We start from the raw sequence: 288358 nt of genomic DNA on the forward strand, positions 1-288358 counted from the left end.
TGACCATCAAGAGAAGTACAGACAAAAAAGCTTAGGCAATACTTCTCTTTTATATGTTTTTTTGTAAATATATGTTTAGATTTTTTGTATATTTAATATTAAATATTTTTATATTTAAAGCAGAAATCCTGGCAAACAGTGAAATGCCCAGTAACATTGTGTATATATGGCTAATTTTATCTGCTATAGGATTTGTGTTTTTGCCTAGCCATTCTTGATTTACAAAGCCCTGTGAGATAGGAGAGCCAGGTTGGTGACATCAGTTTTCTCTACTACAGATATGCACTACATCAGGGGTCCACAACCCCCAGACCGCGGCCCTGTGCTGTTCCATGGGCTGTTAATGACTGGGTCACACAGCAAGAGGTGAGCGGCGACCACGGTTCGCACAGGGCTATCCTTGCCACTCACCTCCTGCTGTGTGGCCATGCCCGTGTGTTCTCTTCTGGCTCCTCCCCAAACTGCCTACCAAGTCACTCTATCAGCAGGGCAAGAGACTGGAGGAGCTGCAGATCGCAATAGAGAGCTCCTGCCACCTGTCCTGTTGATAGGATGACATTGTCGGTGGGTGGGGGAGACGGGAGAGGACACACAGACTGACTACAGCCTCTGCCCTGCTAAAGGTAGGAGTCCTGTACAGGGGAGGCAGAGATCAGCGATGTGTGATGTTAGAGAGGAAAGGGGGCAGACTGCAGGGGCACTGTGATAGTGGAGGCTATGATTGCTAGGGGCAATATATTTATTATGTAAAGGTCTAGCTGTTTGTAATGTTTATTTGTAAAATGTGCTTTTAAATGGAAATTGAAAAAGTTATAAAATTTGAGTTTATATTTCACAAACTTTCTGAAAATGTTAAAATAAAAAAATCCTTTGTCTTTTACCACCTAAGGACAGGAAGGTATTAATGACCAGGTCATTTTTTTGCGATACGGCACCACGTTTTTTAACTGACAATTGCACGGTAGTGCGACACTGTACCCAAATAAAATTGATGTCCTTTTTTTTTTCCACAAATAGAGCTTTCTTTTGGTGGTATTTGATCACCTCTGCGATTTTTATTTTTTGCGCTATAAACAAAAAAAGAGCGACAATTCTGAAAAACAATATTTTTTACTTTCTGCTATAAAACATTCCAAAAAAAAAAAAAAATCTAATGTTTTCATCATTTTAGGCCAATTTGTATTCTGCTACATATTTTTGGTAAAAAAAAATCCCAATAAGGGTATATTGACTGGTTTGCGCAAAAGGTGTCATGTCTACAAACTATGGGAAAGATTTATGTAATTTTTGTTTATTTATTTATTTATTTTTACTAGCAATTTTCGGCGATCAGCAATTTTTAGTGGGACTGTGACATTGCGGCGGACAGATCGGACACCTAACTGACATTTTTGACACTTTTGGGGGGGACCAGTGACATTACTACAGTAATAAGTGCTAAAAATATGCGCTGTTACTGTACTAATGACACTGGCAGGGAAGGGGTTAACACCAGGGGCAAAGGATTAAATGTGTGCCTAGGGGGGGTGATTTCTAACTGTGTGGGGGATGGGCTCACTGGATTAACACAGAGACCTGTGTTCCTAAATAGGAGGAACACAGGATCCCTGTGTTCATCACTGACAGAACAGTGGCCTGCCGTGTTTACATCGGCAGACCACTGTCCTGTCTCCACGGGGAGTGATCAGGGGTGTCCGACGGACATCGAGACCGCCAGACCCGCTGATTGGCTCCCCCTTTTAGCCTTTTGTGCCCACACTAACTGCTACATGAAGCGACGTACATGTACATTGTTTCACGTAACAGAGCCGACCTGCGCAATAAAACTATGTCGGCTGGTCGGCAAGTGGTTAAAGAGACCATGTCACCACAGGGTCACCTCTACTCATAGCACCACCTGTAAAAGAAGAAGTAATATACTCACCTTTCTGGCGGCTCATGTATTACAAAACCTCTGTATCTCTCATCCCAAGAAGCTGCAAGTATTCAGCCATTGGATTAGTCAAGTACTTGCTCCCCCTTGCTCGTAAGATTAGTCAAGTACTTGCTCCCCCCTGCTCGTAACTGTGGTTCCTCCCTCTGGATCATAAGTCCTATAAGCTGGGGGAGGTAACCACAGCAGTTGAAGGGGGAACAAGTATTTGACTCATCCAGTGCCTTTTCAGTACATGGGTCTTAAGTATTCTACCTGGAATACCTGCAGGAAAAAGAGGATGGTGGGTAAGTATATTATTTTTTTCTTTTACTGGTGACCTATTCAGTAAATGTGACCCTGTCATGACAAGGTAATTATAAAGTGGTTTACAGCCAATTTAAATCGAATCCCCTTTCCCTTTAGAAACCGGGGCAGGAATTATTCTAATACCCCTAATCCACTGGCCTGTGCCTACCTTTCCCTAAACCCCAGTCCATGCCGTGACCTCCAACAAGTATGGAAACACTAGTATTTTTTTCTTTATTATTTATTGTACAGCATGTTTTAAGTTTATGTACATTTGTATATTGGGGGTTGGAAGCAAGATGCTGAGACTTGAAGTTGTGCTAGAACTTAGGCCAAGAAAAATTACTACCTCTGATTTGTCTAGGAAAAACATTTTGTCATCACCCACAACCCCTGTGCATACAACAGATTGGAGCAGTGCTTGATAAAGTCTAAAAAAATCACATTGTTTCTGCTTATGTCTGCACTACCAGGTTTTACCAGCAGGTGCTCCAAAAGCAATACTTGTTGGATCAGGAAAAACGTGTGAAAATGTGATATCATTGGGTTGTGAACTTAACTGACAAACATGGGATTTCAGGGACAGATGGGAGAAATGAAGTTTATATGGGTTTAGATGTGGATTCTGTTGCAAGAATCAGAAGTGGGGTTTATTACAATGTGATTGTGAATGTTGATCAGCTCTGAATTAAATCTATGGTGTTCAAATCTTTTTACATACTACGGAGTTATTCTTTATGGCAATTCATTGTTTATCAAAAATTATGTGTAACATGCAAACATTTCGTTTTACTGCTTTAAGTGAACCTAGCCATAAATCTTTACTACTGCTGTATATTTTATGGCGGAATGATTATTTCAGATGTGCTGGTTAGATACAATGGCGAAAAGAGTGCCTGTTAATGAAAGCCCCCATCATCAGACGGCTAAGATCACAGGAACAGTGTGCAGAGCCAATCCAAGTTGCTCTGTACATTATTGATGACCGATCACAGCGATCACAAATGTAAACACTGCACCCCCTTCGAAAAAGTCAGTAAGTGACGAAGCGTCAGGGACATGGCCATACTACGTGCCTGGTGATTGATCGGGTGAGCGGCGGTGTCTCACCGGAGAGTCCTGGACCCGAACGCTGGTACATCACGTGTCCGGAGCAAGTGAGAACCCTGATACCCACTCTTGATTATGATGTGCTTTGCATATTTATATCCCATGTACATGCATATTAGTGGATTTTAAATGAAATAAACTAGTTCATACGTTATTGCACTAGTTGGCTCTCCTCTTTCTTTTATGGTTTATGTGGAGCGGCATCTTGAGAATCACCAAGGATCCATTATTCCCTATATCCTATGCAATGGTGCATATTCCAAAGAGTTATCAGCCCTATCCATTAGAGTGGAGGGCAAAAAGTGAGGTGAGTGTTCTAGCTGAGGGGAGTGGAGCACAAAGGTGGCGGACACTTTGTTGGTGTGTTTCTGTTCAGCTTACACTGGAATCTCACTGGATCATCAAATATCACTATTCTCCTACTATTGGACTTTTAGTTATACATTGATTTATCCATGTGTGTTTCACTGGAATTTTTCCACTGATTTTTTTCACTTGATTTATTGTCCACTAATTAATTTTTGGATTGGATTTTCAGAGCCGATTCACATTTGTGCGGCTGCGGCGTTCGCATGTAATGTCGGAGCGCACTGCTCCTTCATTACATGCGATCGGCTGTGCGGTGCGAGTTTAGCCATACACTTTGTATGGCTAAATTCGCACCGCACCCGCAGCAAACAAGTACAGGACCCTTTTTGGCAGCCGCATCAGGATCGGATCGCACAGCGGTTCACACTTGTGCGATCCGATCCTGTGCGAACTGCAAGATCGCACTGCGATATGCGATCAAACTGGGGGTGTCGTTAAGATTACATTGACACCCCCAGCGTATCGCATATGGCAGTGTGAACTGCCGGGGGTGCGTTTGCGATGCGGGAACAGGCTGCGGATTCGCAGCCTTCCCGCATCACATAAGTGTGAACCGGGGCTCAGTGATTATTTGAACACATGTATATATATCTATTTATTGATTTAATTGTTTGTTTATTTTGTTCACATATATTGTGTGCACTTTTCTGAGTTGAGCGCTGCTAGGTGGGATTATTTTTATTTTTCACATTTTTGGTAAACACTGTACCATTTACATTTGACAACCAGCCCCTTTCTCTCCAAGTTGAGGAAGGGGAGAAAAGAAGGCTGACTGAATCATCAGATCAAAATAATGAAAGGGTATTACATACCAGTACGTAAGTGGTTAAATTATATACAAAGCCAAAAGTTTGGCTTTGGTAAATCAAAGAAGTAAAGTGGTCATTGGAACAGAAATCTTCAGATAGGGAAAGCTGTTTTGGGGACAGGTCTCTAAGACGGGATTTTCCCTTAATTTGAGAGATTTTCTCTCACTTACAGTTGTGTCTTCAGGGCAGGAAATTATGATAAATCTCTCCAATTGGACACAGAAAAAAACCTTACAAGAGTTTAAACCTCTAAATTGAAAAATCAGATTACAGCAGGGGGGTTAATATGTGTAAAGATATTATTTAGTATATGAATTATTTTCTTTTATTTTAAATGTCTTTATTTATAATTTTCTCCACATATATACAGATGCATCTCATAAAAATTAGAATATTTTCAAAAAGTAAATTTATTTCAATAATTCAATTCAAAAAGTGAAACTCATATATTTTATTTAGATGCATTACACACAGAGAAATATATTTCAAGTGTTTCTTTCTTTTTATTCTGATGATTATGGCTGACAGCTAGTGAAAACCCAAATTTCAGTATCTTAGAAAATTAGAATGTTACATAAGACCAATAAAAAAAACTATTTTATTACAGAAGTGTTGGCTTACTGAAAAGTATGTCCATGTACAGTATAGTATGCACTCGATATTTGGTCGGGGCTCCTTTTGCATGAATTACTGCATCAATGTGGTGTGGCATGGAGGCGATCAGCCTGTGGCACTGGGGAGGTGTTATGGAAGCCCAGGTTGCTTTGATAGCGGCCTTCAGCTCGTCTGCATTGTTGGGTCTGGTATCTCTCATCTTCCTCTATACAATATCCCACAGATTCTCTATGGATTTAAGGTCAGGCGAGTTTGCTGGCCCATTAAGCACAGTGATTTCATGTTCATTAAACCAGGTATTGGTACTTTTGGCAGGGTGGGCAGGTGGCAAGTCCTGCTGGAAAAGGAAATCAGCGTCTCCATAAAGCTGGTCAGCAGAGGGAAGCATGAAGTGCTCTAGAATTTCCTGGTAGAGGGCTGTGCTGACTTTGGACTTGATAAAACACAGTGGACCAACACCAACAGATGGCATGGCTCCCCAAATCATCACTGACTATGGAAACTTCACACTGGACCTCATGCAACTTAGATTTTGTTCCTCTCCACTCTTCCACCAGACACTGGGACCCTGAATTTACAGGAATTGCAGGATTTTCACAGTCTGTGATGTATTTACACAGTTTCCAAGAAGATATAAAACTTTTTCAGGCTTCGAGAATAAGATTTAACGACTTTACCACCGGAGGATTTTGCTGTCTTCCGTCCAGGCCACTTTTTGCAATTCGGCGCTGTGCGACTTCAACTGACAATTGCGCGGTCGTGCGATGCCGTACCCAAACGAAATTTACGTCCTTTTTTTCCCACAAACAGAGCTTTCTTTTGGTGGTATTTGATCACCTGTGCGATTTTTACTTTTTGCGCTATAAACAAAAAAAGAGCATTTATTTTGAAAAAATAACAATATTTTTAACATTTTTTTATATGAAATTCCCCCCAAAAAAGATGTAAAAAACAATTTTTTAAAAAATTTTTGGCCAATTTGTTTTCTGCTACCTATGTTTGGTAAAAAAAATCGCAATAAGAGTATTTTGAATTTGACGTCCTTTTTTTCCCACAAACAGAGCTTTCTTTTGATGGTATTTGATCACCTGTGCGATTTTTTGATCACGCGCTATAAACAAAAAAAGAGCGTAAATTTTGCAAAAATAGCAATATTTTTCACATATTTTTATATGAAATTCCCAAAAAAAAAATGTAAAAATCAAAATTTTTTAACATTTTCGGCCAATTTGTTTTATGCTACATATGTTTGGTAAAAAAAAAAAACGCAAAAAGCGTATTTTTATTGGTTTGCGCAAAAGTTATTGCGTTTACTAACAAAGGGAAAGATTTCTGTCATTTTTGGTGTTTTTTTTTTAACGCGTAATGGCGGCGATCTGCGATTTTTTTGGGGGGACTGCGACATTGCGGCGGACAGATCGGACCCTTGACTGACATTTTTGACACTTTTGGGGGTACCAGTGACATTACTGCAGTAATCAGTGCTATATATATGCACTGTTACTGTAAAAATGACACTGGCAGGGAAGGGGTTAATTTTATTGGAGAGGGAGGGATTATTGTATGCCTGGTGCTTACTGACGTGTGGGGGGGGAGGTGACTGAGTGAGTCATGGACAGATCGGATGTCCAGCTATGCTGAACAGTCCAATCTGTCACTCCCTGTCACTATGGAGATCCGCCCGCTGTGTTTACACACAGCGGGCGGATCTCCAGACTCGATCCCCGACGATCGGGTAAGAGCAGCGGCGATCGCCGCTGCTCCTCCCCTGGCCCGACTCCCGCTGTGAATGAAAACAGCGGGAGCGAGCCTCCGGCGCCGCGCAAGCGCCGCCCAGAAGGGGGAGTGTCTGACGACGTAGTACTACGTCGTCAGACGATAACGAGCCACTCTGCCGCAGTAATATTACTGTGAGCAGTCGTAAAGTGGTTAAACTATCCCCATATGATGGCGCTATGGACACTAGGGTATATCGGTGCCTTGTCCTAATTGCATAGGGGAAAAAAGACTAGAGATATTCTCAAGGTGGACTTTATTGGCACAACCACATGACACAATGTCGTGAAAAACTATACATTTTTATTCAAAATATATTAAAAAAATTTTACATTCACGTTCATCAAAAACCTCTGTTACCATGTGGTTCTAATTCTGGAACAAATGTTTTCTGGTTATATGTAGCATTGTGTATGGTATGGTATGGTATGGTGGAGGTCAAGTACAACTACTTGCTTCATTCTCGTTGCATAACATTTTTTATACAACAATTCTTTTATGTGTCTTTAAAATGTCAAACATTTTTTAATATATTTTGGATAAAAATGTATAGTTTTTTACAACATTGTGTCATGTGGTCCACCTTGAGAATATCTGTAGTCTTTTTTCCCCTTTTTCAGGCTTCGGTCGTCAATGGTACAATTCAATATCATAATATTATGAGGCTGAGAAGCAATCCCTCCAGTTTGGAGCTTCATGTCCCACCAAATGCGTAGTTGTTTTTTCATGCTATGTCTAAGCTGCTTAAAGAAACTGTCCATGTCCTGTTTATTAATAATCATGTCCTGGTCAAAAATTTCTTCCAGGTTAACTGCCCTTGAGTTCATATATTTAAAAATCTCCATTGCTGCTGGTCTAGGTGTTGTTAAAAATTAACTCCACTGCAATGTCATAACCAGATCAGACCAGCGCTATGGGGAGCCTGGGTGTAGGAGTCAGGTGTAAACTGCCACCAACCTACCCCTAGAGACTTGGGGTATGGAAAATAGGTGCAATGAGAAGTTGGTATGTGGCGCTACCTGCTCAAGGGAAATATAAAATTGAAAATGATAAAGTGCACTGTGTGAATATATGTGTACCTGAATCATATGGTTTTTACCAATCCTAAAGGTACATCCCTAGTGCATATATTGTATACCATCCAATTAGTGACCATATGTAATAAACATAAACATTTAAAGTGCACCATGCTAAGTAAAAAACATTCTGAGTAATTGATAATACCCTGCTAAAAAGTGCTGGGTGCTTGGTGCAAGTGCAGCTGTGCAATTAATAAAAGATTTCTTTGTGCTCATGAACTTTGCTGTTTAATGCAATATTGTTATATTGATACACAAATTGAATAAAATAAATAAATGTAACCTTTTTAAAATGGAGAGCACTATGTGTTTGCTTTTTTGTTCCATATAATATATGTTGACTGTCATATGAGTAAACTTGGACTCGAAGGGTGCTTACATCCACAGTCGGAGAGGATTTGTGGCAGGTCTGCCCGGTTTGACACAGTGGGTGCAGGACTTATTTGATTTTTTATTTAATTGTATTTTTTCATCATTTTAGACACTTTCGGATGGAGTGGGAATCAAATAATTGTGTATGGACTAAATATTTAATACTGGTTCATTATGTATATATATTACGCTTCATGTAATTTTTGTCAATTTATCACAAGGAAGTGTTCCGCTTCACTTATTTTTGATCTTTTAAGAATGAGATACTCGCTGAATAGAGCACAATAATCTGGCAAACAGGAAGTGCTAAGACATGGCTTAATCAGGAAGTTAATGGGAGGAGCAAAAAGTTTTAAGCTTAAACAGAAGTCAAGGCATAAGGCAGCATTGTCCAATGGAACAGACAGGGTCCTGTAAAGCATCTCAGGTAGGTCAGTGAAAAGAGCCATTAATAGACACAGCAGAGGTCCCAGGTTCAAGTCCAGGCCCTGAAAAAATAGTGCTTTATAGGGGGCAGGAGGGTGTGTGGTTATGACCTGACTACTGCTTTCCCATTGCAAGTATAAGGCCTCTTGCACACGATACTTGTGTTTGAGCATCTCCAGCTTGAAAAAGCTCAGTACTGAGCTAAAATACAGCCCATTAAGTGTAATGTGCTTGTGCACACAATCGCGTAAACAAGTGCCGTGCATTCTTCAGTAAAACAAAATAGAAAAATCTGCATTTTTGGTCAGTAATTTAAGCCTCAATGCACGCAAATACACACAAATACGCACGATTACACGCAAATACATACTTTTTCGTCTAGAAAAAGTAGATGCTCAAACAGGAGTATTGTATGCAAGAGGCCATAATTATGTACGGACTAAATATTTAATACTGGTTCGCTATGTATATATATATATATTAAGTTTGATTTAATTTTTGTCAAGTTATCACAATGGAGTGTTGCGCTTCACTTATTTTTGATTATTTATCCTGTGGTTGAAGGTAGGGTGGAATTACCTTAAAGTGTTAAAGCTAGCAACACAGTTAATTTTATGTTTGCATTTAATTAGGCTGAGCTGATTGAGATATAATATTTTTTGATTGCACAGTATCTCGCTCTTGTCTTCCCTGCTGCCGTCCATAATTTGTCACCACTCGTTATTGACCCTTGGCTTGTTGCTTGACTACACTTCTGCCTGATCCCAATCTGCAACTGCTCGTTACTCACTTTGTTTGTTTACTGACTACGCTTCTGTTTGATCATTAACAGACTGGACCCTGGTTTGCTCACCTTCTGGTGGGGTGATCCTGAGGGCCGCGCCCTGGTACTAACACTGAGCAAAATCCATATCCATCATCAGGAGTCAGTGGCAGAAGTACCAGGGTCGCAGCAGTCGCACTTGGGACTGGGCCCTAGAGTTCCACCACTGTGGGGGAGGGGGGGTGCGCTGTTCTGCCACTGTGAGGGGGGCGACCGCCCGGCCATTCTGTCACTGGGAGAGGGCCACTTCCGCTCGCCCTTTCTGTTACTGGGAGAGGGCCGTCCCCTTCCCACCGGTTCTGTCACTGGGAGGGGGACCACTCCCGACCGACTGTTCTGTCATTGGCTCAGTGACTGTACTGACAATCCCTCCTACCTCGCACAGATAGGAGACAGTCGATTTGCTCCTTCTCCTCCAGCCCCTCTCCTGTGTGCACAGCGGGAAGTGTGAATGATCAAATTCAGCTGCTTAGCTTCACATTTCCCTTGTTGCACACAGGAGAGGGTCGGGGGGATAAGGGGCAGATAAACTGTCTCCTATCCATGCGAGGTAGAAGGGAGTGTCAGTACATGCTCTGAGTCTGAGCTGTATGAAAGAGACCCAAAGTACTGCTAATGGGCACTGATAGGCAGCATTGATGAGCACTAAACGGCACTAATAGGTGGCATTGATGAGCACTGATAAGAGACACTGATAGGTGGCATTGATAAGCACTGATAAGTGGCACTGATAGGCAATATTGATGAGCACTGATAGGTGGCACTGATAGGTAGCATTGATGAGCACTGATAGGCGGCATTGATGAGCACTGATAAGTGGCACTGATATACTGCACTGCTGGGCACTGATAGGCAATATTAAAGAGCACTGATAGGTGGCACTGATAGGCAGCATTGATAAGTGGTACTGATAGGCAGCATTGATGAGAACTGATAGGCGGCATTGATGAGCACTGATAGGCAACATTGATGAGCACTGATAGGTGACACTGATAGGCAGCACTGATGAACACTGATAGGCACCATTAATGAGCACTGATAGGCAGCACTGATGGGCATTGATGAGCACTGATAGGTGGCACTGATAGGCCCAGCGATGTCCACAAGTCCCTCTGCCATCCAGAACAGCCCCTCCTGAGTGGCTGCAACACAGCCATGGCGCCATTGGCTCCCGCGGCTGTCAATCAAATTCAGTTAGCCAATCAGCAGAGAGAGGGGGTGGGGCTGAACCACAGCTCCATGTCTAAATGGACACAAAGAGCTGCAGCATGGCTTGAGTGCCCCCATAGCAAGCTGCTTGCTGTGGGAGAACTTGACAGGAGAGAGGGGCTAGAAGCAGCAAAAAGGGACCTGAGAAGTGGAGGATCCAGGCTGCCCTGTGTAAAACCACTGCACAGGGCAGGAAAGTATAACATTTTTGTTATTTAAAAAAAATAAAAATCACAAGAATTTACAATCACTTTAATTATATCAAAAAAATACTTCTTAGAGCCCTTGATCAGCAACCATCCATTTAGAAAAAAAACTTAGTGTTTTGTGAAACAGCTCAGCCGGTTCTTAAAATAAAGTAGTCCAAGTTTAGTCCTCTCTTGCTGTGCAGTGTTTTGCCGGAATGAATTGTATTTTTGTAAAACTTTAAGTAGTTTTTCATCTTTTGGCGTTTCTTTTTTCTGGTGTCCAACAGTGACATGGCTACATGAACCCACTCTCAGCCGTCCCAAACCATCGATGAAGAATTCTGGAATTTAAAAAAAATATTGTTTTATTAAGTAAGACTAAAGTCTCCTAAACAAGCATCAAATTCCGTTGCTATGTGTTACACAAACGTCACAAAGTGTGTAGCGCCCTCCTAGGTAGGTGCTAGAGTGAATGTATATAGTTTTCAGTTTCTCTGCCTAACAGAGAGACAGTAGGCAAATGTATGTGCTGTCTGCTTAACAGAGGCTGTGATTGTTCAGCAGAGTCTGCTCAGTGTGCTCAGGTGCCTTCTCATTCTTGAGAAGTTTCACACTGGTCTAGTAGCTATGGAATGTACTGGACAGTGGGAGGAAACCTTGCAGATAAGAGTATAAATGTCCATACAGTCCTGGTCAAATAGAAGGGAATGTGCCCCAATGCATGCTGGGTAACTGTATTTATATTGGATTAGCACTGGGTCTTCCTCTACAGAGAGAGAGATCCATGTAGGAAGGAGGCCTGCTGTCCCTCCTCAGGCACAGGCTACCATGCGGCCTCAGGTAGGTGACCTGAGGGCCTGAAACCTTGAAGCTGAAAACCGTTGTTCTTCTGAGAGCTGACTGAGGGGGTCTGGTACTACTAAGGGAGGCTCCTGCTGGTGCTTCAGGAGCCTTGCGAGTACAGACCCCCCAAAGGGGATCCTTGGGACTTGTGCTGCTAAATCCGCCTCCTGGTGCTAGAAGTTAGTTGCTGGGTGTAAGCTTAAGGGGACACTGCCTAGAGGTAATGTTCACTGAGTTCCTTCTGCTACAAAGGAACTTGTTTATTCTGTACAGCTGCTGTAAAATTCCACAGATAATCTGCTACACAGTTATATTGAGAAAGTTGTCCTCACCTGTTAATAATTCATTTGGAGTATTCTGCTAAATCCCTTCTTCTATCCACATTCTCCAAATAAAACATCAAAACAAATTCCCTAGACTGGTCATTGGAGATAACGAGTGGAAGAGTTTGTGCACCTGGCTGTGGAAAATACCCTGTGTCTGGCTGTGAATTAGTTAGTGAGAGACCCGGGCAAACAAGAATTCAAGCGGCTCCTGCGGGGGTAGTGTTACAAGTAAATTAAAGCCCAATTCCAGGAAGATTTAAAAACCCTCCCTGGCAGATGAATTGACTAAGTCATATCCTCTTTTATTTGCATCTCAAATGCTTCCCCTCCAAGACACTGCAACGCACACGCCGATTGGCCACAGGGGGAGCCAATCAGCGGGTCCAGTAACCGCGATGTCCGCCGGGCACCCGGGATCACTCCCCGTGGAGACAGAACGGCGGACTGCTGATGTAAACACAGCAGACCACTGTTCTGTCAGTAATGAACACAGTGATCCTGTGTTCCTAAATCTCTGTGTTCATCCAGCAAGCCTATCTCCCACACAGTTAGAAAGCACCCCCTAGGGAGGGACATATTTAACCCTTTGATCGCCCCTGGTGTTAACCCCTTCCTTTCCAGGGGCATTAGTACAGTAACAGTGCATATTTTTAACACTGATTACTGTAGTATCACTGGCCCATCAAAAAGTGTCAAAAATATCAGTTAGGTGTTCATTCTTTCTGCTGCAATGTCGCAGTCCCACTAAAAATCGCTGATCACTGCCATTACTAGTAAAAAAATAAAAAATGATATAAATCGTTCCCCTAGATTGTAGATGTAATAACTTTTCCACAAACCAATCAATATACACTTATTGTAAACACAGCGGACCATGCTTCTCTCTGGAATGATCACAGAGCTCCTGTGATCCTTCTATATAGGAACACAGGTCTCTGTGATAATTTCACAAGCCACACCCCCCACAGTTAGAATCACTCCCCTAGGCTCACATTTAATCCCTTGATCACCCACAGTGTTAACCCTTTCCCTGCCAGTGTCATTATTACAGTAACAGTGCATATTTTTAGTCACTGGTCCCAAAAGTGTCAAAAATGTCAGTTAGGGGTCCGATCTGTCTGCTGCAATGTCGCAGTTCCCCTAAAAATCGCAGATCGCCGCCATTACTAGTAGAAAAAAAAACAATAAAAATTACATAAATCTTTCCAGTAGTTAGTAGATGCAATAACATTTGCGTAAACCAATCAAAATACGCTTATTGCCATCTGTTTTACCAAAAATATGTAGCAGAAAACTAATTGGCCTAAAATGTTAAAAAATTTGTATTTTTTATTTATTTAATTTTTTGAGAAGGTTATGTAGCAGAATGTGAAAAATATTGTTTTTTTTATTTTTTGTTTATAAAAATAAAAAAATAAATCGCAGAGGTGATCAAATACCACCAAAAGAATGCTCTATTTGTGGGAAAAAAGGACATCAATTGTATTTGGGTACAGTGTCTCACGATTGCAATTGTCTATTAAAATAACGCAGTGCTGAATCACAAAATATGGCCTGGTCATTAAGGGGGAAAATCTTTCGGTCCAGAAGTGGTTAAAGATTAAAGGAACAGGATCGCAGAGGTGATAGATTACCCTTAAAGGTGCTGAGAGGAAAGAATTTACACCAAAAAGTTAAATATCCAATGCGGTTACCTTACAGCAGTAAGGTGAGCCGCCTGTGAGCACTGAGGTATTGCCATATTAAGGATTCTTTTTTTTTTTTTTTGGAGTCATTAGTGTTTATCACACAGTGAAGGGACATGCTGTTATTGAGGTCATTTGAAGTATTTTTTGTTAGCACCCACATATTTATTATATGTGTCACTTTTCTATTTTTTTGTATTCACAGTATGGTAGTTTGGCTTTGAATATTTTTTGCGCCATACACAGTATGCAGGATTTTTCCAGATTTTATACCTATTATCCCTGTACTATTCAGTGTTTTCATATGGATTGATTAATTTAGCACTTTATGCACATTATCACTTTAACAGCGCAGCACCTTACATTTGTTTATTTAATTTTATTAGCCCAGGATTGCTTAATTGGTGTTTGACGCCTGTTAGCTATTTGTAATTTCACTTTAGTGATAGCGCGAGAGCCCCACGACTATATGAAAAAAATGCAAAACACTGTAATTACCCGTATGTGCTACTCGGTCCAGCTTTGGGTCAAATCCAACACCAAGAATTCTCTGTGTATGGGCCAGAAAAAAATTTACGACTCCTCCAGTCAGGACACAATCAGGAAAACCTTTGATTGGATGGTATCCACCTCCTCTCCAATGTACACAATCGCCTTCATCATCACCTTCCTCCCAGATGAGTTTGAAGCTGAAATGGTTACCTGCCACAGTACCACCTGCCTGCAACAAAAGAAAATGGTAAATTATATTGGATGATGATTCTGATACACAGTTCATGAAGTGAACTAAAGAGATTTTCTGACCATAATTGAAAACATTTCTAGACGTAACTTAATGAGGAAGAGAGAGACTTTACACTGCATTTAGAGAGCTACTGTCACATGACCTAAGCAGAGTTGAATGTTCAACCATCTCCTAGTTTGTTTAATAGAAGCCGAGGAGAGAATCTTTTTCTAGCAAAGCAATTTTTCCATAAACATCATCTGTGAAAATCAAACCACCAAGTGGATATTTGCCCCAAGGCCAGGCTTCTGAGCCCGCTACATAGTAAAAAAAAAAAAAAAAAATCCTCTATTATTTTTGTTATGTAGCACCATCAAAAAATGCATCACTGGGTTTCAAAGAATAAAAACCATGCAGTAAATGATATTATAATCAAATTGTCCCTAGGGCAACAATGAGATCTCTCTACCATAGTCACCACCTTTGTACCTGCCTACCTGGTAGATCTCCTTTCCATAATCCCCACTCTATTTCTGCCCACCTGGTAGATTTGGGTGGGCAGAGAGATTCTATAAGTCTGTACAGCCACAAAACAGTGTTGTGAAAGCTGGTGGCTGGTAATTGTAGTTCCACATAGGTAAAAGACCAAAAACACAGTTAATGCAAACATATAAAATGTTTATTGGTCCAACAACAAACTTAAAAAAGATCATAAGGGTCCTGTGTGAACAGACTAGACTCTGTAATTGTCAATGACATGTTGCAATAATCCCACATGGACGTGGCTTTGAAAAACTGAAATCACATACCATTAAACAAGCAGGTGCTGGAGGGGAGAGAGGAGATTGTGTTCCCAGGTAAAACTACTTTTCCCAGATGGAAAAAGATGCTGTATAAAGGATATGGTGAAAAGCCCAATTTGTACCACTATGATGGACTACTGGCACAGCCAGTGTGGAAAAGCCAGGGATGTATTTTGCAGGCAAGGATTCAAAAAGGTACAAAACACCAGGGATGGGTATGGCAGCCAAAGATGGCAGGAGGCTGTGCAGCCAGGCCGCGGGCTCGCTAATCGATCCCAGGACGATCCTAGGAGACTCAGGCAGAGGATGGGTAGCCGAAGCTTCCAGATGGCACACCTGATGCGATGTCATGGCTGCTGTGGTCACTGGAAGCAGTGCATGTTGGGACACCAGGGGATGGCAACAATGTTCTGTGGAGCAATCTCTCAGTAGGCTGTCATCATGACGAGTTTCGGGCATGCCCCATTTTCAGTCATGCATTAACTGTGTTTTTGGTCTTTTACCCATGTGGAACTACAATTACCAGCAATCAGCTTTCACAACACTGTTTTGTGGCTGTACAGACTTATAGAATCTCTCTGCCCACCCAAATCTACCAGGTGGGCAGAAATAGAGTGGGGATTATGGAAAGGCGATCTATAGAATCCCTTAGCGCTTTCATTGAGGATCTTTGTGGTTAAATTGTTATGCTTGGGCATCATAATGATCATTGCACAGTGCCTGAATTGTCTATTTTGCAATTTAAACAACTGCAACAACTGACCTTAGTCCTGTAGCACTGCCATCATAACCAACATAAGCAACAAAATAGAGGTTACCGAAAAAAACATGTTTTTAAAACAACGTCTAAACTAGCAAATGATAAAATAGCTATTATTATTATACTGTTTGTGCTGCGCTTTATAAAATGAAGGAATACATTACAGTTAAAAAACAATTTGGTATAGGAGGAATCGGAGGGCCCTGCTCGTTAGAGATTACAATCTAAAAGGGAGGGTCAGGCAATACAAAAAGGTAAAAACTGTTGGAGATGATCTGATGGAGAAAGTCAAAACACAGTGTAATAGTTAGAAGCAGGATAGGCTTCTTTAAAGAGGAAGTAAACCCTCCTCTACAACTTGTACCTATAGCTATGATAAGGCTTACCTATAGGTACTGTAAATATCTCCTAAACATGTACCGTTTAGGAGATATTTACCTTACATGCAGCCAGTGACATCACTGGAGCATGCGCTCTGAAGGAACGGCCGCTCGTGGCGTTCCTTCAGAGTCCCGTGCCGTGACTGTCGGCTCTCGCGCGCATGTGCTGGAGTGACGTCACCGCGGCTCCGGCCAATCAGATGGCTGGATGCCGCGATCCTGGAAGACGGGGACAGGACATGTCGCCCGTCATAGAGGTGAGTGAGCGGCACGGCGGGGGCTCGTTCTAAGGTAAATGCCTCTAATAAATGTAAATGGTCTATGCGATGCATACTAGCTCATTATGTCTTTCTCTTGCAGGGTGGAAAAAAAAAAAAAAACGAGTTTACAACCTCTTTAAAGGGAAGAGACAAATTGGGATAGGGCATTCCAAAGGATGGGAGAAGCTCGGGAGAAGTCCTGGAGGTGATCATGGGAGGAGGTATAAAGGTATGTAGAGATTAGGAGGTCTTGGGAGAAACAAATAGAATGATTTGGTGATGTAGATGGGGGCAGAGTTGTGGATAACTTTGTAAGTTGTTGTTAGTACTTTGAATTTTATTCGTTGGGTGAGCGGAAGCCAGTGGAGGAATTGGCATAGAGGGAAACTAGACACTGAACAGTTGGTAATGTGGATAAGTCTTGCAGCACATAGCCTATGTAAAGGTAATCCAATGAGGAGGGAGTTTCAGTAGTCGAGGCTAAAGATGACCATGGAGTGAATTAAAAGCATTGTGGTGTCAATGGTTAAAAAGGGGTGTATTCTGGAGATGTTGCAGAGGTTGAGGCGGCATGATTTAGACAGGAATTGGATGTGGGACTGAAGTGACAGTTCAGAGTCCAGGGTTACCCCCTAGAACCCTGGCATGTAAGGAAAGACTGATAGTTGTGCCATTGATCTTGGCAGAGTAGGAAGGGGCATATAGGGAAGAAATATTATGAGCTCAGTTTTTGATAGATTGCATTTGAGAAAGTGGTGTGACATCCAGTCAGATATGTCTGTTAGTAAATCAGTATACGTGAGGAAACTGATGGGGTGAGCTGAGGGGTAGAGAGATCGATTTGTGTGTCATCAGCAAAGAAATTGTATTAGAAGCCATAGGAGGCTTTTAGATGAGCCCGGGAGGAGGTGGAGATCAAGAATAGTGAAGGTTCAAGGACAGAACCTTGAGGGACCCCAACGGTAAGAGGAATAGGAGAGGAGGAAGTAGAGTTGTAAGTGACACTGAAGGTGTCAAAAGAGAAATGAAACATACTCAGTATTTAAGCATGCTTTTTTATATTGAGGATAGATGCAACAACCATATATTATACTGTGATTAATAGTTCTGCCAGTAGGCGTTAATGTTACTTTTTTTCTTATATGTAATGTTCTTCCTACTGGTACTACATTGTTCACGTGTTTGTGTTCCTGTTTTCCAATAAAACAAGAAGACTCAGCCATGTGTCCAGCTTCATCTTGACTAGTAAGAGTCATATCTGCAGCAGCTTTTCAACAAGTTATGGGTCTAGCTACAGCCAAAGTACTAAATACTGCTACAGATTCATATACAGTTTAGAATTATGGAAAAACTGTCTCTGAAAGGTCAGAAAGCATACATAATGGCTACTGATAGCGTTTCATCAAAATTTTCAATTGCTAACCTGCTAGCTGTAAAACAGAACCACCAGTCCTGAAAATTTGAAATGAAGGTGCTGCTTGTGTATACAAACCCAGACCAAACCCACTCACAGATGAGTGGACAGAGAAAGAACAATCTCTACGATGGGGAGCTTAAGGGAGAACCTCGGAGGGAAGAGAAAAGCAGTTTTTCTAACCAAAGGTGATAAGCCCCTGTTGCAAAGGGGTAGCTATCTGGTGGGTGCACTCCTCGTGGGGGTCACTGAAGGATTTGGGGTCACTGTATGCTTGGATTCTTCATTGTGCTGGGTTAGCACTGATGCACAAATGTACAAGGACCAGCAATTCCATGTGAATATTTTTTAAATGAAAAACGCATGCATCTTTGAAGGACAATATTACACAAACATATTAGCACTTTGTATATTATTAGCACTTGCACTTTTTGCTGACATTGCACCATGTTTATGCACAGTATTGGATTTTTTTGCACATCATTGTATGTGATTAATTTGACCTATTTTACATATTTATCTGAGTAGCTCTTTTTGAGTAGTATTTGCACATTTAGCACTTTATTTAAGTGGAGCAGGGCCATACCCAATTCTATAATTACTCCAGAGAAAGAACGAAACCTGTTCTCTTGTATTACCCTGCATGGGCTTTAAATAGGAATGTTTTTTAAAAAATGCTCTGATATGAGGAAGTAAAAGCCTCCACACTGAGGCACTGCACAGAAAAAGGCATTGTAAGTTAGTAAAGGAAAAGATCAGCAGCAGAGAGGTAAAGGAAAAATTTGTTACTAGTCCTTTGTCCTCTGTCTGCTTGTTTTTAGGCAGAGCTTTCACAAACTTCAGTTCCTCTTTAACCACTTAAGCCCCGGAGGATTTGGCTGCTAAACGACCAGGGGGTATTTTGCGATTCGGCACTGCGAGACTTTAACGGACAATTGCACGGTTGTGCGACACTGTACCTAAACTAATTTGACGTCCTTTTTTTCCCACAAACAGAGCTTTCTTTTGATGGTATTTGATCACCTGTGCGATTTTTTGATCACGCGCTATAAACAAAAAAAAGAGCGTAAATTTTGCAAAAATAGCAATATTTTTCACATATTTTTATATGAAATTCCCCAAAAAAAAAATGTAAAAATCAAAATTTTTTAACATTTTCGGCCAATTTGTTTTATGCTACATATGTTTGGTTAAAAAAAAAAAAAAATTGCAAAAAGCGTATTTTTATTGGTTTGCGCAAAAGTTATCGCGTTTACTAACAAAGGGAAAGATTTATGTAATTTTTGTTGTTTTTTTTTTTTAACGCGTAATGGCGGCGATCTGCGATTTTGTTTGCGGTACTGTGACATTGCGGCGGACAGATCGGACCCTTGACTGAAATTTTTGACACTTTTGGGGTTACCAGTGACATTTCTACAGTAATCAGTGCTATACATATGCACTGTTACTGTAAAAATACACTGGCAGTGAAGGGGTTAACTTTTTTTTGAAAGGGGGGGGCTATGTGTGTCCCTAGGGGCGTGCTTTCTACTGTGATTGGCTGTGGCTTCAGATGTATGAAGAGTGATCAACGGTTCTACATAGTAGAACCGTTTGATCATCCTTCATACACAGGGGAGAATGACAGGCAGCTTGTTTACACAAGCCGCCTCACTTTCTCCCTCTCCCCCGCCGATCGCAGAGTGACCGGCGGACATGGGGTCCGCCGTGACCACGCGGGAGCGCGCCTCCGGCGGCGCGCGCTCGCTCCCTAGACCCTCACAGGCTAGTGACGTAGCCCTACGTCACTTTGCCTGTGAGGGGCTGACCGCCGACGTAGATAGTCGTGCGGCGGTCGGCAAGTGGTTAAAGTGTCTGTATAACCAACCCTTTCTTCAGTTAATGGATAAAGTAAGGTTAAAACACCGGTCACATTAAATTTTGTGGCCTGTGTCCCGTTTGTGAGATTCTACTTCCTGGCAAGGCGGTAGCACAGGACGTTAGAGGAAATCTCAACAAAGAAAATGAAATTTCCAATCCAGTTGTCCCCAGAAAAACTGTTTCTAATGAAATATTTACCCTCTATTTCTATTCTGGGGACAGCTGTAGCAATTTCCCCATCAATTTCTATTTTGGTGACAATAGGCAACAAAGAAAGGTCAATCTTACCAGTTGGGGGAAAAAAATGTACATAAACATTAAAGACATGTTATGTGTATTTTGAAGGAACCCTATACCTAGTAGGGATAGATCAATATGTTTTTTTCAGGGCCGATACCGATACTGATATATTTCGGTCACAATGAAACGGTATTGGCCGATATTTTGTACATTTAAAATTGTGAAAAATAAAAGACCATTTTTGACACAAATCTGGTACTAAACATGTTAATTTTTGTTTAATGCTTAATGGCTGGCTTGCTGGCACCCGGTGGTGGGTGGGTGGCTGGCTGGCCCCCTGTGGTGGGTGGGTGGCTGGCTGGCCCCCTGTGGTGGGTGGATGGCTGGCACCCTGTGGTGGATGGCTGGCTGTCTGGCACCCTTTGGTGTATGGCTGGCACCCTGTGGTGGACGGCTGGCTGGCACCCTGTGGTGGACGGCTGGCTGGCACCCTGTAGTGGACGGCTGGCTTGCACAGGGACTGTGGGTGACTGGCTGGTACAGGGCCTGTGGGCGACTGGCTGGTATAGGGCCTGTGGGCGGCTGGCTGGTACAGTGCCTGTGGCTGACTGGAGGGCCTGTGGATTTCTGACTGTCTGGCACCCTGTCTGTGGGTGGCTGGCTGTCTGGCACCCTGTGGTGGGTGGGTGTCTGGCTGGCACCCTGTGGTGGGTGGCTAGCTGGCAAAGGGGCTGTGGGTGGCTGACTGGTACAGGGCTTGTGGGTGGCTGGCTGGTACAGTGCCTGTAACTGGCAGGTACAGATACGCTCCCGCGAGAATAGTCCCGGCCCCAGACGAGGCTGTCCAAGGCGAGGGAGATGGCCTAAGAAGACAGAATGACATCACAAAAATATCAGCAATATCGGCCAGTTCCAGGGCCGATATGGATATATCGGGGAAAGTGCATATCAGCCACCGATATATCGGCCTTGCCAATAATCGGCCTGTCCCTAATACCTAGGTGAACAAGTTATCCACTAAGAGAAAAGTAGTAGCAGATCTCACCATGTCCAAGTCGGTTCCTTCTAATACATCCACTAATTTTTCTATTTTTGTGTTCTCTGTAAACAGAAAGTCATCATCCACCCAGAGGAAATATTTGGTGGTTACTTGAGATACAGCAAGATTCCTGCCCGCAAACCATCCCTGGAAAAAAACAAGGCATGTTTATTGTTCAGAAATATTTGGTTCTCCAATCTTTAGCCAGTTAACAGTAAGCCTTTAGAAATCGAGATATAAAACTTCCTATAGGGAACCCAGCGTACCCAGGCATTGTGAACCATTGTCACTATTAGGAAGTAAATTTAGAGCAATATTGTACAGCTGAGGCTGGAGTGGTTGCATGTATACAGAAAGTGGAGGAGATCAGCAGCACTAATGTAACAAACAAGGGAGAAAAAAAACTGCTTTGGAATTCTTGACATTTCTCCAACTGTCTAAGCTATGCTCATGCAGATATCATTTAAAGTTGAACCCCCAGGCACATAGCTAAATACACTATATTACCAAAAGTATTGGAACACCTGCCTTTATACGCACATGAACTTTAATGGCATCCCAGTCTTAGTCTGTAGTGTTCAATATTTAGTTGGCCCACCCTGTGAAGCTAGGACAGCCTCAACTCTTCTGGGAAGGCATTAGGAGTGTGTCTATGGGAATGTTTAACCATTCTTCCAGAAGCCCATTTGTGAGGTCAGGCACGGATACGGATGAGAAGCCCTGGCTCGCAGTCTCTGCTCTAATTAATCCCGAAGGTGTTAGATCGGGTTGAGGTCACGACTCTGTGCCATCAGTGCCCTACACCTTGTGGACAGCCTTTCCAGGAGAGTTGAAGCTGTTATAGCTACAAAGGGTTGGCCAACTCAATATTGAACCCTAAGGACTAAGACTGGGATGCCATTAAAGTTCATATGCATGTAAAGGCAGGAGTCACAATACTTTTGGTAATATAGTGTACCGTATGTGAATAAAATTCATATAATAATGGAAACTGTTTTACCGGTCAAAGGATTTGTATTTATGTCCACCCATTTCTTAACTTTACAAAGATCTGCCACACAGCACAGCACTGTCTGACGTCTCTCCCCCAGGCCGGACAGTAAAGATAAGCAGCAGATTGATGAGTGCATCTCTGCGCTCTCCTCCCTTCAGCAGGCTTCTTGCATTACAGCACTACTGATTGGCTTCTTGTGCTGTATTTCCCCCCCTTCAGTCTGAGCTCTTCTCTATAAGAGGCTGATACCAGGAGAAATTCAGATACACAGCTTGCCTTTAAAAACTTACATTTAAAAGATACTTAAAGTGGTTTTAAAGGCTGAAGATTTTTTACCCTGATGCATTCTATGCATGAAGGTAAAAAAAACCTGTGTGCTGCTCCTCCCACAGCCCCCCTAATACTCACCTGAGCTCCTGCTCGATCCATCGATGTACACAAGCCTAGGCTGTCCCAGGGCTCCCTCTCCTTACTGGCCATTGGCTCCCACTGCTGTCAATCACAGCCAATGAAGAGAGAGCAAGGGGCTGATCTAAGGCTCTATGTGTCCTATGGATGCATAAAGCAGGGCTCGGGAGCGAGCACACACCGGTGCCCCCATAGTGAGCAGCTTGCTCTTGGGGACACTGGTCATCAAGTGGGAGGAGGTAGCGGCGCAGGCGAGGGACCCAAGAAGAGGAGGATCGGGGCTGCTCTGTGCAAAATCATTGCACAAAGCAGGTAAATATAACATGTTTGTTATTTTTTAAAAAGCTGAACCTTTATTACCACTATAAATGAATACAGAACTGTATTATTGGTGTGTATTTTATACAGCTGCAAGAAAAAGTATGTGAACCCTTTGGAATGATATGGATTTCTGCACAAATTGGTCATAAAATGTGATCTGAACATCATCTAAGTCACAACAATAGACAATCAGTCTGCTTAAACTAATAACACACAAAGAATGAAATGTTGCCATGTTTTTATTGAACACACCATATAAACATTCACAGTGCAGTTGGAAAAAGTATGCGAACCCTTGGATTTAATAACTGGTTGAACCTCCTTTGGCAGCAATAACTCCAACCAAACGTTCCCTGTAGTTGCAGATTAGACGTGCACAACGGTCAGGAGTAATTCTTGACCATTCCTCTTTACAGAACTGTTTGAGTTCAGCAACATTCTTGGGATGTCTCGTGTGAATCGCTTTCTTGAGGTCATGCCACAGCATCTCAATCGGGTTGAGGTCAGGACTCTGACTGGGCCACTTCAGAAGGCGTATTTTCTTCTGTTAAAGCCATTCTGTTGTTGATTTACTTCTACGCTTTGGGTCATTGTCCTGTTGCAACACCCATCTTCTGTTGAGCTTCAGCTGGTAGACAGATGGCCTTAAGTTCTCCTGCAAAATGTCTTGATAAACTTGGGAATTCCTTTTTCCTTCGATGATAGCAATCCGTCCAGGCCCTGACACAGCAAAGCAGCCCCAAACCATGATGCCCCCACCACCATATTTCACTATTGGGATGAGGTTTTGATGTTGGTGTGCTGTGCCTCTTTTTCGCCACATATAGTGTTGTGTGTTTCTTCCAAACAACTCAACTTTGGTTTCATCTGTCCACAGAATATTTTGCCAGTACTGCTGTGGAACATCCAGGTGCTCTTGTGCAAACTGTAAACGTGCAGCAATGTTTTGTTTGGACAGCAGTGGCTTCCTCTGTGGTATCCTCCCATGAAATCCATTCTTGTTTAGTGTTTTACGTGTTGCAGATTCGCTAACAGGGATGTTAGCATTTGCCAGTGACTTTTGTAAGTCTTTAGCTGACACTCTAGGATTCTTCTTCACCTCATTTAGCAGTCTGCGCTGTGCTCTTGCAGTCATCTTTACAGGACGGCCACTCCTAGGGAGAATAGCAGCAGTGCTGAACTTTCTCCAAGGCTTTTGGAGATACTTTTATAACCCTTTCCAGCTTTATACAGGTCAACAATTCTTAATCGTAGGTCTTCTGAGAGCTCTTTTGTGTGAGGCATCATTCACATAAGGCAGTGCTTCTTGTGAAAAGCAAACCCAGAACTGGTGTGTGTTTTTTATAGGGCAGGGCAGCTGTAACCAACACCTCCAATCTCATCTCCTTGATTGGACTCCAGTTGGCTGACATCTCACTCCAATTAACTCTTGGAGATGTCATTAGTCTAGGGGTTCACAGACTTTTTCCACCTGCACTGTGAATGTTTACATGGTGTGTTCAATAAAAACATGGCAACATTTCATTCTTTGTGTGTTATTAGTTTAAGCAGACTGTGATTGTCTATTGTTGTGACTTAGATGATGATCAGATCACATTTTATGACCAATTTGTGCAGAAATCCATATCATTCCAAAGGGTTCACATACTTTTTCTTGCAACTGTATCTGCCTGGAGTTCAGCATTAAAGAACTATTGTAACAGCCACAGATATTTCTAATTCCTCTTATATCCTGTCCATGTGACACCCATACAAACACAGGGAGCGGGGGGGAGGGGGGTTATGTCACAATGTGGGAGGGTCCTACTGCACCCAAGTGGGAATCAGGAGAGAGCCGCTAGTGCCCCCAAAGGCAGACTGAGGCTGCTATTTAATGCAAGGCTGACATTAAGGCAATGCTGCACCTTAAAAGCGTTGCTGCTTCGCTTCTCCATTGAAAACATAATTACCTTCTTGAAGTTCATAGCACAGTTCTTTTAACTCTGGATAACAGTTCCTCTATCAATTTCATAACTCGTCGATATGTTGTGCTGCATTTCTGAGTCTCTACCGCTGAGCCTGTACTGGACTTCACCAGCCCAGTAACCAGTCACCTCACTCCCAGTGACATTGATTCTTATAATACACTTGAATAATAGGAAGCTGAACTCTTGTATTTAATCTTGCCTATTCTTCTGCCGAGGCCTCACTCCATCTTCTGGCACTTCCAGGCTGGGTCACTAGGATGCCCCGTGCTGTGATGCCAGGTTCCTGAAGAAGGAGCCTGTGACGTGAGTCATTTTGGTTTTGGTTAGGGGGCTTGTGGAACCCAGATTGCTTCTGGGAGGTTGGGAGACTACTTGTCCAGCTTCCCCAGCCCCTCTTATGTGTAAGTCACCCTGTGTCTATTAGGGGCACAGGGTGACCAAGAACCCCAGTTGGGTCTGCTCTAATCAGACTCGCTGTACAACCACACTGGACTCAGCCTTTTGTGTTACCCCAGTTATCCTGGGTTTTATATGTGTGGTTTGTGTTGAAAGAGTGAAAGAGTGAGGGGTTCTTTCACTTGGGACAATAATATTTCTGAACAGTGTCCCTCAGGAAATATATAAAGATATATTGCAGATTGCTAGGATATTGCAGAAGCATTTCATATACCCATGCTAGTGGGGTGGGGGTTTGTTATTGTTGAATACCTGCATTCCATTGTTCCTGTCTGCCTTGAGCAAGCTTATTATGGGACGTGTACGTTTGTGTGGATTGGCTAAGGGGGAGGGGTTGTCAGAGCGTATATCTCCTTGTGCATTGTGTTTCAATAAACAGTTTGATTCTGGTTTGACTCCAAAACATGTACTGTCAAATTCTTGGGGTAACTATAGCCAGATTCAAGGATCCTGTGTTCCAGAGCTTAGGAAGCAGATTCTTGGCGGAGATACCCAGTCCGGGTGTCCGGATTCCGTCACAGAGCCTAAGTACACAACCTCTCTCACTACCAGGGCCTTCCATTACCTTTGCCAAGTCACACAATTTCCTAACCAGCTGATTGTTTGTTTGTGCACTCTACACTAGTACTGTAGTCATCAGCAATGGCAATATAGCCTCCCCCAAATAGCTTCACTGCACGTTAGACAATGGTGCTGCATTTTTTCTCCCTTCTTGTCCCAGTAATACAGGGAGTGGTTTAAATATAACAAATGAACAGTTCAAAAATGTATCTTTAATACATATTCCTGTGCACAATCTTCTAAGCGCCTTTGAGTTTGTCCACTGGTGCCCCTGATTGCCCCATGTTAGTTAGTCATTCCTTAAATAAGTGAGAAAGCCCTTTGGTCAAGTATGAATCTGAACCCCTAAAACCCCAACTAGGTTCCCACAGGGGGTGGAAAAGTGCAAGCAATAGTTAACATCCTCTGGCCATGTTATTAACCAGGGGGCCCCAGTCAAGTGATTCCCTCTATGTTTATGTGTTTACCCCAGCAGAGGGCAGTACTTCCCCAAAAAGAGTGGGAAAACCTGAGCAGCAGTGTTAATCCTTACCTTCCAGGGAGTACTGCCTCAGCAGGGCAAGCGCAATTCTTGCAACAGGATTGACACAGAAATGTAAGCATTGGCATCAAGTGAAAAACAATGATGAACCTTTTATTAAACCATGGACATTTGACATGCACCTGCTTACAACCAGGACAAGCTATATAACGCATAAAACTCTTTGTTACAACCCTGAGTCATAGAAAAAAGGGCAATACCTTGGCATATGGCATAATGTACTGTTCCACATTTGGATCTTCAATTTTCTCAGGTTTTTCATTGTCATCGGCCACGATGACCTTTATGTCGGGGTAATACAGACGTATACTTCTTAGCAACTCCCGTAGCTTATCATAGCGCAGAAAGGTTTTTGTAGTGATTGTCACCAAGGAGCTAATATTTCCATCTACAAATAAAATATACAAAATATGAGATAGCTGAAAAGCCATGTCAGCACATACTGCAAATTATCATTTTGGTTTATTTCTTCCTGGGGCAGAGCCAATTCAGACTTTTCTTAGATGTTAAATCCCTGTAGTGTTTTCATCAAACTGTGGTATGTCCACATCAAAATATATTGTACATGATGCGGTGGAAGAATTTTTAGGGATGAGTGGAAGAATGTCCAATTTTTGGCAACTCAAGTGCATCTAGATTCCAAACAAAGCCATAATACATTGTAGATTATTAATCCTTAAATTAAGTGTATTTTTTTTCCCTTTCATCTTCACCTGATAATCCTACACACAACACACTTCCTGTTCTTGGGTGGCTATGCACAATCCTCCAGCGTATCTATGGGGGAGCCATGGACTATATACATGTCTGCCTTTGTTAATCTTCACTAGGTGTAGGGTGGTGTAATTAGTAGTTTGCACAAGAAATCTGGACTCCTCCTTATCTCTCAGAAGAGTGATGTCACATCTTCCCTACTGGCAGTTCCCATATATAAACGGAGAGTGATGCTTAAGGTACTGTGGTGATGGACAATAGAAGAGGATGTAGTCTGGCTATGTTGTGTAGCCCCCTCTGGGGCTTCTTTTCCCTGTAGTGGGCATTCCTCCATATGACCTAAATCCTGCCCAAGTGGAAACAGCTAGGTGATCCCAAATGGCAAAAGATTTGAGTTCTGTGAATTGTGATTATTCTAATAGAAAATATGTCATGGATTGCTTCTATAATACTCGTTGGATGTTGTAACTGGTAAAGTGCTTTTAAGCTCTAAGCAGTTGTACAAAATTCAATATTCTTATAATATACAGGACTGTAGGTACATAGAACCCTGGTTGGGATGGGACCTGGTAGTGACTAGGTGGAGAGAGCTGCCTGCCTAGCAGTGGAAGATGACCTCAAGTGCTGGCATGCAACTGTGGACCTAGGCCTTAATGTCATATGGGCCTTAGATTAACATCAGGATCTCCTGGCACTAGTCTGTAACTACAAAATGTAAGAGTATCTCCCATCCAAAGTGAGAGGTCAATATGGTGCATTGGACCTGAGAGTTGGCAATAAGAGGTAACTGACCCACCATATGTACACAGTTGTGCAGACACATATAAATCCTGCATTGGATACTTGGCTGGGAACTGGTTTAACAATCAGGCCCCTGGGTTACCCATCCTAACATTTTTGGCATAATAAGCAGGACCAGACTCACACTGGATGGTACTACTGAGAGATGGAGATATCCTGAAGAATACTGGAAGCATCCGGAATTTTCTGGAACTCAGCAGAAGTAACTGTGCAAATTTTGAAGCGTCAGGCATGTGTTGCAAAACATGTGAGAGCTGGTGAAAGGACATGTGTTACTTCCCCATTTTCAGGACTTCTTTGGAACAGGACAGGGTTGCAACTGGAGAAAAATTTTTGATTTTATTTCCACTGGGCCCCAAAGTAGCTTTAGACACTGGACTGAGCTTTAGGCTGTGGAGGGGTTTTTCCCTATGAAATCAAGGAATGGATGATCCCCTGCTGCCCCTGTGCCCCATTGATTTCCAGCTTTGCCAGAACCTTTCTATTTTACTTGTTTCCAGAAAGTCCCAGACTTGTGGATCTCCAAGGAGAGTGGTGTGGCCTGGGAGGATATCCCTTCAAGGGTGTCTACAAAGTCAGCAACTCAGGAGCCAGGGAGGTCCCTGGGTCTGTATGGGATGAGGCCCAATTCCCCTGAATATGGGGTTGAAACTTGTCTGGCCTTCATTCAAGGACCATGCCACACTAGCAATCCTGTTGGCAACAACTCAACAGTGAAAGGGTCACTATGCAGAGTAGAAAAGATAGTTACCTGGTTATATGTGCGGTGCTGTACGGAATAGCGAACCACCACTATTACACTTAGGGAAAAGCTGTAGGATGCCATCCAACATAACAGCTCACTCATCCAGCCAGCCTAGGATTAGCACATGGAATAAGAGTAGTATTTCTTTGCAGTGCATAGAGATACTATCATGATGTGACATCAGCCTAGGGCCCAGACCCAGAGATGTTATACAGAAAATGAGAGTCAGAGAAAGTCCTTATTCTTTATCTTTATACTGTACTTGTTCCAGGTCAGCTCCTCACTGTATTGAAACCAAATCACCAGCATGACAGCTCGGTAATTAGCATTTTCCAGCCTAGTGGTTAACAGCAGCCTATATGTTTTTTTTTTTCAGCTTAGATGGCAAGAATTTCTTGCTTGGTATATTCTGGCCACCAGAGGGATATGTTTACTTACTTTTAAGCCTGGATTTTTCAACTTTTTCCCGTTGTGCCTATTTTTGGCCACTAGCGGGACCCACTTCAGTCTTTATTTAATATAATATGTTGGAAGGAAATTAACTTTCGAAAGGGATAACAATAACCAATAATCTGTTCCTCCCTATCAGATCTTGTACACAGAAATTTAAGCTATTGTATACAAATATACACACTAAATATATACTTAACTAGATAACAGTACAAACAGTGCAAATCAAGGCACTAACAGGTAAGTCAAAAGGTTTAAGCACCCTTACAGATATTCAAGCAATCCTGGGCTATAGAAAAAAGCTAACAGCCTGTAGCAGTAGGACTCAAAGATCCACTGATCAACGATGAGGAGGAAAGGATTCCAACCAGGTGTCAGGCACAAGAGGAGAATCTTGGATCCTCAGGAGACCTGGGAAGAGGACACTGTAGCGCAGGGGTCTCCAAACTTTCTAAACAAAGGGCCAGTTTATTGTCCTTCAGACTCTAGGAGGGCTGGACTGTGGCTAATGTGAGTGGAAATGTTCCTGGCATCAGTGGGCGTAAACATCTGCATTTTGTTTTCATGAGAGACATTGTGCCCCATCGGTAGCATCATAGGTAGGGAATAGTGCCTCAATATTGGTGTCAGTGGGAGAAATGGTGCCCCCCTGTTGGTGTCAGATGGCAAAGTAGTGTCTGACATTGGGAGGAATAGTGTCCCAGGGGCCAGATAAAGGCAAGCAAAGGGCCGAATTCAACCCCTGGGCCGCACTTTAGAGACCACTGCTGTAGCAGATGCCGCAACTGGCAGAGTAGCCTTCACATGATCAAAGAACTTTTATAGCTTTTGTGTTTGCAATAAAGATGAGAAACTTTCCATTTTAATAGGAGAGGTCTCCTTGAAGATGTACATCCCAGAGGACTTCAATCTTCATCGTCCCGGATATTCAGCAACTGCAAGATGTAGGTGGGAGGGGGAGATCCATGTAGCCCCGGTTTAGGTGGGATGCAATGTACCTGTTCCACAGTGAAGAGGAGGGAGAACTGGGCCACAGGCAAAAAAAGGGAGTGGCGATTCCTCCACGAACACCGTCAGGTTTGAGCCCTCAGCTAGACCTACAATGTTGAGGTTGTTTCTACGATTGTGGTTTCAACATCTTCCGCCTTTCCAGAACCTGGTCTGAAGGGAACAAATGGCTGTGGTATTTTTAGTGACCGAGTCTTCTGCCTGGCTCAGCCACTGTACAGCCACTGAAACATGGGAGAGGCTCTCGTCGATGCCCTGACGAAGCAGACCCACATTATGCAGCACCGCTTCAAGCTTGGTAGCCAGGGTAGTCTGGCAAGCAGCAATGGCAGTCATAATATCAGGCAGGCTAGGAGGTTGAGGATTGGCAGGATCTGTTGGATCAGTCTGGGACACTATGTTGGAGAAGGCTCTGGAGAATGCCTCCTCATGATCTGTATGGGCCAGAAATTTCACCTCCACCAGCTCCAGGAACTGGAGCTTCTTCCCCCCCTTTTCGTGTTGTGGAGGAGCGGTGAGGCATCCAAGAGACAAAGAGCTACAACCTGACTCCAATAGCTCACAGGAACAGGAGAAAATGTCACTGCACCATCTTGACCATGGCCCCACAGAATAAATATATACAGTGCAATCTGCAACCACCACTATTTACTCTCATGCAAAAATCAAACATGCCTATATAAATAATCCACGTGGGTCATTTGTAAATGTGATACACACTCACTTAAAATATTTTACTAAAAATAATTTATGAAGTGTCCCAATAACAATGATGCTTCACTTTAAATCAGTATTGAAACATAATTGTCAATTAATAACAAGATGGCTCCCCATGTGAACCATCCAGTGCTCTTCTAAATCAAAAACACTCAATGCAAGTGCAAAGATCTCCACCCTGTGACACACGTGTCTGCTGACCTTCATCAAATGACCTCCTGGATTATATGAAGTTTCACAAGCTTGTTCCCCATAAAGGTTTAAAACTGCAGTATGATCTCTCTCCTTTCCTGATTCCACACTCAGAAGCACAGGCTCCAATAGGTCAATCTTTATAGTATGCAGAGAAATAAGAAACCCAAATAGATCAACATAGTGCTCACTGTGTACTATATTTAAAATGAAAGGACATTAAAAACACTCACATACAAAATACTCTCAGTGCAAAGAGAAAACATCTACAGATAGACTTGCCAAAACAAGACACTTGAGGAACTCTATTAAATCGTGCACTGATTATTGGTTACTGTTATTACTGGAAGTAAAGTGTCATAGTGCTGACCTGTTGTCCTGCTAGCTGACACAATTGGGTTTAGTTATATATTTATATCTAAAGCGATAAAGCATATATATCTTTTCTAATTTACTGTTACAGTATATCGTATCTCCTGCTTGTGTAATTGGCGGACGTATTTTAGCAGGTAGACCCTCCCATATCTGAGGAAGTTCATGTGATGTTCTATCAAGAAGACAAATCTTGTAAAATATTCAGTACGGGATTTATGCTAAAATCCCTGTAATGTATGTGATTTAATATTAGTGGATTTGAAGTTTAGTAGAGTTGGATATCTCTGTTGGTGGTCTTTGTTCTCATTTATGTGCATGTGAGTGTTTAGGCCACTCTGAGCCCTGCCACATACCCCCCAAATGTCTTATAGGGTGCACTCAGAAAATTACTCATTTGAGAGGTCGACGACATGCAGTTCCCTGTTTAATTTACACTCACTAGCTACTTTATAAGGCACACCTGTTCAATTGCTTGATAACACAACATACTAATTAGCCAATCACATGGCAGCACCTCAATGAATTTAGGCATCTAGACATGGTGAAGACGACTTGTTGAAGTTCAAACCAAGCATTTAGGTGACTTTGAATGCGGCATGGTTGTTGGTGCCAGACGGGCTGGTCTGAATATTTTAAAAACTGCTGATCTACTGGGATTTTCCACACATGACCATCTCTAGAGTTTACAGAGATCCAAAAAAGAGAAAATATGCAGTGAGTGGCAGTTGTGTGGACAAAAATGCCTTGTTGATGTCAGAGGTCAAAGGAGAAAGGGCAGACCTGTACCAGATGATAGAAAGGCAACAGTAACTCAAATAACCACTTGTCACAACCAAGGTATGCAGAATACTATCTCTGAATGCACAACACATCGTACCTTGAAGCAGATGGGCTACAGCAGCAGAAGACCACATCGGGGGCCACTTCTGTTAGCTAAAAACAGGAAACTGAGGCTATAATTCGAATAGGCTTACCAAAATTGGAGAATATTGGACCACAGAAGATTGGAAAAATGTTACCTGGTCTGATGCGTCTCCATTTCAGCTGTGACATTCAGATGGTAGGATCAGAATTTGGCATAAGCAAAATAAAAGCATGGATCCATCCTTGTATCAACAGTTCAGGCTGGTGGTGGTGGTTTTATGGTGTGCGGGATATTTTCTTGACAAACTATGGACCTCTTAGTACCAATTGAGCATCACTTAAGTGCCACAGCCTACCTGATTATTGTTGTGGACCATGACCATCCCTTTATGACTACAGTGTACCCATCTTCTGATGGCAACTTCCAGCAGGATAATGAACCATGTCACAAAGCTCAAATCATCTCAAACATGACAATTAGTTCACTGAACTCCAATGGCCTCCACAGTCACCAGATCTCAATCCAAAAGGGCACCTTTGGGATGTGGTGGAACCAGAGATTCACATCATGGATGTGCAGCCGACAAATATGCAGCAAATGCGTGATGCTATCATGTCAATATGGACCAAAATCTGAGGAATGTTTCCAACACCTTGTTGAATCTATGCCAAGAAGAATGAAGGCAGTTCTGAAAGCAAAGGGGGGTCCAACCCAATACTAGCAAAGGACACCTAATAAACTGGGTGTATATAAACAAGAATGCAGTGCTTTAAATTAATATCTAGAAAGTTCCATAGCATCCAAATTGGAAACAGACTTGTCCATGAAAGTGTGTAATTTAAGAATTGTGAACAGACATCCGCCACCACCACAGTCAGAACACACTGCCGCTTACCGCATCAAATGGATCATTGCTTCCACAATGATCAGTAGCATATTCAGTGATTTCAAGAGGATCACACAGCCTCAAATACCGGTTAATTTTTTTATCCAAACCAGTGGGTCAAGATCCAGAATAAAGTGCATATGGATCCAAAAAAGATCAATAAAAAGAGCTCATGGTGTAGTAACTTGAGAATCAATTTATTAGGGAAATAAAAGTTACAATCACCACATAGTAAAACACACGCGCTTATAGTGTACAAACAGGCAGCATTGCAATCCAATAAGATGGCTGACCTTCTGGGCAGAACGACCTGCACACAGAGCCAGCTCCTCCCTACGTGTTTCGTCACGTAGACATCATTGGGGGGCGTGGCTCAGCATGCGTACAACGTCTATTCGTATAAGCAAACCCGGAACTGGGTTAAACGCCATATGGGGCACTGCGTTCCACATGGGAACAAGCACAAGCCGGCTCAGACCAGATCCGGAAATAGAAATACTTCCTCGATAATTGCGTTCCACACAGGAGCTGGCCCAAACCACCTCAAACCAGATCTGGAAGTAAAGTAATGTCCTGGATGGTGCGTTCCAACGTAAGCCAGCCCAAACCAGCTGGAATTAATGCAAAAATATTCCCATCCTTATTACAAGGACATCAAATTTCACAAAAGATCTAATTGTAAACTTAATAAAAATATAAAAAGATGGCCATATCTTTATAATTTAAAAACATCAACTAAAAAAAGTCGTCAAAAAGCGGAGGTCGGACATCATGGATAGCAATTCAATTGTCATCAATATTACATTATAAAACATTAAAAACAAATAGACCCATACAATAATAATGCTAAAATACCGATGAGGAAGTATATTTAAAGTTATCTAAGAAGTTACCCAGAAATACAGAGAAAAATTTTGTAAATTATTGGTACAGAGCGACAATTAATTGATAAAACAAGGGTGAAGGGTTATTATTAAATGCATTAACACCCCATTCTATATTTAACCCAAAGGGTCTATAGCTTTTCAAGCAGTAGATCGACTTGGTTTCCAACCTAGAGATCTCCCTTCTGATGTGACTCCCTCTCCAATGTGGGTTAAATACATCAACGGCCATAAAAGACGTACCACTTGGGTTCCTATTACGGCATTGATCATAGTGTTTGTATAGACTATGCTTAGGGAAACCCTTACGGATATTGGCAATGTGTTCTTTCATCCTACTGTGTTTCCCCAAAAATAAGACTGGGTCTTATAATAATTTTGGCTACAGAAAACACACTAGGGCTTATTTTCAGGGGATGTCTTATTTAATTACGGTATGTACAATAATCTACATTTATTCAAATACAGTTATGTCATCACGACGATCTTAAATTGGTTGTAACCCCCCAAAAAATAAAATAAATATCCTGATCCTTTAAACCATAATAGATAGCACAGTGCTAGTGCTGTTTCAATTACCCCTCTCTATGTTATGAAAAACCTAGAATAAAATGTTTTTAAAAAGTTCCTGTGTCCCCCGTCTTCTCTCCCTCTCTCCCCCCATCAGTTTAGGAGTCAGCATTATGACATTCTGTAATCCCAAAAATAAACCCTGGTTAATGCATCGTAAAAGTATGCAATCGTTTTTGTAAAAAGATTGAATAGTGTGCCTTCTTTCGGAACTTTATAGTGAAAATACTTTATTTACAGTGCTACTGAGCGCTCACTTGACCCGCCGGAGCTCTTCTTTCCTGCTCTGAGCACTGAAATGGGGGGAAGTCACGGACGTCAGCTGGGAGGAGAGAAGATCTCGGATGGGTCACATGAGCGCCAAGCGGGGTTGTAAAAAAGGGATTTGCCACAATAAAGTTACAGAGGGAGGCACACTGCACATTAATCTTTTTACAAAATAGATTACATGTTTTTACAACAACTTTAACTAGGGCTTATTTTGGGGGTAGGGCTTATATTGCAGCCATCCCTGAAAATAACGCTAGGTCTTATTTTTGAGGTAGGGCTTATTTTCAGGAAAACACTGTAGTTTGAAAGGTTCTAATCATGCGGCCTACATAATGCAAACCGCACGGACAAGTGATGAGATAGACCACATTTTTGGAGTTACAAGTCATGAAAGATTCAATGTCATAAGATTTAGAAGTGACATTAGAAACGCCCCAGTGTTTAGACAAAAGGTTCTTAACAAACCGATGTTGCGTAGAATAGGAGGTAAAGAAAGAAAAATGTGGAGAAAATTTAGCTGGTTTCTTTACCTCCTATTCTACGCAACATCGGTTTGTTAAGAACCTTTTGTCTAAACACTGGGGCATATTAAAAAGTGACAGGGTATTAGGTCCTTTACTACCTGATGCCCCCTCTGTGACCTTTAGGGGAGCACCTCCCCTTCGGCTACAGATTACTCCTAATATCATTAAACCTCCAAATGCAAGGATTTTATTCTTGCAGAAAATGTGGCTTTTGTGCACTTAATCATTTGAGAAATACGAAGTACACCACTTTTATTTCTAATGTCACTTCTAAATCTTATGACATTGAATCTTTCATGACTTGTACCTCCAAAAAGGGAGAAGCTGGCTCTGCGTGTACGTCATTCAGCCCAGAATGTCACCCATCTTATTGGATTGCAACGCCGCCTGTTTGTACACTCAGGGCCGCTGATAAGCCAGTACAACTGGCCCTGTTGTACCGGGCCCAGAGTCCTCAGCTCAGTAGGGGGGCCCGGTGCAAAGAAAAAAAAAAAAGCCTTACAGTGGAAAAAAAAAAAAAAAGCCTTACTGCATCTTAGGCTGGGTGTGCTTTTTTCTTTTTTATGGCCCCTCTGCGATGTTGTGCTGGTGGGTGTGTGTGGGGAGTCTGGGACTATTTTTCCTATTTCGGGCGCATGTCATTCCGCACCCGCTCTGCGTTCTTCTAGGCTGACTGAGGGCGCCGCCCTGCTCAAGTCCCGGCTGCCTGCCTGCACTTTGCCTTCTCTGGCGGAGGGATCTCTTATCCTCCGCCCACGGCCGGCACTCAGCTCTGCTCTCCACTCAGCCTGCGAGAGACAGAGACTGCAAGGGAAGCTGCCTGTGAGTGTGACAGGCTCAGCTTAGCAGCTACAGCGGTGTAGCAGTCAGAGGAGAGGAGGCAGCTGCTTTTTGAAGTGTCCAGTTCAGCAGTCCAGAGAGAAAGAGGACGTGCCAGTGCTTTACAACAGGTGTGTGCTTGGGGGGTGGCTTTGGCATGGGAGGGGGGGAGGGGCACGGTCTCTGGCTGCAGAACATACACGGAAAAGGGGGGAGGCACTGTCTCTGACTGCAGCACATACATGATGTATGTGCTGCAGTCAGAGACAGTGCCCTCCCCCCATTCCATGTATGTTCTGCACTGCAGTCAGAGACAGTGCCCCCCATGCCATGTATGATGCATGACATGGGGGGTACTGTCTCTGACTGCAGCAGATACATGGCATGGGGGGGGGCACTGTCTCTGACTGCAGTACATACATGATGTATGTGCTGCAGTCAGAGACAGTGCCCTCCCCCCATGCCATGTATGTTCTGCACTGAAGTCAGAGACAGTGCCCCCCATGCCATGTATGATGCATGACATGGGGGGCACTGTCTCTGACTGCAGCACATACATGGTATGGGGGGGGGCCCTGTCTCTGCAGCACATACATGGCATGGGGGGCACTGTCTCTGACTGCAGCATATACAGTGGGTACGGAAAGTATTCAGACCCCCTTAAATTTTTCACTCTTTGTTATATTGCAGCCATTTGCTAAAATCATTTAGGTTCATTCTTCTTCCTCATGAATGTACACATAGCACCCCATACTGACAGAAAAACACAGAATTGTTGACATTGTTGCAGATTTATTAAAAAAGAAAAACTGAAATATCACATGGTCCTAAGTATTCAGACCCTTTGCTCAGTATTTAGTAGAAGCCCCCTTTTGATCTAATACAGCCAGGAGTCTTTTTGGGAAAGATGCAACAAGTCTTTCACACCTGGATTTGGGGATCCTCTGCCATTCCTCCTTGCAGATCCTCTCCAGTTCTGTCAGGTTGGATGGTAAACGTTGGTGGACAGCCATTTTTAGGTCTCTCCAGAGATGCTCAATTGGGTTTAAGTCAGGGCTCTGTCTGGGCCATTCAAGAACAGTCACGGAGTTGTTGTGAAGTCACTCCTTCGTTATTTTAGCTGTGTGCTTAGGGTCATTGTCTTGTTGGAAGGTAAACCTTTGGCCCAGTCTGAGGTCCAGAGCACTCTGGAGAAGGTTTTTGTCCAGGATTAGGGTTGAGCGGACACCTAGATGTCCGTGTTCGACGGGTTCGGCCGAACTTTAAAAAAAAGTCCGGGTCCGTGTCCCGGACTTTTACCGAACTTTTCCCGGACACCGAACCCCATTGAAGTCAATGGGGACCCGAACTTTAAGGCACTAAAATGGCTCTAAAACACCAAAGGAAAGGGCTAGAGTGCTGCAAATGGCAGCAAAACGTAATTAAGAGCATGGCAAGTGCTCTGCAAACAAATGTGGATAGGGAAATAACTTAAAACAACAAAAAAAAACAGAAAAATAAAACAATGTTCTTCTTCATCTCTGAAGGACGAGGCCCATATGGAGTAGGAGGGAGGTTGAGGTGGTGGTGGATGTGGCGGTGACATAGGCGTGCGCACAGGGTGTGCTGGGTGTGCCTGGGCACACCCTAATCACCTAGGGCACATAGCATTGCCAGTGAGGAGATGGGAAAGATCTCCCTGGGACCTGCTCTGCTCTATTTCTCCTTGCCTACAGGTACATGGCCCCGATACATTACTCTCCCTGCTGGCAAACACATGCATGTGTATTTCAACTTTGGGGTGCACACCTTAATGCAATAGGCTGCGCACACCTATGGGCGGTGTAGGTGGAAGCGGCGGTGGAGGAGGACCAGGGCCGGATTAACAGCATCATGGGCTTGGTGCTGAGGATTTTGAAGGGCCTTAGGGCCGTGCCTTGCCATGCACCCAGAGGAGGAAGGGTGCAGCCATGCATGCCTAATTCAACATGGGATGCTGTCTCTGAAGCCCATAAACACATCCATGCATCGCCAACTGTCCCTCCTTGTCCGGCCTTCACGCTGTGTGGGGAGGTTCTGAGGGTGCTGCCTGGGGAAGCGAGCATAGAAGCCAGACTTCTGTGTTTACAAGTGACAGAAGAGCGGTAACAGTGAATATGGCCAACCCGGGGCCTATATAAAAGGTAGGGGCCTGGAGCTGCAGCTCCAATAGACCCTACATTAATCTGGCCCTGAGGAGGAGGACGAGGTAGCCAACACTGCTTCTTTTCACAAATTTTAAATGAGGGTACACCCCAAAAGAGTGAGAAAGAGCAAAAATGGAACAATGGGTGGGTAAGGTCGGTATCCATTGCTATTCTGCATAAGGTACGGAAAAGTCCCGTGGGATCCATGCCTGGTTCATTTTAATGAACGTGAGCTTGTCCACATTGTCTCTGGACAGGCGGCTGCGCTTGTCTGTTATAACGCCCCCAGCCGTGCTAAATACCCGTTCAGATAATACACTGGCTGCAGGGCACGCCAGCACCTCCAAGGCGTAAAGGGCAAGCTCAGGCCATGTGCCCAATTTGGAGACCCAGAAGTTGAAGGGGGCAGACCCGTCATTCACTACATGTAGGCGTGTGCACACATACTGCTCCACCATGTTGGTAAAATGCTGCCTCCTGCTAAGACGTTCCATCTGAGCTGCTGGTGCTGCTGTTTGTTGTGGCGTGCTGACAAAGCTTTTCCACATTTCGGCCATGCTAACCCTGCCTTCTGAGGTGCTGGCGGTGCCCTGGTTGCGTTGGCGACCTCCTCCTCCTCCTCCTCTGCCTTGTGCTTCCACTGTGGCCCCGCTGTCAGATGGGAATGCCAGCAGCATGGCGTCTACCAGCGTGCGCTTGTACTCGCGCATCTTGCGATCGCGCTCCAGTGAGTGAATTAAGGACGGTACGTTGTCCTTGTAACGGGGATCCAGCAGCGTGGCCACCCAGTAATCAGCACAAGTTAGAATGTGGGCAACTCGGCGGTCGTTGTGGAGACACTGCAGCATGTAATCGCTCATGTGTGCCAGGCTGCCCAGAGGCGACGAAAGGCTGTCCTCTGTGGGAGGTGTATGGTCCGTGTCCTCTGTATCCCCCCAGCCACGCACCAGTGATGGCCATGAGCTGGCCTGGGTGCCACCCTGCTGTGAACATGGTTCCATCTCCTCCTCCAGCTCCTCCTCCTCCTCATCCTCCTCATCCTCCAGAACTGTGCCCCTGCTGGACAATTGCGTCCCTGGCGTTTGCGTGTGCAGGAACCCACCCTCGGAGCCCCTTGCGAATGACTGCCCTGAAAGCCTTGGAAATGTTACCTCTTCATCCTCCTCCTCCTCCTCATCCTGTGCCACATCCTCTTCCATCATCGCCCGAATTGTTTTTTCAAGGAGGCATAGAAGTGGGATAGTTAAGCTGAGAACGGCGTCATTGCCACTGGCCATGTTGGTGGAGTACTCAAAACAGCGCAACAAGGCACACAGGTCTCGCATGGAGGCCCAGTTATTGGTGGTGAAGTGGTGCTGTTCCGCAGAGCGACTCACGCGTGCGTGCTGCAGCTGAAACTCCACTATGGCCTGCTGCTGCTCGCACAGTCTTTCCAGCATGTGCAAGGTGGAGTTCCACCTTGTGGGCACGTCACATATGAGGCGGTGAGCGGGAAGGCCGAAGTTACGCTGCAGCGCTGCCAGGCGAGCAGCAGCAGGGTGAGAACGCCGAAAGTGCGCACAAACGGCCCGCACTTTCTGCAGCAGCTCTGACATATCGGGGTAGTTTTTAAGGAACCTCTGCACCACCAAATTCAGCACATGCGCCAGGCAAGGGATGTGCGTCAAACCGGCTAGGCCCAGAGCTGCTATGAGATTTCGCCCGTTATCGCACACCACCAGGCCGGGCTTGAGGCTCGCTGGCAGCAACCACTCATTTGTCTGCTGTTCCATGCTCCTCCACAACTCCTGCGCGGTGTGTGGTTTGTCCCCCAAACAGGCAAGTTGTAAAACTGCCTGCTGTCGTTTACCCCTGGCCGTGCTGAAGTTGGTGGTGAAGGTGTTACGCTGTCCGGATGAGGAGGCGGTAGAGGATGAGGAAGCGGAGTAGGAGGAGTTAGGAACAGGAGGCAAACTGAAGCGCCCTGCAATCCTCGGTGGTGGAAGGACATGCGCCAAATTGCTATCCGCCTCAGGCCCATCCGCCACTGCATTTACCCAGTGTGCCGTTAGGGAGATATAACGCCCCTGACCGTGCTTACTGGTCCACGTATCCGTAGTTAGGTGGACCTTGGCACAGATGGCGTTGCGCAGTGCACACCTGATTTTTTCCCCCACTTGGTTGTGCAGGGAAGGGATGGCTTGCCTGGAAAAGTAGTGGCGGCTGGGCACGACGTACTGTGGGACAGCCACCGACATAAGGTTTTTAAAACTGTGCGTCTCCACCAGACGGAATGACAGCATTTCAAAGGCCAATAATTTTGAAATGCTGGCATTCAGGGCCAGGGATCGCGGGTGGGTAGGGGGGTACTTCCTCTTCCTCTCAAGTGTTTGGGAGATGGAAAGCTGAACGCTTCCACGGGACATTGTGGAGATGGTTGTTGGTGACCCAGGTGGTGGTGTTGCTGACAGATCGTCTGTTTGCGGGGTGGCAGGTGCCGGTATCACTACAGATGTGGCTGGAGCGGCCGAGACTGCAGCAGAAGAGGAAGCAGGATGAGCCAGAGACGTTTCTTGGTTTTGAAGGTGTGTACTCCACTGCAGCTCGTGCTTTGCACTTAGATGCCTGATCATGCAGGTTGTGCTCAGGTTGAGAAGGTTCATGCCTCGCTTCAAGCTCTGATTGCACAGGGTGCAAACCACTCGTGTCCTGTCATCAGCACATTTTCTAAAGAACTTCCACGCTAGAGAACTCCTTTGAGCTGACTTTGGTGCGCTCGTTCCCTTGCTGCGTTGGGCAGTAGCGGGCGTAGTGTCTAGGGCACGGCCGCTCCGCTTCTGCACCCTGCTCCCTCTTCTGCTGTGCTGGTGGCTCTGTGCGACCACCGCCTCTTCCTCCAAACTACTCAGTTCACCTGCATGACGTTCATTCCATGTGGGGTCGAGGACCTCATCGTCCTCCACATCATCTTCCACCCAGTCTTCACCCCTGCCCTCCTTGTCGGTCTCCACAATGCTGAACGCCGCAGCAGTTGGCACCTGCGTTTCGTCATCATCGGAGACGTGCTGCGATGATCCTTGCATGTACTCATCTTGAGGAATAAGTGGTTGGGCATCGCTGCACTCAATCTCTTCCACTTCTGGGGCAGGGCTAGGTGGATGGCCCTGGGAAACCCTGCTGACAGAGTCCTCAAAAAGAATAAGAGACTGCTGTATGGCTTGGGGCTCAGACTGCTGGCCTGATTTGCAAGGGGGTGAGGTGAAAGACGGTTGGACATTGGCTGCAGGTGCCAACTCTGACCTTTCTGCAGTAGACTGGGTGGGAGACAATGTGAAGGAACTGGAGGCACTGTCAGCAGCAAGCCAATCTACTATCGCCTCAACTTGTTCTGGCCTCATCACTTCTAGGGGCGTTTGATGCCCTACCAAATACTGATGCAGGTTCTGTCGCCTACTCACACTTGAGGAAGGTGTTTCACTTGTGCGTGTAGCTGGCACAGATCGACCATGTCCTCTCCTTGCAACAGGAGCTCTACCAGCAGCACCACGACCCAGGCCACGGCCCTTATTTGACGGTCTCCTCATATTTCTGTAATTTAAGATCTTGCCCTAGAAAGGTTTTTATTGAATAGCGGAATAGAAAATATGATCCAAAAAAAGTGTATGTATATCACACGTACACAACCACACTAGGCCCCAATTACTATTGTTTGTACCCCTAAAAGGCTAGATGAGGAGTAGGGGGAGTATGGAACAGGCAGCACCCTCAAACCTTCAGAAGTATGAGATGAACCCCAACAACTTGGAAAGGTGGATCTCTCTCACACGTACCGACACAGACTATCCCGCAATTCAATTGATCCTCAAAGGTTTTTATTGAATAGCGGAATAGGAAATATGATCAAAAAAAGTGTATGTATCTCGCACGTACACAACCACACTAGGCCCCAATTACTATTGTTTGTACCCCTAAAAGGCTAGATGAGGAGTAGGGGGGGTATGGAACAGGCAGCACCCTCAAACCTTCAGAAGTATGAGATGAACCCCAACAACTTGGAAAGGTGGATCTCTCTCACACGTACCGACACAGACTATCCCGCAATTCAATTGATCCCCAAAGGTTTTTATTGAATAGCGGAATAGGAAATATGATCAAAAAAAGTGTATGTATCTCACACGTACAGAAACACACTAGGCCCCAATTACTATTGTTTGTACACCTAAAAGGATGGATGAGGAGGAGGAGGAGTATGGAACAGGCAGCACCCTCAAAGCTTCAGAAGTATGAGATGAACCCCAAAAACTTGGAAAGGTGGATCTCACACGTACCGACACAGACTATTCCGCAATTTAATTGATCCCCAAAGGTTTTTATTGAATAGCGGAATAGGAAATATGATCAAAAAATGTGTATGTATCTCACACGTACAGAAGCACACTAGGCCCCAATTACTATTGTTTGTACACCTAAAAGGATGGATGAGGAGGAGGAGGAGTATGGAACAGGCAGCACCCTCAAAGCTTCAGAAGTATGAGATGAACCCCAAAAACTTGGAAAGGTGGATCTCACACGTACCGACACAGACTATCCCGCAATTTAATTGATCCCCAAAGGTTTTTATTGAATAGCGGAATAGGAAATATGATCAAAAAATGTGTATGTATCTCACACGTACAGAAGCACAGTAGGCCCCAATTACTATTGTTTGTACACCTAAAAGGATGGATGAGGAGGAGGAGGAGTATGGAACAGGCAGCACCCTCAAAGCTTCAGAAGTATGAGATGAACCCCAAAAACTTGGAAAGGTGGATCTCACACGTACCGACACAGACTATCCCGCAATTTAATTGATCCCCAAAGGTTTTTATTGAATAGCGGAATAGGAAATATGATCAAAAAATGTGTATGTATCTCACACGTACAGAAGCACACTAGGCCCCAATTACTATTGTTTGTACACCTAAAAGGATGGATGAGGAGGAGGAGGAGTATGGAACAGGCAGCACCCTCAAAGCTTCAGAAGTATGAGATGAACCCCAAAAACTTGGAAAGGTGGATCTCACACGTACCGACACAGACTATCCCGCAATTTAATTGATCCCCAAAGGTTTTTATTGAATAGCGGAATAGGAAATATGATCAAAAAAAGTGTATGTATCTCGCACGTACAGAAACACACTAGGCCCCAATTACTATTGTTTGTACACCTAAAAGGATGGATGAGGAGGAGGAGGAGTATGGAACAGGCAGCACCCTCAAAGCTTCAGAAGTATGAGATGAACCCCAAAAACTTGGAAAGGTGGATCTCACACGTACCGACACAGACTATTCCGCAATTTAATTGATCCCCAAAGGTTTTTATTGAATAGCGGAATAGGAAATATGATCAAAAAATGTGTATGTATCTCACACGTACAGAAGCACACTAGGCCCCAATTACTATTGTTTGTACACCTAAAAGGATGGATGAGGAGGAGGAGGAGTATGGAACAGGCAGCACCCTCAAAGCTTCAGAAGTATGAGATGAACCCCAAAAACTTGGAAAGGTGGATCTCACACGTACCGACACAGACTATCCCGCAATTTAATTGATCCCCAAAGGTTTTTATTGAATAGCGGAATAGGAAATATGATCAAAAAAAGTGTATGTATCTCGCACGTACACAACCACACTAGGCCCCAATTACTATTGTTTGTACCCCTAAAAGGCTAGATGAGGAGTAGGGGGGGTATGGAACAGGCAGCACCCTCAAACCTTCAGAAGTATGAGATGAACCCCAACAACTTGGAAAGGTGGATCTCTCTCACACGTACCGACACAGACTATCCCGCAATTCAATTGATCCTCAAAGGTTTTTATTGAATAGCGGAATAGGAAATATGATCAAAAAAAGTGTATGTATCTCGCACGTACACAACCACACTAGGCCCCAATTACTATTGTTTGTACCCCTAAAAGGCTAGATGAGGAGTAGGGGGGGTATGGAACAGGCAGCACCCTCAAACCTTCAGAAGTATGAGATGAACCCCAACAACTTGGAAAGGTGGATCTCTCTCACACGTACCGACACAGACTATCCCGCAATTCAATTGATCCTCAAAGGTTTTTATTGAATAGCGGAATAGGAAATATGATCAAAAAAAGTGTATGTATCTCGCACGTACACAACCACACTAGGCCCCAATTACTATTGTTTGTACCCCTAAAAGGCTAGATGAGGAGTAGGGGGAGTATGGAACAGGCAGCACCCTCAAACCTTCAGAAGTATGAGATGAACCCCAACAACTTGGAAAGGTGGATCTCTCTCACACGTACCAACACAGACTATCCCCCAATTTAACTGATCCCCAAAGGTTTTTGATTAAATAGCGGAATAGAAAATATGATCCCAAAAAAGTGTATGTATATCACACGTACACAACCACACTAGGCCCCAATTACTATTGTTTGTACCCCTAAAAGGCTAGGAGTAGGGGGGAGTATGGAACAGGCAGCACCCTCAAACCTTCAGAAGTATGAGATGAACCCCAACAACTTGGAAAGGTGGATCTCTCTCACACGTACCAACACAGACTATCCCCCAATTTAACTGATCCCCAGAGGTTTTTGATTAAATAGCGGAATAGAAAATATGATCCCAAAAAAGTGTATGTATATCACACGTACACAACCACACTAGGCCCCAATTACTATTGTTTGTACCCCTAAAAGGCTAGGAGTAGGGGGAGTATGGAACAGGCAGCACCCTCAAACCTTCAGAAGTATGAGATGAACCCCAACAACTTGGAAAGGTGGATCTCTCTCACACGTACCAACACAGACTATCCCCCAATTTAACTGATCCCCAAAGGTTTTTGATTAAATAGCGGAATAGAAAATATGATCCCAAAAAAGTGTATGTATATCACACGTACACAACCACACTAGGCCCCAATTACTATTGTTTGTACCCCTAAAAGGCTAGGAGTAGGGGGAGTATGGAACAGGCAGCACCCTCAAACCTTCAGAAGTATGAGATGAACCCCAACAACTTGGAAAGGTGGATCTCTCTCACACGTACCAACACAGACTATCCCCCAATTTAACTGATCCCCAGAGGTTTTTGATTAAATAGCGGAATAGAAAATATGATCCCAAAAAAGTGTATGTATATCACACGTACACAACCACACTAGGCCCCAATTACTATTGTTTGTACCCCTAAAAGGCTAGGAGTAGGGGGAGTATGGAACAGGCAGCACCCTCAAACCTTCAGAAGTATGAGATGAACCCCAACAACTTGGAAAGGTGGATCTCTCTCACACGTACCAACACAGACTATCCCCCAATTTAACTGATCCCCAGAGGTTTTTGATTAAATAGCGGAATAGAAAATATGATCCCAAAAAAGTGTATGTATATCACACGTACACAACCACACTAGGCCCCAATTACTATTGTTTGTACCCCTAAAAGGCTAGGAGTAGGGGGAGTATGGAACAGGCAGCACCCTCAAACCTTCAGAAGTATGAGATGAACCCCAACAACTTGGAAAGGTGGATCTCTCTCACACGTACCAACACAGACTATCCCCCAATTTAACTGATCCCCAGAGGTTTTTGATTAAATAGCGGAATAGAAAATATGATCCCAAAAAAGTGTATGTATATCACACGTACACAACCACACTAGGCCCCAATTACTATTGTTTGTACCCCTAAAAGGCTAGGAGTAGGGGGGAGTATGGAACAGGCAGCACCCTCAAACCTTCAGAAGTATGAGATGAACCCCAACAACTTGGAAAGGTGGATCTCTCTCACACGTACCAACACAGACTATCCCCCAATTTAACTGATCCTCAGAGGTTTTTGATTAAATAGCGGAATAGAAAATATGATCCCAAAAAAGTGTATGTATATCACACGTACACAACCACACTAGGCCCCAATTACTATTGTTTGTACCCCTAAAAGGCTAGGAGTAGGGGGGAGTATGGAACAGGCAGCACCCTCAAACCTTCAGAAGTATGAGATGAACCCCAACAACTTGGAAAGGTGGATCTCTCTCACACGTACCAACACAGACTATCCCCCAATTTAACTGATCCCCAGAGGTTTTTGATTAAATAGCGGAATAGAAAATATGATCCCAAAAAAGTGTATGTATATCACACGTACACAACCACACTAGGCCCCAATTACTATTGTTTGTACCCCTAAAAGGCTAGGAGTAGGGGGAGTATGGAACAGGCAGCACCCTCAAACCTTCAGAAGTATGAGATGAACCCCAACAACTTGGAAAGGTGGATCTCTCTCACACGTACCAACACAGACTATCCCCCAATTTAACTGATCCCCAGAGGTTTTTGATTAAATAGCGGAATAGAAAATATGATCCCAAAAAAGTGTATGTATATCACACGTACACAACCACACTAGGCCCCAATTACTATTGTTTGTACCCCTAAAAGGCTAGGAGTAGGGGGGAGTATGGAACAGGCAGCACCCTCAAACCTTCAGAAGTATGAGATGAACCCCAACAACTTGGAAAGGTGGATCTCTCTCACACGTACCAACACAGACTATCCCCCAATTTAACTGATCCCCAGAGGTTTTTGATTAAATAGCGGAATAGAAAATATGATCCCAAAAAAGTGTATGTATATCACACGTACACAACCACACTAGGCCCCAATTACTATTGTTTGTACCCCTAAAAGGCTAGGAGTAGGGGGGAGTATGGAACAGGCAGCACCCTCAAACCTTCAGAAGTATGAGATGAACCCCAACAACTTGGAAAGGTGGATCTCTCTCACACGTACCAACACAGACTATCCCCCAATTTAACTGATCCCCAGAGGTTTTTGATTAAATAGCGGAATAGAAAATATGATCCCAAAAAAGTGTATGTATATCACACGTACACAACCACACTAGGCCCCAATTACTATTGTTTGTACCCCTAAAAGGCTAGGAGTAGGGGGAGTATGGAACAGGCAGCACCCTCAAACCTTCAGAAGTATGAGATGAACCCCAACAACTTGGAAAGGTGGATCTCTCTCACACGTACCAACACAGACTATCCCCCAATTTAACTGATCCCCAGAGGTTTTTGATTAAATAGCGGAATAGAAAATATGATCCCAAAAAAGTGTATGTATATCACACGTACACAACCACACTAGGCCCCAATTACTATTGTTTGTACCCCTAAAAGGCTAGGAGTAGGGGGGAGTATGGAACAGGCAGCACCCTCAAACCTTCAGAAGTATGAGATGAACCCCAACAACTTGGAAAGGTGGATCTCTCTCACACGTACCAACACAGACTATCCCCCAATTTAACTGATCCCCAGAGGTTTTTGATTAAATAGCGGAATAGAAAATATGATCCCAAAAAAGTGTATGTATATCACACGTACACAACCACACTAGGCCCCAATTACTATTGTTTGTACCCCTAAAAGGCTAGGAGTAGGGGGGAGTATGGAACAGGCAGCACCCTCAAACCTTCAGAAGTATGAGATGAACCCCAACAACTTGGAAAGGTGGATCTCTCTCACACGTACCAACACAGACTATCCCCCAATTTAACTGATCCCCAGAGGTTTTTGATTAAATAGCGGAATAGAAAATATGATCCCAAAAAAGTGTATGTATATCACACGTACACAACCACACTAGGCCCCAATTACTATTGTTTGTACCCCTAAAAGGCTAGGAGTAGGGGGGAGTATGGAACAGGCAGCACCCTCAAACCTTCAGAAGTATGAGATGAACCCCAACAACTTGGAAAGGTGGATCTCTCTCACACGTACCAACACAGACTATCCCCCAATTTAACTGATCCCCAAAGGTTTTTGATTAAATAGCGGAATAGAAAATATGATCCCAAAAAAGTGTATGTATATCACACGTACACAACCACACTAGGCCCCAATTACTATTGTTTGTACCCCTAAAAGGCTAGATGAGGAGTAGGGGGAGTATGGAACAGGCAGCACCCTCAAACCTTCAGTATGAGATTGTGTTCACTGTACCCCACAAAGATTGAGTTCACTGCACCCCACAATGATTGTGTTCACTGCACCCCACAAAGATTGTGTTCACTGCACCTCACAAAGATTGTGTTCACTGTACCCCCCAAAGATTGTGTTCACTGCACCCCACAAAGATTCTGTTCACTGTACCCCACAAAGATTGTGTTCACTGCACCCCAAAAAGATTGTGTTCACTGCACCCCAAAAAGGATGTTGTTCACTGCACCCCAAAAAGGATTTTGTTCACTGCACCCCAAAAAGGATGTTGTTCACTCCACCCCAAAAAGATTGTGTTCACTGCACCCCACAAAGATTGTGTTCACTGCACCCCAAAAAGATTGTGTTCACTGCACCCCAAAAATGATTTTGTTCACTGCACCCCAAAAAGGATTTTGTTCACTGCACCCCAAAAAGGATGTTGTTCACTCCACCCCAAAAAGATTGTGTTCACTGCACCCCAAAAAGATTGTGTTCACTGCACCCCACAAAGGATTTTGTTCACTGCACCCCAAAAAGATTGTGTTCACTGCACCCCAAAAAGGATGTTGTTCACTGCACCCCAAAAAGGATTTTGTTCACTGCACCCCAAAAAGATTGTGTTCACTGCACCCCACAAAGGATTTTTTTCACTGCACCCCACAAAGATTGTGTTCACTGCACACCAAAAAGGATTGTGTTCACTGCACCCCAAAAAGATTTTGTTCACTGCACCCCAAAAAGATTGTGTTCACTGCAGCCCAAAAAGATTGTGTTCACTGCAGCCCAAAAAGATTGTGTTCACTGCAGCCCAAAAAGATTGTGTTCACTGCAGCCCAAAAAGATTGTGTTCACTGCAGCTCACACACAGAAAAATGGATGTGGATCACTGACACCTGCCTATCTCCAATCCCACACCACACAGCAATATCGATTGTAGTTTGTAGAACACAGTTTCCCTAAAATTCAGCAGACTCTGTCCCTAACAGGATTGAGAAGAGATCGTAGATCAGGATTGAGTGCAGATTCACCCCACCCCCCACACAGCAATATCGATTGTAGTTTGTAGAACACAGTTTCCCTAAAATTCAGCAGACTCTGTCCCTAACAGGATTGAGAAGAGATCGTAGATCAGGATTGAGTGCAGATTCACCCCACCCCCCACACAGCAATATCGATTGTAGTTTGTAGAAGACACTGACCCTATATAATTCAGCAGACTCTATCCCTAAAATGCCTACAACTCGCCCTGCCTAAACACTCCGACCTGTCCCTCAATTCTATCCGGACACAAATGGTTTTTTCCTGCCTATCTTTCCCTAATCAGCAGCCAGCACGTTGATGTGTGCTCTGTCCCTGAATCTAAGCAGCATAATGACGCCGCTGCGGCTGCCTCGAACTTATAAAGACTTGGTCACATGCTTCAGACGGCCAATCACAGCTACTGAGACATTTGCAGGCATGGCTGGGATGGCTTAAGGCACACCAGTTAAACGATTGTTGATTGGCTGTTGAAAGCCCGCCATGAAAAGAGCGCCAAAGCATGCAAAACCCGGAAATAAAACGACCGAACACGGATTTTTACCCGAACATACAGTAAAGTGTCCGTGTCCGTGTTCGGGTACAAAAAATCCAATTATTCGGTACGAACACGAATAATACAGTCCGTGTTCGCTCAACACTATCCAGGATATCCCTGTACTTGGCCGCATTCATCTTTCCCTCGATTGCAACCAGTTGTCCTGTCCCTGCAGCTGAAAAACACCCCCACAGCATGATGCTGCCACCACCATGCTTCACTGTTGGGACTGAATTGGACAGGTGATGAGCAGTGCCTGGTTTTCTCCACACATACCGCTTAGAATTAAGGCCAAAAAGTTCTATTTTGGTCTCATCAGACCAGAGAATCTTATTTGTCACCATCTTGGAGTCCTTCAGGTGTTTTTTTAGCAAACTCCATGCGGGCTTTCATGTGTCTTACACTGAGGAGAGGCTTCCGTCGGGCCACTCTGCCATAAAGCCCCGACTGATGGAGGGCTGCAGTGATGGTTGACTTTCTACAACTTTCTCCCATCTCCTGACTGCATCTCTGGAGCTCAGCCACAGTGATCTTTGTGTTCTTCTTTACCTCTCTCACCAAGGCTCTTCTCCCCCGATAGCTCAGTTTGGCCGGACGGCCAGCTCTAGGAAGAGTTCTGGTCGTCCCAAACGTCTTCCATTTGAGGATTATGGAGGCCACTGTGCTCTTAGGAACCTTAAGTGCAGCAGAAATCTTTTTGTAACCTTGGCCAGATCTGTGCCTTGCCACAGTTCTGTCTCTGAGCTTTTCAGGCAGTTCCTTTGACCTCATGATTCTCATTTGCTCTGACATGCATTGTGATCTGGAAGGTCTTATATAGACAGGTGTGTGGCTTTCCTAATCAAGTCCAATCAGTATAATCAAACACAGCTGGACTCAAATGAAGGTGTAGAACCATCTCAAGGATGATCAGAAGAAATTGAAAGCACCTGAGTTAAATATATGAGTGTCACAGCAAAGGGTCTGAATACTTAGGACCATGTGATATTTCAGTTTTTCTTTTTTAATAAATATGCAACAATGTCAACAATTCTGTGTTTTTCTGTCAGTATGGGGTGCTGTGTGTACATTCATGAGGAAGAAGAATGAACCTAAATGATTTTAGCAAATGGCTGCAATATAACAAAGAGTGAAAAATTTAAGGGGGTCTGAATACTTTCCGTACCCACTGTACATGGCATGGGGGGGCACTGGCTCTGCAGTACATACATGGCATGGGGGGGGCACTGGCTCTGCAGCACATACATGGCGGGGGGGCACTGGCTCTGCAGCACATACATGACATGGGGGGGCACTGGCTCTGCAGCACATACATAATGTATGTACGCAGAGACAGTGCCCCCTCCCATCCCAATGCACTGTCTCTGCGGCACATACATGGCATTGGCATGGGGTGGACTGTCTCTGCAGCACATACATGGCATGGGGGGGGGGCACTGGCTCTGCAGCACATACATGGCATGGGTGGGGCACTGGCTCTGCAGCACATACATAATGTATGTACGCAGAGACAGTGCCCCCTCCCATGCCAATGCACTGTCTCTGACAGTGCCCTTGCCCCCATGCCATGTATGTTCTGCACTGCAGTCAGAGACAGTGCCCCCCATGCCATGTATGATGCGTGGCATGGGGGCACTGTCTCTGACTGCAGCACATACATGGCATGGGGGGAGGGCACTGTCTCTGCAGCACATACATGGCATGGGAGGGGCACTGTCTCTGACTGCACTGTCTCCGATTGCAGAACATACATGGCTTTGCAGGACATACATAATGTATGTATGCAGAGACAGTGCCCCCTCCCATGCCAATGCACTGTCTCTGCGGCACATACATGGCATTGGCATGGGGGGACTGTCTCTGCAGCACATACATGGCATGGGGGGGGCACTGTCTCTGACTGCAGCACATTAAATTACATTTATTACATATAGATATTAAAGAGGTATTTTCCTCATCTGAAATCAGTATTCCTTTTGGATAATTAAACTTAAAACTCGCTGGAGGAAGGTAAATATCACTTGAAGACAAAACTGCACTTTCGTTAAAGGCGGGACCTAGGGAGGGGCCGGGGTGGTAACAGGGGTGGGGCTGGGGTGTGACCAGGGGCGGAGTTGGGCTGGGGCCACGGGTGGGGCTTAAGGGGCCCCGTCAGCTAGGCTGTATGGGGCCCCATGATTTCCATCAGCGGCCCTGTGTACACTACAGTATAAGCACGTGTGTTTTACTACGGTGATTGTAACTTATTTCTCTAATAAATCGATTCTCAAGTTACTACACCATGAGCTCTTTTTATTGATCTTTTTTGGATCCATACGCACTTTATTCTGGATCCCGCTGGTTTGGACTAAAAAATTAACCGGTATCTGAGGCTGTGTGATCCTCTTGAAATCACTGAACATGCTACTTCTGATCATTGTGGAAGCAATGATCCATTTGATGCGGTAAGAGGCAGTGTGTTCTGACTGTGGATGTCTATTCACATTGAATTACACACTGAGGTGGATAAGTCTGTTTTCAATTAGGATCCTATGGGACTTTCTAGATATTTTTAAGATATTAATTTCAAGTGCTGCATTTTTGCTTGTATTTTATTGTTATTTACCAGTATTTTTGTGTCAGCTGCTGTGTTTTATTTTACTTTATTTTATTCCAGAAGCGCGGGTTTAGTGTGTTTATATGGTGAGTGTATACGTCTCTACCTAAAGTCTTGGGTACTTTTCATTGAGCCTCGGTTCACATTTATGCGATGCGGGAAGGCTGCGAATCCGCAGCCTGTTCCCGCATCGCACACGCACCCCCGGCAGTTCACACTGCCATATGCGATACGCTGGGGGTGTCAATGTAGTGTTAACGACACCCCCAGTTTGATCGCATATCGCAGTGCGATCGTGCAGTTCGCACAGGATCGGATCGCACAAGTGCGAACCGCTGTGCGATCCGATCCTGATGCGGCTGCCAAAAAGGGTCCCTGTGCGTGTTTGCTGCGGCTGCGGTGCGAATTTAGCCATACAAACTGTATGGCTAAACTCGCACCGCACAGCCGATCGCATGTAATGTCGGAGCAGTGCGCTCCGACATTACATGCGAACCCCGCACACGCACAAGTGTGAACCGGGGCTGAATGTTAAAAGCTTATTATATAAGCCAACTTACAAATCACATGTATGGTCTCATTGCCTTATCATTCGTGTAAAGACATCCTAAAAATAGTTCTTGGCTGTAGTGCAGTCCACATAAAGCAGTTGCCTTTACTTACCCCTCCCTGGGTCATGTAAACGGGCTATTGGTGGTTGTCGGATTGAAACTGGGATTTGAGCCAAGTATTGGTTCAAAGAAAATTTTACTGTAATGAAAATAAAATAAGAATGATTAAAAAATAAGTCACATGTTATCTCTGACGAAAGAGCTTCTCCCTTATTCCCTTCCGTCTGCAGCAGTCTGCAGTGCAGTGCCAGTGGTTTTGTGAGTTGTAGGGGGGAGAGAGAAATTATTCATTTCTAATTAACCTCTTTAAGACCGGAAGGATTTGCCCCCTTAATGACCAGGCCCCATTTTGCGATTCGGCACGGTGTTATTTTAATGGACAATTGCGCGGTTGTGCGACGTTGTACCCAAACAAGATTGACGCCTTTTTTTTCCCACAAATAGAGCTTTCCTTTGGTGGTATTTGATCACCTGTGCGATTTTTATATTTTGCCCTATAAACAAAAATAATAAGCGACAATTTTGAAAAAAAAAAAAAAAAAAAAAAAACTGAATTTTTCACATTCTGCTATATAACATTCTAAAAAAAAAAAAAAATTTTATTTTAACATTTTAGGCCAATTTGTTTTCTGGTGGACAAAAATTGCAGCGCTGCTTCAAGATCTGTGTTATCTGTCATAAATCAATAAATAAATAATTTGTGCAAAACTGTGCAGAGATTTATAAGCTGTGCAAAAAAGCAAATAAATAAATAACTTTATGGAAAAGTGCTATAAAAGTATCACAAATGTCCATAAAACCAGTCCTTTAAAAATCAAGATCAAAAGTGCTTGGTGCTTATTCCGTGTTTGCTTGCGGGGTCACCCCCTATGGGATTCTACTTACCACAATGTGGTTAAACAAAAGGCATGGAATGTAGATTGTATTATCCTTAGACTTCATATGGACTGTTTTGATGATGTCGGAAAAGATCCTTTAAAGAGGTGGTGTTTCTGAGTTTCCTCATAAAAAAGAAGCTTTATATAGTGAAGATCGTTTAAAACTTAACGTTTATTATATAAAGCAAAGGGAATACTCACAAACATGTTAAAATCATAAGCATAGAGCTTGGCCCGGTGGTCAGCTGCTTCCGCAGCGTGCGCCTCACTGGCCGGAAATGATGTGGCAATCTGCTCGACCAATGGCTAGACGCGTTTCGCTGTCAATCACAGCGTCCTCTGTAGCTAGCAAGTCGAGCGTGCCACTGTGCTATAAATACATCATTGCTGTGCCTTACTTCCGGTTACTATGTGCTCAATTACGATCGCTTCATTAAATGTTTAACTACATAGCTAATACATATGGGCTAAATGCTGAATACAGTGCAGAGTCTAGCTGCCGATTTTGGTTAAATTATTACATATTCTACTGATAATTTATGAAATGACCGGAGTGTGCAGCTGAACCGCTTACGATCGCCCTCTACTGGCTGATACGATCAATTGATTCTTGCAAATTGAATAAGCATAGGGCCATACACAATCCAATCATGCCAAAACGATCAGATTCACTACAATTTCATTCTACAAGGCTGATATGTTTACATCTAAACAAAATTACAGATATATACTATAAATTGCATTCATGAACTTATTTAAAATCAAGCTACTAAAAATTTCATATAGTTAATAAATAAAAAATGTAAAAATTATTAAAAATATTAAAAATCATTAATGAAACAATTTATGTCAATTTCCACGTTAAGTCCTCTAGGTGTCATACTGCCTAGTTTATGGATCCACCAGGTCTCGTTCTGGGAGATGGCTTTCTTCATGTTAGTGCCTCTCCAATGTTTTTCAATGGTGTCTATACCGCAAAACTTTAATTTACTTGGATCCTTATTGTGAACATTTCTCAAATGGTTTGATAGGCTATGTTTTTTAAAACCTTTTTTTATATTTGCAATATGCTCTCTTAACCTTACTCGTAGCTCTCTAGTCGTACGACCTATATATTGGAGTCCACATTCACATTCCAATAAATAGGTGACGTGTGAGCTTCTGCATGTTATGAATTTGTCTATTTTGAATTGTTGTCCAGTGACTGTGGATTTGAAGTGTGTCTCTTTTCTTGATTTATTATTCTTTTTACAGGTGCGGCATATAACGCAGTTGCCACATCTATAGTAACCTTTTTGGTCGAGAAATGTAACCGTTTTTTTGGGGGGGTCTGGAACATTTTTAGCTAACTTATCTTTTAAAATTGGTGGTCTACGATAAATAGTGTTTTTTTTGGCAAAATCTTGTTAAAAGTCGGATCTCTTCTTAAAATGGGCCAGTGAGCTTTAAAAATCTTTTCCAATTGTTTGTACTGTCGGTTGAAGTCTGTACAGAAGGCTGTTTCATAAGGTTTTTTTACTCGGTTGCAATAATTCCTTTCTATCCATATTTCTGACTTTTTGTTGTATTTGGTGCAAGGACGACGATTTATAGCCTTTATCTTTAAATCTTTCTATCAATAGATTTAATTGTTCAAGGTAATCTTGTTCCGACCGACAATTTCTTTTGATTCTGAGAAGCTGTCCTTTGGGTACCGCAGACAGCCATTTAGGGTGATGGTTACTATTGATAGGAATGTAACTATTCCTGTCGGTACTCTTAAAATATGTTTTTGTGGACATAGGATTGCTAGTTTTGAAGATAGTCAGGTCTAAATAATTGATTTCACTCTCATTGATATTTGCCGTAAAAGAAATCTGGTATCTGTTGGCATTCATCTGTGCTATGTATTCTGCCAGGGATTCTTGTGAACCTTCCCATATAATTAAAATATCGTCTATATACCTTTTAAAGCCTCGTAATTGGGGGTGGGGTTGTTAAAAATGTACTGCGCTTCCCACTTGTTCATAAAAATGTTTGTCACTGTGGGTGCGTACTTGGCCCCCATAGCTACGCCTTTTACCTGTTTAAAAAAGTGCTTGCAGTGCCAAAAATAATTATTAAACATTGCCAACTCTAAAATATCTAGTATAAAATCAATTTGGGACGGAGGTAATCGCTTATCTTCCTTCAGGGCCCATTTGACTGCTGCCATTGCATCTTTTTGCTTAATATTTGTGTAAAGTGAATTTACATCCACACTTGCAAAAATCGTATTTTCTTTTGTAGTTATGTTTTCAATATAATTTAATACGTCTTTACTAGTGTTGAGCGAACACGGACTGTATTCGTGTTCGTACCGAATAATTGGATTTTTTTTACCCGAACACGGACACGGACACTTTACTGTATGTTCGGGTAAAAATCCGTGTTCGGTCGTTTTATTTCCGGGTTTTGCATGCTTTGGCGCTCTTTTCATGGCGGGCTTTCAACAGCCAATCAACAATCGTTTAACTGGTGTGCCTTAAGCCATCCCAGCCATGCCTGCAAATGTCTTAGTAGCTGTGATTGGCCGTCTGAAGCATGTGACCAAGTCTTTATAAGTTCGAGGCAGCCGCCGCAGCAGCGTCATTCTGCTGCTTAGCTAAGGGACAGAGCACACATCAATGTGCTGGCTGCTGATTAGGGAAAGATAAGCAGGAAAAAACCATTTGTGTCCGGATAGAATTGAGGGACAGGTCGGAGTGTTTAGGCAGGGCGAGTTGTAGGCATTTTAGGGATAGAGTCTGCTGAATTATAGGGTCAGTGTCTTCTACAAACTACAATCGATATTGCTGTGTGGGGGGTGGGGTGAATCTGCACTCAATCCTGATCTACGATCTCTTCTCAATCCTGTTAGGGACAGAGTCTGCTGAATTTTAGGGAAACTGTGTTCTACAAACTACAATCGATATTGCTGTGTGGTGTGGGATTGGAGATAGGCAGGTGTCAGTGATCCACATCCATTTTTCTGTGTGTGAGCTGCAGTGAACACAATCTTTTTGGGCTGCAGTGAACACAATCTTTTTGGGCTGCAGTGAACACAATCTTTTTGGGCTGCAGTGAACACAATCTTTTTGGGCTGCAGTGAACACAATCTTTTTGGGGTGCAGTGAACAAAATCTTTTTGGGGTGCAGTGAACACAATCCTTTTTGGTGTGCAGTGAACACAATCTTTGTGGGGTGCAGTGAACAAAATCCTTTGTGGGGTGCAGTGAACACAATCTTTTTGGGGTGCAGTGAACAAAATCCTTTTTGGGGTGCAGTGAACACAATCTTTTTGGGGTGCAGTGAACAAAATCCTTTGTGGGGTGCAGTGAACACAATCTTTTTGGGGTGCAGTGAACACAATCTTTTTGGGGTGGAGTGAACAACATCCTTTTTGGGGTGCAGTGAACAAAATCCTTTTTGGGGTGCAGTGAACAAAATCATTTTTGGGGTGCAGTGAACACAATCTTTTTGGGGTGCAGTGAACACAATCTTTGTGGGGTGCAGTGAACACAATCTTTTTGGGGTGGAGTGAACAACATCCTTTTTGGGGTGCAGTGAACAACATCCTTTTTGGGGTGCAGTGAACACAATCTTTTTGGGGTGCAGTGAACACAATCTTTGTGGGGTACAGTGAACAGAATCTTTGTGGGGTGCAGTGAACACAATCTTTGGGGGGTACAGTGAACACAATCTTTTTGGGGTGCAGTGAACACAATCTTTGTGGGATGCAGTGAACACAATCTTTTTGGGGTGGAGTGAACAAAATCATTTTTGGGGTGCAGTGAACAACATCCTTTTTGGGGTGCAGTGATCAAAATCCTTTTTGGGGTGCAGTGAACACAATCTTTTTGGGGTGCAGTGAACAAAATCCTTTGTGGGGTGCAGTGAACAGAATCTTTGTGGGGTGCAGTGAACACAATCTTTGGGGGGGTACAGTGAACACAATCTTTTTGGGGTGCAGTGAACACAATCTTTGTGGGGTACAGTGAACAGAATCTTTGTGGGGTGCAGTGAACACAATCTTTGGGGGGTACAGTGAACACAATCTTTTTGGGGTGCAGTGAACACAATCTTTGGGGGGTACAGTGAACACAATCTTTTTGGGGTGCAGTGAACACAATCTTTGTGGGGTGCAGTGAACACAATCTTTGGGGGGGTACAGTGAACACAATCTTTTTGGGGTGCAGTGAACAACATCCTTTTAGGGTGCAGTGAACACAATCTTTGTGGGGTGCAGTGAACAACATCCTTTTAGGGTGCAGTGAACACAATCTTTGTGGGGTACAGTGAACAGAATCTTTGTGGGGTGCAGTGAACACAATCTTTGGGGGGTACAGTGAACACAATCTTTGTGAGGTGCAGTGAACACAATCTTTGTGGGGTGCAGTGAACACAATCATTGTGGGGTGCAGTGAACTCAATCTTTGTGGGGTACAGTGAACACAATCTCATACTTCTGAAGATTTGAGGGTGCTGCCTGTTCCATACTCCCCCTACTCCTCATCTAGCCTTTTAGGGGTACAAACAATAGTAATTGGGGCCTAGTGTGGTTGTGTACGTGTGATATACATACACTTTTTTTGGATCATATTTTCTATTCCGCTATTTAATCAAAAACCTTTGGGGATCAGTTAAATTGGGGGATAGTCTGTGTTGGTACGTGTGAGAGAGATCCACCTTTCCAAGTTGTTGGGGTTCATCTCATACTTCTGAAGGTTTGAGGGTGCTGCCTGTTCCATACTCCCCCTACTCCTAGCCTTTTAGGGGTACAAACAATAGTAATTGGGGCCTAGTGTGGTTGTGTACGTGTGATATACATACACTTTTTTTGGATCATATTTTCTATTCCGCTATTTAATCAAAAACCTTTGGGGATCAGTTAAATTGGGGGATAGTCTGTGTTGGTACGTGTGAGAGAGATCCACCTTTCCAAGTTGTTGGGGTTCATCTCATACTTCTGAAGGTTTGAGGGTGCTGCCTGTTCCATACCCCCCCTACTCCTCATCTAGCCTTTTAGGGGTACAAACAATAGTAATTGGGGCCTAGTGTGGTTGTGTACGTGTGATATACATACACTTTTTTTGGATCATATTTTCTATTCCGCTATTTAATCAAAAACCTTTGGGGATCAGTTAAATTGGGGGATAGTCTGTGTTGGTACGTGTGAGAGAGATCCACCTTTCCAAGTTTTTGGGGTTCATCTCATACTTCTGAAGATTTGAGGGTGCTGCCTGTTCCATACCCCCCCTACTCCTCATCTAGCCTTTTAGGGGTACAAACAATAGTAATTGGGGCCTAGTGTGGTTGTGTACGTGTGATATACATACACTTTTTTTGGATCATATTTTCTATTCCGCTATTTAATCAAAAACCTTTGGGGATCAGTTAAATTGGGGGATAGTCTGTGTTGGTACGTGTGAGAGAGATCCACCTTTCCAAGTTGTTGGGGTTCATCTCATACTTCTGAAGGTTTGAGGGTGCTGCCTGTTCCATACTCCCCCTACTCCTAGCCTTTTAGGGGTACAAACAATAGTAATTGGGGCCTAGTGTGGTTGTGTACGTGTGATATACATAGACTTTTTTTGGATCATATTTTCTATTCCGCTATTTAATCAAAAACCTTTGGGGATCAGTTAAATTGGGGGATAGTCTGTGTTGGTACGTGTGAGAGAGATCCACCTTTCCAAGTTGTTGGGGTTCATCTCATACTTCTGAAGGTTTGAGGGTGCTGCCTGTTCCATACTCCCCCTACTCCTCATCTAGCCTTTTAGGGGTACAAACAATAGTAATTGGGGCCCAGTGTGGTTGTGTACGTGTGATATACATACACTTTTTTTGGATCATATTTTCTATTCCGCTATTTAATCAAAAACCTTTGGGGATCAGTTAAATTGGGGGATAGTCTGTGTTGGTACGTGTGAGAGAGATCCACCTTTCCAAGTTGTTGGGGTTCATCTCATACTTCTGAAGGTTTGAGGGTGCTGCCTGTTCCATACCCCCCCTACTCCTCATCTAGCCTTTTAGGGGTACAAACAATAGTAATTGGGGCCTAGTGTGGTTGTGTACGTGTGATATACATACACTTTTTTTGGATCATATTTTCTATTCCGCTATTTAATCAAAAACCTTTGGGGATCAGTTAAATTGGGGGATAGTCTGTGTTGGTACGTGTGAGAGAGATCCACCTTTCCAAGTTGTTGGGGTTCATCTCATACTTCTGAAGGTTTGAGGGTGCTGCCTGTTCCATACTCCCCCTACTCCTCATCTAGCCTTTTAGGGGTACAAACAATAGTAATTGGGGCCCAGTGTGGTTGTGTACGTGTGATATACATACACTTTTTTTGGATCATATTTTCTATTCCGCTATTTAATCAAAAACCTTTGGGGATCAGTTAAATTGGGGGATAGTCTGTGTTGGTACGTGTGAGAGAGATCCACCTTTCCAAGTTGTTGGGGTTCATCTCATACTTCTGAAGGTTTGAGGGTGCTGCCTGTTCCATACCCCCCCTACTCCTCATCTAGCCTTTTAGGGGTACAAACAATAGTAATTGGGGCCTAGTGTGGTTGTGTACGTGTGATATACATACACTTTTTTTGGATCATATTTTCTATTCCGCTATTTAATCAAAAACCTTTGGGGATCAGTTAAATTGGGGGATAGTCTGTGTTGGTACGTGTGAGAGAGATCCACCTTTCCAAGTTGTTGGGGTTCATCTCATACTTCTGAAGGTTTGAGGGTGCTGCCTGTTCCATACTCCCCCTACTCCTCATCTAGCCTTTTAGGGGTACAAACAATAGTAATTGGGGCCCAGTGTGGTTGTGTACGTGTGATATACATACACTTTTTTTGGATCATATTTTCTATTCCGCTATTTAATTTAACTGGGCCTCCATGCGAGACCTGTGTGCCTTGTTGCGCTGTTTTGAGTACTCCACCAACATGGCCAGTGGCAATGACGCCGTTCTCAGCTTAACTATCCCACTTCTATGCCTCCTTGAAAAAACAATTCGGGCGATGATGGAAGAGGATGTGGCACAGGATGAGGAGGAGGAGGAGGATGAAGAGGTAACATTTCCAAGGCTTTCAGGGCAGTCATTCGCAAGGGGCTCCGAGGGTGGGTTCCTGCACACGCAAACGCCAGGGACGCAATTGTCCAGCAGGGGCACAGTTCTGGAGGATGAGGAGGATGAGGAGGAGGAGGAGCTGGAGGAGGAGATGGAACCATGTTCACAGCAGGGTGGCACCCAGGCCAGCTCATGGCCATCACTGGTGCGTGGCTGGGGGGATACAGAGGACACGGACGATACACCTCCCACAGAGGACAGCCTTTCGTTGCCTCTGGGCAGCCTGGCACACATGAGCGATTACATGCTGCAGTGTCTCCACAACGACCGCCGAGTTGCCCACATTCTAACTTGTGCTGATTACTGGGTGGCCACGCTGCTGGATCCCCGTTACAAGGACAACGTACCGTCCTTAATTCACTCACTGGAGCGCGATCTCAAGATGCGCGAGTACAAGCGCACGCTGGTAGACGCCATGCTGCTGGCATTCCCATCTGACAGCGGGGCCACAGTGGAAGCACAAGGCAGAGGAGGAGGAGGAGGAGGTCGCCAATGCAACCAGGGCACCGCCAGCACCTCAGAAGGCAGGGTTAGCATGGCCGAAATGTGGAAAAGCTTTGTCAGCACGCCACAACAAACAGCAGCACCAGCAGCTCAGATGGAACGTCTTAGCAGGAGGCAGCATTTTACCAACATGGTGGAGCAGTATGTGTGCACACGCCTACATGTAGTGAATGACGGGTCTGCCCCCTTCAACTTCTGGGTCTCCAAATTGGGCACATGGCCTGAGCTTGCCCTTTACGCCTTGGAGGTGCTGGCGTGCCCTGCAGCCAGTGTATTATCTGAACGGGTATTTAGCACGGCTGGGGGCGTTATAACAGACAAGCGCAGCTGCCTGTCCAGAGACAATGTGGACAAGCTCACGTTCATTAAAATGAACCAGGCATGGATCCCACGGGACTTTTCCGTACCTTATGCAGAATAGCAATGGATACCGACCTTACCCACCCATTGTTCCATTTTTGCTCTTTCTCACTCTTTTGGGGTGTACCCTCATTTAAAATTTTTGAAAAGAAGCAGTGTTGGCTACCTCGTCCTCCTCCTCAGGGCCAGATTAATGTAGGGGCTATTGGAGCTGCAGCTCCAGGCCCCTACCTTTTATATAGGCCCCGGGTTGGCCATATTCACTGTTACCGCTCTTCTGTCACTTGTAAACACAGAAGTCTGGCTTCTATGCTCGCTTCCCCAGGCAGCACCCTCAGAACCTCCCCACACAGCGTGAAGGCCGGACAAGGAGGGACAGTTGGCGATGCATGGATGTGTTTATGGGCTTCAGAGACAGCATCCCATGTTGAATTAGGCATGCATGGCTGCACCCTTCCTCCTCTGGGTGCATGGCAAGGCACGGCCCTTAAGGCCCTTCAAAATCCTCAGCACCAAGCCCATGATGCTGTTAATCCGGCCCTGGTCCTCCTCCACCGCCGCTTCCACCTACACCGCCCATAGGTGTGCGCAGCCTATTGCATTAAGGTGTGCACCCCAAAGTTGAAATACACATGCATGTGTTTGCCAGCAGGGAGAGTAATGTATCGGGGCCATGTACCTGTAGGCAAGGAGAAATAGAGCAGAGCAGGTCCCAGGGAGATCTTTCCCATCTCCTCACTGGCAATGCTATGTGCCCTAGGTGATTAGGGTGTGCCCAGGCACACCCAGCACACCCTGTGCGCACGCCTATGTCACCGCCACATCCACCACCACCTCAACCTCCCTCCTACTCCATATGGGCCTCGTCCTTCAGAGATGAAGAAGAACATTGTTTTATTTTTCTGTTTTTTTTTGTTGTTTTAAGTTATTTCCCTATCCACATTTGTTTGCAGAGCACTTGCCATGCTCTTAATTACGTTTTGCTGCCATTTGCAGCACTCTAGCCCTTTCCTTTGGTGTTTTAGAGCCATTTTAGTGCCTTAAAGTTCGGGTCCCCATTGACTTCAATGGGGTTCGGTGTCCGGGAAAAGTTCGGTAAAAGTCCGGGACACGGACCCGGACTTTTTTTTAAAGTTCGGCCGAACCCGTCGAACACGGACATCTAGGTGTCCGCTCAACCCTAGTCTTTACTATCTTTGAGGTAGGATGTTGTTTTTTGTGCTACCGGCTGGAGGTGGTAGTCAATGTATTCGCCTACTCTTGAAAAGATGGATTCTATTCCATTAATGATGGGGCGTCCTGGGGGATTCACCAGATTCTTATGTATTTTTGGTACCTGGTATATAATTGGAGGGGAAACAGAGGGAGAGAGTCCTATTGGGGTCCTCCAAGAGGCAACCCTTATTATTGGAAACCCAGGGGCCAACACCAGGGACCCCCTGTATATCAGGGACCACCCGATTACCCGCAGCACACCGAAAGAAAAGAGGATGCAGAGGGGGGAAAAGGAAAAAGAAAGTGAGTCAACTAGGATCAGGGATATACAATTTGAGCAGCGTGACTTTCAATGATGAGGAATTGCGAATCCTCGATTTGGGTCTCAAGTTTGCTCCCCCTAAAAACATAAACAAGTTCCAAGCATTCATTGACTTACAAAAGTTCGTGAGAACTTTGAATATTAAAAAGTTTTATGCAAACAAGACAGATGGCACGAATGAAACAATTGATACATCACAAACAAAATTCACACATAGTAACCTTAAAAACAAGTCCACGTTCAATCCGAAACCTAACAATCAAAGCGTTGATGTTTTTAAGCTTATGGTACAGCAAGACATTGAAAAGATTTACACACACCCAGTCCCAGGAAGTAAGAAATTACAACAAAACATAGAATCACTGGAAAAAAAGAAAAATATAATAATTCGACCTGCGGACAAAGGGGGAGGAATTGTTATTTTAGATAAAGATCAATACATGGAAGAGTTGGATCGAATAGTTCATGACAGTGAGACATATGAAAAGCTGAAAACCAACCCACTAAACAAACTCAAAGCCAAATTAACTAAAATAATCAAAAAAGCTTATAAGGACGATATTCTAAATAAAAAAGAAATGAGGTATTTGGTGCCTGATGCACCAAAAATGCCAATTATATACCAGGTACCAAAAATACATAAGAATCTGGTGAAACCCCCAGGACGCCCCATCATTAATGGAATAGAAGCCATCTTTTCAAGAGTAGGCGAATACATTGACTACCACCTCCAGCCGTTAGCACAAAAAACAACATCCTACCTCAAAGATAGTAAAGACGTATTAAATTATATTGAAAACATAACTACAACAGAAAATACGATTTTTGCAAGTGTGGATGTAAATTCACTTTACACAAATATTAAGCAAAAAGATGCAATGGCAGCAGTCAAATGGGCCCTGAAGGAAGATAAGCGATTACCTCCGTCCCAAATTGATTTTATACTAGATATTTTAGAGTTGGCAATGTGCAATAATTATTTTTGGCACTGCAAGCACTTTTTTAAACAGGTAAAAGGCGTAGCTATGGGGGCCAAGTACGCACCCACAGTAGCAAACATTTTTATGAACAAGTGGGAAGCGCAGTACATTTTTAACAACCCCCACCCCCAATTACGAGGTTTTAAAAGGTATATAGACGATATTTTAATTATATGGGAAGGTTCACAAGAATCCCTGGCAGAATACATAGCACAGATGAATGCCAACAGATACCAGATTTCTTTTACGGCAAATATCAATGAGAGTGAAATCAATTATTTAGACCTGACTATCTTCAAAACTAGCAATCCTATGTCCACAAAAACATATTTTAAGAGTACCGACAGGAATAGTTACATTCCTATCAATAGTAACCATCACCCTAAATGGCTGTCTGCGGTACCCAAAGGACAGCTTCTCAGAATCAAAAGAAATTGTCGGTCGGAACAAGATTACCTTGAACAATCCAATCTATTGATAGAAAGATTTAAAGATAAAGGCTATAAATCGTCGTCCTTGCATCAAATACAACAAAAAGTCAGAAATATGGATAGAAAGGAATTATTGCAACCGAGTAAAAAAACAAAAAAACCTTATGAAACAGCCTTCTGTACAGACTTCAACCGACAGTACAAACAATTGGAAAAGATTTTTAAAGCTCACTGGCCCATTTTAAGAAGAGATCCGACTTTTAACAAGATTTTACCAAAAAAAAAAAAACACAATTTATTTATCGTAGACCACCAATTTTAAAAGATAAGTTAGCTAAAAATGTTCCAGACCCCCCCAAAAAAACGGTTACATTTCTCGACCAAAAAGGTTACTATAGATGTGGCAACTGCGTTATATGCCGCACCTGTAAAAAGAATAATAAATCAAGAAAAGAGACACACTTCAAATCCACAGTCACTGGACAACAATTCAAAATAGACAAATTCATAACATGCAGAAGCTCACACATCACCTATTTATTGGAATGTGAATGTGGACTCCAATATATAGGTCGTACGACTAGAGAGCTACAAGTAAGGTTAAGAGAGCATATTGCAAATATAAAAAAAGGTTTCAAAAAACATAGCCTATCAAACCATTTGAGAAATGTTCACAATAAGGATCCAAGTAAATTAAAGTTTTGCGGTATAGACACCATTGAAAAACATTGGAAAGGCACTAACATGAAGAAAGCCATCTCCCAGAACGAGACCTGGTGGATCCATAAACTAGGCAGTATGACACCTAGAGGACTTAACGTGGAAATTGACATAAATTGTTTCATTAATGATTTTTAATATTTTTAATAATTTTTACATTTTTTATTTATTTATTAACTATATGAAATTTTTAGTAGCTTGATTTTAAATAAGTTCATGAATGCAATTTATAGTACTGTATTTTCTGGCGTATAAGACTACTTTTGAACCTCAAAAAAATCCCCCAAAAATGGGGGGTCGTCTTATACGCCGAGTATAATATCTCCAAGGTAACCTAAGTATAAGTATTACCGGTAGATGAAAATTAGGGGGGTCGTCTTATACGCCCAGTCGTCTTATACGCCGGAAAATAGGGTATATATCTGTAATTTTGTTTAGATGTAAACACATCAGCCTTGTATAATGAAATTGTAGTGAATCTGATCGTTTTGGCATGATTGGATTGTGTATGGCCCTATGCTTATTCAATTTGCAAGAATCAATTGATCGTATCAGCCAGTAGAGGGCGATCGTAAGCGGTTCAACTGCACACTCGGGTCATTTCATAAATTATCAGTAGAATATGTAATAATTTAACCATAATCGGCAGCTAGACTCTGCACTGTATTCAGCATTTAGCCCATATGTATTAGCTATGTAGTTAAACATTTAATTGAGCACATAGTAACCGGAAGGCACAGCAATGATGTATTTATAGCACAGTGGCACGCTCGACTTGCTAGCTACAGAGGACGCTGTGATTGACAGCGAAACGCGTCTAGCCATTGGTCGAGCGGATTGCCACGTCATTTCCGGCCGGTGAGGCGCACGCTGCGGAAGCAGCTGACCACCGGGCCGAGCTCTATGCTTATGATTTTAACATGTTTGTGAGTATTCCCTTTGCTTTATATAATAAACGTTAAGTTTTAAACGATCTTCACTATATAAAGCTTCTTTTTTATGAGGAAACTCAGGAACACCACCTCTTTAAAGGATCTTTTCCGACATCATCAAAACAGTCCATATGAAGTCTAAGGATAATACAATCTACATTCCATGCCTTTGTTTAACCACATTGTGGTAAGTAGAATCACATAGGGGGTGACCCCGCAAGCAAGCACGGAATAAGCACCAAGCACTTTTGATCTTGATTTTTAAAGGACTGGTTTTATGGACATTTGTGATACACTTTTATAGCACTTTTCCATAAAGTTATTTATTTATTTGCTTTTTTGCACAGCTTATAAATCTCTGCACAGTTTTGCACAAATTATTTATTTATTGATTTATGACAGATAACACAGATGTTGAAGCAGCGCTGCAATTTTTGTCCACCACTTCTAAAAAGCACTGGCACTTTTTCACTGCAGCAGGCAGCTTACACAGATCCACTTTATTTAATTATTTAACAATTAATTTATTATCTACCACAAGCGCGAGGTTATTCATACTTACAATTTGTTTTCTACTACATATTTTTGGTAAAAAAAAAAAAATTGCAATAAGCGTATTTTGATTGGTTTGCGCAAAAGTTATCACGTCTACTAACTATGTCATTTTTATTGGTTTTTTTTTACTAGTAATGGCGGCGATCTGCAATTTTTTGTGGGACTGTGACAGTGCGGCGGACAAATGGGACCCCTAACTGACATTTTTGACATTTTTGGGGGTACCAGTGACATTACTATAGTAATCAGTGCTAAAAATATGCACTGTTACTGTAATAATGACACTGGCAGGGAGAGAATTAACACTGTGGGTGATCAATGGGTTAAATGTGAGCCTAGGGGAGTGATTCTAACTGTAAGGGGGGAGTGGGGGCTTATGGAATGACCATAGAGACCTGTGATCCTACATAGAAGGATCACAGGAGCTCTGTGATCATTCCAGAGAGAAGAACGGTCGGCTGTGTTTACAACAGCTGACCGTTCCTCTCTCTTAGTGGGGAACGATCACGGGTGTCAGGGGGCAATCGGAGCCGCCTGCCCCGTGCATCGGAGTCCCCGCTGCTGAGTAAGGGCGGGAGTGCGCCGGCGCGCGAGCGACCGATGTGGTCCTACGCCGGTTCATGCAGGAGGGCCGCCCTGCCACAGTATATATGCAGTGGGCGGTTCGGAACCGGCTGACCTCTGTTCCAGATTACTGTAAGGGACAATATTATATATATTTTTTAACATTTTTGTTTGATTTTTTTTCCTGGAGCCACACATCACAATTTTAATTTAGAATTCCGGAACACATCAGAAATAATCAGTGGGAATATTTAATTGCAAATAAAATTTCTACTTCTATTGATTTTTAAAAAGGATGTACAAAATGTATAGTCCTTTGTTTTTTAGTTTTGGATATCAGTTTCTTTTTTGCCATCTGTGCCCTGTTAAGGAGATTTCTCTTCACTTTTTTGTCTTGAAGACACAACAGGAAGTGACATTTCTAAATAGTAAGGGAAATTCCCCTTCTTAGACAATTGTAACCGGAACATGTATCCCCAGTGTCATCCTCAACTCTTGTTCTGGTTGCAACTGAGAGAATTTTGAATTCCCCATCACTTTCTGCTTCTGGGATAATATTCACTAGGACAAATTAAAATGCATACAGAGAGCAATAAAAATGGGGTACGCATAGGGTAGCACTAGGCTATGATGGTAGTCGCTGGTCTGTGGCCTCTCAACTCATAGAGTTGGTCCTCAAAGTAGGTTCCTATGAACTAATGCAAACTTTGAAGGAAGATGAAGAGCAAAATGAATGGGGAAAAAAGGTCCTGGAAACTCCAGCCAGTTAAAAAACAAAAACCACTTAATTGATAGCATATCACAGTCTTACACTACCTTTTTAACATTGAGGAACCTTTTAAATAACTTTCTGGTCTTAGGTAACCCCTACTAATAATTACTATATCTACAGCTCATTGTACGTTAGTGTGATGGTCAATAGGAAGAATGTTCCTTACATTCGTGGTCAGTTGGGAGAATCCCCTCTTACAGATCATAAAAAAGCTGAAAGGATCATTGATGTCAGGGGTTACTGACCAAGGAGGAGGAAATTGTTCATTGTTTAAGGAACCCCTATCAACCTCCAGTAGAACCCCAGAATTCAATGGAACCCTGGTTGAGAAAGTATAATAGTAATATCAGGGCTTGCTGGTATTAGAACTTTCAGTCGTTTGGACTGTAGTACCAATAAAGTGATCAGTGTTCTCCAACCAGATGGATTTTTTCCTATTCAAAGCGTTCCTCATCTTCTTTCAAAGTCAGCAATAAAACTTGACTGTTTATTTTATTATACTGCTCCATTCAACGCAAGAAAAAAGTTTTGGCTATACAGAGACTTTAAATAGTTCAATCTTGTAAATACAGTGCATTGCGAAAGTATTCGGCCCCCTTGAACTTTTTGACCTTTTGCCACATTTCAGGCTTAAACATAAAGATATAAAACTGTAATTTTTTGTGAAAAATCAACAAGTGGGACACAATCATGAAGTGGAACGAAATTTATTGGATATTTCAAAATTTTTTAACAAATAAAAAACTGAAAAATTGGGCGTGCAAAAGGATTCAGCCCCCTTAAGTTAATACTTTGTAGTGCCACCTTTTGCTGCGATTACAGCTGTAAATCACTTGGGGTATGTCTCTATCAGTTTTGCACATCGAGAGACTGAAATTTTTGCCCATTCCTCCTTGCAAAACAGCTCAAGCTCAGTGAGGTTGGATGGAGAGCGTTTGTGAACAGCAGTTTTCAGTTCTTTCCACAGATTCTCAATTGGATTCAGGTCTGCACTTTGACTTGGCCATTATAACACCTGGATATGTTTATTTGTGAACCATTCCATTGTAGATTTTGCTTTATGTTTTGGATCATTGTCTTGTTGGAAGACAAATCTCCGTCCCAGTCTCAGGTCTTTTGCAGACTCCATCAGGTTTTCTTCCAGAATGGTCCTGTATTTGGCTCCATCCATCTTCCCATCAATTTTCACCATCTTCCCTGTCCCTGCTGAAGAAAAGCAGGCCCAAACCATGATGCTGCCACCACCATGTTTCACAGTGGGGATGATGTGTTCAGGGTGATGAGCTTTGTTGCTTTTACGCCAAACATAACGTTTTGCATTGTTGCCAAAAAGTTAGATTTTGGTTTCATCTGACCAGAGCACCTTCTTCCACATGTTTGGTGTGTCTCCCAGGTGGCTTGTGGCAAACTTTAACCCCTTCCGTACCGCGTCATGTAAAATGACGTCGGCACAAATCCTTTCTCGATCCGGGCGGACGTCATATGACGGCGCCCGGATCTCCCCGCTACTGCGCGCCCCCGGGGGCGCGCAGCGCGGCGATCGGGGGTGAGGCTCGTCCTTCGGACTGAGCCCAACCCCGATCAAGGTAAACAGCCAATGAAATTGGCTGTTTACCACGTGATCGGCTGTGTCAATCACAGCCGATCACACGAGCGGCTCCAGCGCGAGCCGCTCGTTCCTTCCTTAATGCGCGCCCCCGGGGGCGCGCAGCGCGGCGATCGGGGACGAGGCTCGTCCCTCGGACAGAGCCCATCCCCGATCTAGGTAAAGAGCCAATGAAATTGACTCTTTACCACGTGACCGGCTGTGTCCAATCACAGCCGGTCACAAATGTCATCAGAGAACACGGTAACTAGCTGTCACCGTGTTCTCCTCCTCACACACTGATCCTATGTGAGGAGGAGATTGTGGTAACAGCTAGTTACCAATCATAGTGCACCCTAAACACACTGATTGCCCCCCCCCCCCAATAAAGAGCACCTGTCACTAGCCCATCAAAGTACCCGAGTACCTGTCATCAGCCCATCAGGTACTCAGATGACAGGTACTCGGGTACTCTGATGGGCTGATGACAGGTACTCTGATGGGCTGGTGACAGGTACTCGGGTACTCTGATGACAGGTACTCGGGTACTCTGATGACAGGTACTCGGGTACTCTGATGACAGGTACTCGGGTACTCTGATCACAGGTACTCGGGTACTCTGATGACAGGTACTCGGGTACTCTGATGACAGGTACTCGGGTACGCTGATGACGGGTACTCGGGTACGCTGATGACGGGTACTCGGGTACTCTGATGACAGGTACTCGGGTACTCTGATGACAGGTACTCGGGTACTCTGATGACAGGTACTCTGGTACTCTGATGACGGGTACTCTGGTACGCTGATGACGGGTACTCGGGTACTCTGATGACGGGTACTCGGGTACTCTGATGACGGGTACTTGGGTACACTGATGACAGGTACTCGGGTACTCTGATGACAGGTACTCTGGTACTTTGAGTACCCGTCACCGGAGTACCCGAGTACCCGTCATCGGAGTACCCGAGTACCTGTCACCTACCCATCAGAGTACCCAAGTACCTGTCACCTACCCAACAGAGTACCCGAGTACCTTCCACCTGCTCATCAGAGTACCTGACACCTGAAGTACCCGAGTACTTGCCACCTGCTCATCATTACCCATCACTACTCATCAGTACTCATCAGTACCCATCAGTACCTATCACCTATTAGTATCAGTACTGATCATCCGTACCCATCAGTACAGTATCAGTATCACCTATCAGTATCAGTACTACTCATCAGTACCTATCACCTGCCTGTCACCTGCCCATAAGAGTACCCGAGTACCTGTCACCTGCCTATCGGAGTACTCGAGTACCTGCCACTTGCTCATCAGTACCAGAGTACTTGTCACCTGCCCAGCAAAGTACCCGAGTACCTGTCACCCTTCATACAGCCACCATGTCTAAGTCCAAAAAGGTTAACATACGTCGTCCGTTTAAACCTAAATACCGGTGTTATGGCAGCAGATAGCTGCCATAACCCTGGTATTTTTTTAAACGGTGGACGGTTGGCTTTCCGATAAGGGTGGTCCCAGCGGCGGATTCGCCGCGGGATCACCCTTCCGGGGTGGCGGAAGAGGTGCCCCCCCCCCCTCCCGCTGCATTCTGGTCCTTTTCCCCGCTTACCGGACCCGCCGGCAGCGGGGAAAACGATCCGGTCCCAGATCCTCACAGACAGGATGTCGAGTGAGGGCAAGCTTGCCCTCACTTGACTCTATGGTCTTGGAGGACCGGAGCTATGGCAAACGTCGTTGCCTAGCAACCAGTTTAAAGGTCCCTTTTTTTTTCATTTTATTTAAATTTTTTTTTATTTTTTTTTTTTTATTTTTTCTATCTTTTAGTGTACTTGTGAGATCTGAGGACTTTTTGACCCCAGATCTCACAAAAAAGAGGTCCTGTCGGGCCTTTTTCTATTACAAGTAATGTTTACATTTCTTGCAATAGAAATAAAAATGATCAATTTTTTTTTTTTTTAAAAAACGGTGTAAAAATAAAAAATAATAAATAAAATAAATAGTAAAAAAAAAAAAAAAAAATTAAAGCGCCGTGTCCCCGCGAGCTCGCGCGCAGAAGCGAATGCATACGGAAACCCCGCTCACATATGTAAACAGTGTTCAAACTACACATGTGAGGTATCGTCGCGATCGTTAGAGCAAGAGCAATAATTTGAGCCATAGACCTCCTCTGTAACTCTAAGATAGCAACCTGTAGAAATTTTTAAAATGTCGCCTATGGGGATTTTTAAGTACCAAACTTTGTCACCATTCTGTGAGCGTGCGCAATTTTGAAGCATGACATGTTGGGTATCTATTTACTCGGCGTAACATTATCTTTCACATTATGGAAAACAATTGGGCTAACTTTACTGGTTTCTTATTTTTTAATTAAAAAAAGTGATTTTTTTCCCAAAAAATTGCGTTTGGAAGACCGCTGCGCAAATACGGTGTGATAAAAAATATTGCAATAATCTCCATTTTATTCTCTAGGGTCTCTGCTAAAAAAAATATATAATGTTTTGGGGTTCTAAGTAGTTTTCTAGCAAAAACAACTGATTTTAACTTGTAAACACCAAATGTCAAAAATAGGCCTAGGCAAGTGGCTAGGATGCATGATGATGCTCCTTGGATGTTTAGGCCCCTCTATATGGCTAGGCTGTGAAAAAGTCTCACACATGTGGTATTGCCATACTCAGGAGGAGTGGCAGAATGTATTTTGGGGTGTCATTTTTGCAATGTACATGCTATGTGTTAGGAATATCCTATAAATTGACAACTTTGTGTAAAAAAAAAAAAGTTTTTATTTTTTTCCCACATTTTCCAAAAACTTGTGGAAAAAAATGACATGTTCAAAGGACCCATAATGCCTCATAGAATATACGTTGGAGTGTTTGCTTTCCAAAATGGGGTCATTTTGTGGACTTTTCCATTGTATTGTTGCTCTAGGGCCTTGAAAAGTGTGATAGGTAGTAAGAAAGTTTTATGTGTATTTATGCTCCTAAAACGCCTTATGGTGCTACTTGGACGTGGAGTCTCTTTTTGTGGCCAGGCTGTGTAAAAGTCTCACACATGTGGTATCACCATACTCAGAAGGAGTAGCAGAATGAATTTTGGGGTGTCATTTTTGCTGTGTACATGCTATGTGTTAGAAATAGCTTATAAATTGACAACGTTTTGGGAAAAAAAAAAGAAAAAAAATGTTTTCTTAATTTTCCCAAGAATTGTGGGAAAAAATTATAACTTCAAAAAACTCACCATGCCTCTTACTAAATACCTTGGACTGTCTACTTTACAAAAAGGGGTCATTTGGGGGGTATTTGTACTGTCCTGACATTTCAGGGCCTCAAGAAAGGAGATAGGCCATCAGTACATCTGGTGTGATCAATTTTCAGTAATTGGTACCATAGCTTCTAGACTCAATAACTTTCACACAGACTAAATAATATACACTAATTTGGGTTAATTTTACCAGAGATATGTAGCAGTATAAATTTTGGCCCAAATGTATGAAGAAAAATTAATTTTTTGCAAAATTTTATAATAGAAACTAAAAAAAAGTGTTTTTTTTGCAAAATTTTTGCTACTTTTTTGCTTATATTACGAAAAAAAAAAACCCCAGTTGTGATCAAATACCACCAAAAGAAAGCTCTATTTGTGTGAAAAAAATGATAAAAATTTTGTTTGGTTACAGTGTAGCATGACTGAGCAATTGTCATTCAAAGTGTGAGAGTGCTGAAAGCTGAAAATTGGTCTGGGCAGGAAGGGGGTCTAACTGCTCTGTATGGAAGCGGTTAAATGACACTTTTTATGGATATCTTTAAGAAATGGCTTTCTTCTTGCCACTCTTCCATAAAGGCCAGATTTGTGCAGTATACGACTGATTGTTGTCCTATGGACAGAGTCTCCCACCTCAGCTGTAGATCTCTGCAGTTCATCCAGAGTGATCATGGGCCTCTTGGCTGCATCTCTGATCAGTCTTCTCCTTGTATGAGCTGAAAGTTCAGAGGGACGGCCAGGTCTTCGTAGATTTGCAGTGGTCTGATACTCCTTCTATTTCAATATTATCGCTTGCACAGTGCTCCTTGGGATGTTTAAAGCTTGGGAAATCTTTTTGTATCCAAATCCAGCTTTAAACTTATCCACAACAGTATCTCGGACCTGCCTGGTGTGTTCCTTGTTCTTCATGATGCTCTCTTCACTTTAAACGGACCTCTGAGACTATCACAGTGCAGGTGCATTTATACGGAGACTTGATTACACACAGGTGGATTCTATTTATCATCATTAGTCATTTAGGTCAACATTGGATCATTCAGAGATCCTCACTGAACTTCTGGAGAGAGTTTGCTGCACTGAAAGTAAAGGGGATGAATAATTTTGCACGCCCAATTTTTCAGTTTTTTATTTGTTAACAAAGTTTGAAATATCCAATAAATTTCGTTCCACTTCATGATTGTGTCCCACTAGTTGTTGATTCTTCAAAAAAAAAAAAATACAGTTTTATATCTTTATGTTTGAAGCCTGAAATGTGGCAAAAGGTTGCAAAGTTCAAGGGGGCCGAATACTTTCGCAATGCACTGTACATTTGGTTTTTTAGCCCATTAGATTTTTCTTACCAATGTCCAAACTGTCAATACTGTAAATAGTACTTGTGTAAGTTGTATTTCCTAGAATGCGATTTAACAAATAGATATCATTGGTAATAATGTCTAGATGTTTTTCTCCTTTGCCATTAATCTGAACCCCAGGAATCCCAGATGTATTATCTTGAATGTCAAAGGTTCCAAGAGATGCCTCAAGTGCCACCTACAAGAACAGAATTCCAAAACCTAAGATTCAAACTTTTAAAGTAAGTAATATACAGTATAGAATTTCATAAATACTGCTGTGTAACATAATATCGTGAATAATTTAATCAGCTGTAGTCATTGTAGCTATATCATATATTATTTTTCTTCTCACAAAATGCATTTCAATTATGCTAACTTTGGTGTAACAGTTCAGATTGTGATCAAGGAGTAGGTGTGTTTAGCTGCCATAGGCATAGAGTGCTAAAAGGTGGAAAAATGAGACAGGCAGATCTGGATATGGGATATAAAGTCCGGATATTCATTATTAAGTGTATTTAACCACTTAAGCCCCGGAAGATTTTACCCCCTTCCTGACCAGGGGGTATTTTGCCATTCGGCACTGCGTGACTTTAATGGACAATTGCGCGGTCGTGCGACGCTGTACCTAAACGAATTTGACGTCCTTTTTTTCCCACAAACAGAGCTTTCTTTTGGTGGTATTTGATCACCTGTGCGATTTTTTGATCACGCGCTATAAACAAAAAAAGAGCGTCAATTTTGCAAAAATAACAATATTTTTCACATTTTTTTATATGAAATTCCCCCCAAAAAAAAAGTAAAAATCAAAATTTTTTAAAATTTTCGGCCAATTTGTTTTATGCTACATATGTTTGGTAAAAAAAATCGCAAAAAGCGTATTTTGATTGGTTTGCGCAAAAGTTATCGCGTTTACTAACAAAGGGAAAGATTTTTGTCATTTTTGTTGTTTTTTTTTTTTAACGCGTAATGGCGGCGATCTGCGATTTTTTTTGCGGTACTGCGACATTGGGGCGGACAGATCGGACCCTTGACTGACATTTGTGACACTTTTGGGGTTACCAGTGACATTTCTACAGTAATCAGTGCTATACATATGCACTGTTACTGTAAAAATACACTGGTTGTGAAGGGGTTAACTTTATTTGGAAGGGAGGGGCTGTGTGTATCCCTAGGGGCGTGCTTTCTACTGTGATTGGCTGTGGCTTGAGCTGTAAGGACACTGATCAACGGATCTACATACTAGATCCCTGTGATCAGTGTCTTTACAGCGAGGAGAATGACAGGCAGCTTGTTTACACAAGCTGCCTGACATTCTCCCTCTCCCCCGCCGATCGCCGAGTGACCGGCGGACATCGGGTCCGCCGGTCACACGCGCGGGGGGGTCCGTGACCACGCGGGAGCGGGAGCGCGCCTCCGGGGGCGCGCGCTCGCTCCCTAGACCCTCACAAGCTAGTGACGTAGCCCTACGTCACTTTGCCTGTGAGGGGCTGACTGCCGACGTAGATCGGCGTTAGGCAGTCGGCAAGTGGTTAAAGCTACATTTTTATTTTTTATTTTGGATAAGACAAGGTATGATTGAAACCTCTATCAAGTTTTTATCTTTTATGTCCTATTGGGGACTAGTAAATCTCCACTTCCTTCAAAATATATTATTGTCAAACAATCCAGATGGCAAGAGGAATCACAGTGAATGGCTGGCCTATTCAACAAACCTGGAAATGTTGGAGACTTGACTCTCAAACTACTCAACAGGAGAGTTTTTAGCTTCTATTTACAGTAAGGCAACAGATCAGACTTAGGCACAAATCTGAAGCCTAGCCTCACTAAACTAAGCCCAATTTCTATATTCATTTTGTGCCCACTTACTTCTATGTATTCCCTCATGGTGTAATGCATGTGCATTACCATTTTCAAAATTATTTTTTAAACTAATTCTGTACTTTGCCCATGTACTGTAAATGCATCTTAAAAGCTATTTATAACTTACCGTGTATTTTGGCAGAGAAGCATCAATTTGTAAACCTGTAACAGAAAAAAAAAAAAAAAGTTAAAATACATTAGCCTCAATTCACAAAGCTGTAACAAAAAGGATAAAGATCTTTATTTTAGCTAAGTGACTACAATTTTCATTTGAATGTCATTGCATTCTGCTAAAAATAACGGTCACTTTTTTTTGAAAAATAAATATTCTTATCTTGGTGTGTTAGCTTTGTATGCACTAAAAGCCCTAATTGGAGTTTCCCTGCATGGGATTAAATCCAACCAATGAAAACATTATACCCAGCACTTATTTATAAATGACCAATTGCCTAAAAGTAGAAGTAGCTTTGGTGACTCTAAATAAATGTATGCATAAGAGATGTGTTACCTGATGTCTTAAGAAAGATATTTAGTCACCTGGCTGCCCTTTGATTCCAAGAGATGTTGGGCTTACCTGGTAATAGGATTGTGTTAAGTGGCGTGACTTTGACTCCATGAATGGGATACCTTAATGGCGAGTTGGAAGGTGCCATAATGATATTATGGGTCTGCTCCCTGAGAATGACATAAGCATAAATAATATTATAAGAATTAAGTTGTACATGGATGTATTCTGGTTCATTTTTTTATGTGATTTATTCATCACAAAAAGTGCCGACCCCAACATTTTATAGCACTGTATATACCCTAATAATAAAAATTTAACATAAAAAAATAATGGAATGATTATTTAGACACCAAAAATTCACTTAAATTAAATCAGCAGCTTCAAAAATTACCTGGTTGGTTTTGTCATACTTGCTTCTGTCCAGCACCTTTGGGTGAAGGAGGACAGTTATATACTCATCCAAGATAGGTAAAAGGAGCTTTTGTAACCCACAGGAGCCATTTAAAGGCAATGAAACCCATTCAATTTTGAGAGAGTGGGGAAGGGTTAGACCCTTTGTCAAGATTATATTGTTACCTAGGTTTCCACTGGGGGAAGATGCCCCCCCCCCCCCGTTTACCTTGGTGTCCATGGTCACAGAAAGCAAATACAAACATTTAGGCCTCATGCACACTAAACGTTTTTACAGCTGCTCCTAGGGGCACCCGGCGTTTTTTTTTTTTTTTTACAGCTTAAAAATGCCTCTCCATGTTATTCTATGTGTCTTTTCACACATAGTCTTTTAGGAGCTGTAAGTGGCATAGGCATTTCAAGCTGCAAAAAAAAAAAAAAACCCAGGGTAAGTGCATTCTGGAGCAGCAGCATTACAGCTGTCAAAACGCCTGGCGCGTCTAAACACGGTATACAGTGTTAAAAAGATTGTAAAGTCTCTTTATTTTAGTTAAAAATAACAAATATATTATACTTAGCTGCCCTGTGTAATAGTTTTGCACAGAGCAGTCAAGATCTTCCCCTTATTGTGTCCCTCTTCTGTGCTTCTGGCCCCTCCCTCCTGCTGAGTGCCCCCACAGCAAGCAGCTTTCTATGGGGGCACCTGATCCGAGCCGCAGCTCCCTGTGTCCATTCAGACATGGAGCCGCGGCCTGGCCTTTCCCCCTTTATTTCCTTATTGGCTTTCTAACTTTGATTGACAGCAGCGGGAGCCAATGGCGATGGGCTGCTGTCTCAGCCAATGAGGAGGGGAGTCCCAGGCAGCCAAGACATTCCGGCAACATTGCTGGATCTAGATGGACCTCAGGTAAATATTTGGGGGTGCACTGGGGGACAGTTTTTGACTTAATGCAGAGAATGCATTAAGATATAAAACCTTCTGACTTTACAACCACTTTAAGCCGCGTCAAGCGTTTTTAAGCTGTAGTAATTGGATTTGGGAGTGGAAAATAGAAGAGGGCAGAGAAAAGCATTAATGCCAATGCAAAACGCCTCTAAAAGCACATTTTTACGGATGCTTTTTCCTGCCATTGGTACTGGCTTTGCAGCTTTTTTAAAATGTCCTGTGTGTATGAGGCCTTAGAGTTATTACAGCAATATGTAAGTAAAAGACAAAGATAGATATCAAAAAAAATAAAATAAAAATGTATTCCAATGCAAAAAAAATAAATTGTTGCTCTACATAAAGATGGTCTAGGTTATAAAGAAGATTGCCAAGACCCTGAAACTGAGCTGCAGCACAGTGGCCAAGACTATACAGTGGTTTAACAGGACAGGTTCCACTCAGAACAGGCCTCACCATGGTCGACCAAGAAAGTGGTGTGCACATGCTTGAAGGGGTTAGCCTGTCAGTGCTCAGACCATATGCCACACACTGGATCAAATTGGTCTGCGTGGCTGTCGTCCAAGAAGAAAGCCTCTTCTAAAGATGATGCACAAGAAAGCCCACAAACAGTTTACTGAAGACAAGCAGACTAAGGACATGGATTACTGGAACCATGTCCTGTGGTCTGATGAGACCAAGATAAACTTATTTGGTTCAGATGGTGTCAAGCGTGTGTGGCGGCAATCCGGTGAGGAGTACTAAGATAAGTGTGTCTTGCCTACAGTCAAGCATGGTGGTGGGAGTGTCATGGTCTGGGGCTGCATGAGTGCTGCTGGCACTGGGGAGCTACAGTTCATTGAGGGAACCGTGAATGCCAACATGTACTGTGACATACTGAAGTATGGGGATGATCCCCTCCCTTCAGAGACTGGGCTGCAGGGCAGTATTCCAACATGATAACGACCCCAAACACACCTCAAAGACAGAGCCATCTTTAATATTGATTGGACATTTTCTTGGGCCCCCCATGCAATTTCGCTCTCCACCTTCTCTGAGACATACAATAAACAGCAGCTAGACTCAAAATCAATTTACGTAATCAGATCAGGCAGCAATTGCGATTGGTTGCCAGAGGTTACAGTGTATCATTACTGCTCACTGACTGACTGCTAGAGGTTACAGCACACACTATGGCTCACTGTTCATTTGCTCGAGGTTACAGCACATGACTACTGCCTTGGTCGTCTGATGAAGGAGCTGAGCTCCGAAACATGTAATCGCTCACCACCCACTTTATTGGACACCAGCCGCTGCGTCCACACCCTGCCTTCAGTCAGAAGAAAGCTGTAGGAGTTTATAGGGCATACCTGTTGTAAGCTGGGGGAACAGATAGCGGGTGCAAAGCTCCCTGGGATAAGTAGTCTTTCAGGCAAAGATACCAAATCCAGTGAGGTAGTGACAAACAGTGCGGTGTTTATTGGTGCTATATACAAGTCTATATACAGGTGCTGTACAGTGCTTTAAGGAAAAACAAGCAGGAGACACAAGAACAAAACAAAAACCTAGCCATGTCCCGGCACTTACTACACACAATGCAGGCCCTCACTACCAGGCTGAGCAAGCCTATAGCTTGCCAGCTTCCACAGACACAATCTGACAGTTTTACCAACCTTTTGCTCTCCTAGACAAATGTTGTCTGATTTCTCGGGCTGAGAGAGCACTGGCTGTCTGTCTCAGGTGAGTTTAAATTGGCCTCAGGGAGAGGACCAAGATCCGAACTGGATCATGGATCAGCGATCCCTAAAGGTGTATGAGAGGTGCCTGGGGGATGTATAAACCCCGAACAGGACTTTTCCCGACTCTCCCTGGGACGCTCTGCTACACTGTCTAGGATGTGTTTTTCCCTGTTCCGTTGGGCCTTCCCAGCACCCCCCCCCCCCTGACGGCGGGAGGGGGTTTGGGGCCTGTTCTGCTGACCAGAAGGTTGGCCGGGAGCTGAGACTGCATTTAGCCAGGATCCTCTCTGCCCTGCGCTGCGGGAGACTGGGAGGCGGTGGAGTCTCTTCTGGCTTCCGTTCCTTCAGTCCCGGATGGTGGGAGAACGTTACTCCCGATTTATTTTTTTTCCAAATTATATCTTTATTTCTTTAAGTTCAGTTACATATACAGTATATACATTACATTTTAGCTTTCAAGGTTATAATTACAAACCATTTATTCCCTTTAAGGAACCTTAGCCTTTCTTTGGCAATCTATTACCGAACCCAAAAACTCCCATTTCGTTCCTTTTCCTTCTTTCCCCTTTTCCCCCGTCCCCCCAAAAAAAAAAAAAAAAACAAGGGAAAAAGAATGGTGCACAGGTCTCTACACTCCTATATCATTATATATCTATCTTCTCCGCGCAGGTTCTTGTCCTGTACTTGGAAATTACCTTTCTTCTGAATTAACATAATCTTTCCACTGTTTCCATTTCTTCTCATATTTATCAGTTTGTTGATGAGCAGATAGGACCAATTTTTCTAGGTTATGTATTTCCTCAACTTTCCTTAACCACATGTTTATGTTAGGTGGTTCAGTCTCTTTCCATTTAAGAGGGATACATATCCTGGCAGCGTTCACCAGATGTGGTATAATGGATTTTTTGTAATTTTGTATCGGTATGCTGGGGGTATGGAGCAGAAAGAGGGCAGGTTCTTTGGGAATATGACATTTCATAATTTCCTGTATTGACCTCCGAATCTGCTCCCAAAACTCTTCTAGTTTAGGACATTCCCAGAATATATGGAGCATTGTCCCTCTCTCTGTCCCACATCTCCAGCACAAATCTGTATTTAATGTAGAAATTTTATTCATCCTAACCGGGGTGTAATACCATCTGGAAAAAATTTTGTAATTCAGTTCTTGAATTCTAACGCAAATTGAAGTTGAGAATACTGACTTAATTATTTGATTTTCCCGTTCTAGTGAGAAGACAATGCCCATTTCCCTCTCCCATTCCTTCAAAAAAGGAGGTTTACGCCGTTCTACTGATGTCATTAGCAGGGAGTAAATTTTAGATATAGCATGTTCCATAATTCCATTTTGAGTGCATAATTTTTCATAAGGTGTTACCTCTTTATCATCCTGGGAGGGGACTTGCAATGTTCCCAAAAAATGGCGTAGTTGGAAGGCACGCCATAGATCTAGGCCGAAATGGCCTGAGACGTCTGTTAATTCCTCCATCGTTACCCAGCCTGTCTCTGTTAGGAAGTCAGATATTTGTGTAATTCCTCTATCTGCTAAGGTCTTAAATTTCCTGTCTTGATATCCTGTCTCAAAGTGGGGGTTTCCTAGTATTGGATACAGTACGGAGTTCTCCCGTATTAATTTATCCTGTTTAAATATTTTTGCACAAGTTTTGATCGTGTTTCCTATAATAGGATGTTTCTTTATTGATACTGGTAGGATCTTATAACACCATGGGGCTCTTTTCAACGAGATCTCACATTGTGCCTGCTCTAAGTTTGGCCAGAGCTTATATTCTCTGTGTCGACACCAGTCAATCACTCTTCCCAGTTGAATGGCTTGGTAGTATTTCTTTATGTTCGGGACTGCCAGCCCCCCATCTGTTTTCGCTTTAAATAGATATTTTTTCCCTACTCTCGGACGTTTTGAATTCCAGATGAAATTCATTATCATAGTTTCAATCTGCATCAAGTATCGAGGTGGGATGTGTATGGGAAGTGCCTGAAAAATGTACAGGAATTTTGGTATAACACTCATTTTGATTATATTGCACCTTCCCATCCATGAATGCATTCCTCCTCTCCACCTTAGCAGTAGTAGTTTTATAGATTTTAGTAAGGGAATAAAGTTCAGATTAAACAATTGCGATATATTTGGTGTGATCGATGTCCCCAAGTATTTAAGGGCTGTCTTAGTCCAGTTCAATTTAAAATTTGCCCTTAACTGTTGTTGGAGTGTCCCTGGAAGTTCTATTCCCATTGTTTCGGATTTAATGAAATTTATCTTCATATTAGATTGAGTTCCGTATCTCTCCAGCTCGTATAACAAGTTGGGGAGTGATATAATTGGATTCGTGATCGAGAATAGGACGTCGTCGGCATACGCTGATATTTTATACTGATCCTTTCCCACGCTGATGCCCGAAATATCCGAGTTAATTCGGATTCTGCACAGGAAGGGTTCCAGTGATACTACAAACAGGAGCGGGGACAGGGGGCACCCCTGTCTCGTTCCGTTTGTAATTAAAAACTCTGTAGATAAAATTCCGTTTACCCTCACTTTTGCAGAAGGGACTGAATAGCTCTGTGTTATCCATTTTAACATTTTCTCCCCTATCCCTATATAGCGAAGGACCGTGAACATATACTCCCACCTGACCCTATCGAACGCTTTCTCTGCGTCAGTATTAAGCAGGACTGTTGGTATTTTATTTTGGTGTGTTATATGTAGTAAGCTCAATAGCTTGGTCGTGTTGTCCCTTGCCTCTCGGGTTGGGACAAATCCGACCTGGTCCAAATGGATCAACTTTGTCAGGTATTTCTGTAGTCTGACTGCCAAAATCTTTGTGAAAATTTTAAAGTCAGTGTTCAACAGGGAAATTGGTCTGTAACTTTTGCACGAGGTAGGGTCTTTCCCTTCCTTAGGGATTACCGATATATGTGCATGTATGGTTTCTTTAGGGATTCTATTCTCTGCCCCCCAGGCGTTGAACATGTCCCTCATAAATTCCTTCAGGTGTGGCATTAACTTCTTGTAGTAATGAATAGTAAACCCGTCAGGTCCAGGTGCCTTCCCTACTCTAATATTTTTTATAGTTTCCATTATCTCCGCAGATGTTATAGGGGACTCGAGTATTTTACTCTCCTCTTCTGACAACTGAGGCATTTGTGAGGTATATACATATTCCTCCATCTGCGTTTGTGAGGCTGTTTGGGTTTTTAAGTTATATAATGTTTCATAATATTTTTTAAATTCTTGAGTTATCTGTTTGGGGTATACAAGTTTCTGTCCTGCGTCTGTTACTATATGTGGAACATATGTTGTCAGATTTTGATCTTTGAGTGATTTTGCTAATAGCTTCCCACATTTATCCCCTGCTTCATAGAAAATCTTTTTAGTTTTCTGGATTGCTGCTTTAGCTCTAAAGGATAAGAGTTCATTAATGTCTCTCCTTATTTTCAAGAGCTCATCCTTTCCCTCCGCTGATGGTGCATGTTTATGTTTTGCTTCTGTTTTATAAAGAGCTTGAAATAGATGATCTAATTGTTTAGTTCGCTGTTTTTTGATCCTGGCCCCATGTTTTATAAGAATTCCTCGTATAACTGCTTTGTGTGTTTCCCATATTATCCCTGGATCTGAGTCTGCAGTGGTGTTAGTTAAAAAAAAAAAGACTATCTCTGACTCGACCTCTGCCATAGTCTCCTTATCTTGTAAAAGACTTTCATTCAGTCTCCAGGTTGTTTCTCTCCTTTCTCTTTTGTTTGGTAACTCATAAACTAATGTAATTGGGGCATGGTCTGACCAAGTCACTGAGCCTATCGTTATGTCTTTTATAGCGTGTAATTGACTGTGTGGGATTAAGAAATAATCTATGCGGGAGTATTGTTGATGCAAAGAGGAATAGAATGAGTAGTCTCTTTCTCTGGGGTGCATCAGGCGCCATGCATCTATTAATTGTCCTTCCTGTAATATTTTAGCAAAGTGTTTCCGCACCATAGGCGGGATTGAGGATTGGCCCCGGGATGTATCTTCTGAAGGGATCAGGGGAATGTTCATATCTCCTCCTATTATTAAATGTCCCCCCCTAAACTCATTGAGCATGTCCATGCCCCTCCTCAAGAAACCATCCTGCTTTATGTTTGGAACATACATATTAGCTAGTGTGACTTCTGTCTCTCGTATCGTCCCTTTTACAAATAAATATCGGCCATTTGGGTCGCTCAAAACTTGTGTACATTTCCAGGGTAAGTTCCTTGATAGGAGGATGGATACGCCCTTCGACTTAGCCTCCCAATTAGTCGAATGATATACTATAGGAAAAAGATTATTGTTTAACTTAGGGCATTTATCCTCTCTAAAATGTGTCTCCTGTACCATCGCAATATCTATCCTTGATCTTTTCAGATCATCTAACAAAATCCTCCTTTTCTCTGGAGTGTTGAGACCTTTTGCATTAATGGATAAAATCCGTATATTCTCCATTATAAAAAAAAAAAAAAAAAAAAAAAGGGGGGAGGGGAAAAACTTAGGGGGGGAAGGGGGGAGGAAGGAAAGTACCTTCTTGACCTCTCTACTATAGAGGGGTCACTATATAGCTTCACGCTGGGTTGCTCATCCAATCTATATTGGTTCTTTGAGCAATTTCCTAAATGGGGTTATGTTTGGGTTAGGTTAGAGAATAAAACTCTCCCCTCCCTCTCCCAACCCCCAACACTGATCATTCACAGGGTATTCCGGCATATATATATAAATAAGATTCATTATTTTTGTATATCTACTTCTCCCGGCCTCATTTTCTCACATTCCTTGTATCTCATTTAGAGGCAAAGGAGAAAAAGAAAAAAAAAAAAAAAAAAAAATCCCCACCCCTAGATCTCATAATGTATTTGCCATCTACCATCTGCCCCCCCTCTTCTCCTAGTTCCTCGGTAGATCAGGTATTACCCGATGCTTCCTCCGCCCCTCCCCCCCGCCCCTAGGGCACCCTGTGCTCTGTCACCTTCTTAGAGACCACTGAAATTGGTCGTATTGTGGAATGTATTTATATTCAAAAATAGAAGTTAAACAAAAACTGTGCTATTTAATAAATCAGATTATTACCATTATTACCATTATTACCCTTATTAGTGTTTTATAGGTTACAAAGTGTATATTATACCCAAAAAAAAAAAAAAAAAAAAAAAAATTTTTTTCTAATGTTGTGTGCCCAAAACAGAAAAAGAAAAAAAAAAAAAAACATACTTTCCCATACTCATAAAAAAAAAAAGGAGAGGGAAAACACCTTCACTACCACTCTACACTCGTGTCTCATGTGTTTTAAAATTGTGCAAAAAAAAAAAAAAAAAAAAAAAAGTTCAAATCAATAGTGATTTTGTGCAAGAAAAAAAAAAAAAAAAAAAAAAATGTGACCTTATCTCTTATCCTCCTCCCAGGGGGGGGGGGGGGGGGGCGGGGTATATCCATGTATCCATATACCCTCAAAAAAAGAAAAAAACATGTTGGAGCTGATTGCTTCAGAAAGAAAAGGGGGAACAGCCGACAAAGGGGTGGGGGGGAAAAAAAAAAAAAAAAAGTTATTGAAGAGAGAATTTTATAATAGCAGTATTTCTTCCTGTCATTTCTTCATTCTCTCATTCCAATTGGATCCTCAATTTCACTTAGTTCTCTCAGACCTGTCCTTTCTTATTACCATGTCCATTCAACCTCCGTTCACGGGGTCCCCAGTTTGGGTACCCCATTGTTCTGGGGGAAATTGTAAGCCAGTCCTCCACCTGAACAGGTTCTGTGCCCAAGAACTCAAATAAGTTGGGTAAATCCGCTGGGGTACGAAGAACAAACATGTCTCGTTCTTTAAAAAAAGTCACTGCCAGCGGGTATCCCCATCTGTACCTAAAACCTTGTTGCTTTGCTCTCTCCAGCACTGGCCGTAGTAATGATCTGCGGTAAAGCGTGGTTTTAGACAGATCCGGGAGTATTTTTATTTTAGCCCCTGCGACTTCCACTGTGCCTATGTCCCAGGCTTTCCGGAGGATCTCCTCTTTCTGTGTGTAGTAATGCATTTTACATACTATATCACGGGGTCTGTTGGAGTCTGTATATCTGAACCCTGTCAGTCTGTGGACCCTATCAATTTCCATAGGGGCCGCAGGATGTGAGGTGGGGGCTAGCACTTTTAGAAAAATGTCTCTCACCTTTTCTTGTAAATTTTCCCCTTCCACACGCCCTCACATCTCTTCCTCTCCAAGCCACTCCCCCCTCCGATTTTAGCCTGTTCTGCTGACCAGAAGGTTGGCCGGGAGCTGAGACTGCATTTAGCCAGGATCCTCTCTGCCCTGCGCTGCGGGAGACTGGGAGGCGGTGGAGTCTCTTCTGGCTTCCGTTCCTTCAGTCCCGGATGGTGGGAGAACGTTACTCCCGATTTAGGTAGTACTTCCGGCAGGCGCAGTGATTTCTGGTTCCGGCTGCTGAAATGCAGGGGGAAGGGGTAGGCCTTTGCTGGTGATGTATTTCCAGTCCTCGCAGCAGAGTAAGGACCAGAAATTTAAATAAAAAGCAGCCGAACGCCACTCTGTGAGCTCAGCATCAATGGAGTCAGGCAAAACAGCAGCGATCAGCGGAGTCAGGCAAAACACCAGCACCAGCCAGACCCAGATAAACAGGGGCCCTGGCTCCTTTGCTTTTTCTGGGGCTTTGTTTTTTGGATCCCTCTCCTCCTCGGGATAGGGGGGGCCTGTGTCACACTCCCTAGGTTACTCTGCTAGGAAGTATGATAGGATGGTTTTCCTTATTATTGTATGTATTGTTCGTGTTGCTATGGCTGTTAGGGGGGGGGGGCCTGTCTGTATTTTAGCATGTGCGGTTTTGTTTCCTTGGTCCTTCTTTAGGTAAAAGCCACAGCAAAGACCAAGAACTGAGTGTTCTCCCCCCCCTCCAAAAGAGAAATGTCCCTCCTGCGAGGTCACCCTTAGGGACTCATGGACCAAGCCTTTATGTAAGGCCCGCATAGCAGATCAAGTTAAACAGGAAACTTCTGCTGCAGCTTCATCTACTCAGCCCAGCGAACTTCTCTCCTTCTTCCAGAAAGAGCTGGCAAATACCTTTCAGTAATTTTGCGCTTATCTGGATAAATGTCCAGGGCTACAGCCTAGCAGCAAGAGTGTTTTACCTTCTGCCCCTCACCCGTCCGTTTCTGCTTCCAGAGAGGTTAGTGATTTGGAGGAAGAGAGAAGTGACTCCACAGGGTCAGAAGGGGAGGAAGGGAAAGAGAAGGATCCCCTTCATCCCCTTATAGGCTGTCCTTGGAAGATGAGGACAACCTGCTGAAAACCATCCATATCACCCTGAACATAGAAGAAGATAAAGCTCAGTTATCACTTCATGATAAGATGTATCAGGGTATATGGGGGAGATCAAGCAGGATTCAGGAAAGAAATATTTCTCCCAGAGGAAAAAAATTGTCAAAATTCAGAACACGCTGAAACCAGTCCAGACAAACCTCCCAATCACAATTCGGGCAGCCATGTCAACTCTGGGTCTCCTTACGGCCTCAATCCTAGCTGTCCAGTGGGCCCACCTCCACTTAAGGGAGCTGCAGCAGACAATTCTGAAGAATTATAAAAAAAAAAAAAACATAAACCACAGCGCAACCATAGTGTCGCTAAATATAAAGTTACAATATCAGATGTAAAACACCATACCAATGGTTATTGCTGATCCATTGGTTAAAGAAAGTGCTTATGTGCAACAACTAGTTACACTTTCACAATATGACATTCTAAATAATAATTAAAGTGCAAAAAAAAAAAATGTACACTTCTATGTGCAAAAATAGTCCAATAATGTAAACAAACAAGTGACCAATGAAAGTCCATAGAAATAATCAAATAAAGTGCTTCCGTGCCAAACTGTAAAGGTGCTGTAATATTCTACGATTCTCATGCAGTGATCAGTGCTCCACACCCCAAAAGTGCTTGCACTTACCAGATAAAGTGGACCCCTTAGCAGTACTGCATGTGGGTCTAACTGATGTCACTGATGCCACTGGTCGAACAGGTCTTGACGTTTCAGCTTACTGAGGAGGCACCCCCAGGAAAGGAGGAGCAGACAGCGCCGGGCCAGAGACTCCATAAATAAGGATCTTCAAGTCACCTGACCACCGCAGAACTTCCTAGAAGATTTGAATAAAGCTTAACAGATATGATCTTGTAAATACCCACAGGAAGTGACCCAGTTTTCCACCTACCAGACCAAGTTTGTTACATGCAGTACTGACTGCTATGTTATCTGGTAAGTGCAAGCACTTTTGGGTTGTGGAGCACTGATCACTGCAGGAGAATCGTAGAATATTACAGCACCTTTACAGTTTGGCATGGAAGCACTTTATTTGATTATTTCTATGGACTTTCACTGGTCACTTGTTTACATTATTGGACTATTTTTGCACATAGAAGTGTACATGTTTTTTTTGCACTTTAATTATTATTTAGAACAGCAATGTCAAACTCAATTTCATTGCGGGTCGCATCAGCATTATGGTTGCCCTCAAAGGGCCAGGTTGGTTCAGTAAGATTACATGTCCAGAGCACCCCACGCCCCTTTACACCCTTACATGAGATGTCAAGAGCCCCCCCCCCCCCCACCATTAGAAGTCAAGAGTCACCCACCCTTCCTTACATCACAATGCACCCCCTTACCTTGTGCTGCTGCCAGGAAAGATGTGGATTGATCTGGGAAGAAGTGCAGGGTCTGGAGGAGAACCAGAAGAGGGCTGGAGGCAGCTTCCAGAGTCTGCTGAATGCTGACACCAAAGGCAAGGTGGTGTTGCGACTGCACAGAGAGGTGCAGGATCTGTAGGAGGAGTTCCGCCCTCCTCTCTACTGCGGACTGTTGAGAAGGGGGCAAGAATGAGCCTTTCTGCAGCTGCACAGAGGAGTGCTGGGTCAGGCAGAGGAGTTCTGTCCTCCCTGCGGCCAACTACAGAGACAAGGTGGGGGCAGAGACCAGGGGGATCCTGCAGCAGCGAGGGCCACAAGAAATGGCCTGGGGGGCCGCATTCGGCCCGCAGGCCTTGTGTTTGACACTTATGATTTAGAATGTCAGATTGTGAGTGTAATTAGTTGTTGCACATAAGCACTTTGTTAAACCAACGGATCAGCAATAAACATTGGTATGGTGTTTTACACATCTGATTATGTAACTATTACCTATATATTAAACTTCATATATCCCAGTAGCTACGTCCAATTGATTCTTATGAGGACTTGAGGACCAAAAGCAGGCCCAGGCACGAAATACTATTACTTCTCAAGTACGTACTAGATTATGTGACCAAACGTGAAACAAATGTCTCCAACTGGTCTAACATAATAAATACTCATATTAACACTTAATATATCCACAGAGATGGCTGACATAACTTCCTTGATAAAGGCTTTTTTGCCGAAACGCGTAGGAAACCTGAATACTCTCCCTTAAAAGATCCAACACCATACAAAACGCTTGGACCAATAGAGAGAGTTTACTGTCACCCTACCACCATGTCACTTCTTTCATACTTCTCTTCACCTTGACTCATGGGTCTATAACCCATACACTTTATGTATTATACTTGTTGCGACTTCAACAAACGTATACACACTTACCTTGTATGTTTATACAAATAAATCTCATTTTATTATATTCAAGATATTTTTTTAATGCATTAGCCCTTTAAAGTCCCACACTTTGACCTGAGGCACCAAAACCCTCCCTTCCAAATATTTCGGGATGATGGCTAAACCGAACTAAAAACTTCTTTGGGAATCGCACACCTACAAAAAACTATTTAGTGACACTGTGGTTGCGCTATGGTTTATGTTTTTTTTATAATTTTCACTGTGTGATGAACAGCGGCAACAAGTTTTTAATATAATAAGCACATATATAGATAACGCAGGTTTCTATTCACTAATAATTCTGAAGAATCGATTGAAAAGCAGATTACAATTCCCTCTCGAGTCAGGAGAAAATGATGGTGGCGGAGAAATCAATGTAATTTGAATCAGGGTGTGTTCCAGACATTTCCAGCCAGAAAAAGACTAACAACAGATGCAAGCTCCTGGGGTTGGGGGGGGGGGGGCGCACATTTCAAGGACCAGTTTGTCCAAGGATCTTGGATAAACAAGGATTTCAAAAGATCCTCCAATTGGAGAGAACTGAGGGCCATTCTCCTAGGCCTTTGGTCATTCAGGGAGAGGGTCATAGGCCATCACATTCAGGTGCTATCTGACAATGCTACGACAGTAGTCTACACCACAGGGAGGCACAAGAAGCAGGGTTCTCCTGGCCTCAGCTCTCCAGATTTTGGCATGGGCAGAAGACAATTTGGCTTTCCTGACAGCAGTGCATCTAAAGAGCAGCCATAACCTAGTAGCAGACTTTTTAAGCAGGAGGCAAGTTCTAGAATCAGAGTGGAGCCTGAATCCAGAAATCTTTCAGATGATAACGAACAAATGGGGCGTTTCGCTGCCCGTGGAGAGAGAACAACGGTCTGGAATGAACACAGAGCACCATTGATCCTCCTATTTACGATCACAGGTCTCTGTGTTGATTCTACAAGTCCCTCCCCCATACAGTTAGAAAACACTCCCCTAGGCTCACACTTAACCATCTGATCACCCCTGAGTTAACCCCTTCCCGGCCAGTGCTATTATTACAGTAATAGTACATATTTTTAGCACGGATTACTGTAGTAATGTCACTGGTCCCCCCAAAAAGTGTCAAAAATGTCAGTTAGAGGTCCGACCTGTCTGCCACAATGTCGCAGTCCCACTAAAAATCGCAGATCCCTGCCTTTACCAGTAAAAAATAAATAAATAAATGACATAAGTCTTTCCCCTAGTTTGTAGACTTTTGCACAAACCATTCAAAAAACGCTTATTGGGATTTTTTTTTTTTTTAATCAAAAATATGTAGCAGATTACAAATTGGTCTAAAAGGATGAAAAAAATTTGATTTTTAATTTTTTTTGAGAATGTTATATAGCAGAAAGTGAAAAATATAGTTTTTTTTTTTTTTCAGAATTGTTGCTCAATTTTTTGTTTATAGTGCAATAAATAAAAATCACACAGGTGATTAAATACCACCAAAAGAAAGCTCTATTTGTGGGGAAAAAAAGGACATCAATTTTTTCTTAGGTACAGCGTCACACGACTGCGCAATTGTCCATTAAAGTAACGCAGTGCCGAATCACAAAAAATGGCAAGGTCATTAAGGGGGCAAAGTCCAGAAGTGGTTAAGGCTCTAGCCAGAGCCAGACCAGTGCCGTTTGAACCACCGGAAGACACCACAATTAAAGATTGGCCTTTAAAAGTAAGTCTTTTTGTGGCAGTTACTTCAGCTAGAAGGGTCAGCAAGTGACAGGCTTTTTCTATTATTGAGCTTTTTTTTTTTTTTGTTTTCTTCCGGGTAATTCTGAGAACAGATCTAGGGTTACTGCCAAAGGTCTCTTCAGTCTTTTATCAGTCTCAGGAAATCGTTCTACCAACTTTTTTTTTTTTTCACAATAATAAACTTTATTTAGAAAAATATATAAAGGGCATACAAAGTGCAATACGGTGAATAAAGTGCTACAAGCACTCAACATAAAAGAAAAAAAAAAAAAGAAGAATAAATTCTCTTTCAGTAACTAAGGCTATTAAGTTATACATAACATCAGATACAGAATGTGAATTCTAATGAAACATTAAGAATCTTCAAGTGTAAATTAGTATATAAAACAATTGCATATTCTCATTAGCTTTATAACATGAGGTTACTTTATGTAATTGTTGTTCCTCATAGTTACTGATTTTCAAAGATACATCATAGATGAACCCGAGAGGTGGTTCATCCAAAGGGAAATAGAAGTATAGGAAAGTAAAGAATAGAATAGAAAGAGAAAGAGGGAGGGGGGGGGAAAGGAGGTGGGGGAGACACTCTAATGGTTTAGCAGTATATGACTGTCAATTTCATTCTTACAATCAGAATTTCTTGAGATCTAAGAACTCCTGTGATACTGTGAAGGTTCGCCAAGGAGACCATTGTTTATGAAATAAATAGTTTCTTTCATTTTTAATGGCAAGTGTTTCTTCCATTTCGTGAATGTGTCCTACTTTGGTAAGCCAGTCATCAAGTGTGGGTGCCTTTTTCGAATTCCATGATAATGGAATTAAGGCTTTGGCTGCATTTAAGAGATGTCGTGTTAATGACTTTTTATATCTCTTATATGGATATGAGTTAATGTGTAACAAGCAACAGGCTGCATCCAATGTCAACCCTGTCTCCGTGATATGTTTCACCCATTTCCGGACATCTTTCCAAAATTTCTGTAGTGCTATACATTCCCACCATAAATGGATAAAAGTGCCAGGTTCTTGCCCACATCTCCAACAAATTTCTGAAGTATGTTTGGACCATTGATGTAATTTAATTGGGGTGTGGTACCACTGTGTCCTAATCTTGTAGGAGGTCTCTTGTAGCTTAGTGCTCAGTGAGCATTTATGGGAAAAATAACAAGCTTTCTCCCATTGGATCGAGGTAAAAGAGCATCCCAACTCCTTTTCCCATAACGCTTTATATGGGTCCTTGAAATCAAGAGGAGCAGCAATCAGTCTTTTATAGGATTGAGATGTTGCTCCCTCAACTCGATCGCCTTTAATGCAAAGCTCCTCAAAATCAGTCAGTGGTCTGGAAGCTGCATTCTTGAGCTTCTTACGTGTAATATAGTCACTTATTTGCAAATATGTCCAGAAATTTAAGGGCATATTTGTAGAGCATTCTTGTTTCAAATCATTGAAAGGTTTGAGTGTTGCATCACGGAGACAGTGTTTGATCCTGATAGGCCCTGTCTTCATTCCTTGTTGTGTGGTTAGAGATTGGTTTTTAATGCCAGGTTGAAAGTCGGGATTATTCAATAAGGGCGTGATTGGACTAGGATCTGGTGATATGTTATGCTTGGTGGCGAGTTTTTGAAAAAATTTTAAAGTGTTTGCTATTAGGGGATGTGACTTAATATCTAACGGTATATTGCAAGGATTAGTCCAGAGGAGGTGGTGTGGTGGGATGTTGCTCCATCCCAATTCCATACCCACCCAGTCTTTGCTTCCAGCATGACAATGCCAATCAAGAATTCTTGTCAGATGTGTAGCTTGATAGTACTTATGGAAATCCGGGAGGCCAATTCCTCCGGATAATTTTGGTAGTTGTAGAAATTTGAGTTTAATTCGGGGCTTCTTGTTGGCCCAGACAAACGTTCTTTGAAGATTGGCAAGTTTGCGGAAATAAAAGGCCGGAATCTGGACTGGGAGGGCATGAAAGATGTAAAGGAGCCTGGGCAATACAGTCATTTTAATTATCGAAGCTCTGCCGAACCATGAAAAGGTTTTAATGTTCCACTTCTTAAGGTCGATAGTGATTTGTTTTATGAGGGGATCAAGATTTAGTTCAACAAGGTTTTCTAGATTGGGGGTTAGTTTGACGCCAAGATATTTTAGGGCTTGCGTTTCCCATTTATAGGGGCAGTTATCTCTCGTGAGTTTCAGCAAGTCAGGAGAAAGAGTTAAATTAAGTGCCTCAGATTTACTGTGATTGATTTTGAAATTAGATAAAAATCTATAGAGTTTGAATTGAGTGTTTAAATTAGGAATGGATATATGTGGTTGGGTGATGAAAAACAGTAGGTCGTCCGCATAAGCTGATAATTTAAACTCTCTTGTTCCTCTGTGGAAACCATGGATGTCAGGGGTCATATTAATGGTTCTGATAAGTGGTTCTAATGTAAGTATAAACAAGAGGGGGGGAAAGTGGGCAGCCCTGTCTAGTGCCATTCTGTAACGAAAATGGAGTAGACAGGACGTTATTGACCTTCACCCTAGCTGTTGGCTTAGTGTATAGCATCTGAATCCACTGCAGCATGTTAGTTCCAAGACCAATATGTTTACAGGTATACAACAGAAAGTCCCAAGCTACCCTATCAAATGCTTTTTCTGCATCTGTCGAAAGCAAAAGTCCCTCAACAGAAGAACCTCTGATGCTGTGGATTAGATTCAGTGCTTTGGTTATACTGTCCTTCGCCTCCCTACCTTGCATGAATCCCACTTGTTCCGGACCTATGATGTGATGAAGCAGTGGACCCAATCTCTTTGCCAATATTTTAGTTAGGATTTTTAAATCAATGTTTAGCAGAGAGATGGGTCTATAGCTTGCACATTGTGCAGGGTCCTTATCTGGTTTTGGAATTACCGAAATATGGGCTCTGAGAAAGTCATTAGATGGAATTTGGTTTCGGAGGATAGAGTTCAATGCTTTTGTGAGATATGGAGCAAGTGTGTCTGCATAGAGTTTGAAATATTGGGAACTAAACCCATCTGGGCCAGGACTTTTACCAGTTTTTAATTCTTTAATGGCAGCTAAGGTTTCAGTTAGGGAGATTTCACATTCTAGATCTGTTACTGCAGTTTTTGGCAATGATGGTAAGCCACTTTTAATGAGGTAATCTATTATTAATTGTTCCCGTGTGCCTTCCAAACCCTCTGGTTTATTTTGTGGTTGTATGTGATAAAGCTCAGAATAGAATTGGCCGAAACCATCAGCCATTTTGTGTGGATCACGTATTAGTTCGCCCTGTTGTCCTTTAATAAAATGTATATTATTATCAAATTGTGCCTCGTTTAAGGCTTTCGCTAGTAATTTCCCTCCTTTGTCTCCATGTTCGTAATAAATGGATCTCTTGAGAAATAAGGATCTCTTTATTTTGGCTTGCAGAATGTCATTGAGAGATTTTCTTTGTTGAAGGAGCTCTTGCTCAACTTCTTGGGACATACTCAGTTTGTGTTTAGTTTCCAGGGACGAGATTTTATCCAGCAGGTCTATTATCAACTTTTCCCTTTCCTTTTTCTGACAAGCACCATGTCTGATTAGTTCCCCTCTGATGACGCTTTTGTGTGCTTCCCACAAAGTCAATGGGGAAATGTCTTCTGAGGAGTTGTCTTTAAAATAATTGTTCAATGAATCCTGAATTTTGGCTGATATGTCTTTTTTAACCAGTAAAGAGGAGTTCAGTCTCCAGGTGAACTCTCCCTTATGATAGGAATTCGTGTGCAGAGCTATAGACACTGGTGCGTGATCAGAAAAAGAAAGTATTCCTATGTCAGCTTTAGTGAGTTTTGGAATGTTTCTCTGGGATATGAAAATATGATCTATGCGTGTATAACGCTTGTGTGGCGCCGAGTAAAAGGTGTAATCCTTCACAGAGGAATTAAGTATTCTCCAAGAGTCAACTAATGTCAGAGATTTAAGTTGTTCCTTGATTTTCTTTAGAACCCTGTATGAAATGCATGTTGTCCCAGAGGAAGTATCCTGCAATGGGTTCAAGGGGACATTAAAATCTCCCCCCAGTATTATGCAACCTTGTGCAAATTTCTTTAATTCTTCTGTTATTAAAGTGCAGAATGATATGTGCGACCTGTTAGGAAAATAAATGTTCACTAATGTTATAGGATTTCCATTCAGTGTGCCCTTCAGAAAGAGATATCTTCCGTCAGGGTCTACGAGTTGCTCAGACAAAATAAATTTGCAGTTCTTATGAAACAATATTGTGACCCATTTAGTCTTAGCGTGTGAATTTGTAGCATGGTATGCTACAGGAAAAAAATTGTTTTTCAGTAATGGAACATGCGAGCTTTTAAAATGCGTTTCCTGCAAAAAAATTATTTGTGCCTTAGTTTTTTTAAGGTCATATAGGAGTCGATTTCACTTTTCGGGAAGATTAAGTCCGTTCACATTGTGTGAAATGAGAAATGGCGATTTGCCCAAGTGTGAGTATGTCATCGTTTTAATCTGTCAATAAGGTGTCTTCTGTGTGTGGGGTCGGAATGAGGATAGGAGGGGTAAATATAGAAAAGAAGGAAAAAGATGAAGAGAAAAGAAACGGAAAACAGAGGAGAATAGAAAATAGAAAAAAGAACAGATTGAAGGATAGAACAAAGACTATGTAGTTCCTGTTGGTCACTCCGTAAAAAAAAACTTCCGACACTGGTAGTTAGGATATGTGAGCAATCACTGCCCCTATAACAAGGAGGAGGATCGCTCAATCCTATGTGGGGTGCAGTGATTGACCCGTGTAGAGATGGTTTGCTTAAGAAAAAGAGAAAAAAAAAAAAAAGGAAATTAAAAATAAAAAAAATAATAATTTTTGGTTATCAACCATAAAAGGGAACTCCGGTAGAAGGTCCCCACCTCAGTAACAAAACATATGATAAACGTAGCTAATATCAACAATTTTATAGATAACAATAAGTTCAGTACATCTAATGAGTACAACTCAAATTTAACTTGCCCCAGCACAGAGCAAAGTACATAGGACAGAACCAAGCTTAAAAAAAAAAAAAAAAAAAAAAAAACACAAAAGAAAAAAAGGGAAAAAGAAAAAATTGTCTCCCCCTTCTTTTCCTTCTTCTCAACTATGTGGTATGTAAACCACAGCAGAGCAGTTAAACCAATGGCACCCTGAGATATTACTTTTAAACAAGGAAATTATCACAAAAAAAAAAAAAGTCTCACCCCACATTCCTTTATAATACTGTTTACTCTTCTAACCTATTAGTTATATGTCATTAGAGAAAAATATTACTACCCAAGTACCTTGCCTCGCCCACTGAGCTCAGATTTTATCCTTGTCCACTTCTTTTCCCATGTTGCAACAGTCATGAAAATCCCCTATCAATCATTTGGGTTATGCAAACATAAGAGGTAAGTGAAAGTGTTACCTATACCTTCTATCAGATCATCACTATCCTCCGACAGCTGAGAAGTGAACAAAAGCATCCTACTAGATAGTGAATAAATGATGTTAGTGAATAGTTGTAAAGTAACAAGCCTTAAAGCAGCATAAAGTCAGAATCTACAATCAAGTAGCAGTGAACCATTTAAGATACATAGGTGTATAACATAGGATCTTACAATTTGACCTAAACCCCTCTCTATCCATTAGCAATAAATGAGTGAACATCGCCATCTAGCGGTACAATGAAGTAACCACATTTTAGTATATAAGGCATTCTTGGTTTTCCTTCAGTTTTAGAAGCAAGAGTTCAGGAATATCAAAATATGGTCTAAGGCCAACCTGGATGGCTTAGAAAAAAAAGAGAAGTGACCCCACTGTGAGCGAAAATAAAAATACCCTCTGGAAATGAGAAAGTGTATTTGCCTGGTAAGTAGAAAAGTAACTGTTTTATAAGGGGAAAAAGCAAAAAGGAGAAAAGTTTTCACAGGCATCTCTTCAAGACTTCTGTAGTCACTTGCTAGTTCCTATTTCTTCTTGTGTCCTCCAATAACACGAGTCGATAAAAGTCTATCAATGGTCAGTACCACATGAAGAAGAGTTTTAGGGTCTTGAGTATTTCTTCAGTAATGCCGTCAATCAAAAATGAGCAGGATATGTTTCAATTTTAATGGACTATGGATAGTCACATGAGGGGGATCTGCCAAAAAAGTAAGTCATAGCAATCGCATAGGAATATGGGCTTCAGGAACAGTATCTCTTCGCCAATGTCAAATAAAGCCAGATCAGTATCTTTATGATCTGCAGAATAACAGAAAGAAGGCAATTTCTTTACTATTTGTGATCCCTCAGTCTTGGTGTCTTGGGAGGTGAAGTGAAGAGGTTCTTGGGCTCTTTATGCTTCTGTTTTTTCCCACTCTTCCCAAATGGTGTACGAGCAGGTGAGATATTAGGAGCTTTTGGTGAGCCTTGTGGCACAGGGGGCAGCAGGAATTCCGCATACCAGTCTGGGAGAACTACAGGTTCCAGCTGAAGCGAGGAGCAAAAGTTAGTAAGCTCTTCTGGAGTCCTGAGTAGGAACTGTCTGCCTCCTTGTGTCGCTTGTAGGGCAAAGGGGAATTTCCATCTGTAAGGTATATTTTTGGCTCTCAGTGCATCCAGAAGGGGCCTCAAAGCTCGCCTATTTTTTAAGGTAATGGGGGACAGATCTTGATATAACTGAATTTCTAGGTCATTAAAAATGACTTGTTCATTCTGTCTGGACTGTTTCAGAATTTCCTCCTTTAATGGATGGTTGCTTAAACAGCATATTATATCCCGAGGTGGCGTATTGTCTGGTGCTTTGGGTCTAAGTGCTCTATGAGCCCTATCAAAGTCAATGGGGGACTCCGAGGGTCTGCCGAGCAATCCATTAAAAATGGAGGTTAAAGCAGGTTTGATCTGATCACCAGCAATGTCTACAGATATGCCCCGTACCCTGATATTATTACGCTGACCCCGATTGTCGAGGTCCTCAAGCTGGCGATTCATGTTGATGAGATGTGTGGAATGTGTAAAAGAAATCTCCTCAAGTCTATGTATGGCTCTGTCTCTAGAAGCTCCCGCTCTTTCCCCTATTGCCATCTGCTCCTTGATGCTAATAATGTCCGCTTTAAGGTCGGTTATAGCTGCCGAGAAAGAGCCCTTGATATCGGCCGCTATCAGCGTCATGTCATTGTAAGTTAGAGTGCGATCAGTCATTGAGCACTCACCTCCCAAGTCCTCTGATGTTGCCACAGAGTCGAGGTCACAGTCATCCTCTTCAGTCTGAGTCCGAGCCGGCGCCATCTTGGCTGCAGCCATGCTTCGTCTGCTGTGGGAATGTGTTTTGAACAAGTCCGGGATAAGTTTGCCACTAGTTGATCCTCCGGTGCGCTGGTGTCTAGAGTATGTGTTCGGCTTTGTAATTCTGCCCATTTCTGGTGTGGATGGCGGTGGATTGAGTTGTAGGCATCCGAGGTGGGGAGAATACCGACTGAGCTCTGTTAATCTGCTGCCATCTCTCCCGCGCGTCAAGCCACGCCCCTCTACCGACTTGTTGTCCATCGCCATCTTGTCCTAAGGAAGAAGCTTTTCAGTTTGGATGTAAAAATATGCTTGTTTCATTATCTGGAAACCACAAGGAAGTTTAGGAAAACAAATTCTCTGTTCATACTATTTTCAGGACCACATAAATGTTTCAGGGCATCCAAAAGTAGAATTGGAAGATGGCTTTGAATGGGGGTTGTAGCCTAGTTGACCCGAGCTTTGGCAACATCCTGGGTGGAACGAGCTGGTGGTTCACCAAAACAAATCTACAAAGCAGCCACCTGGATGAGTTTCTCAACTTTCACCCACCATTACAGGATGGGTTTGCTTTTGGCCACAGAGCAATCTTTCAGCAGAAAGGTCCTACAAGCGGTGGTCTTACCTTAAAATAAGTACTCGCTTATCCTCTCCAGGTGCTGTCCTGAAAGACGATTTGAGAAAGCCTTAGTTACACTTACCAGTAACAGTATTTCTAGAAGTCTTTCAGGAGAGCACCTATGACCCTCCCTTAATTATGTTTTTTACTGTGGTTGTTGGTGCCATTTTGTTTAGGTTTTTCAGCATGGCTGGAGGTACTCCTTTACAACTGAGGCCATGGTTGAATGGGATGGCCTTTTAAAAGGTCATGACTGCAGTGTTTCCTGGGAAGATGGGTGGGGCTACACTCTCTCAAGGTGCTGTCCTAAAAGACTCTAGAAATACCGTTACCAGTAAGTCTAGCTAAGGTTTTTTCCGCAGCAGTGTCCAATTTAAGGCAATATTTGTATATTTCAATATACAGTATATGCATTTGAACTACTGATTTAGTGGTTTGTGCTTACTCACTACATCACAGAGTGTACAAAGGGCTTCAACTTTTCTCCAAATCCAGATTAAAGTAGATATAAGCCCTAAATAAATAACATTTAGTGTGCTCTGTGCATGATGATATAACAAACAATTGCAATGGGTTTTTTTGCCCTTCCTAAAACAGTGTTTTCACCTTTTTTTTTTACCTCGTGCTGTGTATTTCCTCACTCCAATTCTAAAATGGAAAAAAAAAATTTTTTTGAAGTTGAGCGGGGTAAGAGAATATTGTGTAAAATACAAGAGTCATGTGTATTCTTACCTGAATCTTAGTTTAATCTGAGTTTGAGGAACAAACACATTTCCAGGCATAAAAATCAGTCAGATATTACGTGCAAAGAAAAGTTTAATGGATGCAATTCAAAAGTTTGGTACACGTTATCAGAACAAATTATTGCAGAACGTGAAAGAAAATAAAACACATGTAGAAAAGTTGCAATTAGCGTTTGAGGCGATCATAGTGGTATTGACATAATGTGAAGAAATTAATGCTGAAAGGATAAGTATGCCTTATTACAAGGGTGGAATAGGATACTATGGAGGATCTCAGAGATAATGAGAAAAAGTACAGTTTAGGGTGAGATCGAGAAAGCGAGATAAGAGCAAGGTAAAGAGAAGGGTACACTCCGTCATGGGAGAGTGGGTGTGGAGTCTGTGTCACTTGTGGCTCCATGTTAGAAGATCAGAAGGGTAGCAGAACTTGGACCATGTGGTCCAAGTAAGAAAGAACAGGTATAACTTTCCTGCCTCCTATGCCAATAGACGTTCAAGGTCTCTATAGAATCCAGCTCGATGGCCCATTCCCCCAGTGTAGGTACATGGGTTGACTTCCAGTGACCAGTGACCGCCCTGGCTGCAGTCAGAAAATGATGCAAGACATCTCTTGTGACAGATTTGAAGGGTCCAGGTATCATGGATAATAGGGCTTTTTGAGGGGACAGTTGAATAGAAGTCACCATCAGGGTACAATACAAACCGAAAATAAGTTGGCAAAATTTCCGGATGGAGGGGCATTCCAACCAGATATGAATCAAAGTCAAAAATAAAGTATACAAGTGATGTATTCTAATATTCCTGGCGAGTGTCACCACCATTCACCACCTTGAATTGTGATTCTGTGGATCAACTCCCACCACCAAAGGCTGAAAGGCTTGCTTACCAGTAGGGTTGAGCGAACACCTAGATGTCCGTGTTCGACGGGTTCGGCCGAACTTTAAAAAAAAGTCCGGGTCCGTGTCCCGGACTTTTACCGAACTTTTCCCGGACACCGAACCCCATTGAAGTCAATGGGGACCCGAACTTTAAGGCACTAAAATGGCTCTAAAACACCAAAGGAAAGGGCTAGAGTGCTGCAAATGGCAGCAAAACGTAATTAAGAGCATGGCAAGTGCTCTGCAAACAAATGTGGATAGGGAAATAACTTAAAACAACAAAAAAAAAACAGAAAAATAAAACAATGTTCTTCTTCATCTCTGAAGGACGAGGCCCATATGGAGTAGGAGGGAGGTTGAGGTGGTGGTGGATGTGGCGGTGACATAGGCGTGCGCACAGGGTGTGCTGGGTGTGCCTGGGCACACCCTAATCACCTAGGGCACATAGCATTGCCAGTGAGGAGATGGGAAAGATCTCCCTGGGACCTGCTCTGCTCTATTTCTCCTTGCCTACAGGTACATGGCCCCGATACATTACTCTCCCTGCTGGCAAACACATGCATGTGTATTTCAACTTTGGGGTGCACACCTTAATGCAATAGGCTGCGCACACCTATGGGCGGTGTAGGTGGAAGCGGCGGTGGAGGAGGACCAGGGCCGGATTAACAGCATCATGGGCTTGGTGCTGAGGATTTTGAAGGGCCTTAAGGGCCGTGCCTTGCCATGCACCCAGAGGAGGAAGGGTGCAGCCATGCATGCCTAATTCAACATGGGATGCTGTCTCTGAAGCCCATAAACACATCCATGCATCGCCAACTGTCCCTCCTTGTCCGGCCTTCACGCTGTGTGGGGAGGTTCTGAGGGTGCTGCCTGGGGAAGCGAGCATAGAAGCCAGACTTCTGTGTTTACAAGTGACAGAAGAGCGGTAACAGTGAATATGGCCAACCCGGGGCCTATATAAAAGGTAGGGGCCTGGAGCTGCAGCTCCAAAAGCCCCTACATTAATCTGGCCCTGAGGAGGAGGACGAGGTAGCCAACACTGCTTCTTTTCAAAAATTTTAAATGAGGGTACACCCCAAAAGAGTGAGAAAGAGCAAAAATGGAACAATGGGTGGGTAAGGTCGGTATCCATTGCTATTCTGCATAAGGTACGGAAAAGTCCCGTGGGATCCATGCCTGGTTCATTTTAATGAACGTGAGCTTGTCCACATTGTCTCTGGACAGGCGGCTGCGCTTGTCTGTTATAACGCCCCCAGCCGTGCTAAATACCCGTTCAGATAATACACTGGCTGCAGGGCAAGCCAGCACCTCCAAGGCGTAAAGGGCAAGCTCAGGCCATGTGCCCAATTTGGAGACCCAGAAGTTGAAGGGGGCAGACCCGTCATTCACTACATGTAGGCGTGTGCACACATACTGCTCCACCATGTTGGTAAAATGCTGCCTCCTGCTAAGACGTTCCATCTGAGCTGCTGGTGCTGCTGTTTGTTGTGGCGTGCTGACAAAGCTTTTCCACATTTCGGCCATGCTAACCCTGCCTTCTGAGGTGCTGGCGGTGCCCTGGTTGCGTTGGCGACCTCCTCCTCCTCCTCCTCTGCCTTGTGCTTCCACTGTGGCCCCGCTGTCAGATGGGAATGCCAGCAGCATGGCGTCTACCAGCGTGCGCTTGTACTCGCGCATCTTGCGATCGCGCTCCAGTGAGTGAATTAAGGACGGTACGTTGTCCTTGTAACGGGGATCCAGCAGCGTGGCCACCCAGTAATCAGCACAAGTTAGAATGTGGGCAACTCGGCGGTCGTTGTGGAGACACTGCAGCATGTAATCGCTCATGTGTGCCAGGCTGCCCAGAGGCGACGAAAGGCTGTCCTCTGTGGGAGGTGTATCGTCCGTGTCCTCTGTATCCCCCCAGCCACGCACCAGTGATGGCCATGAGCTGGCCTGGGTGCCACCCTGCTGTGAACATGGTTCCATCTCCTCCTCCAGCTCCTCCTCCTCCTCATCCTCCTCATCCTCCAGAACTGTGCCCCTGCTGGACAATTGCGTCCCTGGCGTTTGCGTGTGCAGGAACCCACCCTCGGAGCCCCTTGCGAATGACTGCCCTGAAAGCCTTGGAAATGTTACCTCTTCATCCTCCTCCTCCTCCTCATCCTGTGCCACATCCTCTTCCATCATCGCCCGAATTGTTTTTTCAAGGAGGCATAGAAGTGGGATAGTTAAGCTGAGAACGGCGTCATTGCCACTGGCCATGTTGGTGGAGTACTCAAAACAGCGCAACAAGGCACACAGGTCTCGCATGGAGGCCCAGTTATTGGTGGTGAAGTGGTGCTGTTCCGCAGAGCGACTCACGCGTGCGTGCTGCAGCTGAAACTCCACTATGGCCTGCTGCTGCTCGCACAGTCTTTCCAGCATGTGCAAGGTGGAGTTCCACCTTGTGGGCACGTCACATATGAGGCGGTGAGCGGGAAGGCCGAAGTTACGCTGCAGCGCTGCCAGGCGAGCAGCAGCAGGGTGAGAACGCCGAAAGTGCGCACAAACGGCCCGCACTTTCTGCAGCAGCTCTGACATATCGGGGTAGTTTTTAAGGAACCTCTGCACCACCAAATTCAGCACATGCGCCAGGCAAGGGATGTGCGTCAAACCGGCTAGGCCCAGAGCTGCTATGAGATTTCGCCCGTTATCACACACCACCAGGCCGGGCTTGAGGCTCGCTGGCAGCAACCACTCATTTGTCTGCTGTTCCATGCTCCTCCACAACTCCTGCGCGGTGTGTGGTTTGTCCCCCAAACAGGCAAGTTGTAAAACTGCCTGCTGTCGTTTACCCCTGGCCGTGCTGAAGTTGGTGGTGAAGGTGTTACGCTGTCCGGATGAGGAGGCGGTAGAGGATGAGGAAGCGGAGTAGGAGGAGTTACGAACAGGAGGCAAACTGAAGCGCCCTGCAATCCTCGGTGGTGGAAGGACATGCGCCAAATTGCTATCCGCCTCAGGCCCATCCGCCACTGCATTTACCCAGTGTGCCGTTAGGGAGATATAACGCCCCTGACCGTGCTTACTGGTCCACGTATCCGTAGTTAGGTGGACCTTGGCACAGATGGCGTTGCGCAGTGCACACCTGATATTTTCCCCCACTTGGTTGTGCAGGGAAGGGATGGCTTGCCTGGAAAAGTAGTGGCGGCTGGGCACGACGTACTGTGGGACAGCCACCGACATAAGGTTTTTAAAACTGTGCGTCTCCACCAGACGGAATGACAGCATTTCAAAGGCCAATAATTTTGAAATGCTGGCATTCAGGGCCAGGGATCGCGGGTGGGTAGGGGGGTACTTCCTCTTCCTCTCAAGTGTTTGGGAGATGGAAAGCTGAACGCTTCCACGGGACATTGTGGAGATGGTTGTTGGTGACCCAGGTGGTGGTGTTGCTGACAGATCGTCTGTTTGCGGGGTGGCAGGTGCCGGTATCACTACAGATGTGGCTGGAGCGGCCGAGACTGCAGCAGAAGAGGAAGCAGGATGAGCCAGAGACGTTTCTTGGTTTTGAAGGTGTGTACTCCACTGCAGCTCGTGCTTTGCACTTAGATGCCTGATCATGCAGGTTGTGCTCAGGTTGAGAAGGTTCATGCCTCGCTTCAAGCTCTGATTGCACAGGGTGCAAACCACTCGTGTCCTGTCATCAGCACATTTTCTAAAGAACTTCCACGCTAGAGAACTCCTTTGAGCTGACTTTGGTGCGCTCGTTCCCTTGCTGCGTTGGGCAGTAGCGGGCGTAGTGTCTAGGGCACGGCCGCTCCGCTTCTGCACCCTGCTCCCTCTTCTGCTGTGCTGGTGGCTCTGTGCGACCACCGCCTCTTCCTCCAAACTACTCAGGTCACCTGCATGACGTTCATTCCATGTGGGGTCGAGGACCTCATCGTCCTCCACATCATCTTCCACCCAGTCTTCACCCCTGCCCTCCTTGTCGGTCTCCACAATGCTGAACGCCGCAGCAGTTGGCACCTGCGTTTCGTCATCATCGGAGACGTGCTGCGATGATCCTTGCATGTACTCATCTTGAGAAATAAGTGGTTGGGCATCGCTGCACTCAATCTCTTCCACTTCTGGGGCAGGGCTAGGTGGATGGCCCTGGGAAACCCTGCTGACAGAGTCCTCAAAAAGAATAAGAGACTGCTGTATGGCTTGGGGCTCAGACTGCTGGCCTGATTTGCAAGGGGGTGAGGTGAAAGACGGTTGGACATTGGCTGCAGGTGCCAACTCTGACCTTTCTGCAGTAGACTGGGTGGGAGACAATGTGAAGGAACTGGAGGCACTGTCAGCAGCAAACCAATCTACTATCGCCTCAACTTGTTCTGGCCTCATCACTTCTAGGGGCGTTTGATGCCCTACCAAATACTGATGCAGGTTCTGTCGCCTACTCACACTTGAGGAAGGTGTTTCACTTGTGCGTGTAGCTGGCACAGATCGACCATGTCCTCTCCTTGCAACAGGAGCTCTACCAGCAGCACCACGACCCAGGCCACGGCCCTTATTTGACGGTCTCCTCATATTTCTGTAATTTAAGATCTTGCCCTAGAAAGGTTTTTATTGAATAGCGGAATAGAAAATATGATCCAAAAAAAGTGTATGTATATCACACGTACACAACCACACTAGGCCCCAATTACTATTGTTTGTACCCCTAAAAGGCTAGATGAGGAGTAGGGGGAGTATGGAACAGGCAGCACCCTCAAACCTTCAGAAGTATGAGATGAACCCCAACAACTTGGAAAGGTGGATCTCTCTCACACGTACCGACACAGACTATCCCGCAATTCAATTGATCCTCAAAGGTTTTTATTGAATAGCGGAATAGGAAATATGATCAAAAAAAGTGTATGTATCTCGCACGTACACAACCACACTAGGCCCCAATTACTATTGTTTGTACCCCTAAAAGGCTAGATGAGGAGTAGGGGGAGTATGGAACAGGCAGCACCCTCAAACCTTCAGAAGTATGAGATGAACCCCAACAACTTGGAAAGGTGGATCTCTCTCACACGTACCAACACAGACTATCCCCCAATTTAACTGATCCCCAAAGGTTTTTGATTAAATAGCGGAATAGAAAATATGATCCCAAAAAAGTGTATGTATATCACACGTACACAACCACACTAGGCCCCAATTACTATTGTTTGTACCCCTAAAAGGCTAGGAGTAGGGGGAGTATGGAACAGGCAGCACCCTCAAACCTTCAGAAGTATGAGATGAACCCCAACAACTTGGAAAGGTGGATCTCTCTCACACGTACCAACACAGACTATCCCCCAATTTAACTGATCCCCAAAGGTTTTTGATTAAATAGCGGAATAGAAAATATGATCCCAAAAAAGTGTATGTATATCACACGTACACAACCACACTAGGCCCCAATTACTATTGTTTGTACCCCTAAAAGGCTAGGAGTAGGGGGAGTATGGAACAGGCAGCACCCTCAAACCTTCAGAAGTATGAGATGAACCCCAACAACTTGGAAAGGTGGATCTCTCTCACACGTACCAACACAGACTATCCCCCAATTTAACTGATCCCCAAAGGTTTTTGATTAAATAGCGGAATAGAAAATATGATCCCAAAAAAGTGTATGTATATCACACGTACACAACCACACTAGGCCCCAATTACTATTGTTTGTACCCCTAAAAGGCTAGGAGTAGGGGGAGTATGGAACAGGCAGCACCCTCAAACCTTCAGAAGTATGAGATGAACCCCAACAACTTGGAAAGGTGGATCTCTCTCACACGTACCAACACAGACTATCCCCCAATTTAACTGATCCCCAAAGGTTTTTGATTAAATAGCGGAATAGAAAATATGATCCCAAAAAAGTGTATGTATATCACACGTACACAACCACACTAGGCCCCAATTACTATTGTTTGTACCCCTAAAAGGTTAGGAGTAGGGGGAGTATGGAACAGGCAGCACCCTCAAACCTTCAGAAGTATGAGATGAACCCCAACAACTTGGAAAGGTGGATCTCTCTCACACGTACCAACACAGACTATCCCCCAATTTAACTGATCCCCAAAGGTTTTTGATTAAATAGCGGAATAGAAAATATGATCCCAAAAAAGTGTATGTATATCACACGTACACAACCACACTAGGCCCCAATTACTATTGTTTGTACCCCTAAAAGGCTAGGAGTAGGGGGAGTATGGAACAGGCAGCACCCTCAAACCTTCAGAAGTATGAGATGAACCCCAACAACTTGGAAAGGTGGATCTCTCTCACACGTACCAACACAGACTATCCCCCAATTTAACTGATCCCCAAAGGTTTTTGATTAAATAGCGGAATAGAAAATATGATCCCAAAAAAGTGTATGTATATCACACGTACACAACCACACTAGGCCCCAATTACTATTGTTTGTACCCCTAAAAGGCTAGGAGTAGGGGGAGTATGGAACAGGCAGCACCCTCAAACCTTCAGAAGTATGAGATGAACCCCAACAACTTGGAAAGGTGGATCTCTCTCACACGTACCAACACAGACTATCCCCCAATTTAACTGATCCCCAAAGGTTTTTGATTAAATAGCGGAATAGAAAATATGATCCCAAAAAAGTGTATGTATATCACACGTACACAACCACACTAGGCCCCAATTACTATTGTTTGTACCCCTAAAAGGCTAGGAGTAGGGGGAGTATGGAACAGGCAGCACCCTCAAACCTTCAGAAGTATGAGATGAACCCCAACAACTTGGAAAGGTGGATCTCTCTCACACGTACCAACACAGACTATCCCCCAATTTAACTGATCCCCAAAGGTTTTTGATTAAATAGCGGAATAGAAAATATGATCCCAAAAAAGTGTATGTATATCACACGTACACAACCACACTAGGCCCCAATTACTATTGTTTGTACCCCTAAAAGGCTAGATGAGGAGTAGGGGGAGTATGGAACAGGCAGCACCCTCAAACCTTCAGAAGTATGAGATTGTGTTCACTGTACCCCACAAAGATTGAGTTCACTGCACCCCACAATGATTGTGTTCACTGCACCCCACAAAGATTGTGTTCACTGCACCTCACAAAGATTGTGTTCACTGCACCCCCCAAAGATTGTGTTCACTGCACCCCACAAAGATTCTGTTCACTGTACCCCACAAAGATTGTGTTCACTGCACCCCAAAAAGGATGTTGTTCACTGCACCCCAAAAAGGATGTTGTTCACTCCACCCCAAAAAGATTGTGTTCACTGCACCCCACAAAGATTGTGTTCACTGCACCCCAAAAAGATTGTGTTCACTGCACCCCAAAAATGATTTTGTTCACTGCACCCCAAAAAGGATTTTGTTCACTGCACCCCAAAAAGGATGTTGTTCACTCCACCCCAAAAAGATTGTGTTCACTGCACCCCAAAAAGATTGTGTTCACTGCACCCCACAAAGGATTTTGTTCACTGCACCCCAAAAAGATTGTGTTCACTGCACCCCAAAAAGGATGTTGTTCACTGCACCCCAAAAAGGATTTTGTTCACTGCACCCCAAAAAGATTGTGTTCACTGCACCCCACAAAGGATTTTGTTCACTGCACCCCACAAAGATTGTGTTCACTGCACACCAAAAAGGATTGTGTTCACTGCACCCCAAAAAGATTTTGTTCACTGCACCCCAAAAAGATTGTGTTCACTGCAGCCCAAAAAGATTGTGTTCACTGCAGCCCAAAAAGATTGTGTTCACTGCAGCCCAAAAAGATTGTGTTCACTGCAGCCCAAAAAGATTGTGTTCACTGCAGCCCAAAAAGATTGTGTTCACTGCAGCTCACACACAGAAAAATGGATGTGGATCACTGACACCTGCCTATCTCCAATCCCACACCACACAGCAATATCGATTGTAGTTTGTAGAACACAGTTTCCCTAAAATTCAGCAGACTCTGTCCCTAACAGGATTGAGAAGAGATCGTAGATCAGGATTGAGTGCAGACCCCACCCCCCACACAGCAATATCGATTGTAGTTTGTAGAAGACACTGACCCTATAATTCAGCAGACTCTATCCCTAAAATGCCTACAACTCGCCCTGCCTAAACACTCCGACCTGTCCCTCAATTCTATCCGGACACAAATGGTTTTTTCCTGCCTATCTTTCCCTAATCAGCAGCCAGCACGTTGATGTGTGCTCTGTCCCTGAATCTAAGCAGCATAATGACGCCGCTGCGGCTGCCTCGAACTTATAAAGACTTGGTCACATGCTTCAGACGGCCAATCACAGCTACTGAGACATTTGCAGGCATGGCTGGGATGGCTTAAGGCACACCAGTAAACGATTGTTGATTGGCTGTTGAAAGCCCGCCATGAAAAGAGCGCCAAAGCATGCAAAACCCGGAAATAAAACGACCGAACACGGATTTTTACCCGAACATACAGTAAAGTGTCCGTGTCCGTGTTCGGGTACAAAAAATCCAATTATTCGGTACGAACACGAATAATACAGTCCGTGTTCGCTCAACACTACTTACCAGCTCACCAGTTATACAACATTGGGACTGTCCTGATATCTCACAGAAGAGTTGCTGCTTGTATTATTTGCTCATTTTGTTACATATTTAGCGCGGTTTTTCCTTCCTTTTTACTTATAATGGAAGCAGAGCAAGGGATCAAAAGGCAGAAGGAAAACCGGGGGGGAGTGGGGTACTAGAGTTCACTGCTCATACAGGGCACCACGTGAAATATCACCTAGTAGGCATAAACCGTGCCAGTTCTAGTGTGGGAGAGAGTGGAAAAGATCCAAGATATGATCCCCACAGCATAACAGGCAAGCACGACATAAAAAGATTACGCCCGATTTAGGGTGTCGAGACAGTATACAACTCTGAGATACACCAGAACGAGACCTGCAGCCCCACATCGGGTCTGGGTCAATGAGCACATAAAAAAAAAAAAAAAAAAAACACAAAAGCAGGGGAGAGAAAAACCAACCTAACAGCCTGCTACCCAGGGATGGAGCAAACGTAGCATGAAAAAGAGAAAAAATAAATAAATATAAAAATACATGTACAAAGGATTGCCTGGGACTTTTCAATAAAAGAGCCCAAGCTGACACCTCAAAAGTTCTACTCCTCACGGGCTCAGGTCTCAAAAATGTGCCTACATGTGCTCTAGGGGGCCAGTGCAGAGATGGATGCTTGATGCACAGCACAGGGGATTTAAGAGCTCCATGTGGGGGTCTTGGAGGGTACAGGAGAGCAAAAACAGTACATGCCAGTAGGTCGCCCATCCCTAGTCAGTGTATATCACCGCTAGAGGGAACCTCAAGCAGGTGACGTAGTAATAAGACCGTACATCTGCATAGCAATGTAAAAAAATAGGGTAACAGCATAACCTATTAGTATAATGAAAGAAAGCCCCGGTCAGACCCCTACCATCTCCACAGAAGACAGATCAAAAAACTATATGAGAGCGGCGGTTGCAAGCAGATTTTAAGCACGACAGGTGAGGTCAGCGTACACACCGTCCTTATGCGATACCAAACAAGCAGAGAAAAAAGTAACAAAATCACATCAGGCGGGGGTCGATCTGGGCTTAGGTAAACCAGTACAAGCTAGTAGTCTAGCAATATGCTTCTATAGGCTCTATTTAAGTATGTAACACAAACAAAGGCCAGCAGGTGAACCCGTAAAGAGAACTTAAAGAACCATCAGATATGGAGGCAGGTATACCCAAAAGATACATCACTAGGTGTACAGTAGTAGAGCCAAGTAAGTCCTCTAGTGACATAGGCCGATGGGGTCTAGTATCATTAGACACGGATCTAGATCTGGGACATCTGCGACGTTGCGGTTGAGGAAAAGATACTGTTTGGTAACGGCGGTTATCAGGAGGGTCCAGCCAAGTCGGTATACCTACGGGATCTTGCACGTGGAAAAGAAAGCATTCAGGAAGTCGGTCTGGGTCAGAGCAAACATGTTTGTTGTTTCCCCGGGTCATCTTAATGCTAAAGGAATGGGCTCAGGTATAGGCAGCACCAGCTTGGTAGATCAGGTCAATACGAGGTCAGACCACCCAGAGCATATATAGGGTGTGTCTGGAGAGATCCGGGAAGAGATGGATAGAGAAGTCCACCGAACTCAAGTGCCATGCCTTGTGCATAATCTCTTCTTTTAAGGTGTAGTAATGAACCCAGATTAGAACATCCCTTGGGCAGCCAGCTCACTCCACACTGGGCAACTCCACTCTGAACTCTGTCCAGCTCAATAGAAGAAGTAGGCTCTTAAAGTTCAAGACCAGGTTTAGGATGGCGAGGACAGTAGGTTTCAAATTCATACTCAGACTTGTATAAAGTATTCAAAATTTCTACTTGAGTAAAAGTACAAGTGCTCGATCAAAAAGTGACTTGAGTAGAAGTGGAAGTGCTCGCAGAAAAAGTTACTTAAGTAGAAGTACTAAAGTATTCAACATTTTTTTTACTTAAGTATTGCAAGTAGTTTTTTCAAAAAAATTGCTACTTAAGTATTAAAAGTAAAAAGTACCAGTAGTTTTGAAAAAAAATTTCTACTCAAGTACTGAAAGTAGAAGTAGAAGTACTGTGTTATGTACTTATTAATTAAAGAAGTCAAAAGTTTGAACATCATATTGTTTTTTATTATTTCAAATGATTTATTCAAATGATTAACCTAAAGGACAATCACAATTCCTTAGGCTGTAACTTTTTGTAAACAAAAAACAGATAAAGTATGTCCCTCCCTTCCCCTTTTAAAGCATCCACCTTTTAAAACCAGGGGTGGTATCCTTCCTGAGCTTCCTCACTCTCACAGCCAGGCAGATCACTTGAAGTTGAAGGGCCAGGGGTGGAAGGTGGTGTTTTTGGTTCGTCCATCTTTTCAGCTGATCAAAAGGCAGAACAGGAGCATGCGCAGTCTTCTTAATCGCGGTTTGATTTGATTTGCTCAATTGATGATGATGTGCCAGGCCAGCTTCATCAAACCTACAACGCTTAAAGTGAAAAATGCATCAAAAACTACTAACAAAGTGGCTGTGCTAAAAATGCTAATAAAGTGCCTGCAATTATATATATTCTTCTTGTATTCAAAATCATCGCCCACAGTATAAAAAATAAAGTGACATGTCTGTGCTAAATGCAGTGCAAATTATTCCCACAATGTAAATTTAATTCATATAAAATATATGACAATACCACAATAAAATAAGTTGTGATTGTGAATAAGTTAGGTGCAAGTTTAAGTGTGTAAACTAAACTTTATAACGAAAAGTCCATAACTGAATTCCAGTGTGCAATCTAAGAAGTGCTTGTCACTTGCTGTCAGATGCTTCCACCTTTCTTCTGTGATCTGCTCAAGTAAAGTGGTGGACTGGATAGCCTCTCTCTGCCTCTCACCTTAGTAGCACTGGCACTGCACTGGTTCAAAAAGCTGTCTATATTATTTTCATTATAAGAACTTGTCAGAACAGGATTCCACCACCTGTCCTTCACACTAGTAGTGCTCATTTTCTTTGCTCAAGTCAAGTGCCACTGCCAGTGGCCACTACAGTGCAGGCACAGCCGCACAGGCAGAGGCAGGCCGCAGGAAGCACAGGCACCACCACAACACAACACTTATGGTCCATGGACCATGGATGCTCGGATAATCATCATAGCCGTCAGTCTCACTCTTCTTGGTTCAAAAAAGCTACCCATGACCCGTGTGTATATAATATATTAATATTTTATATTGATTATTTGATTCTCAAATGGCACATTTGCCATGGCAAGGATTAGGCCCTCTTCACGGTCCACCTCACTCACAGAGAGAAGAAGATGAGATAACGAAGAAAATGCTCCGAGTCCCGCCGCCCGTGTCACAACTCCTCTCAGTAAGGGCCCTAAGGGGTGGAGTCTGAGTGACACACAACACGTTTAGAGGCGGAGACCTCGAGCGGGAAGACGGCAGCACGACTCCTCCAGTGCGGTCTTAACTTGATGATCATAACAGTGATTCCGCGGGCCGCGGCGCGAGCGAGGCTGTGGGATTGATTGAATTGAGTTGTGCTGCCTACTGCTACACGCTACCTACTACTAAATTGTGAGTCAGTATATTTTATTTCATTTTTATATATAAAAGCGGTATTGTTGAGCACTACTAGCCACTAGATCTCCTGGCTGTCACTTTGTCACATGTTGGGGAATCACATCGGCTCGGCTCCAGAAGTGGCGGGTGTCCCCGTCATCCTGCCAGGGCCACCAAGAAGTTCATCACCTAATCTTAAGTTAATAATATCTTATGAGGAGAGGACCTATGAGATTGAGAATTGAAATAATTAAATATATATGGCTTTTTGAACCAGTGCAGTCAGTGCCAGTGCCACAGTGCCACCCAGACGCTATCCACCAGTGCCACCACCATTAAGTGTGTTGGTCGGTCACTAGAGCACTGAAGGAGGTGGAAGCATCTGACAAGTGAACTGACACTTTAGATTTGCATACTGGAATTTTTGGACTTTTCGTTATAGATAGGTTTACACACTTCAACTTGTTGCACGCACCTGACCTAACTTATTTCATAACTTATTTTATTGTGATTTATTGTCATATTTTATATGAATTGAATTTACTGTTACATTGTGGGAATAATTATTTTCACTGCATTTAGGCTTTAGCACATTCATGTCACTTTATTTTTGATACTGTGTGGAGTGTGGGCAGGGCACTGGGGGCAACAATGATATTATATCGATTGCACAGGCACTTTATTCGCACAGCCAAGTTGTGTTTGTTAGTAGTTTCTTGATGCACTTTAAGCGCTGTAGCACCATTTATTTGTTTGTTTCATATTTTCTTTTTATTGGAAAGATTTGGTATAGCAGCTTTTATTATACACAGCCTTTATTTTCGTATGCACTGATTTACAAATGACATTATACACATTTTTTTGAGCTTGATGTAACCTGCCATCTACTGTTCTGGCAGTGGTAATTTTTTTAAAAGTAACGAGTAACTATGCAGCACAAAAAAAAAATACTTGAGTAGAAGTATCAAAATCATCGAAAAAATGTAGTGAAGTAAAAGTAGAAGTAGGAGAAAAAAATTCTACTCTAGGAAAGTACAGATACCGCATTTCGGTACTTAAGTACAGTACTTAAGTAGTTCTACTTCGTTACTATACATCTCTGTTCATACTTGAAGTCGCCTCAGGGATGCCCTGCAGCCTTATATTCTTCCTGTGTCTTCTATACAAAGTTGCCTGAGGTGGCAAAGATGTAAAAAAGAAAAGACCTTAAGAGCTAGTATCTGGGCAGCATGATCCTCCTGAGTAAAAGACATGTTATGATTCAAAGTCTGCTTGGAAGGCAGAAAGAAGGGCTGCAGTGTTTCAGCCAGAGTAGCCCCCAGATAACATTTCAAAAAGCCCTGCTGTGGTTTAGCAGGGTCAGCTAGGTGTGGACTGAGTGAGGCAGGCCTGAAGCAAACAAAAATAGGTGCAGGGCCTCATGATTGGGGTTTACAGTATACAGGACCTCAGAGGATTAATGGGCTGGGATCAGCCAGATGTCAAGTCTTAGGATTGGTACAGTAGTGAGAGGTGGAGTTTGGGATAAGGGGGCCATGCTAGGGACAGAAGTTTCCTTTTCAGACCCTGCTGGAGAAGTGGAAGTACAAGAGTGAAGACAGGAATCAGACAGGAAGAATACGTCTTCACCCTCGCCCCCCTTCACCTGTATTTTGTGCTATGGGAGACCTGGAATCCATCCTGGGCCAGCTGCATCTTCCAGGAGGTACTGCTTGGCTTCAACAGCAGGTCTCCTCCTTGCTCGGGGGGGGGTCCATTGCATGGGGGGCACTGCCTGGGACACGCAGTCTGAGGTCCCGACCTCCGGAGCGTTTCACCCCCCCCCCCCCAGGGTCTCCCAGAGCTGTGCGCCAAATTGGAAGCCCATGCATGGACCCTCCAGGCTCGCCATCACAGCACTCTCCTTCTGCTGCTGTCAGCGTGGGTCCTGGGAGGAATCCCCATCACAGGCGGAGCTCACACAGTCGGGCCACGCCCCTACCTGTTCATCGCGGGAGCTCCAGGAGTACGGCTGTCCCTGCCAGTGAGGCTCCACTTTGTAGGACAGCTCAGCGGGGAGTGCAGCTGATGCGGGTGCCAGCCTGGCGGATGGAGCGGCCGACGTCTCTGCCCTGCACATGCGTGGAGGAGCAGTGTCCCCGGCAGCCAGCGTCAGTCAGTCTAGGTCATCCGGCGGGGCACATCTGGACCATGGCCTGGACCCTTGGTGCTACCCAGTGCTCCCCAAGACAACATGAAGGATGCATTGCCTGACTTATCTGAAGGGGAGATGTCCAGCTCCGAAGATAGAGTAGTCTCGAAACCCTCGCCGTGGTGGAGCCGGACGCGACGGCTGAGGGGTTTTGCCCTGGTCAGCCTGGTGAGTCCTTTATTTCTCCTTCTAATTTGAATGCAGTGTTGGATTTGGGGTTGTGTTGGGGTGGGGAGGCCATTTTAGAGGGCTCTCATTTAGTGGTCACTACACCCCCCGCTCCTCACATAGCGGATTCACGGTCAACTGTGTCTGGTGCAGCTTTTGGCCTTCAGGATTTGGTGTCTGGTTTTCGCTCACTGGTGAAGCGTCTTGATGCAGGCTGCTCTACGGTAGCCGCAACGGCGGTGGCTTTGGGTGCCTAGGGCGGATGTCAGTTCGCCTTCCAGTGATGTGGCATCAGAGCCTGGCGTGGGTTTAGGTTCCGTTGCGGGACAGGTGGCGTCACCAGAGACTCCATTGACTGCGCTGACGGTGTGGGACAAGGTGGAGGATCCCAAGAGTGGAGGCAAGTCTGCGGACACAATCCGCCTGGCAGATTCCCGCAAAATATTATGTGGTCTTTCATGGCCCCTTGGGGGCGCATCTCAAGCCAGAAGTGCGGGAAAAGATGAATATGTTGAACTGTTTAGGTTACTTCCTTTAGAAAATGTTTATTTGGACAGGCTGAAGCCTGAGAACTCCAAGAAGGAAGATAAAGAAAAGCGTTGGTTCCGGTTGATTTTGCGCACTTTTAGTAACTGGCTGCAGGTCTTTGCCATTTTGGCTAGTGTGATTGGCGAGAAGCATCCGGTGAACTGTTCGGCTCTCTTGCTATTTGAATGCGATCAGTGAAGCCTAGAGAATTTATGGCGGAGTCGCATGGCTTTGTTATGACGAGCAGTTCCATCAACTCAAAGTCATCCGACCGTCCTTGAGATGGGATCATAAGGACATCAGCTTATGGATGAATCTTATGACCTCAGCATGGTCTTCATCCTTTTTTCCAAGCGGGGCCGGTAGTCCGAGCACCCCGGGACAGTCAGCTGCGAAGCTTTGCGGGTTCTGCTGGTAATTTAACGAAGTCAGTGTTAAATCGGCTCCACGTGTCGCTTCAAGCACGAGTGCTAGGGATGTGGGGGTGCCCACCCTCTTTCCCACTGCTTTAAGCAGGGCAGGGGTCATCCCGGAGATCCTACGAATAAGAGGGACGAAGCTGGTGAAGGTGGAAAGGATGCACCCTTTCCTACATAGGTATCCGGATCGGGCGGCTGCCAGGTTGTTGGGAGTCTGATTTTTCGGTTGGTTTTGTTATTCCATGTTCACTGGAAAAAATTCCCCCTATGGCCGATAACTTGCTTTCGACTAAGGTGCATCCCGAGGCGGTTTTGGAAAAACTAGCTAAAGAGGTCGCTTTAGGGCACATGGCAGGGCTGTTCCCTTAACCCCCCCACCCGAGCTAGTGGTTTACCCCCTGGGGTAAGTTCCAAAAAAGGAACCTCATAAGTTCCATCTTATCCATCATTTGTCCTTTCCCAAGGGAGGATCGGTCCGGAAACGTGTGCAGTGTCCTACACCTCATTTGATGTCGCCATCTGTTGGGTACTGCATTATGGGCGCGGTGCCCTCTTGGCTAAGATGGACATTGAGGCAGCCTTTCAGTTGCATCTGCTGCAACCATAGTTTTCACCTTTTGAGTTGCAGGTGGTTAGACTCGTTTTAGGTTGACCGCTGTTTGCCCATGGGTTGTTCAATCTCATGTACCTTTTTTTAAATGTTCAGCTCTTTTGTCGAATGGGTGGTCAGGGAGGTGTTGGGGGTCAATTCAGTTTTTCCCTATTTGGACAGGGAGGATTTAAGGATTTGGTACGCTTTCTTGGAAACCTTTAATGGTCGTTTACTTTGGCAACAAGGCCCTGTCAGTAACTGACATGGAACTCTGTACAGATGCCGCAGGCTCGGTGGGCTATGGCGCATTCCAGGGTGGGCAGGGGAGTGCGGAGCGTTGGCCAGAGGAATGGCGGAAGGCTGGGTTCTTATGGAATTTGGTCCTTTTGGAACTTTTTCCGGTGATCGTGGCAGTGGCAATTTGGGGGGGATTAATTTTGTACCAGGAAGAGTCGCTTGAAGCTTACCGCTTCAACTCCAGTTATTAGGTTATTGCATCATCTGGTGTTAGGTTGCTTATAGTTGAATTTATTTTTTACATGCTGTACACTTGCTGGGGGTAACTAACACATTGGTCGATTCTTTGTCTCAGTTTCAGCTGGACAGGTTCCGAGAGTTGGCACCGGCTGCGGAGCAACACAGAGAGCCTTGTCCACCAGAGCTGTGGAGGATTGCGTTGGGGTCGCCGTTGGTTTGCTAAGGAACTCCTTGTGTGTTTCTACTTGGTCAGTATATTCTAAGGTATGGCAAGAATGGAGGTATTTATTAGCACACGTGGGAAGGGCTAGTAGGGAACTTGGCTCGCTCGTGTTATATGATCGTGTTATATTTCACCTGCTGGAATTTTGAACAAGGAGTGTCAGTTTCCGCCATCAATCGGAAGTTGGTGGGTTTGGCGTTCTTGTTCAAATTAGTGGGAGCCCTTGATTTTATGAAGGACTTTTTTATTAAGCAGGCCTTAAAGGGCTATGTAAGGGGATTCCGCAGGCCGGATGGTCGCCATCCGGTTTCGTTTGCCATGCTTCAGGAGCTGCTCGTTCAGGTGAGTTTCAGCTGCACCTCAGCTTAGGAGTCGCTTTTGTTCAAGACGGCATTTGTGCTGGCTTTTTATGAAGCCTTCTAGATCAGTGAGCTAGTGAGCCCTTCCAAAAGGGGTGCAAGGTGGGTTACAAGCCAGAGAGGTAAGTAGCTCCAAATTTAGCGGAGGTCATATACGTTCGGCGATCCAAAACTGACCAGGTGGGTAGAGGTATGTATTTGCGCCTTTACCGAGTGCAAGGTTCCCCTCTCTGCTCAGTGTCAGTCGTCGAGGAATTTCAAAGGTTACGCCCACAGTGCGTCCTTTCTTATGCATCAGGACGGATCGGCCCTTTCAAAATTTCAGTTTGTAGCCATATTTAGGCGTTGTCTGTCAGCCTTAGGTTATGCTGCTCGGAGTTACTCGCCTCACTCCTTTCGCATCAGGGCGGCTACTGAAGCCGCTCAGCGGGGTTTGGATGAGTCAGTTTTGAAGCGGATCGGCAGATGGGAATCCAACCACTTTAGGATTTATGTGCGGCCAGACTTGCTCTAGTATTCAAATGAGTTTGTTTGCCTGTCATGTATTATTTGCGTTATAGGTAGTTTATGTCCTTTCATGTTTTTCTGCTATTTTCTTTTACAGATGATGCTGCTTGCCTAGTGTGGATCCTGTATGGACTCTTGTATTCTGGGAGGCCAAGCCGGCAGATGTTCGGTGCAGGGTCCTTCCAGAAGTACACCGCTTTGCTGGCTTGATAGAGCTCCAGACATATTGGTGCTGCACGCGTGGGGGCAACGACTTAGGAGAACTTAGGGAGCCAATGCAGCATAAGTTTGATAAGGCATGAGATTCTGAGTCCTCTGGGTCACTAAGGATGACATTGTCAGGAGCAACCTCTCCCCAGCCATGTACAAATATTGTGGTTTCAGGGAATGAAAACCATCCCTTGAAGACTGCTGTATGTTATCCTCTACATCCGTTCTGCCACAAACCTCCTCCTCCTCTTCCTTCTGTGTGTTTTGTGGCCACGTAGGAATGTTATCTGCATAAAGGGGGTCTTGTGAAGAAAGTAAGTCCTCCTCTTCCTCCTGCTGTTCTGCTTCAAATGTCCTGTCCATGATTCTGTGAAGCGTGTGCTCCAGCAGGAAGACTAGAGGGGCAGTATCACTGATGCATGCATCGTCACGGCTCACCATCCTTGTGGCCTCCTCAAATGATGACAGGACAGTGCATGCATCCTTTATCAGCAGCCAATGGTGTGGCAAAAAAAAAAAAAGCCAAGCTCCCCTGACCCTGTCCTTGTGCCATACCCACACAGATACTCGTTGATGGCTCTCTGCTGCGTGTGCAGCATTTCCAATGTTGAGTTCCACCTGGTGGGCATGTCACAAATGAGGCGGTTGGTGGGCAGGTTTAATTCCCGTTGAATGTCTGCCAACTGAGCACTGGCAAAGTAGGACCGCCAGAAATGGCCACAGACTTTTTTGGCCTGCCTCAGATTTTGTAAGCCCGGGTACCTGTTAAAGAAATGCTGCACCACCAAATTCAGGACATGTGCCACGCATAGAACATGTGTTAAGTGTCCCCGTCTAAGGGCGGAGAGAAGGTTGGTGCCATTGTCGCATACAATAATTCCTGGCTCAAGCTGCCATGATGTCAATCACCTCTGAGCCTGCCCTGCCGAGCTGACAGAATCTCTGTCCCGGTGTTGCTCCTGTCCCCTAGACAGACCAACTGAGGCACTGCATGACATCTTTTAGCCTGATTGCTTGCATAGCCCCTTGAACGCTTAGAGAGCACTGCTGGTTCAGAGGAGAATTCAGCAGAAGAAGCCAAAGAGGAAGAAGAAGAGGAGGGGATGGAGTGACAGATGTGGCAAAATCACCACCAATGTTTTGAAGGCGTGGTGGGGGGGAACAAGCTCCAGCATTGAACCCTGCCCTGCACCCTTCCCAGCTGCCAGCAGAGTTACCGAGTGTGCGGTGAAGGAAATGTAACGTCCCTGACCATTCCTGCTGGACCATGAGTCAGCAGTAATGTGAACCTTCCTGCTGACTGCTCTGTCCAACAAGGTCACAACATTGACTTCCACCTCATGGTACAGAGCTGGAATGGCCTTCCGGGAAAATAAACTTATTTTTGAAATCTTCCACTGGGGTACAGCACATTACACAAATTCATGAAAGGGGGCAGAGTCTACCAGATGAAAAGGCAGCAGTTGTAGTGCTAGTAATTTGGCCAAGCTAGCATTTAGATTTAGATGCTGAGCATGTGGATGGCTTGGAATGTATTTTTTTACGATTCAGAAACTGGGGTAGTGAAATTTGCCTGCTGGTGAAATCAACAGGTGGTGTACTGCTAGCAGATTGGGTGCAAGTACCTGTGACATCTATTGTTATACCATCATCTCTCTCAGTGCAGGTTTTTGAGAGGACTTGAGGTATAGTAGGGGTTGAGATTCCAGATGAGGAGCAAGAAGTCTGCATTTTATTATGATGTGGGTCTTTCAGGTGCTGTTGCCAACGGACTGCTTGGCAGGTCGTCATAGGTCTTGTCAAGCATGTGGTGCCCAAGTGGCTGGTGATCTGGCCACGCTTGATTCGCTTTAGACAGAGATTGCAAACAGCAACGCTGCAGTCTGCTGCACATGTGTTGAAAAAAGCCCACACCAATGAACTTTCAGCGGGAAATTAGCAGTGTCCTTCACCTGTGGAGCACTGTGGTGTGATGCAATAGTGTGGCTGCCCTTAAGCTGGCCCTTTGAGGACATCCTGCCTCATTGGATTTGTGTCGCCTCTTTCTCACTTTCCTTCTCTAATCTCTCAGGTACCCAAGTATGGTCAGTGACCTCATTGTCCTCTCCCTCCTCATCACTGGAGCAAACTTGGCAGTATGCTGAAGCTGGGGGAACATGACTGCTAGTTTATTTTCCATCATTGTTCCCCCTCTCTAGTTGCTGTGGACATGGAGCCTGTGAACAGGCCACTTTGGCAGCTTTGGTGGAAGGAAATCTAGTATGAGCCTGGGTGACAGAGGATGAGGAGGATGGAGACGGCTTAGTTATCCACTCCACCAACTCTTCTGCATGTTGTGACTCAATAACCTGGCCAGTAGTGGAAAAAAAGGACAAGCGTACTCCACCTGCAGAGGATGCACCACCACTTTTCACTGTGGACACAGAGGCTGCTTGCCCTTTTTTTGTGGCCTGTGAGCGTCTGCCTCTACTTGTTGGCCTTTTGGACATGATGGGGATTTTCGGGGGTGTTTTTATAACTTATTATATAATGTGGGAAGGGAATATGGTGCTTGGGTGTAATACTTTTGTACTTGGTGCACTATAAACCGTTTTATTAAGCATTTTTTAATATAGAAAAACTTTATAAAGCCCAAAAAAAAGAAACCCCCTGCTGATGCAGAAAAAATGGCAGCTACGACTCAAAAGGGGGGCAGCAATTATGCCCTAAATAAAATAAGTGTTGCTGTGCCACAAAAAGAAAAAACCCTGCTGGTGCAGAAGGAATAGCACCTGCGATGCAGAAGGCGGGACAGAAATGATGCCCTAAATATTATTCGTGCTTCGGTGCCATGAAAAAAAAAAACAACCCACTGCCGACACAGAAGGAATAGCACCTATGAAACAAAAGTGGGGAAAACAATTATGCCCTAAAAAAAATTTGTAATGCTGCGCCACAAATAGAAAAAAAAAAAATCACTGCTAACGCAGAAGTAATAGCACCTTCGACAGAGAAAGGGGGAGTACTAATATTGCAGAAACAGAACCTTTTTGAAAAGAAAAAAAAAAACAATGATTAAAAAAAGTGAACAGTGGGGAGACACAGACGTATACACCAACATTTCAGTGGCCCCACTATACTATGTGTCACAAAAGTATCAACACAGTACCACACACTAAACAGACTGCAATACACTGTGTTACACAAAAATCAGCACAGAACTACACTACACTGACTGCACTATACAAGGTAAATCAGCACAGCACTACACTACACTGACTGCAGTACAATGTGTTACTGTCACAACCCTACTGGGGTCTTGCAGCAGTGACGGAACCCAATTGCAGCGGAACAGCACTTCCTTACAATCACGACCCTAAGGAGCACCTGGAAGTGGGGACAGGTCCCGAAGGGTCTGTGGTGGCACAGAGGCTTTTTTTGGGAAGAAGCAGAAAGCGAGGTCAATCAATCCGAAGTCGGGGCAAGCGACTGGCAAGAGAAGTCGATCAATCCGAAGTCAGTCAGGTGGAAGGCAGGGAGAGTCAAACAGAAGATCAAGGGTCAGGAACCAGGAACATGAGCTGAGAAACAAGACAAAAGGCAGGTATTCGAGAGCAAGGAAACTAACCAAGCACTGACTGGAAGGTGTGCTTAATTTAAATAGAGAGCCAGGATCACATGACCGACCACCTCCCACCAGTAGGTTTGGGCACACAGGAGCTATAAAGTGAAGTTGGGGACCCGGCGTCATCTTGATTTGCACCATAGTCCCTGACCTTCCTTCCCCTACCAGATCCGCAGCCCTCCACCTCCTCCCAGTGCAGAATACCGGATCTGCATGGCAGCCGCCATCTTGCTACCATGGTGTGCTCGCCGCGGACCTCGGGGGCGAGAGGGAACCACCTCAGACCCAGGAGAGAGGTCTCAGAGCGATGAGTGCGGCGACTCCGCCGCAAGGATGCCGTGGGCGCCCAGGAGCGGGTGAGTACACGGCAGTGCCGTGACAGTTACACAAGATGAATCAGGCCTACACTACACTGACTGCTTCATCAAAGCACAATCCACTAACTACCCTGCCTAATCTCCACTCCTAACACACTACACACGGCTGCCGTGTAATCAGCCTTATATAGTGTAGGGCGTGGAGTTAGCCCCTGAGCCATGATTGGCTAAAGGCAGCCTGCACCCTTGGAAAAACACATCAAAGTTGCCGCCACTCTAATCCTTGGTGCATTCTGAAGGGTAAGGCCTCGTTTCCACTAGTGCGACTTGTTGGGCGTCTTGACACATGTCAAGTCGCATGGCAAGTCAAAACCTATTAATTTCAATTAGGAGCATTCTAACTGCTGCGACTCAAGATGCAGCAACTTGAGAAAAGGTTTTTGCACTACTTTTGGACGACTTCAGTGCGACTTGTCCCTCATAGAAGGTAGTCGCACTGAAATCCCCAGAAGTAGTCACAAACAAGTCGCACTACAAAGTCGCATTTGAAATCGCGTGACTTTGTAGGTGCATTAGTGGAAACGTAGCCGAAAGCAACCATAGCTTGTATGGCAGAATCTATATGCTGTCTAGTGGATGGTAAAGGACAGTATATGGGATTATACAAATTTGTGAATACCATCGTTATTTTTTTTTTCATTGAAAATTATAATAAAAACCTGACATTTTAGGTATTCGTACTAATTGGCACCTTAAAATAAATGTTGTATAGTCTGGTGGCAAGAGGAACACATATTTTCTCTACTTGACGGAAAGGATTCTCATCCCTGACCCCAAAAAAAGAAAAACAAATGCAACCATCACATCTAAGGTCTAGTAAGCTACAATATCTTTTATTTTAGGGTTTTAATAGACTTCGGGTGACAGTTTTAAATCAGTTGAAAAAGAGGTTTAAGCCATATGATTAAAAGTGGACCATTATGAGCACCCCAAGCAGTGTTATATGGTTTGTTCCAACCTCTGTAATGGCCAATTTTACTGGACATCTTGGTCTGTATTTATTGTGGATACAAATTCAAATAAAGTCATATGAAATAAAATAAGTATTTCATATAGTAAATACCATCAGAGTTAGGTTACCAGAAGTCAATGTTTTTCACAAAAGCAAACCTTTAAAACCTGACAAACAACTTACTAATGTTACACATGGACAAAGGATTCCTTACCCTATCACGATAACAAGGTATTTAAAGATTAACTACAGGAAATTAATATACAGTTGATGCCTAGTGCAAATTTAACAGTTTAGGTTGACTTGACAATATCTCTATTAAAATACTTGAATTGCCTTAAGCCCCGTACACACGTACCGATGGTCGGCATACAAATGTTCCTCTTTTCTCCCCGGGATGTCGGTGTCTGCTGAAAAGTGCAAAGACAGCACAAGGACAGCACAAGAATTTTGTCCGCCGACTGCAGAAGTGATGTCATGTAATGGTTAACTTTCCCTGTGTTTTCTATTTTCTGAGCATGCCCAGTCTTGCAAATCTGCGGTCTGTCGGCCGAATTGTGTACTGACAGGCGAACAATCGTCCGTTCTGGTGTCGGCATACAAAAATTTTCATGTTTGCAAGAAAGACTTTTGTCCGCGGATTGTGCGCAGACATCTGTCGGAGGCAACATACTAACACGCGTACAATCGGCAGATCCTTCGTCCACCGACGTTTGTATGCCGACGATCGGTACGTGTGTACGGGCCTTAAATCATTTTTGATCTTAGGAAATATAAAGCTTTTGTTTTTACTTTTTTGGCAGATTCTGCAAATTATTTTTTAGGGTCCATGTACACGGGACGCTGGAAATGGTCGTTTAGGAGCAGTTGGGCGTTTTTTTCAGAAGCCCCTGAACCCATCTACATTTTATCTTATCTGTCCATGTACACCAGGTCGTTTACAGTCATTTGCAGGCAGTTGCGTTCAGGGACTTTTTTTAGAACGCAATTATTTGCATTCGAACGTGTGTTTCCCGGCGTTTCAAGCGCACAAACGCGTCCGAACGCGTCTGAACGCGATGACCCGCGTTTAGCGTTCGCGTTTTTCCATTTTAAAGGGGAATCATTTTTTTGACATCTAGGAACACTTCTAAACGCAAACGCCCGCAAACGCAGCTAAACGCCCGCTAAACGCGGGTACAAACGCGACCGAATGGACGTTTTAAACGTCCTAAAAATCCCAGCATTCAAAGGGACTTTTAACAACTTCCCGTGTACATGGAGCCTTAATCCTCATCACCATCATGATTATTCTAAGCCGACCGTTTTTAACCACCTCCTTCCCAAGCCTATTCTGACACTTTGTTCCTACATGTAAAAATCTTTCTTTTTTTTGCTAGAAAATTACTTAGAATCCCCAAACATACATTTTTTTTTAGCTGAGATCCTATAGAATAAAATGGTGTGCTGCATTTTTTTATGTCACACGGTATTTGCGCAGCAGTTTTTTAAACACAATTTTCTTAGAAAAAAAACATTCATGAATTAAAAAAAAAAAACAAATAAAACAGTGAAGTTAGCCCAATTTTTGTAAAATGTCAAAGATGATGTTACTGAGTAAATAGATACCCAATATGTCACGCTTTAAAATTGCATCTCCCCTTGGAATGGCGGCAAACTACGGTGCTTAAAATTCCCCATAGGCGACGCTTTTAACGTCTTTAGAGGTTACCAGTTTAGCGTTGCACAGGAGGTCTGGAGTTAAACTATTGCTCATCCCTTGTGACAGCATGGGCTGTGAAAGGTCCTATTTATGGAGACATCTGGGGTCTGTTAGACCCCAAATCTCTCCTCTAGCCTCCCATGCAGCTGGCGGCCAGGTAAACAAATAGGTGGAAACGGAAGTGACATACTACTCGTTGCTCTCGGCTTCCAGGGTTACAAAGAGAGAGGAACGATATAAGTTCCTGTAAGGCCTTTACAGGTTACAAGTTTAGAGTGGAACAAAATTATTGCTCTCGCTCTGACGTTTGCGACAATACCTCACATGTGTGGTGTGATCACTGTTTACATGTGTGTAAACATAATAATACATTACATAAGCACGGTGGGACAGGAGCGCTTTAAAATTTATTTATTTATTTTATACATTTTTTTACTCTTCTTTTTTTGCTATTCTTTTTAAATATGCATGTCGCTTGGTTCATAGCTGCACCAGCTTTAGAAATACATGTTCAGGGTTTGCTCCCCCAACTTTTTGCTTGTTTACTCTTACTCTTACTTAAAATTTGTACAAACTTTATTGCTATCCCTTGTAATAGCATGGGCCATGACAGGTCCTCCTTATGAAGAGATTTGGGGTCCTTTAGACCCCAAATCTCTCCTCTGGCCCCCAATGCAGTTGATCAGACCAAGATCGGTCCAATCGGCTGCTTCTCTGGCTGCTGGTGGCCAGGTAAACAAAGAGGCGGAACCAGAAGTGACGAATACTTGTTGCTCCCGGTTTCCTGAGTTACAGAGAGAGGGGAACATCAGTTCCTCTCTCTCTCTGTCCCAGGCAGCCATCGCCGCCAGCCACATCATTCCCGGCCTCTGGGATGATACCAGGGAGCCCAAGAGAGGAGGCGATGGGAGGGGGGTGTGACCCCCTTCCACCACCTGCAGAAGTGATCATGTGGCTAATTAGCCACTCTGATTACTTCTGCCTGAAAGAGGATCGCTGGCTGCAAACAATGATACCAGGATGATGACTGTAGGTGCACCCACTATCCTGGTATACCCACTGAAACCCAAGGATGTAACTGGGAAGTGATTAAACACTGTAATGCCCAGTGACCGCTAAAGCCTTCTGACCTCAGCTGTCACTTTTCCTTCTCCCTTTGTGCAGAAACAGAGGCTACTATTGCCAATTTTCCCTTCTAAAAGGCCAGTTTCCTGGCTGTTTATATTGATTTTCTGGCTTCGAGATAAGAGCTGCCTACTACTGTATCTTTGCCTGACTTTAATGATGCCATGGCATCCCCCATATTTCTCCCTAAGGCAGGGGTCTACAAACTATGGCCCTCCAGTTGTTCAGGAACTACAATTCACATCATGCCTAGTCATGTCTGTGAATGTCCGAGTTTTAAAATGCCTCATGGGATGTTTAGTTCCTCGACAGCTGCAGGGCCGTCGTTTGAGGATCCCTGCTCTAAGGGCTCATTCAATCACCTGAATGGGTCATGTTTGTTGGCGATACCACCTCCCATGCAGTTTCATTTTTGCTGCAGCATGTGTACAACCCTGAGCAGCTACATACCCTAACTTAGGTGGGCTGTCAGAGGAGGTTAAACTGCAGCTCAACTGCCTGCTTTTACCACATGTGAATGAACCCTTAGGAAAGGTTTACCCACCACACACAGGCACCCACATATTACTGCAGCGTTTTACCTTTTTTTGTAATGTTCATTTTCCTTTTTACGTCTCTCCGAAGCAGATTTTAAATCATCTGCAGGCAAATAATCCTTGAGTTGATATACCGCCATCCCCTTCTCTGATGGTTTGCAGGGGCATGCACCCTTCTTGGAGACCGGAAAACTAAAACAGAAATGAAAAGATCATTACATTGGAAGGTTTTAGACATACTCATTGCCGGGACAAAGCCTGCTAAAGGAAGGCCAGGGCGAACATGCCAAACTGTCCCTCCTTAAAGATATATGAGCATTATGAGCACTAATCTGCATGCTTACCCCCTAAGCATGAATTCTACCTTCTTTCAGTACAAATTTGCCCCCCTGCTGAAATCCCCCCCTCCCAGCACAAATATTTTCCTCTATCCCACAAATCCCCCCCCCCAGCACAAATGCTCTACCCCCCCCCCCCCCCAGATTTCTCCTCCGAGTACACATCCTTTCCGCCCTCACTCCAAATCCTCCTTCCAGCACAAATTTCCCCCCTCCCAACACCTCCTAGCACAAATCACAAATACCACCCAATCATCCCTACCAGCACAATTCCTCTCCCCCTCTACCATATCACCTCTTCTAGCACAAACCTCCCAAATCCAATCCCTCCTCCTAGCACAACTGCTCTTCCCCAATCCCCCCTCCCAACACAAATCCTCCTAAATCTCTACTCCTAGTGCACACACACACCCACACACCAAATTTCCCCTGCTAGAACAATTCTTACCCCCTGCCCCCCCCGCCCCTCCAACACAGATCCCCCTACCACCACCACCACCAATCTCCTTGCAGCACCCCTCCCCCCCACCTCACATGATACCACAGTGCCCAGGGCAGCTGTCCCTCCTGCCCACCCCTTGTCCCGGCCCTGTACTGTATATACTGTATGACCCAACATTTTTCTGAGTTATAGGGATTAGAGCACCGGTCAGTGTTTGTTGCTGTCTATGCCCTCGTTGGGTAAGGTTCATGGGTTACCCTATTTGTCCTGTTTACTATTAGCACCGAAAGCGAAAGTGACAGAAAACTCAAAATTTGGGTTGTCTCCAGAACAGCAATAGAGGATAAATCTTCCAAGGGGTACACTATTTCTGGTGACAACCAGGGTTTCAGAGGGATTGCCTCTCACTTCCTCCATTGGCTATGGGACAGGAAGTGAAGTTAACTCTCCCCAATGAGACACAGATAGCAAAAAAAAAAAAAAAAAAAGACAGGGGTTATAACTCTCAATTACTCTCTTCAAATTTAAAAAAAAAATAAAAAATGTTGCCTTTAAAAAAAATTACCTATTCGTATCTATCTCTCTCTCTATCTATATATACACACACACACTGCTCAAAACAATTAAAGGAATGCTTTTTAATCAGATTAAAAACAAAGGAATCCGCGCTTAGGATAAAAGCTAGAAATCAAAAATTGGCTGCAGCCCACTTAAAAAATACAACCCTAAAAAGGGTTATATCGAAAGTGTGTGTAAGAAGGGAGAAGTGATTGGCGCTGCCAAATCGAGGGTAAATAACAGATATATAGAGTGGATATCTGATAGTGGGTACTTAGTATCTAATAGACTAAAAATTCACCATTGTGAAGCAAAGTGACTAGTGCAATATAAATAAATATCGTATCATCTACAATACTTTGAAAATACACAACAATAAAACCATATATATTCACTTCTGTGCAAGAAAGTGCAAAGTTTCAAAACGTGGGTAATAGACCACAAAATATATATATATATATATATATATATATATATATATATATATATATATATATATATATATATATATATATATATATATATATATATATATATATATAAATAAATAAATAAATAAATATCCAAATTATGAAAAAAGTGCTATATGCAAATAGATGTGGTCACCCTAATATAAATATCTATAAATAAAATTAAATGAAAACGAATCCAACCAGCTCCAGTGAAAAGACTTCACACAGCCATATGTGTGAGACTATGGTGATAAAATTAGTATACCATCAAAAATTAAATAAATATATATGGCCGTGATTAGATATAAATACTGTGCAGGATACAAAAGTATAAAAACGTATGTATATATATAAAAAATACAAAAACCAGTAGATGAAGTGCAAAAAAGCAAACTTGTGACCAAAAGTGTCCAATCCAATCTTAAATAGGTGCAAAAAGTCCACAGAAATAATTAAGGTGCTCTTTTTGAGGTGACCTGGGATAGGTGGGTGGGTGGAAGATAAGGTGCGCCCCCTTCCTTAGGTCCCGCGCTTACCAGAGTTGGATACCCCTACAGGGGTAAATCACAGATCGATAATAGGGATCGCTCCCATGCAGCAGGGGTCCGGTCCCTGTTCCTTTCTGGATTATCCCAATAGACCTGGTCACGCTCCAAGGCAATGTTAAGTGGCTTACAACATCGGTATCCCAAGGGGAAGAAATAGTTATGATAGCGTAACCACATCACTCCCACCCATTGATCTGGAGGCTTGAGACGCACATCTGGCAGTTGGAACGCACGCCGTTCCTGAGTGCACACCGCGAGAGAGGAGGTTGCGGCTCCTAAGCCATACGGATACGCTTGATTTTAGCTACTTATGTGAGTACCTGTCTTATTGTATTAAATAAAGGATTTTTGCTAGACGATCCTTCACTATCAGAAGCATTCTTTTCCCATATATATCCTGGGAGTGTCCTGGCTATTTCTTCCCCTTGGGATACCGATGTTGTAAGCCACTTAACATTGCCTTGGAGCGTGACCAGGTCTATTGGGATTCCTGTTGCTGAGTTGTGGACAGAGTCTCCGCTATCCTGACTTCAGGGATAACCAGGTTATGCGGAGTGGAAAGTGGGGTTATCTCAGCGACCAAGGATTTCTTGACTTTATCAAATTCACATGCAAATCTGTCTTGCATGTGTTCCAAATGTTCAATCACACTTCTATGAGGGGAACTCTCACTTTCCCATGTTTCCCTGGAAATGTCTAATAGTCCCCGTGGGTTCCTCCCATACAGAGAGAACCCTGTGGGCGATTGGGGAACCTCTCTGATAGCAAACATCAAATAAGGGAGTAGACGATTCCAATTCTTTCCATCGTTAGCAACAACCTTCCTTAGCATTTGTTTTAATGTTTTGTCAAATCTTTCAACAAGCCCATCTGTTTGGGGGTTATACACTGAAGGAGGCAATTGGGTCACTTTGCAAACGCTCTTTGGTTACTTAGATATAAACAGGGTGCCCTGGTCAGTTAGTACTTCTTTGGGAATGTCCACATAGTTGAAAACCTGAAATAGCTCTTTGGCAATGGTTTTCGCAGAGGTGTTTCGGAGAGAAATCGCTTCTGAGTAACAGGTAGCATAGTCATTTTCACCAGCGGACTTCAGCCAGGGGCCAACCAAATCCATTGTGATCCTCTCAAAAGTGACCCTAATGATGGGCAGGGCTACCAAAGGACAGCAGAAATGTGGCATAGGTGCAGAAATCTGACACACTGGACAGGAGGAACAGTACATTTCCACTTCCTTAGTGATCCCAGGCCAACAGAACCTCTGTGTGATTCTTTTCTGGGTCTTTTGGCTCCTAAATGTCCCCAAGAATGTGCCCATGACCCAGTTCTAAGACTAACTTGTGATAAGGTTTGGGCACCACCAGTTGCTCAAAGGTTTCCTCTACCCTCTGTGACACCCAGTATAACCGGTTCTTTCCATGATGAAGTACGGGAGGGCAATCCTTTTGTCAGGGTTAACTAACACCCCATCTATTGTCACTACATTTTCACTACATTCTCTTATGAAATTGCGAGCTCTTCCCTAGACCCTGTTATTTCCCCTGCTAATACTGACAAGGGAAACTCAGGAGACTCTTCAGGCTCTGAAGAACCCCTTAATGGTGAATCTGGGCAATCCCAGAGCTCCCAGAATTTTGGGAAATTCCTTCCCACAACAGCGTCATGTGGTAGTAAACCCACCTGATGACACAGATTACTAAGGGAGGTTTCAAAGAACACCTTGGTCACCGGATACTCTTGAATGTCCCCATGTAGGCAAATGACCGTCATTTTCTTAGGGTGCAAGATTTTTCCCACCACCAGTTCAGTTTTTACCAAGGTAACCAGGCTACCTGAATCTAACAATACAACCACATTTTTACCATCTATACACATTTTGTATAAAGGTTTCTCATTTCGCTTTACTGCAGTGAATGTAGTTGCAAATAGAGACTTCTGTCTTTCTGTAAGAAAGTCACAGTGCATTGGTTAATCAATAGCTGGGCAAACTGGTGCTACATGTCCCTCCTTCCAGCAGCGGTAACAAATAACTTTCTAGTCACCTCCTGTGCGATTGATCTTCCAGACCACTCTTGCCGGACATTAGAAGCCGTCCTAAAAATACCTTTAGTTCCCCTTTTTTCACTCTGTCCACACCCCATCCCTTGGTGCAGTTTTACCCGTAGCTGGGGATGGTCTGTTCTTAGGGTGGAAAGTCCATGAGTCTTTGAGGGAAGATGTAAGCTTCTCAGTTGTTAGGTACCTTTTCCACAAGGTCTACAAGTTTTTTCTGCTGTTTCTGGATCCCCATTTCTGCAAGGTGGTATGGAGAGACCTTACAAATTTGTCCATGACCACCCACTCCACAATATATGGTCCAGACAGAGTTTCTGGCCGCAGCCATTTCCTGGTCAAGTGTATAAGGTCATACATTTGTGACCGGGGTGGCTTTCCCAGCCGATAACGCAAATTGTGGACACCGACAGCAAGGGTCACACCCAGTCATGCAAGATTTCTGTTTTCAAACGATCATAGTTCTTTGCATCTGCAGACTCCAAGTCAAAATAAGCCTTTTGAGACTCTCTAGATAGTAGGGGGGGGGGGGGCACCAGTCCAGCCCATTGTTCTTAAGGCCAACTTTCTTTTTCCTCTGTCCTTTCAAAGGTGGTCTGAAGCAAAACTTCTGTCACTCAAAAAATACAGGATCTTCTTTTTGGCAGACTGGAGGCAGATTTGGCCCCATAGACTTCAATAGGAACTCCTAAAAATGTGCAACATGAACGTGTGTTTTTTTGCAAGCGTTTTGACAAGCAGTTTCTGCTTAAACAGCAGCTCTCCACCCCTCCTCCACCTAGTGCTCTCGATTAGCTAAACAAAAATGTCTGAAGCTGTAAAACATGTATAATGCACTTCTAAAAATGCTCAAAAACTTTAAAATAAAAAACACCTGAAAGTCGCTCTGCTCAGATGTTCATGCATCCTCAGTGTCAGGTGTGTACCAATGTGATACAAAGACCCGTCTGATGGGTTTAGTCACCTGGCAAATTATTTACTGATAAGCCAGGCAGATCAGTTGACTGATTTACACAATGATTCTTTCCATGCAAGATATCTGCTACCAAGGTTATCATAGTGTAATGTAAACCCTAACAATAAACTCATTGTCTGTATTATGGTTTCTTAAATATACCATTGAAACCTTTGTTATTTATGTTCCCTATGTAGCGCTCTCCCCATAACGGGCTGCTGACAAGATGCCCAGGTCTTCCTTGCTAGTACAATTCACTCCAGCACATGCACACCTCAGAGTTCAAAACCTGGCCTTACAATGTGCTAGGACAGCTGTGTGTAGGCAGGTCTAGTAAGTGATAGAGGTGTGAAGCCGCGCTAAAAAAATATATATAAATAGCAGCTAGCAAAAACAGTGTACAATATACATACACAAAAGTGACAACAATAAAAAGAAAAAATACAGCGCTATGGTAAATAAAAAAAAAAATAAACAATTTCCAAAATGAACAAATTGAAGAAAAGTCTCTTGTGTTAAAGTTCATAAATCAATATGACGACATTCAATGAGTAAGATCCAGTGAAAGTGTAGATATCACGATGAAAAGGATAATCTCTCCACCACCGTAAATAAGTGAAATGCAAACTCACCAGAGCCAAATGCTGTCTAGATTATAGGACAGCAAGCGACTGTTATGGGACCAGTCTCCAGATCTTATAGGACATCACTGTAGTCAGCAACTTCCAGCTACATAGAAAACTTCCAATGCGTAGAATGACTCAGCACATCATGGTAGGGTTAAGTTATATAAAAAAATGGGAGAGGCTCATGGTGCAGTATGAAGTAAAAATCAATTTAATAAAAATATACAATAAATATTCAGTAACACTGATATAAAAACAGTGTAAATAGAATATAAAATCAAAAACAATGGTAAAAAAGAACTCACATATAAAGCCACCACTAAAATGAAAAGTGATGGCTGGGACCTTAGGTGTTTGAGATAACAAACTCTACGGCCGTTTCGCATCCAACGCGTCCTCAGGAGTTTGGGAGGTTGACCTCCCTGCACAAGTGGTGCTGGCCGCAGCCACTAGGCAGGGGGAGGGGGAGTGGAGGACAGGAGGAACTCACATTTCTCTTAGGTCTCTGTACATCTCATCAGGAAAGCAGCTATACAATTAGACGCTGCTGCCCCAGATGACTTCCGTTGCCATTTTTAGTGAGGACAGTGCCTTTAAAAATCATTGGCTCACTGCAGTGGTACACATTTTGTGTGTGGCAAAGAACAGGGACAGGAACCCACTGGTGAGGGAGAGTGTTCCTAGTGTAGAGAAAGGTTCCAGAGGATGACGGACAGCATAGGGACTGCCATTGTTAGCTGTGTGGAACCTTTCTGCTTCAGTGTCTCGTTGCCTACTGCCCATCAGCCATCTGCTGTCAGGTGCTGACGATCCTCGAGCTTTGCTCCCCGCAAGTGAACTTCTCAGTAATCCACAAGGGAACAGGAAGCCTAAATACCAGAAACCAAGATTTTTGGCTTGGAATTGAGACCACCACAGACAACAGGATTGGAGAAGTATACTGTACTTGCATGCATGCACCAGTGTGGCATTTGAAGCATTGACATTGGTTTGGCTGCATGAACTTTGTTCATTACATAACTGAAGGCATTAATTGGTAGCCTTCATGACTGTGGGTTGAAAGTGGTCATCACATGTTGGTTCAATACCTAAAAAAACCCCACAATAACTCTGTGTTCTCCTTTGGGCAAGTATAACCAGTACACCACAGTCAAGAACCTTCAGATTTTTTACTTAGTATTACCAAACTTTGGACTTTCTATTCCACGTCTAACAGATTCATGGTCTTCATGGTGCTATACTGGTTTCCACATATGGACTATATCCTTGGCCATATAGGGTCCTATCTATGACCCCTCAAAAGGATCACCTGGTCCTTGCATCTCCCTTTACCTGATACCCATACAGTATATGTTGTAATGGGATTATATATAGATGCATTATGATCACTATCTATATGAATGTGAGTGAGGTGAAGATGTGTTTTTAAGTGTGAGTGTTTTTGTGTGTTATGGTACAATGTTATATGATATTTGATATAATTCACATGTTTGATACTAATAAAACTTTTTTCCAATTAGCCGAATGAGTTGAAGTATCATATAACTATTAAATATTCATTTGGAGGTGGTTGAGCATAATCAGGCTTTTTTAATTTCGTTTTTGCATGATGGTTTTTGCAGATGACTCCCACCTCTTTAATATTTAATCTATAAAATATTTCCCAAATTTTTGGGATATTTTTGTTTATGAGGCTGAGAATCTAGAGGCAGGATCTTGGAGGGTACAAATTTAGTGTTTGTTCCCCGCAAATACTGCATAATCATCTGTGGGTGTAACTGTCCGGTTGAAACCTCTACATAAACACTATTAGAGAGGGTATTTTGAATGTTCTTGATGATATACCCATTTGAAATTCAGACCTTTGTGTGTTGTTCCTTCCCTCGTGGGTGCCAACCACCTGGCCTTAATCCCACCTACATGTTTGCTACTCCACAAAAACTTAATTTAGCCTAACTTTTGGCAGGGTGTTACAAGTAAATGCAAAAAAAAAAATACCCTTTGATCCTGCCAGACATGCATTTTGCTTGTGACTTCCTGTTTGAGCTAACAACCCAGTACAGCCTGGTTCCCATCTATGCACTACAGACCCCCTCTCCCCAGGTCATGGAGCTGAGGGGAAGGGGAGGGGTTATGTAGTCTTAAAACACTTTCTAACCTAGGGTGATAATGTCCACTCACTGTACTGTATGTAGAGAGGAGCAGCAATGTCACCCTAGAATAGAAAGTGTGTAACCAGAAGATTCACCTGGTAAAAAGAAGGGGAAAAAGACTGAAGAAATGCAACCATAACATTTAAGGGCTGGTAATCATTTACTGGGTAGGCAGCTTAGGTATAGTTTAATTGTAGGTAATGGCATACCTCCAAGGATCATAGACTGATCTAGAAATAAAAGCAGCATTAGAAATTGAAAATGATGACCTTCAGCATGATTTAAAGTAATTGTTAAGGTGGAATTCCAGGCTTAGCTGTAAGTACTCTTTACACTGTCCCAACCCTAAAACCTATGCCTATTAACCTGTGTAAGAAAGACCTGTGTACTTACCTATTTTCTGGCCACTCTGGTCCATTCATGTGATCTCTCTTGTGTATGCCAGTGGCGCTTCAGGGGAAAGGAGAGAGTGCCCTGACAATGGCTAGTAAATGGCCCCTCAGTTGTCGGTGCTCCCTCCTCTCCCTAGCAGCTGCTATGGCTGACACAGAAGAGAAGGATCATGTGATTAGACCAGAGTGGCCTGAAAAAAGGTAAGTATACACTCACCGGCCACTTTATTAGATACACCTGTTCAATTGCTTAGTAATACAAATTGCTAATTAGCCAATAACACGGCAGCAACTCAATGAATTTAGGCATCTACACCTGGTGAAGATGACTTGCTTATGTTCAAACTAAGCATCAGAATGGGAAAGAACGGGAATTTAAGTGACTTTGAACATGGTATGGTTGTTGGTGTCAGACAGGCTGGTGTATTTCAAAAACTGCTGATCTACTGGGATTCACTCACACAACCACCTCTAGGGTTTACAGAGAGTGACCTGAAAAAGATAAAATATCCAGGGAGAGGCAGTTGTGTGGATGAAAATGCCTTGTTGATGTCACAGGAGAATTAGCAAACTGGTTTGAGGTAATAGAAAGGCAACAGTAATTCAAATACTCACTCATTACAACCAAGGTATGCAAAATACCATCTCTAAACACACAACACATCAAACTTTGAAGCAGATGGGCTACGGCAGCAGAAGACCACACCGGGTGCCACTCCTGCCAGTGAAAAACAGGAAACTGAGGCTACAATTCACACAGGCTCAACAAAATTGGACAATAGAAGATTGGACAAAATGTTGCCTGGTCTGAAGAATCTTGACTGTGGCATTCAGATGGTAAAGTCAGAATTCGACGTAAACATGAAAGCATGGATCTATCCTGCCTTGTATCAACCGTTCAGGCTGGTGGTGGTGATGTAATGGTGTGGGCGATATTTTCTTGGCACACTTTGCGTCTCTTAGTACCAATTGAGCATTGTTTAAACACCACGGCCTATCTGAGTATTGTTGCTGACCATGTCTCTCACTTTATGACTACAGCGTACCCATCTTCTGATGGCTCCTTCCAGCAGGATAATGCACCGTGTCACAAAGTACAAATCATCTCACCACTGGTTTCTTTACCATGACAATGAGTTCACTGTACTCCAATGTCAACGTCCAATGGCCTCCACAGTCATCAGTTCTCAATCCAATAGAGAACCTTTGGGATGTGGTGTAACGGGAGATTTGCATCATAGATGTGCAGCTGAAAAATCTGCAGAAACTGCGTAATGCCATCATGTCAATATGGACCAAAGTCTCTGAGGAACACTTCAAAACACCTTGTTGAATCTATGCCACAAAGAATTAAGGCAGTTCTGAAGGCAAAAGGGGGTCCAACCTGGATATTTGCAAGGTGAACCTATAAGGGGCCAGTGAGTGTACATCTTTCTTACACAAGTTAGATAGCATAGGTGTTGGAAGGGGGTTGAGGAACAGTTTGAGAGTAGTTAGTAGTTTAGAGGCACTGGTGCGCTGCAATGGCTGGCTGGTGGTATAAGCAAAAAATGATGTGAAAATGTGAATAAATAAATGAGTGACTACCTGCTACCACCAAATCAAGTACTCAAACTTGAAAAAACTAATAACAGTAGTGTTAAAGTGGTGCGCTATTCTATGTAAGCAATAATGTATAATATTTATAAATAAAATAAATATATAAAACCCGCGCCCTTATAGCAGCGAACTCATACAGCTGGATGTATATATAAAAATGATGAGAAAGGAGTCGCGCTCAGTAGAACAGTCAATAAATCACATGGAAGAAGAGCAGCAATGACTGGGAATCACATCACAGCCACAATCAGCATTGATGGGTATACAGTTCATGAGAATGCAAGGTAAATTTCCACCCAGGTGTAAATTGCAGACAGACGCTTGTGAAACCCTTCACCACATATAGCCTCTTACCAGAGAGAGACGGGGCATACACGGTAAGTAGTTAGAGGACTACTTCGCCTGTATCCAGCAAGTCAGCTCCGGTACGAATCCAATCATCCGGTATTCACCAATGTAAGAGATGTGCTGACACTTTAAGGACCCGCTCTCAGAGTGTAATGTGGAAAAAGACAAAAGCGGCCCATAGCGTGATACTGTCTAGGTATTTTATTAGGTAGAAAAAAGTATTGCACTCACCCAAATACAATAACATCAAGCCTCTAGCCACATCATGGGCAGTGGAACGGTGCAGGGTACTTCCGGGTTCCGGGTATGACGGAGTGACGCTCGTTCCGCTCCTCCCCGAAGCTTTTCGTCGGATGGACGTTCTCAAGGGGGCGTGAGCGAGCGTCGGTGTCATATTACATATAAGGACACCTAATGAGGCCAATAGCATACAGCTGTCAGAACGAGTGGGACAGGAAGCACCGGAAATGACCTCAGCGCTTCAAACATGGAGCGCAAACAACTAAATATACCCGGAAGTGATAAGTGCAGGGGCGCAAATGAACACACCGGCTGCAAAATATAAAGTTCATGCGGCTGCAAACGTAGCCGGGGAAGCAAAATTGAATGAAATCACCCCTTTAACCCGAAACACCGGAAAGACCCCTTCAATCCAGGCAACACAATGGGCTAAGGCATAAAGGTTAAAAAAAGAATAAAATTGATAAAAAGGTAAAAATTACATAACTTTTAAACAACCATAAAACATGTAATAAAATGAAATTACAATCATCAAAACACTTAACTCAAATATTACAAAAATATAATAAAATAATCCAGCCATGAAACACACCCTTAAGGAGAAAAAGGTAATAGATGTAAACAAAATTGGATACTCAAAGGACACTAACTATTATTCAAAAACGCATTGACGTCCCATTCGATATTCAGGCCAAATGGCCTGTATACCTTGAGACGGTATATCCATTTTGTTTCAAGTCGTGACACCTCTCTCCTGATATGACACCCTCTCCAATGGGGCTGTAATACGTCAATGATCATGAAGGAGGTGCCTTTGGGATCCTTGGCATGTTTTAGAGCAAAATGTTTAGAAAGGGAATGTTTGGGGAATCCCTTTCTAATATTGGCCACGTGTTCATTCATCCGCACCTGAAAAGGTCGAATGGTGCGGCCAACATAGTGGAGTCCACATGAGCACGTAATTAAATACACCACATTTTTGGTGGTGCAAGTGGCAAAATGCTCAATCTGGTAGGTGTTCCCAGTGACATTGGATGAAAAGTTAGTATATTTCCTAGATTTCAACTCATTTATTTTGCAGGTGGAACAACGCCTGCAAGGGTAAAAACCCTTCATCTGAAAGAAAGGGACTGGTCTTTTAGGGGGATCCACAATGTTGGGAGCAATAGATAGTCGCAACGGGGGTAAACCTCTGTATGTAATAGCTGGAACCTCAGGTAGTAACGGCCCCAAGACTCTGTCACTCCTCAGAACACTCCAGTGTTTCCTTAGGAGTTTCTTTACCAGATAATGCTGGGACGAATAGCTTGTAAAGAAAGTGAATTTAGGGGAGGCCCTAAAATGAACAGAGGAATCCACCGGAACCAATGGTCTGGATGCCGGATCCAGAATATGCTCACGTTGCATGGACCCAATTTCCCTAGCGATGGAATCAAGTTCATCAGGGTTATACCCCTTGGAGACAAAACGTTCCTTCAAGACACCGACCTCGTCCCAATAGTCACATAGCCTGGAACAATTCCGCCTGATGCGTCGAAACTGACTTTTCGGCACCCCTTTAAGCCATGGGCGGTGATGACAGCTGTCCAGGCTAATGTAGCCATTGCGGTCGGTGTCTTTGAAGTGTGTCGAGGTAATCAAATGACTCCCCTCAACTCTGATACGAAGATCCAAAAAATTGATCTCACACTCACTGGCCTCATATTTGAGCTCTATGCCCCTGGTATTGGTATTCAGAGTACACATGAACCGATCCAAAGAGGGGTGATCCCCCCTCCAAAGGAGGATGATGTCGTCTATATAGCGCCTCCATAAGAGGAGCTCCGGGAACACCCCCGAATAGACGACATCATCCTCCCACTTGGCCATAAATAAGTTAGCCATAGAAGGAGCGAATTTGGCTCCCATGGCAACTCCTCTTTGTTGGAGGTAGTACTGTCCCCCGTACCAAAAATAATTGTGCTTCATAGCAAAATTAAGTAAACAAAGGATAAAATCCTGCTGTCTTTTAGGTATTGGTGAATCCCTAGACAAGAAAAAAATCAACCGCTTCCATGCCATCAGAGTGGGAGATGATTGTGTAAAGGGAGGTGACGTCCGCTGTCACCAGCAGACATCCCTCCTCCCACACAATTTCCTTCAAGGTATTAATCACCTGTGTCGTATTCTTCAAATATGAAGGCATGCACGACACAAGTGGCTGAAGAAAATGGTCCACATACCTCCCCACTCTGGAAGTCACGGAGTCCAGGCCACTGATGATAGGCCTACCCAGAGGCCGGACTGGATCCTTGTGGATCTTCGGTAAGATGTACATAATTGGAACCCTGGGGGCCACAGGGACCAAAAAGGCTTTTTCTTTTTTGTTAAGAATCTCACTAGAAAAACCTTCCTCCACTATTTTCAAAAGAGAGGATTTATATTTACGAGTGGGATTAACCTGTAAGGGGGCGTAGGTGGTATCATCCGAGAGGATGCTCAACATTTCCGAATGGTAGGCATCCCTCCCTAGAACCACCAAACCACCCCCCTTGTCGGCAGGGCGCACAACAATGTCATGTCTACTTTTCAAAGAGTCCAGACCAGTCTTAAACCTCAAATCAAAAGACGATCTGGGGATATGCATCCGATCTAGATCTGCACCCACTACCTCCCTGAAAACATTCAGGGAGGGAACCAAAGATCCAGGTGGGTTGAAAAGTGAGGCATTTCGCAAAGAGGTATTCTGAAAGCCATTATCATTGGAAGATGTATTGGAAATGGGGTTAACTATAAGATGTCGTTGAATATTGAGCTTCCGTACAAATTTTTGCACGTCAATGAATACCTCAAATTTATTGAGGGAACGTGGTGGGACGTATTTCAAACCCTTGCTCAATACCAACTTTTCTTCTTTAGATAGAGGAGCCCCACTTAAATTGAAGATACCAGCCTCATCTACATTTTCCTTCTTTTTGGGTCGTAGTTTCCTCCCCCCTCTGGACCATCATTTGGATCTATTGCCCTTTTTGGCCTGGGCTGATCCCTCTGAAAAAAATTTGTATTGGAATTGTTATATCCACTAGTGGAAGGACCCCCAGGTGTATCAGGACCCCTAGACCTCCAGTTGGGAGAATCCTGATATCCTGTACTCCTCCTGTCCTGAGGGTATTGGTTATAGTCCCTAGAAGGTACTTCGGTAGGGTAATGGGTGATGTATCTATTATCACCATAGCCACCATACCCATATGGTTGTTCAGACTGATATTGTGTATGTGGTTGGTGATCATGGGGATAACGACCACCTCCCCGTTTTCCCCGCCCAGATTTTCCACGTCCCATCTTACTCCTACCCCGAGGGTTTGACCCCTCGAAGTTTCTAGTTTGAGACACGGAAGGTTGAGGTCTGGGAGTTGGTGGAGGGCGAGTACTAGGAGTGGCCCCCTAAAAGACCAGTCCCTTTCTTTCAGATGAAGGGTTTTTACCCTTGCAGGCGTTGTTCCACCTGCAAAATAAATGAGTTGAAATCTAGGAAATATACTAACTTTTCATCCAATGTCACTGGGAACACCTACCAGATTGAGCATTTTGCCACTTGCACCACCAAAAATGTGGTGTATTTAATTACGTGCTCATGTGGACTCCACTATGTTGGCCGCACCATTCGACCTTTTCAGGTGCGGATGAATGAACACGTGGCCAATATTAGAAAGGGATTCCCCAAACATTCCCTTTCTAAACATTTTGCTCTAAAACATGCCAAGGATCCCAAAGGCACCTCCTTCATGATCATTGACGTATTACAGCCCCATTGGAGAGGGTGTCATATCAGGAGAGAGGTGTCACGACTTGAAACAAAATGGATATACCGTCTCAAGGTATACAGGCCATTTGGCCTGAATATCGAATGGGACGTCAATGCGTTTTTGAATAATAGTTAGTGTCCTTTGAGTATCCAATTTTGTTTACATCTATTACCTTTTTCTCCTTAAGGGTGTGTTTCATGGCTGGATTATTTTATTATATTTTTGTAATATTTGAGTTAAGTGTTTTGATGATTGTAATTTCATTTTATTACATGTTTTATGGTTGTTTAAAAGTTATGTAATTTTTACCTTTTATCAATTTTATTCTTTTTTTAACCTTTATGCCTTAGCCCATTGTGTTGCCTGGATTGAAGGGGTCTTTCCGGTGTTTCGGGTTAAAGGGGTGATTTCATTCAATTTTGCTTCCCCGGCTACGTTTGCAGCCGCATGAACTTTATATTTTGCAGCCGGTGTGTTCATTTGCGCCCCTGCACTTATCACTTCCGGGTATATTTAGTTGTTTGCGCTCCATGTTTGAAGCGCTGAGGTCATTTCCGGTGCTTCCTGTCCCACTCGTTCTGACAGCTGTATGCTATTGGCCTCATTAGGTGTCCTTATATGTAATATGACACCGACGCTCGCTCACGCCCCCTTGAGAACGTCCATCCGACGAAAAGCTTCGGGGAGGAGCGGAACGAGCGTCACTCCGTCATACCCGGAACCCGGAAGTACCCTGCACCGTTCCACTGCCCATGATGTGGCTAGAGGCTTGATGTTATTGTATTTGGGTGAGTGCAATACTTTTTTCTACCTAATAAAATACCTAGACAGTATCACGCTATGGGCCGCTTTTGTCTTTTTCCACATTACACTCTGAGAGCGGGTCCTTAAAGTGTCAGCACATCTCTTACATTGGTGAATACCGGATGATTGGATTCGTACCGGAGCTGACTTGCTGGATACAGGCGAAGTAGTCCTCTAACTACTTACCGTGTATGCCCCGTCTCTCTCTGGTAAGAGGCTATATGTGGTGAAGGGTTTCACAAGCGTCTGTCTGCAATTTACACCTGGGTGGAAATTTACCTTGCATTCTCATGAACTGTATACCCATCAAGGCTGATTGTGGCTGTGATGTGATTCCCAGTCATTGCTGCTCTTCTTCCATGTGATTTATTGACTGTTCTACTGAGCGCGACTCCTTTCTCATCATAATATTTATAAACCCATGATCGTGTTACAATACAACAACAATTCATAAAAAAACAGCATAAAATAAAAAAGGAGAAATAATTTGTTTAAAAAAGGGGGTTAGTGCCAAACGTGCACCCTGAATCAAAAATGCCAAAACAATGTGAAAATATAATCTCATAAAAAAAAAATATATAAAATTTATATAAAAGTAGTGAAAAAATATCAATAATAATAATAATAATAATAATAATAATAATAATAATAATGAGGCAATGTTCTTCCAGTGATAAAAATAATAAATCAGTGAGTCTTTTAAACATGCTGTGCTTCTTCAATAACAAACTTCAGTGCTCAATGTGCAAGATCCATCCATCTGCTGTTTGCCTTTGAGTGCAATGCGGGCTCAGCTGCAACACAATGGTATTGTGCAGTATATAATTAACCAATCCACCTGGGGAGTCCAATAGCTTCCCTTGAATCCTCCTTTATTCAGAGTTGAAAAGCTCCATGATTGTTTGTGTTTTTAAACATACCGCACTATGAAATCTCTTTGTTTGGATCTTGCACATTGATCACTGAAGTTTGTTATTGAAGAAGCACAGCATGTTTAAAAGACGCACGGATTTATCACCGGAAGAACATTCCCTTATTATTATAAATATTTTTTTCCCTTTTATCATATACAGGTCCCTCTCAAAAAATTAGCATATTGTGATAAAGTTCATTATTTTCTGTAATGCACTGATAAACATTAGACTTTCATATGTTTTAGATTCATTACACACAACTGAAGTAGTGCAAGCCTTTTATTGTTTTAATATTGATGATTTTGGCATACAGCTCATGAAAACCCAAAATTCCTATCTCAAAAAATTAGCATATCATGAAAAGGTTCTCTAAACAAGCTATTAACCTAATCATCTGAATCAACTAATTAACTCTAAACACCTGCAAAAGATTCCTGAGGCTTTTAAAAACTCCCAGCCTGGTTCATTACTCAAAACCGCAATCATGGGTAAGACAGCCGACCTGACTGCTGTCCAGAAGGCCATCATTGACACCCTCAAGCAAGAGGGTAAGACACAGAAAGAAATTTCTGAATGAATAGGCTGTTCCCAGAGTGCTGTATCAAGGCACCTCAGTGGGAAGGAAAAAGTGTGGCAGAAAACACTGCACAACGAGAAGAGGTGACCGGACCCTGAGGAAGATTGTGGAGAAGGACCGATTCCAGACCTTGGGGGACCTGCGGAAGCAGTGGACTGAGTCTGGAGTAGAAACATCTAGAGCCACCGTGTACAGGCGTGTGCAGGAAATGGGCTACAGGTGCCGCATTCCCCAGGTCAAGCCACTTTTGAACCAGAAACAGCGGCAGAAGCGCCTGACCTGGGCTACAGAGAAGCAGCACTGGACTGTTGCTCAGTGGTCCAAAGTACTTTTTTCGGATGAAAGCAAATTTTGCATGTCATTCGGAAATCAAGGTGCCAGAGTCTGGAGGAAGACTGGGAGAGGGAAATGCCAAAATGCCTGAAGTCCTGTGTCAAGTACCCACAGTCAGTGATGGTCTGGGGTGCCATGTCAGCTGCTGGTGTTGGTCCACTGTGTTTTATCAAGGGCAGGGTCAATGCAGCTAGCTATCAGGAGATTTTGGAGCACTTCATGCTTCCATCTGCTGAAAAGCTTTATGGAGATGAAGATTTCATTTTTCAGCACGACCTGGCACCTGCTCACAGTGCCAAAACCACTGGTAAATGATTTACTGACCATGGTATTACTGTGCTCAATTGGCCTGCCAACTCTCCTGACCTGAACCCCATAGAGAATCTGTGGGATGTTGTGAAGAGAAAGTTGAGAGACCTAAGACCCAACACTCTGGATGAGCTCAAGGCCACTATCGAAGCATCCTGGGCCTCCATAACACCTCAGGAGTGCCACAGGCTGATTGCCTCCATGCCACGCCGCATTGAAGCAGTCATTTCTGCAAAAGGATTCCCCACCAAGTATTGAGTGCATAACTGAACATAATTATTTGAAGGTTGACTTTTTTTGTATTAAAAACACTTTTTTTTTATTGGTCGGATGGAATATGCTAATTTTTTGAGATAGGAATTTTGTTTTTTCATGAGCTGTATGCCAAAATCATCAATATTAAAACAATAAAAGGCTTGCACTACTTCAGTTGTGTGTAATGAATCTAAAATATATGAAAGTCTAATGTTTATCAGTACATTACAGAAAATAATGAACTTTATCACAATATGCTATTTTTTTGAGAGGGACCTGTATTTTATTTATGTTTTATGAAATTTTACCTTTTCACACACTTTTTTGGCTTTTTTTGTTCACGGTGCACGTTTGGCACTAACCCCCTTTAAAAAAAAAAATATATATATATATATATATATATATATATATATTTCTCCCTTTTTTATTTTATGCTGTTTTTTATGAATTTTTGTTGTATTAATTGTAACACAATCATGGGTTTATAAATGTATACATTGTTGCGTACACAGAATATCGCACCACTCGAACACTACTATTAACAGTAGTTAGGGTTAGGCCCGGGATTTCACTTTAAAGGAACTGTTCCCTCAACATAAAAATAACCAACCAAATAAAGAAGAGGAAATTGGATGGATTTTGTAGGAGAAATATATTGAAACAAAAATCCTTCCCCACAAGCTAAGAAAGCGACATGTGTGAACACTAGGGATGAGCTTTGAGTTTGAGTCGAGGCTACGTACGACTCGAACATTGGTCGTTCGATCGTTCGTTGAATGACGAACAAATGTGCTTCTTCGCGGAAAATTTGAGTTTCCCATAATGCACGGCACGCGCGCCATGCGTGCACGCATTATGTGATTGGCCAAAGCATGCACCCTGACCTCATGATCTCTGCCATGATTGGACTAAAGGCAGGCTTGCCTTTAGCCAATCATGGCCCAAGTACAAGCCCCACACTACATGAAGGCTGCTCGTGCAGCTGCAGCGTGTAGTGTCATTGTGCGGGCGATCAGACAGGGACAGGCACGCAATTCAGGCAGGGAGAGAGTCGTTTTTTTTGGAGTCAGACAGTGCAGAGAGACATTTCTAGCAGTGTAGGGAGGGCCAAGGTTCCTGTGTGAGGTAGGGATAGATTGATTTCTTCACATCAGATACTAGTACCAGTATTGTTCATCGTCAGTTTCTGCAACATTCTAAAATCTTTTTAGAACTGTAGGAATAGAGATCACTACAGATATCAGCCACAGTAACCTTTGCTCGGTTGTGCTTTTTTCTATAGGGGGTCACATACCTGTGGGAATAGAGATCACTACAGATATCAGCCACAGTAACCTTTGCTCAGTTGTGTTTTTTTTCTATAGGGGTCACATACCTGTGTGAATAGAGATCACTACAGATATCATCCACAGTAACCTTTTCTCAGTTGTGGATTTATCTATAGGGATCACATATCATCCATCTATAGGATTATAGATTACATGCGGATATCAGTGAGAGTATTGATAAACTGTCACTTGCGTACATCTATAACCACCACAGCTCACCTATAGGGCTATCACTTACATAATTTCAGGTCATTGAGTATCTATTGGTCAGTTGCGTCTACCCTACATTGATCTGTATCAACATAATGTCTGAAAGGCCGACAAGGAGAGGCCGACGCTCACAGGCCACGAAAAGAGGACAAGCAGCCTCTGTGTCGATTGTGACCAACACTTTTCACAATCGACATAGTGCATCCTCTGCGTGCGGGGCACGCCCATCCTTTATTTCCAGTGCTGCCCATGCTATTCATCCACAAGATGTGGAAGAGTTGGTGGAGTGGATCAATAAGCCATCCTCATCCTCCTCTTCCTCTCACACCCACACTCCCAGTAGTTTCAGAATCTCCTCTTGGTCTGTGGAAGAGCTGCTCAGTGTATATGGACTTTTCCTTCCAGGATTAATCATCCCCTTATGGCACAATTTTGATCCCATTTGAACAGTATTTATATTTTCATTCATTGCCAAGTTTTGTTGTGTTTTTTTTCTTTCCCCTTTCCTTCCCTTTCCCCCTCCCCTCTCCCCCCCCCCTGCCTTATTTGGATCAACCATACACATCTCATGTGTTGGTGGTCTTTAGCACTCTGGTAGTATTGTTTTTTTCTGTGTCTTTGAGAGGTTCCCTTAGAGCTGCTTGACTGGTCCAACACATGATACAGATGGTTTGATCTGTATATTATATTATATTATTAATTCAAGGTTATCATTTATGATGCATATGTGGTGCTGTACACTAGTGTCCTGAGTGTTTCATATTTACACCACATATCTACCACCTCTTGTACTAACTGTTGTTTTTTTGTAAAAGCCATTGATTGATTACTTTGTTTTATTCATGTGCCACAGATGTGGAATCTATCCTCGTTTACCCGGCACCACCCATTCACGTGTTAGCATATTTGTTTATGCATTTTTTGCATTTCTATCCTCGTGGGTGTGTGCACACACACACGTTCATACATATCATTCAATCCTATAACTATAAATTTTTTACTTTTTTCATTCAATTTGATTTGTTTGATCATGGATCTTATTAGTGATGTCGAATCACATAAATACGACATTTTAGATACATTATACTCCATTTTTTCAACAGATCTGTTCTCTGAGGAGCCCATCAGAAAACGAGCAGATCGCCATGTTCTATGCGGTAGGTTTAAAAAATTAGAGAGACTAATGCATTCTGCCAACACCCAGTGGTGGGATGAATTTTTTCTCAAGAAATATCTATCAGACAAAATTTCCCCTAGGGAACTTAGGATCACACAAACCTGTTCTTTTCTGGATCCTGTCCACCTCAAAGAGTGGCGGGGCATCGCAGAGTTTTGCACAACCAAGTGGCTAGGGCTTCTTGCCACTCAGCGACATATAAAATATGACTCACTTGTACATAATATCCAAATCTTGATTCAGGACATCGAGAATTTCCATATCCATATTCCCTTTGGGTGGCTAGATACCCTTAAAAAGGAATACTAAAAGAAAGGAGGACCAGCTTATACATACGAAATTGCATAAATTCAGGAGAGATTTAGACGATTATAGCAACAACAAGGTTTTTTCTATGGAATCAGAATCACCATATACCCCCACTAATGTCTCTAGAGACCTACCCAGTCTCATCCCTTAGGACTGCACCCCCTCGAGGTGTAGGCCACAAACCACTCACTTCTAGATATGGACCAAGATCCACAGTCAGAACCCAGACTTCTAAGGTAGATAGACCAATTGGCTTACAGAATAGGAGGAACACCCCCTCTAGTTGTCCAACGAAGAATCCGTCCAATAATACAAATAAGTATAACAATAAAAACAAGACTGACATAGATAAAGTAAACAAAATCGAGAGTATTTCTGCCACTTGCAATAATACTACAAATAATAGATCTTCTAGCATCTCTAACCCCCCAGCCACCACTGGGGGGGGTGATTTGCCTTACCCCAGCCCAGATCCCCTCAATCTCATCTGCAAATCAGACAGAGCGTAGGAGCTTCCTCACGGCCAGTCAGACAAAAGCCAGGCCACTTGAACGTAGCCAAGATATATCCTTCCCTGTTATGATTAACGAACTTGAGACGGTTTCCCTTATATCAGCCCCTCCCCCGGTGTCTTTTTTAGAGGGGGGTCCATTGACCAAAACCAGAAAGAAAAAAAGAAAATTATTAGACGAGGATGTGAGGAGGTAAGCGAATTACCAAAAACAAACACCAAACAGCGGAGACTATAAAGATTTTTAATCTTTCCTCTGTTCTGTTAAACCTATTTCCCAACTCTTTTCTATTATTCCGAGATCTGAACAAATTTATACGGAACCTCACATTAAAACGCTATTTTAACATAAAGTCCAAACAGACGGACAGTAGCCCCCTCATGGACAATGTAGAAACTAATGTTTCCACTCCTATAGAGAAAACCATTCCTGGAAGTCCTTTTAGCACTTATGATCCCTGTGAGAATGATGATATTGACCTGGATATGCTGTTATTCACGCAGCATCTCCCAGAGTCGCCACATTTTATCCATACAGACTTACGCCCCAAATCTGTCTTTTATCCCACCCACTGCAAAGGCCCACATTTAGAGTCCTTTTATAGGACGGTCTTTGCTGACCTTCAAGCTATGTGTTCAGACACGTCCAAACAGTAAATATTCCCACTCTAATCTTAACTACGGTGAATCCCAGGCCCTCAAGAGATTTTCTGATAACTCTGATCTCATCATAAAATCTGCGGACAAAGGTGGGGGTATTGTCCTACAGAATAAAACAGATTATGTTACCGAAGCCACTCGATTATTAAATGATAAAAAAAAAACATACTTGAGACTTCCCAAGGACCCATTACCTATGTATAAAATTGAGGTTGAACAACTGGTACAGTCTGCATTACAAAATAAAGTGATAAATAAGGATGAGGCGGCATTTTTGAAAAAGGACTACTATAACACCCCCTACTTTTATCACTTACCAAAGGTCCATAAAGACCCCCTACATCCCCCAGGTAGACCCATTGTGGCAGCGATGAACAGTGTTACTAGTGGCCTCTCACAGTTCATTGATGTTTTTCTGCAACCTCTGGCCCAAAGCCTGCAATCGTATATACGAGATTCAGGCCACCTATTAGAACAGATTATCCCATACAGATGGGAAGATAGTTACTCCTGGTTATCCTTGGATGTTCGTTCTTTGTATACATCCATTCCCCATAATATAGGTTTACAAGCAATACAACATTTTCTTCTTCAGGATTCCTCCTTACACCATGATCAAGTGTCTTTTATTTTGGAGGCGACACATTTCTGTTTAACCCATAACTATTTCCAGTTTGAGGATACATTCTTCTTACAGATAAACGGGACAGCTATGGGAGCGAACTTTGCTCCGTCATATGCGAATCTTACCATGGGCTATTGGGAATTGAGATATATTTGGCAGAACAACCCATTCGCCCAACACATTGTCTTCTTTGGGTGGTATATCGACGACATCATCGTCATTTGGGATGGCTCCGCCTCCCAAATTGACAGTTTTGTCAGTCATTGCAACAACAACCCCCTGGGCCTTTCCTTTACGTCAGTCTCACATCCAGATTCTATGCCCTTCTTAGATCTGGAACTTGGACATGAGTCACATCATATATATGCCAAAAACTATAATAAACCCACGGGAGGTAACTCTTATCTCCATTATAAGAGTTGCCATCACCCCCAATGGACAAAAAACATACCCAAGGGCCAGTTCTGTCGATTGAGACAGAATTGTACCAGGGATTTGGATTACCTAGCCCAAAGTGAACACCTAAAGAAAAAATTTTCAGAAAAAGGCTACCCTGAGGATCTGGTTAATTCAGCCTATGAAGCATATCTTCCAGGGAAACCTCTCAGCTCTAGAGCTAGAGAGGAACATCACCCGGTTCGATTTGTCACTAGGTTTCATTGCCAGTACAAAAAAATGGAAAGAATCCTATAGAAACATTGGGATATCTTGAAACAGGACCCCCACCTGAATTCTGTTATCTTGGATAAGCCAAAAGTGACATATAGGAGGGCCACTACCCTGAAAAACAAGATTGCGCCAAGCAAATTAAAGAGCACCAAGGTTACTAATCATTTACCTTGGATGATCCCCCTGAAAGGCATGTATGCATGCAGGAAAAAGTTGTGCAAAATGTGCACTTTTGTGAGGCACGGCCAAAAAGATTTTACACATAACGACAAAACCTATGTTTTAGATAACTTTTACAACTGCTCCACTGAGTATGTTGTGTATTGTCTGATATGCCCGTGCCAGTTGCTTTATGTGGGCCGAACCATCAGACCAGTCAGACAGCGTTTTGGGAAACATCGCCGTCTCATCGAAGGGGGGAGTGATCTCCATAGTGTCCCGCGACACTTTTCAGAAATTCATGGAAAATCGAGTGAGGGATTAAAAATTTGGGTCATTGAATCTATCCCGAAAGACCTGCCAGAAGGAGAACACTTTTCCAAATTATGTATGCGAGAAACCTTTTGGATTTATACGCTAGATGTTCTCGCTCCGAGGGTTAAACGAGGAATTAGACGTACACACCATTTTATAATCAGGGTTCTCTCTTTTACACATACTTTCTAATAAAATATATGTATTCGTTAATAACATTATACAAGCTGGGTCCTTCTGAGAGATACTACCCTTTTCTTTTTTTTTTACCTTTTTTTACTCCTTTTATCTCCAAATATTTTTATATAGTTTTTATATACTCATAAGATCAGACGGTTTTTGCACATATACTATATATATGTGGTATTTTATCAGATATTCTATATAGGAATTTTTACATCATTTTGTATTATGTGATTATGGCACACATGGTTCCAAGTACATTATATTCTATTCATTGAGTCAGTCCTTTTTCCCCCTTCTTCCCCCCCCCCCCTCCCCTCTCTTTCCCCTTGTGTTTTTTTCCCCCTCCCCTTTCTTCACTTGCTTAAATAATCTTTTACATTATAGCTTTCATGATCATTACTCCTTTATTGCACATATTCTAGCCCACATTTTTTTGTATATGTTATAGGCATATATTGTACTTTATAAATAATATATTAATATTTTTAATGATTTTTTAGTATTACCATAGTGAACCCCAGGAGCTCTGATGAGCCCAGGCTCACTCTTCCACTTGGATTACTATTTATTATCTTTTATTGCTGCATATGCATGAGATTGTGAGAAGTTGCCGCTAGCCCCAATACACGTGAATCTGTGGTTAGCCGACCGAGTACAATCCACATCTGACATGTTTTTATCTGTTTTAATCTTTTTCTATAGTTGTTACCATGTTAATAATTTAGATGTCACTGCTCTGGTCCGAAGTAAAATCCCTTAATCTTCGGGCTGGTATTTCCCCTCTCTCAGCTGTGTCCAATTATCAATCAATCCAGCACTACATAAACCTTACAGAGACTACGGCACTCTAGCACCTGAAGAAAGAGCGCGCCGGGTTGCTTGACCCCGCGCATGCTCAGAAACGCGTCGTGCATGCCGTACCCAGCTGACAGATCATACCATCCCTGGTGCACTACATAAACCTTACAGAGACTACGGCACTCTAGCACCTGAAGAAAGAGCGCGCCGGGTTGCTTGACCCCGCGCATGCTCAGAAACGCGTCGTGCATGCCGTACCCAGCTGACAGATCATACCATCCCTGGTGACGAGAGTGCCTCCAGTAACCATCGGTATATCGCAGCCGCCGATCGCATACATCTGACCGCTCACTGCTGACTGATGCGGGAGGCAGCCGGCTTCCTTTCCTCCCACAATCAGTGACTCAGCCACGGACGGCACTCGGGAATGGATGACACCCCCCAGAGGATGGCTATAAGATCGTTGGAGTGACACAGCTTGAATACTATTCACGTCTAGTGAGTGGTTATACACTTTGCCTTGTCATTTAATAAAACTGTCTGCACTTAGAGCGCTTCTCCCCTTTTTTCTTCTTGTCTATGCAGAAACTCCTCTTGGTCTGTGGAAGAGTTGCTCAGTGTATATGGACTTTTCCTTCCAGGATTAATCATCCCCTTATGGCACAATTTTGATCCCATTTGAACAGTATTTATATTTTCATTCATTGCCAAGTTTTGTTGTGTTTTTTTCTTTCCCCTTTCCTCCCCCCCCCCCTCCCTGCCTTATTTGGATCAACCATACACATCTCATGTGTTGGTGGTCTTTAGCGCTCTGGTAGTATTGTTTTTTTCAGCCAAAGAAGGAGCGGTGGAGAAGGCGCCTGGCTGACCAATGCCTTTAAACAGTTCTTTTATCCTCAGCAGCACCCAGGGCTGTTAGGTTTAAGCAACCATCGCCAGCGTCTCCATCATATGGTGCAGGATTATCTAGGCGCAAGAGCAGACTTGGAGACCTTTCCAGCTGCGTATCCTCTGGCTTACTGGGTCTTGAGGATGGACCACTGGCCAGAACTTGCTCAATATGCAATGGAGCTACTGGCCTGTCCTGCTTCCAGCATGCTTTCAGAACGGACGTTAAGTGCCGCTGGAGGTTTTGTGATGGACAAAAGAGTGCGTATGTCTGCAGACTCTGTTGGTCAGCTGACTTTCATCAAAATGAACCAGTCCTGGATCAACAAGAGCTATCAGGCCCCTGATGCTGATGTAACTGATTGAATTTGCTAGGAGTCTGCCATCACTTAAAGACTGAATATGCTGCCTATCCTATTCCTCTACCTTGATTCTGCTAGCTTCCAACAATGTTTTTGGTTTAGGTCACTACCAACCCCCAAGGCCTAATTTTTCTGCACTTGTATGACGACAGGTGCATACAATTTAAATGTCATATGTCACTTTTAACAGCAGGCCCTGTCCCTGTGCCCTGCTAACTGTGAGGGGTTACGGTGTTCAGGCACCACTTTCCACAAAGACGCAATTTTTAGCACTTGTGTAGCACTTGTGTTGCACATGCGATTTCAAATTTGCATGGCATTCTTACCAGAAGGGTCCCATTCCTGCACTAAGCAAGAGTAACTGCGAGGCCTTGGTTACAGTGTTTAGGCACCACCTTCCACAAAGGCCCAATTTTTGGCACTTCTATAGCACATGCGATGTAAAATTTGCATGGCATTCTTACCAGCAGGTCCCATTCCTGCACCAATGAAGAGTAACTTCGAGGCCTTGGTTATGGTGTTCAGGCATCACCTTCCACAAAGGCCCAATTTTTGGCACTTGTATAGCACATGTGATTTCATATTTGCATGGAATTCTTACCAGCAGGTCCCATTCCTGTACCAAGCAAGAGTAACTGTGAGGCCTCGGTTACGGTGTTCAGGCACCACATACAGCAAAGGCCCAATTTTTGCCACTTGTATAGCACATGCGATTTCAAGTTTGCATGGAATTCTTACCAGCAGGTCCCATTCCTGCACCCAGCTAGAGTAACTGCGAGGGGTTACGGTGTTCAGGCACCATCAACAAGCAAGGCACAATTTTTCTGCACCTGTATGACAAGTAAATGCGATTTGATACTGATATATATATATATATATATATATATATATATATATATATATATATATATATATATATAAAAGAGAGAGCTTACAAACACACCGGAACCTATAGTAAGCAACCCCAAGCGCTTAGTGAGGATAATTATCCAAATATAATGAATGGCAATGCTGCTACTTAACCAAAAAATATGTGAACAATGGAATAGTAGATAGTATTCAAAAATACACTCTAGATAAACCAGTAGCGCAAAGAAATAACCAGAAGTTACTGCTGCATAGATATATAATCACGACTGCTAAAGCATCCCACAGTCCAATAATACACAGATGTCACAGAAGCATCAGGAATAATGATATTGATAGTAATAAGTCCATGATCATTCAACATGTATCCTGGGATGTTAGATAAACAAGTGTAGCTTTCAAGGATCACCACCACCACCGTGCTCCAAGGGGGGAGGAGAAATGCCCACTCACCAGCTGCTGTGGCCCAAAACACTCTCGTGCATGAGCAATGTAAGCCTGAGGTATAGGTCTTTGATCTGCACACCCGACCGGACTCCACACCAGCTTAAGCAATCAGGCTCGGCAGCATAAGGGGAGAAAAGCAAGATCCCACTAGTGTGATACAGTTTCAAAAGCTTTATTGCACATATAAAATAAGTAAACAACTCACATGGTATCCATAATACATCCGCATGTCATAAATAGGAGGAGGGTACCCTTCGGGAAACCATGTCCAGGCTCCACGCCGTGGACCTCGCGCCATCCGGGCGCCCCCGGTGAAGAAGTCGGAAGTACTAAAAATGCGTCAGGGCATGACCAGACGGCGTAACCACTCTTGCAGACTAGGAGCTCAGGACACCCGGACGGCGCGAGGTCCACTTATTTTATATGTGCAATAAAGCTTTTGAAACGGTATCACACTAGTGGGATCTTGCTTTTCTCCCCTTATGCAGCCGCGCCTGATTGCTTAAGCTGGTGTGGAGTCCGGTCGGGTGTGCAGATCAAAGACCTATACCTAAGGCTTACATTGCTCATGCACGAGAGTGTTTTGGGCCACAGCAGCTGGTGAGTGGGCATTTCTCCTCCCCCCTTGGAGCACGGTGGTGGTGGTGATCCTTGAAAGCTACACTTGTTTATCTAACATCCCAGGATACATGTTGAATGATCATGGACTGATTACTATCAATATCATTATTCCTAATGCTTCTGTGACATCTGTGTATTATTGGACTGTGGGATGCTTTAGCAGTCGTGATTATATATCTATGCGGCAGTAACTTCTGGTTATTTCTTTGCGCTACTGGTTTATCTAGAGTGTATTTTTGAATACTATCTACTATTCAATTGTTCACTGTATATATGTATACATGTATACTGTATGTATACTTGCATGCAACATTTTTTGCTTTAGAAAGGTCAGTATTGCTGCAGTAGGCTACATAGATCGTAGAGATACTCAACTTTACAGGCACATTCAGGGGGACCCCCCCAGGCACGATATTTGAAGGAATTTTTCATTTTTTATAGTTTCACTTTAAGCCTCATTAAAATTAGTAAATCAGTGCTCCTTTACAAACGATTGTTTTTAAAAACTTTTTTTTCATTGCTACAGGTCAGGACCAGGACCCCCATACACTTTTTTAGGGTAATAACTTGCATGTAAGCCTTCAAAAATGAGGCAGTTTGATTTTTGAGGTTCGAGTCCCATAGACTTCAATGGGGTTTGTTTGTTCAAACAAACTTTTCCTCTGTTCGCGGTGTTCTGGTGCAAACTGAACTGGGGGGTGTTTGGCTCATCACTAGTGAACACCCATGTCAGGGTTTCTCAACCAGGGTTCTATGGAACTCTAAAGTTCCTCCAGAGGTTGCTAGGGGTTCCTTGAGCAATGAGCAGTTTCTTCCCTTAAGATAGGTTTGCACTGACACCATTGATCTTTTTAGCTCTCTGTAAGGGGTATATCTTCCCAATGACCACAAGTGTAAGGAGTAGAGAGATCCCGGTTACTGGAAACCCTGGATGTGGGTTTCCGTCGTCCATGTACAAAGTGAAAAACAAAGAAATCCCCCTGGGGTTGGTACTATGTAGGCAACCACACATCAAAATTCCAAATAAGGTAAAAAATTTATAATTTTATTTATAGTAGTTTTTATCTACTATAAATAAAATTATACATTTTTTACCTTATTTGGAAGTGTGGTTACCTACATAGTTCCATCCCCAGGGGATTCCTTTGTTTTTCACAAGTGTAAGGAACATTCTTCCCATTGAACATCACACCAATGTATTATGAGTTGAAGGTATAGATATTAGTAGCAGGGGTTCCCTGAGATTGGAAAAAGTTATTTCAAGGGTTCCTCTGTGTTAAAAAGGTTGATAAAGGCTGACCTATGTTTTTGGAGAAGTGGAAGGAATTAAATTCATCACATGGTAAAAACAGTTAATTATAGAAGAAAAGAAAATTCAATTAAAAGGAGTTCAAAAACTTGGAAAAAAAAACAATCCCTGGAGAAATTCCAGGATAGGCAAGGTTTTGCATATTTGATCCATCAGTTAAAAAAGTGAGACTGTGAAGAAGAGTTTAAAAAAAAAGTTAGATCTTTGGATTTCAACATTCCTTCTTTTTAGAGGGAAATCAAATTGAATAGTTGATAAGTTACCTCGAATGGAGCAAGCAAGGTCTCCTCAACTACTGACACAAAAGGTTCTTTGGCGGTTAGAGTGGGAATCTTTAAAAAAGAAAATAGCAAGAATTCAGTCTATTTTTTTTTAGACATGGAGAGAGAAGACGACTAAATAGTAGAAGTAAAATAGAGCAAAAAGACAGGGAAAATACCGGAGGAAAGGGAAATAGAATGTGAAACTTCTGTGGATGAGAATTGGGACAGTAAGGATCAACATTTTGAGATTATTAACCTTACTAACTGTCCATTAAATGAGGATCATAAAGGGGTTCTAAATTAATGATTAACATTTTGCCCTGTTGATAGGGGAAAATAATTTGAGGTGTATAAGGATTTGAACCTGATACTCTGTTGGATGATGTGGATATAGAAGAAGAGATTGTGTATGTCCCCAAAGAAACAAGTTTATTGGGGGGGAAATAAATAGGAAAAAAAAAGAAATAATGACACAAAATAGGTCTGAGCCAATACCTGTCCTGAAGAAGCTCACAGTAATTGGCAGGTAAAACGCGTTAATGTAATGACGTCATTTTGCCCGAACCTGGTTTCCCCATGTTGGTTTGCATAGCCTGAAGTACCGGGAGGATTCTCCAGACCTTACCACATTTCCTAGGGCCTGTACTTAGCGGTGTGGCTATATCCACTTATAGCAGTGTCCGAGTGAGCAACGGAATGGGATCCATACTGTGGAACAAGTAAAACAACGCAGCATGACAGCAAGCAGACCGCAGGGGATCGGTGAGAGACTGAAGACCTTCCTGAGAGCAAGCAGTGAGTAATGAACATATTTGTCCTAAAATATTTGCTGAAGCTTATGTGACTCTTGTTACCAGTGTCTCTCTTTCTGCTTGCTGAAACTGGCTGCTATTACTTCATCTATCTTGAGGACAATAACTCCATTCTTGCACAAGACTTTAAACTGTCATACCTATGATCAACCAGGAAAGACCAATCATTTATAGTCACACCTTGCTGCAAATCTATAAGGAAGTTTTTACTGCATGATTGATTACTGTTACTGATAAACATGTCACTGAATTTACAGTTTTTCAAGTGACACTATTTTCAAAGATCCTGCAATGACATCTCATTCCGCTTCCTGCGGGTCCACTCCTCTTTGCTCTGCATAGCTGTTTGCTATAAATCCAACAACAAAAACTTTATTCTGTAGAGTCTTATTATCACTCTCATTAACAGCCTGTCATCACGCCCCCGGCAACTCTTCGCTATCTTTAATTCTCTACTCCGTCCTCCACTACACCATCCCACCGACTCACTCATTGCCCAGGAGATTGCCTACCACTTCAAACAGAAGATTGATACAATTCGTAAGGAGAACATTGCTGTTCAGATACCTTCCATGCCTTATGCTTCATGCCCACAGGTGCGATCATTTCTTCCCTCATTCAATCCCGCCACTATAGATGAGGTTGCTAAACTACTTGCCAACGTCCACTTAACGACCTGCCCTCGCAAATGCTACGTTCACCTTCTGGCCTATTGTACGCTCTCTAACCCACATCTTCAATCTCTCCCTCTCTTCTGGCATCTTTCCCAACTCTCTAAAACATGCACTAGTCAGCCCCATACTTAAAAAGCCCTCACTGGACCCAACCGATCTGAACAACCTACGCCCTATTTCCTTGCTCCCCTTTTCATCCAAACTCCTTGAATGTCTAGTCTACAACTGACTGTGCGACCACCTTGCCGAGAATAGCCTCCTTGATCCCCTTCAGTCTGGATTTTGGCCTCAACACTCCACTGAAACTGCTCTTCTAAAACTGACAAACGATCTACTAATGGCCAAAACCAATGGACACTATTCTGTACTCCTACTTCTGGACCTTTCTGCTGCCTGATACGGTTGACCATCCCATCCTCCTCAAAAAGCTCCATGCCTTTGGTCTCCGTGACTGTACTCTTCACTGGTTATCTTCATACTTATCCAACCGCACCGTCAGCATTATGTACAATTCTACTTCCTCCTCTCCTCTTCCCTTCTCTGTTGGGGTCCCCCAAGGCTCTGTTCTTGGACCCCTCCTATTTTCAATCTACACCTCCTCTCTGGATCAGCTGATAGCCTCCCATGGCTTCCAATACCATCTCTACGCTGACGATACCCAAATCTATCCACCCCTCAGCTCTCTCCCTCAGTCTCCACACGTATCACTAATTTACTATCAGATATATCGGTCTTGATGTCTCACCACTTCCTCAAACTCAATCCATCCAATACCGATCTTATAATTTTTCCTCCACCACGTGCCCCTTCCCCTGATTTCTCTGTCAATCTCGATGGCATTACTATCAGCCCATCCCCACATGCCAAGGTCTTAGGTTTTGTCCTGGACTCTGAACTCTCCTTCAAACCCCACATCCAATCGCTGTCCAAATCTTGCCGCCTCAGCCTCCGCAACATCTCCAAAATATGCCCCTTTCTTACCAAAGACACAACAAAGCTCTTAGTTCACTCCCTGGTCATCTCACGCCTCAACTACTGAAATTCCTTTCTCGTTGGCATACCTCTACACAGGCTATCCCCCCTTCAATCCATCATGAATGCTGCCGCCAGACTCATCCACCTTACCAATCGCTCACTGTCCGCTGCTCCTCTCTGTCAAGCCCTCCACTGGCTTCCGCTCACCCAACAAATTAAATTCAAAATACTTACAACATATTACAAAGCAATCCACAGCTTAGCCCCTAGCTACATCACTAGCCTAGTCTCAAAATACCAACCTAATCGCTCTCTTCGTTCCTCTCAAAACCTCCTGCTCTCTAGCTCCCTCGTCACCTCCTCCCATGCTCGCCTCCAGGACTTTTCCAGAGCCTCTCCAATCCTATGGAACTCCTTACCCTTATCTGTCCGATTATCTCCTACTCTATTAGCTTTTAGGTGATCTCTGAAAACCCTCCTTTTCAGAGAAGCCTATCCTACCCACACCTAACAAATGTACCTCCATTTTCTCTATCAGCCCATTCCCCACGGTTATTGCCTTTTGTTTCACTTGACCCTCCCTTCTAGATTGTAAGCTCTAACGAGCAGGGCCCTCTAGTTCCTCCTGTTTTGAATTGTATTGTAACTGTATTGTCTTCCCTCACATTGTAAAGCGCTGCGCAAACTGTTGGCGCTATATAAATCCTGTATAATAATAATAATAATAAGCTGCTTTTGACTTTCACTGCCAACTTGCTGCTACTTTCAAAAGCACAACATATGATATTATTTTCACATACGATATATTATTTTCACTGTTTAGTCCATAGGTCCTACCAACGTATTAATTAGGACCTATGGACTATCAAACTATCTATCCCAAACTATCTATCTAGCCCAATCGTTACTATGTGGGCTAATTTTTGGGGCCTTTTATGGCCGACACTTACTTATTTATCCTGTCAATGCCTAATGAACCTTCAGCCACAGAATACTACGTTCTTAGCTGTCAGGTAAACCCATGTGGGCTCATTTTTGTGGCCTATACTGGCCGACACTTACTTCTGTGTCCTGTGAATACAAGATTCTTAGCTGTCAGGTAAACCCATGTGGGCTAATTTTTGGGGCCTGGAATGGCCGACACTTACTTCTGTATGCGCGAAACATATTGGATATTTACGCTTAACTATGTCTCCCGATGGCTTGAATGAGGAACTGGAGGTTGGCACCCTGATTTGAAGTCTCATGTTTATATATCGATATACCTTTAAAGGTTACATAGTTACATAGTTAGTGAGGTTGAAAAAAGACATCAGTCCATCCAGTTCAACCTATGATGTATGCGTGTGTTTGCTTTTAACCGTACATTGTATACCCCTGTATGTTGTGGTCTTTAAGGTGTCCATCTAATAGTTTTTTGAAACTATCAATGCTCCCTGCTGATACGACTGCTTGTGGAAGAGAATTCCACATCCTTACCGCTCTTACAGTGAAGAACCCCTTACGCACTTTAAGGTTAAACCGCCTTTCCTCAAGTTTTAGTGAGTGGCCACGTGTCTTATTGTATCTCCTTTCTCTGAATAGTTTGTTCCTTATGCTCGGGTCGCCAGTACAGTATTTGTACATTGATATCATATCCCCCCTCAATCGTCTCTTCTCCAGAGAGAATAAGTTCAGTGCTTGTAGTCTTTCCTCATAGCTGATGTCCTCCATTCCCCTAATTATTTTTGTTGCCCTTCTCTGGACTTTCTCCAGTTCCAGCACATCCTTCCTGAGGACCGGTGCCCAGAACTGGACAGCATACTCCAGATGTGGCCGGATGAGGTTAACGGTTCGTCAGCATACATTTATATTTTCTTCTACTTTTATGTTATTATATATACATGTGTGCATGTGTGACCATTTATACGCACCCAGTCAATTCATGCGGATGCGTGTTGAGATACACATGCGTACATGTACAGTTGGTGGGCGTCACACATTTATATTTTTATATTTTGTTTATAGATTTTTGTTTTTGTTTTGGGTTCCACAGTGTCATGTATTTTTTTTATAAATATATATATTTTTTTTATGGTTTTTATTGTATTATGAATTTATTCATTCAACTTTTATCAAAATTGTACAATTTATGGATACATATTAATGTTTTGATATGATTGCCCTTGATTATAGGCTCGTTATTGTCATGTCCCTTTAAGAAACTGTGAGGGGAGGAGCCGCTATATTACTATATATATATATATATATATGAGGGCATAAGATCTTTGCGGTGTTTAGACCTGAAGGAGGCCACGCCTCCGAAACAGTGTCCTTGGCAACCCCATGAATGTCATGTCCTGGGTCCTGATCGGGGATCTCCCCATTGTGTAACCGCACTGTCGGCCACAGTATCTGGCTCTTGCAAAGTGTGCAACGGCGGCTGGACCGTGCGCAGGCGCACCGCATTGAGTTACCTTGAGTCATCCGAGGTGGTTGACTTAGCCGGACGTTATCCACTTACTAGTGCGGGAACGAACAGTTGAGCCGCCGGCAAGGAGGAGAGTACCCTGTATACATCAGATCGGGGGATATCATTTCCATGCATGACACTACACTTGTTTATGAGTACCTGTTTTTATGGCTTTAATAACTTTCATTAAATGGTGTTACACTAGGGTGGTGTGCGCTCTCTTTCTTTTCTTTTCTAATGTGCCTTCAGCCACAGAATTCAACACTCTTAGCTGTCAGGTAAACGCATGTGGGCTAATTTTTGGGGCCTTTTATGGCCGACACTTACTTCTTTATCCTGTGAATGCCTAATTTTTCAGACTGGAATTGAAAATCAATGGGTCTGTTAACGTTCTGCCAAATTGTGGAATGGATGCGGACCCATTTTACAGATGTGTGAATAGACCCTATATGTATTTGACATGTATTTACCGGCTGCTGTCAGTTCTGGCTGATTTAGGAAAAAATATATATATTTTTTTGCTGTAAAAAAAAAAAAAAAAAATGTTTAGGGCAACTTTTCCAATTGCAATACTTCTGTTATGACATTGTTCATGTGCTAGGACTATTTGTGCACAGCTAGTATGTCTTTTGTGGCTGCAAATACGACCTAAAGGTTTTTAAAGTTTGCCTCCCATTAAAGTCGATGGGGCCCGCCGCGAACTTATGGTTCGCAGACCGATGTCCGATGACAGACATCTTATGCGAGTCGCACCGCATTGCAGATCAAATGCGATGCATACAGTTTGTATGGCTGAAATCACATCGCTTTTTGGACCCTTTTGTTGGTTCTCACTGGAATCGGATCGCATGGGTGTTAACACCCATGCAATCTGATTTCTGACCTATTTTACAGCTCGGACAGCGATCTGATTTGGGGGTGTCATTAACTTTACATTGACACCCGCAGCGGTCTGCAGTGTGAACTACCTGCGAATCACAGGAAATCTGGCTGGTTCCCGGACTGCATATGTGCAGCCGCAGTTTCCAGCCAGTGGTCCGGTGCATTTTTGTTTGCCATTTCAGGTCCAAATTTTCCCTGAAATCGCACCTGAACTGTCCTTTTTGGGAACCTCATCTGTGTGAACTGGCTCCATTGAGAGCCTGTCACAGTCACAGGGAAAATTCCCAAAACAAGGCCTATTAAGGGTACTTGAGGAATGAAGTTGGGAAGCCCTGACGTAGAGGAACACAATCTTTCAAAGCAAGCGATTCATTGCTTGTGGACAAATCATCTGTAAGGACCCTTTCACACTTGTGCAACTTGTCATGCAACTTTGGACATCATGTCGTTCCCCAAGGATACCCATTCATATATGCGCAACCTAAAGTTACAACAGCTTCAAAGTATTTCATGCACTACTTTGGTACGACTTTCATGCAACTAGAGGGCCGTAGACTTCAATGTTAACCCTCAAAAGTTACATGAAAGTCATACCCGATTGTTATACAATGCAACTTGTGTGCAACAGTTGTTCATTAAGGCCCCTTTCACACCTGTACGACTCCAAAGTTGCACCGACTGTGGAGTGCAACTTTGACGCAACTTTGGATGGGTGCAACGTGGATACGACTATGGCTTTGACCAGTTTTAATGGACAACTGTTGCGCACAAGTTGCATAGTATAACAACTAGGTATGACTTTCATGCAACTTCTGAGGGTTAACATTGAAGTTTATTGCACTCAAGTTGCCTGAAAGTCAGACCAAAGTATTGCATGAACTACTTTGAAGTTGCGCATATATGAATGGGTATAATGGAAAACATGAGGAACAACATGTTTGGACATGATGTCCAAAGTTGCACAAGTGTGAAAGGGGCCTAAAACTGGTCAAAGCCAAAGTCGTATCCAAGTTACACACATCCAAAGTTGCATCAAAGTTGCACTCCAAAGTCAGTGCAACTTTGGAATCGTACAAGTGTGAAAGGGGCCTAAAAGTCAACCGCCAAGTGACGCAACACTTGCTAGTGAAGGCTTAATCCATTTGATGGCTGCTCCATTGGAGGTTATTGCGCAGCAAATGCGGACATCAATAAAATTCTCATACCTGGCTTTTGATTGATTTTTGTCCCATGCTCCTGTCAGATAAGGCTGCGTTACTAAGGCTTGACTGTAAGGCATGTCCATGAACCAATCCCTATAGCATACAAACAGGACGTATCCCAGAAGGATGCCGCACACAAACAGTAGTTCCCTCCGGACAGAGGGCATGTTGAGGCTCTTCCTAGGAACACAGGATCAGCAGCACCATATAACACATTCCCTAGAGAGCAAGACAGCTGTTGACTTTCAAAGAGGTGCTAACTAAACACACCCACCTTAGAGCGAATTCATACAAACATAATGCGGCTGTAAACAAGAACTCCATGCCTTGTAATAATAACATTGGTGCTGCAGCAGCACCTAGACAATAAAAGCACAGGTAAAAAAAAAAAAAAAGTCTTCTAAAACTAACAATTTAATTTGCCCTGGAAGACTTTCAAATCAGGAGCAACCATCCATTAACAGCCTCAGGTGTCAACAGGTGCAAGTCAGGTGCAGCTGAACTGCTCCAAGATCCAAAACACAATGGGAGGCATTTATCAATTTGATTATAGGGCGAGGCAATGCTGAGCAGGAGCGATGAGACAGATTATTACACGTATTTATTTTAACCACTCGACCCCCGGAAAGGTTTACCCCCCGAATCCCCCCCCCCCCCCTTCCTGACCAGGCTATTTTTTTTTAGATTCGGCACTGTGTTAATTTACCTGACAATTGCGCGGTCGTGCGACGCAGTACCCAAATAAAATTGATGTCCTATTTTTCCCACAAATAGAGCTTTCTTTTGTTGGTATTTGATCACCTGCGGTTTTTATTTTTTTGCGCTATAAAATAAAAAAAGACGATTTTGACAAAAAAAAAAAAAAAAAACAATATTTTTTACTTTCTGCTATAACACATACCCAATAAAAAAATGTAAAAATGACATTTGTTCATAAATTTAGACCAATATGTATTCTGCTACATATTTTTGGTTTGCGCAAAAGCCTACAGTCTTCAAACTATGGGATATTTTTATTCATTTTTTTTTCAATTGTTTACTAGTAATGGTGGCGATCAGTGACTTACAGCAGGACTGCAATATTGCAGCAGACAAATCTGACACCTCACTATCACTTTTGACACTTTTTTTGGGGACCAGTGACATTATTACAGTGATCAGTGCTAAAAATATGCACTGTCGCTTTACTAATGACACCGGCAGGGAAGGGGTTAAATCTGTGCCTAGGGAGTGTTTCCTAACTGTGGGGGAGGTGCTCTTACTGCTTGAAGATCTCCCAATCTTTTTGATGGAAGACATAGATCGGTATTCCTGCTTCACAGAAACAGAGGATCCATGTCTTCTGTACTCGCAGAATGACAGTCTGCCTTGTTTACATGAGCAGACTCATTCTGCCAGAGTACCGAACGGTCCACAGAACCCGCTGATTGGCTCCTGCTGTTTAAAATCACAGCGGGTGTAAGCCGCCGCCGGCACGCACTCCCGCCCGAAACCTGGAAGTGCAAAATCCCGTATATATACGCGATTCTGCGCAGAGCAGCCACCCTGTAGCAGTAAATCTGCTATAGATGAAAAAAAATACTGAAAATGACTGAAAAGTCGCCTTAAAGCGGAGTTCCAGCCATTTACTCACCTGTCCAACGGTCCAGCGATGCGGCCGCCGGAAGCCTCGATCCTCTCCCACGGCGCCGGCATCACTGCTGTGGGCACCCGGCTGTTACAGTTTGCGGCTTCACAGCCGGGTGCCCACTGCGCATGCGCGAGTCGCGCTGCGCGCCGTGATTGGCCGGCAATCTTCTGGGACCTCTGACATGTCCCAGAAGATTGCAGGGAGGGAGGGGGAGAGGAGAACTTCCGCTCAGGGCGCCGCGGCGCTCCGAGCGGAAGTGGGAGCGGGTACCTGTCAAAACTAGGTACCCGCTCCCCCCCCAAAAAATGACATGCCAAATGTGGCATGTCGGGGGGTCAGGACTCCCTAAAGCGGAAGTTCCACTTTTGGGTGGAACTCCGCTTTAAGGAGCCAGCAGCTGCCTGCGCCCTTAAGAGCCAGTAACTGTCATGGTTGTTAAAGAGTGGGCGGCCTCTGCCTCCTTAACAAATAGCTGGATGTCAAGGAGCGGGTGGCTGCCATGTCCTTAACAACCAATGAGTCATTATCTGTCGGTTGGGTTCTTCGCTGACAGCTGAATGTAATCAAGTAACTGTCATGGTTGTTAAAGAGTGGGCAGCCGCTGCCTCCTTAACAACCAATGAGTCATCAGCTGTCAGCAGGTTTCCCTGCTGACACCTGAATGTAACCAAAAAATTTGCCGGGAATAAAAAATTGAGAAAAAAACAGCATGGGCCCCCAAATCCAAACCATGCTCTTTGGGTCTCTTATAGAATTAAAGAGGAACCCCATGCCAAAATAGAAAAGGAAAATGTGTGGGGTCCCCCCCAAACTCTATACCTGACCTGAAGGGCCTGGTATGGATTGAGGGGGGCCCCATGCTGTTTTTTTCTGCAATTTTTAATTGCCGGCAAATATTTTGTTTACATTTTATTTACATTCAGCTGTCAGCGGGGAACCCATCTTTAACAACTTATAAGTTGATAGGGTTGCCAGCTCCTTAACAACCAGCTATTTGCTACTGATTGTTAAGGACGCCGGCAGTTAAAGAGGAAGTAAACCCTCCTCTACAACTTGTACCTATAGGTAAGTCTATATTAAGGCTTACCTATAGGTACTGTAAATATCTCCTAAACCTGCACCGTTTAGGAGATATTTACTTTGCATGCAGCCAGTGACATCACTGGCGCATGCGCTCTGAAGGAACGGCCGCTCGTTCAGAGCCCCGTGCCGTTACCGTCGGCTCCTGCATGCATGCGCGGGAGTGACGTCATCGCAGCTCCAGCCAATCAGATGGCCGGATGCCGCAAACCCGGAAGAAGGGCGACAGAACATGTCACCCATGGACAGGTAAGCGGTCGGCACTGCGGGGCTTCGTTCTTAGGTAAGTATTTTATAATGAGCTAGTATGCGATGCATACTAGCTCATTATGTGTTTTTCTTTCAGGTGTTCGTTTTTTTTTATTTTTTTTAATCGGAGGTTTACAACCTCTTTAAATTACTGCAAGCTTTCGCTACTAAAATACAAAATCACTTCATGAAATAGAGCATGTGGTATTTTAGTAGCCTTTTTTAGTGAATTTATTTATTTATTTATTTTTAAACGCTGTGCAGTATGCCACTTTGTGAATTGAGCCCATGGCCACATCTAAACTGTCCAAATATCTGTAGCACCCTCCCAGGTAGGTGCTAAAAGAAAAGTATAGTTTTTGGATCTTTTCTGCTTCCCAGAGAGATTGCCAGGTAAATTTATATTGCTCTCTGCCTACCAGGGAGCAGGATCTGTTAGTGAGGTCTGCTCATGGTGATCAGGTGCAGCTCAACTTGTCTGAAGTGTTTTGCACTGGTCCAATAGGGAGGCATATTGGACGGTGGGAGGAAACCTGACAAATGAGTACACAGGCATTTAGTACAGCCCTGGTGATTGGCAGAGGAAAGTGCCTCTGTGCATGCTGGGATACTGTGTAAATGCCAAGGCCACATGTGCTCGGGGTCTTTCAGCTGGAGAGCAGGGTCCCGGAAGGAGGGGGCAGCTGCCCCTCCTCTGTCAAAGCTGTCATGTGGCCTCAGGTGGTCGACCTGAGGGCCTGAGAGTTAGAGAGGAGCTGAACCCAGGTGTCCTGCAGAGCTGACTAGAAGGGAGACACTGGAGAGCATCTGAATCTGCCCATCTATGTCATTGGGCCTTTTCTGAGAGGGCCACCCCTTCTGTTGGAAGAGTCAGTGGACGGGTGTCAGTCAAGGGGATGCTAGAGAGTGTCCTGAAGATAAAGTAGTTGAATCAAGTCTGCTGCTAGAGAGAGCAGGAATACTTAATTCTTCCTTACACGTGGCAGTATGGTTAAAGCAGTGTGTCTACTTCCACAAGTAACCTAGTGAGGCCAAGTGAGAGTTGTTCTTATCTACTGTGAATCGTTCAAGTTGGAGTATCCCACTATTCCCTTCTCCCATCCAAGTTCCACAATAAATATAAAAAACAAATTCCCTGGACTGTTTATTGAGTAAGGGAGTAAGGATGGATGGGTGAACTGTCCCTTAGTGTCCCTGTCCATTAGTGACTGTCTGCAGGTAATCAGAGGAGACCCAAGAAGTCATTACACAGTGAGCCCTATGGGGATATTGCTACAAAACTATACACACTGTCTGTGTCCAGGTTTGGATGGAGACACTATTCACGTGTATAAAGGAAAAAAATCTGCGCTTAAGGATAATTGTTGGGCTGCAGCCTGCCTCCTAAATATAACCCCAATTGGGGTATATAAAGTGTATTTGTAGGGGGGGGGGGGGGGAAATTGGCGCTGCCTAAATAAATATGTACACAATAATGTGTAAACAATAAATGGGATATTGAAATGTCAGATATACAAAGGTGCTACAGTGCAATAAATAACAACAATGGTCAATGTAAACATATAAATATAAAATATAAAGTGCCAAGGTGCAATAGGTGCTAAGGTGAGGTGTGCAGCAACTGTAATAAATACTATCAAAGAATGTGACACAATGTGCACAAATAAATAACTTTGGTGTGTGAATTACTGTAAAAAATATATTTCATCAAGTGAACGATATAGTATCAACCAACAATAAATAAACAACCAAAATAATGTGTGATAAGTGGTAAAATAATTAAATAACGTCACAGAATTAATGCATAAAGTGACTGGTGCAAAGGTGGCTAGGTGTATATTTTTTCAATAGTCCATAAGGTGCATAGATGTGTGGAGTCCCAAAATGGTAGATCCTGAGGTGGCCCAAAGGTGGTTGTGCAGGTGAGGAAACAATAGTGCTTCCCTCTCAATAATGACCGCACTCACCGGAACTCGGTACCCCTACAGGGGTAAAGGGCATTATAATAATCGGGGATATATTCTCATCAGATCAAAGGCATCCGTATAAATAACTCTGGGTATCCAGTAGGATCCTCTTACAGGGATACAGGGCAGTACTCTCCAGTAAATATCAAATTGCCATCAAGTATTATAAGTGTTGGAAGATCCAGACCGTAAAGAGGAAAAAGAAGGGCTCACATAGTGAAGTATTGCTTCAATCCAATACTTTTATTAATAAGGTAATGTATTACCATGACACTCTACCAAAAAGAAGCTGTTAGGCAGACAAGGCCCACTATACATTTACCTAGCACCTACCTGTAGGGTGCCATACATATATGAGAAGTAGAAACGAGCGTGAAAATACAGTGTCTCAGACCGCAAATTCCTAGTTCGCAGTAGAACTTCCGAAACGTGATGCGTTCCAGCCGCCGGATGTGCCTTCCAATTGAAAAGTGGAAATGACGTGGTGACGCTCTATGCGTTTCATCAGAGTGACATCATCAGAAGAAGCTCTGACGCTTCTACTGCGAACTAGGAAGTTGTGGTCTGAGGCACTGTATTTTCACAAATGTGAACTGAGGGACCCTGCGCTTATGGATTTGAGTGAAAGAGTGCTCACTCAGTGCTATAAATAAATTAAGTGTTTTTTAGTAAAGCTGCTAGCTGCAAAAAAAGTGCAAGTGCTCTTTAAAAATGTGGATATGTGAATGCAGCGCTGCTTAAAAATATCAATATGAATAAATAAAAGTGTAAAAAACTGACGATCATATACTCATAATTATCATAAAATTATACAAACATATATTTCTAATAATCAAATAAATAGGATTAAATAAATATATTGTGCTTGAAATAAAAGTCCATTAATAAATCCTTCCGGAGTGGTGTGTCCTTCCCCAATATTTATAAAGTGCTTGAGTGCTTGATCTGTGCTTTACATGGGGTTTCCCCCTTCAGATGTCTACTTACCACTAAGTAGATATAAGCAGGCATGAATAATTAGACTTTGCACTCCGCATCTCCAATAAGGGAAGGAAAGAATGTTGCTGGAAGATCAAGGTTCATTCCCCGTGTCCTCAAGGAAAAAGACTATTCATAGTGAAGTTCGTTTAAACATCACATTTATTGGATATACAACGGGGGTTTATACTCACAAACATCACACAGTTACATGCAGGGAATAAAACAGAGCGGCTCGGTGGTGTGCTGATCCCGCAGCATGCAATCCTCCGGCCGGAGATCACGTGGTACTCGCTCTACCTATCGCTAGACGCGTTTCGCTGTGACACACAGCTTCATCTGTAGCTGGAGGACACGGGGAATGAACCTTGATCTTCCAGCAACATTCTTTCCTTCCCTTATTGGAGATGCGGAGTGCAAAGTCTAATTATTCATGCCTGCTTATATCTACTTATATCTACTTATATCTACTTAGTGGTAAGTAGACATCTGAAGGGGGAAACCCCATGTAAAGCACAGATCAAGCACTCAACACTTTATAAATATTGGGGAAGGACACACCACTCCGGAAGGATTTATTAATGGACTTTTATTTCAAGCACAATATATTTATTTAATCCTATTTATTTGATTATTAGAAATATATGTTTGTATAATTTTATGATAATTATGAGTATATGATCGTCAGTTTTTTACACTTTTATTTATTCATATTGATATTTTTAAGCAGCCCTGCATTCACATATCCACACTGTATTTTCACGCTCGTTTTTACTTCTCATATATGTATGGCACCCTACATGTAGGTGCTAGGTAAATGTATAGTGGGCCTTGTCTGCCTAACAGCAGGGCCATGATTTCTTTTTGGTAGGGTTTCATGGTTACAGACCTGATCACGGATATAGAATACGGGACAACTTAGGGAACAGTGACCATAGGTCAATTGGTTTCAGTATTAATTACAGTAATAGGAAACACAAGGGTAATATAAGGACGCTGAATTTCAAAAGAGCCAATTTCCCTAAACTGCGCTCGCTGCTAGAAAATATCAAATGGGATAGAACCCTGGGAACAAAGAACACGGAGGAAAAATGGGAGTGCTTCAAGAGCATACTTAACAAGGGAGTGGGCCAGTGCATTCCACAGGGAAATAAATTTAAAAGAGCAAAACTAAACCCTGGGTGGCTAAACTCCAACATTAAAATGTATATTAGAGCTAAAGAAAAGGCCTTCAAAAAATACAAGACTGAGGGGTCATTGGCAGCATTTAAGCACTACAAAGAGTGTAATAAGAAATGTAAAGACGAAATCAGGGCGGCTAAAATAGAACACGAGAGACATATAGCGGAGGAGAGCAAAAAGAACCCCAAGAAGTTCTTTAAGTATATAAACAGTAAGAAAGCCAGGCCAGAGCACATTGGCCCCATAAAAGATGATAAAGGAAAAATGGCCACTGAGGACAGAGAAAAGGCGGAAGTGTTAAATAATTTCTTTTCTTCAGTCTTCACAAAGGAATCGGGGGGCTACACGAAACCCGCTTGTAAGGCCGAACTAAATAATACACCTCAGGAAGTGCCGCCATGGCTAACAGAGGATAGACTTAGAGCTAAACTAGAGAAACTTAACATAAATAAATCACCGGGACCGGATGGCTTGCACCCGAGGGTTCTTCATGAGCTCAGCCAGGTGATTGCCAGACCATTATTCTTGATCTTTAAGGATAGTTTACAGACGGGTATGGTGCCAGCTGATTGGAAAAAAGCCAACGTGGTACCAATATTTAAAAAGGGGCCGAGATATATCCCGGGTAACTATAGGCCGGTCAGCCTAACATCTGTAGTCTGCAAAATTTTGGAGGGGATGATAAGGGACCACATACAAGACTTTAATAATGAAAATGGTATTATAAGTAGAAATCAGCATGGATTCATGAAAAATCGTTCGTGCCAAACCAATCTGTTAACCTTCTACGATGAAGTGAGCTGCCACCTAGATAAAGGTAAGCCTGTGGATGTGGTGTATCTGGACTTTGCAAAGGCCTTTGACACCGTTCCTCACAAACGCTTACTGTACAAACTAAGGAAGGTAGGTATGGATCATAAGGTGAGTACCTGGATAGAGAACTGGCTCCAGGGGAGAGTACAGAGGGTGGTGATTAATGGGGAGTACTCGGATTGGGCGGGTGTGGAAAGTGGGGTCCCCCAGGGTTCTGTCCTGGGACCAATCCTGTTTAATTTATTCATAAATGATCTAGAGGAGGGGATATCTAGTACAATCTCAGTATTTGCAGATGATACTAAATTAGGCATGCCAATATCTTCTATGCAGGATGTGGAAATCTTGCAAGCAGACCTGAACAAAATAACGGGGTGGGCAACCACATGGCAGATGAGGTTTAATGTAGAAAAATGTAAAGTAATGCACTTGGGTGCCAGAAACCAGAAAGCAAGCTATTCACTAGGGGGTGAACCTCTGGGTGAGTCTAGGATGGAAAAGGACTTGGGGGTAGTGTTGAGCGAACACGGACTGTATTATTCGTGTTCGTACCGAATAATTGGATTTTTTGTACCCGAACACGGACACGGACACTTTACTGTATGTTCGGGTAAAAATCCGTGTTCGGTCGTTTTATTTCCGGGTTTTGCATGCTTTGGCGCTCTTTTCATGGCGGGCTTTCAACAGCCAATCAACAATCGTTTAACTGGTGTGCCTTAAGCCATCCCAGCCATGCCTGCAAATGTCTCAGTAGCTGTGATTGGCCGTCTGAAGCATGTGACCAAGTCTTTATAAGTTCGAGGCAGCCGCAGCGGCGTCATTATGCTGCTTAGATTCAGGGACAGAGCACACATCAACGTGCTGGCTGCTGATTAGGGAAAGATAGGCAGGAAAAAACCATTTGTGTCCGGATAGAATTGAGGGACAGGTCGGAGTGTTTAGGCAGGGCGAGTTGTAGGCATTTTAGGGATAGAGTCTGCTGAATTATAGGGTCAGTGTCTTCTACAAACTACAATCGATATTGCTGTGTGGGGGGTGGGGTCTGCACTCAATCCTGATCTACGATCTCTTCTCAATCCTGTTAGGGACAGAGTCTGCTGAATTTTAGGGAAACTGTGTTCTACAAACTACAATCGATATTGCTGTGTGGTGTGGGATTGGAGATAGGCAGGTGTCAGTGATCCACATCCATTTTTCTGTGTGTGAGCTGCAGTGAACACAATCTTTTTGGGCTGCAGTGAACACAATCTTTTTGGGCTGCAGTGAACACAATCTTTTTGGGCTGCAGTGAACACAATCTTTTTGGGCTGCAGTGAACACAATCTTTTTGGGCTGCAGTGAACACAATCTTTTTGGGGTGCAGTGAACAAAATCTTTTTGGGGTGCAGTGAACACAATCCTTTTTGGTGTGCAGTGAACACAATCTTTGTGGGGTGCAGTGAACAAAATCCTTTGTGGGGTGCAGTGAACACAATCTTTTTGGGGTGCAGTGAACAAAATCCTTTTTGGGGTGCAGTGAACAACATCCTTTTTGGGGTGCAGTGAACACAATCTTTTTGGGGTGCAGTGAACAAAATCCTTTGTGGGGTGCAGTGAACACAATCTTTTTGGGGTGCAGTGAACACAATCTTTTTGGGGTGGAGTGAACAACATCCTTTTTGGGGTGCAGTGAACAAAATCCTTTTTGGGGTGCAGTGAACAAAATCATTTTTGGGGTGCAGTGAACACAATCTTTTTGGGGTGCAGTGAACACAATCTTTGTGGGGTGCAGTGAACACAATCTTTTTGGGGTGGAGTGAACAACATCCTTTTTGGGGTGCAGTGAACAACATCCTTTTTGGGGTGCAGTGAACACAATCTTTTTGGGGTGCAGTGAACACAATCTTTGTGGGGTACAGTGAACAGAATCTTTGTGGGGTGCAGTGAACACAATCTTTGGGGGGTACAGTGAACACAATCTTTGTGAGGTGCAGTGAACACAATCTTTGTGGGGTGCAGTGAACTCAATCTTTGTGGGGTACAGTGAACACAATCTCATACTTCTGAAGGTTTGAGGGTGCTGCCTGTTCCATACTCCCCCTACTCCTCATCTAGCCTTTTAGGGGTACAAACAATAGTAATTGGGGCCTAGTGTGGTTGTGTACGTGTGATATACATACACTTTTTTGGGATCATATTTTCTATTCCGCTATTTAATCAAAAACCTTTGGGGATCAGTTAAATTGGGGGATAGTCTGTGTTGGTACGTGTGAGAGAGATCCACCTTTCCAAGTTGTTGGGGTTCATCTCATACTTCTGAAGGTTTGAGGGTGCTGCCTGTTCCATACTCCCCCTACTCCTAGCCTTTTAGGGGTACAAACAATAGTAATTGGGGCCTAGTGTGGTTGTGTACGTGTGATATACATACACTTTTTTGGGATCATATTTTCTATTCCGCTATTTAATCAAAAACCTTTGGGGATCAGTTAAATTGGGGGATAGTCTGTGTTGGTACGTGTGAGAGAGATCCACCTTTCCAAGTTGTTGGGGTTCATCTCATACTTCTGAAGGTTTGAGGGTGCTGCCTGTTCCATACCCCCCCTACTCCTCATCTAGCCTTTTAGGGGTACAAACAATAGTAATTGGGGCCTAGTGTGGTTGTGTACGTGCGAGATACATACACTTTTTTTGATCATATTTCCTATTCCGCTATTCAATAAAAACCTTTGAGGATCAATTGAATTGCGGGATAGTCTGTGTCGGTACGTGTGAGAGAGATCCACCTTTCCAAGTTGTTGGGGTTCATCTCATACTTCTGAAGGTTTGAGGGTGCTGCCTGTTCCATACTCCCCCTACTCCTCATCTAGCCTTTTAGGGGTACAAACAATAGTAATTGGGGCCCAGTGTGGTTGTGTACGTGTGATATACATACACTTTTTTGGGATCATATTTTCTATTCCGCTATTTAATCAAAAACCTTTGGGGATCAGTTAAATTGGGGGATAGTCTGTGTCGGTACGTGTGAGAGAGATCCACCTTTCCAAGTTGTTGGGGTTCATCTCATACTTCTGAAGGTTTGAGGGTGCTGCCTGTTCCATACCCCCCCTACTCCTCATCTAGCCTTTTAGGGGTACAAACAATAGTAATTGGGGCCTAGTGTGGTTGTGTACGTGCGAGATACATACACTTTTTTTGATCATATTTCCTATTCCGCTATTCAATAAAAACCTTTGAGGATCAATTGAATTGCGGGATAGTCTGTGTCGGTACGTGTGAGAGAGATCCACCTTTCCAAGTTGTTGGGGTTCATCTCATACTTCTGAAGGTTTGAGGGTGCTGCCTGTTCCATACTCCCCCTACTCCTCATCTAGCCTTTTAGGGGTACAAACAATAGTAATTGGGGCCTAGTGTGGTTGTGTACGTGTGATATACATACACTTTTTTTGGATCATATTTTCTATTCCGCTATTTAATCAAAAACCTTTGGGGATCAGTTAAATTGGGGGATAGTCTGTGTTGGTACGTGTGAGAGAGATCCACCTTTCCAAGTTGTTGGGGTTCATCTCATACTTCTGAAGGTTTGAGGGTGCTGCCTGTTCCATACTCCCCCTACTCCTCATCTAGCCTTTTAAGGGTACAAACAATAGTAATTGGGGCCCAGTGTGGTTGTGTACGTGTGATATACATACACTTTTTTGGGATCATATTTTCTATTCCGCTATTTAATCAAAAACCTTTGGGGATCAGTTAAATTGGGGGATAGTCTGTGTCGGTACGTGTGAGAGAGATCCACCTTTCCAAGTTGTTGGGGTTCATCTCATACTTCTGAAGGTTTGAGGGTGCTGCCTGTTCCATACCCCCCCTACTCCTCATCTAGCCTTTTAGGGGTACAAACAATAGTAATTGGGGCCTAGTGTGGTTGTGTACGTGTGATATACATACACTTTTTTTGGATCATATTTTCTATTCCGCTATTTAATCAAAAACCTTTGGGGATCAGTTAAATTGGGGGATAGTCTGTGTCGGTACGTGTGAGAGAGATCCACCTTTCCAAGTTGTTGGGGTTCATCTCATACTTCTGAAGGTTTGAGGGTGCTGCCTGTTCCATACCCCCCCTACTCCTCATCTAGCCTTTTAGGGGTACAAACAATAGTAATTGGGGCCTAGTGTGGTTGTGTACGTGCGAGATACATACACTTTTTTTGATCATATTTCCTATTCCGCTATTCAATAAAAACCTTTGAGGATCAATTGAATTGCGGGATAGTCTGTGTCGGTACGTGTGAGAGAGATCCACCTTTCCAAGTTGTTGGGGTTCATCTCATACTTCTGAAGGTTTGAGGGTGCTGCCTGTTCCATACTCCCCCTACTCCTCATCTAGCCTTTTAGGGGTACAAACAATAGTAATTGGGGCCCAGTGTGGTTGTGTACGTGTGATATACATACACTTTTTTTGGATCATATTTTCTATTCCGCTATTTAATTTAACTGGGCCTCCATGCGAGACCTGTGTGCCTTGTTGCGCTGTTTTGAGTACTCCACCAACATGGCCAGTGGCAATGACGCCGTTCTCAGCTTAACTATCCCACTTCTATGCCTCCTTGAAAAAACAATTCGGGCGATGATGGAAGAGGATGTGGCACAGGATGAGGAGGAGGAGGAGGAGGATGAAGAGGTAACATTTCCAAGGCTTTCAGGGCAGTCATTCGCAAGGGGCTCCGAGGGTGGGTTCCTGCACACGCAAACGCCAGGGACGCAATTGTCCAGCAGGGGCACAGTTCTGGAGGATGAGGAGGATGAGGAGGAGGAGGAGCTGGAGGAGGAGATGGAACCATGTTCACAGCAGGGTGGCACCCAGGCCAGCTCATGGCCATCACTGGTGCGTGGCTGGGGGGATACAGAGGACACGGACGATACACCTCCCACAGAGGACAGCCTTTCGTTGCCTCTGGGCAGCCTGGCACACATGAGCGATTACATGCTGCAGTGTCTCCACAACGACCGCCGAGTTGCCCACATTCTAACTTGTGCTGATTACTGGGTGGCCACGCTGCTGGATCCCCGTTACAAGGACAACGTACCGTCCTTAATTCACTCACTGGAGCGCGATCGCAAGATGCGCGAGTACAAGCGCACGCTGGTAGACGCCATGCTGCTGGCATTCCCATCTGACAGCGGGGCCACAGTGGAAGCACAAGGCAGAGGAGGAGGAGGAGGAGGTCGCCAACGCAACCAGGGCACCGCCAGCACCTCAGAAGGCAGGGTTAGCATGGCCGAAATGTGGAAAAGCTTTGTCAGCACGCCACAACAAACAGCAGCACCAGCAGCTCAGATGGAACGTCTTAGCAGGAGGCAGCATTTTACCAACATGGTGGAGCAGTATGTGTGCACACGCCTACATGTAGTGAATGACGGGTCTGCCCCCTTCAACTTCTGGGTCTCCAAATTGGGCACATGGCTTGAGCTTGCCCTTTACGCCTTGGAGGTGCTGGCGTGCCCTGCAGCCAGTGTATTATCTGAACGGGTATTTAGCACGGCTGGGGGCGTTATAACAGACAAGCGCAGCCGCCTGTCCAGAGACAATGTGGACAAGCTCACGTTCATTAAAATGAACCAGGCATGGATCCCACGGGACTTTTCCGTACCTTATGCAGAATAGCAATGGATACCGACCTTACCCACCCATTGTTCCATTTTTGCTCTTTCTCACTCTTTTGGGGTGTACCCTCATTTAAAATTTTTGAAAAGAAGCAGTGTTGGCTACCTCGTCCTCCTCCTCAGGGCCAGATTAATGTAGGGGCTATTGGAGCTGCAGCTCCAGGCCCCTACCTTTTATATAGGCCCCGGGTTGGCCATATTCACTGTTACCGCTCTTCTGTCACTTGTAAACACAGAAGTCTGGCTTCTATGCTCGCTTCCCCAGGCAGCACCCTCAGAACCTCCCCACACAGCGTGAAGGCCGGACAAGGAGGGACAGTTGGCGATGCATGGATGTGTTTATGGGCTTCAGAGACAGCATCCCATGTTGAATTAGGCATGCATGGCTGCACCCTTCCTCCTCTGGGTGCATGGCAAGGCACGGCCCTTAAGGCCCTTCAAAATCCTCAGCACCAAGCCCATGATGCTGTTAATCCGGCCCTGGTCCTCCTCCACCGCCGCTTCCACCTACACCGCCCATAGGTGTGCGCAGCCTATTGCATTAAGGTGTGCACCCCAAAGTTGAAATACACATGCATGTGTTTGCCAGCAGGGAGAGTAATGTATCGGGGCCATGTACCTGTAGGCAAGGAGAAATAGAGCAGAGCAGGTCCCAGGGAGATCTTTCCCATCTCCTCACTGGCAATGCTATGTGCCCTAGGTGATTAGGGTGTGCCCAGGCACACCCAGCACACCCTGTGCGCACGCCTATGTCACCGCCACATCCACCACCACCTCAACCTCCCTCCTACTCCATATGGGCCTCGTCCTTCAGAGATGAAGAAGAACATTGTTTTATTTTTCTGTTTTTTTTTTGTTGTTTTAAGTTATTTCCCTATCCACATTTGTTTGCAGAGCACTTGCCATGCTCTTAATTACGTTTTGCTGCCATTTGCAGCACTCTAGCCCTTTCCTTTGGTGTTTTAGAGCCATTTTAGTGCCTTAAAGTTCGGGTCCCCATTGACTTCAATGGGGTTCGGTGTCCGGGAAAAGTTCGGTAAAAGTCCGGGACACGGACCCGGACTTTTTTTTAAAGTTCGGCCGAACCCGTCGAACACGGACATCTAGGTGTTCGCTCAACCCTACTTGGGGGTACTGGTAGACAACAGGCTTGGCAGTGGCATGCAATGCCAAGCCGCCGCAAGCAAAGCCAACAGAATACTGGGATGTATAAAAAAGGGGATTCACTCCAGGAATAAAGAGATTATTCTCCCGCTCTACAAGACTCTGGTCCGGCCACATCTGGAGTATGCTGTCCAGTTCTGGGCACCGGTCCGCAGGAAGGATGTGCTGGAACTGGAGAAAGTCCAGAGGAGGGCAACAAAAATAATTAGGGGAATGGAGGACATCGGCTATGAGGAAAGACTACAAGCACTGAACCTATTCTCTCTGGAGAAGAGACGATTGAGGGGGGATATGATATCAATGTACAAATACTGTACTGGCGACCCTAGCATAAGGAACAAACTATTCAGAGAAAGGGAATACAATAAGACACGTGGCCACTCACTAAAACTTGAGGAAAGGCGGTTTAACCTTAAAGTGCGTAAGGGCTTCTTCACTGTAAGAGCGGTAAGGATGTGGAATTCTCTTCCACAAGCAGTCGTATCAGCGGGGAGCATAGATAGTTTCAAAAAACTATTAGATGTACACCTTAAAGACCACAACATACAGGGGTACACAATGTACGGTTAAAAGCAAACACACACACGCATCATGGGTTGAACTGGATGGACTTGTGTCTTTTTTCAACCTCACTAACTAACTATGGTTTCCAGGTGTATCTGCTGAAGGGGGAGTCTCCCCACTGGCTCTGTGAGAGGCTTCTCATAGGGTAGTGGAGGAAACCACGTCGGGTATGCAGGCTCCGTCCCCTATACGCGTTATGTCAATGCTTCTCAGCTGTGACTTCCTTGGAAGGGGTGGAGTCTGCATACAACACCTCACACTAAATATGCCTTCCAGGCCATGATGCTTGTTACTAATTGGACAATGAAGCCGGCGCCCGCCCGAGATAACACCCTAAGAGCGGAACACTGGAAGTAAGATGTAGCTGTATATCAAGAGGTGACACATATTCAGCATCAATATTATTACATATAAGTTAAATAAATATCCCAGGATATTCAATCTACGTCGGAGACTGCATACCAGACATCGAATCAACACAATATATCGCAATTGCATAAATATTTAAAACAGTTTAAAAACATTAAACCAATTTATTTATTTAAAAATATTTATTTAAAAATATATTAAATTACTGACAGCTATTTATGTAGAGGTTATGTGAATAAAATATATAGATATTCAATATAAATATATAAATAAAATATTTAAAAAATATATTTAAAACATTTCTTTTTTAAAAATATTTAATCTAAATTCAACACCTATGTGAAACATTAGATCACTAATTTAGACAATTACTGGATCACGATAGAGGTAAATAAAAAAAAATAAATAAAAAAAATTATAAAAAATAAAAAAAAAATTTGTGTCACTAATAAAACAATTCAAATCAAAATCAATAGTTAAACCTCTAGGTGATAAAACCTTGGTCTCATAAATTCAGAAAGATTCCCTCTTGCTGAGTTGACAGATATAATTCCCGCCTCTCCAATGTCTCTTTACTAAGTCAATGCCCCATAATTTCAAACACTCAGGTTTCCTGTCATGGACTTCCCTAAAATGTCTGGGCACATTATGTGAAATCTCACCTTTTTTAATATTTTTGACATGTTCTGCCAATCTCACAGTAAGGGATCTGAATGTGCGGCCCACGTATTGGAGCCCACATCCACATTCCAGCATATAGACTACCCCTATTGTGGAGCAGGTAATTAAATCCTTTATCTGATATTCCTTACCCGTACTATTAGATGTAAATGTCTTTTTCTTTTTGGGGTTATTTTTAGTCTGACGACATACCCCACATCGTCCACATGCCTGAAAGCCTGATAAGAACTCAAAGAGAGTATTTTTTCTAGTAATCGGGGGTTTAATAACTCCCGGTGCAAGACGATCCTTGAGAATAGGTGCTCTCCTATATATAAATTCCGGCTTATCCGGGAGATGGGGACCTAAAACCTTATCCTGTTTAAGAACGTTCCAATGCTTTCCAATTATTCGCACTATTTGTTTATGTTGAATATTAAAATCTAATATAAGCTTAAAATCACTCTTTTTGGATGTAGATCTAATAGGGTCAGTCAAGAGTACATTTCTGTCCAATAATTGAACCCCTTCCTGATCCAAGGGGACTTTATTCATATCATATCCTTTAGCACCTAAGCGATCTATCAACACTTTGGACTGGGTAATTAAATCTTCCTGGTTAGAACATTTCCTCTTATTACGGACCAGTTGCCCTTTGGGGATATTAAAGAGCCAATTCTTGTGATGGCAACTGTCCATTGGTAAGTAAGAGTTTCGGTCAGTGGGCTTAAAAAAATTTCTAGTACATATCTGACCATCTTTTTTGTATATTTCCAGATCCAGGAAGTGTATAGCTTCTTTACTCTCAGTCCAGGTGAGTGTAATACCCTTGTTATTCATATTCATCTTATTTTTAAGCTTATTAAAAGAATCCATATCTCCCTTCCATATGATCAATAGATCATCAATAAATCTTTCGTAACTTATAAGTTCAACCGGTCTATCCTCAAAAATGATTTCACTCTCCCACTGGGCCATGAAGAGGTTAGCTACACAGTGACAAGCTAAGCTCTGAGAAAGGGGGTGCACCTCCGAAACGTGTCAGCTCATCAGTTTATGGTATTGTTTGATGGGCCACCCAAATCCTGCTTTGATTCATGCCTTCATTTCTTCTATTCTTGTGATTATCCATTTTGTCTCTACCTTTGTTTTTGAATAAACCTCTGGTAATGCACTAGCCGTTTGCGTCCCTCTGTGTGTTCTTTTGCAGCATAAAAACCTGACCCCTTCTTCATTGTGTGTGTGTTTTCAGTAAAAAAAAAAAAGTGTTGCAGTGGCCTATGACTACAGGGGCAGAGGTTGCAAATACCTATAAAAACTAACCCTTTCGATTTTGCTAACTGGCAGGCAGCCTGATTTTAAATTGTGATGAATAAATATCTAAATTGATGGTAATTTAATTGATAATTGTCCCTCAATTACTTAGTTTGAAGAGAAACAAGATCTAGACCAGAACAGTGGGAGTCAACTTTCCTGATAAGGAATCTCAAGTGTGGCCTCTGACATCAACAAAGGGCCACATATAATATTCAGTGAATGTCAAGAAGTCTACAAGAAACGGTCAGAGACTGCAGATTTGCAGTAGGAGATAGTCAGCAACCACAGGCATTTTACAAGGGTTGGTTAGGAACTAAGGCTGGCCATACATGTATAATTTATTTTCTTTTGTTCTGCAGGCTGAATGGAAACAATCTTCATCAGATTCTTCCCACGCTACACATCACAGATAAACAGATCTCCTTCTGGATCCACCAGCTGCCAAAATATCTGAACAGTGCAATCACCCGATTTGATGCAGGAGCTGTTTAGGCCAGCAATTTTCTGCCCGGATTCTTTGATTTTAAATCTAGGAACATTGGGTGGGGAGGCAGACGGGTAGGAGACAGCCAATTGTTGGCCAGTGCATCAAGAATTGGCCAAATTCAAACTTATATGGCCAGCTTCATGTAATGCTGAACATTCCGACTTGTTCGTGTTTTTCACCTGCATGAGATGTGTTTCTGGAAGAATGGTCAAACATTCCCATAGACACACTACTAAACCTTGTGGGCAGCCTTCCCAGAAGAGTTGAAGCTGTTATAGCTGCAAAGGGTGAGCCAACTCAATACTGAACCCTACAGACCAAGACTTGGATGCCATTAAAGTTCATGTGCGTGTAAAGGAAGGTGTCCCAATACTTTTGACAATATAGTGTATACAGTATGTGCTCTTGGGTTTGGGCTGAGAGAACTCTGCCCAGCGTACTCCTAGAACAGAGACTAGGCTGGCACAGAGAACCCTGGGTCTCATAATGGGAGGCCTGGTTCCCAATCACCTGATCATAGTAATAGCCTCTAATCAGTCACTGTACAACCCGCCCCTGTGTTTTTTCTCTCCTCTTGAATGAAAAAGATACAATCTATATTTTTCTCCTTGCTAGAGGAGAAAACTGTAAACAAAAGAAGTGTGAACAACAAAATAAATAAATGATAAAATAGCTACATCAGACTTTGATACAATAAGGGCCCTTTCACACGGGCGATCCGATCAGATCCGCCTGTCAGTTTTTTAGGCGGATCTGATCGGATCCTCCATGCAGCTCTATGGGGCAGCGAATGTTAGCGGAGACATCTCCGCTGACACCCGCTGCCATCCGTATCCGATCCTGTCCGTGAAATCTGGACGGATGGAAACCCTATTTTTCCATCCGTTCAGGGATCGGATCGGATCAGATCGGATGAGAGCGGACAGGCGGTCCGCTCTCATCCGATCCCCCATAGAGAGCAGCGGGGGCTGAGACACCTCCCTCTCCGCTCTACAAGCGGAGACGGAGCTGTCATCCGCCGGCTCAGCGGGGATCGCGGATCGATCCCCGCTGAGCAACACGGATCCGCCTACGGAGGCGGACCGTGTGAAAGAGGCCTAACATTCATACAACAAATAACATACACATGCAGCAGGTGGCGGATGTTGACATGCATTTGCTGGTCTCCACTAGCTAATAAGAACCTGGAAGCAACATTAATTTTATCACTTTAGGTTTCTGAAATCCATTACTCTGGCTAGAGTGCTGTCTTTTTTTTCTACTGGTTGAGGAAGTTGTCACCGTTAGCAATGCACTCCTCACAAAGGAAGCTAAAGGGTGCGGTGCTGGATGGATGTGTTACAAATTAAAGAGAACCGGTCACAGTAAAAATGCCTTTTCTCCTTTATGTGATTGCAATAAAATTAAAGTGGAACGAAACTCTCTCAATCCTTCCATGTATTTATTTTAGAGTAATGATCGTTGCCTTAAAGTGGAACTAATTTCTCTCAATCAACATTAACAATTTGTAATCCTTATGCTACCAGCATATGTAAATAAATAGGAAGGTATATTATATTTACTTTGTTTTAAACTTTTTTTTTTTATTTCTTCAGTTGCTTTATGGTATTTAGCGTAGCCCAAAATGAAGTCAAACATCCCCAGAGGAAAGAAGGAGGGGCTTTCTCAGCTAAGCATGCCCTCTCCCCTGCATGCCTGAGCTAAGGGCAGATGGATTCTAGGAAGTAAATGCTACATAAATCATCTATCCTCAAGATGGCCACAGCTAGAATTGCTAGGAGGATGTTTTTCAAAATGATTTCTCAACAAAATAAAGCATGGAGACATGGACAGATGAGTGGGTTTGCTTTGAATATTAAAATGAAATAGATTGCATCTTCTGTTTGTGGTGCTCAGATACAGTTTAGCTCTGCTTGTATTATAGCGTGATCTCTTGAGATCACAGCGACCTTTTAAAATTGTCACCCCCCCCCCATAAAGGGGGGTATCTTTAATCTAGCCATGGATTCTCAAAAGGGCTATCTTTAATTTAGCCATAGATTATCAAAAGGCTAGGGTCTTTTTATGTTTTTTGGATACGTGTATAAAAAATAATAATTTTAGGTCTGAAGATTAGTTAAAACCCCCACGGCATTATATGTTTTCTGGAAACAGAGACCCTGAAGAATAAAACAATGAAAGTTAAAAATGTTTTATGTTACACAATATTAGCACAATATTTCACCTAAGTTTTGGTAAAATATATAAAAAAAATTAAGTTATACCAAGAAAGCAGATACCCAACATATAAAGCCTTAAAAACACACCCCCAAGATGGCGACAAACTTTGATAACCCCCAACTGTGAATAATGGGCTTAATATTATTGCTCTGACACCAAGTTTCTTTTCCCTGCAGACACCTGTATTTTTTTAAATTTGGGGTGGCTTTTCTTGCACAGCTGTGTCATGCATTTTTAAAGATTTGTCAATCTGAGAAACTATAAGTCCCATTGGCCACTGCAGCAGAGGGAATCAGAGAACTCCATGGAGCACAAGTATGGTGACGTCACTATACTTGTAGTCCATTGATCTTTCCTTGAGCCCTCTAATCAAAGGTCTCGGTGTATCTCGGTATGGACCTGCAGCCGGAGGAATAGGCTCCAATGCAAAATATTAATATATGCACATTTTTAATCAATAAGAGTGCTCCTGGATGAAAGGTTAGGATTTGGGTTCCTTTGTTCCTCAATATCTAATGTTATGTTCTCGGATACCAGTATTCAGGTTTTGGCATAAGAACAGGTCCAGGATAATTAAAAGGGGCTTCTTTAACCCTTAAAATCTAAGAACCATCTTTATTTGTCTTTACCTGTTGACTCCAATACATTTAATTCAAATGGAAACCTTTCCAGATTTTTCACCAAGCCATTGGGAAGTAAAAAGTCTCAAGTTAAACTAGTCAGGATGGATTTTTCCAGTGTAAGGGAAACCACTGTTCACTTTCGTCTTTATTGAAAGATTTGATAAACTGCATGTATTGTTCATCAGACAAGAAATCCCGCGAGCAACCTCCCTAAATAAGATGATAAATTGCTACAAGCACCTCACTTCTCATAACAGTGTGAAATTCTAAATGATTAAATAGTGCTGCGCAATTAGAATAAATAACTACTGTATTTTCTGGCATATAAGACTACTTTTGAACCTCAAAAAAATCCCCCAAAAATGGGGGGTCGTCTTATACGCCGAGTATAATATCTCCAAGGTAACCTAAGTATAAGTATTACCGGTAGATCATGTAATAGGGGGGTCGTCTTATACGCTCAGTCGTCTTATACGCCGGAAAATACGGTAAGTAATAATCAGTGAAAAAAATATATATATAGAAATCTCAATAAAATGATAAAGCGTGTGTAGATGAAACAAATAATAGCAATAAAAATATATATATACTAAAACAATCACGAAAATGATAAAGGACCAATAAAATGTGTGAGAAAAAACAATAAATTATAAACATAAAATCCAAAATATGTGCAAAAGAGCAAAGTGATGCAAAGTGCAAACTTGAAAGTCCAATATCAAAGTCCCAGTGATCAAATAGTATAGTAAATAAGGTGTAAATCCATGATTGGCAAAGTGCAAAGTGCTGTAAAATAAATAAATCCAGTATGACAGTCCCAGTGATAATTGGTGATTAAACTATTATCTTCTATAAGTGCTCAGACCACCTGAATGTGGCCAGTGCTTCCCAAAAGGGTGAGTGACCAGAGTGTCACAGATCAGCAACAACTGTGCACCCCCTTGTGAGTGGGTGCTCACCTCAATGCAGATACAATAGAGCATAAATGTAGGGGATCTCAGAGAAAGCCCGTCTGGATGGTTCCACCTCAATAACACTTATCAGGTCAGTGCATTTTAACTCGTCATCCAGCGTGATATGCAGATAGAAAAAACTTGCAATAGTGCTGAAATCCTTAAAAACGTTTTATTCAAATAAAACTAAGATATCGCACTCACATGTATGGGTGCACCTATGCACCTTTAAAAAGCCATGAAATACAGTCAGTCAACCGAAGAAATACCATGGTGGTGTAGTGGGAGACGCCGCAGCTGTGTACTTCTTCTTGTGTTTGGCAGTCCGACAGTCTCGCCAGCGGAATGGCGAAGCGTTCCATCCGTCCTTGCCCCTCCCCTACGCGTGACGACACAAGGGACCACGTGTCTTCATCAGGGTCCCCCTGGATTTTATCTTAGTGTTTATAATTTTTTTTTTTTTCTCACACATTTTATTGGTCCTTTATCATTTTCGTGATTGTTTTAGTATATATATTTTTATTGATATTATTTGTTTCATCTACACACGCTTTATCATTTTATTGAGATTTCTATATATATATTTTTTTTTCACTGATTATTAGTTAGTTATTTATTCTAATTTTGCAGCACTATTTAATCATTTTGCATGTATTGTTACTTTCCTTAGAAGTAGTTTAGGGCAGGGTGTATTTGCTGCCAGATGCTGGTGTTTAATCAGAAAACAACTCAAGAGGAGACAATCTGTTAGGCAGCACAGGATCTCTTTGTTGTTTGTGCTCTGGAGTCTGGCAAGTAAAGAGTGGAAGGGTTTCCTAGCCAACCACCCTTGTCAAATGTTACTCATAGCCCATATGAAGACAATTGTCAAATTAAGGTGGGGCTGCCTGAGTCTAGAGAGAACCAAAGTGATAGAATGCAAGTTCTGAGCCAAAAGATTTTATTACTAAACTTGATTTTGGTCTCGAAAAAGCTTTTCGAGCAGCTATAAATTGCTTATTGTCAGGCCTTTGTCATGTTATGCTTATGTATGCTCGATAAGCAGCACTTTATTATTTTTTTTTTTTCAACTCTATCTGTACTACAATAGAACCTTTTGGGCTTTACATTTCATATCTTGCCAACAGGTTGCATACATAAATTACACACACAAGTTTTATGAAAAATATCCTCATTGTTGAGATTAAAGCCCATCAAACTTTCAGTTTAAATCTGCAAAATACATCCAAAGTGCATAACAAAGATGCACAAAGTCCTACAGCTTATTTTCATTAGAAGTCAGCCACATCCTGAGTTCAAAAACCTGTCCTTGCCAGCATGCTGCAGGGAAGGACTCTATCTCTCTGCAAGCAACAGTTCCTATGTTTTTGTGCACAGTTAAGTCGCTTAACCTTGTTTCCAGGTCCTATGCATGAAAATATAGGAATTGGGGTGCTGAAAAATCGCAGTAGGTGCTCCTAATTGAGGAGTCAATATGTGAAATATTTGGCTGGAGCAAGGGGCAGTTTGTTGGCGTAGGGCTGGAGAGCGGTCCAATAATGAGTGTCTGCAGGCAACAGTGAAGCTTGGTGGAGTTTTCTTGCAAGTTTGGGGTTTGGTTTTTCTGAAAATTAAGTTGGAGATTTGTTCAGGATCAATGTGTCCTCAATGCTGAGAAATACAGACAGATACGTATCCATCATGGCATACCATCAGAGAGGCATGTGATTGGCCCCAAATTTATTCTGCAGCAGGACAATAACTTTAAACATACAGCCAATGTCATTAAGAACTATCTTCAGTGTAAAAAAAACAAGGCCTGGAAGTGATGATTTGCCCGCCACAGAGCCCTGATCTCAACATAATCGAGTCTGCCTGGCATTACATGAAGAGACAGAAGGATTTGAGGCATACATCCACAGAAGATCTGTGGTTACTTTTCCAAGATGTTTGAAACAATCTATCTTCCTTCAAAGACTGTGTACAAGTGTACCTTCAAGAATGAATGCAGTTTTGAAGGTAAAAGGGGGTCTCGCCAAAAATTTATTTGGATTTCTCCTCTAAGTTACTTTCCATTTTATTAATTGATCAAATTGAACTATCTTCACTTCTATTTCTTAAAGCATTCTTCATTTACAGCATTTTTTACACCGGCCTAAAACTTAAATAAAGAAACACTTTTTAATCAGAGCATAGCACCAAGTCAGTTAAACTCCTGGTATATTGATCTGGTCAGTTAAGTAGCATAGGGGGTAGGTAATCAGTTTCAGTTGCTTTGGTTTTAATAAAATTAACAACAGGTGCACTAGATGGGCAACAATGAGACAACATCCAAAACAGGAATGATTTTACAGGTGGAGGCCAATGACAGTTTTTTTCCCTGCTAATCTTTTCTGACTGTTTTTGACTAGTTTTGCACTTGGCTAGGGTTAGCGTTACTACTGGTAGCATGAGGCAATACCTGGACCCTAAAGAGGTTACACAGGCAGTCCAACTCCTCCAGGATAGCACATCAATACGTGCCATTGCCAGAAGGTTTGCTGTGTCTCCCAGCACAGTCTCAAGAGCATGGAGGAGATTGAAGGAGACAGGCAGTTACTCTAGGAGAGCTGGACAGGACCATAGAAGGTCATTAACCCATCAGCAGGACCAGTATCTGCTCCTTTGTGCAAGGAAGAACAGGATGAGCACTGCCAGAGCCCTACAAAATTACCTCCAGCAGGCCACTGGTGTGATAGTCTCTGACCAAATCATCAGCAACAGACTTCATGAGGGTGGCCTGAGGGCCCGATGTCCTCTAGTGGGCCCTGTGCTCACTGCCCAGCACTGTAGCTTGATTGGCATTTGCCATTGAACACCAGAATTGGCAGGTCTGCTGCTGGCGTCCTGTGCTTTTCACAGATGAGAGCAGGTTCACCCTCAATACAAGTTACAGACGTGAAAGGGTCTGGAGATCCTGTGGAGAACATTGAGCTGCCTGCAACGTCGTTCAGCATGAGCAGTTTGGTGGTGGATCAGTGATAGTCTGGGGAGGCAAATCCATGAAGTGACGCACAGACCTCTACAGGATGCACAATGGCACCCTGACTGCCATTAGGTATCAGCATGAAATCCTTGCATCTATTGTCAGACCCTACGCAGGTGCAGTGAGTTCTGGGTTCCTCCTGGTGCATGACCATGCCCGGCCTCATGTTGTGAGAGTATGCAGCCAGTTCCTGGAGGATGAAAAAAATTGATACCATTGAATGGCCCCCACGCTCACCTGACCTAAATCCAATAGAACACCTCTGGGACATTATGTTTTGGTCCATCCGATGCCGCCAGGTTGCACCTCAGTCTGTTCAGAGTCTGTTCAGAGCTCAGTAATGCCCTCGTCCAGATCTGGGAGGAAATACCCCAGCACCCCATCCGTTGTCTCAATAGGAGCATGTCCTGATGTTGTCAGGCATGCATACAATCACACGGGGGCCATACAAACTACTAAGTACCATTCTGAGTTGCTGCAATGAAATTTCCGCGAAATGGACTAGCTTGCTGCATAATTTTTTCACTTTGATTTTTGGGTGTCTTTGAATTCAGCCCTCTGTAGGTTGATAATTTTTATTTCCATCAAACAATGTGGCATGCTTTCGATCCTAACACATTACCCAGTCCATATCAGTATAGATATCCAGCATGAGATTTTTCCCTATTGAGATCTGATGTGTTCCATTATTTTTTTTTTTGAACAGTGTATATTGTACATACCTGCTCTGTGCAAAAATATTGCACAGAAAGACCATTTCCCCCTCTTCTGGAAGTCCCCCTTGAAGCTGTAAGCTCCTCCTTCTTACTGGTGTCTCCTTTAGCAAGCCGAGTGCTAAGGAGGCACCCATGAGCTGGTAAGCCACACCTCCACTCCCTTTTGAGTTTGACTGTTGGCAACAGGAGCCTATGGTTCCCCTGCCCTTAAGTTTGTCCTGTGATAGCTAGAAATTAGTAAAGTGGTGCTGGGGCCGCAGATAGCGCTGAAGCTGTGACATTTAGCCAGGTAAGTGTTTAGGGACAGAGGGGGGTAGAACAGGTTGTGGGGCATTTTTTTTTTACCCTAATACAGAGAATGCATTAATGCATTAAGGTAAAAAAAATGCTTAGACTTTACTACCACTTTAAGGACTGCACAAAAAAACATTATCAGATTACGTTATACATAGGTGGTTCTTCACCTAAATTCCAAGCAAACTCACCTGATTGTTATCAAACTGTAAAACAAAGAACATATTTCAGATTTGTTTTCTGATACAGCACACAGTTTGCGTGTTTTTTTATTTCATCATCTCCCTCTTCAGGGTACTTAAGATTCCTATAGATTTCTCAACTTTCTGAGAAGAGGAATACCTTTTAATAGATAAAAAGTATCTAGGCAAGGGATAAACCATTTTCATTCCCATAATTACACAGACCACCAATTATTATTACAAATACAAATAATTTTTCCAGTTTTTCTTTATACTGGTTTTTCAAACTATCAGATGCAGTAATTTAGGGGTTGGGTGAAAGGTTTAGTGTACTGCAACACTTTTGGTGTTTAACTAGAGCATTTATAATGATGTCTATCAGACCAACTTAGGAGAAAGGAGGGACAGAAGGAATTGATTCAGAAAGAAGAACAGCCCCTCAGTCCCTCGAAATGAGGCAGTTGTTTGCTGTGCGTCTACCTGGAGAGATGTCAGTGTGGTTCTCTGTTAATGGGTAAAACCACCTAGAAAGTGAGAGATCAGGTTTCTCAGCCTAAGTACATGATGAGGGTACAACAGAATGAACTTCCAGTAGCAGGACAAGGAAGTATGTTGGGACTCATGCAGATATAGACAACCTTTCCATAGGAAAGAATGGAGAGTCTTCTGTATATGCTCGAAGGCAAAAGGGCTCTCCTTATGTGCCCAAAAGAAAAAGGGTCTTTATAAAGACATGCTCAAAAGAAGAAGGTCCATTTGGCTGTGTGGCTCCCAGGGGACCATTAGAGAAGTTCCCAGATAAGCAAGGACACATAGACATAAGACTTTGGGGGGGGGGGGGAGTACTAGAAGGGTCATTTAAAAGATAACTGTACTAAAAGTACAATTATCCTTTAAGCCTCCTTCTAGGACAAATGCATGTGTTATAAGGAAACTTGACAGCGGCACACCACAACTTGAGGTACAGTATACTCGCTTTGTAATTCATTCTAAATGTCACCCCAAGGCACATCTACATTATAGATGGAGGGTCCACTCACACATATCGATGCACATTTGTTGGTGCACATTATTCTTTTTTTACATTCAGTCATCCACAAGCCAAAAATGTGTAATTGGCCGATTCTTTCTCCAGCACTTGTGAGTCTAACAACAATATAAGTTATGTGATTTGTGCATAGGTTGTATATGCTGTATTGAAAAGTGTGAGAGATTATTACTGAACCAAGCTAAAACAGCTTGTTTTATTACAATATTTAAGTGAGCACAATAAATGTTATATACTTAAAAAACAAAAATAAAAATGTCACCTCATGTGTACAGATAGAAAGGAAGGTCCTAGCGCTTATGGATCTGCAAATATGAGTAAAGTGGTGGCTGCTGCTGACTAATAAGGTGTCTGTGCCTTTGAAAGTGGAAGTTTGTGAGTCAGTGCTGCACCTTTCAATATATATAAATCAATAAATGTTCAAATAAATACCACAAGTGTAATAAATACATAAATAAAGTGCTGGGTGCAAACAATGCTTGAACTTGCGTGAATAATCAATAAATAAATCAATAAATGTCCTCCAGTATCAATGCATTAGACACGTATGACAAAACAAATGTCCTTCAATTTGGTGCACACAATTCATAAAGTGGCTGTGCTGAAAGGTGCTCCAGTGCTCCACTCCATACAAGGTGCTGGTGCTCCCCCTAAGTACTCACTGGGACCCTGTGTATAAAAATCCTTAGGCCCCTTTCACACAGGCAGACCGTTCAGATTCGCCTGTCCGTTTTTTTGGCGGATCTGAACGGTCCTCCCATACATCCCTATGGGCCATCGGATGTCAGCGGAGACATGTCCGCTGACATCCGATCCGTCAAATCTGGACAGATGGAAACCCTATTTTCCATCCATCCAGCGGATCGGATCGGATGGGATCAGATGAGAACAGACAGACGGTCCGTTCCCATCCGATCCCCCATAGAGATGTATGGGAAACTGACAGCTACACTCCACACAGCGCGGAGAACAGCTGTCATCCTCCTGCTTAGCGGGGGATCAGCGGATCGATCCCCCGCTGAGATAAACTGAGTCCGTCCGACGGACGGACAGTGTGAAAGGGGCCTTAAACACAGATGCTGTTTCCTTCAATCCTAGTAATCCAACGCGGGTTCTATATCTCACTGCAGGGGCTGCTGGAATATATTGCTGGCTGTATCTCCCCTCATTCACCAAAGGAAATAAAGCTCGCCATAGTGAAATACATTTTTGAGAATTTATAAATCAAATAAATATATTGCACTTACAAATATAGTTAAAAACTGGCGCTGTACAGTTCGGTGGTTGCTGCTCCCACAGCGTGACATTTTCCTGTGTTTATTCACTCTGTGTCTATTTACACACAGAGCTGTGGCTTTGGGCCCGCCCCCTCCATCTCCTGATTGGCTCACTGGCTGTCATTCACTGGGTGTGTGGTTGGCGCCAGCTGGGAAACATGTTGCATCAGTAGTGATCGGTTGAGATGCCACTTCCAGTGTCAACTCACGCAGACATACCGGCCCGCAGTATTATTTGAGGAAATAGGAAGTATGGCTGTGCAGGTCTGTTTTGCTTTTGTGTCTATTATGCCCCGTACACACGTTCCGATAATCGTACGACTAAAGTTTCGTAATTGTTGCATGTTACTAAAATCGAAAGCAACTCTGCGTACAAACCATCCGACTTTCTTCGTACGATTCACTGACCAAGTGTATTTTTCATAGCTACGTATCGGAAGTGATGTATATACGTCTGGCCCCTGCGTCGTGCAATGTCACTTGACTATTTCCGATCGTATGGTATACGCCTTAGTGTAGAGCTATACAAGCCAAGATTCGTCGTGTTCATTCGGTCGTTCGAGTGCTAGTGTATAACGTTATACAAATAATGGAGGACCAGGCATTTCCAATTGCCATCTTGGGGATAGTTGCTATCCAGAATTTGCTTCAAAAGACGAAACAAAAAAGGAGGACATGGTCCAAACAATGGCTACGTGACCGAGAAAAGTATTCTCACATGACTCTTCTCAAAGAGTTGAAAGAGAATAATCCTGATGATTATAGGAACTTTCTCAGGATGAATGATGAGTATTTCAAGAAATTGCTGCAAGTTGTCACACCATGCATTCAAAAAAAGGACACACCAATGCGGGAAGCTATTAGCCCTGAACAACGGCTAATAGCTATGTTACGCTACTTGGCGACAGGGAGAAGTCTGCAGGACTTAAAATTCTCAACAGGTATCTCTCCCCAAGCACTGGGTCAAATAATCCCTGAGACCTGCAAGGCTATTATTGCCACTTTATAGCAAGAGTATATTAAAGTACAGTGCGGTTGTCCTCCATCTCCAGCTTTATGTTTCTGTTTTTTATTTATTCTTATTTGTAATAGTGTGTTTATTTTCTTACAGTTCCCCACCAATCCACAGCAGTGGAAAGAAGTTGCCCATGTGTTTCAAGAGCAGTGGAATTTTCCTAATTGTGGTGGAGCCATTGATGGGAAACATGTCCGAATTGTACCACTTGCAAATTCTGGGTCTTTCTTTTATAATTATAAATGTTTTTTTAGTATAATTATTTTTGCCATAGTTAGTGGCAATTATGAGTTTATGTACCTAGATATTGGGAAAAATGGGCGTAACTCGGATGGAAGTATCCTAAATCAAACGGAGTTCTATAAACGTCTGTTGGAAGGGACACTAAACTTACCATCCTGCAATGAAACCTTTGAAGGGCTTAACTTTGTATTCGTGGCAGATGTAGTGTTTGCCCTCAATGAACACATTATGAAACCTTTCCCCATGCGAAATCTCTCCAAACAGCAGAGGATCTTAAATTATCGTTTGTCCCGGGCACGCAGGGTTGTGGAGAATGCATTTGGCATCCTCGCCAATCGATTCCGTATTTTCCTAACCTCAATTAATCTTGCATTATACAAAATAGATTCACTTGTTTTATGTTGTTGTGTCCTTCACAATTTTCTTCGTAGAAATTCGCAGGGAAAAATGGCATCTTTGCCCTTTGAAAGAGACTCAGATAAGTCTGCAACAATGCCAGGTAGCAGTATTCAAGGTGACCTTCATGAACACATGGAAGTACTCACCCCCCTCAACAGTGGACATCCAAGACTTCCTAACCAAACTGCGCATCAATGTCGTCTTGATTATATGGATTATTTTGTTGGCAGAGGATCAATTTCCTGGCAGGATGACATCTGAAGGCCACTATGCCACTAATATCCCTAAATTTTCAAACAGCCATCTTACTGTATATTGTACATAAATAAATTTGAGTTCTTGTGTTGACTAAATGTCTAAGACGTTTTATTTGTAATGATTATTTTAACCAATATCCAATCTAGTCAGATTATATACACATAACATATATAGTAATAGCCATATTAGCTACATGAGTGTGTTCAAAATTTAGTATTAAAAATAACATGGAAAGTTCTTGTTAGCCCTGATTACCTCATTCGTCTGGCTAGATAGACGGCACTGATAATGGGGCATTGATGATGGTGCACTGATAGGTGGCACTGGTGGGCACTGATAACACTGGGGATAACACTCAGACAGCTGCCGTTCTCATTGTGACCGATGTCCCTCTGACATAATCCAACAATTGGCTGTATAAAAAAAGCCCATTACTAGCTCTGTTTACATCATGTTATCATCTGTAATTGGCTCACAGCTGCTAACGTGTTAAGGTGCTTTATAAAAAATAAATGTTTGTGTATATATATATATATCTATATATATATATATATATATATATATATATATAAATTTATATATATATATATATAAATAAAAGTATTTCCAAACCCACCAAATAAACTTAGGAATACATATATATATATATATATATATATATATATATATATATATATATATATATTAGGGCTGCGCATCTTCACTTACCTCCCGATTCGATGCGATTACGATTATTAGGGTCGCGATTCGATACGATTCGATTCCGCGATGCATCACGATTACTATGGGGACCCTTTTCTAAAGGGGGATCTATGGGGACCCTGCTCTAAAGGGGGATCTATGGGGACCCTGCTCTAAAGGGGGATCTATGGGGACCCTGCTCTAAAGGGGGATCTTTGGGGACCCTTCTCTAAAGGGGGATCTATGGGGAGCCTGGGCCTGCCCTAAAGGGGATCCAGGGGAACTGAGCTATAAAGGGGGATCTATGGGGACCCTGCTCTAAAGGGGGATCTATGGAATAGATGCCCTTTAGTGCAGGCAGGTCTCCCGTAGATCCCCTTTAGTGCAGTCAAGGGCAGGTCTCCCGTAGATCCCCCTTTAGTGCAGGCCAGGGCAGGTCCCCCATAGATCCTCATTTAGTGCAGGCAGGTCCCCCCATAGATCCCATTCCCCTACCAATAGAGCCCCCTTGGAGCAGGCCAGGGTTCCCCTTCCACAGACCCCCCCTTAGAGCAGGCCTGGCCTGCTCTAAGGGGATTTATATGGGGACCCTGGTGGTCCTGGCCTGCTCTAGGGGGATCGATGTGGGGGGGGACCCCTGGTTTGGTGACTGGTCCCAACCCATAGACCCCCACCCCCCTTAGAGCAGGCCAGGGTCCCGACTCCCAAGTGACCCCCTCCATTATAGATCCCCCTTAGAAGAACACTGCAGCAGACCAGGGCCCAGCCCAGTCCCCCCCCCAGGGTGGATCCCTCACTCCCCCCAGGCCCCCTCCTCCATAAAGAACCCTTAAAACAGGCTATGCCCCAGGGCCAGAGCAGGTCCCATGCCTTCCTGAGGTGGCCTACTGCCCCCCCCTCCCCCAAAGTTAAAACTTTAAAAACTTCTTCTGTTACTGTACCTTGTGTAAGTTGTGTCTTCCCCTCAGTCTCTGGTCCCCTGGTCAGTCCGAGTCCGGCCTCTCTCTCTCCACTGGTCCAGCAGTGGGGCCGCCCCAGCTGCCTGCAATAACACGATTCTTCCAGTGACCAGACTCTGACTTCCACTGTGCACAGTGTGCTCGCCTCGGCTCCTTCGTCTGCTCTGACTGAGCGCGCGGTCTCACAGGCCGTCCACAGCCACAGTGCCACTCTCCATAGTCCCTCCTCCAGAATGAGAGAGAAAGTTCTTCTCTGGAGTCTCACCGCCGCACCAATTCCACAGTCCATCCCCCAGCCAGCAGAGAGATAATCTCACTGGCCAGCAGGACTCGGGAGGCTGAGCGGGACTGTCTGCAGGGGGGAGCGGCGGGCGGCGACTCCGGCCGGCGAGGCAGTGTCAGTGAGCACATGATGATCATCTCTGGGTGTAAAAAAAATCAATGATGGCAGGGCAGCGTGGCGGACCCGGCAAGAACCACTCACGGACACCTTGCCGACCCTGATCCCGGGGCCAGAGAGAGCACCGATAGCTCCGCTCTCCTCTACCGCGCCGCAAGGAGGAGCTCCATGTTCCACAAGCCCGGCCAGCGCCGCCATGTCACTTCTGTCCCCGCCCCCGGAACTGACGTCATTAGTAATCGATTTTTCAATCACCCCGAATCGATGCAGAATCGCGAAGGGTCGCATCGCGATGCATCGATTCGGCGATTATATTCAGCAGGCCTAATATATATATATATATATATAATTATTTGATGGGTGAGACAGGCATGATGCATAATGCATGATGGGGGAGACAGACGACATTTTGTTGGGGGACACAGGCTGCAGGAAGACGGTGTTATGTGAGATACGTCTATTTATACACAGTTGCGTGAGAGGTGGGGCGGGGCCGATGGACGCATGCCTAGTCTATAAAGTAACGAGCAACGCAACGAACGTTCTTGTACGTCACACACACATCTTCATCTCGTGTTGTCTCTCACAGAGCGTTCGGATTCCTGTCGGACCTGTGTCACCTAAAGAAGGTAAATTAACTTGACCTAAAGGAACTATTTTTTCACCCCAAAAATAGAAAAATGTCATGTCATTGTTCGCTGTTTGCAAGTTAGGTATGTTTGCAAGAGACCTTGTGTTTACTCAGCTGACACAAAATTTAGATAATATTTGTTAGAGAGTACCTTTATATCAGGCTTAAATGAAACATAGCTGAACTTGTTATTTTGTTTTTAGGAAGCATGAGGGACAAATTTACGTCGCCGGAATTCCTGCCCAAATTTATTGAGATGTATAGGCAGATGCCATGTTTATAGAAGATGAAATCGAAAGAATATTCAGACAAACATAAAAGGCAGGAGGCCCTCACTAAACTTGCGGAACTATGCAAAACCATTAGTGTGTCTGCAGACATTAGCTATGTCAGGATTCTAAAATAGCTAACCTGCATACAGTTTTCAAATGTGAACTCAATAAAATAAATGATACTCAAAAATCTGGAGCAGGAACTGATGACATATATGTTCCTAGACTCTGGTATTTTGAGAGTCTGCGATTCCTCACAGAACAGGTGGATGCCAGAACATCAATTTGTACCCTGTCTTCTAACCCCCCTTCTCTACCATCCACCTCAGCACCTGTTGAAAACGCTATGTCTCCTGAAATGGTGTTTGAGGACAGGGAGGACATACTCCAGACACAGGTACCTTATGAATAATTATGTGTGCTTTCATTGTGGTTCTAACAAATAATCCATGCATGCTGTTTGCAGGTAACATTGATGCTTGGGGTTTAATGTGAATATGAACTGCATTTGTCAAATAAACTAAAAATCCTTTTTCATTTAACAGACAAACACACAGGAAGAGTAAACAACAGAGGACATTATAAATGAGCCGACTCCCATCATACCTGAGAGCAGTGGCGGCTGGTGCTCAAAATTTTTTTTTTGGGGGGGGGGGGGCGCAAACAGAAAAAATCTAATAGGCATTGCTTTGTGGCAAAAAACTCGGCAAAAGATTGCGTGACTTTGAGGTCACAAAAGTGTGAAAGGGGCCTTCAGTAATCAAAGTATAGTGTGCCCCCCTTCAATGCAGAGTTACTACAGCGCGGTGCCCCCATTCAATGCAGAGTTACTACAGCATGCCCCCATCAATGCAGTGACCAGCATGCCCCCATCAATGCAGTGACCAGCATGTCCCCATCAATGCAGTGACCAGCATGTCCCCATCAATGCAGTGCCAGTGACCAGCATGTCCCCATAAATGCAGTGACCAGCATGTCCCCATAAATGCAGTGACCAGCATGTCCCCATAAATGCAGTGCAAGTGACCAGCATGTCCCCATCAATGCAGTGACCAGCATGTCCCCATAAATGCAGTGCCAGTGACCAGCATGTCCCCATCAATGCAGTGACCAGCATGTCCCCATCAATGCAGTGACCAGCATGTCCCCATAAATGCAGTGCCAGTGACCAGCATGTCCCCATCAATGCAGTGCCAGTGACCAGCATGTCCCCATCAAAGTGACTCACTTCCCGCCCGCTGTCAGACTCAGCGAGGGGGAGCAGGTAAGTGAAGAAGCCGCGGTGGCCTGGCGATGGCGCTGTAAGGACCTGTCACCTGCTGCCTAGAAGCTCCGTGACCAGCGGCCTCGAGGGATCCAAGATCAGTGTTGGCCGGCGGCAGAGGAGACTGTAAGTAGCGGGCGGCTTCTTCACTTACCTGCTCCTGGCTGAGACGTCTCGGGGCTGCTCCTCCTGACGGCGGGCGGGAACCGGGAAGGTGAGTGCGTCAGAGTGACTGACGCACGCACCACCCCCACGACAACGTCAGGGGGGAGTCCTGAATGATTGGTCCAGGCTGGAGTCTGGACCAATCACAGGACTAGGAGTGTAGAAGTGGGAGTTTCGGGCACATTGCTCTGCGCCCCGATGACACCCACAACGGCCGCCAATCGGCACCTCTGCCTGGCAGCACGTGGGATGCCAAACCCCACCCCCTCATAGACTTCAATAGGTCCGGCGCCCCTAGTGGGCTTTAAATGGTATTTTTTTTTTTTCCTTGAAGATGCTGATAGATGCTGATGGGGGGGCGGCGCCCCTGCACCTCCTATAGACCGGCCGCCACTGCCTGAGAGCACTCCAATACCACCGGTGCCTAGGCCTCAAAAGAGGAAGAAAATTGAGGATGCCACGTCCTCTTTTCTTAACAAGGCAAGTGCTGCTCTTGATAAAAAGCCAGATGAAGCTGATGCTTTTGGGATTCTCACAGCCAACAAGCTCCGCAGAATGCCGGAGGAACAACGGCAATATGCAGAAACTTTGATGCTAGAGACCATGCATAAAGGCATTAGAGGGGAATTAAGTCAACATACACGCATGACCGAGTCTCCAGCACCATCACGGCCATTGCAACAGGCCAATCCACACCCCAATCCACCCCCAAATCCACACACCGGTCATGGATCAATGCATCATAGTGCTCAATGGCCATACATGCAGCCTGAACATCAACAGCCATCTTGGGCCCAGGGATATCACTATACCCAATTATAAAGTACAATATATTATTTAGAAGATTGGTTCATTTTGTTATTTGTTTCATCTGTGTTTTACTGAATGATTTTTGATTTAATGTTTTCTCCAAAATAAACTCCTGTGTAGTAATCTAGTAATATCTACATCTTTATTTTGAAGTGTCAGTGACTTCTTCACTGATAATCAGCACATTGATTGTCAGTGCAGATCCATTGGGGATGCCCACTAGAAACAACAGGGATATCTGTGATTGCCCATAATGCCTGTCAGTGGTTCCTCATCAGTGCAACTTCCACTGAAAAATTAGTCACACAAGAAAAATTTGTAACTAGCTATACCTTTATTAAAAAAATTCAAACACACACATAAATGCAAATGATAAAACTTTAATTTATAAAAGACAGAACGTTGTAACCAGCAGTGTTCATTTTTTTTAAATATTTTTTGGTATGTTTTAAAGGGGTTTTATTTGAAAAACTATATATTTTTTTTTTTTTTTGTGGTAAGCACAACAGGTGCTGGTCTGTACACTTTCCACCACTCAAACACATTTATTAAACTTTGCCCAACATGTCTATCACGGTATTAATTTTGGTCAGCACAACTTGGCATCGTTCAGCAATTTCACCAATCTCTGCCTTGCAGGCTATAAGCTCGTTGATAAACAGCCGTGCACTGGAACCTGACAAATGCTCTCCGGCATCCATCGCCATTTCTCCTTCTAAAACATAATACATAAAATTAAAAGGATGCTAGGGATGGTATCTGTGGCATGCATAAATCAACAAACATTGGTGGTATTATCAGCTTACCGGTGCTTGTAACATTTAACATATCCAAAACCACCTCCTGGTCTTCTGGATTCTGTGTCTGGCTGCTCTGCTGGTGTCACCAGTTGTGTCAGTCTGTTCTTTCTGAGCTTTTTTTCTTTTCTCTCCTGTTCAAAGATGAAGAACAAACATCAAAGCACACAGGGTATGTAAAGTATCTCTATGCTAAGTGGATGCATTAAAGTGCGTTCCTGAATTGGCTCTCCCAGCTCCTACCTTCTGTGCAACTACCCTGTGTACTCTAAAAATAGGCCCACACATTAGACACAGATTACACTTTACACACACTATACTCGTACGATTATTTGTTACGAACGAACGATCTACGCATCAAATACAACATAGCACATGGTGCAGAAAAATATGGATATAAACACAAATTAAGTTATACTCACTTTTCTTTAGACGTTTCTTTATCTTAGAAAACTGATCCTCCTCTCTCAATTTGAGATCCGACCAACGTTTGCGGAGTTGGTCCTTTGTCCTCCTCACCCCAAATTTCTGGTGCAGAACATGGACCACCTTCTCCAGTATTTTATCTTTCCTGGCATTAGGCCTTGAGTACGATCCCATTCTCCCATCATAATCTTTGCAGATCAGGATGTCCACCATCTCCACCATCTCATCAAAGGACATGTTTGATGCCTTTTTTTTTGCTCCTAGGCCTGGAAGACTGCTTTTCCTCCCTGTCTGTGCCGCATGACACATGTGTGTCCTCATCCATCTCCGCCGTCTTCATTCTGCCCACACCAGGAGGGAAAAGGTGCGGGCCATATATCATAGTAGGTGTACAAGATTATTGTACGAACACACGTTCCATGCAACAGAACGTTCGTCTAGGTTTCCTTTTTTTTTGGGTTAGTTTCAAAACAAGTTTAGGAAATAAAGTAAAAATACACATTACATGTTCGAACGATTTTGCATTCGGTCGGTGTTTACGAAAGACATTCGACCCATGTTTTGCAAGCAATATACATTACCACAAAAATGAACCTGCACAGTGACTAATTATAGTGCAAAGCACGAACAATAGCAGCCAGGCTTTACATTTATTGATTTTATTATAAGTAACAATCAAACGTTGAGATACATTGGGATAGCATACACACAATTTTCGGGTTGAATGTTCGCTGGGTATTGTTTACTTTCTCCCATCTCCTTCTGGATTATTTGACTGTTTCCGATCATGCATGGTATTTGTCGATCGACTTTTAGCATACGCATACTGTACTGACGAAACGATTATCGTTCGAGAAGATGTCGTACGACAGAAGTTTTCCTGTTTGTCCCTTCGGATTTTGTTGGACCAACTGTCGTGATCAGCTGTCGAAAGCTGTGTACCAACGATCAGATTATCGTGAGACCAGGTCGAAAGCGAGTTTTGTCGTACGATAATAGGAACGTGTGTACGGGGCATTAGGAATATGAGTATGTTGTGTCACAAGGGCTGATAGCCAACTACCAACTTGAACAGATACTAGCAGGTTGTAAGCCATGGAGACATTACAAGAAAAGGCTAAGCAATGTGATGGAATTAAAGCTGTCTTTGAATTTTGAAATATTAACATATTAAAACCTATATGAGGTTTTATGGACTGGATTTACATACATATACTGTAGATGTTTAGCTATGTATACATCTCAACATTTTTCTATTAGTGACACTAGCAGTTGTCATAATGGAAAAGCCTGACACGCAGGATTTGATCATACACCAATACCAAGAATGTGTTATTCTTGTTATTCTTATGTTCAGCCCCAAGCTGAAAGGAAGAAATCTAATAGTGTATAGGCCAGCTTAACCAGTTGAGCAGGAACCAAATAAGTGCCCAGCAGTTTTCCCGCTGGCCAATTCTGGCATTCCTACACATAAAAAACATATTTTTTTTTCCTAGAAACTTACTTAAAACATCCAAACATTATATCCAGTATATTTTTTAACAGAGGTTATAGAGAATAAAATGGTGGACGTTGCATATTTTTATGTCACGCAATATTTGTGCAGTGATTTTTCAAACCCAAATTTTTGGGAAAAAATACACTTGAATTAATTTTAATGTAGTTGTTTGGTAAAATATAAAAGATGATGTAATGCAGTAAACAGATACCAAACACAACATGCTTTAAAACTGGGTCTGCCCATGTAACGGCGCTAAATTATGGTACCTAAAAATCTCCATACGCAAAACTTTTTAGGAAAAAAAAAATTGCCTTCAAGAAATATAAATCGGAGGGGACCTTATCGGCTTTCCAGCTATACAAGGAATTAAATAAGAAATGTAAATCCGAAATCAAAATAGCTAAAATCAACTTTGAGAGACAAATAGCGGAGGATAGTAAAAAGAACCCTAAGAAATACTTTAAATATATCAACAGCAAAAAAACAAGGTCAGAATGTGTTGCACACATAATTAACAATGATGGGAGGATGGTTACAGAGGACACTGAAAAAGCAACTGTGCTTTGTTTTTTTCCTCAGTCTTTACACAAGAAAAGGAGGGGTACATTAACCACAACGGTTTGGTTAGCAGTACTTCACTGTACTTGCCACTATGGCTAACAGAGGGTGAAATAAGGGAAAGGCTAGATAAAATTAACACAAGTAAATCACCAGGCCCGGATGGCGTACATCCAAGAGTACTTAAAGAACTCAGTAAGGTAATATTTAGACCACTGTTCCTGATTTTTGCTGACAGTATTTTGACAGGAAATGTACCAGGTAACTGGAAAAAAGCTAACGTGATACCGATATTCAAAAAAGGGCAGAGGTATGTCCTGGGAAATTATAGGCCGGTGAGCCTGACATCAATCGTATGTAAACTTCTGGAGGGGATGATAAGGGATTATAGCCAAGAGTTTGCTAAAAAAAAAAACCAACATGATCAGCAGTAATCAGCACGGGTTTACAAAGGGGCGTACTTGTCAAACCAATCTGTTAACATTCTACGAGGAGGTTAGTTTTGAGCTAGACAGTGGGAGACCTGTGGATGTGGTGTACCTGGATTTTGCTAAGGCGTTTGATACAGTTCCCCACAAACGCTTGATTTATAAATTAAGGGTGACAGGCATCGACCACAAGGATTCCCCTTGGATACAGAACTGGTTAAAGGGGCGTGTCCAAAGGGTGGTAATAAACAATGCATACTCGGACTGGTCTGGGGTGGTAAGTGGGGTCCCCCAAGGCTCAGTTCTGGGACCAATTTTGTTTAATTAATTCATAAATAGCATTGAGGATGGGATCATTAGCTCAATCTCACTTTTTGCAGATGACACAAAATTAAGCAGGGCAATAACTTCACGTCGTGAGGCAGAAATCTTACAGAATGACCTAAACAAAATAACAGAGTGGGCAACTACATGGCAAATGAGGTTTAATGTGTAGAAGTGTAAGGTTTTGCACTTGGGGACTAAAAACATAAAAGCACAATACACTTTAGGGGGGGAAAGTTTGGGGGAATCAAAAATGGAGAAATATCTAGGGGTCTTGGTGGAAGATAGATTTGGCAATAGCATGCAATGCCGAGCTGCAGCTGCCAAAGCCGGCAGAATTTTGGCATGCATAAGGAAGGGGATGTATTCCAGAGACAGAACAATAATCCTACCACTTTATAAAACTCATCACCACATGTATTCCGTACAGTTCTGGTCGCCAGTCCTCAGAAGGGATGTATGGGAGCTTGAGAGAGTACAGAGAAGGGCAACAAAACCTAGTAGGGGATTAGAGGACCTTAATTACGAAGAGCATTTATAAGCACTTACTTTATTCTCCCTGGAGAAGAGACGTGTGAGAGGGGACATGATAGCGATTTACAAATACCTCAAAGATGATCAGAGCATAGAAAAAAAACTATTCAGTCGCAAGGAATGCATGAGGACACGAGGTCATACAATGCGTTTAGAGGAGAAGAGATTTAACCTCAGGCTACGCAGGGGGGTCCTTACTGTAAGGGCTACAAGACTGTGAAATTCCCTGCCACAAATGGTAGTAACTGCGGGGAGTATGGCTACTTTTAAAAGACTCTTGGACGTACATCTCAGGGATTGAAACATTCAGGGGTATGAGACATTAATACATCCACACACATCTACACAGGTTCAACTGGATGGACTATTGTCTTTATTCAACCTCACCTACTATGTACCTATGTAACTATGTAAAACACTTTATGTTGTTTAAACTCTTTTTTATTAGATTTAAGAAAAAAAAGACATGACGAGATAAAACCATCAAAAACACAGATAGTATTCCTGAAATACGTGAATGCACAAGAAAAATCCTGAATGCACAAAAAACAAAACAAAACAAAAAAAACATTCCAACTAACCCTGATGTAGTCACGTGTTGTGACGTAACACGTAGGGCATCTGCATACCGAAAGAGATGTGTAGACAAGCTCGGCGCTCGTGGATGTAATACACTTATATTCTTTTACAAAGTGAGTACCCTGCTGCTATTTCTTAAATAAAATTGATGAAACGTTATCACTCTATGGAGCTTTGTTCTCTTGCCCACATAATATGGAGTGGACCAGAAATGAAAGGAAGAGAAATGTAGAAGACACATCTTTAACCCTAGATGTGCTGGGAATGAAGGAGTAGCAAACCAAGATTTATCTTAATGCTGTTACCTTACAGCAGTAAGGTGAGCGGCCTGTGATCACAAAGGCGTCGCTTGCACTGAAGACTCACATATCCTTTGTTGAATTCACTGTTTGATTGCACAGAATATTTTTTATTCAAGTCTAAATCACCTGAAGATTGCGCAGCTGTTCTCTTTCAGTATTAATTCACAAATAATTATTTATATTTGTCAAAAGGTGAAGGACACATTTTATTCCTGACCATTTTGCATGGTAGTTGTTTTTATATCTGACCTATTTTATTTTATTGATTCATTCTTGTATGTATTTGATTCACATCATAGACATTCACCATGATTTAATGTTCTCATCAACCAGAGATTGGATTTCGATTTTATCACTGTTTCACATTTAATGATTATTTATTGTTATTAGCACATTATTAGTCCTACAGCGCAACACTTTACACTTAATTATTCCAACTACCCCACCATATGCACATATATATATATATATATATATATAAATTGCAAAACTAGACCCCTCACTTCAGGGGCGTCACTCACATGGATGCCTTTCCCAATCTTCCTCCTCACTATATTCAATAGTCTACCCCGTCAACCCCCCCCCCCCCCCCAAAAAAAAGTGATTTATAATAATAAGGAGGGAAGTACCAGGAGGACCAATATATGGCAACCTCCATAAATCTACCTATGAGTCCCCAACCCCCCCCCCCCCCTAGATCCCCAGCCGGTGTGAAAAGTGAAAACACCCCAATAGATTAACAGTGAGAACCCAAAGTTACCTAAAAAGGTTTGGGAAAATATTATTGTTGATTAAGGGGTAGAGGAAACCCTTTTTAAGCCTTTAAGCCCTCGCCCTTGTGCACACTACAATGCAAATACGCAACACAGGGCACGCAAGTATGTAAGCATAAATTGCAGTAAAAGCAATGATTTTAGGGCCATCAGTTAACTCTAAACTGGTAAAGGCTTTTAAACATTGCCCTAAAGAGAATTTGGGGTAACAGTTTTTTGCACATGCAGCTTTATGGCTTGTCATGTTTGGAATCAATTTATTAGCAGCAAATGCATCTTTTATATTTTGCCAATAATTGAGTATTTTATTGTGTTTGCACTAAAATGTATATTCCATCCCCATAACAGTGTTTATGATCAATCTTCTCTTTCCAGCAAACTGTCCCTGACATACATTTTATTCTATACTCCTCTTACCTGGCTTTCTTCTGAGCTGCATCCACTTCTGATTCCTGGTTCCATACCATTTCCTCGAGCACTAGGATTTTATTGCAGGGTCCAGCCAGGAACTGTCTCATAATATAGCCAAGCACCAGACATCCAAGGAGAATTGAGATGACACATAGCAGCCCTTTCCTGGGATTTCTTCCTGGGAACATTGTTCTGATGCTTTGAGATGTCTTCATGTGGATACGACAGACTGAAACAGCTTTTGCAGAACACTACACCTGCTTAGTGTGAACAACTAGCTACCTGTACACACCCACACTAGGTACATACTCAAGAAATATGTGTAATACATCCTTGTGGATAATTATGAAGTATTGAAGCAGTTTTTGGGAAATCTTTCTGCAAATAATCTATGTTACCCCATTTCTCGATCATAGCTGAACTCTAACTAAATTTTTACAAACTCAATTAAAACCATTAATATAACCCTTCTATGTATACATTACGTTTATACAACTGGTCAAAGGTAAAACTAACTTAAATGCCTAAATCCAGTTCCAAACTTTGGAGTGTGTTATCAAAACTGTACAAACCATAGCAGCTACTTAACCACTTGCTGACCACCAGCAGTGCATATACTGTGGCAGGTCGGCTCTGTCCCACAAAATGACGTAACTGTACCAGGGAGTACAGGGGCGCGCGCACGCCCGTTCGCTGCAGGGGAAGCTGATTTGTGGGTCTGTTGGCGGCGATTGCCGCCGGGCACCCACAATTTCTCCCTGTGTAGACAGAATGGCGGTCTGCCGTGTTTACACAGCAGCATTGAACACACGGCTCCTGTGTTCCTCCTATTTAGGAACATGGGTCTCTGTGTTCATTCCATAAGTACATCCCAAACACAGTTAGAAAGCACCCCCTAGGGAAACATTTAACCCTTTAATCATCCCTGGTGTTAACCCCTTCCCTGCCAGTGTCAGTACAGTAACAGTGCATATTTTTAGCACTGATTACTGTAGTAATGTCACTGGTCCCCCCAAAAGTGTCAAAAATGTCAGATGTCGGGGCACAATGTTACACATCTTCGGGGTTGCCTGAAACCTAAACCCTTTTGGGTTTTGTGACTAATACCATCAAACATCTGACCAACATCTGGCAGATGACCCTGCGGCGTGTTTGCTGCACCTCACGCAACGGGCCATTAAAAAATACAAGATCTCTCTTACAATCCAACTTTTAAATGCAGCCAGAGTCTATATCCCGCTGTGCTGGAGGTCTGTGCATTCGCTTTTGGAGTCTCTTTGGTTCTCTAAAATTAAGGAAATCAGGGACATGGAAGACCTTACGGCTACCCTTCACAATAGAGAGGATTCCTTTCGTGACACCTGGGGACCATGGCAGCATTTCGTTTCCACAGATGCCTATTTACAGGAGATCTCGCAACAGGATTGATCTTCTCTGGGGGCCCCGGTTGGGGGAGTTTTTGGCTGAATTTTAGGGATCGACCGATTATCGGCAAAGCTGATATATCGAGGGCCGATCTGCACTTTCCCCGATATATCGGAATCGGCCCCTGAGGTTACCGATATTGCCGATATTTCGGGAAAGTGCAATACCGGAGTGATGCCTGCAGCTAGAGGCATCACCCCGGTATCGGGGTCCATAGCCGATGGTCGGCTGTCTTGTAATGACAACCGATGCGGCTGAGAAGCCACTCAGCTGTCATTACAAGGAGCGGGAGGGGACGTCCCCCCTCCTCCCGAATGCCTTCCGCGGCTCGCCTGGGTCTCCCATCCCACCAGGAGACCCGGGCATCCTACCTGCACAGCCGCCGAAGAGAAGACCCGATCAAAGCTGCATTCGGCTCTTATTGGGTCTCCATGTAAAAACCCGGAAGTGATGTCATGACATCACTCCCATGTACTCAGCGCCAAATAAAAAAAAATGACAGCATTCAAAACAGCCAAACTTGGTGTTTTGAATGCTTTTAATTGCAGAGGAAGGGGTGTGGGGTCTTTTAGACCCCCAGTTCCCTCCACAAGAGTACCTGTAAAAAAAAAAAAATGTTTTTTAAATGTCCGAAAATATCGGCAGATATCAGCCGATACCGGTATGCGATGACCAAAATATCGATGTTGGTATCGGCAATAAAAAAAATGATATCGGTCAATCACTACCGAATTTTTACTGTCCTCTATCTGTCTCAGTCTCTCTCTCTCCCTTGAACCCCCCCCTTTTTTTTCCTTCTTTTCCCCTTACTCATAAGTATTCACTTGTCCTCTATTTGCCTATTAACGCATTTGCTCGTAGCTATAATGACAGGCTCGTTTCTCAGTAGATCTTATCCCCCCCCCTCTTTTTTGGTGGGTTGATTGCCCGCTGGGTGTTTTCTCCTGAACCCGGATCTCTTTACTTCATCTCCCATTGGTATGCAACATTAAGTTAGCGCTGTTTCTTCTTAGGTTGGACCTACTGGAGTCTTATACCATAATGTACTCCTGGTTATGCTATTCCAGCCCAGGCTGGAACTTACCTGGTCTTATATCATATTATCCCTACAGTTCTACTGTTGTTATCTTGTGTTTCTAACTGACGGACTTAAGTCATTGTATTTTCTGCTCTTTTCATATTATGACTTGTACAATGCAACCTGTGGTTAAGTAAAGGAATTACAAAAAAAAAAAAAAATATCAGGTGTCCGATCTGTCCGCTGTAATGTCACAGTCCCGCTAAAAATCGCTAATTGCCGCCACTATTAGTAAAACAAAATAAATAAACAAAAATGACATAAACCTTTCTTTTTGTACATCACAGGACACAGAGCCATGAATCATAACCTATGGGTTATATAGCCACCTAAAGGCGAAGGACACTGGCAACCAATCAGAATTGATGACCCCCCTAAATAACCCTTCCCACACAGGACGTACCTCAGTTTTTTCGCCAGTGTCTAAAAGGTGAAGGCGAACCAATCAATATATTCTTATTGGGATTTTTTTTTACCAAAAATATTTAGCAGAATACATATTGGCCTAAAATGATAAAAAAAATGTGATTTTTAAATTTTTTTTATTGGGAATGTTATATAGCAGAAAGTAAAAAATATTGTTTTTTTTTTTTTTTCAGAATTGTCGCTCTTTTTCTTGTTTATAGAGCAAAAAAAATAAAAATAAAAATCGCACAGGTGATCAAATACCACCAAAAAAAAAAGCTTTATTTGTGGGGAAAAAAAAGCACATAAATTTTTTTTGGGTACAGTGTTGCACAACCACGCAATTATCAGTTAAAATAATGAGGTGCCTATCCTAAAAACAGCAATGCCGGGAGTAGTGAAAGACTTAAAGTGTGAAGTGTCTCAAAGAATGGGAGGTGGAGATAGTGAGGGAAGTGATAGGGATGTGACAAGGTGTGTAAATAGGTCCACATAGTGAACCCATTGGCAGTGGCGGCCGGCCGATAGGGGCGCAGGGGCGCCGCCCCCCAAAAAAAAGAAGAAAGAAAAAAATTAAATAAAAAAAAAATGTGTCTATTTTTCACCCACTAGGGGCGCTGGACTTAGTGCTGGGTATGGGGGGGTGGGGTTTTTGACCCCACCCTCGGCTGGCAGAGGCGCCAATTGGCGCTCTCCTGGGGGTCATTGGGGCGCAGAGCAATGCCCCGACACTCCCCACTTTTCTGATGTCCGGGCTGTGATTGGTCCAGACTCCAGCCTGGACCAATCACAGGAGGACATGGACCTGGTGACGTGTGGGGGCGGTGCACCGCCCCGGCGTCACGATCACCTTCAGGCTTCCGTTCCCGGGGCAGAGAGGCAGAGAGAGGAGTCGTTGGAGAGGAGTCCAGGAGTCGCCTTCCACGGCCAGGCCTGGTAATCCAGCGAGTCGACTCACCGCAGCAGCCCCATACTCATGACTCAGTCCACAAGCAGGAAGACACCCGCCATCCGGTCCGGACTCTGAAGCCGACAGCCTGACACACACTGCCATTCAAGATGGCGCAGACGAGCTCCCTCATCCCTCCACACCACAGCTCAGCACAGGACTCCCCCACTAACACCACGCACGGAGAGAGGTAAGAGGGCTGCAGCTTCCCCAGCCACTTCTCTGCATTGGGGGCATATATACTGGTCACTGCATTGGGGGCATATATACTGGTCACTGCATTGGGGGCATGTATACTGGTCAGTGTCACTGCATTGGGGGCATATATACTGGTCATTGCATTGGGGGCATATATACTGGTCACTGCATTGGGGGCATGTATACTGGTCAGTGTCACTGCGATGGGGGCATATATACTGTTCACTGCAATGGGGGCATATATACTGGTCACTGCATTGGGGGCATGTATACTGGTCAGTGTCACTGCATTGGGGGCATATATACTGGTCACTGCATTGGGGGCATGTATACTGGTCAGTGTCACTGCATTGGGGGCATACTGGTCACTGCATTGAAAGGGGGCATTTATACTGGTCACTTCATTGAAAGGGGGCATTTATACTGGTCACTACATTGAAAGGGGGTCTGTACTGTGGGGTTTGTGCTAGGGGGCCTGTACTGTGGGGTTTGTGCTAGGGGTTCTGTACTGTAGGGTTTATGCTAGGGGGTCTGTACTGTGGTATTAGTGCTAGGGGGTGTGTACTGTGGGGTTTGTGCTAGGGGGTCTGTACTGTGGGGTTTGTGCTAGGGGGTCTGTACTGTGGGATTAGTGCTAGGGGGCCTGTACTGTAGGGTTTATGCTAGGGGGGCTGTACTGTAGGGTTTATGCCAGGGGGCTGTACTGTGGGGTTTGTGCTAGGGGGTCTGTACTGTGGGGTTTATGCTAGGGGGCCTGTACTGTGGGGTTTGTGCTAGGGGATCTGTACTGTGGGGTTTGTGCTAGGGGGTCTGTACTGTGGGGTTTGTGCTAGGGGGTCTGTACTGTAGGGTTTATGCTAGGGGGTCTGTACTGTGGGATTAGTGCTATGGGGCCTGTACTGTGGGGTTTGTGCTAGGGGGCATGTACTGTGGGATTTGTGCTAGGGGTTCTGTACTGTAGGGTTTATGCTTGGGGTCTGTACTGTGGGATTTATGCTAGGGGGCCTGTACTGTGGGGTTTGTGCTAGGGGGTCTGTACTGTGGGGTTTATGCTAGAAGGCCTGTACTGTGGGGTTTGTGCTAGGGGGTCTGTACTGTGGGGTTTGTGCTAGGGGGTCTGTACTGTGGGGTTTGTGCTATGGGGGTCTGTACTGTAGGGTTTATGCTAGGGGGTCTGTACTGTGGGATTAGTGTTATGGGGCCTGTACTGTGGGGTTTGTGCTAGGGGGCATGTACTGTGGGATTTGTGCTAAGGGGCATGTACTGTGGGGTTTGTGCTAGGAGATCTGTACTGTGGGGTTTGTGCTAGGGGGTCTGTACTGTGGGGTTTGTGCTAGGGGGTCTGTACTGTGGGGTTTGTGCTAGGGGGTCTGTACTGTAGGGTTTATGCTAGGGGGTCTGTACTGTGGGATTAGTGCTATGGGGCCTGTACTGTGGGGTTTGTGCTAGGGGGCATGTACTGTGGGATTTGTGCTAGGGGTTCTGTACTGTAGGGTTTATGCTTGGGGGTCTGTACTGTGGGATTAGTGCTAGGGGGCCTGTACTGTGGGGTTTGTGCTAGGGGGTCTGTACTGTGGGGTTTGTGCTAGAGGGGTCTGTACTGTGGGGTTTTTGCTAGGGGGTCTGTACTGTGGGGTTTGTGCTAGGGGGTCTGTACTGTGGGATTAGTGCTAGGGGCCTGTACTGTAGGGTTTATGCTAGGGGGGCTGTACTGTAGGGTTTATGCTAGGGGGGCTGTACTGTGGGGTTTGTGCTAGGGGGTCTGTACTGTGGGGTTTGTGCTAGGGGGCCTGTACTGTGGGGTTTGTGCTAGGGGGTCTGTACTGTGGGGTTTGTGCTAGGGGGTCTGTACTGTGGGGTTTGTGCTAGGGGGTCTGTACTGTGGGGTTTGTGCTAGGGGGTCTGTACTGTAGGGTTTATGCTAGGGGGTCTGTACTGTGGGATTAGTGCTATGGGGCCTGCACTGTGGGGTTTGTGCTAGGGGGCATGTACTGTGGGATTTGTGCTAGGGGTTCTGTACTGTAGGGTTTATGCTTGGGGTCTGTACTGTGGGATTTATGCTAGGGGGCCTGTACTGTGGGGTTTGTGCTAGGGGGTCTGTACTGTGGGGTTTATGCTAGAAGGCCTGTACTGTGGGGTTTGTGCTAGGGGGTCTGTACTGTGGGGTTTGTGCTAGGGGGTCTGTACTGTGGGGTTTGTGCTATGGGGGTCTGTACTGTAGGGTTTATGCTAGGGGGTCTGTACTGTGGGATTAGTGTTATGGGGCCTGTACTGTGGGGTTTGTGCTAGGGGGCATGTACTGTGGGATTTGTGCTAAGGGGCATGTACTGTGGGGTTTGTGCTAGGAGATCTGTACTGTGGGGTTTATGCTAGGGGGTCTGTACTGTGGGATTAGTGCTATGGGGCCTGTACTGTGGGGTTTGTGCTAGGGGGCATGTACTGTGGGATTTGTGCTAGGGGTTCTGTACTGTAGGGTTTATGCTTGGGGGTCTGTACTGTGGGATTAGTGCTAGGGGGCCTGTACTGTGGGGTTTGTGCTAGGGGGTCTGTACTGTGGGGTTTGTGCTAGGGGGGTCTGTACTGTGGGGTTTTTGCTAGGGGGTCTGTACTGTGGGGTTTGTGCTAGGGGGTCTGTACTGTGGGATTAGTGCTAGGGGCCTGTACTGTAGGGTTTATGCTAGGGGGGCTGTACTGTAGGGTTTATGCTAGGGGGGCTGTACTGTGGGGTTTGTGCTAGGGGGTCTGTACTGTGGGGTTTGTGCTAGGGGGCCTGTACTGTGGGGTTTGTGCTAGGGGGTCTGTACTGTGGGGTTTGTGCTAGGGGGTCTGTACTGTGGGGTTTGTGCTAGGGGGTCTGTACTGTGGGGTTTATGCTAGGGGGTCTGTACTGTGGGATTAGTGCTATGGGGCCTGTAATGTGGGGTTTGTGCTAGGGGGCCTGTACTGTGGGATTTGTGGTAGGAGGTCTGTCCTGTGGGGTTTGTGCTAGGGGGTCTATACTGTGGGGTTTGTGCTAGGGGGCCTGTACTGTAGGGTTTATGCTAGGGGGCCTGTACTGTGGGGTTTGTGCTAGGGGGTCTGTACTGTGGGGTTTATGCTAGAAGGCCTGTACCGTGGGGTTTGTGCTAGGGGGCCTGTACTGTGGGATTTGTGCTAGGGGGTCTGTACTGTGGGGTTTTTGCTAGGGGGTCTGTACTGTGGGATTAGTGCTAGGGGGCCTGTACTGTAGGGTTTATGCTAGGGGGCCTGTACTGTGGGGTTTGTGCTAGGGGGTCTGTACTGTGGGGTTTATGCTAGGGGGTCTGTACTGTGGGGTTTGTGCTAGGGGGTCTGTACTGTGGGGTTTGTGCTAGGGGGCCTGTACTGTGGGGTTTGTGCTAGGGGGCTTGTGCTAGGGGGTCTGTACTGTGGGGTTTGTGCTAGGGGGCCTGTACTGTGGGGTTTGTGCTAGGCGGTCTGTACTGTAGGGTTTATGCTAGGGGGTCTGTACTGTGGGATTAGTGCTAGGGGGCCTGTACTGTGGGGTTTGTGCTAGGGGGTCTGTACTGTGGGGTTTGTGCTAGGGGGTCTGTACTGTGGGGTTTGTGCTAGGGGGTCTGTACTGTGGGGTTTGTGCTAGGGGGCCTATACTGTGGGGTTTGTGCTAGGGGGCCTGTACTGTGGGGTTTGTGCTAGGGGGTCTGTACTGTGGGGTTTGCGCTAGGGGGTCTGTACTGTGTGGTTTGTGCCACTCTCAGTCAGTGTATCCCATAATAGGGTGTCTCTCACAGTATATCCCATAATAGGGCCCCTGCTCCCTATTATGTGATATACTAGTACTGATGGACCCCTTAATATGTGATATATTGGGAGAATTTGTTCACGCAAGCAAAATACAAGGGACAAAATGGGTGGAGTCTATAAGGGGTGTGGCTTCTGAGAAATGGGAGGGGTAAAAATGGAAGGGCGGGGTCTTGCGCCCCCCCATCTTAAAAATTCACCAGCCGCCACTGCCCATAGGAGAGAAAAAATAAAGGATGTCAGTGCATGAAACGATAGGAGTGCATAAAACCTCACCCGCATATCCACATAGGCTGCATGTAGATTTTGTCCCTAGCGCCATGTGTATGGTAGGACAAACAGAACCTGTTCGTCAACATGGAAAAAGCCAGCACAGGCTGGCAACCATGACCATAGATGTTACAACCACCACAAGCACATGTAGACGCCGCAAATGCAGCGGTGCATGTGAACAGCAGGAACATGACGCCGATATATAGGTGGCTCCACCCCAGAGGGGAGGAGACAGCAGGGGAGGAAACCCTCCCCATAATATATCACAGCTCCCGGAGCAGATCTGCACCTGCCACCAGGGGGAAGCGCATAAGCCATTAAAATTCAGTTGCCGAAGTGCACCTGCAAAAATGCATGGTAAAATAAATAATTGATGTGATATGTACAATGCTTACATGAATTGATGCTGTAATGTTGCATCGGTTAGACTAAAGCAGTGTGAGACCAAAGGCGGGCAATGGGTGTCTACCACCTGGGGAATACTAGTAAAAGAAGAAAATGGTCTAGCACTTGCAATTGTGTACATCTCCATCCCTAAATTTTGTAAAGACAAGAGAACGGTTGCCCAGGCAGGACTTTATATGAGGTTGCCACAATAGTCATGAAGAGTCAAAGAGTACATTTATTAGTAGAGTAAAAGCATACAATGGATATAAATGTATAGCCATAAGCATAATTACAAAACATGTACAGCATGTAGGAAAAATTTACAAAATAACAACATAGCAGCAAATTGCGCATGATGACAGCATTGCAGCATCCGTGTAGCATAATAATGGGAATATCTGTATTGAAAACTCTACGCGTTTCGTGGGTCTAATACACCCACTCATCAGGAGTATATAAGTAGATCTGTCTAAAAGTAAATAAAAGAATATCAATATTATGCGGTGCGTTTATATTGGCCAACAACTGTGAAGTTTCAACAAATGTATGACCCAAGTGGGGAAACAACACTTACATCCCTCACAGAGGTGGCAGGATTCATTTGTTTATTTACTTTTTGCATCAATTGAATATCAATGGAGACTTTTTTCCTTTGAACATGTTGCAATAGATACATTGTATGTTTATTTCACTTGGAGTTTTTTGTATTTTGTCACTTTGTATTCATCCTTACACACGATACCAAAAGATCTTTTTATGTAGAAACAATGTTGGTTATTCACAGATGAGTTGAGATTGCGCTGTATTTTTATTACATTTAAAGTTATGTGCAATATTTAAATTGTTCTTTAATTTCTATCATGTTCATTTATATTAAACACGGAGGGTTCCATTTGATTTATGTGCATACTTTAAGTCACTTTATAGCATGTAAATAATATCAAGTCAATCTGAGTGCCATCTAGAGGATAAATAGGCTCCCTACACCCTTAGCACAGCTAAACTAAGTAATTAACATGTGGAGTGTGTTAAGCACTATGCAATCTGCTATTTGTGGATATATTCAATTCCTGGTTATACTTAATATTTTTATGGTTTATTCTTACATTAGAATTTATGTGGCCCTATACTCCCCTCTACAGGAGATCCGGTCTCACATTCTGCGATTCCGTGTCAGTGGGCATGTGCGGTGCTACAGGACAGACTGTTATCATATGACTTCTGCTTTTTGCCCTATTACCTCTAACCACGCTTAGAGATAGGGATTGCTTTCACTGGGAACTACAACATGTTTAATGGATGCCACCTCGTCTTAGTATATTTTTTTATCAAAATGTATATGTTAATGTGTTTAAATGTCAATATGTTAACTTCTGATTGTGTGTGATATGCTGTGCTGTGTCTTTATTTCATTAGTATCACCACCATGTTTTCCTGAAGAAGCTGGAATGATGAAACATGTTGAATTGCAAGCATGATGGGAAAATCCACTTTGTTTGGCGTATGCGAAGATGTGGTAGTAATAATATTTTTATTTCGATTTTTGTAAGCAAATACGTTGCTTGTATTTTAACAGTCTTTTACCTATTTATCTATCTATTTTTTCTGCTAGTCCACACTTGGGTTATGCAGCGGGACAATAATCACACCATCAAGTGTAAATGGCTCAAAAAAAAAAATGAAATTAAGATTTGGAAGTGGCCTAGTCAAAGTCCTAACTTAAATCTGATTGAGATGCTGTGGCATGTAGGGATGATCGAACGGTTCGGGTCGACCATCGGTTCGGCCCGAACATTGGGTGTTCGAGGTTCGGCCGAATTTAGAACATTTTGCCCAAATAGTTCGGAATTCGGCAACCAGAACCGCCCAAAATGCAATGCTTCAGGAAATGGGCTTTAAAAGCCCGTGATTGGACCAGAACCATTAGCAAAAGCCAATTGAGGGGGCAGGAGAATGCTAGGAATGTGATTGGAGTGACTAGGGGGTCCCTAGACCAATCATTAGTGAATACGCCCCCCAGTATATAAGATCGCCCCCGCCATATTCCTAGCATTGTTATACTGGACATGGAAGAGAGTGGAAGCAGTTCTGTTAATTTTACTTTAAAAGTGTCATTTAGCTATTTTTAGTGTGAAGAAAGGGATATCTAGTGTAGTTAGAGTGCTCCTTTACACTTAAGTTAGCTTCAAAAATTCAGTTTCTGTAGGGAAAGTGTTAAGTGTAAGGGGACCGTAGTGTAGTGTAGGGTTAACTGGCAGTGACTGCTATGGCAGGGTGACAAAACCCTTCCATAGCAGGGTGACCGCTATAGAGAAATGATCATTTCTCTGAATAGCTTCGGCACACCCATATGGTTTCTTACCAGCAAGCATTTTTTATGCTGCAGGGGCTGCCACTGCCAGTGCTTTTTTGAGGACATGTTTGATGTCAGACATGACATCTGAACATGTGTATAGGGGGTATATATACACATATATGTCTGAATATTTACCCCTAGACATATATAGGTGTGATAGTAGTAGAAATAAATGCTTGCGCTAATGAAATCATTTACAGTAATATATTTCTGCTACTATCACACCTATATGTGTCTAGGGGTATATATTCAGACATATATGTGTATATATACCCCCTATACACATGTTCAGATGTTTTGCCTGCCTCAAAAGAACCCAAAAAAAATGCCAAAAAAACGCTAGCGTCAAAAAAAAAAAATGCCCAGGTGTGTTTTTGCTGGCATTTTTTGGGGGGTTTTGGAGGCAGGCAAAACATGTGAACTTGTGTATAGTGGTATATATACACACATACATATATTTCTATACACACCTAGACATATATAGGTGTGATAGTAGCAGAAATATATGCTTGCGCTAATGAAATCATTTACAGTAATATATTTCTGCTACTATCACACCTATATATGTCTAGGTGTGTATATAAATATGTGTATGTGTGTATATATACCACTATACACAAGTTCACATGTTTTGCCTGCCTCAAAAGAACCCAAAAAAATGCCAAAAAAAAAACGCTAGCGTCAAAAAAAAAAAATGCCCAGGTGTGTTTTTGCTGGCATTTTTTGGGGGGTTTTGGAGGCAGGCAAAACATCTGAACTTGTGCACAGTACCACTATACACAAGTTCAGATGTTTTTCCTGACTGCAAAGAACCCAAAAAAATGCCTGCTTTGAAACCGGCAAGGTGTTACAGCAGAGAAGCCATATTCCTGTGCTGAAAGTTTTCTAATACATACAATCCTTTTTTTTTCTGGTTCTGGACATGCTACAGAGCTGAAACTTCACAGGTACACATTTTAGACCCCCCAGACACAAAATCACACAAAAAAAGTTCTTAAAAATTGTCATTTTTGATAAAAAAGCCATTTATTGAAAAAAATTAAAAAAAAAAAAAAAGAGACTTTTTGATTCTTACTTTGGATTTCAGATCTGGGGGGTCTAAAAGGTGTACATGTGAAGTTTCAGCTCTGTAGCATGTCCAGAACCATAAAAAAAGATCGTTTGTATTAGAAAACTTTCAGATCTTCACCAATATGGTTTCTCGCTTTGCACAGCACCTTACCGCTTTAATAGCAGGCATTTTTTTGGGTTCTTTGGAGTCAGAAAAAACATCTGAACTTGTGTATAGTGGTACTGTGCACAAGTTCAGATGTTTTGCCTGCCTCCAAAACCCCCCAAAAAATGCCAGCAAAAACACACCTGGGCATTTTTTTTTGACGCTAGCGTTTTTTTGGCATTTTTTTGGGTTCTTTTGAGGCAGGCAAAACATCTGAACTTGTGTATAGTGGTATATATACACACATACATATATTTATATACACACCTAGACATATATAGGTGTGATAGTAGCAGAAATATATTACTGTAAATGATTTCATTAGCGCAAGCATTTATTTCTGCTACTATCACACCTATATATGTCTAGGTGTGTATATAAATATATGGATGTGTGTATATACACCACTATACACAAGTTCAGATGTTTTGCCTGCCTCAAAAGAACCCCAAAAAATGCCAAAAAAAACGCTAGCGTCAAAAAAAAATGCCTAGGTGTGTTTTTGCTGGCATTTTTTGGGGGGTTTTGGAGGCAGGCAAAACATCTGAACTTGTGCACAGTACCACTATACACAAGTTCAGATGTTTTTTCTGACTCCAAAGAACCCAAAAAAATGCCTGTGTTCCGTGAGAATTACCTACCTGTGAGAAAAACCTACCCTCGTCACTTCCGGTTGCACGGCAGTGTGTTTAATGCGGCGGTTTCATTAAAACAGCTGGCCTGCAATACGAGTCATCACAACTCCTGTCCCTGTCACTTCCCTGATCTTGGCTAGTAAATATAAAAGCGGCGGCGGCTGTATGATAAGATAAATCACGGAGCCTAGAGCCGCTTTTATATTTACTAGCCAAGATCAGGGTAGTGACAGGGACAGGAGCGGAGATGACTCATAGTGCAGCACAGCTGTTTTAATTTAACTGCCGCGTCGGTAGGTTTTTATCACGGACACCGTGATAATTTCATACTAGTGCGCATGCGCACTAGTCTGATCCTCAGCTGCTCCATTACGTATCGGGGGCTCTGAGCATGCGCACTGCGGCGCTGCTTAGCTGTTTCTGGCCGGAAGTGACGAGGGTAGGTTTTTCTCACGGGGTAGGTAATTCTCACGTTACACCTGCTATTAAAGCGGTAAGGTCAGCTATGGAGGGAGGAGCCTGCTGATGGAGCTGATCCCGACGGCCTGCTGAGTCTCTGAGCCACCGCCCAGAGAGATGTGAGGGAATGCTCTCTCACCTAGCCTCGATGCCTGCCTAGCTGGATCCCGCTACCCCCCCTCCCCGCTACCCGGAGGCCCCGACCCGGTCCTGGTTGCCGACCCTCCCTGAGGTTTGGAGTAGGGAGGACGAGCACCCTGGGTCCCTCCTGGAGACTGGAATCGGCTGTGTATTGGAGAGGTGGCCGCCGAGCGCAGGGGCTGCTGAGACGCTGGGAGAGCCGGCGTCCAGGATCAGGAGAGAAGGTCTGATTGGAGCGAGCACCGCCGAGAGATCCAGCTTGGAGAGACCCAGTAACATTGGACATCGTAATCATCCCCACCATACCACTCTACAAGGAACGCCACAGATTAGCCGAAGGGGACTGGTGAGAGGGGAAACCCCCCAGAATTTTCATATGAACGATATCAAAACAGTCTTTCTTAAAAATACTATCATCATTTGGAGTGTATAACTTAAGAGCTAATGTGACTGTGATGGAAAAGTGGTGTGGGACCTTGCTTGCTTGAGTGCGAGGGAAACCCCCAGAGAGGTTGTACGTTTATTTCTCAACATTAGATCTTCTTGAAAAACACTGTCTTATTATCATCTATAAGTATGCAGCTCAATAGAACAGAGGGACTAATCTGAAAAAAGTGCGAGACTATGCTTACTTAAGCGAGAGGGGAAATCCCCTAGAACCCTCCTGCGTTGGATCATAAAATCAGCCTTCCTTGAAGCACTGTTAAATTATCACCCAGGAGTATATGGCTTAAGAGTCAATGAGACTGTTGAGAAAAAATGTGCGGGACTCTGTTTACCAAAGTATGAGGGGAATCCCCTATAGAATTGCACTACATTTGATTTCATTCCTAGCCCTTCGTGAAAGTATCAGCATATTTTCATCTATGAGTTTATAGTTTGAGGAGTCAGAGGGATGGTTCTGAAAATTGTGCGGGACACTGCTTACTTATGGTAGAGGGGAAACCCCCCAGGACTTTATTGCACAGGATTTCAATATCAGCCCTCCTTGGAAGTACTGCTAGATTATCTTTCATGAGTGTATAGCTTAAGAATTATCGGGACTGTTTGGAAAAAATGTGTGGGACTCTGCTTACTTAGGGAGGGGGAAACCCCCCCAGAATCCTCCTTTATTGGATATAATATACCGGCCCTCTCTGAAAGCAAAAACATATTGTCATCTATGAGTATAAGGTCTAACAGAAGGCGGGTTTGTGTTGAAAAGGTTCGGGACTCTGCCTGTTTGAATGAGAGGGGAAACCCCCCAGAATCCTTATATGACCAATCTCAAATATCAGCTTTCTTAGAAAGCACTGCTACAGTATTTATTTACAAGTGTATGCTTAAGAGCTAGTTGAACGGTTCTGGAAAAAGTGTGGGACTCTACTCACTTGGGTGAGGGTGGAAACCCCCCAGATCTTACTTACGCGCATTGAGAAATGTGCGGGAATCTGAGTACTTAAGTGAGAGGGGAAACCACCAAAATTTTCATATGTTTGACTTCAACAACAGCTTCCCCTGGTAGCACAGCTATATTATCATGCGTGAGTGTATAGCTTAAGAACTAGTGAGACTGTCGTGCAAAAAGTGTGGGACCTCTCTTACTTGAACCACTGAATAAATGTATATGATATTTAGTTCATACTGAAAATAGAGACATAAGAGGAAGCTATACTGAGGGCTTATTCCCCAGAGCCGAATCCACAATGTGAGGTAAACCGGCAAAGGAAGTGGCAGGGAAGCCTCCAAAAACCACAGCAAGCCCAGGAACAATTAAAAAATATATGACACCTGAGGGAAAAGGTCAAAACACACAGCCAGAGGATCAACCGGTTGTTAGACCCAAACAAAATACAGAGGGAACCAAGAAAACTAAGAATCAAAAGCATATAGGAGTAAGTGGAGAAGAAAGCTTACAAGTGTCAAGAGAAAGCAGTATAACAATAGAGGATGGAGACATGAATAGAGAAGATGAATTCAATGAAAAAGATTATCCACCATCAAAATCAGAAATGCGGGAAATGTTTGCCAGCCTTGAAAGATCCATCAAAGCCGAGATGGCCACATTACATGTCGACTTTGGGCATATTCTGGGCAGAGTAGAAGAAACAGAAGAAAAGGTGGAGTCCCAAGGAAAAGAACTAAAAAATCTAAAAGAACAAATGAGAAAAATGAAAATGGAGCAGAGAAATATGTTATACAAAATCGAAGACCAGGAGAATAGAAATCGAAGAAAAAATCTGAGAATAAGAGGATTACCAGAGAAAGGGCCAACAGAAAATTTAGAAGAAACCCTGGAGAAGTTATTTAACCCTCTGCTGGGAAAGGCGACCAAAGATAAAATTGAGTTTGAGAGAATTCATAGGTTGCGTAAACCAACCAACCTACCAAAAGAGAAAACAAGAGATGTGATTGTAAGATTCCATAAATATGAGACAAGGGCCCAGATCTGGGGGAAAATGAGAAGTAGACCGGAATTAAAATATGACGGGGAGGACATTCAGATTTTCCCAGACCTGGCAAAAGAGACAATTAATAGAAAACGCATTCTTAGACCAATGGTAGAAATATTAAAGAAAAAAGATATACAATAATTTTGGAACTTCCCAGCAGGCCTAGGAGTGAGAAGAGATGGGAGGACAGTACTCCTTAGATACCCAGAGGAAACCAAAGACTTTTGTGAAGCAGTAAAAATCCCACTTATGGATATTCCAGGCTGGACCGACCAGGAGTGCCCAGAGGAAGAAGTTGATGAAGGAGAATTGAATCAGTGGAAACAGAAGAAAAAGATGAAAACAAAAGGATGAAAAAGGACTGGGGGGACCGGGGGGATTGGGGGAGGGGGGGGAGGGCTGGCGGGAGAAGGGGAGGAGGGGAGGAGGAGCAAGTAAGAATAAAAAACGGGTGGCCCTATGGAGATCAGCGGGCCGTCACCATTAGACCCTATGGTAGGGAAGATGGGAGGGAACGGTGACCACTAGCAGAGCTCGACCTCGGCCACAAGTCGATTGGAAAGGGAGGAAGGAGAATCGACAACCCTGATGGAGGGACCGGGAATAGTTGGGGGAGGGGAGGGGAGGGGTGGGAAGAGGAAAGGGGAAGAAAGAGGGAAAAAGAAGTTAATAGATCAAAACGTCTCCTATAAGAAAATACAAGAATTAAGAGAACCCACAAGACAAGAAAAATCAGAGGGATTAATGCCATCTCTTAGGGATCCCTGGTGTTGGTTGAACAGTTTTTATGGCCACTTTAGAGTTGAAGAGATGATAGAGAAAGACAGTAATGAAGATTAAGAAACAATGGTTATAGTTAACATATTATCTTACAATGTCCGAGGTTTAAACTCTCCAGAAAAAAGGAAAAAAATTTTAAAAGAAATTAGTTATTTGAAAGAAGATTTGACATTCTTACAGGAGACTCATTTATCTCATGCATCTAATATCAGATTGTATTCTAAGAGCCATCCTACCTGGTATTACGCGGACTCACCCGGGAGGAAGTCCAAGGGAGTAGCCATTGGCATTTCTAGGGGCCTTGGATTTGTTCTAGAGTCGAGAAAGGTAGACCCAGAGGGAAGATACCTCTTTTTAAGAGGAAAAATAGGAGATGAAGATTTGACCCTAGTAAATATATATAGCCCTAATGAGAGACAAGTAGACTTCCTAGGTAAAGTACTGGGAAAATTAATGGAGTTTAAAAAAGGAGGAGTCATACTGGCAGGGGACCTCAATCTCTGCCTTGACCCTAAAGTAGATACCACATCAAAAACCCTACGGATAAATAAAGTACAGGCAAAGAAAATAAAGGAAAATTATTTACAAATCAACTGGCAGATATTTGGAGAATTCTCCATCCGAAAGATAGAGATTATACATGTTACTCAAGTGTACATGGAACATACTCAAGATTGGATTATATACTAATCGAACATAGGTGAATCGAAAGGGTAAGCGAGGCAGAGATTGGGGTCAAGACTTGGTCGGACCATACCCCCATTATGGTAAAAATAAAAATGGCGAAAGAGTGACCTAGGATGGATGCTTGGAAAATAAATGAGGAGATTTTTGGAGATAAAAAGTGGGAAAAAGAAATAGTGAAAGAGTTGGAATTCTATTTTCAAATAAACGATACAAAAGATGCACCAAAAGACATAGTATGGGAAGCTCATAAGGCTTATATGAGGGGCATATTTATCTCAAAGGGGACCCAAAGGAAAAAAGAAAGAATAAAAGATAAGATTAGGCTAATGACAGAAGTACATCAATTAGAGCAAAAACATAAAAATACACAAGATATATTAATAAATAATTTACTTGAGGTGAAGAGAGAAGAATTGAAAGATCTGCTAGAACAGGAAATAAAGCAGGAAATGAAAAGATGTATAAAAGAAAAATACATTGAAAGTAATAAGGTTGGGAAAAACCTAGCAAAAATCCTGAAAAAGAAGAAAGGAAAAAATTTTGTAGATAAAATTAAAAATAAAAATGGGGAAATAATTCAAACAACGACAGGAATAGCCAAAGAATTCCAAAACTACTATGCTAATCTTTATGCAGTAAAGAAAGGTGAGATACAGGGGAAGGAAACAGAAAGGAGGGAGAAAATCAAAAAATACCTTGTAGATGCAGGACTGACAAAGATAGATGAGGAAAAGTTAACATTCTTAGAAAGACCAATCTCAGAACAAGAAATAGAGAGAGCCATTAAAGAAACGAGCCTAGGTAAAAGCCCAGGACCGGATGGGTTTACCATAGGTTATTATAAAAAATTTAAGGACATTTTAATCCCAAGATTTAAAGAATATATAAACGGAATAGGGACTCAGTACGAGATGAGTAGAGAGGCCCTGTCAGCATCAATCACAGTTATATGGAAAGAGGGAAAAGACCCGTTACTATGTTCTAGTTTTAGACCCATCTCCCTACTTAATGTTGATACTAAATTATTCACAAAAATTTTGGCCACTAGAATGAAGAACTTAATGGGGGAGTGGATACACAATGATCAAGTAGGATTCATCCCGGGGAGACAGGGACGGGACAATGGGATAAAAACTATACTGTTGATAGACCATATGGTAAAAAGCAGAGCTCCCAGTCTACTCCTGTCAATAGATGCGGAAAAAGCATTTGACAGGGTAGACTGGGAGTTCATGATAAACACCCTAGTGGAGTTGGGAATAAAACCTAGAATGTTAGCCTGGATCAAAACTTTGTATAATCAACCAACTGCAAAGGTAAAGGTCAATGGAACTTTGTCAGACTCGTTTAAAATGCTCAATGGAACAAGACAAGGATGTCCCTTGTCTCCGATGTTATTTGTCTTATCTTTGGAATCACTACTGGCAACTATTAGAAATAGTGTGGACATCGGGGGCATAAAGGTGGGACAAGTGGAGCATAAGGTATCTGCCTTTGCAGATGATATCCTGCTTTACATAAGTAATCCGAGGATCACTTTGCCCAACATAATTAAAATAATGAAACAATATGGAGAACTATCCAATTTAAAAATTAATCAAAAAAAATCAGAAATATTAAATATTAATATCCCTAAACAAGAAGAGGAGATGTTAAAAAAAGAATTTCAGTTCAACTGGAGAAAAGATGAGATTAAATATTTAGGGATAAAATTAACCCCAACTCCAGAAAAACTCTACAAAACAAATTTTCTAGAACTTCTGAATGAAGTAAGATCAGAATTAAATAGATTATCCCCGAGAATTTTTTCCTGGATAGGGAGAATAAATACGATAAAAATGATAATCCTGCCCAAAATTATATATAAATTCCAGATGATTCCGATTTCATTACCTCAAGTATTTTTTAAAACACTTAAAAGATTAATATCCCGCTTTATTTGGAAATACAAAAAGCCAAGGGTAAAGTACACTACACTATGTAAAGGTAAGGGACAAGGGGGATTAGCCCTACCCGACTTTAAAAATTATTATTTTGCAGCAATACTCACAAGGGTGATAGAATGGACAAAAAAAAATAATGATAGAAATTGGGTGGTAATAGAAAGCACGATGAGTGGTACACACCTAGCAAAAGTTATATGGATACCTGAGAGATTCAGAAATCTGGACACTAACACGCATATAATCACAAGACATGCTATTAAGGTTTGGGATAATATACATAAAAAAGAAAATTGGAAACACAATTCACCACTGATCTCGTTACAGGGCACAAAATTTTTTGCACCAGGGGAAGAGAAGGAATTAGGTAAATGGATAGAAGAAGGAGAAGCACAATTAGGGGATATAGTAGAGAAGGGGAAAATTATAACCTTGGCGGAGCTGAAACAAAGGAAAGAAAACTGGAAGATAAATGAGTGGAGGTACATCCAACTAAAGCACTTCACATTGTCACTACCGCAGCCATTGAGAGATATAAACGACCTCCGCCCTTTTGAGCAATTATGTCTTAAGGATAAGATGATAAATAATATTTCGAATGTGTATAAAATACTGTTAACAATAACAAAAGAGAGAGGAATATCATTAAAAGAAAAATGGGAAAGAGACCTCGGCCCGTGTAGTAACAACAAACAGTGGGATAAGAGCCTTCAATTAGTACATAAATCCGCGATAGACACCAACACGGAGGAGATGAACTATAAACTGATCACAAGGTGGTACAACACTCCTGATAAGATGGGAAGAATTCAGGTGGAGAGTTCAAGACTTTGCTGGAGGGGATGTCAGATGGTAGGGACTATAGCCCATATATGGTGGGAGTGCCCAAAAATTAAAGTATTCTGGAGTGAAGTTATAGAATTAATAAGTAAAATTACTAAAATAGATATTCCCTTGGATCCTTGGAAATGCATGTTTCGTGGAACCCATATGTCAGTGAAGCAATATAAAAAAACATTACTCCCCCACTTATTAAACTCAGCTAAGAGCTTGATTCCCTTTAATTGGCAAAAAGAAGAGGCCCCCTCCAGGAAAGATTGGCTGTTAAAAGTAGAGAAAATAAGAAAGTTGGAGCAGCTGAGGACCTGGGAGGAGGAGGAACAGGGGAATGAAGAGGAGATTTGGGATGAGTGGCAAGAGTTTAAGGACACAAGGGAATACAGAGAAATAATAGGAGTCGAATGATAAGAAGAGACGGGGGGGGGGGGGGGGAGGGATAAGGAAGGGAGGGGGGGAAAAAAAAAGGGAAAAAAGGTAATATGTGTAAAATGTATATGAAAAAATTCTCCAGCGATTGGAGTGTTGTAAATAATTTTTTACCTGGAAAATTTAATAAAGAAATATAAAAAAAAAAAAAGCAAACAGGATAAAATAAGGTCTTCTTCCAAAACACAGTTGGGAAAGTGTTTTTCTGCTTGGCTCCAAAAATAAAGAGACAATAAAAGCCAGCAAATGTCATAGGGACATCTGTAAATGTACATAATAAGGTAAAATATGTAATTTGCTGTGTGCCTAGATACATCAGATATTAAAAAACATATTGTTATTACACTAAAAAAATAAAATAAAAAAAAATAAAAAAATAAAGCGGTAAGGTGCTGTGCAAAGCGAGAAACCATATTTATGAAGATCTGAAAGTTTTCTAATACAAACGATCTTTTTTTTATGGTTCTGGACATGCTACAGAGCTGAAACTCCACATGCAAATCTCTCTTTTTTTTTTTTTTTTTTCAATAATTGGCTTTTTTATCAAAAATGACAATTTTTAAGAACTTTTTTTTTGTGTGTGATTTTGTGTCTGGGGGGTCTAAAAGGTGTACCTGTGAAGTTTCAGCTCTGTAGCATGTCCAGAACCAGAAAAAAAGATCATATAGGTGTTAAAGTTAAAGGAGGGTCCTGACCCACATCCCTGTTCTACTGAAAAAATATCTTTTTTTTTCATGGTTCTAGACATGCTACATAGCTGAAACTTCACATGCACACCTTTTAGACCCCCCAGATACTAAATCCAAAGTAAAAATCAAAAAATCTCTCTTTTTTTTTTATCAAAAATGACAATTTTTAAGAACTTTTTTTTTGTGTGATTAATAGTTAATGGGGCATGACCCAGAACCCTAGGCACTTTTTAGGGGCATTTATTGGGTTTTAGGGCTTAAAAATGGTGTTTTTTGATTACCGAAGTTCGGGTCCCATTGATTTCAATGGGGTTCTGAAATCCGAACCGAACTTTTGGAAAAATCGGGTGTTCTGGTCGAACCGAACTTTTCAAAAGTTCGATCATCCTTAGTGGAATGACCTTAAACAGACTGTTCATGCTAGAAAACCCTCCAATGGGGCTGAATTAAAACAATCCTGCAAAGAAGAGTAGGCCAAAAATCCTCCATTGCCAGCCATCGCAAAAACTTGATTGCAGTTGTTGCCGCCAAGGGTGGCACAACCAGTTATTAGGTTTAGTGGGCAATTACTTTTTCACATAGGGACAGGCAGGTTTGGACAGTTCTTTTCCCTTAATAAATTAAATCATCATTTAAAAACTGCATTTTGTATTTTTTCAGGTTATCTTTGTAATACTAAAATTTGTTTGATGACCTGAATCATTAAAGTGTGACAAATATCCCCAAAAAATTAAAATCAGTAATGGGGACAAATATTTTTTCACAGCACTAAATGTGAATATTATTTGTTATTTGTACCCATAGTAGGGCCAAGAGACAGTGGCCTTGATTTGCTTTTTTGCTACAGAAACACACATCAGCACTGACACTTTTTTTTATCTAAAACAGACTGATCATGACTTTTGACGCCAACCGTGACATTTAACCCAGCCCTTGAACTTTGACCATGACTGTGACCTTTGGCCTCGACCCTAACACTAACCTAGATTAATAAATAATAGAAATTGGCGCAATGATTGTCACCTAACCTTTAGGTTATCTATGTAAAACTAAAATTGAAGATGCAAGATTAAAAAAGTAAAAAGAAAAAAAGTAATGTATCAATAGTCTGTCCCACCTTGGGGTCTTTGGGGCTCTAATGATGTAACTCAGGGGAGACTGATTAACATATTTATTGAGCACAAATGCAAAGTGATTCTGAGCATGCACATGCTAGGAGTGCACTGTGGAGCATGCTTCCAGCCCAAACTCTGAGCTCCACTTCCGTGACAACGCAGATACACGTGAATGTATAAACGGGTTAAACCTATCTGGTTCTACATTCTAATTGCTCCCCAAGATCTACTATATTTAAGACATGGTGTCCAAACACCGCATTGATGATGGCTAACAAGTCTAAAACAGCTGTATGCAGTTTGGAATAAATCGCTATAAAATATTAGGCTGCATTTGTGCTGTAAAGCAACAGCTCTATATGCACAGTCACTGTCAGGGCCAGGATCTAACCTACAACCTCTGCTGCATTTGGCAGTGCCTCTTCTTGCTGAGCCACCTGAGATTCTGGACAGCTCACTGCCTGATCCTTTGGACCTTCTTGCCCTGTCTCTTGTTTCTGGTGAACCTTAAACTCTTTGCTCCAGCCATGAACTTCCTGATTTAGGTGATGTCTTTGTATTTCCTGTTTGGCAGATCATTGTGCTCTCTTTCCAGCTGATGTCTTGCACCTTTGTGCACCTGCAGCTGTCCTTATCTCCACTACCCTTCGTTACTGACCTTTAAAATGTTCCTCGACTACGCTTCTGCTTGCTCCCAACTTGTAACCCATTTGTTACTGACTTTTGGCTTGTTTACTGACTAGCCTTCTGCTTAATCTTAATCTGCTAACAGACCCTGGCTTGGTCACCTCTGGGTGGGGCGATTTGTTTTCCAGGGGCATTACTACCTACCACCTTTTTCGACCTGATTAGAAATGAGCAGACACATCTATTGGCAACTCTTCTTTTGATTTTAATGAGTATTGACATGTTTGTGGACATATATCTTCCTGTTTGGCTGCGGTTATATAAGGCGTGATGATTGAATTGGTGACAATCTTGTGGTCAACATTTGAGTTATTAGACTAATATTAGACCAATATTGAAATGTGGATCCTGAAGAAGCCCCTTATTGGAGATAAACGTGTTGATTCATATACATCAGATCCATATGTATCAGACTACTGATTGCACGGAATGGTCATAATACATGTTGACAATGTTGATCTAATATGTTTCGATGATACATATTTTTTAAATGAAAAGATTTTTGTATAAATAAAATTTGTGGCTTTATGAATTGTATTTTATGTTACTTTTTTGGCATTTAAAAATCCCCTTTTCCCATTATCTACTCAGTTTAAAGGAGATGTAGGGACTTACCCTTTATCCCACCTGCTAGCTTTCCTCTGCTCCCAACCAGAACGTCTAGTGTCTTATGTTATAATTTGTTCACGTCTACCTAGATAGACAGGAGGTGAGGTGCCAGCTCTACAGACCTGAACCATTTGTTCACTTCAAACATTTTTTTTTTTTTTTTGGGGGGATATATTTTTTTGAGATTTTCAGTTTTAAACTTCACAAGAAAAAAAAGGAAAAAAAAAGAAAAAAGGTAACCAAATCCTATTTTTATGACCTTGAATTTATTACATTGATATTTGCACATTTAACTTTCTCTTACATTTCGAAATGTCCTATTTTTCAAGAGAATTGTTTTAACATGGCAGTGGGCAAGTCCCTTTGATTATTATCTTGCCCATTGAACGTTTTTAGCATGTTTTGTTTAATGTTCCATCATAAATACCTGCAATAAAAGTTTATTTGGCTGTCATTCTTGTAATTTAATATATAAAAATGATAAAGATCGGAGCGCATATCTATGTACCCTGAATGTTAAGAGCAAATACAAGAGATCAAAGTACCCAATACTGTATGTAAGGAAAATATTCTCAAAAGATGACAAAGGTTTAAAGGTGAGGGTATACTAAATACAATGAAAAGATACTCTAATGTGCTCCAGGCTGAAGTTTGGACTTTAATCTTTAGTACTATGTCATCTTATGAGCCAATTTTTTTTGTATTCTATTTATGGCTTCCTCTGCTTGTAGTTAAAGTGATTGTAAACGATCACCTTGTAAATAAACCTCTTTTGTTCATTGACGGACAGAGCTCCAGAATCTTCTTGACCATTGGATTATGCTGCCCCCCCCCTCCCTACAGGAGTAGGACACTAGGCAGGAAAAAGTTTTACCACGCCTATGGGGCAGTCCTAGGGGGTATACTTCCACTTCCCGCTATAGGCATTCCGTTTTTTCTGCCTAGACTGATGCCAGCCTGTATGGGTGGGGAGGTGTTTTGGGCATGGACTGTGCTCAGGGGGTTTGGACTCTGGAGGAGTCCAGGCTACCAGTCAACGTACTGGAACTTGTCCAGTATGAATTCAATCGGACAATGCCACGACCATGGCATACAGTATATATATATATATGTGTGTGTGTATGCGTGTGTGTGTATATATATATATATATATATATATATATATATATATATATTGTGACAGGAAGTCAGGTAAATCTGTGAGTGTTGTCACAGATGGGAGATACACTTCTGCTTGGTTTAGACAATTCACCAATTACTATAGGGTGTTGGCTGCAGAGGTAGCCAGCAGGAAGGTTTAAGGAAGTTGAAAAACCTTCAGCTATTCAGAATGAGGAAATTAAGGCCTCTATAATTTGTCCAGAGGAAGTCTATTGAGGGCTGCCTCCTGACGCTGTGTGAGTAGAGGAGGGCAGTCAGATGTATGCCTCCTGAAGCTGTGCGAGCATAGGAGAGGAATGCCTTCTGAAGCGATGTGCGCTGAGGAGGATAAAAAGACTGAAGACTACTCAAGGTGAGGTCTTGGATTGTTTTCTATGTGAAGAGAAAAACAAACGGATGTTTTCTATGTGAAGAGAAAAGGGACATTTTCTGTGTGAAGAGAAAATTAACTATTTCTATGTGAAGAGAAAAACAAAGGGATGTTTTCTATGTGAAGAGAAAATGGACATTTTCTGTGTGAAGAGAAAATAAATGGACTATTGATGGTTTGCTGTAGGATCAGCAAAGTCTGCCCAACAGTAGGTTGGGGACAGACTCCTTAGGTAGGTTCCTGTGTGTGAGAAGGTAGCCGCCCACAGTGGCAAGGATTTATTTTGTGTTTTATTTTATTTTTGATGTTTTGATGCTTGCACTTGTGTGAAGAAAAATTGCAAGAATAAAACCATACACTGTTGTTTGCAACCACTTCTCGGCTATCTCCCAATGTAACGAACCCCCAAAGGGGTCATCCACACCCGCCACCGAGCTAATCCCTCACATATGGTGGAGGTATGCATTGGGCATAAGCAGAGATCCCTGCAAAGAAGTTCATCTGTCCTATGAACTTTATCTGGTGCATAAGACTGCACGGTCTGTGTGTGCAGGAGAGGAGATCCTGCAAGAGAGAGAAAAGCTACTTGATTTAAAGAGACAGTGGTCTCAAAATTTTTTCTGGACTTTGTGAAATTTGTGGTGAAGTGACTGAAGGTGGGGTGCTCAAAACGCCTGAAAGCAGCAAAGATAGCTGAAATGAGAGACCGAATTCTATGGATGGAGGGGATGTTACCGCCTGAACGAGCCCCATCCATGCCTGAACGGAGTCTGCTAAAGAGAAAGGTTGTTGTCCCTAGCAACACTGGGGCAAATGTGGATTTTCAGCGGAGCTTTGCAGCTCAACAACAGGCTCACCAAGAGAGCATGGCAGCTCACCAAGAGAGCATGACAGACTGGAAACAGAGACGCCAGCAGCAAATGGAGGCCCTCGGTTTGAAGGAAACCGAGTATGTGTGCAGGGCTGAGCTGGAAACCTTGCAACGGAGAATGGAGGAAAAGGAACAAGCCCTGGAGGTACAGTTACAGTGGGAAGAAACCACTGCTCTTCTTTTTTCCGAGTTGAAAAAACGTATAGAGACTATAATGGAGAACGATATCATCCTCATGGAAAAGGAAATTGAAATTCAGACTTTGCAGGAACAGAATGTCTCTCTGAAAACTACCTTGTCTCTCAGCTAAAAGGAGAAAAATGAGAGAGAGGCTAAATTACTGAGTACTGTGTATGAGCTCACCACTTTGAGCAATGTGGTAGATGAATTACGTATAGACTGTGAAAATTGGAAAGCTGAAGCCCAATGTGTCCAGCAGCAGTTAAAGAAGAAAGAAGCCTGTGTGGCAGAATTACATTCTCATTCCCAGAAACTAGCCAATGAGGTGAAGGCTCTTATGCAGGGAAAAGGAGATTCTGAACACAAGGGGAAAAAAGTAGAGGCACAGCTGCAGGAATCGCAAGTTAAGGTGTCAGAAGGTGACCGATTGGGTGCTAAGCTGTCAGAGAAGGCAAACCGACTGCAGGTTGAGTTGGACAATGTCACAAATCAGCTTTTTCAAACAGACAGCAAATCTAGAGAAATTGCCAAAGATTTCTCTATCTTGGAATCGCAGCTGCTCTTGCAGGAAGAGAGATGTCAAAGGCTGAGTTTTAGCACAAAACTCAAACAAATGGAAGATGAGAAAAATGGCGTCCTGGAACAATTAAAAGAGGAGGAGGAAGCAAAGAAAAACCTATCAGAGCAAGTCGCAACACTGCAAGCTCAGATAGCAGATATGAATAAACGAATGGAAGAAAGCGTTTGTTCATTAGAGAGCGTTGAAGATGTGAAAAAGAAACTGCAGGAAGACCTTGAAGCTGCTAATCAACGCTATGAGAAAAAAACAGCTGCTTATGACAAGCTTGAGAAGACCAAGACAAGACTTCAGCAGGAATTGGATGAACTGAGTGTGGATCTGGATCACCAGAATCAGATTGTGTCCAACCTGGAGAAGAAGCAAAAGAAGTTTGATCAGATGCTTGGTGAGGAGAAGACTGTGTCTGCAAAATATGCAGAAGAACGTGACCGTGCAAACGCAGACAGAGAGCAAAGCCCTGTTCTTGCTCGCTGCTTGGAGGAAGCTCTAGAGTGTAAGGTTGAACTAGAAAGAGTTAACAAACAGCTGTGTACAGAGATGGAAGATTTGGTCAGCTCCAAGGATGATGTTGAGAAAAGCGTTCAGGAGCTATAAAAGTCTGAACGAGCCTTAGAACAGCAAGTAGAAGAGATGAAGACTCAGTTGGAAGAACTTGAAAAGGAATTAAAGGCGACAAAGGATCTTTCCCAAAGACGGGATAGTGTGCCTGATGCAGTTTTTAAAAGGATCAGTGTTTTGGGGTCTGTCCTGAGTGAGCATCAGAAATTTGATGACATGTTGCTTGAATCACCCCTCTGGAATAAACAGTTCCTTCAAAAACGTCAAACACTGGAAAATGTATCATTAGAACTTCAGCAAACAAAGGAGCTGTGTAAGAAATGTGATGATTTCTCAGTTCAGGCTGAAAGTCTAGTGAAGAAGGCAAGTGATGTAAAGCTTGGAGAAAAAATCAAACACCACCTAGTGGAGAAAACTAAGACTGCTGATGAAAACGTGAAGCAAATTAATAAGTGCCTTTCCGGGAATATTTCCAAAATGGAACTGGTGAAAGACAGGTGGCAAAAGTTTGATCGTGATCTTGAAATGCATTCCAGGGGGAGTTCAGATAAAGAAAAGGAACTAGATGACCTTGAACGGTCAAATAGTTCAGCAGGTATGCAATTCAACCAAATCACGGAAATACTAAAGGAGCTACAAGGGAAAAGTAGTGCAATAGCAGAAAGTGCATTGAAGAAACCTGTAATAGACTGTGTTGTTGCCTTTGACCCATATGTTGGTGGATGGAAAGTTGATGATGTTCTGGTTGGCTACTTCTGTGAAGAGTTTGGCAAGAAATATAAACTGGATATCCAATCAAATAGTAGGCCTTTACTGCGACTCGCTCAGGAGGGTGAAAAGCTTAGGAAGTTGATGAGTGCAAATGCTTAAGATCTGCCTCTAAATATGAAATGTTTGGTGAATGATATTGATGTCTCTGGAAAAAGGAACAGGGGTCACTTTGAAGAAATGTGTGACAGCCTGTTGTCGCAAATGGAAGATCCTCTGCACAGCATCTTAGAGCAAGCCAAGCTCAAGAAAGAAGATCATTCCCTTTTACAACAAAGAGCAATGATTGTGTACAGCTGTATGGAGAGGTAACTCAAGTAACAGAGGGACGTCAAGAATCCCTGTCCAAATTAGGAGAATTCTTAAGAATACATGCGGACTCTCTAGGGGTCCTTCAAACCTTAAAAGAAACAGTAGTGGGAACAGTCAGCGTGAATCAAGACAAAACAGGTCCACTAGAAAAAGTACAGATATTACTTGAAACAAAGCTAAGTGAAGCAGAGGTTCTCAAAATTTTGTGGAAATCATTTATTGATTGCAGAGAAAGGCGGCTCAAGATTGGTGAAGACATTAAGACTAGCACAATTGAGTTGCCTATGGATCACGGTCCTCCATGGCGGATAGGACAGATGGTTATGCAGGACAAGCTGTCTGACATTTATGAGAAATCTGTCAATGAAGATGACAGAAACAGTTTCATCCTGAAGCTTGAAGATAAAGAGAAATGGCTATATGAAGATGGAGAGGATCAGCCAAAACAAGTGTATATAGACAAGCTAACGGACTTAAAGAAAGAGCCAACCCGACAAGCATTTCAAAAAAGGTTAGCAGTTGTTAATGAACTGGGGAGGGAAATAAATTCATATCAGCATGAAAGACAGTGGCTGATGGAAAAAACAAAGCAGATTGCTCAGAAGGATGTATCTCTGGCAGCTGAAGCAGACAAAGAATCGAATGGACTGAACATTACTTGGGAAGATACTAGGAGGCTTATCAGTGAGAGTCAAGAGCAGTGCCTGACACATGCGTGCCTGGAAAACTGTATCCCAACCCTAGGGTTGAGACAAGGGGGGGGGGGTATGTGACAGTAAGTCAGGTAAATCTGTGAGTGTTGTCACAGATAGGAGATACACTTCTGCTTGGTTTAGACAATTCACCAATTACTATAGGGTGTTGGCTGCAGAGGTAGCCAGCAGGAAGGTTTAAGGAAGTTGAAAAACCTTCAGCTATTCAGAATGAGGAAATTAAGGCCTCTATAATTTGTCCAGAGGAAGTCTATTGAGGGCTGCCTCCTGACGCTGTGTGAGTAGAGGAGGGCAGTCAGATGTATGCCTCCTGAAGCTGTGCGAGCATAGGAGAGGAATGCCTTCTGAAGCGATGTGCACTGAGGAGGGTAAAAAGACTGAAGACTACTCAAGGTGAGGTCTTGGATTGTTTTCTATGTGAAGAGAAATACAAACGGATGTTTTCTATGTGAAGAGAAAAGGGACATTTTCTGTGTGAAGAGAAAATTAACTATTTCTATGTGAAGAGAAAAACAAAGGGATGTTTTCTATGTGAAGAGAAAATGGACATTTTCTGTGTGAAGAGAAAATAAATGGACTATTGATGGTTTGCTGTAGGATCAGCAAAGTCTGCCCAACAGTAGGTTGGGGACAGACTCCTTAGGTAGGTTCCTGTGTGTGAGAAGGTAGCTGCCCACAGTGGCAAGGATTTATTTTGTGTTTTATTTTATTTTTGATGTTTTGATGCTTGCACTTGTGTGAAGAAAAATTGCAAGAATAAAACCATACACTGTTGTTTGCAACCACTTCTCGGCTATCTCCCTGTGTAACGAACCCCCAAAGGGGTCATCCACACCCGCCACCGAGCTAATCCCTCACAATATATATATATATATATACACACACACACACACACACACACACTCACCAGGCACTTTATTAGGTACGCCTGTTCAATTGCTTGGTATCACAATTTACTAATCAGCCAATCACATGGCAGCAACTGCATTTAGGCATCTAGACGTGGTGAAGACAACTTTATGAAGTTCAAACCGAGCATCAGAATGGAGAAGAAAGGGGATTTAAGGTGGCATGGCTATTACTTCAAAAACATTCTAAGGTGGGCAGAACGTTTTGTTCCAGCTCTCTCAGCTGTGCATATTCCAGGGGTGAAAAATTGGCAGGTGGATTACCTCAGTCGACAGGCCCTGGACCAAGGAGAATGGTCACTTCATCTGGAGGCGTTTCATCAGCTGTGTCTCCAGGTGGAGAACTCCCGAGGTGGATCTGTTGGCCTCTCATCTCAACAGGAAGGTGCAGAGATTAATGGCACGGTGTCAGGATCCGTTAGCCGATGCCACGGATGCACTGGTGGCTCCTTGGGGGCAGTAATGTCTGATATATGCCTTTCCCCCTCTCAAACTTCTGTCAAGACTTCTGCGAAGGATCGATGCAGAAGGAATTCGAGTCATCCTGGTGGCCCAAGACTGGCCTTGACAGTCTTGGTATGCCAACTTGGTACGGCTGGTCGCCAATGACCCTTGGAAACTCGCTCTCAGGGAAGACCTGTTGGCCCAAGGGCCGATCTCCCATCCCGCTTTACAGTCGCTGGCTTTAATGGCTTGGCTGTTGAAAGCCAGGTGTTGAAGGATAGGGGGTTGTCTGACTCAGTGATTCCCATGCTGTTAAAAGCTAGGAAATCTACCTCTAGGAAGATTTACCATCGCATCTGGAAATCGTACATTGCATGGTTTTCTCCCCATTCCATTTTGGTGGCTCGAATTTTGGCATTCCAAAGAGGTGTGAAACAGCACCTGGCCTTGGGTACCATCAAGGGCCAGGTTTCCGCCTTGGCAATTTTCTTTCAACGTCCTTTGGTTATGCATTCCTTGGTTTGCACCTTTGTTCAGGGGATTCACCACTTGGCTTCACCTGTGTGGTCTCCATTGCCTCCATGGGACCTCAATTTGCTACTGTTGAAACTGCCTTTCAAAAATATTTGTGAGATTCCTCTGCTTACATTGTCCCAGAAGGTGGCTTTCTTGGTGGCAATTACTTCTGCACACAGGGTGTCCAAGCTGGCAGCTTTGTCTTGATGTTCACCTTATTTGGTGGTTCACAGAGATAAAGTGGTGCTTCGCCCCTGTCAGTCATTCCTTCTTAAGGTTGTCTTTGGTTTCCATCTGAATGAAGACATTGTGTGGCCTTCCCTGTGTCCTAAGCCTAAGCATCCTAAGGAGATTGCCTTGCATTCTCTGGATGTGGTTCGGGCGATCAGGGTGTACCTGGTGGCAACCGAGTCGTTTAGGAAATCAGACTTACTTTTAGTCCTTAGGGGCGGAGCTCGCAAGGGGTTGGCCGCATCTGTTGCAACCATTTCCAGATGGATCAGACAGACGGTAGTGCAGGCTTATTCATTTAAGGGTCCGGTTCCTCCTTTCCCTGTTAAGGCGCATTCCACGCCGGCGCTTATTGCCTCCTGGGCCTTCTGCCATCAGGCGTCAGTGATGCAGGATTGCAAGGCGGCCACCTGATCGTCGGTGCACACTTTCACAAAATTTTACAAAGTAGATGTGTTGGCATCTGCGGATGCTGCTTTTGGCCGCAAAGTTTTGCAGGCTGCTGTATGAGAGGACTTGGTCCTCTGAGGGTGTATTGTTTTCAGGTGAGCTCCAGTTATTCCTGGTTCCTGGTTCAGCTCCATAGTACCTAGTTGGCTAGGTTTAGCCTTTGGGAATTGTTTCTACTGTTTTTTTCCCCACCCCTCATGTTTGACACTGCTTTGGGATGTCCCAATGGTCAAGAAGATTCTGGAGTCAATGAACGAAAGTTGGATTTTTGTCTTACTGTAAAATCCTTTTCTCTGATGTTCATTGATTGACACAGCACCCACCCCTCTATTGAGTTGTGTTATTTTTATTTTGACACTGCTTGCAACAAAACTAAATGCCTATAGCAGGAAATGGGAGTATACCCCTGGGACTGCCCCATAGGCATGGTAAAGCTTTTACCTGCACTGTATCCTACTCCTGTAGGGGGGCAGCATAACCCAATGATGAACAATATTCTGGAGCTGTGTCTGTCAATGAACATCAGAGAAAAGGATTTTACAATAAGACAAAAATCCAATTATTCAGTTTAACCATTTAAGGACCAGGCCTATTTCTGACATTTGTTGTTTACAAGTTAAAATCATTATTTTTTGCTAGAAAATAATTTAGAACCCCCAAACATTATATATATATTTTTTAGCAGAGCCCTAGAGAATAAAATGAAGATTGTTGCAATACTTTATGTCACACTGTATTTGCACAGCAGTCTTACAAACACAATTTATTTGGAAAAAATACACTTTTTTTAAATTAAAAATAAGAAAGCAGTAAAGTTAGCCCAATTGTTTTCTATAATGTAAAAGATAATGTTATGCAGAGTAAATTAATACCTAACGTGTCATGCTTTAAAATTGCGCATGCTCGTGGAATGGTGACAAATTTGGTACTTAAAAAACTTCATGTGACCCTTTAAACATTTCTGCAGGTTACCAGTTTAGAGTTACAGAGGAGGTCTAGTACTAGAATTATTGCTCTCACTCTAACGATCATTCAGATACCTCACATGTGTGGTTTGAACACCGTTTACATATATGTGCACGACTTGCGTATGCATTCGCTTCTGCACCTGAGCTCAGAGGCACAGGGCACTTTACTTTTTTTTTTTCTTGTTTATTTTAATTTTTATTTTTGATTTTTACACTGTCCCTTGTTTTGATCACTTTTATTCCTATTACAAGGACTATATGTATCCCTTGTAATAGAAATAAGCAGGAAAGGTCCTCTTTAATGTGAGATCTGGGGTCAAAAAGACCTCAAATCTCACATTTACACCTAAAAGCAAAAAAAATAAAAAATGGCCATTGGGCGGAAGTGACATTTGATGTCACTCCGGTCCTCCAAGGGCAAAGAGTCAAGTGGGGGCCATCTTTCCCTCACTCAACTTCCTGCCCAGCAACAAAGGGGATCAGATCATTTTCCCTGCTAGCGGCGGCTCCGGTAAGCGGGAAAAATGACCAGGAAGCAGCGGGTGGGGGGTGGGCACCTCTAGCGCAGCTCATAAAGGTGATCCCGCAGCAAATCTGCCACTGGGACCACTTTTATGTGAAAGAGGACCACTGGCCATGTAGAAAAATACCAGGGTTATGGCAGCTATCTGCTGCCATAACTCCGGTATTTAACGTCAAAGTACCGATGTAAGAAATGAACAGAAAAACACTTTTGTATAGATATAATAATAATAATATTATAATTCATTATAAATAACTTTTCTCCCCTTTATGACATTCTCTCTGTTCTCAGCTGCGTAAGAGCTGAGGGGAGGAGAAGCAGCAGTACACTGAGCTTCCCATTGACAGGCTATGCAGTGAGGGGGTATCAGAACATGCCTGATCATTGGAGGAGGGCAGCCTGAATTCCCAGCATAGCTATAGAGAACTGACCAAGCTGTGCTCTCTTGTTTAGTGTGGTCAGTTTTTAATCGAAAAGCAACGGAACTAGCAGGAATGCCAAGAATTTCACACAAATGAAGCAATACAAAGATACCATACAAGAAAAAACCCTCATAGATGGGACTTCAACAGCAACACAAGCCTATGCAGCAAATGATCACTCTTTTAGTATAATATGATATAAAAATACAAAAAATATATTTATGAATGTAATTTCATTTATAATTTCTTATAAATAAAGTTTTGAATTTTTATATCATATGATACTAAAAGAGTGATAATTTACTGCATCGGCTAGTGTTGTAGCTAAAGTCCTATCCAGGAGGATTTTTTCTTGTATATACACTCTATTATCAAAAGTATTGGGACGCCTGCCTTTACAAACACATGAACTTTAATGGTATCCCAGTCTTATGCTCTCCATACACTAGCTGAAAAATCGTTCTAAAATCTGTCATTTGGTCCGTTCGTTCGTTTTTCATCCAGTTAATGGTCACAAATAGAAAATCGGTTTTAACTTTTCAGAGCTAAAAAAATCGAAGGAATAGTTTGGAACATTCTGCCGAACTAACGATAAATTGAAAGGTAATGTGTTTCTCGCCAGGACTGTTTGCACTAGGCATATGTGACAAAATGAATGAATAACAGAATTATTTATGTCCATTGAATGATTTATTGATCAAAACTCGGTCATTACATGATGGCACAATCGTCTGCTTTCACGGCCGAGTGTTCGTTTTTCGAAAATGAGTTTAAACGATTCAATATTGAGTTGACCCACCCTTTTCAGCCTTTAACAGCTTCAACTCTTCTAGGAAGGCTGTCTACAAGCAGGGCCGGGACAAGGGGTGGGCAGGAGGGGAAGCTGCCCTGGGCACTGTGGTATCAGGTGAGGTGGGGGGCGCCACAAGGAGATTGGGGGGGGGGAATTTGTGTTGGAAGGGGGAATTTGAGGGGGCAGCAGAGAGTAGGTATTGTTCTATTTGGGGAAATTTGGAGGGTGATTGCTGGGAGGGGGGATGGGGAGGAAGAAGATTTGTGCTAGAAGGAGGGATTTGGGGGTACTTTGCGCTGGAACGGAGGATTCGAAGTGGGGGGGGGGGTGTACTAGGAGGGGACATTTTAGGGGTGGAGAATTTGTGCTAGAAGGAGGTATTCCAGCAGGGGGGCAGATTTGTACTGGGAGGAGGGAGAATTTATGCTTAGGGGTAAGCATGCAGATTAGCGCTCAGTGGTTGTGTGGGAGGATTTTTGCTGACACATAATGCTCATACCTTCGGGGGGGAGGGGGGCGCAGTTTGGCATGTTTGCCCAGGGCTCTAGAGGATCTTGTACCAGCACTGTCCACAAGGTTTAGGAGTGAGTCTATGGGACTGTTTGACCATTCTTCCAGAAGCGCACTTGTGAGGTCAGTCACTGATGTTGGATGAAAAGTCCTGGCTCACAGTCTCTGCTCTAATTCATTCCAACGATGTTCTATCAGGTTGAGGTCAGGACACTGTGCAGGCCAGTCAAGTTCCTCCACTGAAAACTCGCTCATTCGTGTCTTTATGGACCTTGCTTTTTGTACTGGTGTGCAGTCATGTTGGAACAGGAAGGGGCCATCCCCAAACTGTTCCCACAAAGTTGGGAGCATGAAATTGTCCAAAATGTTTTGTTTTGCTGACGCCTTAAGAGTTCCCTTCACTGGAATTAAGGGGTCAAGCCCAACCCTGGAAAAACAACCTCACACCATAATCCCCCCTCCACCAAATGATTTGGACCAGTGCACAAATCCAGTCAAGGCACCCTTTAAGGTTAAGGACAATTTTAAGGCACCCATTAAGATTTATGGACAGTCTTAAGGCACCCCATTCTAAAGTGTAAAAAAAGATTCTAATAGTTTTACATAATGCAGTAAAACCCACACAGGTACAACACCCAATGTTAGAAGTGATTTATTTTTCCAAAGCAAATACACTTTTGAACACTGGTACTGATTAGTATTCCAATGTTTCATTTCCCTCTCAGTTTCTCTCCATCAGTCAGCTAATGCAACTCCAGTGACGATGGAGAGGGGCAGACAAACAAAGATGTAGGTGACCGCCATCCTCCTTACCAATTGATGACATGACTGGTTGTTAGGATTCCACTGGCTAGAAGGTCGTAATGATGCATAATGAAAACCTGTGGCTTTGTGTAACTAAAAGGCAGGCTTGATCCACCCACTGTCTTGTATACAATTTTTGGGCACTTTTAAGGCATTTTTGTCACCCCTGAAGAAACCCCAAGGCACCCCAGGGTGCTTGGGCATTCTGGTTGAAAAAGGCTGATGTAGATGATGGGTAGTCTGCAGGCTTCCGGTATCAAATGTTTTGCTTCCTTTTTATTTAGTGTTTATTTTTTAATTCCTAGGTGAACTATTTTCTCCAATTATTTTTTATAATGATGAGGGGTTGCCGTGGAGTATAGTGTATGTATTCTCATCATATAATTGTCGCTCCGATTCTTCATGATACTTTTCTCTTGATAGGATTACAATGCTCCCACCCTTGTCTGTCGGACGTATTATGTCTTTTCTTTCTATGAGTTTTTTGATTCCTCTTTTTAAATATGTGGGTTCCGATACTTTTATAATTTTTAATTGGTCCAAGTCTTGTAAGACTAACTTTTTAACCTCTTGCCGACCGCCTCACGTACATGTACTGCTGCAGCTTCTCTGTGCATGCAAAATCATGTACATCCCACGCGCTGCCAGTGGGAGCCAATCAGCGGATCCGGCTGAACCGATGTCCCCGCCGATCGTTCTCGACAGAGGCAGAATGGCGGTTTGCATATAAACAAGACAGATCGCCGTTCTGTTACAAGGGAAGACAGATATCCTGTGTTTCTGCTAAGCAGGAACATGGATCTCAGTCTTCCCATAGTTAAAGCATACCCACACAGTTACAAAGCACTTCCTAGGAACACATGTAACCCTTTGATCGTCCCTGATGTTAACCCCTTCCCTGTCATTGTGATATTAGAACAGTTACAGTGCATGGTTTTTTAGCACTGATACTGTATTGGTGTCCCTGTGGAAAAAAAGGACATCAGTTTTATTTGGGTACAGCGTCGCTCGACCGCGAAATTGTCAGTTAAAGTAACGCAGTGCCGTATCATAAAAAATGTCCTGGTTATGAAGCTGAAGCGGTCAAAGACTTCAGATTGTTGGTTGTCATGAATTTGAGGGTTATATAATGATTTATTGCGCAATTTGCTCTGCTGTACTTCTTCCTTAGTTGAGTTATGTCTTAGTTGCCGTTCTGGGGTTACTAAGAAATTGAATGTATTTTTGGCTATTGAGCTTTCTCTAGTGTTTTTGGATTCCAATATAAGTGTCAAACTTGTTCAAGTTCTTAATAGGGGCATATTTCAATCCTTTGTCTAAGACCCTTGGTTTCTCTTCAGATAGATCTTTGCCACTCCAATTGAAGACCCCTGTTCCTAATTCTCTCTTTTTCTTTTGTAGTCTCACACCCGCTCTGCATCCTCTTTTTTCCCCACACTTCTTGTTCTTGTATCTTGTTGTACCTTTTGAGTATTCCCTTTGGCCTCTCTCTAAAAAAGACCTCTGATGATTGGGTTATTGGTGTGGTTCTTGATATGTGTAAGGTATTTCTCTGTAATTACTGATGGGGTCGTATCTATTGTGTGTGGGTATAGGGCTCCTTGTTTGTCTTCCATAGTATTCATTGTGGTACGGTGGGTCCTTGTTGTTTCTTCCATATTGGTCATTTCTATTCCCATTGGAGTATCCTTGTTGTTGTGGGGGTCCTCCTGTATGTACCTTCCGTGATAATCATTCCTGTTCCAGTTGGAATATGTTTTTTTGTTATAATATTTTTTTCGGAATGTTTTTTTCTATGTATTCCTTGGACTGTTGTATCCATAATCATGATGTTCATGTGTATACCTTGGTGTGTGGTAATTATCCTTATTTCTTGGTGTGTGGTGCCATTGATTATTGTAGCCTCGATTGTCCATTGGCCGTCTAGGTGTTTGGGGTTGCTCATTTCTGCTGTTCCTACCTGGGTCAAAATGTTGATATGGTGTAGTCATCTCTGGCTCTTGTGCTCCTTTCTGGTGTAGAATATGTGTATGGTAATTCATTATCCTCAATCATAGTTTACCACTTAAAGACCTGATCTGCCTTGTAATCCGCTCATCTCTTTGGTACTTTCTCATTTTCCTTTGTTGTACTTCATGATCTTTTGCTGTGAGGTCTTTAAGAAGTTTTGTGGTTAGTTTATTGTATTCTGTCGTGTCTTTTAACCACTTTAAGACTGGAAGGATTTGCCCCCTTTAATGACAAGGCCATATTTTGCGATTCGGCATTGCATTACTTTAACGGACAATTACACGGTCGTGCTTTGGTTAAAAAAAAAAAAAAATCACAATAAGCGTATTTTGATTGGTTTGCGCAAAAGTTATTGCGTCTACTAAACTACAGGAAAGATTTATGTCATTTTTTTTTCTTTTTTTACTAGTAATGGCGGCAATTTGTGATTTTTTGCAGGACTGCGACATTGCGGCGGACAGATCGGACCCCTAACTGACATCTTTGACACTTTTGGGGTTACCAGTGACATTACTACAGAAATCAGTGCTAAAAATATGCACTGTTACTGTAATAATATCATTAGCAGGGAAGGGGTTAACCCTGTGGGTGATCAAGGGGTTAAATGTGAGCCTAGGGGAGTGATTCTAACTGTGGGGGGAACGTGGCTTCTGAAATGACCATAGAGACATGTGATCCTATATAGAAGGATCACATGGGCTCTATGATCATTAAAGGGAGAAGAACAGTCAGCTGTGTTTACAACAGCTGACCTTTCATCTCTCTCAGCGGGGAACAATCGCGGGTGTCAGGCGGCAATCTGAGCAGCCTGCCCACTGCATCGGCTTCCCCGCTGAGAGAGCCCCCTGCTCGCGATGACATATAGCTACGTCAGTTTGCCCAGGAGCATCTGCCTTCCGCAGTGTAACTGCGGCGCGTGGTCGTAAAACGGTTAAAGGGTTCCAATTTTGTTTTCAGTTCTTCAGTCTTCTGGTCTATCAATCTGATTTTCTTTTGTTTACGTTTGGAGTAGGAATCTAATTCCTTCAACACTCTTGTCATTGAAAAATTGGAACCATTCATCAATAGAATCTTTATCCGTGAGTCCATCATTTAAAGGTAATTCCAGGGGGCGGAGCTTGCCACGAGAAAGATGGGCACGGCTTAGCAGAGCTCTGGGGACTCCGGCACTCAGGGAGCCATCTACAGTGACGGGAGGCATTACCACCAGCCACTGAAGGTCTGACACGATAGGCACAGTGCTCTAGAAAGAAAAAATAAAGAGGGCACACCCCCTAGCGCATTACCTTTGCAAAAATGGTTTTATTTAAAAATATATGCACATCATACTCACAAATTGAGACGATAATTCGAGCAAATATAAGTGTGAATGAACCCAGATTTCCACTTGGTATGGCCTGCTGCTCAGCGAATTCATGGAATGGATATCTCCAAAAGAAGCTGACGCATTTCGAGGGGTGTCCCCTCTTCCTTTAGAGCTGCAGGTTCCCAGGCTCAAGATGAGCAAGCGAAAATCTTCCTCCGGGCCGCAGTAATTCACAGAGTTTTTCTATATGGCCGGCAACTCCTCCAATTCCACGTGTGGCGGCAAAGCAACCTACCTCCCCTCACAGGGGATCACAATGCTCTACCTCTCAAAAGGCTAAAATGAAGCTCTCCACAGGCTACAAGAAGCATGTGAGCAGAACATAGAAGACATGGCATTTATTAAGGATGATACCAGGTTGCTGGTGAAGGCACTAGAAGAATTCCCTACACAGGGTCAACCTATAAATGACACGACCATGAAATGAAAGATATGCTGCTTTCACTTAAAGGTTTCCTGCAAAAGGAAATGATCTCCTTCATGGCCTGTATTAATGCAGATGTTTCAGGTCTGGGGGACCGTGTGGACCATATGGAGCGCAAAATGGGGGAGTTTGCGGGGGCACATACCGAGTTAGCGGATGCACATAATGAACCGGAGAAAGAAATGGATGCAATTAAAGCTAAATTTGCGGATCTTGAGGATCACTCACATAGGAATAATGCGAGGTTCAGGGGAGTGTCAGAAAAAGTCCTCTCATCTGATCCCCGCAGCTATATATAGCAATTGATATCTACTGTCCTACCAGATGTCCCAGAGGGAGAAGTGATTGATTTTTGTACTTGTAACTTAGGTTACAATAAAAAAATGTTACTGTTGTGAAAAAACATAACAAACATTGAGTAAAAATGATACATTGTTTGAACTGAGGTCATAAACATGTTGGTATGGGAAGGCTCAAAGGCATTTGTACAATTGTTTTAATGAAAACAGTTATTGCAGTATAGGTAGTGAGATATTCTGTTACCACTAAATTAGTGAGTAATCAATCCATTACTGCAACCAAAATGACCCGGTTTTGGGCTCCTCTACTGATGGGGAGCTACAAACCTATCACGTCAGCCAGGGAGGGTTGGCCGACATAGAAAGGAAAAAGGAAGAAGGAAGAGAAAAAAAAAAACCCTTTAGAATAGAAAAGATTGAAAGAGTAAGAGCACATATTTTTCTTGCAACATCGTATCAAAAAGATATATAAATATGGATTAAATGGATATCAAGTTTCTGTATTCTGCAGAAAGAGTAAACGATTGCCATGAACCCTAGAGATTGTAAAACTGATCATTGTTTTCAGTTTCTTCCATGTCATATATTGAAGCAACATTGGCAATCCATTCAGTCATTGTAGGAATATATTTAGAATTCCAATGCAGAGGAATGAGCGATTTAGCTGCATTAAGAAGGTGACGTGTAAGTGATTTTTTGTATTTTCTGTAGGAAAGTTTATCAATGTGTAACAGACAACATGCAGCATCTAACTCTATACGAGTTTCTGTGATGTGTTTAATCAAACGAATAGCCTCTTTCCAGAACTTTTGCGTAGCCGGGTCGCACGGCTGGGGTTTTTCAAACTGTTATTGTTCTTAAAGTTCTGCAATGACAGTGACTTTGGCATTATGGGAGATGTATTATGGGAGGAGCAAGATCATAGACTGCTGAGAGAGAGAGAGACCCTTCTCCCAGGGAGCAATAGGACGCATGGAGCTTGCCTCAAGGACAGCGTACTAAAAAGAAGGGGAAGAGCTGCTGCGGATTGCAGGAACATAGGCCGAGGCCTAGTGGCAGACATCGGAGTGAAGTCGGCAGTGTGAGTGAGCGGAGGAAGTCTCGGTAGCGTGACCGAGCGGAAGGTTGCTGACAAGCGGACAGAGACTCTGAGAGGAGCGAGGCCTGGTCGCAGAGGGGAGCGGAGCGGGGCTCCCGGTTTGGGTGAGAGACATCCAGTATTCACATCTCTGTTAAACACAGATCTAGACTGAATCAGGGCAGTACAACTAAACTGTGTACTTTCATAAGGCCATACTGACATCCTGATAAACCACTGGACACTGCATATATATATATATATATATATAGTGCGAGGTGGGTGAACTAGGCCTCAAGCCCTCTACTCAGTACTAGGCTGTTAACCTGTTGTGACAATTACGTTTGCTACTCTGTGGATTAAAACTATTGATTGCTTTGGGGAATACAGTTCACCATCTCTACCTTTATTGGATCACAAATACTTTCCTCGGATTGCTGGGAGTTCCTTGCCGGTGAAGACAAGTGAGGCCTCACTCTCCAGGAGACGCTTGCAATTCATTATAAAGGGGCCCCCGTTAGTACACAGAGTGCATTCTGATAGTTGTTTTAATATTGATATTGCTTACTTTGCATTCAAGTTACCAATTGTAGTCACTTTTATCTGTGGTCACTCTCTAATTACTTCAGCTTGGTTAAAGTGTTGTTTATCGTTGCTGAATGCAATCCTCTAGCATACATACACATTTGTTTGTGTATATGTATGTGCGGCCTGTGTTCTGGAACCTGAGTGCTGAACTAAAAGGCCTAAATCCTTGGTTGGGAATTCAGGATCTATCCCTTTAGCAACCTGTGTTATTTCTGATTTTGTTTGCATATTCTTGTTTTTGCATAAAAAATCAAAAGCAGTAAATTGATTATTCACTGCAATACTTGTGGCCTCCATTATTCATAATGACAGAACTAATAGTGTCAGATGGGTTGGAGCAGGCTCAGGGCGCAAGAAGTGAAGAGGATACCCATGCAACAAGCCACATCCTCTGGGGCAGGGCTACGTTTGTATATTCTGACATGACCACCAGATATGAAGAAACGTGCCCCTGGCAGAGCCACACCTCCAACATAGATCAGAATTTTGAGGGGACAAGGATTTGGTTTAAACAGGCATTCTGTACCATTGGGTTCCTATCTTTTATGAGGTTTCCTGTAAGCGAGTGCTCAGAGAATATTTATGTGAGAAAGAACATGCCTTCTCCCATTGGGCGGTTGAAAATGAGCATCCCAGGTCCTGTTCCCAAATTTGTTTGTACCTATCTACAAAATCTGTAGGGGCATCAATAATCCAACTGTAGGATTAAGATGTAGCCCCTTTGATCGGTGTTTGGCTAAGGCAGGTCTCTTCAAATCTGGTCAGCGGTCTCATTAGCATTCGCTTTTGTTTACGAGTAAGGGTAAAATCGTGCATTTGTACACAATTTCAATGGGTTATCTGTGGAACACATTTCTTTCATGTCCGACAAAGAATGAAAACGTAGAATTGCGAAAACAGTGAATAACCAACATAAGGGTGATTCATACCTTTGGTAGAAAGGCGCAGGGAGGAGTTAAAGGACTGGGATTAGTAGATAAATTGTGCCTAGTAGCAACTTTATGAAATATGTTCAGAGTGGTGTTGATCAAGGGATGTTGTCCAACAACTGTTGGATAATTGTGGGAATCTGACCACAGCAGAAAGTGCGAAGGGAAAATCATCCAGTGTTTCTAATGGTTAACCCACTCCTTGTTTACACCATGGCAGTGCCAATCAGGTACTCTCATCAGATGTGTAGCGTAATAATACTTCTGGAAGTCAGGGACACCCATTCATCCTTTCAGTTTTAAGTAGCTGTAAGTACCGTATTTATCGGCGTATAACACGCACCTAAATTTTAGGGCAGAAATTTCAGGAAAAGAGCTGAAATTTAAAATAAACAGCTTTAAACTCAGAACATTTTTTTTTAAATTAAATGTAGTCTTACCAGTGCCCACAAATGCAGCCTCATCAGCGCAGTGTCCTTAAATGCAGCCTCGCCAGTGCAGTGCCCATACATGCAGCCTCACCAGCGCCCATAATTGCAGCCTTGCCATCGCCAGTGCCCATACATGCAGCCTTCGCCAGTGTCCATACATGCAGCCTTCGCCAGTGCCCATACATTTAGCCTTTGCCAGTGCCCATACATTTAGCCTTTGCCAGTGCCCATACATTTAGCCTTTGCCAGCGCCCATATTTGCAGCCTCGCCAGCGCCACTATACACATCACTAAAAATCTCCATAAAGCAGTGCCGAGAGGTAGAAGGGGGCGGGCGGCGCCGAGAGGTAGAAGGGGGCGGGTGGCGCCGAGGAGAAGGAAGGATGTGCTCTTATCGGTAGTCCCGGCGCCTATGATTGACGTCGGCATAGGAGGTGGGACTTCAGATGACAGCACTTCCTTCCTTCTCCTCGGCGCCGCCCGCCCCCTTCTACCTCTCGGCACTGCTTTATGGAGATTTTTAGTGATGTGTATAGTGGCGCTGGCGAGGCTGCAAATAGTTTGATTCTAGGGTGTTTGTTAGCCCATATGAAAGTTCTTTGTAGCTTAGTAAGTAGTGTTGAGCGAACACGGACTGTATTATTCGTGTTCGTACCGAATAATTGGATTTTTTGTACCCGAACACGGACACGGACACTTTACTGTATGTTCGGGTAAAAATCCGTGTTCGGTCGTTTTATTTCCGGGTTTTGCATGCTTTGGCGCTCTTTTCATGGCGGGCTTTCAACAGCCAATCAACAATCGTTTAACTGGTGTGCCTTAAGCCATCCCAGCCATGCCTGCAAATGTCTCAGTAGCTGTGATTGGCCGTCTGAAGCATGTGACCAAGTCTTTATAAGTTCGAGGCAGCCGCAGCGGCGTCATTATGCTGCTTAGATTCAGGGACAGAGCACACATCAACGTGCTGGCTGCTGATTAGGGAAAGATAGGCAGGAAAAAACCATTTGTGTCCGGATAGAATTGAGGGACAGGTCGGAGTGTTTAGGCAGGGCGAGTTGTAGGCATTTTAGGGATAGAGTCTGCTGAATTATAGGGTCAGTGTCTTCTACAAACTACAATCGATATTGCTGTGTGGGGGGTGGGGTCTGCACTCAATCCTGATCTACGATCTCTTCTCAATCCTGTTAGGGACAGAGTCTGCTGAATTTTAGGGAAACTGTGTTCTACAAACTACAATCGATATTGCTGTGTGGTGTGGGATTGGAGATAGGCAGGTGTCAGTGATCCACATCCATTTTTCTGTGTGTGAGCTGCAGTGAACACAATCTTTTTGGGCTGCAGTGAACACAATCTTTTTGGGCTGCAGTGAACACAATCTTTTTGGGCTGCAGTGAACACAATCTTTTTGGGCTGCAGTGAACACAATCTTTTTGGGCTGCAGTGAACACAATCTTTTTGGGGTGCAGTGAACAAAATCTTTTTGGGGTGCAGTGAACACAATCCTTTTTGGTGTGCAGTGAACACAATCTTTGTGGGGTGCAGTGAACAAAATCCTTTGTGGGGTGCAGTGAACACAATCTTTTTGGGGTGCAGTGAACAAAATCCTTTTTGGGGTGCAGTGAACAACATCCTTTTTGGGGTGCAGTGAACACAATCTTTTTGGGGTGCAGTGAACAAAATCCTTTGTGGGGTGCAGTGAACACAATCTTTTTGGGGTGCAGTGAACACAATCTTTTTGGGGTGGAGTGAACAACATCCTTTTTGGGGTGCAGTGAACAAAATCCTTTTTGGGGTGCAGTGAACAAAATCATTTTTGGGGTGCAGTGAACACAATCTTTTTGGGGTGCAGTGAACACAATCTTTGTGGGGTGCAGTGAACACAATCTTTTTGGGGTGGAGTGAACAACATCCTTTTTGGGGTGCAGTGAACAACATCCTTTTTGGGGTGCAGTGAACACAATCTTTTTGGGGTGCAGTGAACACAATCTTTGTGGGGTACAGTGAACAGAATCTTTGTGGGGTGCAGTGAACACAATCTTTGGGGGGTACAGTGAACACAATCTTTGTGAGGTGCAGTGAACACAATCTTTGTGGGGTGCAGTGAACACAATCATTGTGGGGTGCAGTGAACTCAATCTTTGTGGGGTACAGTGAACACAATCTCATACTTCTGAAGGTTTGAGGGTGCTGCCTGTTCCATACTCCCCCTACTCCTCATCTAGCCTTTTAGGGGTACAAACAATAGTAATTGGGGCCTAGTGTGGTTGTGTACGTGTGATATACATACACTTTTTTGGGATCATATTTTCTATTCCGCTATTTAATCAAAAACCTTTGGGGATCAGTTAAATTGGGGGATAGTCTGTGTTGGTACGTGTGAGAGAGATCCACCTTTCCAAGTTGTTGGGGTTCATCTCATACTTCTGAAGGTTTGAGGGTGCTGCCTGTTCCATACTCCCCCTACTCCTAGCCTTTTAGGGGTACAAACAATAGTAATTGGGGCCTAGTGTGGTTGTGTACGTGTGATATACATACACTTTTTTGGGATCATATTTTCTATTCCGCTATTTAATCAAAAACCTTTGGGGATCAGTTAAATTGGGGGATAGTCTGTGTTGGTACGTGTGAGAGAGATCCACCTTTCCAAGTTGTTGGGGTTCATCTCATACTTCTGAAGGTTTGAGGGTGCTGCCTGTTCCATACTCCCCCTACTCCTAGCCTTTTAGGGGTACAAACAATAGTAATTGGGGCCTAGTGTGGTTGTGTACGTGTGATATACATACACTTTTTTGGGATCATATTTTCTATTCCGCTATTTAATCAAAAACCTTTGGGGATCAGTTAAATTGGGGGATAGTCTGTGTTGGTACGTGTGAGAGAGATCCACCTTTCCAAGTTGTTGGGGTTCATCTCATACTTCTGAAGGTTTGAGGGTGCTGCCTGTTCCATACTCCCCCTACTCCTAGCCTTTTAGGGGTACAAACAATAGTAATTGGGGCCTAGTGTGGTTGTGTACGTGTGATATACATACACTTTTTTGGGATCATATTTTCTATTCCGCTATTTAATCAAAAACCTTTGGGGATCAGTTAAATTGGGGGATAGTCTGTGTTGGTACGTGTGAGAGAGATCCACCTTTCCAAGTTGTTGGGGTTCATCTCATACTTCTGAAGGTTTGAGGGTGCTGCCTGTTCCATACTCCCCCTACTCCTAGCCTTTTAGGGGTACAAACAATAGTAATTGGGGCCTAGTGTGGTTGTGTACGTGTGATATACATACACTTTTTTGGGATCATATTTTCTATTCCGCTATTTAATCAAAAACCTTTGGGGATCAGTTAAATTGGGGGATAGTCTGTGTTGGTACGTGTGAGAGAGATCCACCTTTCCAAGTTGTTGGGGTTCATCTCATACTTCTGAAGGTTTGAGGGTGCTGCCTGTTCCATACTCCCCCTACTCCTAGCCTTTTAGGGGTACAAACAATAGTAATTGGGGCCTAGTGTGGTTGTGTACGTGTGATATACATACACTTTTTTGGGATCATATTTTCTATTCCGCTATTTAATCAAAAACCTCTGGGGATCAGTTAAATTGGGGGATAGTCTGTGTTGGTACGTGTGAGAGAGATCCACCTTTCCAAGTTGTTGGGGTTCATCTCATACTTCTGAAGGTTTGAGGGTGCTGCCTGTTCCATACTCCCCCTACTCCTAGCCTTTTAGGGGTACAAACAATAGTAATTGGGGCCTAGTGTGGTTGTGTACGTGTGATATACATACACTTTTTTGGGATCATATTTTCTATTCCGCTATTTAATCAAAAACCTTTGGGGATCAGTTAAATTGGGGGATAGTCTGTGTTGGTACGTGTGAGAGAGATCCACCTTTCCAAGTTGTTGGGGTTCATCTCATACTTCTGAAGGTTTGAGGGTGCTGCCTGTTCCATACTCCCCCTACTCCTAGCCTTTTAGGGGTACAAACAATAGTAATTGGGGCCTAGTGTGGTTGTGTACGTGTGATATACATACACTTTTTTGGGATCATATTTTCTATTCCGCTATTTAATCAAAAACCTTTGGGGATCAGTTAAATTGGGGGATAGTCTGTGTTGGTACGTGTGAGAGAGATCCACCTTTCCAAGTTGTTGGGGTTCATCTCATACTTCTGAAGGTTTGAGGGTGCTGCCTGTTCCATACTCCCCCTACTCCTAGCCTTTTAGGGGTACAAACAATAGTAATTGGGGCCTAGTGTGGTTGTGTACGTGTGATATACATACACTTTTTTGGGATCATATTTTCTATTCCGCTATTTAATCAAAAACCTTTGGGGATCAGTTAAATTGGGGGATAGTCTGTGTTGGTACGTGTGAGAGAGATCCACCTTTCCAAGTTGTTGGGGTTCATCTCATACTTCTGAAGGTTTGAGGGTGCTGCCTGTTCCATACTCCCCCTACTCCTAGCCTTTTAGGGGTACAAACAATAGTAATTGGGGCCTAGTGTGGTTGTGTACGTGTGATATACATACACTTTTTTGGGATCATATTTTCTATTCCGCTATTTAATCAAAAACCTTTGGGGATCAGTTAAATTGGGGGATAGTCTGTGTTGGTACGTGTGAGAGAGATCCACCTTTCCAAGTTGTTGGGGTTCATCTCATACTTCTGAAGGTTTGAGGGTGCTGCCTGTTCCATACTCCCCCTACTCCTAGCCTTTTAGGGGTACAAACAATAGTAATTGGGGCCTAGTGTGGTTGTGTACGTGTGATATACATACACTTTTTTGGGATCATATTTTCTATTCCGCTATTTAATCAAAAACCTTTGGGGATCAGTTAAATTGGGGGATAGTCTGTGTTGGTACGTGTGAGAGAGATCCACCTTTCCAAGTTGTTGGGGTTCATCTCATACTTCTGAAGGTTTGAGGGTGCTGCCTGTTCCATACTCCCCCTACTCCTAGCCTTTTAGGGGTACAAACAATAGTAATTGGGGCCTAGTGTGGTTGTGTACGTGTGATATACATACACTTTTTTGGGATCATATTTTCTATTCCGCTATTTAATCAAAAACCTTTGGGGATCAGTTAAATTGGGGGATAGTCTGTGTTGGTACGTGTGAGAGAGATCCACCTTTCCAAGTTGTTGGGGTTCATCTCATACTTCTGAAGGTTTGAGGGTGCTGCCTGTTCCATACTCCCCCTACTCCTAGCCTTTTAGGGGTACAAACAATAGTAATTGGGGCCTAGTGTGGTTGTGTACGTGTGATATACATACACTTTTTTGGGATCATATTTTCTATTCCGCTATTTAATCAAAAACCTTTGGGGATCAGTTAAATTGGGGGATAGTCTGTGTTGGTACGTGTGAGAGAGATCCACCTTTCCAAGTTGTTGGGGTTCATCTCATACTTCTGAAGGTTTGAGGGTGCTGCCTGTTCCATACTCCCCCTACTCCTAGCCTTTTAGGGGTACAAACAATAGTAATTGGGGCCTAGTGTGGTTGTGTACGTGTGATATACATACACTTTTTTGGGATCATATTTTCTATTCCGCTATTTAATCAAAAACCTTTGGGGATCAGTTAAATTGGGGGATAGTCTGTGTTGGTACGTGTGAGAGAGATCCACCTTTCCAAGTTGTTGGGGTTCATCTCATACTTCTGAAGGTTTGAGGGTGCTGCCTGTTCCATACTCCCCCTACTCCTAGCCTTTTAGGGGTACAAACAATAGTAATTGGGGCCTAGTGTGGTTGTGTACGTGTGATATACATACACTTTTTTTGGATCATATTTTCTATTCCGCTATTTAATCAAAAACCTTTGGGGATCAGTTAAATTGGGGGATAGTCTGTGTTGGTACGTGTGAGAGAGATCCACCTTTCCAAGTTGTTGGGGTTCATCTCATACTTCTGAAGGTTTGAGGGTGCTGCCTGTTCCATACTCCCCCTACTCCTAGCCTTTTAGGGGTACAAACAATAGTAATTGGGGCCTAGTGTGGTTGTGTACGTGTGATATACATACACTTTTTTGGGATCATATTTTCTATTCCGCTATTTAATCAAAAACCTTTGGGGATCAGTTAAATTGGGGGATAGTCTGTGTTGGTACGTGTGAGAGAGATCCACCTTTCCAAGTTGTTGGGGTTCATCTCATACTTCTGAAGGTTTGAGGGTGCTGCCTGTTCCATACTCCCCCTACTCCTCATCTAGCCTTTTAGGGGTACAAACAATAGTAATTGGGGCCTAGTGTGGTTGTGTACGTGCGAGATACATACACTTTTTTTGATCATATTTCCTATTCCGCTATTCAATAAAAACCTTTGAGGATCAATTGAATTGCGGGATAGTCTGTGTCGGTACGTGTGAGAGAGATCCACCTTTCCAAGTTGTTGGGGTTCATCTCATACTTCTGAAGGTTTGAGGGTGCTGCCTGTTCCATACTCCCCCTACTCCTCATCTAGCCTTTTAGGGGTACAAACAATAGTAATTGGGGCCTAGTGTGGTTGTGTACGTGTGATATACATACACTTTTTTTGGATCATATTTTCTATTCCGCTATTTAATCAAAAACCTTTGGGGATCAGTTAAATTGGGGGATAGTCTGTGTTGGTACGTGTGAGAGAGATCCACCTTTCCAAGTTGTTGGGGTTCATCTCATACTTCTGAAGGTTTGAGGGTGCTGCCTGTTCCATACTCCCCCTACTCCTCATCTAGCCTTTTAGGGGTACAAACAATAGTAATTGGGGCCTAGTGTGGTTGTGTACGTGCGAGATACATACACTTTTTTTGATCATATTTCCTATTCCGCTATTCAATAAAAACCTTTGAGGATCAATTGAATTGCGGGATAGTCTGTGTCGGTACGTGTGAGAGAGATCCACCTTTCCAAGTTGTTGGGGTTCATCTCATACTTCTGAAGGTTTGAGGGTGCTGCCTGTTCCATACCCCCCCTACTCCTCATCTAGCCTTTTAGGGGTACAAACAATAGTAATTGGGGCCTAGTGTGGTTGTGTACGTGCGAGATACATACACTTTTTTTGATCATATTTCCTATTCCGCTATTCAATAAAAACCTTTGAGGATCAATTGAATTGCGGGATAGTCTGTGTCGGTACGTGTGAGAGAGATCCACCTTTCCAAGTTGTTGGGGTTCATCTCATACTTCTGAAGGTTTGAGGGTGCTGCCTGTTCCATACCCCCCCTACTCCTCATCTAGCCTTTTAGGGGTACAAACAATAGTAATTGGGGCCTAGTGTGGTTGTGTACGTGCGAGATACATACACTTTTTTTGATCATATTTCCTATTCCGCTATTCAATAAAAACCTTTGAGGATCAATTGAATTGCGGGATAGTCTGTGTCGGTACGTGTGAGAGAGATCCACCTTTCCAAGTTGTTGGGGTTCATCTCATACTTCTGAAGGTTTGAGGGTGCTGCCTGTTCCATACTCCCCCTACTCCTCATCTAGCCTTTTAGGGGTACAAACAATAGTAATTGGGGCCTAGTGTGGTTGTGTACGTGTGATATACATACACTTTTTTTGGATCATATTTTCTATTCCGCTATTTAATCAAAAACCTTTGGGGATCAGTTAAATTGGGGGATAGTCTGTGTTGGTACGTGTGAGAGAGATCCACCTTTCCAAGTTGTTGGGGTTCATCTCATACTTCTGAAGGTTTGAGGGTGCTGCCTGTTCCATACTCCCCCTACTCCTAGCCTTTTAGGGGTACAAACAATAGTAATTGGGGCCTAGTGTGGTTGTGTACGTGTGATATACATACACTTTTTTGGGATCATATTTTCTATTCCGCTATTTAATCAAAAACCTTTGGGGATCAGTTAAATTGGGGGATAGTCTGTGTTGGTACGTGTGAGAGAGATCCACCTTTCCAAGTTGTTGGGGTTCATCTCATACTTCTGAAGGTTTGAGGGTGCTGCCTGTTCCATACTCCCCCTACTCCTAGCCTTTTAGGGGTACAAACAATAGTAATTGGGGCCTAGTGTGGTTGTGTACGTGTGATATACATACACTTTTTTGGGATCATATTTTCTATTCCGCTATTTAATCAAAAACCTTTGGGGATCAGTTAAATTGGGGGATAGTCTGTGTTGGTACGTGTGAGAGAGATCCACCTTTCCAAGTTGTTGGGGTTCATCTCATACTTCTGAAGGTTTGAGGGTGCTGCCTGTTCCATACTCCCCCTACTCCTAGCCTTTTAGGGGTACAAACAATAGTAATTGGGGCCTAGTGTGGTTGTGTACGTGTGATATACATACACTTTTTTGGGATCATATTTTCTATTCCGCTATTTAATCAAAAACCTTTGGGGATCAGTTAAATTGGGGGATAGTCTGTGTTGGTACGTGTGAGAGAGATCCACCTTTCCAAGTTGTTGGGGTTCATCTCATACTTCTGAAGGTTTGAGGGTGCTGCCTGTTCCATACTCCCCCTACTCCTAGCCTTTTAGGGGTACAAACAATAGTAATTGGGGCCTAGTGTGGTTGTGTACGTGTGATATACATACACTTTTTTTGGATCATATTTTCTATTCCGCTATTTAATCAAAAACCTTTGGGGATCAGTTAAATTGGGGGATAGTCTGTGTTGGTACGTGTGAGAGAGATCCACCTTTCCAAGTTGTTGGGGTTCATCTCATACTTCTGAAGGTTTGAGGGTGCTGCCTGTTCCATACTCCCCCTACTCCTCATCTAGCCTTTTAGGGGTACAAACAATAGTAATTGGGGCCTAGTGTGGTTGTGTACGTGCGAGATACATACACTTTTTTTGATCATATTTCCTATTCCGCTATTCAATAAAAACCTTTGAGGATCAATTGAATTGCGGGATAGTCTGTGTCGGTACGTGTGAGAGAGATCCACCTTTCCAAGTTGTTGGGGTTCATCTCATACTTCTGAAGGTTTGAGGGTGCTGCCTGTTCCATACCCCCCCTACTCCTCATCTAGCCTTTTAGGGGTACAAACAATAGTAATTGGGGCCTAGTGTGGTTGTGTACGTGCGAGATACATACACTTTTTTTGATCATATTTCCTATTCCGCTATTCAATAAAAACCTTTGAGGATCAATTGAATTGCGGGATAGTCTGTGTCGGTACGTGTGAGAGAGATCCACCTTTCCAAGTTGTTGGGGTTCATCTCATACTTCTGAAGGTTTGAGGGTGCTGCCTGTTCCATACTCCCCCTACTCCTCATCTAGCCTTTTAGGGGTACAAACAATAGTAATTGGGGCCTAGTGTGGTTGTGTACGTGTGATATACATACACTTTTTTTGGATCATATTTTCTATTCCGCTATTCAATAAAAACCTTTCTAGGGCAAGATCTTAAATTACATAAATATGAGGAGACCGTCAAATAAGGGCCGTGGCCTGGGTCGTGGTGCTGCTGGTAGAGCTCCTGTTGCAAGGAGAGGACATGGTCGATCTGTGCCAGCTACACGCACAAGTGAAACACCTTCCTCAAGTGTGAGTAGGCGACAGAACCTGCATCAGTATTTGGTAGGGCATCAAACGCCCCTAGAAGTGATGAGGCCAGAACAAGTTGAGGCGATAGTAGATTGGTTTGCTGCTGACAGTGCCTCCAGTTCCTTCACATTGTCTCCCACCCAGTCTACTGCAGAAAGGTCAGAGTTGGCACCTGCAGCCAATGTCCAACCGTCTTTCACCTCACCCCCTTGCAAATCAGGCCAGCAGTCTGAGCCCCAAGCCATACAGCAGTCTCTTATTCTTTTTGAGGACTCTGTCAGCAGGGTTTCCCAGGGCCATCCACCTAGCCCTGCCCCAGAAGTGGAAGAGATTGAGTGCAGCGATGCCCAACCACTTATTTCTCAAGATGAGTACATGCAAGGATCATCGCAGCACGTCTCCGATGATGACGAAACGCAGGTGCCAACTGCTGCGGCGTTCAGCATTGTGGAGACCGACAAGGAGGGCAGGGGTGAAGACTGGGTGGAAGATGATGTGGAGGACGATGAGGTCCTCGACCCCACATGGAATGAACGTCATGCAGGTGACCTGAGTAGTTTGGAGGAAGAGGCGGTGGTCGCACAGAGCCACCAGCACAGCAGAAGAGGGAGCAGGGTGCAGAAGCGGAGCGGCCGTGCCCTAGACACTACGCCCGCTACTGCCCAACGCAGCAAGGGAACGAGCGCACCAAAGTCAGCTCAAAGGAGTTCTCTAGCGTGGAAGTTCTTTAGAAAATGTGCTGATGACAGGACACGAGTGGTTTGCACCCTGTGCAATCAGAGCTTGAAGCGAGGCATGAACCTTCTCAACCTGAGCACAACCTGCATGATCAGGCATCTAAGTGCAAAGCACGAGCTGCAGTGGAGTACACACCTTCAAAACCAAGAAACGTCTCTGGCTCATCCTGCTTCCTCTTCTGCTGCAGTCTCGGCCGCTCCAGCCACATCTGTAGTGATACCGGCACCTGCCACCCCGCAAACAGACGATCTGTCAGCAACACCACCACCTTGGTCACCAACAACCATCTCCACAATGTCCCGTGGAAGCGTTCAGCTTTCCATCTCCCAAACACTTGAGAGGAAGAGGAAGTACCCCCCTACCCACCCGCGATCCCTGGCCCTGAATGCCAGCATTTCAAAATTATTGGCCTTTGAAATGCTGTCATTCCGTCTGGTGGAGACGCACAGTTTTAAAAACCTTATGTCGGTGGCTGTCCCACAGTACGTCGTGCCCAGCCGCCACTACTTTTCCAGGCAAGCCATCCCTTCCCTGCACAACCAAGTGGGGGAAAATATCAGGTGTGCACTGCGCAACGCCATCTGTGCCAAGGTCCACCTAACTACGGATACGTGGACCAGTAAGCACGGTCAGGGGCGTTATATCTCCCTAACGGCACACTGGGTAAATGCAGTGGCGGATGGGCCTGAGGCGGATAGCAATTTGGCGCATGTCCTTCCACCACCGAGGATTGCAGGGCGCTTCAGTTTGCCTCCTGTTCGTAACTCCTCCTACTCCGCTTCCTCATCCTCTACCGCCTCCTCATCCGGACAGCGTAACACCTTCACCACCAACTTCAGCACGGCCAGGGGTAAACGACAGCAGGCAGTTTTACAACTTGCCTGTTTGGGGGACAAACCACACACCGCGCAGGAGTTGTGGAGGAGCATGGAACAGCAGACAAATGAGTGGTTGCTGCCAGCGAGCCTCAAGCCCGGCCTGGTGGTGTGTGATAACGGGCGAAATCTCATAGCAGCTCTGGGCCTAGCCGGTTTGACGCACATCCCTTGCCTGGCGCATGTGCTGAATTTGGTGGTGCAGAGGTTCCTTAAAAACTACCCCGATATGTCAGAGCTGCTGCAGAAAGTGCGGGCCGTTTGTGCGCACTTTCGGCGTTCTCACCCTGCTGCTGCTCGCCTGGCAGCGCTGCAGCGTAACTTCGGCCTTCCCGCTCACCGCCTCATATGTGACGTGCCCACAAGGTGGAACTCCACCTTGCACATGCTGGAAAGACTGTGCGAGCAGCAGCAGGCCATAGTGGAGTTTCAGCTGCAGCACGCACGCGTGAGTCGCTCTGCGGAACAGCACCACTTCACCACCAATAACTGGGCCTCCATGCGAGACCTGTGTGCCTTGTTGCGCTGTTTTGAGTACTCCACCAACATGGCCAGTGGCAATGACGCCGTTCTCAGCTTAACTATCCCACTTCTATGCCTCCTTGAAAAAACAATTCGGGCGATGATGGAAGAGGATGTGGCACAGGATGAGGAGGAGGAGGAGGATGAAGAGGTAACATTTCCAAGGCTTTCAGGGCAGTCATTCGCAAGGGGCTCCGAGGGTGGGTTCCTGCACACGCAAACGCCAGGGACGCAATTGTCCAGCAGGGGCACAGTTCTGGAGGATGAGGAGGATGAGGAGGAGGAGGAGCTGGAGGAGGAGATGGAACCATGTTCACAGCAGGGTGGCACCCAGGCCAGCTCATGGCCATCACTGGTGCGTGGCTGGGGGGATACAGAGGACACGGACGATACACCTCCCACAGAGGACAGCCTTTCGTCGCCTCTGGGCAGCCTGGCACACATGAGCGATTACATGCTGCAGTGTCTCCACAACGACCGCCGAGTTGCCCACATTCTAACTTGTGCTGATTACTGGGTGGCCACGCTGCTGGATCCCCGTTACAAGGACAACGTACCGTCCTTAATTCACTCACTGGAGCGCGATCGCAAGATGCGCGAGTACAAGCGCACGCTGGTAGACGCCATGCTGCTGGCATTCCCATCTGACAGCGGGGCCACAGTGGAAGCACAAGGCAGAGGAGGAGGAGGAGGAGGTCGCCAACGCAACCAGGGCACCGCCAGCACCTCAGAAGGCAGGGTTAGCATGGCCGAAATGTGGAAAAGCTTTGTCAGCACGCCACAACAAACAGCAGCACCAGCAGCTCAGATGGAACGTCTTAGCAGGAGGCAGCATTTTACCAACATGGTGGAGCAGTATGTGTGCACACGCCTACATGTAGTGAATGACGGGTCTGCCCCCTTCAACTTCTGGGTCTCCAAATTGGGCACATGGCCTGAGCTTGCCTTTTACGCCTTGGAGGTGCTGGCGTGCCCTGCAGCCAGTGTATTATCTGAACGGGTATTTAGCACGGCTGGGGGCGTTATAACAGACAAGCGCAGCCGCCTGTCCAGAGACAATGTGGACAAGCTCACGTTCATTAAAATGAACCAGGCATGGATCCCACGGGACTTTTCCGTACCTTATGCAGAATAGCAATGGATACCGACCTTACCCACCCATTGTTCCATTTTTGCTCTTTCTCACTCTTTTGGGGTGTACCCTCATTTAAAATTTTTGAAAAGAAGCAGTGTTGGCTACCTCGTCCTCCTCCTCAGGGCCAGATTAATGTAGGGGCTATTGGAGCTGCAGCTCCAGGCCCCTACCTTTTATATAGGCCCCGGGTTGGCCATATTCACTGTTACCGCTCTTCTGTCACTTGTAAACACAGAAGTCTGGCTTCTATGCTCGCTTCCCCAGGCAGCACCCTCAGAACCTCCCCACACAGCGTGAAGGCCGGACAAGGAGGGACAGTTGGCGATGCATGGATGTGTTTATGGGCTTCAGAGACAGCATCCCATGTTGAATTAGGCATGCATGGCTGCACCCTTCCTCCTCTGGGTGCATGGCAAGGCACGGCCCTTAAGGCCCTTCAAAATCCTCAGCACCAAGCCCATGATGCTGTTAATCCGGCCCTGGTCCTCCTCCACCGCCGCTTCCACCTACACCGCCCATAGGTGTGCGCAGCCTATTGCATTAAGGTGTGCACCCCAAAGTTGAAATACACATGCATGTGTTTGCCAGCAGGGAGAGTAATGTATCGGGGCCATGTACCTGTAGGCAAGGAGAAATAGAGCAGAGCAGGTCCCAGGGAGATCTTTCCCATCTCCTCACTGGCAATGCTATGTGCCCTAGGTGATTAGGGTGTGCCCAGGCACACCCAGCACACCCTGTGCGCACGCCTATGTCACCGCCACATCCACCACCACCTCAACCTCCCTCCTACTCCATATGGGCCTCGTCCTTCAGAGATGAAGAAGAACATTGTTTTATTTTTCTGTTTTTTTTTTGTTGTTTTAAGTTATTTCCCTATCCACATTTGTTTGCAGAGCACTTGCCATGCTCTTAATTACGTTTTGCTGCCATTTGCAGCACTCTAGCCCTTTCCTTTGGTGTTTTAGAGCCATTTTAGTGCCTTAAAGTTCGGGTCCCCATTGACTTCAATGGGGTTCGGTGTCCGGGAAAAGTTCGGTAAAAGTCCGGGACACGGACCCGGACTTTTTTTTAAAGTTCGGCCGAACCCGTCGAACACGGACATCTAGGTGTTCGCTCAACCCTATTAGTAAGCTTGCGAAAGAAGGAGGATGGAATTGCGATTGGCAGTGCATGGAACAAATATAGAAGTCTAGGCAGGACCGTCATTTTTAGAATGGCCGCTCTGCCAAACCATGAGAAATTTTTAGTGTTTCAGTCTTTTAGATCTTTCTCTATTGCTTTAAGCAAATTGGTCTCGAATAGGGAGTCCAAGCTCGGAGTGAGTCTGATACCCAAATACTTTAAAGAAGATTTTTCCCATCTATAAGGACAGTGAGCAATAGTCAGTTTCATTAAGTCTGGCAGAAGGGATCAGTTCAAGGCTTCTGATTTACTGTGGTTTATTTTGAAATTTGAAAGGTACCTGAAGAGCTGAAACTGTTTGTTAACGTTGGGGAAAGATAGGTGTGGCTGAGAAATATAGAAAAGTAGATCGGCATAAGCCGATAGTTTTAATTGTTTGGAGTCCAAGTGGAACCTATGGATTGCCTCATGGAGGTTTATGGTTCTGATCAAGGATAGGATAAACAGAAGGGGTGATAGGGGGCAACCCAGTTTAGTACCATTGTAGATGTGTAGATTACGACAGTATATTGTTTATTTTGACTCTTGTAGTAGGTCCAGAATAAAGCGTTTGAATCCATGACATCATATTGTCCCAGAGTCCAATATGTTTGCATGTAGACATTAGGTAGTCCCAGGAGACCCTATCGAAGGCCTTTTCTGCGTCTGTGGACAACAGAAGGCCCTCAATTTTAGACCTTCGAGCACCGTGAATTAAATTTAAGGATTTGATAATGTTATCTTTGGCTTCCCTGCCTGGCATAAAACCACCCTGTTCGAGCCCAATTATTTGAACGAGAATAGGTCTGAATCTGTTTGCCAGAATCTTAGCCAATTGTTTAAGGTCAATATTCAGAAGCGAGATGGGCATGTAATTCGCAAAACTTGTAGCGTCTTTATCTGCTTTCAGTATGACCGAAATTTGAGCTAATAAAAATTCCAGTGTGGGCTAGTGCTTTTTGGTAAGGACATTGAAAGCCTCAGTGAGAGGGTGTGTGATGGTGCTTTCAAACATTTTATAATATTGGGATGTGAAGCCGTCAGGGCCAGGACTTTTACCTGTTTTTAATTCTAGGATGGCTGTCTTACTTTCTGCTAAAGAAATGTTCTCTTCTTGTTTTTCTACATCTTTCTGAGATAAAGCAGGCAATCCACTATTAATGAGGCAATCCTGTATTGATTGGTGTCTTGGGGTAGCAAGTTCCGCTGGCTTGTTTTGTTGAGGTATGTTATATAGTTTGGTGTAGAATGCACCAAAAATGTCCGCAATTCTGCGTGGCTCAAACTGGTTTACCAGTGGAGTCCTGGATACAATGAATGCTGCTGGAGGCTTGTGCCTCTTTTAGAGCTCTTGCTAGATACTTGCCACCCTTTTCACCATGATCATAATAGATGGATTTTTTGAAAAATAACGACCTCCTAATTTTAGTGTCTATTGGTTAGTTAGAGGGCTTTTCTCAGAGATAGCAATTCTTGTTCCAATTTTAAAGTTAGGGATTGCTTATGTTGGGCCTTTTAGAAATGAGCTTGTTTACGTGGCTTTCCCCTAATCACACTTTTGTGGGCCTCCCAAATGGTCAGTGGGGATAAGTCAGGTGAACAGTTATCCCGAAAATAGTTAGTGAGGGAATTTTGTATCTCAAGATCTACTAGTAACGAGGAATTCAGTCTTGGAGGGACTGGTCGTCAGATTTATAGAGATGGGGGCGTGATCAGAAAGGGAGATAGGCCTTATCTCCGCCTCTGTTAAATATGATCAATTCTCATGTATCTGTTATGGGGTGCCGAAAAAAAGGTAAAAATCCTTGTCTGTGGGATGAAGTGCCCTCCATGTGTCTATCTGGGTCAAGGATTTGAGAAGAGATTTGATTATTTTCAAATATTTTGAACGATATACAGGTTTTGCCAGTGGATGTGTCTTGTGTAGGATTTAGTGGGATATTAAAGTCCCCTCCTAAAATGATGCAGCCCTTTGCAAAGCTTTCAAGTTTATCAATGATGTGCTTACTTAAGGGAATGCGAGCCTTATTGAGGAAGTAAACATTAGCCAATGTTACTGGTTTCCCATTGAGGGTACCTAATAAGAATATGTATCTCTCTTCAGGGTCTGATAATTGTTTTTCGACTGAGAAAGTTGAATGTTTGCTGAGTAGTATTGTGACTCCTTTGGTTTTGGCCTGAGTGTTAGAAGTGAGAAATACCTTAGGAAAGTGCTTAACCGTGAGTTTTGGAGGGCTGGGACTTCAAAAGTGGGTTTCTTGCCAGAATAAAATTTGAGATTTACTCTTTTTTAGTTCAAAAAGTAATCATCTCCTCTTTTCCAGAATGTTAAGACCTTTCACATTATGAGATACAATCAGAGGGTTCTTTCCCAGGTGTGAGTAGGCCATGTTCTAAATGTGGAGGAGAGGAGAAGGTAATGGACTAGAGCGAGAAGACAGAAGGAAAAAAAAAAAAGATATAAGGAAAAGTCTTTAAAGTGTGCTGCGATCACAGTAGCAACAAAATATGCTGCTTGTGATCACTAATTCCGGTATGAATAGACCGAGTTTATTTAAGCAATTATTACATAACAAAAATTTACTTTTTGGGAAAGTGGAAGTGCACATCGGGGAGAATGTCCACCTGAAGCTAAAATGTGTGTAGAAAAAGAAAAACGAAATTAAGTGCAAGCCAAAAGCAGTTCAGCCTCCCAATGAAATAACTTAAAGCGGTAGTATCCCGCTTTTTGACACTTTTACCTACAGGTAAGCCTATAATAAGGCTTACCTGTAGGTACAAATAATATCTCCTAAACCGGCACGGTTTAGGAGATATTTATAGTGCATGCAGCCGCTCGCGCGAATGGCGCATGCGCTCTGAAGGTCCGGGGGGACCTTCAATTAAGTTGCCGGGAGCTTGCCGGAAACATCACTCCCGCGCGCATGCGCGGGAGTGACGTCATCGCGGCTCCGGCCAATCATCGCGCCGGAGCCGTCTCTTTCGGCCAATCAGCGCGCCGGAGCCGCCGAACCCGGAAGAGACGACGAGGGATCATGGCAGCGCCCGCAGCGATGTCCGGGGGTCCGTGTCGGGGCTTCGTTTTAAGGTAAGTTACACATAATGGGCTAGTATGCGATGCATACTACTTCATTATGCCTTTGTCTTGCAGGTTTTTTTTTTTTACTTTTTTTGTTATAGGGTTTACAACCGCTTTAAGAGAACTTTAATGAATAACGGCTTAAAATGTAGCCAGAAGTCACCTCAGTGAATATGCATCTAAGTATCTAAGCAACTAAATGTCCAGAGAGGAAATTACACATGCAAACTATAGATAATAACAGTGTTGTCTCACTTGGCATTCCTCAACACCTTGGAAATTTCCCAGTGAGATAATTTTCATGGTGTAACGCAACTTAAATGTAACCACCCTTAGAAGGGTAGGTCAGTTAGAAACCGGTGAAAGTGGGACAGGGCCCAAGGGCTCCATGCCCAGAGGGACCACTCCCCCGGCAAAATCCGCTTGAGGGGTTGGAAGGGGAACTCCAGATCCAGCATCCCCCAAGCCCGCGGACCCCAGCCCCATCCCCATTTCCAACCCATCTTGAAAACACCAGCAAACTTAAACAGTCAATGTTTCACAAAGTCAGTATTATAAAGCCTTAAGGATAGGCCATCACTGTGGAGGTAAAAACAGGAAAGTAATGCAGCAGGGAAACTATGTGATACCTCAGGATCGTCACAACCCCCACTGCATCAGCAAAGTAGGGGAGTGTGGGCTCCTTCACAAATCAAAGATTTAAGACAAGTAGGCCAAATTAATCCATCTCTTAATAGCGAACAGGTGCTTAGACCCAATATGGAGAAAAACTGTTATGGGGTCTGTTAAGAATAAGAGTCTTACTTCCCCTCCAGTGGACTGTTTCACAGTGCCCCCAGGTCCAGGATCGTTCAGAGCAAAAAGTCAGATGACCATCCAGTATTTCCTCTGGGCCACCATCTGTCAATACCGTTATATTCTGCTGGAACAAAACTAGGTGAATGGAAGAAAGATGCAAAACACGTATAGCCATTCTTAGTGAGAAGAATGAAAACATTAAAAAAAAAAACAGCAGTAATAGGAGGGCCTTAAAAGACCCCATCCTTTGGATGACAACTCAGGGATGCTGGGATACTGACAGTTCACTGTCCGATGAGGGGGACATTCCTTGTAGATAGAACAGTTATAGCATTCCAAAGAGATTTTGGAGACAACCATTTCAGATATAAAAGGTGTATCTGGGCTGGAATTGACCAGAAATCCACATCTATTTGTTGTCAACAAAAATAGATGTTATAAACTGACAGTTTGAAAAAGCATATTAAGTTGTCAGAACATTGCCCTCTGGTGAAAAAGTATGGGTAACACTTGTTGAAAAACTTGCCAGTATGAAATGGATAGACAATCGTTGCCATCTAGCGGTCTAATGACCGCATTGCATGGATGTGAAACTTGCATGTGTAATGCATAACAGGGATAGGGTTGTGATGCCATCTAGTGGCAAAATATGGTATAGCATAAGGGGAAAACTTGCTTTAGAGTCTGTAGGGCATCAGATAAAATGAAGTAAAAAACTGAAGAACACACAGCAGGGCATGTATAGAACACAGGTAAAATGAAAGTCCACAAATACAGTGGTCATATTACTTATGTTCCCTGGTCCTGGGAGTTTTAGGTGGGGGGAGACAAACAGGTTAGTCAGGTCATGTTGCTTCTGCTTCTTCCCCCCTTTCTGGAGTGGAGATCTAGGAGGTGAAGAGCCTGAGGCCATGGAAGTGGTGGATACTAGAGAGGGTAACAAACTTCCCATACAATTCTGGCAAAGCGATCAAATCAATCTGTAAATTTGCACAAAAGGTAGGTAAATCCTCAGGTGTCCGAAGCAGAAACTGTCTTTCATTAAAGGTGGCTTGTACAGCAAAAGGGAACTTCCACCTGTATGGAACATTTTTACTTCTCAGGACTTCTAAAATGGGTTTAAACAGCCCGTCTGTTCTTCAGAGTGATGGGAGAAAGATCCTGGAAAAGCTGAATTGGTTGGTCATTGAAAATGACTTGATCATTCTGTCTAGCAATTATGGAGGATTTCTTCTTTCAGAGGATGCTAAACAGCATATAATGTCTCTGGGAGGGTGCTGTATCAGGTGCTCTCGGCCTGAGGGCCCTATGAGCTCTATCAAATTCAATGGGTGATTCTGCCAGTCTTTCAAGAAGGCCATTGAAAATGGAGCGTAATGCAGGCCTGATCTGATCGTTTTCAAATGATTCGGGTATACCCCCAAGTCTGATAATATTCAGTCTGCCTCTATTGTCTAAATCCTCCAATTGTCTATTCATGGCAATCAGATGGTTAGAGTGGGTCAGGGTGACTTCTTCCAGCCTCCTTATTGCCTTTTGTCTGTGCTTCCCAGCCCTCTCTCCTGCAGCAATTTGCTCTGTCAGTGTAATAATGTCGGTCTTCAGGTCAGTAATAGCTGCAGAGAAGGATCCCTTAATGTCAGCAGCGATGGCAGTCATATCATTAAAGGTTAGAGGATGTGAGTGTGGGTAACATCTCCTACCATGTCCTCTGAAATAGCCAAGGATTCCACTTCAAGTCCAACTTTTGTTGTACAATTTTCCGTTAGATCTACCACAAACCACATAACGTGAGGTCAAAGCTAAACAACACATTCACTTGTATCTAAGTAGGCAGGCCTTCGTACTACATACTTGAAGGTAAATTTCAAGAAAATTGGACAGAAAATTGTAAGAAAATTGGATCATGTATGGCCAGCCAAACACTCATTCATTAGTGAACTGGTGATTTTGGTTTAGGAACCAACAGACCCAATTAATTACTTTGCTGGGCGTTTCCTATACTGGGTGGGTGTAGTTTAACCAAGGTTATATAAAGGGATGTTTAAGAGCAGTTCATTTGGCCTCTGGCAGCAGGGCCACATGTCTTTATGTCCGAATTTGCTTTTGGGGGTTTGCTGGCATGCCTAAGGACCCATATTGCAGCAAGTGTATTTTGTTGGATGAATACTTTTCATCCTCTAAATGTTTTGTATAGTTTTTGCAAAGTGTGTCTTTATGTACTCTATACATGTGTTTTTTTTATTTTCATGCCTCTGTGTAGCTGTATGTTCTACTGATTTGGTGGTATTTAAATGGAAAGGCAGGCTCATGCAAACAATAACCATAAAAGTATGTTGGGTATGTGTTATGCTTAATACTAAGGGGTCTACAACTTATTTTGCTTCACTGTTGGATATTGTAAGCTCTATCTATTCATCATATGTTGTATCTTTGCACTGTAACTTGAATAAGATTACTTGATTTGGGGGTTTTGGGGGGGGGGGGGGCATTTCACATTTCACATGCCTGCTTGAGTGATTACTGATGTTTTATACATGTTCAATAAAGCTTATTCATTTGTACAGTATGAACATGGGTAGGGTTTCTCTGTGTACAGGGGTAGGGTTTCTCCCTTTACTCCAGCGAAGTGTGTATGGGTTTGGGGGTGTGTATGGCGGGGGGTGGGGTGTGTATGGGGGGGGAGTGTGTGTGTGTGGGGGGGGGAGAGGAGTGTGTGTGTGGGGGGAGGAGTGTGTGGGGGGAGTGTGTGGGGGGAGGTGTGTGTGTGTGTGGGGGGGAGGAGTGTGTGGGGGGGAGTGTGTGTGGGGGGGGAGGAGGGGGAGTGTGTGTGGTGGGGGGAGGGGGAGTGTGTGGGGGGTCTAGATTGTAAGAATTAAAGTGTGTATGTATATATTTAGCTAAAATATATATAAATTAAGGAATAATACAAAATTTCCATTCAGCCTCTGTGGATGAATGTAACCAAAACTTTTAATAAAAAATCACAAAAAATGATTACTAAATAAAAGATTGCTACAGCGCTCACTCACCTTTTTAGTTGGCCTAGGTCAGTGATGATGAACCTCGGCAACACAGGTGTTTTGTAACATTTCCCATGATGCTCACCTACACTGCAGAGTACATGAGCATTATGGGAAATGTAGGGCAAAAACATCTAGGGGGGGGTGGTTAAGGGTTACCATCACTGGCCTAGGAAAAACATTTCCAATACATTTTAGTTGTCTGTGTGCACCATTTTTAAAATAAAGCAAAATCTCTTTACAATAAATTGCAAATGGCACATTGGTGTTCGCCCTGGACCAGAAATGACACCAAATTGGGTTGCACACATTCCAGCAAGTGGTCACAATCAACTGGCTTATCATGGCGAGGGCCACTTTCAACTGTGAAGAAATGGCATTCATATGCAAAGTAAGTGTGTGTGTGTGGGGGGGGGTCTGTGCTTGTAATCAGAGCATTGATTACCAGTGCAGACCCTTGGGGGATGCCACTAGAGCCACCAGGGATTGCTGACCCATGGCCACCAGGGATGCCCACCCATGCCACCATTGATGCCAATCAGTGCTCAGGGAACCTGTTAGTGCCCTCCTCATCAGTGCTGCCCATCATTACCATCTATCAGTGCTGCCCACCAGTGCCAATCATTGCCCATCAGTGCCACCTATCAATGCCCATCAATGCTGCATATCAGTGCCGCCTATCAGTGTCCATCAGTGCTGCATTTGCTCCTCAGTGCAACAAAAACATATTGATTTACCGAATTTTATTACATAAACAAAAACACATTTTTTTAGGTCTTCTTTTTGCCAATAAAAGAAAAACCTTGCAGTGATCAAATACCACCAAAAGAAAGCAATATTTGTGTGAAAATAATGTCATACATTTGTGTTAGGTACAGGGTTGCATTACCGCTTAATTGTCATTCAAAATGCAACAGCATAAAAAGCTGAAAATTGACCTGGGCAGGAAGTTGTGTAACTGCCCTGTAAGGAAGTGGTTAACTATTGAAACATGGGAATAAATATTCCATGGGTAATCATGCTCAGCTCAATGGTTTAGTGGTTAGTGTTCCTGTCTATAAACACTGCAAGCATGAGTTCAAATCCAAAGTGTGCCATCACCTCCTTAAATTTTAGACAACTGTAAATAAATACTGAAACTTGGCAAATTGCACCCTGCACATATGCATGTCTGTTTCTTAAATATACATGGCCATTGACATGCAATTTTAGGTGATGTAGCCAATGTATTACTATGTGGCAAAAAAAAAAATAATGACAAACTGTGAGCACACAGGGTGTTATCATGGTTGGGCCTTGAACTCATGACCTAGCAATCTTTGTCTATGAGCATAGACCACTACACCAAAGTGCTGAATACAATCAGACATGCCTGAAAGTTTCAGATGAATAAAGAATGAAGATTGCTAATTAGACAGCTGTGTAGTCTGCTATTAGTAAATCTAAAGGTTTAAAAACATAAGATACATAACTATACCTTAAAATTAAAATAAACCATAATAGAGTACATTGCTGTGTAATAGTGATTCAGAATAGACAAATTTCCTTTTATGAAAAACACAAAGGGAATTTGGTTAACTCCAAACCCGAATTCCATCTTGGTTAACTCCAACTCCGAATTCACTAAAGCACCTAGTTGAAAGTTTAACTCCAGCCACTTACCTAATTAGGATGCTAATGAGTTTAGGCTGGAGTTATTTCTGGAGAAGTGAGCAGCTCTGCTCCAAACTCTTAGTGAATTAGGCCCTAACTGTCAGGCTAGCTTTGTATGACGGTGGCTGGGATTTGATATCTATGTTCATGACTGTGAGGAAGCCGTATACTGACAGAAGACCACAAGTACAGTGTGGGTCTGAGGTTCCGTCACACTACCCATGCCGGGGAAAGAGCCTAATCATCTTAAGAACATTAGACCCATATTGTTAAATACGGATCTAAAGATTTATGCTAAAATTCTGGCAAATAGATTGGCCAAAGTCACCCCATCGCTTATCAAACCTGATCAAATGGGCTTCATGATGGCTCGCCAGGCTCCAGATGGTACCCGGCGTATGTTTAATCTAATGAAGATATTGGAGAGCCGCAGTGAACCCTCAGTCTTTTTAACTTCAGGTGCCGAAAAGGCTTTTGACAGGGTCCACTGGGGCTTCCTACGCTCAGTCCTTACTAAGTTTGGACTCACGGGGCTAGTTTGCTCTGGGATCAACGCATTGTACTCCAACCCCTTGGCATGCATATACACTTCCAATGTTATTTCAGATTAATTTCAAATAACAAATGGAACACATCAAGGGTGCCCCCTATCCCCTATTATTTTTACAATGATAATGGAACCCTTAGCTACAGCAATCAGTTAGAATCCCTTAATCTCTGGAGTAAGAGTCAATAAGTACTCGCATACAATTGGACTTTTGCAGATGACGTAATCCTGACAAAACCACAGTCTCTGCGGGAAGTCCAAAGGGAACTCCAAACATTTAGTGCAGTGTCGTACTACAAAATAAAATGACACCAAATCATCTATCCTCCCAGTGAATGTAAATACAAATGCACTTTCAAATCTAAAATCACAATTTCAATACATATGGGAAACACACTAACTAAAATACCTAGGAATAACCCATTTCCTATCCATCTAATAAAATCTACAATTTTAACTTTATACCCCTTCTAGAAATGGTTAAAAAGGACCTGAATTCTATACTACCCCACAAACTGTCTTGGTTGGGAAGTGTTGCAGCATTTAAAATTATCACATTGCCTAAAATATATCTCTTTAAGACCATCCCCCTGCCCGGTAATTTTTTTTAGGGAATTTGAAATTATGTTCAGAAAGTTTATATGGAAGGGAGGTAGAGCTAGAATCTCATTCAATACACTGAATCGGCATAATTCCACAGGCGGAGTGAACCTGCCGGTGTTGAAAAGCTATCACTATGCCGCTATTCTGGACCAATTAAATCCTGGTTCCTACCCAATACCGATAAACTGTGGGTTGCCCTAGAAAAATCACCAATCAATAATCAAGATCCTCTGTCCCTCCTACAAGCTTCAGCCTTAGGCCTACACCTCCAAATCCCTGAATCCCCGTCCATACTGGTGTCACTGGAAGCCTGGGGAACCCTTTTGAGTACAAAATCCCATAAATCTGGTTGCCCTAAGATTCCCTTGTCCCTTATGTCCTATAAACATCTTATCCCCTCTCTGAATGTAACCCACTGATTAAACTTGGGACTCCAAGGGTTATCTGAGATCCCAGAGAACCTATGGAAAAACTCCTTTGCAAAAATACAAATGCACTATTTCCACACCAAATTCCCAACCAAATATGTAACAATGGACCCATCAGTATGGAACTATCTAAGTTCTGAACATAGGTCAAAAGGAGGAATCTCATGGTTTTATAACGCACTTCAACACCCTGACTTGAATCAAAAATCCTCAATCTTTCTCTAGTGGAAAAAGGAATTGGGTGAATCTTTCCCTATAGAGATCAGGACAGTAGCAGTTAATCAAAGCTTTACTACCACCACATGCACAGATCATTGGGACATCTACCTAAAGGTTCTGCATAAAGGGTATCTACCTCAATATAAATTGTCAAAAATCTACTTGGAATACTCATTCCTTTGTTGGTGGCACTGTGGGGATATCAGCAACCTTTTCCATATCCTGTGGTCGTGCCCTAATCTACGCAGTTTCTGGAATACTGTATTTACACTGATATCACAGCTTACAGGTATTCTGACTAAATCTTCCACCAGCTTAGCACTACTAAACCTTCACATTTCTAAATTTCCACCACAATTTTGCACTGTCGTCATGCATTTACTAATAGCTTCCCGTTTAGTGCTTACAAAAAAACTTTGCTCCTAAGTTATCAGAAGTTATTCATAGAGTATATTTACACTGCCTATACGAGAGAGTGGTAGCCTCAGCCTGCAATAACAACTCTTTGCGGTCCTTTACCAAACAAATGTTCAATATGGATCCATACGTTTCTAAAAGACGAGGATCTCTAAGACTTATTGTATATTCCTACCCATTGAGATGCACATTCAGACGGTACACTATTCCAAACCCATATCTCCAAGTTATTTGTTAAAGGATCTGACTCTATATAGTTCTCCCTTTCCCCATCCCCACTTTCTCCTGTCTATACCCTTTTTGTTTTGTTTTGTTTTGGTTAATCTGCTTGTCTCTGTCCAATCGGTGTCATTCTTGTACAGATACTGATTATTGATGACAAACAATGTAACCATATGCATAGAAAATAATTTTCTTAGCCTTATGTATGTTAGATGATTACGTTAAATGATTACGTTAACTGGTTAACTTGTTTGTCAACTAATGGAAAATACCCTTAATAAATGTTCAATGTACCCTGAAGTATGTAACCGATACTGTTTATTGTTTACCATTTATCACCTTTCATAATAAAAAACTATAGAAACATAAAGGTAATTCCCACCTGAGTCCCCTAGGCAAAATGCTTTCTCTGCTATTTCACTCCAAATGTGTTGGTGTCCCACCGCAGACTAACATTCTTTTCCATGTTATGTCCCAATTTTCTAACTAGGCTTTCAAGGTCTGTGTTTCTTGTATTAGTCTGACAATTGAATACCTCATCCAAATTAAAGTTTCTATTAACCATAAACGAAAAAAACATCCATGTTGGCAGCAAAGGTGATGGTGAATAATGTGTCATGAAAGATAAACAAGTAGTTACCTCTGCCCTACCTCAGTCAAATAATAATTTATCACAGAAACAATAATCAACCTGTGTGCTAAATATGTGTAGCAATAGCCAAAGTTGCTGCAAACACCCACTGTGTTACCACAAGTAAAAGCAATTAGTAAATATTAATGGTGTTGCGCAAACTCTTTCATGAATGAGTGTATCAAATAAATCTTAGCAGTACCATAAATGTGACTTATAATAACACTGCATGAGTGAACATGTATAAATAAATAAATGGTGTACTTCCCAGTGGCGTACCTAGAGCATTTGGCACCCGGGGCGGATCCTATATCTGGCACCCCCCCCCAACTTTAAAATGTAAAAACACCCACAGAAATTTGTAATGTTTTCAAGAATATTTATTACACAAATTTCACAGCCCCCATCACAGTGCCCCTTGCCGTCTGCCCCCTCCCCCGTCTCTCTAATCGCAGTTCCTCCTTTTGCACTCTCTGCCTCCCCTGCACAGTCCTACCTTCAGCATAAATAGATAGAGACTGCAGACATGGTACAGGAGATGGTCAGAGACTGCAGACATGATACAGGAGATGGTCAGAGACTGCAGTCATGATACAGGAGATGGTCAGAGACTGAGGACATGATACAGGAGATGGTCAGAGACTACAGACATGATACAAGAGATGGTCAGAGATTGCAGACATGATACAGGAGATGGTCAGAGACTGCGGAAATGATACAAGAGATGGTCAGAGACTGCAGACATGATACAGGAGATGCTCAGCCAGAGACTGCAGACATGATACAGTATATGGTCAGAGACTGAGGACATGATACAGGAGATGGTCAGAGACTGAGGACATGATACAAGAGATGGTCAGAGACTGCAGACATGATACAGGAGATGGTCAGAGACTGCAGACATGATACAGTATATGGTCAGAGACTGAGGACATGATACAGGAGATGGTCAGAGACTGCAGACATGATACAGGAGATGGTCAGAGACTGCAGACATGATACAGGAGATGGTCAGAGACTGAGGACATGATACAAGAGATGGTCAGAGACTGCAGACATGATACAGGAGATGGTCAGAGACTGCAGACATGATACAGGAGATGGTCAGAGACTGCAGACATGATACAGGAGTTGATCAGAGACTGCAGACATGATACAGGAGTTGGTCAGAGACTGAGGACATGATAGAAGATAGAAGAGCACTAGGGGGGCCAGAGAGCACAGGCGAAGCAGAGAGCACTGGAGGAGCTGAAGGGCACGGTGGGGGGGGGGGGGCTGGAGAGAATAAAGAGGGGATTTGGAAAGCATTGCAGGGTTGGTTGGAAGGTGCAGGGGGTGGAGAGCACGGGGGGGGACAAGGAGCACTTGGGGGCGGGCAGGGAAAACCAGGGAGGTGGAGAGCACTGGGGGGACAGGGAGCACTTGGGGGGTGGGCAGGGAAAACCAGGGGGGTGGAGAGCACTGGGGGGGACAGGTAGCACTTGGGGAGCGGGCAGGGAAAACCAGGGGGGTGGAGAGCACTGGGGGGGGGGACAGGTAGCACTTGGGGGGTGGGCAGGGAAAACCAGGGTGTGGAGAGCATTGGGGGGGACAGGTAGCACTTGAGGGGTGGGCAGGGAAAACCAGGCAGGTGGAGAGCACTGGGGGGGGGGACAGGTAGCACTTGAGGGGTGGGCAGGGAAAACCAGGGGGGTGGAGAGCACGGGGGGGGACAGGTAGCACTTGAGGGGTGGGCAGGGAAAACCAGGCAGGTGGAGAGCACTGGGGGGGGGGACAGGTAGCACTTGAGGGGTGGGCAGGGAAAACCAGGGGGGTGGAGAGCACGGGGGGGGACAGGTAGCACTTGAGGGGTGGGCAGGGAAAACCAGGCAGGTGGAGAGCACTGGGGGGGGGGGGCAGGTAGCACTTGAGGGGTGGGCAGGGAAAACCAGGCAGGTGGAGAGCACGGGGGGGGGGACAGGTAGCACTTGAGGGGTGGGCAGGGAAAACCAGGCAGGTGGAGAGCACGGGGGGGGGGGACAGGTAGCACTTGAGGGGTGGGCAGGGAAAACCAGGCAGGTGGAGAGCACGGGGGGGGACAGGTAGCACTTGGGGGGCGGGCAGGGAAAACCAGGGGGGTGGAGAGCACTGGGGGGGGACAGGTAGCACTTGAGGGGTGGGCAGGGAAAACCAGGCAGGTGGAGAGCACTGGGGGGGGACAGGGAGCATTTGGGGGGTGGGCAGGGAAGACCAGGGGGGTGGAGAGCACTGGGGGGGACAGGTAGCACTTGGGGAGCGGGCAGGGAAAACCAGGGGGGTGGAGAGCACTGGGGGGGGGGGACAGGTAGCACTTGGGGGGTGGGCAGGGAAAACCAGGGTGTGGAGAGCATTGGGGGGGACAGGTAGCACTTGAGGGGTGGGCAGGGAAAACCAGGCAGGTGGAGAGCACTGGGGGGGGGGACAGGTAGCACTTGAGGGGTGGGCAGGGAAAACCAGGGGGGTGGAGAGCACGGGGGGGGACAGGTAGCACTTGAGGGGTGGGCAGGGAAAACCAGGCAGGTGGAGAGCACTGGGGGGGGGGCAGGTAGCACTTGAGGGGTGGGCAGGGAAAACCAGGCAGGTGGAGAGCACGGGGGGGGGACAGGTAGCACTTGAGGGGTGGGCAGGGAAAACCAGGCAGGTGGAGAGCACGGGGGGGGGACAGGTAGCACTTGAGGGGTGGGCAGGGAAAACCAGGCAGGTGGAGAGCACGGGGGGGACAGGTAGCACTTGAGGGGTGGGCAGGGAAAACCAGGCAGGTGGAGAGCACGGGGGGGGACAGGTAGCACTTGAGGGGTGGGCAGGGAAAACCAGGCAGGAGGAGAGCACGGGGGGGACAGGTAGCACTTGAGGGGTGGGCAGGGAAAACCAGGCAGGTGGAGAGCACTGGGGGGGGGGGACAGGTAGCACTTGAGGGGTGGGCAGGGAAAACCAGGCAGGTGGAGAGCACGGGGGGGGGACAGGTAGCACTTGAGGGGTGGGCAGGGAAAACCAGGCAGGTGGACAGCACTGGGGGGGGACAGGTAGCACTTGGGGGGGCGGGCAGAGAAAACCAGGGGGGTGGACAGCACTGAAGGGGACAGGGAGCTAGGGAAAGATGAATTCCTCATATGCAACTGCCCCATCCCCCTCCTATCGAGCACACACACTTCGGAACTCACCTTCTTCCTGCCGAGGCTGAGGCTCCGCCCCTTCTTCCCACCGAGGCCCCACCCCCTTCTCCCGCCACAGCTCCGCCCCTTATTCCCGCCGCCGTTCCGCCCCCCCGCAGCGCTGACTGAAGGAGCTGCCTTCACAGCGATACGGAACACGCCGGGCAGGGCACAACACCGGCTGACACCCCCCAGTGCGTGGCACCCGCGGCGGGCCGCCCCCCCGCCCCCCCTCTTGGTACGCCACTGGTACTTCCTTATGACACCTATGTGCTCCCAGAACTCTCACCTCAATGAGTAGTCAAATGCGCCTTTTGATTTCAATTCCATACTTTGGGCAATGTTCCACCAATCTTAGCCTGGTTCCAGATCTGCCAGATGTGTCTAAGTGATCCGTGGTAATAATCAGTGATCGACCGATATAGTTTTTTCGTTGCCGATACCGATATTTTGGCCATTGAATATCGGCATCGGTCGATATTTGCGTACAAAAAATGTTTTTTTTTTTTTTATTTTTAGCACTTGACAGGTACTGTTGTGGAGGGATCTGGGGGTCTAAAATACTCCAAACCCCTCCTCTGCACTTAAAAGGATTCAAAACTCCAAGTTTGGCTGTTTTGAATGCTGTTATTTTTTTAAATCTGGCGCCGATACCCGGAAGTTATGTGATGACATCACTTCTGGGTTTTTACATGAAGACCCGATCAGAGACGAATGCGGCTTTGATCGGGTCTTCGGCGGTGTCCTGCCGAGGACAGCGGCCGTGCGGGCTGTATGTCCGGTGTTGTGCCATGGGACGGGAGACCCGGGCGAGCTGCGGAAGGTGGCGGGAGGGGGGCGGAGGACATTCCCTCCTGCTCCTTGTAATGACAGCCGAGCGGCTTCTCAGCCACATCAGTTGTCATTACAAGACAGCCGACCGTCGGCTGCAGGCATCACTCCGGTACAAGCACTTTCCAAAATATCGGCAATATCGGCCACCTTGGTGCATATCGACCCTCGATATATTGATTTTGCCGATAATCGGTCAATCCCTAGTAAAAATCCCTTTAAGCCCCATCCGCTGGACTTATCTGTATGTTAGGATGACACAAAGTGACCTCCCATAGTGTAGTAGTTAAAATAAATGAAGGGCATCCCAGACCAGAGGAGATATAGGAGACTCACATACTTCTGATCAATTCTGATATACCAAGACGTACTACACTATGGAAGTGTGTATTTTTTGTCTGTTTCCGTTGATGACTGTGTTTCAACTTACATATGAAATTGATGATCATCAGCACCTGTTTGGTATATCATACACCTTTTGCACAGTACTGTAAATGTTTATCTTTATTAATAAGTTACACTTATAAAAAAAAAGTTGCTAGCAAGAAGCCCTTTTCCCCTATAATGCAGGAGTAAGATCCACTTTGTGCAAATAAAAATTTGACAACAAAAGACAAACAAGATATGGACATTACCATACAGTGCATCCGGAAAGTGTTCACAGCGCTTCACTTTTTCCACATTTTGTTATGTTACGGCCTTAGTCCAGAATGGATTAAATTCATTATTTTCCTCAAAATTCTACAAAACAGTACCCCATAATGACAACGTGAAAGACGTTTGTTTGAAATCTTTGCAAATGTATTAAAAAAAAAAAATCCCATGTACATAAGTATTCACAGCTTTTGCCATGACACTCAAAATTGAACTCAGGTGCATCCTGTTCCCACGGATCATCCTTGAGAAGTTTCTACAACTTGATTGGAGTCCACCTGTGGTTAACTCAGTTGATTGGATAGGATTTGGAAAGGCACACACCTGCCTATATAAGTTCCCACAGTTACCGTGCATGTCAGAGCACATACCTCCGAGACAGGATTGTATAGAGGCACAGATCTGGGGAAGAAACATTTCTGCAGCATTGAAGGTCCCAATGAGCACAGTGGCCTCTAACATCCGTAAATGGAAGAAGTTTGGAAACACTAGGACTCTTCCTAGAGCAGGCCGCTCGACCAAACTGAGCGATCGGGGGCAAGGGCCTTATCAGAGAGGTGACAAGGAACCCAATGGTCACTCTGACAAAGCTCCAGCATTTCTCTGTGGACAAAGAACCTTCCAGAAGAACAACCATCTCTGCAGCACTCCACCAATCAGGCCTGTATGGTAGCGTGACCAGATGGAAGCCACTCCCCAATAAAAAGCACATGACAGCCTGCCTAGAGTTTGCCAAAAGGCACTTGAAGGACTCTTGGACCATGAGAAACAAAATTCTCTGGTCTGATAAAACAAAGATTGAACTCTTTGGCCTGAATGGTAGGCGTCATGTCTGAAGAAAACCAAGCACCGCTCATCACCTGGCCAATCAGCATCATGCTGTAGGGGTGTTTTTCAGCAGCAGGAACTGGGAGTCTAGTCAGGATCAAGAAAAAGATGAATGCAGCAATGTACAGAGACATCCTTGATGAGAACCGGCTCCAAAGTGCTCTGGACCTCAGACCGGGGCCAAGGCTCATCTTTAACAGGACAATGACCCTAAGCACACAGCCAAGATAACAAAGGAGTGGCAACTCTGTGAATTTCCTTGAGTGGCCCAGCCAGAGCCCAGACTTGAACCCGATTGAACATCTCTGGAGAGATCTGAAAATGGCTGTGCACCGACACTCCCCATCCAACCTGATGGGGCTTGAGAGGTCCTGCAAAGAAGAATGGGAGAAACTACCCAAAAACAAGTGTGCCAAGCTTGTAGCATCATACTCAAAAAAACTTGAGGCTGTAATTGGTGCCAAATGTGCTTTAACAAAGTATTGAGCAAAGGCTGTGAATATTTATGTACAGTACATGGGATTTTTTTCATTTATTTTTAATAAATTAGCAAATATTTAAAAACAAACTTCTTTCACTTTGTCATTATGGGGTATTGTTTGTGGAATTTTGGGATTTTGAGAAAAATAATGAATTTAATCTATTTTGGAATAAGGCTGTAACATAATAAAACGTGGAAAAAGTGAAGCTCTGAATACTTTTCAGATGCTCTGTATATTTGTCTGCCCACAGATGAGCATAACACTTAAACAATCCAGTTAGGTTATAAACCTTATAGGGTTTTAGTACAAGGACCAAAAATTCCCCTTTTGGTCGCAACCGCAAATAAAGCACCATTATCCACTATACCTCATATATCGCTCATAACGCATAATTAACCACTTACCGCATACTAACGTATATATACGTCGGCAGACTTTGCGGTAGTATACCGGGATGATGCCTCTAGCTAGAGACACCATCCCGGTACCGTGGTTTAGAGCCGACGATCGGCTTTCCGTCGGTAACGACCGATGCGGCTCGGGAGCCGCTCGATCATTACTCGGGTGAGGGGGAGGGGACGTCCCCCCCCTCCCGCCGCCTTCCGTGACTTTGCTCGGGGCTCCCGTCCCACCGGGAGCCCCGAGCACCCAGCCGGCACCCGACGAGCACCCAAACGGCTTTGATCGGGTCTCCGATGACGTAACACGGAGGCGGCGTCCATGACGTCACTTCCGGGTTACTGTGCTGCAAAAGGCGGCAAATTTAAAAAACGGCTGTATGCAAAAACGCTGTTTTCGGCATTTTGCATACATGGAAGTGTAGTAGAGGGGTCGAGGGTCTTTTAGACCCTCGATCCCTCCATAAAGAGTACCTGTCACTGCATATTGGTGTCACAAGGGAAGTTTACATTGCTTGTGACAGCAATAAAAGTGATCAGATTTTTTTTTTAAAAAAAAAACCTGTAATAAAGTTAAAAAAAAATAAATAAATAAATAGGAAAAAAAAATTTTAGCCGTTCCCGTCAACGTTAGCTCGCGCACAAAAAAACGTATACGGAAGTCGAGCCGCGAATGAAATCGCTGTTCAAACCACACATGTGAGGTATCGCCGCGATCGCCAGAGCGTGGGCAATTTTAAACCGTAACATGTTGGGTATTTATTTACTCGGCGTGACATCATCTTTCACAGTATACAAAAAAATGGGCTAACTTTACTGTTTAGTATTTTTTAAATGCAGTGAAATGTGATTTTTCAAAATTTTTCAAAAAAACGGCATTTTAAAGACCGCTGCGCAAATACTGCGTGACAAAAAATATTGCAATGACCGACATTTTATTCTCCAGAGTCTTTGCTAAAAAAATATATATAATGTTTGGGGGTTCTAAGTAGTTTTCTAGGAAAAAATACTGGTTTTAACTTGTAAACAAAAAGTGTCCGAAATAGGCCTGGGGCTTAAGTGGTTAAAAGAGGAAGTAAGCTCTGCTTTTTTTTTTGCTTTTTTCTTACCTGCAAAGTAAAGGCATAATCGACCCAGTGGGCGGGTTGGGCTGCTCCGTTCCTCTGTATATACACTGTCACCTTCTCTTTGATTGTGGCCCACATGGCCACAATCTGTGTCCCATGCTCTGGACACCTCTACCTGCCTTGTCATTGTACAACGTGTTAATGTTATTATTCAAAATTTCTCTATTGTATTTTCATGTGCTCCTTGGAGCAAAGTTTGTAAACCCCTTTTTTTCTTGCATTCAAATAAACTATTTTTGATGGAAAAAAAAAAAAGGCATAATGTGCTAGTATGCATCTTACCTCGCTGGAGGCCGCATCCATCTTCGGCCCTGTTCCTTCTGGGTCCGCATGCATGTGGGAGCCACCGGTCATGACACAGGACTCTGAAGAAACAGCACGGGCAGCTGTTCCTTTAGAGTGCATGCGGCGATGACGTCATCGGCGCAGAATACAAAAGATATCTCCTAAATCAGTGGTTCTCAACTCCTGTCCTCAGGACCCACTAACAGGCCAAATTTTAAGTATTACCTAGGGGAGATGCAGACTAGAATACTGCAATCACTGAGCAGAAAATGATATCACCTGTGATATATTTCAGTTATCTTGCAAACCTGGCCTGTTAGTGGGTCCTGAGGACAGGGGTTGGCTTACCTATAGGTACGAACATTAGAGGGAAGTTTACTTCCTGCTTAATGTCTAATAGAATAAGTATTTAAGCATACACCAAAATATACTTAGCATGTCATTCAGCTCCACTTAGTTTCACATGTAACAGATGGATTCCCACTCAATAAACTGTATTTAGGATTGTTTGCATATTCTATGAATGGATTTCTGAAGTACAGGAAAGTCTAAGGTCAAATGCAAAACAGACGGCATTTTGCATTGTCAATATAATGAGTTATTGCACATGTAAACTCATAAAAAAGGCTACTGGCGGGAAACATGTTAGCATGCTTTTTATGTCACTCCCGTATTATTAATAAAGTCTTTAAGAGGATTTTGGAGCTGCAAACTCTCTCCATTGCTTCGTATTGCATCCAGTGACTGGAGGACACTTTGGTGTCAGAGCACCCATGTTTGGATTCCATCTACTTAGTGCAAGTGGTTGTAACCCTTAAAAAAATAAAAAAAAATGTGATCCTGTTCCCTCATAGCAGGTAAACAGCACAGTGCTTGTGCTGTCTAACCTGTCCCTTTGTACGCTGTAAAAAACCTGGTTGACTGATCCTGCCAGTTCCTGTGTCCCTTCTGTGTGCTGACCACGGTAATCATGGCTGCTGATCCCTGATTAGCATTGTCGGTTTACGTGCCTCCGTCATCTGCAGCTCTCCTCTTTCCCCCCTCCTCTCTGCCTGTCAGCTCCTGTGTCTGTGTGAGCTGTCCCCCCCCCCCCCCATTAGTAGTAAAGGAAACTTTAAAAAATGTCACTGCCAGTCCCTCTCTTTTATGCAGCCATAACACACTGTAAGTGTTTTTTTATAACGGAGTCACTGAATACTTTTTTTCAGATATCTTCAGTCCGGTCATGTGACTCCCGGCCGCTCTCCTTCCCATCTAAGGAGCTACAGCTGGAGGGGCTGAGCAGCCAGCACGGTGGTCACATGAGCTCCCCAGATGACATCAGAGGGAGATCTTGGCCCCTCCCACTGTAGCTCGTAGATCTGAGTGGAAGAGTGGCCTGGAGTCACGTGACTGGCCTGAATCTCTGAAAAAAGGTATTTAGAGGCATTGTTTTAAAATAATACTTACACAGTGTGTTATGGCTGCAAATAAAGAGAGGGGCTGGCAGGGAATTTATTTTTAAGATTACAAACACTTTAATCCAGTGTGTGTTCCCTCTTGAGAGCACTGCTTTTGCCTTTACATTTTAATCAATGCTTAGTTCCCATGCAGACAAAGCCCCCTTTTTTTACATCCAGATTGTCTCCTTTTTAAGGAGTTCTAAATCCACATATGAACATTTTTTTGTGGTAAGTGCCTTTCAATTTTCACCCCTTAGATCTAGAGTTATGAAATTCTTTAAAATGGGACTTGTAGATTTCAATATCAATGTGTCACAAATGTGTTCCCCTATTCAGAATGCGTACCTCACCTATTTTTGTTTTCCCTATATAATAATTTAAACAGGGACAAGGCATCTGGTAAATCATGTTTGTGGTTCACAGCTGAATATACCAATATATAACACTGAACAACAAAGATTTTGCTTCCTGAACATTTTTGGTGCATCCTATAGATTTTTGACTGCAAAAAAAAAAAAATCACATACTGTGATATAGAAATCTTTTCTTTTTGAAATACCTGCAGCTATGCTGCACACATGAAAGAAACATACAAAAACATGAAACTGCTTTTGAAGCACATCCAGTACACCAGGTACAACTGGATTATATGTGGCGATCTAAAAGTAGTGTATCTGCTGCTTGGAATGCAGCTCAGCTGTACCAAGTAATGTTGTTACATTCATGAATGGGACAGAATGTTAATGGAGTTGCTTTACATGAAAAAAAAAAAAAAACAGGCACTCCAAAAAAATGTGGACAGAAAAATGTGGCACATAAACTAATTGTTGACTCAACAAAGTCATTCTTGCTTCTTTTTTTTTTTCATTTGAGACAGATGTGTCCAAGAATAAACAATGCCAATTTATTTATTTATTTAATGTCAAGTTTAACCAACTACCAGTCTGGACACATCTACTCCCTTTCCAGTCCAAGCTCATTTTAACCACTTTACCACCGGAGGATTTTCCTGCTTTACGTCCAGGCCACTTTTTGCAACTTGGCACTGCGCAAATTTAACTGACAATTGTGTGGTCATGCAACGCCGTACCCAAACGAAATTTACGTCCTTTTTTTCCCACAAACAGAGCTTCCTTTTGGTGGTATTTGGTCACCTCTGCGCTTTTCATTTTTTGCTATATTAAAAAAAAATAGCAAAAATTTTGCGAAAAAATTGACATTTTCTACTTTGACAGTTAAAAAATATCCAATATATTCAATTGTTGTCATATATTTAGGCCAAAATGTATTTAGCTACATGTCTTTGACAAAAAATACTCAATGAGCGTATTTTTAACCGCTTTAAGACCGGAAGATTTTACCCCATTCCTGACCAGGCTATATTTTGCGATTCGGCACTGCTTTACTTTAATGGACAATTGCGCGGTCATGCGACGCTGTACCCAAATTAAATTTATGTCATTTTTTTACCCACAAATAGAGCTTTCTTTTGGTGGTATTTGATCACCTGTTCAATTTTTAATTTTTTTAAAAAGAGCGACAATTTTGAAAAAAAAAAAAAACAATATTTTTTACATTCTAATATACAGTATAACATTCTCCCAAAAAAAAATTAAAAATCAAAATGTTTTAACATTTTAGGGCAATTTGTTTTCTGCTACATATTTTTGGAAAAAAAAAATCATAATAAGCATATTTTGATTGGTTTGCGCAAAAGTTATTGCGTTTACTAACTACGGGAAAGATTTGTCATTTTTATTGTTTATTTTATTTTTTTACTAGTAATGGCGGCGATCTGCGATTTTTTTGTTTTCGGGACTGCGACATTGCGGGGGACAGATCGGACCCCTAACTGACATTTTTGACACTTTTGGGGGTACCAGTGACATTACTACAGTAATCAGTGCTATAAATATGCACTGTTACTGTAATAATGACACTGGCAGGGAAGGGGTTAACTTTATTGGTGATCAAGGGGTTAAATGTATGCCTCATTCTTACTGACGTGTGTGGGGGGAGGGGATTGTGTGACACAGACACAGATCCCAGGTTCAGTTATGCTGAATCCTGTATTCTGTGACTGTCTGTCACAAAGGAGATCCGCCCGCTTTGTTTACACAAGTGGGCGGATTTCCTCACTCGATCCCCGATGATCAGGGAAGAGCGGCGGGGATCACCACCTCTCCTCCCCTGGCCCGACTCCCGTTGTGTCTAAATACAGCGGGAGCGAGCCTCCGGTGGCGCTCGCACGCCGCCGAGGGGGGGAGTTGTCCAGCGACGTAGGTCTAGGTCGCTGGACGATAACGAGCCACTTTGCCACAGTACCAGCTCAGTGAGCAGTCGGCAAGTGGTTGAACTTTCAGCACTGTCACATTTTGAATGAAAATTACTCAGGTATGCAGCACTGTACCCAAATGAACTTTTTATCATTGTTTTGAGACAGATAAAGCTTTCTTTTGGTGATATTTAATTAGCACTGTTTTTTTTTCTTTGCTATATAAACGAAAAAATACTGAAACTTTTGAAAAAAAAAAAACAATTATATTTCATATTGAACTTCCAGTGACCGGTATGAGAAAGTGAGAGCGATAGCACCAAATTTAACACACCTGCTCCCCATTCACACTTGAAACATTGTAACACTAACGAGTCACATGACACCGGGGAGGAAAAATGGCTAATTGGGCCACATTTGGACGTTTTCACTTAGGGATGTACTCACTTTTGCTGCCAGCAGTTTAGACATTGTGTGTTGAGTTATTTTGAGAGGACAGAACATATACACTGTTATACAAGCTGTACACTCACTACTTTACATTGTAGCAAAGTGTCATTTTTTTCTGTGTTGTCACATGAAAAGATAGAATAAAATATTTTCACAAAAGTGAAGGGTGTACTCACTGTTGTGAGATACTGTGTGTATATATATATATATATATATATATATATATATATATACAAAAATTCATAACTTGCCAATGAATGTCCAGTCCTTGAAACTATCCATCCAAAGTCACACTGTTTTGTTTTATATTGCAATCTGGAACCCTAACTATATATTATCTGGTTCACAATGAATTTTCCACTACTGAAAATTAATGTATTGTGCTTTCTCTGTTTAAAGTATTATGTAGGGTAAACAAAATGAGATGCACATCAGAATAGGGGAAACATTCTTGAAATATTGACATTGAAATCTACAAGTTCCATTGCCCAACATTTTAAAGAGTTTCAGTGAAAGGGATTTGGGGGCACGTGGCCCGCAGCTAAGATATATGAAGCTGAAAAATGAGGGGATTAAGAGAGGTACATGAAAACCAGCCAGCCAGCCCCCAGTCCGACATACTCACCCACCAGTCTGCCAACTAGGGATGATCGAACTTTTGAAAAGTTTGGTTCGGCCAGAACATCCGAACTACCCGAAAGTTCGGCCCGGATTTCAGAACCCCATTGAAATCAATGGACCCGAACTTCGGTAATCAAAAAACATCATTTTAAAGCCCTAAAACCCAATAAATGCCCCTAAAAAGTGCCTAGGGTTCTGGGTTATGCCCCAGGGACTATTAATCACACAAAAAAAAGTTCTTAAAAATTGTCATTTTTGATAAAAAAGCCAATTATTGAAAAAATAAAAAAAAAAAGTGTACATGTGAAGTTTCAGCTCTGTAGCATGTCCAGAACCATAAAAAAAAGATTGTTTGTATTTTGTCACTTAGAACACAGGCAGTTGGCTTCTCGCTTTTCACACATTGCCGATTTAATAGCAGGCATTTTTTTGGGCATTTTTTGGGTTCTTTTGAGGCAGGAAAAACATCTGAACTTGTGTATACGGGTATATATACCACTATACACAAGTTCAGATGTTTTGCCTGCCTCTAAAGAACCCCAAAAAATGCCCAAAAAAACGCCTGCTACTAAACCGGCAAGGTGTGAAAGGAGCGAAGCCATATTCCAGATCTATAATTGCACTAATACAAATGATCTTTTTTTATGGTTCTGGACATGCTACAGAGCTGAAACTTCACAGGTACACTTTTTAGACCCCCCAGACACAAAATCACACATCTTTGTCATTGTCATTTTTGATAGATTTTTGTTAGAGAGCCAATTATTGAAAAAAATAAATAAATAAATAAAAAAAAATCTTTGGATTTAGTTTTTGGGGGGTCTAAAAAGTGTACCTGTGAAGTTTCAGCTCTGTAGCATGTCCAGAACCAGAAAAAAAGATAATTTTTCAGTAGAGCAGGGATGGTGGGACCCCCTTTTTACACCTATATGGTCTTTTTTTTGGGGTTCTGGACATGCTAAAGAGCTGAAACTTCACAGGTACACCTTTTAGACCCCCCAGACACAAAATCACACAAAAAAAGTTCTTAAAAATTGTCATTTTTGATAGATTTTTGTTAGAGAGCCAATTATTGAAAAAAAAAAAAAAAAAAAAAAAAAATTCTTTGGATTTGGTATCTGGGGGGTCTGAAAAGTGTACCTGTGAAGTTCCAGCTCTGTAGCATGTCCAGAACCATAAAAAAAAAAGATTGTTTGTATTAGTGCAATTATAGATCTGTAATATGGCTTCGCTCCTTTCACACCTTGCCGGTTTAGTAGCAAGCGTTTTTTTGGGCATTTTTTGGGTTCTTTGGAGTCAGGAAAAACATCTGAACTTGTGTATAGTGGTATATATACTTTTCACTAAATTATAAAATACTGTGGTGAAAATTAAGACGTTCATGGTGTTAGGGTCAATTCTGACCCAGTTATAATATAGGATTTTAGGACACTAATAAGTTCCAAAACTGAAATCATAAACACTCCCTCTGCTTAGTAACAGTGACAGCCAATCCCCTCTCAACCCTGTGAGCTGTAGTTAGGGAGGGGCCTATCTCTTTTCCTGCTTGTCTGCTTCTCTAAATAAAGTGAAGAAACATAGGACAAATTCATTTCAGAGTTGCTGACTTTATTTTACCATTTTTTAAATTTGACAATGAGAGGTATGCTATCAAAATAAAGGTCTAGGGGTCACACCAAAAATATTAAAACCAATCTTTTCAAGGATAAAGAAGCCTAACAAGGTAACCAAGAGGTAAGAAACAAATTTGATGATAAATAATTATTCAGAGGGTATTTTATGGCTGATTTAAAACACGGGTCATGACCCTAACATCATGGATAGTAACGGAATTCTAACATAAGAGGAGGGTTAATGTCCACAAAAGTCCTTTTCAGGGCTGG

The 288358-nt window shown here is 43.4% G+C and overlaps 1 protein-coding gene across 2 annotated transcripts; it reads right to left on the reverse strand.

The window, feature by feature from the left end:
• Positions 1-11126: 11126 nt before the first annotated feature.
• LOC309566676 (beta-1,4 N-acetylgalactosaminyltransferase 2-like) lies at positions 11127-205759 on the reverse strand (the record flags this gene model as incomplete). Of its 2 annotated transcripts, none has more annotated exons than XM_082271931.1 (10): positions 205685-205759; positions 127199-127345; positions 77304-77404; positions 76857-76891; positions 74876-75065; positions 53376-53462; positions 26780-26967; positions 21338-21478; positions 14350-14572; positions 11127-11338 (listed from the first exon to the last, which is right to left on the reverse strand). In XM_082271931.1, exons 1-10 carry the CDS (start codon positions 205732-205734, stop codon positions 11127-11129), a joined length of 1374 nt encoding a protein of 457 aa, XP_082128057.1. In that variant the 5' UTR covers positions 205735-205759. The 2 variants fall into 2 exon arrangements, with proteins under 2 accessions (XP_082128057.1, XP_082128056.1); XM_082271930.1 differs by lacking the exon at positions 205685-205759 and adding an exon at positions 163538-163726.
• Between the last annotated feature and the right edge of the window lie 82599 nt (positions 205760-288358).

The sequence above is a fragment of the Pelophylax lessonae genome, assembly GCF_965119305.1.
Source record: "Pelophylax lessonae genome assembly, chromosome: 11".
Lineage (NCBI taxonomy): Eukaryota > Metazoa > Chordata > Amphibia > Anura > Ranidae > Pelophylax > Pelophylax lessonae.